The 280,387-nt window shown below is 45.8% G+C and overlaps 2 protein-coding genes and 1 long non-coding RNA gene across 4 annotated transcripts in view; all 3 read left to right on the forward strand.

The window, feature by feature from the left end:
• The window catches only part of LOC139040740 (uncharacterized), a 10,005-nt gene extending 2,153 nt beyond the window's left edge, over positions 1-7,852 (forward strand). The window contains exons 2-3 of one of the 2 annotated variants that reach the window (XR_011495010.1): positions 1-1,111; positions 3,974-7,852. The exon at positions 1-1,111 is cut by the window's left edge and continues 462 nt beyond it. This is a non-coding gene — a long non-coding RNA (uncharacterized lncRNA). The remainder of the gene's footprint in view (positions 1,112-3,973) is intronic. The other variant, XR_011495009.1, reaches the window with a different exon arrangement.
• Positions 7,853-26,956: 19,104 nt separating this feature from the next.
• On the forward strand, positions 26,957-30,725 carry FJX1 (four-jointed box kinase 1). Its single transcript, XM_014851083.3, has one exon. It carries the CDS (start codon positions 27,213-27,215, stop codon positions 28,524-28,526), a length of 1,314 nt encoding a protein of 437 aa, XP_014706569.3. The 5' UTR covers positions 26,957-27,212; the 3' UTR covers positions 28,527-30,725.
• Positions 30,726-67,349: 36,624 nt separating this feature from the next.
• Positions 67,350-179,975, forward strand: TRIM44 (tripartite motif containing 44). Its single transcript, XM_044750626.2, has 5 exons — positions 67,350-68,216; positions 88,051-88,128; positions 109,187-109,426; positions 120,490-120,509; positions 169,317-179,975. Exons 1-5 carry the CDS (start codon positions 67,572-67,574, stop codon positions 169,342-169,344), a joined length of 1,011 nt encoding a protein of 336 aa, XP_044606561.2. The 5' UTR covers positions 67,350-67,571; the 3' UTR covers positions 169,345-179,975.
• Positions 179,976-280,387: the final 100,412 nt, after the last annotated feature.

A 280,387-nucleotide genomic window follows, 5' to 3' on the forward strand; every position in this document is an offset into this window, starting at 1 on the left:
AAGCCTCACCTGCGGAGATGTGGTTTTGGCAATATCTTCCCAGTTCATGATGAAACCCAGAACTCCCTTGTGGTGGTTAATTTTATGAGTAACTTGGCTGGGCCAGAGTGCCCAGATGACCGGTTAAACATTATTCTGAACGTTTCTGTGAAGGTGCTTTTTGGATAAAATTAACATTCAAGTCTGTGCACTCTGATTAAAGCAGATCACCCTTCATAACCCCCCAATCAGTTGAAGACCTTACTAGGACCAAGACTGGCCTCCCCCAAGCCAGAAGGAATCCTGCCTGCAGACCGCCTTTGGACTCAAACTGCACCTCCCCTGGTCTCCAGCCTGCCGGGCTACCCCTCCCAGATTTTGGACTCGCCAAGGCTCCACATTCACATGAGCCGATTCTTTAAATTCAATCAATCTCTCTCTGTACATATATACGTCTATGGATGTATAGAGATAGCTGCAGATACACACATCTATAGATATATGTGTAGATAGATAGATATAGGTATAATGTTCACGCATCCCGTTGCTTCTGTTTCTTCTGGAGAACCCTAATTCCTCCCTCCTCATCCACAGAGGTGGGTCTCTGGCTATTATTATTACTACTTCCTCCTTGTATTTATTTGCAATGTTTTGGCCTTGATATTAACTGGCGATAGGGAGCTAGTGTGGCACAATAGAGTGGACACCGGCCCCAATTCAACTACTTCATGGCGTAATCTTGGGCAAGTCGCTCGCTTCTCTGGGCCTCCTCCTAGATTATAGTAGGAGATTCCGAAGGGCTTTCCCAGTTTCAAAACCCACAAAGGGGCCAGAGCCTCTCCGTGAAGGGTGGGCCAACACCCACTCTGCCGGCCTCCACCAAGGCTTGGGACATACAGTCTGAGGTGGCAGTCCCCTTTTCCTCTGCATTTTTTCTGTATTTCCCCTTGTTGGAAATCTGGTTTCTTTCCCTGTAGTCCTTCAGCCATCTGGGGCCTGGAGAGGGGAGGGGAAGGCCAAAGAGAAGGAAGAAGGATGCTGTGGAGACGGTTCCAGTCAGACAGAAGGGAGGTGCTGGAAGCATTTCCAGGGAGGAGGAGCTGAGAAGACGGGCGGAAGGAGATGGAAGCAGGTGAGACACAGAGTCCCGACCCCCCTCTCCATCCAGATGGAAACCTCCAGGCTGGGGGCGGGGGGGGGGGGTGGTGTGAGGGCGCACTGGGACATCAGCTCAGGTTTGGAGAAATCTAGAGAGGCCGTGGCTGGTGCTCTGCCTCCCCAGCCACCTCCTGAAAGAATCAGAAGCCTCCTGCCTTTCCAAAGGGTGCTGTGTGCATCGAGGGGTGGGTGCTGTCCAGCAGCTCGGTTGAAGTAGGTGCCTTTATAGACAGGGCCTGGGGTAGCCTCACCCCCACCCCCACACCAAGGCTCTCTTGGCTTCAGCAGAGCACAGAGAAGATCTGGAGAGTTCTCAGGAGCTGGTGAAAGGGATGGTAAAGGCAGTTGAGAACTAAGAACTGAGAAGCCTGCCTGCATGGGCTCGCTGAGACGCAAGATGGAGAAACCCTGTAGCAGAGGCCACAGGGAGGTCAGGCCAGGTCTGGGGGGTCTGATGGAAGATGTGACCAAGTCTCAAAGAAATAGCAGAACCAGCGAAATCCCATGGGGGCTGCAGACAGCAGGGGGAGGCAGCTGAGCTGGCACTCGCAGACTGAGAGGACATCCCCCAGCTACACCAGGCTTCGCTCTGACGCAGTGAGGCTGCGGCCAGAAGCCGAGGCCCAGAGGACCACATGCAGGCAAGGGGCCCCGCCGCTCTTCCGCGAGGATGCCTAAGGCTCCCTTGCCCTCCACCACAAATGCCATCTTGGGGAAGAGTAGAGAACAACTTCTTAAAAAGAGAAAACCAGACCTGCTAGGAAACTGAACTTCAGAATATTTACCCAACAGGGACCCTTGAGCTGGAAGAGATTGAGAGCTCTTTCATTGGCATATCTAGTTTTTGTATTTTTCCCTCTACTCTTGTGAGGCTTCAGGGCAGACGGAGATGGCTATTAAGACAAAGGAAGTTCCTTTTTGGTTTTGCACGCCTGAACTATAATGTGCAAAGTCTGGCCCCACGGCAGCTGCAGCAGAGGGCTGGGGTGGAGAGGCCTTTCTTGCCTCCATGCCTTGGAAGGGGAAGCGTTCCCTCACCTCCACCACCACCACCACTGGGAGAGAGAAAGTCAGAAACAGTCCCAAGGACACCAGTTACTTTTAGCACGTGATTTGCTGTCCCTAAGGAGCCATCGTTATGATAACACGGCAGCCAGAAATATGAGAGCTGAGTTTTAGAAAGATGGTTTGCATTTCTGCCTCCTCCCGCTTATCTAGCAGGTTGCAGAGAAAAGAGCTGGGAGAGGCCCCGGGAATCCAGTTTACGGGTGAAAGAGCTGAGCCAGGACGCGGTCTTTCCCAGCTGCTGAGAGACCAGCCGAGGGGTCAACTAGGAGAGTGTACCCTTGCTCCTGTTTTTGTCAGCCTACTTACCTGTTACACTAGAACATTGCAAGAGCTCTTAGAGCTGAGGGCTATGACAACTGGTTTTCAGAAGGGAAACCAGCCTTGCCAAGTCAGTGAGAAGAAAGATTGGAGGGTAGCCAGTGGAAACCGAACTTGTGCCTCTGCGATGAGTATGGCACGGCTCAAAGCAGCCTGGAGAGCTGACCGTGCAAGCAGGGCTCCGCTCTGCTCATTCCTTACATCTTATTCCACACCAACCTCTTATCCCCTTCGCCCTGTCACACTGGCGCTTGGCTTTTCAGACCAGACTCGTTAGTTCTTTGAGAATTCTCTGAAAGTGATGTGTTTGTCCTAATACCGTCCCTTGCTACGTAGTTGCTAAAAATGCATTTCTAAAAACCAGGAGCTTTCTTCAACCACATCTCTACCATCCTAGCTATTTCTGTTCTTACTAGCTACTACAGAGATCCACGCCAGGGCTTGAGTCACAACTCCTCCCACCAATTCTGCAAATTTGGTTTTCGTGTGGCTATGGCTATTGCACACCAACAATGTGCCAGGCACAGTAGGAAGCATTTTAAATGTATCTCATTTAATCTTTACAACACTCACGTGAATTGAGTATTATGAGCCCCGTCTCACAGAAGAAATGGAGATGGAGAAAGGTAAAATTACCTTCCCAAGGTTTCAAAGTGAGTAATTTGCAAATGCAGCAGTAAAAAACCCAAGCCCACCTTTAATGAAAGCATGTGGTCGTTCCACTCTGGCGCACTGCTCCTTGTGTCTGCTCTAGCCACAAAGCTGCCTGTGGCCACACGCCACTGCCTCCGCTCCATCCCGCTGCTGCTGCTGCTGCTGCTGCTGCTAGAGAACAAGAACCTCTATGTAACTCTCAATTTTTCACTAGCATTTTTGTGGGAAGAGAATGATTTCTGGATTAAGCGCTAACTGAAAATGTCTCAGCCATCCCCAGAGATGCTGCATTTCTGTGTCCCATTATCAATTGCATCAACAACAACAGTGAAAATGCATCTGTGCTTGTGTAGGTTCAATACATACTCCTCTGGGGCGTCTATGCAAAGGATGAGCTGGAGAGAACTGAAACGTTTGAATGCTTATGTGCCAGTTCATATTACACTCCACTGCTGTCTCAGGAGACCCGTCCAAAATCAACTACCATGCAAAAATTACTTAGCCAGACTGTAAATACAAATGCAAAACCAGTAAATGCTTTCCAGAATTTCGTCAGCGTTTTTTAAACATCCTAATTGTTGGTTGTTTTGTAGCCAGCCCACATGCGTGATGAAAGCCTTTTCCAGCGTGCATCAGCCACGGACACTGGTAGAGTTCGCACTTTCTCTTTAGAACAATACCCTGGTTTTGTCCTCTGACCCTTCTGTTGCTTGTCATTGGTTATTTCTCTATCTCCTTCAGGTAGTTATTGCTATGTTCGTGTGCTAGTAATTAACCATGCCTTTCTCCCCTCCAGGTTCTGAAGCAACTGGGAAATATACAAAGGAATTAGACAGAGGTCCCAATAACAGTTGTGATGCTGGCTACCTGGACTCATGCATGGGGACCGATCCAGGGGCCTGAATGAATTTTCTACTCCTTCCTCTTTGAATCGCACTTAGCCCCGGTCACACAGCTGGACGGAGCTTTCCCTGGTGGGCTCACCGCATGGGAGAGGCGGCAGCAGGAGGAAGAATGTATGTGTACCAGCTTCAGGCCATCTAGCTCAAGAAAGAGAGCCACAGAGAGTGCAGAAGGCTGAAAAATACAGCTACAAATTCCTCCCATCCCTGCAGGTACGCCCCTCTGCAATGTGGGGCTGTCCTAGCTGCCACCAAGAAATGTAGTCTGTGCATCTGCTCTTTTAAATCTGGGCTGCCCTTGTGACTTGCTTTCGCCAATAGAAAGTAGTGGAGTGACATTATGTCATTTCTGAGCCAAGGCTAAAGAGACTGCATGCTCCTTTTTGGAACACAGCCACCTAGGGAGGAAGCCCCAGCTAGCCACGCCAGTGGCAAGGCCACGTGGATGAAAACCAAGTGCCCCAGCTGAAACCTCAGCCAACTGCTGGACCTGTGAATGACATCATCCAGGATCAGGCAACACCCAATCAACATGCCAGCTGACCACAAACACATGAGTGAGCCCAACTCAGACACAGAGAGCAGAAATGAATGGTCTCAACTGAGTCCTGCCCAAATTGTAAGCCCAGAAAATCTTGAGCAAATAAACTTGAAAATGAGCAGAGCATGCTCAGTAACTGCTTATTCAGCCTCACCAATCAGATAAGTCTCGCTGGTATAAGGGTGGTGTGGCTCTAGGATGGTTTTCTACAGAAACGGGGGAGTGGAGTAATACCCCCACCACGAATTATGATTTCTGCTCCTATCACGTATGCTGAAGTCTTCTGAAAGTCCAACAAGGGGACTCTTTAAACACTGACTCCTATTCAAGGAGCTAATGAAAGGTAGTGTGTTTCCTGTTGCTGCTGTGACTAATTAAAATATACTTGGTGGCCTAAAATGGCACAAATTAATTGTATTATACTTCTAGAGGTGAGAAGTCCACCACGGGTCTCAACGGGCTAAAATCAAGGGGTCGGCAGAACTGCATTCCTTCCGGACGCTCTAGGGAAGAAGGCTTTCCCTTGTGTTTTCCAGCTACTAGAGGCTGCCCACATTCCTTGGCTTATGACCCCTTCCATCTTCAAAACCAGCAACGGCTGCTTGAGTCTTTCTCCATGACTGACTCTTTGACTTCCCTCTTCCACGTTGAATGACCTTTGGATTACACCGGGCCACATGGATAAGCCAGGATCCTCTTCCCGCTTTAAAATCAGCTGATTAGCAACCTTACTTCCACCTGCAATCTTTGATTTCCCTTTTCCACATAATGTAACATATTCACAGGTCCCAGGTATTAGGAAATGGACAGCTATGCAGAGGGGGGTCATTATTCTGTCCACTGCAAACCGTGATCTCAGAGAGAGCAGCACACTCTGCAGTAAGGACTAACCCTCAGTTCTCTGCTTGCACCTCTCCTAACAGTTTCAAAGTACCTAAAAGTAGGGACAAGAAGAAGCCATATCTTTACGACATGTTTTGGAGTTGATCATGTAGGACAGAAATGGACCCGTGTTGAAAACAAAATACATTTTCTCTCTTGTTTCACTCTGATAGTCCTGAGAAGGTCAAGCTGACAAAGTGCCCGGCTTACCTCTCAATCATGTTGCCAATAACAACACTGAAATGGCGCAGGGGCCTTCAGGCTGGACCCTGTCAACAATACTGGCCTCACCGAGTAAGGGCAATCTGTCTCGGATTTCTGACGCAGTGACGGGGAGTGCCCTCAACCTCCCCTGGCTCCAGCAGTCTGCTGAGCAGGGAAGAGACGGAACGCAGCAGGCTCCCTCGCCAGAAGCCAGGAAGGAGACGGATGGACGAAAGAGTGCAGAACTCTTCTGCCCACTCGGCCGTTTCCTTCCTGTAATTGAATGCTAAAGGGATGACTAAAAAGAGGACAGTTTGTACCATGTAGGCGCATGGACTCGTCTCAGGCACCGAATGGTACAAGACACAAAGGGTCATCTCTACAAATGGGCCCCAGGCCCCAGAAATAAAGAAGTGAGAGTGGGAAGTACTAAATGCAGTACATTTAGGGGACGATGTGCAAAGTGAGAACATGGGTCCTTCCTGCTAACACTGCTCTTCTGAGCGTGTGTGTGGGTTTCAGGAGGACAGTCAAAGGCAAACACACAAGAGACCAGCAGTAGACCTGAAAATAGGGGACCCAACATCACGTCAATCAGATAATTTGACAATGGACCATGCAAAAGAAGTCCGTGCCGAGGCAGGGCGCCAGAGACACTGTGCGGGCTAAGGTGTGGGCTCTGGAGCGATGAAGGAAAGAGAGCGTGAGACCCACTTGCACCCCGCCCTGCCAGACAAGAGTGAGGACCTTGGGCGAGCTATTTAACTTGGTTTGGTCATCTACAAAATGAGGATAAAGATAACACTTGCCTCATAGCATCCTGTGGCAGACTGTTACATTGAATGCCCCCGATGACTCCCCCTCCCAGGATCCACGCCCTTGCGTATCCTCCTCCCACATGGACGCTAGACTTCACCACGTGATTCGCTTTAATGTCCAACGAGCCATCATCAAATGGAACACCAACCAGGCCAAGTGTTTGCACACCAGGGCTTGCCCTCTTGGAGTATCACTACCACCATCTAAGAAACCTTAGATATCTTGCTGGGAAAGCCACGTGGAGGAGAACCAAGATACCCCAGCTGGTGGCCCGAGCTAATCACCAGATACGTTGTGACCACCAGATGGTCACCATCTTGTACCATTCTATCCTAGCTGAGCCATATAGGCAGGTGACCACAGTCCACGAGTGACCCCAAGCAAGACCAAAGAATAACTTCCAAGCCCAAATTGTAGAATGCCCATCATATTTGTAGAGACAACTCTTTGTATCTTGTACCATTCAACAGATGAAATGAGTCCAGCACCCACCTGGGACAAATCGTCCTCTTTTTAATCATCCTTTTAGCATTCAATTACAGGAAGAAAATGGCCAAGCAGGCAGAAAAGTTGTCATCTTTCATCCATCTACCTCCTTCTCCAGCTTCTGGTAAAGGAGCCTGCTGCATCACTGTGTTTACTGCAGAATAAATAGTTGTTTTAAATGACTAAGTTTCGGGATGATTTGCTGTGTAGCAACAGTCAAGTGATACAGGCTGTTGTTAGGATGAAATCAGATAATGCAAAGTGCCCAGCACAGTTCCTGACCCAGACAGTGCTCTGTATCTGGTGCTGACCAGCTTGCCTCCAGACCATGTCAACCCAGTCCTACCTTTCATGTGTTACCCAGCCAACTGCAACCACCTTAGTCCATCCTGTACACCCGCCGCCCCCCAAAAAACCAGCACCAAGTCATGGGAAATCATCGTTTGAATTTTGTTTCCTATTTTTTTCAGTGTTTTAAAAAATTGATTTTTAGGTACTAAAGCAAAATAATTAAAAATCAGATAGTGCTAAAAATCTTTAAATGAAAACCAAGACTCGCTTGTCCTATCACTCCCACCCCCGAACCCAATCCCTCCCCATTTTAGGAGGCCGCATTACACTCACACCAAAACCAGGCCAGCACATTGCAAAAGATGAAAACCATGAACATAGATTCAAAAGTCCTTAACAAAATATTAATAAATGGAATCCAACACCATATAAAACATATAATACATCATAACCAAGTGGGTTTTATCCCAGGAATGCAAGGTTAGTTCAACACTAGAAAATCAGTGGACGTAATTCACCATATCAAAACCAAGAGCACTCCTCAATAAACTTCCTCCCACAAATCTCCGTCTCAGAATCTGCTTCTGGGAAATCCAACTTGAGAATATACACTAAGTCAATACTGTTGGCTTAAGCAAGCACATGGCATGATTTGATTTATGTTTTAGGAAGAGTTTTGGCAACACATATCAATGTGGGGAAGAAATTAGGGGCAAAAAGATCCATCAGGAAACTTGCAGATAAAGGAAGGTAAGAGATTGGAGCAGAGCAGTGGGTCAGAGAGGATGGAAAGAAGGAGGCAGATGTGAGGCTGAGTGGGAGGTAGCATTGACAAGACTTGGAGACTAACTGAATGGGGACAGAGCTGGAAAGGAAAGGAGAAACCCAGACAACACTGAGGTTCTGACTGCTGACAACTCTGTGAATGGTGATGTTCTTACCAGGACAGAAAACCCAACACAGAAGGTAGGTTTGTGGAGGAAGCTAGGAATCCTCCCCTCAGCCTATGAAGTATGTTTCCTAGCTTGACCTCTCTGAACCTTTGATTGCTCGTGTGAAAGCGATTTCACCCAGGACACACACCCTGTGCAGAGCCCAAGGCCCGCCGTCATCTGACCCCTGTCTGTTCCTCCAACCTCTTCCCCTCCCCCTCCTTCCCCCTACCCATCCACACGACCCTCCTTCTGACCTCAAACCTGGATGATTTGTTCCCATCACAAGGCCTTGGCCTTCGATGATCTTGCGGGGAGAGCTTCCCCCAAGATCTGTACATGGCTGCCTCCTTCTCCTCATTGGGGCGTCTATTCATTGTCACCTACCATGGAGGTCTTCTCTGACCCTCCCAACTAAAACAGCCCCTCCCACCACGCAGTCAACTACCTCACAGGACCTGTTTTATCCTCTTGATGGCACTTAGACTCGCCTTAACTTATCTTCTTTGCTTTTGCTGGTGGTACCCACTGCTACTGAAAGTAGGCCCCTTGAGCACAGGGACCCAGCTTTGTCCACTGCTGTTCTCACAGCAATGGAACACTACTTGGCACATAATTGGCCCTCAAGAAGTACACACCAGGGGCTGGTCCAGTGATGCAGCAGTTAAGTTCACACGTTCCGCTTCTTGGCAGCCTGGGGTTCACCAGTTTGGATCCCGGGTGCAGACATGGCACCGCCTGGCAAAAGCCATGCTGTGGTAGGCGTCCCAAGTATAAAGTAGAGGAAGATGGGCATGGATGTTAGCTCAGGGCCGGTCTTCCTCAGCAAAAACAGGAGGATTGGCAGCAGTTAGCTCAGGGCTAATCTTCCTCAAAAGAAAAAAAAAAAAGAAGTACATGCTGGAGCCAGCCCTGATGGCCTAGTGGTTAAAATTCAGTGTTCTCACTGTTTTGGCAGCCCGGGTTCATTTCCCAGTCACGGAACCACACCACCCGTCCGTCAGCTGCCCTGCTGTGGCGAGGGCTCACATAGAAGAACTAGAAGGACTTACGACTAGGATATACAGCCATGCCCTGGGGCTTTGGGGAGAAAAAAAAACAGGAAGAATGGCAACAGATGTTAGCTCAGGGTGAATCTTTCCCTGAAAAGAAAAAAACTTCTAAAAAAAAAAAAAAGAAGTGTACCCTGACTGACCAGTAGATAGCAGGACTAGCATTCAACCACGACAAACCAATGACCTCACGGACGCCAAGGGGACTTCCAGCGCTAAAACCGGAGAGAAACAGTGGCAAACCGGCAGAGCGGGGCACCCTAGCTCACATCCAGATCTCTTCATTCTCCGTCCAGTCTCAGTGCTCCTCCCTCTGCCCTGCCCTGGGATTCCAGGACATCTCACATGGAGTCAAAGACCTTGTGCTTTATATCAGTGCCCTCTGCAAAGGAGACAGACAACAAATACGCGTTGAGTGAATGAATGATGCAATGAAGGACTTGACTCCCTTAAGTAAAAGAGGAACAGAATGCCCTTCTGTTATGTCCTTGGTTTGAACCACGTGGTCCGGCTGCTCAGCAGCATCAGGCCGCGGGTCAGACCAGGCATCTCGACATCCTGCGCTGGGAGTGTTTTAGAGACCCCGGGCAGCTGGCTGTTCGTGCCCCATGTTCCCTGCACTGAGGGGCTGCTGGCCTCAGCTGTCACCAGGGGCCACCTCGAAGGAGCTCAGATAGGCTGCAGAGCAGGGCAGGGGAAACTGAAACAGAACCCAGGCAAGGGACTCATACACTGGAAATCTGTTTCTCCTTGGGAATTTTCCTTCTCCTGGAGTGTGATGACCCCGTGCAGCCCTGCACACAGGGATGAAAGAGCGAGCGAAGCTGAGGTCGATCTGGACGGCCTCCTCTCATGTCAGCCTCAGCAAGGCTAAAACGGCACTCTCTGGTAATCGGGTTCGGAGCCAAGAGACAAGGAACAGGCCCTCTTGTCAGGACACAAAAAGACGCGCTCAAGGCCTCAGAGTCTGCAGCAAGAGAGGATGGGCGTGAGAACCCAAACAGCCTGAGTTTGAATCCCAGCTCTGCCACGGACGTGTGTGTGACCTGGGGCCGATTATTTAACCCCTCTGGGCCTCATCTGCATATTGGGATGGCCGCGAGAACTGGAGATGACAGGGCTAAAGCATTCGGCACGCAGCAGGCCCTGGCAAATGGAGGCGTCACGTTAGAGGTTTGCATCCAAGGGAAGCCGCATGGGCTGAGGACGGCGGGCGGTTCTGTCCCTGGACCAGGAGCCAGCGTTAATCCTGCCTCGCGGCACAGCTGGCTTCGGCAGCCTGGGGGAGGCAGGAGGAACCGGGCTGCGGGTTTGGGACGCTCTCAGTGTAGACTGACTGAACGTCCTCTGCCCTCCAGGGCCAATTCCTGCCTTTCGTGTAGATTTAACAGACTCGAGTTGAACCAGATAGCTATTAGACTTTAAATAAATCGTGACCAGCCAGAAATGCTACATTTACGGCGGATTAGAATGGAGAGAGGCCGCCTCGGGTGCGTCTCTGGTGTATCTGGAGCACAGCTTTGAATAATTAATTTGCCATTTTGATAATGCACAATGACCGGCCAAGAATCCTGCGTTTGCTCAGTGCTAACTTAGAGGCAAACAAACAAAACCTGAGTCAATAATTACCTCCCGGTTATTAAAAGCTCCTCTCCCTGGGGATCAGTGTGGGAGGCGCAGGCAGCGGGGAGGCTGAGGGACAGACAGGCGGCTCTTCACAGCCAGACCCTGCTCAGGCGGGTCAGTACCAGGACAGTCTGATGTCAGTGCCAAAGAAACCACTGGGACCTCCACCAACGTCGTACCACCCCTGTAGCGGAACATTTGCTTTTTGCTTGGGTCTCTGGAAGTTATTTATTGCCCAAAGATGGGGCTTAGAGGCAGGAAAGATGTAGGCAGTGGTGGGGATCCCGCCGTCAGGACCCCTCACACCAAGAATTACGAGAATTGACTACAGCCCTATGTTGTAGCTCACTACACAGTACAGATGTGAACAGTATGGGTTTAAAAAGCAAATAATTAGGACGCTATTAACTGCACATAAATGCAAGCCCAACTCCAAACAGTTTAGACATCAAGGAAATTAATTCTCACCCAACAGGAAATTTAGAAATATGTAGGTTTCTGAGTGGGAATGGCTCAGCTGCATACAAGACAAATCACAAACAAGGGCGGCTTACGTAAGACAGAGGTTTATGTTCTCTCCCATGAAAGAAGCCCAGAGACAAACAGACAGAAGGTGGGATGGCAGCCCCACAGGCAGCAGGGACCCATGCTTCCCACACCGCCATCTTTAGTGCACGACTTCCACCTTCAAGTTAGCTTCATGTTCATATAATGGCTACCAGCACTCCAGCCATCGTGTCCTCATTCCAGAAGTAGGAAGGTAAAGAGGGGCAGGGCAAAGGGCCGCTTAACATTACATCAGCTACTTGCCTTGATAAGGGTCTCTGGAAAATGTGGTTTTGTATCTGGGTACATAGCTACATCCATCCATCAAGCAGAATGGACACTGAGAAGGGAACTAGCAATTTCTGTGGCTGGAGGCTTCTAGGACGGGTTAGGTAGTGACTCACTCCACCATCAAGGACCCAGATTCTGTCCACCCTGGCTCTGCCATCTTGGGTATTGGCCTAGTCCTCAGATTGGGAGCAAGGGGCTGTGCAGTAGTTCCAAATGTCTCCCTAGATGCGATAACATCTGGAGAAAGAAGAAGGAAACCACTCCTACAGCTCTCCCTCAGAAAGGAGAAAACCTCTCGAAAGCCCTCAGAAGACTTCCACTGGGCAGAATGAGGTCGAGGGGAAAAAACAGCCTCTCCTCCGGAGCTGAGGGTGCGGTCACACCCCTGCAGCACACGGTTTCACGGGGCAGCAGGGCGAGCTGGCCAAATTCAGGTTCTGTTAGGAAGGTCAAGGGGGCGGAGGAGCTGGGTTCAAAGACCAGCTCTACCACATTCTGGCTCTGGACCTTGGGCTGTGGAATTAATACGCCCACACCGGGCTTTCCGCCTCCGTCACGCGGCAGTAACCATGGCCACCTTGCAGGTGCTGCGAGGCTCAAAGGAGGGCACGCGCGTAAAGTTGTACGTGATTTCACAGCTCTGTGTAAATGAACTCTCCGTGCTCGTGCCACACCAGCAGGGCCATAGGTCTTTACTTCTCAAATAAATGAAATCCGGCGTAAGCTCCAGACACAGCAGCTTGGAGGGAACCCCGCTCATCACGCTCTTGAGGCTTCCCTTCCGCGGCTGACAGAGTCCAAAAAGGAGCTTCACCACGCTGTCACTTTCAAGCAGGAAGGAGTCCTGAGTCCCTCGGCCTCCTGCTTCCATTGCTAGGCTGCTTCTCACTACTTTAGACAATTAAAAGGAAAAAGAATTCCTACAACCGTGATTGAGCACGCCCTCCATGCTGTGACTCCAAGTGCCCCACAGAAGTGAAGGCGTTCGATGACACCGAGCTGGGGGTCCGTGGTGCCCTACATACCGTCTGGTGACACTCTTCCATGCTGCCCTGGGGTACCACTCGCCAGCTCCCTGCTCTTGCCGACACAGCCTTTGAAAGAGGGCATCCCCTCGGCTGACCCACTCTCTCAGAGGCAAGCAAAGCCTGGAGGCCCCTTGCCTAGCACCCCAGGACCTTAGCTCTTCACGCCCAGTTCTCTCGAGCACCCTTACAGTCATTCCCCTCCACAGCCCTGACCCATAGCCTCAGAGGGGCTATTCTAGAGTGCACCCAAGCATCCTCCTTGAGGAGCGCTCACACTCACTGTCCTGTTTCTCAGTTTGGAAAGTCTACCACCCTCCCATGGCCATTTTCCTCTCTCAGCTCCGTCCACCACTCCCCACACACCCACAAACACAGGCCATTCCTGCTCCATGATCCCAAACTAGAACTTGATGGCTCCCTAACATCCCTTCCACTCCTCTCCCATTGTGCGGCAGCCATATGGGGGGGAAGGTGAGTTGACACCACCACCCTTGTAACTGTGATTGACTCAGGTAACCAAGCCAATCAGCCAATCAGCATTCTCTAGCCAAAGGGACTCAGTCAAGAATGGACGTGAGACCCAGTCTGAGTTAGTGAGACTAGACGGGAGATTGGTCAGGCAACTTCTAGGGGGAAAAAATCTCTTTCTAGAGAATGCAGAGGTAAAGCCTGGAACTGCTGCATCCATTTTGCCACCATGAGGAAGCCAGCCTAATGTTGTATGAAGAGCAGAACGGAAAGCTTGAAAGACTGGACCAGGGGCTTGATGACACTGGTGAGGCCCCAAATCAAACCAACTCAGAGGACCTTCTAATTACTTGTGCCTTCAATCAATCTCCTTTATTGTCTAAGCCATTCAGAGGTGGGTTTCTCATAGTTAGAAAATAAAAACACCTCAGTGATCCGAGGAGGCATCTAGGCATCCAGAAATGGTCCAGCTCTCAGAAAGGCTTTAACCCTCTCTGGTTGGAGGAAGAACGGCTGAGGTCAAGGCAAGAGTATAAGAAATGCCTACCTAGCCTCAGGACCTAACTAGGCTGTTAAAGGGGTTCAGCCTAACCCTGAAAACAAGGAGCCTCCTATGAGGGAACTCACTTTATTTGTCCATCTACCCACCCATGCACTGAGGAGGAGAATTCTAACTTCCTTAGGTCCCTCCATAGCTCAGCACCGATATCTGGGCTCCATCCTCAGCGCCACTTTGCAAGCCTTAAGCCAATTCAGGTGATACCCTGTGTATTAGTCAGGGTTCTGCAGAGAAACGGAACGAAAAAGATTTACATAGGGGAGATTTAGATAGGAATTGGCTCACGTGACTCACCAGAAATCCCATGATCTGCCATCTGCAAGCTGGAGACCCGGGAAAGCCAGTGGAGTAACTCAGTCTGAGCCCAAAGACCTGAGAATCAGGGGGCCGATGGTTTAAATCCTGATCTGAGTCTGCAGGCCCAAAAACCAGGAGCAGAAATGTCCAAGGGCAGGAGGAGATGGATGTCCCAGCTCACGCAAAAAGAGGACGTGCGCCCTCCCACATTGGGGAGTGCCATCTTCTTTACTCAATCTACCAGTTCAAAGGCTAATCTCTTCCAGAAACACCCTCACAGACACCCCCAGAATAGTGTTTCACCAGCCCCCTGGGCATCCGTTAGCCCAGTCAGGTAGACACGTAACATTAACCCTCACAATCTGGCGCCTGGCTTTCAATGATGCTCATCTCCACCTCCCTTCCTTTTCATCTCCACTGCTACCACCCGAGCTTGGGCCCTCCCATCTTAATTCTGGGCCCACTGGGGCAGCTTCTTAGTGGCCACCCAGCTAATCTGCCTTTGGTCATCTAGCGCAATAAGGCAGGAGCCACTCACCCTCCAGCACTCCCTCGATCGTTCCCGTCTGCTCGAAACACGCGCCGAGCATCATGAACGTGAGCACACCGGGAATACGTAAAAAAATTTTTGAAGAAAGTCCTTTTTCTTCAAATGTCCTTTCCCCAAGGTTGCCAGTGTTAACAGCTGGGATTGTATCCTCCTGAACTCTTTCCTAGGAAGACGTATATGTTATGCTTTTTTTCCAACAAAACACAGTACAGCTTTATCCAAATTACTTCACGGCTATAGAGAGACTGCCCTGAAATCACATAAAAAACCATCCCGACGTGATTCTGTAGGGCCACACTCACCCCAAATCATAGAAATTTAAATTCAGCCACCCTGCTGGGGGAGTGCTCTGAAGCCCACACCTCCCATTTTTGTTACTGTTGTATTTCTGTTATTTCATACTCCACTGGTCTAATTAGTGCACGGTACTGACTGAAACAATGTCACTTTATTCCAGTTATGGCCAGAGGCAGTTAGCACAAAATTCACAATATTTTTAATCCAAATAAAACTTTTCAGTCTTAGGGTCCTGTTCCAGCAACGTGAAAGGTCAGAACACCCAGCGACTGACGCTGCAGAAAGAACAAAGCCGTCCCCGGGGGGCGTCTCAGCACGAGCACCCTTGGGAGGGCTCTCACGGCAGGGGGAGCACCTGCAGCTCCTGATGCCTGGTCTTCCCCTGCGCCCGGAAGAGCAGACTCGGGGGCTAGCTTACAATCACGTGATTACAGGGCTGGTTTGGGAGCAAACACTATATCAGAATGCTCAATACGTTACAGCTAAGACAGACTGCTGGACAGCTCTGTGAGTGGTCCCCGCGCAGCCAGTGGCCACTGGCGCAGCTGTGGGTCTCTGGTCTTTCTGCGCTGGCTTTTTGACATGGAGGAGGCATCAGGACCTATTTGGTCCAGGTCTGAATCTGGTATCCATTATTAGTCTCTCCCTGTTTGTTAGAGATGAGGGTTCTGCCTTCAAATAAGGAGTTTCTGATGGCCTCTCCCAGCAACACCCACCTCCAGGAAAAAAAAAATCACAAGAAAGGAGTGGGTGGCCAAGGAGAGGATTTATTGACACTGGGAAGGACACTTATGGGGCTGACAGGAGGGGAGGCAGCCAAGCCAGGCCTCTGTGGTGTGGACGTTGCCAGGAGGCATTTCGAGGACACAAAGCATTCCCCGACCCCTCCCGGCCTGGCCGTGCTCCCTGCTTCTCACTTTTTCCTCAACCTCTGGGCCCTGGCTGGGCTCCTCTTTCCTGGGCAACACAGATGGTCAGCACAGAAAATGCGGTCTGCGTTTGAGCTCGCTTTATATGAGACTAGCTAAATCATTCTGCCCCAGGGCAATGAAATGAGTTCTCTCTCACTCTCTCTCTCCCTCCTCTCTGCCTCTCTTTCTTTCTCCACCCCACCCCCTAAAACACACACACACTCACACACACACTTAATAAATCCCGCATACCTTCCGCAGCTTCATATTGCCTGCCTCCCAATCACCATAAAAGAACAACAACTAGTGATAGAAAAATCAGAGATGACTTATTACTTTTCTTTCCTCTAATAAAGGTCTCAAACTCCCACCCTAATCTGTGAGGCGACACTAAACAAATTTATGGAAATGTTGGATCTGCTAACTGTTGGAGTCAAAAAGACGAGTATTGTTATTGCTGTGTGGGTGCATTTGCCATCATAACCAACATTTATTCAGACCCCAGGCAGATGTGTCACCCCGTGATGCATCACCAGGCACATGAATGACGAATCATGCTGCCTGGTTTTGATTTTTATTGGCTCCTTATGAAAGATGCACAAAATGCATTCCATCGAGATCTTACAGCAGTGTCTACTTATTTTAATTGTTAAAGTTTTTTGCATTATTATTTTAAAAGTAATGCAGGATAATTTTCAAAAATCAAACAACACAGAAGTGTTGGGGTGGGCGCATAGGGTGTGACGGTACAGCACAGAACTGCTCCCTTATGTACCACCTGCCCTGTCACGCCAAGGCTGGGTGAGCGGATGGTGGAAACTTCTGCCCCCAAAATGGACCAATCAGATTCCCTGTCCCTGGAATGTAGGAGCTTGAATGGGAGGAGACTGGAGCTGTGACAGCGGGTACCACACCTTTGAGAGAGGGAGGGGCCTCCTGCTCGCCCACCTCGGGCAGCTTAGTCTGGATGCTTCCAGCGCCCAAATTTCAGTTCCTCCCTGGATGCTGGGAACTGTTTCAGCATCCTTCTATCAAATCCCATTTTCGCTTCTTGACTCAGCCAGCCAGTTTCTGTTGCTTGCCACCCAAGGCACCTCACCTGACTCAAGAGCAGTGAGTGCAAATTTTAGAATCAGACAAAGACAGAGGCACCAAGATGCCACATCCTCTAGTGCTGTCTATCTGATCTTAACTTTTAACTGGAGCCTCCACACACCCATCCATACTCACACAGCATGCTCTCCCCAAGTGGTCTGTGAGGGACAAAGTAAGGATGAAAAGGGGAAAAAGTAAAAGTACCTACCCCACACACACCCCTCCTGAGCATTGATACTGCTGACAGCTTGGTGTGTATCCTCCCAGACCTGTTTCTACACAGCCGGGAGTGTGGTTTCTAATATTTATTGAGTGTCTACTATATGCCAGGAACTATACTGAAGCTTTTCACCTACTATATTTCTCTAATCCCATAATTTCTTTTAATTCTCACAATACCCCTGTGAGGCAAGCACTCATAGCCCATTTTACAAATGGGAAAACCAAGGCGGGAAGAACTCTATATGCGCCAGCTACCGTCACTGATCCTAAACAGTAATGCAACCTGTCTGTCACCGTCCCTAACGAAAGGACACTCTTCATGGGGAAAGACGGCAGAGCCACCTTGCTCTGGTCTGTTGGTTTGGTTCTGTGTGAGCAGGGGAGCAGAAAAGCACGAGAACGCTTTTTGCTTCTGACCGTTTCCTCTTTGCCATCGCAGAGTTGTTTTATGATCATTTTTCCCCCAAAAAAATGTCACTTAGAAAAGAAGTCAATGCTCAGTGATGACCCCGTCTCTCTTTCTGACTCCTTTGATTAGATCCTCTGTCAACCAACAGAAACAGGCAAGCAAAGAAGAAGATTTCAAAATCATCTCTCTCTCTTTTTCCCCAACCCTTCTTTCTCCATTTCTTTTCCCCCTCCTTCCTGTCACAGCTGCTGACAAGAGGAATGGAAAGCACCATTTAATGGGAGAGGAGCTTTTAGATACTGCAGCTTTTAGGAACTGTCCCTGGCTGCCTTCTTCTGCCCTCCTTCCTGGAGTTTTAGTGGACGTCATAACATAAGTATCACATGGACATATCACCATGTGGAAAACCTGAGGTGGTGACAGAGTCTGCAGATGTGAACAGAACTGAGCAAAGAGGGAATGCCACAGAAGAGCCATGATGCGGGAGTCAGGTAAAGTGTGTTCAAGTTCCAGGTCTGCCAGGAACTAGCTCCTCTCACATGACCGCCCTCTGGCACTCGCCTTTCTCCTTCATCAGACAGGCACAGTCACCCACGCCCGCCCACCACCCCTCCCCAGCAGGCTGCTGCAAAGCCCAAGCAGCTGGCACGTGAAGCGTCAGCAAGGAGCCACATAATCATGTCACCATCATCGTCCCTCAGCCCTCCTGCCATTCCTCAGGCCCACACTGTCCCTAACATGTGGCAGTTCTCTCCACTCAGGCAGCCGAGAAACGGCCTTTGAGTTCCTGTCTTCCTTTCCTCCTTGAGTGAAATGAAAAGGTACTAGAGATATTCAGGAGCAGAGAGTCTCAGTGCCTGGTGTGTGACACCCACGCCCGCCCCACGGGGCTACCCTGTGGCGGGGTTCAGAGTCGGCTCCCGGGAGGGTGTGAGCAGAGAAGTTAGGGCGGTGCTCTTGTATGGCTATCCTTACTCAGGATGGTGCCGCGCCCAGCACTGTGCGGTCCACCCACTTCTGTTCCCACCACCCTTATCCCACCTGATAAGATATAACCACACGGAGCTTCCTGTGCTGCGGCAGAGCTCCCAGTAGACGGGCTGGGCTCAATCACGCGGCAGAGATGAGGAGAGACGTGAGCAAGTACCTGTTTCAAATGCGCCAGTACCAAGGACGCTGGTCCCTGTGCTGACTCCCCAGGGTGCTTCTGCACCCCAAGAGGCCACGTGCCATTGTAGTTAACATAACTTTGGTCTTTGGCAGATCAATGAAATGGGAGAATAATACCGGGGGGCGGGGGTGCTCTTAAAGTGGTGGGGTTCATGTGCTCCACATCCATCCGTAGCCCAGGGTTTCGCTGGTTGGGATCCTGGGCGCCGACACGGCACTGCTCATCAGGCCATGTTGAGGCGGCGTCCCACATGCCACAACTAGAAGGACCCACAACTAAAATATGCAACTATGTACCGGGGGATTTGGGGATAAAAAGGAAAAAAAAAAAAGATTCAGTGCACAGAAAGCTCAGCTCACTGCCTCGCGTGTAGACAGTACCCCGGAAATGTTAACTGTGTCCGCCAGAATCCCTTTGCAGGTTTGATCACAAGAGAAACTTTGACAGTCTGCTGACCAGAGGCAGGGCTGAGCTCCAGAGGGGCCTGAGTGGGAGAAGCCCTGAGCTGCATGAAGGCAGAGGGAAATTCTGCCTGTTTCCCCACAAAGGGGAAAGGAGGAGAGAAAGGAGGGCAAGGTCAGCCAGATGCACAAACGCCTTGCACAGGATGTGACCCGCCCACCCCCAGGTCTTCAGTGAAGTCGCGAAACTCCTACCCTTGGTCCAAGCCGATTTGGTGAGGCGGGTAGTGACTAAGGCACTGAACTTCACTCCTGTGTTAACGTGTGTTGGACCCAAAGCAACAAGTATGGAAGCAAGAAGTGGACGCAGAGAGACAAGCCTGAGCAGCAAAGCCCCAGGGCTCTCAGAAATAGAGGGAAAGTGGCTGGGTCCTCCCAGGCCAGGGGATACGAACTTGAGGCAAGATTAACTGGATCTGAAAAGAGCAGGGAAGGTCCAACTAACAACAGAGTTCCACCATCACCATCACCGTCGTCATCACCACCATCATCGGATGTGACTGACTGGATGATTATGGGATGCAGAAAAATGGTTTTAGGTGATGAAACCTGGGACCCAGGAAACCAGCACATTCTTCCCCAGGGCTGCATTCCTGAAGACCCTCTCGCCGGTTTTCCACCTACGGCACTGTGGGAACGCAAAGCTACCTCCCCATTCACCATTCCCCACCCAGCACGTGTCTGTCAGTTACCTCTCGCCTTGCATATTCTCGCCAATCCTTTTTCTGCCCAACAGTGATGACCTTTCCCGTGTCCGGAAGTCCCTTGGTCTCCCACTGACGAGGCTCACTATTCTGAGGACACCCGACACTCGTCCGCACTGCAGTGAGCCCCCAGTTATAAATTACTTACCTACTGGCCATCATTTTAATGTAAATGGATTTTAAAAAGCAGCAAAGGAATACATTTTCATTCGGAGTTAAAGCAGTCATTTTTTACTTGAGCTTGAGTCTGGTCGAAGAGATGGCAGGAGAATGGCTCCGAGGCTAATATAGCTAATGATTATGACGGAGATCCCACGAGCAGCCGATATTTCACTCACAGCACCTCTATCCCGGCCTGGCTGCCTGCAGTACTTTTTCTTTTTCACAGCCACTTCCATTAACACCCACCGCATGTGACGGAACCATTATGATAATATCTCTGCTCTCAGCAGCCTCGATTGGTCTTGACACATTATCGTCCTAAGAGCTCAGCCACATTGCACTGAGTCCTATTTATAATCACCCTTGGCAGGAGCCACCAAAATAAAGCCTGGTGCTTACGGGCCACCTTTCAGCTAAGGAAATCAGAAAGCTTTCCAAGCTTAATTAAGCTTCAGCGTCTATCTGACTGATGAGACGTGCGGGGCCTCGGGAAGCTGAGGAAGCCCGGAATCACTAATTGCACACTGGATGAGGCTCTGGGCTGCGACGAACAAAGAAAATCAACACAGCCAGCGAGAGCCAGCTCTTTTAGTAGGAGATGTTTGTTGAGTGAATTCCTCCAGGGTGGGCTGAAACAGCCACCAGTGAGTGATGAAGGGGCCACGGAGATTCTCTGATCTGGCGCTTCTCAATCCAGGCAGGGGGCCTGAGATTTGTTTCTTTTATCAAAGGGGGATTAAGCAAATCCAACACACTCAAGTGCTTTTAAGGGTGAGGAAATTGAGCTCCTGAAAGATGTGGTAATCTGCCGTGGGCACATGGCTGCTGAGCTCACATGCTGTTCCCTCTGCTCACCCAAATGTCCGTCCTCCCCAAACCCTGACCAGCAAACCCCCGCTTGCCGTTCAGAAGTCAGTTTAACACCCACCCTCTTGGGGAAGCCTTCTTGGATTTCTCTGGTGGAATGAGTTCCTCCCTCCTCTGTGTTCCCATGTGATTTCCATTTCCATGAGAGCTAGAGTGGGTGATCGATAATATTTATTGAGCATTACTAAGTGCTTAATGTGCATTTCATCCACACAATCGTGTTAATGAGGCAGGAGCAGTTACCATCTCCATTTTTCAGATGAGTTAACAGGCCCAGAGAGGTTCAGTGACTTTCCCAAGATGGTACAGCAATAGGTGCAAGACTCAGCCTGGCTGCAGGACACCTGTCCCAGAAGACAACACCCACTGTCTCCCGGGTAGCGCGGTTGTGACCGAAGAGACATGTTTATGTGTCTGCCCTCCCTGGTTTGTGAGCCCCTATGGGAGAGGGCTATCATTTAGGGACCTTTTGGCTGCAAACAACGAAAACCCCAGCTCAGAGTGTGTGTGGTTTCAGAGCTGATTAATTCGGGGGCTTGGTGACGCCACCAAGGGCCCAGGTTCTTGCATCCATCTTCCTGCGCTGCACCCTCCACCTGTGCTCCCCTTGCAGTTTCCCAAGGACAGCCCCAATTCCAGGCCTCCATGTGGACCCGAACCGTGGAGAAAAGATGCCATATCTCTTCTCGGTCTTTTTGTACTAGAACAGACATCTTTTCCAGACACCTCCCTGTGGCCTTTCTCAGGTCTCGCTGGCCAGAGTGGTGTCACATGCCGTCGCTAACCCAAACCTTGGCAAGGGGATGAAAGCACCACGCCCCCGGGTTAGCCGAGTCAGGATTCAGCCTCGCCCCACCCACCCACCCACCCCAGCACAGGCAGAGGGAGGGGGGTGGAGACCTGGGGGAGAAGGAAGGGAGGGGAGGGTGAAGGCATTAAGGACGAGAGAAGATCTGCTGCCCCATGGCTACTGCCAGTTCTGTGGCCTTTACCCCATGAACAGTCCAGATGTCGCTTGAACTGACTTATAATAGAGAAAGCAAATCATGTCCCCAAATGCCCAGTGCAGAATTTTTAACACCAGACCCTGTATGATGATATGTGACTGAGATAATGTCAGCATCTGCTCCGATGTCTACCAAGTTAATTCACCAATGCTCCAACCTTTAGACTCTAGTCTCAAACACCAGTGGCTCTAGGAACCTTTCTAAAAAGCAGATCAAAAAGAGAGCCATGCGGAATAAAGAGAATCATAAAAATGCTAGTCTCACCATAAATTCACGGTTGGTGTCAACCTTGACTTTCTTTCCAGAAACACGGTGCATTCTTAAACGTGTGACTCATTCAGCCAGACAGGTTAATTGCAAAGACTCTTCCACTTCCTGACTCCCTTCTAGCCCCCTAGGAGGATTTACCTGGAACCAGGTGTATATATGCCTGCCTGCCCCTGACAGCCACGTATGTGACGATGGATCAGTTAAGGAATCCTTGGGAGACCCAGATCATGGTCAAATAGAAAGATACAAAGAAAAGGAAAATGACGCCCAAGCAGAAAATAATGCACCCTAGCGGGAGAAAGAGTGGAGAAGAGGGAGACACAAACCCTGAAACTGTGGCCCAGAGAGGTTGGAAAGCTGCCTGAGGTCGCACAGCTAGTAATGGCTGAAGCAGGAGTCATACCCAGTTTCAAGGAATATTAGACTCCTCTCTGACACAGTCTTTCCCTCTCTTCCTTTTTGTAGGAGCATCTAGAGGGTGCACCTGGGGGCCTCTGTCTTTGGGAGGAGCTTATAACTCAGAAGACTCAGAAAAGGTCGGCTTTGAAGGAGGAGAGTGGTGAGAGGCTACCTGGAGGTTCCGGGCTTGGGACAAGAATTGCCCTGGGAACCCCAGTAGAGCCGGCTGGCCAGCTCTGAGGGAAAGGAAAAGAGCAAAGCTGTCCGGGCAGACGCCCGTCTGAGGCACAGAGAGGGCGCCCTGAGCGGGAAGGCCAGCTCTATCAGGTCTCTCAGAGCCGAGTGAGGCTGGGTGGAGGACAGAAACAGGAAAAGGAGGAGACCCCCATCCGGGCGACGAAACAGTGAAACAGGAAGGAAAGGGAGTAACAAACCATGCTAATAGTGAACTCATAGACCATCTTTTAAGCACTTAAAATACAGGGACTAATTTAACCATCACAATAAGCTATAAGGTTTGTTACTGTTAATTAATTACTATTAATCATGATGTTGCATAATTGTTATAATTAGTATGAACAACACTAACAATACTATTATCACTGCATTTTACAGAGAAGTACACTGAGGCACAGAGAGGTCAAGTAACTTACTCAAGGTCACACGGCTGGTAAGGTTGAAACCCAGACAGACTGGTTTCAGGGTTCCTTCTCTTAACCACTTCACTTAGTAGCAATCCCAGAGAACGCTTCAAAGCAAAATTTCATCTGAGTGGAGTCTACTTTGATTAAATGCAGTAATTTTTATATCTGACATTTTCCCAGCACTTTACAATTTGCAAAGGGTTTGGCCTCCATCGTTCTGTAACCTCAGTTCTGCCATTTACTCGCTGCGTGACTTCAGACCAGTCACTGGCTAAGCTCCGGGGTTCCCATCTGTGAAGGGCGGACAATCATGCTTGTTGGGGGGTCAAAGGAGACAGCCATGTGCAAGGCTCCGCCCTGCGCCAAGCCCGGCACAGCGCTCCGAAGGGGCCTGCTGCTAACATTGTCACGGCGGATATTAACAGCTCGCTGGCACTTCATAACAGCCATGGGGGTACGCAGGATTCATTATCCTCATTTCTCAGATGCGGAACCCAAAACTCATAGACGGGAAATAACCAGCCAGAAAGGAAACGGCCAGAAAGCAGAAATACCAGATTTGGAAAATGTTTGACTCCTAGCCTCCCGCCCTGCTCCAACCCTCAGCTCCACCTCCTCTGTCTTCCCGAGCAGGCAGTCACACACACCAGACCCTGCTTCAAACAGGACTGAGGGAAAGCGTGAAGCAACTGGAAGTCTAGGCTCACAGAGAAGCTCTGAGGAATATTAAGGAGGCTTTCAAGGTGAAAACGGGTTCCTCTCTAGGGACCAATGAGCAGGACTTCTCTCATCCCCAAGCAACTGCCAGAAGGACAGAAGGGCCTGAGACGACAGGCTGTGAAGACAGATGCAATCCCAAAGAGCCCAGGGGCTGGGCTGTGGGTGCGGGAGGGGTGTCCTCAGGTTGGGATGTAAAGGAAAGTGGAAGTCTTTTCATACAGGTAGACAGAGGAATGCTTTTAAACACTGTCTAAAATAACCAAATGCCACTTTCAAACTGCATTCCACACTGGGTTTGCTGTTTGGTCTTGTTTTTGTTTTATGCCTTTGCTTTTCCGTAATTCTGCATTTCAGTGCACCTGTTAAAGTTTCTATTAGCGCACCGTGTTCTAGTACACAGGGCACTCAGTCCCGCGGCTAGCGGCACGGGGCTAGGAGGGAGCCAGGCCATCTTCAGAGGTGTAAGATCTTAGCCGGCTTCGACTCCACTTCTTAGTCAGGACCACTAACACGATTGGAAGATTCTGGAATTCGGGGTGTCTGCATTTAAGGCCAGCTCTCCCAGAGTAAATATCACGTGCTTCCTCCCTCTAAATTATGCGGAGCCTTCACCAATATTTTTTTCTTTTGCAATGAAGGAAAGGTGTTTTTTTGTGTATCTTTTAGTAGTAGTAAGGTATTTTTTTAAAAAGTGACTTGATATACGCTCCTGGTAGAACTTCACCTCATTAGCATTCCAATGATTTATTCAGGAAACTGCTACTGAACACCCACTAAGCGCCAGGCCTTCTGCCACGCGGCCCTGAAACACTAGACAGGATGTAGTTATTTACATCTTTGTGAACAGCTAAAAAGAAAGAGACATCAAGCACTTTGAACCTGCTCATAGCTCCTAGGACACGGCTTCGGCCCAAGTAGCCAGGTAATAGTTTCAGAATTCAACTTGAACAGTCATCCTATTAAAAATGCATATTTTCTCTAATTAGATGCTATTCCACTTATGCCCACAAGGTGGAGATCTTGCTTACAGTTTCCCCAAGCCGAAGAGCTTCACTGAAAAAAAAAATTCTAGGTAGAAGTTAAACCCAAAGCAAAAATTCTAGGTAGAAGTGAAATCAAAATTCAGTTCAATTTCTTCAGCACCTGTTTAGTGTCATATACTCTGTTAGGTGGGAAGAGAAATAGAAAGTTGATAAAACACCGTCCCTGTCCTCCAGGGAAAGATGACGGGTGAGGAGCTTGCTTGGAACAGGACAGTCACTTTAATGAATTAAGTCTTGGTGCGTCCATATGGGAACCACAGTAATCGCAACATCAGATAACATCTATAAAAGGCATGAGACAGCCACCGCGTGGTGCAGAACAGATGCAACAAAGAGCCACACTTCAGCCAATATGGAAACACTCGAGGGGATCCTGGGTCAGCGCTGCAAGGCCCCAGATGTGTGCTCAGCCACAGACATGAGGGTGTCCGCCCTATAACTCTAGAACATTCATTCTTTGGAAAGCAAAATATAACTAGTGACAGCTGATGGGCTAACGCAATTGAAAACCCCCATGTGCGCCGGATGAGGGGCTACAGAGAGAGAAAAGAAACCCGTGGAAGGAAACATTTCAAACTTCAGCTTTCTGCAGGCGGACTCCGCCCCCGCCCCGACTCCGTGTCTCACCTGGGAATCTCGGCTTGGATCTGGGGCGCACTGTGGTGCGGAGGGAGGGGACGGCAATTCTTCTCCAGGAGCTTTCCCCGTGGACTGAACCCAAGGTGGCTGGAGGACAATGTGGTTTGCTGTTTTTTGATCCTTCTCTCCATCCCCTCCCCCAACCATTTCTTTTTCCCTTAAACCTTTAAACCACTAAGTGAAAGGCAATATGGGGATTTTTATTTTCATTTGTTGACTTGAAAAATCACATTTGGAGACTAAAGTGACTGGCTAAATGACAGTAAGTAAAAAAAAAAAAAATGAGAATGCTGGCAACTGGATAAAAATGTTGGACTTCCTCGAGGGAAGGAAAATCAAGTGGCATGCTGCCAAGAGAGACCCAAGTTTGAATTCTAGTTTCTCCACCTGCGATCTGGGGGATCGGGAGCAAGGCCCATCCCTTCTCCGTGCCTCAGTTTCCTCGTGGGCAAGCCAGTATTATTTCTTTAGAGGACTCGTCCCCAGCAGCCCTCTCCCCCGCGCTAGGTCGGGCGCTGGGTTCTAATGCTCTCACTGCAACCTGCGCGTCTCCCTGGGGTGTCCGCTCCGGCAGCGCTGGGACTCGGATCTGCGGCTTTTACTGCTCGGTGACCAGACCGGGGCCAGACAGACTCTTGGTCGAATGGATGAACGAATGAGCGGGAGCCTGCCTAGGCGTTCTACTTGCACGGCGAGGTTCGAGTCCCTGCGAGGCCCCTGGGAGAGGCGAGGGGGCCAACCTCAGAGCGCACCAGCCCGCAGTGGCCCGCGCTGGCGAGCGCGCTCGGGGAAGGGGGTGTCGGCCCAAAGTTGTTCGCTACAGATGCCGGCTGCACCGGCTGGAGCCACATCCTCTGTGGCTCGGAGAGATTCCCAGGGATTTACATAAGGCAGGGTGAGTCACACACCGTCGGGAACGGAGAAGGCGAAGGGACCAGCCCCGATCCTCGCCAGCCGGCGGCCAGAGCGCGGCGGGGGTTAGTCTGAAGTTTGCAGGCGGCCAGGCGCTGCCCTGGCGAAGGGGCCTGGCGACACCGCCACCCCCGCGAAGGCCAGGGCGCGTCCTGCCCTCCCCGCCCGACTGCAGCTCGGCGCCGCCCCCTGCGACGCCCCCCGCGCGGGGGCCGCCAGCCGGGCCTTCTCCGGGCCCCCAAGCCCCGGGCCGAGGGGGTGGGACCGCCTCCCGGCTCGGCAGGCGCCATCGCCGCTTTAAGGGGAAGAGGCGGGGAAGAGGCGGGGAGGGGCGGGGGAGGGGGCGGGAGCGGCGGCGGAGGGGGAGGGGGATCCCCGCTCCCACGTGGTCCGGCGCCTGTGAATCGCGCCCGCCGGAGGCTCTCACGGAGCAATACAAAAGCAGCTGGGAAGCGGCGGCCAGGCGAGTTCCCAGCGCCGGGCAGAGCCCCGCAGCGCCCCGCGGCCGCGATGGCGCCGAGGCGCCCGGAGCCCCGGAGCCCCCGAGCCGCCGGGCCCGCCTCGCCGCCGGGCCCCGGGCGCCCGGGCTCGGCTTGAAGCGGCGGCGGCAGCGGCGCGGCCGGGGAGCATGGGCCGGAGGATGCGGGGCGCCGCCGCCGCCTCGGGGCTCTGGCTGCTGGCGCTGGGCTCGCTGCTGGCGCTGTGGGGGGGGCTCCTGCCGCCGCGGGCCGGGCCACCCGCCTCCCGGTCGCCCGCAGACCGCCTTCCGCGGCGCCCGGCCCGCAGCAGCGGCCCGGAGCCCGCGCCTCGCTTCCCTCTGCCCCCGCCCCTGGCGCGGGACGCCCGCGGCGGCTCCCTGAAAACTTTCCGGGCGCTGCTCACCTTGGCGGCCGGCGCCGACGGCCCGTCCCGGGAGCCCCCCGGCGAGCGCAGGCGGCACGTGCCAGCCGGACGGCTCCGGCCGGAGGGGCGCGCCGCGGTGCACGGGGGCGTCTTCTGGAGCCGCGGCCTGGAGGAGCAGGTGCCCCGGGGCTTCTCGGAGGCCCAGGCGGCGGCGTGGCTCGAGGCGGCGCGCGGCGCCCGGGTGGTGGCCCTGGAGCGCGGAGGCTGCGGGCGCAGCTCCAACCGGCTGGCCCGCTTCGCCGACGGCACCCGCGCCTGCGTGCGCTACGGCATCAACCCGGAGCAGATACAGGGCGAGGCCCTGTCCTACTACCTGGCGCGCCTGCTGGGCCTCCAGCGCCACGTGCCGCCGCTGGCATTGGCCCGGGTGGAGGCTCGGGGCGCGCAGTGGGCGCAGGTGCAGGAGGAGCTGCGTGCTGCGCACTGGACCGAGGGCAGCGTGGTAAGCCTGACGCGCTGGCTGCCCAACCTCACCGACGTGGTGGTGCCCGCACCCTGGCGCTCCGAGGACGGTCATCTGCGACCCCTGCGCGCCGCTGGGGGCGAGCTGGCCAACCGCAGCCAGGCGGAGCTGGTGGACCTGGTGCAATGGACCGACTTGATCCTCTTCGACTACCTGACGGCCAACTTCGACCGGCTCGTCAGCAACCTCTTCAGCCTGCAGTGGGACCCGCGCGTCATGCAGCGCGCCACCAGCAACCTGCACCGCGGCCCGGGTGGGGCGCTGGTCTTTCTGGACAACGAGGCGGGCTTGGTGCACGGCTACCGGGTGGCAGGCATGTGGGACAAGTATAACGAGCCACTGCTGCAGTCCGTGTGCGTGTTCCGCGAGCGGACAGCGCGGCGCGTCCTGGAGCTGCACCGCGGCCAGGACGCGGCCGCCCGGCTGCTGCGCCTCTACCGGCACCACGAGCCGCGCTTCCCGGAGCTGGCCGCGCTCGCAGACCCCCACGCTCAGCTGCTGCAGCGCCGCCTCGACTTCCTCGCCAAGCACATTTTGCACTGTAAGGCCAAGTACGGCCGCCGCCCGGGGATTTAGCGTCACCCCAAGAAGAAAGAGAGAGAAAGCCCTGCCTGAGGAATGGATGATGGGGGAAGGGCCGTCGCCTCCGCCGCCCCTGGGACCAGCCGGCCAACGCCCACCAGTGGCCCAAGCGCGCAGGCGGCTACAAACTTCGCTTTCACCCACCTGCCTCTTTCTCTCAGTCCCGTGCTGTTTCCTTTAAAGCTCTGGGAGGACGAACTCACCGAGGCGAGAAGTGTAACATTCCTTCCACCCAGCCTATAAAAGGATTCTTTTCTGTGCCAGCACGGAGTTTGGATCCAAAGAAACGGGCTGCCGGATTTTGGCCCCCGGGTAGCCGTCTCTGTGGGAGATACGCCCCCATTCCTTGGCCCCCTTCATTCCCTCTCCGAAAGAGGAAAACTTCTATTTTAGCCATTGAGCTAATTCTGCGATTTCCTACCAAACGCAGCGCTGGTGGCCCCGGAGCAGGGCTGTGACATTGGCTGGTGGAGCCCCCTTCCTGTGCTCTGCCTTTGTTCCAGCTCCGTGATGGTGAGATCACTGTTAAGAGCTGGGGGAACCGCTCCGGACAGGACAAAGGGAGCAGAACCTGCAGACCCGGAGAGTTCTGCAGACCTGACAATTTGTGTGATTTGTTCCTTGCCGCCTGTCATTTTGGCCTGAAGGCTACAAACGCAGGGCCGGCTGTGTGCACTGAGTCGAATAATGAATTTCTTCTCCCGCCCCCTCCCAACCGACCAAAATTTTGACAATGATGAGGTTCAACGGAAGGAAAAATAAATTTCATGCACTTTAATTTGTTTTTATTTTAATTTTTTATTAAGAAAAACTTTTTTATTTGATAAAATTTGCCTTCTATGTATATATGTGCATAAAGTGGTGTAAATATACTAAACAAACTTATATTTCAATAAAAGGGAATTTAAAGTTTAGAGTTTAATTCCTATGGTTTTAACTGTTTGCAGTGTTTGAGGCCCTACCTGGTTTTAGAATGATCTTTAGAGTTTCTTCCTTGTGGACCTGCTTGTAAAACAAAGGATGCATATATATCCCAGCTGTGACTGTGGAACTTCTAGAATTGAAGAAAAGCAGGAGCAGACTCTGTGTCCCGCTCACTCAAATGAACCCTAGCGCTCAAAGTTTCAGAGTTCAGCTTAGAATGTGGGGGAAGGAGAGAGAGATGGAAGGAAAGTATTCTATTTCCTGGCAAATAAAACTTTGATGTAAAAGGATTTCGCTGTAATATGTTCCTATATTAATCATATGGCAAATAGAGAACCAGATGTGCAGACTAGAAAACGACAAATGCCCCCTTTTAAACTTACCTGCAGTGGTCACGTGTCGCACGTTATTTTCAGCATTGTAATTACTGTGCATCACAATGTGTACAGATAATAAGCTGAGCATATGTTGCAAACGGGTACAGAAAGCTATAAATTAATTCCTCTCTTTAATCTCCGGGTATAAATTCCATTGCTTCCAGGAGACCATAATCTCCAACATCTGGACTCATCTAGTTCTCTTAAGAGATTATACTGGTTTTTTTCCGGGTACTAATTGCGTGGTCCCCTTAGAGACTCCGTTGTGAGGCCAAGAAAGCGAGCAGTACTTTGTATATGACATTTGGACCCTTACTTCTCAGACTTCCAACTTAGGAAATATTTCTGGGTTTTCTTAAGCTCCCTTTTGACCCATGGGGACGAGGAGGAGGGTTGGTTTTGGTTTGTTTTATAACCTATTGGTGGGTTTTTTTGTTTGGTTGGGTTTTTTTTTTTTAGGAAGATTGGCCCTGAGCGAATATCCGTACCCATCTTCCTCTACTTTGTACGTGGGACACCTGCCACAGCATGGCTTGAGAAGCAGTGCAAAGGTCCGCACCCCGGATCTGAACCGGCAAACGCCAGGCCACCGAAGCAGAATGTGCAAACTTAACCACTATGCCACCTGGCTGGCCCCTACAACCTATTGGTGTTTTATCTTGGCATTTTATTTGATATCTTGGTCCAAGTGGTCTTGTCTATTATCTTCTTTTTATTTAATGACCTTTAACTCAAAGCAACTTTTGGTTACTTGAATAGTTTTTGATTTGACTTGCATTTGTAAGCCCAGGGTTTTATAGACTCATGAAGATATTAAACCTCACTCTGCGTTACCACACAGTGTGTAATTTAACTGTTTCATGCCATCCTTATGTTTTTAGTGCCTTGTGCTAAGCCAAATCTTAATGGAAAAAAAAGTCCACAAAGTATTTGTGGTGTAAGCTAAATTTTTAAATACTACAGCCACAGAATGTACTGATAATGGCAAATATATCTTTTTCAAGACATTGTTAGTGTGAAACCTCTGATAGTTACGCCTTTCAAAAAGAAACATTTTCCGTTTCTGATGATTAATAACTATATGAGATTTGCTCCCCAAATTGATGGAAGCTGCTCTAAGAAAAGGATAAATAGTCAGCAACCAGCATTTTTGCCGTGATGTTCACTGAGGAAAACGATGAGCAGGGTTATAAGTTTCACGGGTTGCACCGGAAATGCACCGACTCCCGTGTAACTTCAACACTAGTGTGTTCTGGGCCGGCAGCATTCTCTGCATTCCTCCTAAACTTCAGTTCCAAGCCCAGACTTGACCGTGGTTAACCCAGAGCAAGAAACTAAGCCTTATTTAAATGGCTCTTCTCAGATTCTTTAGTGAACCAATCTGCCTGTTCAAGAAATAAGTTTAATTACATGGTGGAGTTGTTAAGGGAACCAAGACTTGATTAGAGAGAGCAAGTTTAACTGTCGCTGTTCCTGTGGATGCTCCGTGGGCTGTGGCTGGAAAGAGCAATTAAAGTTTTGCCGTGGTCAGTGAGTACAGCTAGGGCCAAGTCATTTTTCAGATGATGAAAAAAAAGCCTTTCAGGCTGCAGCCTAATGTGGAAAGAGTAAGGGCTTCTACAGGCAGACTACATTCTGAATTCTGTCCTTCACTTACAGTTTCAACAAGTCATTTAACGTTTATCTGTGAAATGGAGAGTCCATCAGAGTGTTGTGGGATTTAAATGTTAACATAAAGCATAAGGCACATAATACATATTACCAAAAAAAACCTCACTTCTTACTCGTCTTCGAAACAAACTCTTGCCTTACTTACACTTCAGTAAACTTCTACTAATTTTCATCAAGGCCAAATCCAGCAGTTTCCAAGATCAGGTTCAGTTGTGAAGCGTAGTAATAAACTAGTTCAATGATTATTGAGGTTCCCCTCTTCCACTAAAGCAGTGGGTCACATGCCAAGGGCGCAGGTTTGATCTCTGTGTGGGCTCAAGTGGGTGGCTTCTGGACCCGAGCAGACGCCTGCATCAAGGCAGATCTACCATGAATACAGGAGCATGATTTGGGGAAAAAAAAAAAAAAAGGTAGATGGCTCATTGCAAATCCATCTCCGCTCTGGAAAGCATCAAAAAGTGATGAATCTTTGCAAGAAGCATGATCCTCCTCCCAATTCCTTCTGCCAAGAGAGTGCAGGCAGTTGACCTTTTCTCTCTGGAGCTGACCGTTGATTAATGCACTTTTTCAGTGACATTGTTCTAAACTCTATTAAGAATACTCACCTTCCTGTCTTCGAACCAGGAAGAAAAACAAATTATGTTAACACATCTCAACACTTCTCAACCTTCTGCCTACAACTGCAGCTAGGAGAGTCCTCTTAAGGCCTGGAGACTGATTATGTGGGTTAAAGGAGTAAATATTTGTGATGTTCTCAGAGCAGAGCCTGGCACAGAGTAAATGCAGCATAAGAGTTTGTTTATTGCTAGGGTACATCATTTTGTCCTCTAAGTCAAAACCAGAGGCACTTTGAGCCCCAGGCAAGATCCTCTTTTGTAATTTTGTTGCATCTCTGCAGTCATGGAACACTTTCTGCACGCTTAGGAACACTTTCTGCACGCTTAGGAAGACCAGCCAGAGTGCATGAGTCTGGCAGGAATTGCCAAAAGCCCACAGTTGTCAGCTGGTTGCCTTCTCCCTGAGAATGCCCTCTATGTGAGCTGTCACATGCACGGGGGGTTATTTCTCATGTGGCTCATCAGGGCGGGGAACAGTGAGCTGTGGAATTCTGCACCCTCCGAGCAACCCAGTAGTCATGGGTCATCCACGCCTGGACACTCATTATTTGTCCCTGCACACACTTGCCCGGTCCCACAGCACAGCTGATCCCATGTAGTGTAAGGTCGGTGGGAGTACTAGAGGAGAGAGGGAAGCTGGTTGACCTAGAAGCACAGGAATTGCTCCAGAAGGGAAGAGAATAGCTGCCAAGGTGTCACAGAAGCCACAGGGCAGGAGTTGACACCCACCTGCAAGCATACGTGGATCGTTAGATCTGACTCATAAGTGAATTGGGAAAGTCACTTCCCCTCTCTGGCTCCAGGTGTCTTACCTGAAACAGAAGGTGTTTGACTAGATTTCCAAATTTTTCGACCAGAACTCACAATAAGACACACACTCAACATTGTGACTCAGCGCACATACACAGACACACAACTGAAACAAAAGTTTCACAAAACAGCATGTACAACACACTTTTAACAGCCAATCCAATTTTACTCAATTCCTCCTCTTCCGCTACTTCACAATGCTATTTGTGCCCCTCTAAACCGATCTCATAACTCGTCAGCGGGGCACAGCCTACGCACTATGGAAAACACTGGATTCTGTGATGAGTAAGCTCCCTTCCAGCTCTAAGATTCCAGGGAAATTCCATTTATGACCAGTTTAACACCTATGACAATTTTTTCCCCAAAGTGAATGCAAACAAATTTCAATTTTGTATACTCTTTTAAAAACAAAAAGCTGAAGTGTTTTATTTCAAAATATGATTAGGAGAATGGTTCGAAATCTTACATAGGCTCTTTTTATAAACACCTTTAAAGTCCTCTAAATGTGGGCAGTAACTTTCGGTCTGTTCCGACCATGCATGAGCAAATGCCACGTTGTGGGGCTTGGGAGGGAGAAAGTTCCTTGCATCTCTGCCTCGACATGGCCCAAGGACGACTCAAGAGGACAGTTTCCTTTCAGTATATTCATAAAGATCAGATGCAGGAGTCATAATTTTTTAATGTGACTGTTTTACCAATTTCTTTTTCTGTGTCCTGCTGTGGGGGAAACTGCATTAATAAACTATGTCTCAATGCTGCCTCGCTGGAATTTTTTTCTCTGCAGGACTCCACCAAATATAGCTGAAGGAATGCTCATTTTGTTTATCTTTTCAACTTTCTTTCCATTTTGGATATGTCTTCTTGACACTTTTGAAATTTTTCCCTTAAGGGTACCTTAATATATTTTTTTAGGGGAATAGAGAACTAATTGTTCGTTGAGTAACAACAACAACAACAAAAAAGAACTCTTTTTTCCCCTGTCTTTGGTGCCATATGGCATCTTTTACAGTTTTAACAGTTATTTTACACCCTATCCAGGAAAATTAAATAGCTTATGGGACTGGCATTTTTCCAGCACTAGCTCACAGATTTTACTTTGCTGAGAAATTGTGGGTTAATAATAGAGAAATGTCACTTTTAATTTGATGGTCCTACATTATGCATTTGTCTCCGCCTGTTTACACCTTCCCCTCAGTGATTTGTTTTAATGCTCATTAAAGACTTTCTTCCCATCCTACAAACAGCCTGGAGAAGCAAGGCGAGTGGGGAATGACCGTGGCCATGATCTTTTTTCTAATTTTTATTTTTTAGTTTTGATACAATATACAGAAGATAAAATTTGCCATTTTAACCGTTTGTAAGTGTACAATTCAGTGATATACTATCAACGTTGTACAGCCATACCGCTATTTCCAAAAATTTTCATCACCCCAAATAAAAACTCTGTCAACATTAAGTAATAATTCCCCATTCCTCCCTTCCCCCAGCTTCTGGTAACTTCTAATTTACCTTGCCTCTTTGTGAATTTGCCTGTTCTAGACATTCCATATGAGTGGAATCGCTTACTCGTTGTCCTTTTGCGTCTGGCTTAGCCATGATCTTGGTCATGGAGGCAATATGATAGCATGTAAGCGATACCATTTGGGAACTGGAAAAACTGTATTTGAGTCTAATTTCCACATTTAATAGCCCTGGACTTTCAGACCAATTGATGTCCTCATTTTCCTCATCTGGAAAGCAATGGGAAGACTAGGTGTTCTCTAGAATCCCCTTCGACTCTAGAAGAATGCCATGTTTTTATGTACAGCAATGCTGCAAATAAATTCCATCCCTAAGTTCTAGTTTCTTTTCTCTACTTGAAGATTCAAGAACTTTTTAGGTGCCTCCTAAAAAGTCCCAGGTCATGTGCTAGGCATTGTGGATTCAGTGGTGAGCAAGATAGGTAAGGTACCTGCCAGCAAGAAGCTAGTGGGGAAGATGGGAGATTACGTAGCAGAAACAATGTGTGCTCAATGTGTGCTCAGTGCTCCGGCAGAGGAAGTCCTGTGGGACTGTGTAGCAGGGCTTCAAAAGCTTGTCTAGGGGGAGGTCAAGGAGGGCTTACAAATTGGCTTTGTGCTTATCCTTGAATTTTAGGAAAGTCTTGAAGAAAAGGAAGCTACAAAAAGACAGGTTTCTGTAGTAGTTCTGAAGATGTCAGGCTGACAAGCCCACAGGAAGGCGTGATCTCCGTGGCTGGTCCTGGAGAGCAGGTGTTCCAGAGGCAAAGGCTGCCCGTTGGTAATCTGCCACAAGTGATTCCTTTTAACAACCTCTCCCCATGGTGGGCTTGAAGCTTCTCTGCAGCAAGGATCCACCTGCTTTCTGCATGACGATATGCACTTAAATATTAATCCCCCTGAGGGCGGGTTCATGGGAGGGGTTATGCTACAGGAATTCATATCATAGGGAATTACTTCTGTCAATAATATTAATAACTCCCTTTTGGGGAACATTTACTAACAAACAAGCCTTTGTGGAGGCATTTTTGAGGGTTGTTATGGAATTAGCAGTGATAACTATGGATTGAATATTTATTTTACAGATGTGGAAACTAAGGCTCAAAAGTTTAAGTAAACTTCCCACAGGGCTGGAAGAGGTGGGGCTGTGGCTTGAAGACAGATCTGTCTAATTGCAAAGAGTAGTTGATACTTTTTCTTTTTTGTCTTCCTTTCTTCTATTTTTAAATATTAGTGTTTTCTAATTGGTTTCTTTTGAGATCTTCTCTTTGTCTTTGTTGTCTTGTAATTTCATTATGATGTATTCAGATGTGGATTTATTTTTGTTTTTCTCCAATAGGAACTTGGTGTGTTTCTTAAATCTGAGTCCTTTCTTTATCAGTCTAGAAAAGTTCTCAGTCATTATCACTTCAAATATTTTCTCTCTCTTAGTCTTTCTATTCTCTATTTCTAGAAATATTATTGAGCATATGTTAGGTCATCTCTTTCTATCATCCATGGCCCACGTCCTCTTATATATTTCCCATCTCTTAATCTTTCTATGCTGCCCTCTGGGTAATTTCCCCAGATCTGTCTTCTAGTTCACTAATTCTCTCTCCAACAATGTCTAGGCTACTGTTTTATCCATCCCTGATGTTTTGTTTTGTCTTTTTAAATTCTATGACTATATTTTTATTCCCAACAGTCATATTTGGTTCTTTTTTAAAGAGACTTTCTTTTTTAGAGCAATTTTAGGTTCATTGCAAAATTCCAACAGAAGGTACAGAGATTTTCCATATACCCCTTGCCCCGACACATGCATAGCCTCCCATTTATCAACATTTCCAAACCAGAATTTCCCATCAGACATTTCCCACCAGAGTGGCTCATTTGTTACAATGGACAAACCCACGTTAACACATCATTAGCATCCAAAGTCCATGTTTAAGTTAAGGATCCCTCTTGATGCTGTTCATCCTATGGATTTGGACAAATGTATAATGACATGTATCCACTATTCTAGTATCTTATAGGGTAGTTTCACTCCCCTAAAAATACTCTATATTCCACCTATTCATTCCTCCCTCCTCCCTAACCCCTGGCAACTACTGATCATTTTATGTCTCCATAGTTTTGACTTTTCCAGAATGTCACATAGTTGGAATGATACAGTATGTAGCCTTTTAAGATTGGCTTATTTCACTTAGTAATATGCATTTAAGTTTCTTCCATGTCTTTTCATGGCTCGATAGCTCATTTCTTTTTCATGTTGGAAAATAATATTCCACTGTCTGAATGTGCCACACATTATTTATCCATTCACCTATTGAAGAGCATCTTGGTTTCTTCTAAGTTTGGGCAGTTATGAATAAAGCTGCCTTAAACATTTGTGTGTAGATTTTTGTGTGGACGTAAGTTTTCAACTCCTTTGGGTAAATACCAAGGAGTGCAATTGCTGGGTCATATAGTAAGATTATGTTTACTTTTGTAAGAAACCGACAAACTGTCTTCTAAAGTAGTATTTGGTTCTTTTTCAAAACTTCCTAGTCATTTTTATATTTTCTTCTTTTCTCATCTTTTCAAGATGTACTCAATTTGGCATATTGGATCACTTAAAAATGTGTATCTGATTGCTCTAGCATCTGGCATCCTGGGGTGGTCTCATCCCTCTGTTTGCGTGTTTCCTGACTTTTGCACATGTGAGTTGCCAGGTGAAATACAGGACACCCAACTGACTTTAAATTTTACATAAACAATGAATAATTTTTTAGTGTAAGTATGTTGCATGTAATATTTGAGATATGCCTTATTAAAAATTATTTTTTATCTAAAATTCAAAGTTACCTGGCTGTCTCGTTTTGGCATCTGACCCACAGATGCTTTGTATTTTGTAATTTTGGATTGTAAGCTTATGTTCATCCAGCTTTCATCTGTGACACTCCCATTTTTGGGGGGTTGAAGATATGTCCTTCCCAGGAAGTTTTCATTTCTTTGGATCAGGCACTCCAGGGTTAAAAGCAAAACTGACTCACTTTTCTGTTAACTATTTTGCCTGAAAGTTGAGGTTCTAGAAGGTAGTGTAAATTCAAATACTAAACATGTATGATGACAGGAGGAGTCTTCCCAGAGACTTTCATTTCCCCCAAGCAGAGTTCAGTCTAGGACAGTCAATCCTCTCTCATATCTCTTTGTTAGAAGGATGGAATTTTCCTTTGAGGGTCTTAGTTTTACGGAGGGTCTTGGAAAGATCCAAAGCTGTGCCACCTTCCCAGATGAGGAACATTAAACCGAAATCACCTGATTACGGAGATCGGACACACACACGCACACACACACACACACACAATCAGGGCAGCCCTAGTTTCAGTTCACACTTATCACTCTGATTTTGATTCTCTCTTTGTTTTAGACCCCTGGGGGTCTTCCTTACATTTTTATGAGCTCAGCTATGCATTTAAAGATATGTTTGTTATATTTTATAAAACACTTATAGATGTTTTATAGAGGGAAGGTTTTTAGGTCATACAGTTTGCCTTATTGGTGGAAACAAAGTCCACCTGAGCTCTTTCTAAACCCTGCTATCAAATCCTGCTTGCAATAAGCTGGCCTTACTGGAGGATGAGATGCCCTATTTGGTTATTCAGAGAGATTTTCCCACAGTGGAGACATTTACTTTAATAGGATTTGACCTGAAATAATCTATGAAACGAGTGACCCAGGAGCCAATAACAAATTCTGTTCTGTTTGCCTCTAGCAAGTTTAAGATATAAGCCAGGAAAATGATTAAAAAGGAAGAAAGGAAAAGATTAGGACCAAGAGGGAAGGGGAATGGGGAGAGATTGTTAATAGGAATCACTTGTGGCAGATTGCCAACGGCAGCCTCTGCCTCTGGAACACCTGGCCTTCAAGTTCACCTTCAGTCAGCATCAGAGCCAGCAAAAGTGATGCCACATTGCAGGCAAAGGAGCCAGCGCCTCTGCAGGTTACATTTAGGATTAAAGAAAGGTCAAGTCACTTCAGGGAAGATTACTTTCCATCTGCAGTCAGCTTCCTGACTCCTCCGCAGCTCCCAACTAGGCAAAGTCCGGCCATCACAGCTTTGTCTTTGGCTCCTCGACACTGAAGACCACACTCTGCCAACTTTGTGAAGAAAACAAAGCCTTTGCCATCACACAAGAATCTCAACTTTGCATTTCTAGGGGCAGCTCATTCGGTTTCGTCACTTAGTGAGAGCATCTCTAGTGACCCATTAGTAACATCAAAAATGCTAAGGAAGGAAGAGGTTAAGCATCTTTGACTTCTCAAGGCATCAAGCTAAGAAAAGATGTCCAAAAAAAGTTGCTTAGCGGCTCTCTTCTCCTCCATCTGTTTGCGGTTGAGATCCAAGCAAACTCTCCCTAAAATATAACATTAATGACCCAACTCCACAGAAGTGTGTCTCTTTTCTGATGCCACGATTCTGGCTGCATGACTCATACTATACAAATTATTGTAATGCCTCTAGATTTAGCAACTCAGAAGTTGGTGTTCCATGTGAAATCCCCACTGGGTTATTTTCAAGTAATTACTCATGGCCCAGGTATGTGCAGCACATATCAGTACAGTTCTGTTGGTTATTAGACTATTGAAATACTTCCAGCTTGGTTGATAAATGCCTACTGCTCAGAGTTCCCAGAGTGCCTCTCTCACTTTCCCAAGCACCCCAGCCCTTCTCCTGAACAATACCCCACACCTTCTCATGATCCAGCAACTAACAGGTTAACACCTGGAACAGCAGGAAGTCTCTTGGACCCGTGCCCAGCACAAAGACCAAGAGTACATTCTGATTACTCCTTATATAATTTAAATAACATCCCCTGGACATAAGGTATAATGGTACAAATTCCTCAAACAGTGGAGTTGTCATCCTAAGCCCTATCTTTGGTTCCCCTGCTTTATTCAAAGCCTTCATTTATCTGGCAAGCAGACATTGGGCATCTATTCATTTCACAGATATTTCCTGGCTACTTACTTTGGTTCAGGCACTGTGTTAGGTGGTGAGGACAGGTCAGAAACTAGAGAGACAAAGTTTCCGATCTCTGGAGTGTAGAGTCTCATAGAGGAGACAGACATTAAGCAAATCATTACTGTAATAAATGGGATGACAGGAAAATACATGGACCTGTGAGAGTGTTAATAGGGAACCACCTCACTTTGGAGGCTGAGGGATGCGGCATTTAAACAAGAGCAATGAGTGGAAGCCAGCCAGCATAAAGGGGAAAAGAAGGAATGGAAAGCATTTCAGTCAGAAGGAATTGCATGTTTGAGAGAAGGAGCTTGCTGTTCAGAAATGAAAGGCCAGTGGGATTGAAGAGTGGTTCCAGAAGGAGAATGGCAGGATGTGAGGCTGCCAAGGTAAGCAGACACCTGCTGAGTGCCAGCCCCAGAGGGCAGGAGATGCACAGCATGGCCTTGCCCCTTGGGAGACACTACAGCATGGTGGTCAAGGGCTCGGTTCCAGAGGGTGACTCTCTGGGTTCCAAGCCTGGCTCCCTTTTTTGGCTCTGTGCCCTTGGGCATTTATTTATGCTGTCTGATCTTCAGCTTCCTCATCTGAAAATAAGGATAATAAGACCTACCTCTTATGAGTTAACATGTAAAACACTTAGAAAAACAGCTAGCACACAGTATGGAAATAGGAAATATGAGGAATTGACCGCTAGGACACAAGAAAGAAGTAAAGACACAGACAGGTGAAGTGGCTTCTTTTCTACCCATTTCCACCCACTTCAAGGGTGTTATACAGTGAACTGGTCTGTGTTTAATAATCCCATTTAAAGACATCCAACGTTTTCTGTGTTGTCGTCACATCAATAATTCACGAGCTTACTTGTTGACACCTTCTCATGACCCCACTCTATCAAAAGCAGGTCCCGTACATCTTTGGGGGTTCGCTACTGACTCTTCCCTGAGCCAGTCTCTTAGCATATTCCTCAAAAGAAAAGCCACGGAGACCTGCTGATAAAGGAAGATCATCCAGACAGTGTCAAAGAAACGAGGCCACATCTACAGAGTTGTTAAAAAAGAAAAAAAGAAAAAAAGAACATCAAAGGGGATTAAATCACCTTTCTGAAATCAATCACAATGAGGAATAGAAGGAAAAAGAAAATCCAACTAGAAAAGGCACACAAAGGACCAGCAGCACTTCTGACAGGTTTACAAAAGACTTTCCGGAGCGCTTGGTTGGTGCCTGTAGAAATGAACAGGGCCCTAGGAGGAAACAAATCGCCCTCGGACGCCATCCCAAGATTACAGATCCCTGGGATTCTGTGAAGCCGTCATCAAAACCATCATCCCATTAATCACCTGGGCAGGAATGGGGGAAATTGGAGGTGAAAAAGGCTGATTGAGTTCTTAAGTCTTTCCCCAGAGTATGCCACATGGAGATCACTCTGCAAAGTACGCTCTCATGACCTCAATAAACTTTGGGATTATTCAAACTAAAGGCAGGGATCTCTTCCTTTGAGGTTATCATTTTCTGCAGTCTGGTGGGCCTTGGAGTTTTTCCACTGATCTGTGCTGCCACCACATTCTGTGAAAGACCATGCTGGTGAAGTTCAGTTGGCATGACCATCCCCTTTGCAGAAAGGAACCACAAACATTTTCCACCAGGAGGCCCAAGAAGGTGGAGTGAACATTTGTCATGGTTGTGGCCACCCAGCACCCATTTCTTCAAGAGCATCTGGTTTACTTTGGGAAATGATTCTGTTATGGGTCATTTTGTTCAGTTCTAATCTAGATGGCTTCACAGTCGATAAGTGGACATTTGATCTAAATGCAATTAATTGGATTCTCCCTCCTAAGACTTTGCTTCTTAAGCAAGAAAAAATAAAAAATTTAAAGCCTGTTTATTCCAGCTAGTGAGACAGCCAAGGAGTTCCTGCTACCAGAATTTTCTGCAGCTGCCTGGGACCTGTCTATTCCAAGCCACCTACTTCAGACGTCCTTTCAAGTTTGTGAGCATATCATTTCCTACCATTAAATTCCCCTTTGGCTTATGTTTACTAGAGTTTGTTTCTGTTGCTTCCAATTAAACATCCCTGACTAAAAGAGAATATTCAAAAAGTAGGAGGGGTAGAAATGATGTCTGGAGAGATTCTCCAACGACAGAGATCTTACCTAATGCATTGTCACAGGGATAGATGAGGATGAAGACTACGGGGCCGGGGGAGGAAGAGCATCTGCCTCTCCCCATCAACTTGATTGGGTGGTGGCCTTTGGTCTGCTGGGATCCCTGTTCTCACCTGGCCCTGGAGTGTTGGAAAGGCAGGCTCAGGGCATCATGGTTTCCCTTGTGCTCGGTAGTGTGTTGGTAAATGTTCAACAATAGGGTTTGGTTAGGGAGAGGGGAGAGGGGCTGATGTGTAACGTTTGCCAATTTCCATGGTGTAAATGCTCCCAATTTCAAGCTACCGATGTGCTGTCACTGGTCGCAGAGTCCAGAAGAGCTGTGCGCCGTCCGCTCTCCTAAGCCAGCGTGAGCCAGCTCCGCCTCTACCCTCTAATTGTGGCAGCTGCATAGGAAAGCTTCTGGGTAATAACAACGGCTAACATCTAGTCAGCACTTGACCGTGTGTGAGGCAGCATTCTAGGCACTGCACATGTGTTATCTCATTTAATTTAATCACAACCTCTGAGACAGGTACGGGTCTTATCCCCATTTTACAGATCAGGAAACTGAAATACGAAGAGAACACGAAATTGGTCAAAACCGTAAGGCTTAGGGGTTGAGGTGCCGTGATTTGATCCCTGGTAATTGACTCCAGAGGATCTCGCTTCACCATGACACCAAGCTCACGGAGGGAATCGGATTACGAAAGGCTTCTGCCCTGCAGAGCGTGGGAGGGGGCATCAGACCCAAACATTCCGGCAGGAATGGCAGTGACAACATCCCAGGTAAAGTCAACGTGGATGTTCTTCTTTTTGAATTCAAATCTTATTTTCTATATGCCCATTCTGATGATTTATGCCTCATCTACCATCAAAGGGATAGAAGGTGCTTGAAACGGTAATACCTACACTGATTGATCACTTACTCTCAACCACTTCCTTGTCCTAGATTTTATCTCATCTTCACAACAATCCCTTAAAGATAGGGGTTATCCCACCCACTTTGCAGATGGGGAAACTAAGGCTCAACCAAAGCCCATGTTGCTAGGAAGTGGCCAAAGCAAGGGAGATTTTAAAAAATCCTCTTCATTGCATTGATGAGGAAATAGGCACAGAGAGGTTGAGTCTCTTGCCCCCTGCCGTAATTTGTGCTGGTGCGAGTGCCAGTCATCTGCTGCCGAAGCCCCTGGTCATCACACCTTCCCAGTGACTTCTCTCTCTAAGCAGACGCCCTGGTAACGCAGCCAGAAGTGCTTTCCTAGAAAACCCTGTCTGGGAGCCTTAGGAAGGCAACTCTGCCAAGTGCCCGTAGGCGGGCCAGCTGCAATTGCATGGCTCAGAGGGCTCCCTCCTAATCATTTGCTTGTGACGACTCACCTCCTGCCGTTTGTGCATGATCCACTAAGTTAACGCTCCTCTCTGAAAAGCTCACCTCTCTGCTCAGATCAGCAACAGGTTAAAAGCAACATCAAAAGGATAATGAGTTTGGTTTCTGAATGGTGGTGACTTCTGATCTTCTCCTGCCCTTTCCCATGGGGACTGGGCTGGATGATGAGGTGAGTAACCGGAGTGCAGGATTCTCCTTGTGTGTGATGCTAGAGCTGGTTTTTTTAGATACGGACTAACCCAACCTGACTGCCTTGACAGGTGCGATATGGATGAGGTGCTCCTGTTATTGGTGATAATGAGACTTTTCAGTATCTGTCAGTCTCAGAATAATTGATGTCATCAAGTGACTGGCAGCTTCTCGGCTAACTTACTGCTCAGAGGCAGGGCTGCTGAAACATCGAGGAAGTTTTGAGGAAGTCACTGATCTGGTTGGGGAAGGGTTAACACATCCCAAAGTACCTGCCTTAGCTCTTCCAGCAGAGAGAGAAGGGGGTGGGGTGGGGGTGGGATATGTGTCACATTCAGACACATATCCATAGCAAAACAGTGGAGGAACAGTTTTAAACCATATTGTTCCCCGATCTGGTTTGCATACTAATATCTCTCAGATTACTTTCCTCTGCTCTGGCAATCTGTCACCTGTAACTGGGGAGGAAAGGCAGGCAACAGAGAGCCTACACACCTGAGTACATGCTCTTCTTTCTATGGGGCTGCGTCTTAGGGCCTTGAACTAATTTGGGGACCAATGATGGGGCAGTCCTGCGGGAGCACCTGAGAATCCCCCCCGCCCCGCACACCTCTCAACACCTCTTTTACTCCAAATAATGCATACAAAAGACACTCAGCCTCAAAAAATTAAACATAGAATTACCATAAGATTAAGCAATCCCCCTTTTAGGAATATACCCAAAAGAGCTGAAAGAAGGGATTGTACACTCATGTTCATAGCAGCATTATTCACAATAACCAAAAGGTGGAAACAACCCAAATGTCTACTGAAGGATGAATAGATGAACCATTTGTGGTATAGACATATGATGGAATATTATTCAGCCTTAAAAAGGAATGAGTTCTGGCACATGCTACAATATGGATGAAACTTGAAGACATGATGCTAAGTGAAAGAAGGCAGACACAAAAAGACAAATATCGTGTGACTCCACGTATATGAGGTCCCTAGAATAGTCAAGTTCATAGAGATGGAAAGCGGAATGGTGGTTGCCAGGGACTGGAGAGGGGGGGAATGGAGAGTTGCTGTTTAATGGTACAGAGTTTTAGTTGGGAAGATGAAAAGGTTCTGGAAATGGATGGTAGTGATGGTTGCACAACAGTGTCGATGTACTTAATGCACTTTAAAATGATGAAAATGGTAAGTGTTGCGTTACGTATATTTTACCACAATTAAAAAGAAGGACGCTCGGCGCACTGCCTGTGGGCAGAGGACTTACAGAGCTCGGGTGTGCGCCGTCGTAGTCTGCCAAGTGCCCCGCAGATGTCAGTTGCCTTTCCTAATTAATCTTCAGGGAGGTGTCTTCAGCCTCTTTGGCGGCGGAGGAACTGAGGTTCAGAGAGATAGACCATGTGGCCAGGTTCCACTGCAGGGACAGAGGGAGGATTTCAACACTGACCTGCCTGTCATCAAATGCGGCACAATTTACACCCTTCAAAACACGCAAAATACGTACCCCTCTTTCAGGGTATTCACATGCCAGACCGTCAGATGAAGCTGCTCTCTGAAACGTGGGAGATCCAAACTGGGAAATACTTTAGAATTCGTCCTTAGAAGTCAACTTATAATTCACGGAGCTAGCATATACAGATGCTCTGATAACAGCTAAGTGGAGGGAGACCTGGAGAATTTCCCTAATAAAGATGCAACTGTCTGTCATGTGTGGCTTTGGTTGGCTTAGAGAAATAGAATCACGGGATTCAAAGCATTCCACTGCAATCAAGAGGGCCTTGCCTGAACTGCATTGGTAATAACCACTAACCACTGATTGTTTTTCTAAACCCACTTGGAATAACTTACTTATTCCTGGGCGGGTCTTGGTTTGAAATGGTAATGATGTGTCAGTCTCACCATGCTTTTCTTATAGGAAGATTTTGGGGATGTGTGCTTTTCCCAGGTATAGATGCCACCCCTAGTATTCCTATTAGATTGTACGTTATAATCAAAGCCAGGCAGGTTGGCTCAGTGGTTAGGATCGTGGGCTCTGGGGTCTTAATGCTGGCGCACCAATTCTGGCTGTACCACTTACTGGTTATATGACCTTGGGCAAGTTACTTTGCTTCTCTGTGCCTCAGTTTCCTCATCTGTGATATGGGGATAACAACAGTACACACTTCATTGGCTTATTGTGAGATTTAATGTCTTTGAATACATTGATGCATCTTTTTCCCCAAAGCCCAGAGCTATAGAAAAGGTCTGAGATCGTCTATCTTTAGAAGTGCGCCCATTACTATTTCAGGAGAGGGAGAGGCAGGGACTGGCAGTGGGGGAAAGGTGGCTTTGAACCAAGTATAAGCATCACACATTCTCCTCTGGTACCAATTACTGTGATAAATTGAAGGTGACAAGTTATTTTATGACATAAATGCAAATCAGCGCTCACTTGGCTGTTATTTTCCAATGCCCTGGCACTTTAATGGTCCCCATAAGTTTGCTTCACTTGCAGCAAGTATCGGTATGTTCGCAGTCAGCCGGAGAATTTACTTTTGGGGGGGAGTGCAATGAACTGAGCCCACCGGCTGACTTAGAAAAATGATCACATTCCCATCCACAGATTATTCACAAAGCTAGTTAGCATTTGAGCCTTTGTGGGTGAAATAACACAATAAATAGAGATTTGTCAAAAGGGCGCATTTCCACCTGCCAGACTTGACTCTAACTATTAGGCATTCACACATTTCTGGGTGCATGTGTGTTTATGCGTGTTTATTAGGAAAACAAAAACCTGTCCTCAAATGTAACATTCCCTGCAAGTCACAAGGGGTTGAGACCTTCTCGTGCAACACCAAATGTTTGGGGAGAGGAGGATGGCTTCCTGTCTGTTGAGCCAGTAAAGCTTCTATAAACCTGAAACTAATGCCGGTGATTTCAACATGAAAGGAGACAAAGAGGAGAGAAGCACACTATTTGTTGCTTTTCACCATTGAAGTTGATTTCTTGTCCTGCCAGTTCCGCTGGCCTGTCGTCTCTTCTCTTTTGATGTTGATGGGGGGAAAAAAGCAAAAAAGTTTAAAAGAAGAAAGAAAACAAAACCAAAGAGATAGGCAGCATTGTCACTATAGACAGAACTGCCCCTCCCCACCTGCCGCTCCGGGCATGTGGGCATCAACAGGCTGTGGAAGCTGATAACTTCAGAGAGACAGCCCCTAATTGTTAAAAGCCCTTTTATTAGGGCATAAAGATAATCACAGAATTAAGTCATTAGGAGTCGTAATAAGGACACTGGTGCACAAAATGAAATGTGATGCCCAATGTCACCCTTTCTCTTCTGGGGAGCTCATGGCTGAATTCATTCATTTATTTATTAACCAAATATTTAGTGAGACCAACTACCCTGGTCCTGCCAGTAAGCCACCAAAAGGTCTTACATTCTCAAGGCAGATGGCTTTTTTTCCCTACTTCATCCCAAGAATTGCCATTTGACTGTGTGCATGAGTGTGTGTGTGTGTACACAGTTTATATACTGAGATGCAAGCAGCATGCAAGGACAGGGAAGGCTGAGGAAAACGGGCAGTAAGAGACATTTTTTATGCATGCCACAGAGCAAGGAGTCTTTCTCCCAATCAACGCCTTTCCTGAAGTGCACTGCCTTCGGGAATGCACTTGGAGACGGTCTCGCCCCCTACCCCTCCCTCCAACTTGAAACCTGACATTGCTTCACATGAAATGTTTAATTTCCCATTGTTTGAAATAAAATGGTATGTAAAGCATGTGTTGCCATGGATGCAAAATCCAACGATGCGTATAGGGTTCCTGAAGCTGGTAACTTTGGATCTGCCCAGGTAACAAGATGCTGAATAAGGCAAAGGAAGAACTGACCCTCCCTGGAGGTGCTCTGGTGACAAGGTCCTCAGCTGCAGGCATGCCCTGGTACACTCACGAGCAGCAACGTCTTTCTTCTGCTTGGAGAGACAAGTGCCTGCTCCACTCTTTCCTCATCTGCTGTCAAGAAAGTCATTTTCTTCCCCATGGAATGTTTCCAGGGGTTCAAGTCCTTGGCTGGAAGCCTCTCTGAAAAAATTCCTGAGCAGTGCTGTTGTGATTTCTGAAGGACGAAACCAAGGAAGCTTAGTTTGGACACAACACTTAAGGTTGGACAGAATCAACTAAAGCCAGATATGCATTCAATTCCACGCCTAAGTATCCGCCCAATGGAAATGCATAAGTATCTTCACAAAAGACATGCAGTGGGATGTTGACAGCAGCACTGTGCACAGGAGCCCAAGCTGGAAATTGCCCAAATACCCAACACTACGATGGAATTGTTACCGAGCAAGGGCTCACCACCTGAGGCACGTACAATCCAGTTTCCAGCAGCATTGGCCTTTGGGAAAAGAAATGTAGCTTTATTTTGCCAGATCAATCTACAAGGAGACAGGGGGCATGTGCCCCCAGATCTGTCTCCCTGATTCAGGATTTGAGGCAAAATTTAAGAAGTTAGGTAGAAAAGACTGGCACGTGGAGACACTTACAGTACAGCTTTTGATTGGCGGGCGTTAAGCATTTATGGTAAGGTTCTAAACATTTCTGGCAAGGTGGGGAAGGAATGCGAACACTGGATCTTCCTTGATCACGGACCCCTTGCTTCTGATGAAAATCTGACTTTCAAGTTCCAGTGTCGCCGTCCTTTGGTTCCGTGGGAGGAGAATCTTTCGTTCCATGGTCATTTCAGGTCAAGATTTCATCTTCTGCTCCTTCTCTGGCTACATGACTTTGCAAATTTTCTGAAAGGCAGTTCTTAATCACTTTGTTGATAAGAGATGGGGCCTGTTCGAACTGGCTCTAGTGGGCTCGTGGTTACAGAATGCCAGTACAATGGCACACTGAACAGCAATGAGGATGAACGGACCATGATGACACACAACGTGGATGAATCTCACGGTGACGTTGGGGAAGAGAAGCCAGACCCAAAAGAGGACCTGCTGTATGATTCTGTTTATACACAACTTCAAAGTAGGCAAAACTAACCTGTGGGGCTAGCGGCCAGGAGAGTGACTGCCTTTATGGAACAAGGAAGGAGAGGATACAAGGAGCAGTTTTGTGGGGTACTAGCAACGGTCTATTTCTTGACTAGGTGGTGGTTTTGTCTGCTTTCTGTTTGTGTGATAGATTTCACAAAAAAACAGAAAGTTTAAAAAAAACCCTTTGAGTTGTCCTTGAGGCAATCAGGGGCAATTAACTGCCTGGGCTCTGAATCTGCAAGTTCCTCATGGTCACTGAGAGGCGAATGGAGTGGTTGGCTCAGAGCAAGAGCAAGGCAAGCCTTTCTGCTCCCCTCAGAGAGCCCTCAGTCCTGACAGTGAGATAGGCTGTGGCACTGCCTCAGTTTCCCTAAGGTGCACATTTCTTTTGGAAGATAAGAACTCACAACAGCCAGTGGTTATTGACTTTTTCTTATATTATGTTTTAAATTAGTTATAAGAGTCACCCCCCCCAAACATACACATTTTTACATCTTTGAAATGGGGACGTGCCTAACTGTTGGTGACGAGAAAGCGTTGTGTAATTGGCAGCATTGTCCCTTTTGCAGTGATGCATAAAATAACAGTGTGTCTTGGATTTGATCAAGCACAGTACATTTCTTGAAGAGAGAGACATTTTGCTCTCTCTTCCTCACAGAAGAGAAACTAGGCACTAGATTTCCCAGACCCCCTTCCCTGATGGTTTCAGGGTCGCACAGCTGACGATGAGGAGGTATTTGGAAGGCAGGAGAGGAGAAGCCCTTTTTCTCCTGAGGATGCTGTCAGCAGACTTGAGATCCTCAGTGGCTTCTGGGCAGACCATTGAGAATCCCCGCTCTGGGGCAGCTGGACCAGACGGTCAGAGACTGTGGAAGGGAGGAAAGAGTTTTCCTCAACCCTCTCAGGGTCTGAAAATTAAACTGATGAAGGCAGATTAACAGGAGAAAAGCATGCAAATTTTATTGAATTTCTTCATGTACACGAGATCCTTCACAAGAGCATGAAGACTCAAAGAAGTGACCAGAATAGGAAGTTTTTCTATCTTTTAGACAAAGAAACAATGAATTTGTGAAGAACAGGCAAGACAGAGGGGTTTGGGCTAGGGGTAGTAAATGGTGAAGAAGTAACCAGGATGATGAAGGTGAGTTTAACCAGGTTTATTTGTACAGGTTTCTTGGCCCCCAATCCCCATCTCTGGCGATGAGGATGTCTTTTTCCTCCCTGGGGCAGGGAAGATACCATTCCGCAGGGGAGATTCATGACCGTTTCAAGGAAGAACGGCGAGAGGGGAGGTCAGGTGACCTTCCTGCTTTGTTTTTTTCTCAAATTCCTTCAGCTTAGATATTCAGTATACCAAGGTGCCCTGTTTGAGGCGGTGTGTCCTGAACCCCATCACCTGCTTCTCTGACCTTTGCTCCGCCATCCCTGCCCCCCTCACCTCTGTTTGTAAAACTCTCATTCCTTGTATTATAACCCTTCAGTCTTGGAATATAGGAGTGGCCTTTTCCCTACTGAGCCCTGACCAGGTAGAATACTATAGAGACACACACACACACACACACAGGATTTTCCCAATCTGGGGCCAAACGTCTAGACTTTTAATGGTGCTATGAGGCTGCTGCTAATCTCTGAGCCTCACCTGAGGTGCTGGCTTCTCTAACAGGACTGTAAAACCTCCGCAATCCTCTGGCTCTTTCACCAACACCAATCCTCCCATCAATTAGCCACTTCCTCAGGGAGGCTTACGGACTGGCAGGAGTTGGGCACTGCAAATAATAATTAAGAAAGGGGCAGGGTGGAGTGCAATGGGAGTGCGTAGCAGGATGCCTGATGGAGGCCAGGATTCCAGAGACGCCTCCCGATTTTTTGCAAAAACCAGGCCCAAAGAGAGTATTACTGTATCTGTAGCACCCAGCACACTTCCGGGGACACAGAGAACACTTAATAAATGTGTGTTGCTATTCAAAGCCCCCCTCCATAGGTAAATAATGTACTTCCGTCAAGACAGACGGCACCAGTTTTACAGCAGGTAGAACTGGCAGGAGAGCGGAAGGGAGAATTCACACATATTGGGCACTTTCTGTGCACCGTGCACAGTGCCAAGCATTTTGCTTACATTATCATCATTTAATTCTTGCAAGAATACTGAGAGGTAGAGGCTATTAATATCTCCATTTTACAAATGAGGGAACTGAGGCTCAGAGAGGTTAAATAACTTGGGAAGGGTCATATAGTCGCCACAAGTCTCAATTCCTCAGCCTCTATTTCATCAGTAATTGTTTGTGATGTCACAGGTCCCTCACTCAGCTGGCAAAAATGTCTCAGAAATAGCAACAGTTAATTTCCATAATAATTATGTGCGGTTGCTTTGAATGTGTCCTGATATCCTATTTTGTCACTTTAGCAATGACAGGCTTGCATTTCTACATCGCTTAGCTACGGTGGCTTAGTCTTGACCTCTGACCTCCCCCAACTCTTTGAAATTGCCTCATTTCTCTCTTCAAAGGGAGCCAGCACTGCTTCAGTGAGGAGCCCACAACAATTTCCTTCCAAATCCCTCTTTTCCCAGGCTGCACTGAGCTTATTGGTTCTCGAGGAGGCTGCCCCACCCCCATTCCTGAGCAGCCTCCGTGGTGCACGGCCCACTGGCAAAAGCAGCTGGACCTTCAGCAAAGCAGTGTCATGGCCAAGTGCATGTCTAGGCTCCAGAGTCAAAATATTGGTTCAAATCCTGGCTCCACCACTTATTGCATAAACTCAGGTAAGTTACGCTCTCTGCCTCAGTTTCCTCCTCTGTAAAATGCAGATGAGGATAGAACCACCTCATGTGGTTGTTGAGGGGATTAAACGATAGAACAAATGGGTGGTACTTAGAGCAGTACCCACCTGCAGTCAAACGTTTGGTAAGTATGAGCATTTAGCATTATCGACGCCACATATGTAAGAACTTGAGACAGAACAAAAGTGGCTTTCTCTCGCTTCCACACTGCAACCCCAGCCATTCTTTCTGTTCTGTTCTGTTTTCTTTCTCCCTGAGTACTCCTGGGCTGTTTAGCAGTGAATTCGGGAAAGCTTGGCTCCCTGGGGAAGGAGAGCATCCCCTGGCGGGGTGAGCACTGGCACCATCCTTTCTTTGTCGACTTTCTTCTCCCCGCGCTGTGGCTCTATCGTCTTCTCTCATCTCTCACCTCTGCTCCCGTGGCAGAAAAATTCATTCCCCTTTCTAACTGAGTCACAGCTTTAATAAAGCTATTGTATTTGACCACAGGCTTAGGAAACAGTAATATAACATAATCAGAGAAGATCATTCAAGTTCTATAAAGCAAGCTTTCAGCTCCTTCATTTCCAGTGTCCCCGAGCCTTAGATAAGGGATAAACATTTTTTAATCAAAATCTAAATAACAGTAAACCTCATTCTTCATTTCATTTCAAGTATTTTTCCAGTTAAGTATGTGGTGTTTTCTAATTTCCTGTGTAGATCAGATGGACTATGAATGTTTTTTGGGTTTTTTTTAAAGTTTTGGGGGCACTTTTCTGACTGTAACTCCATCCCATGCCTTTGGTAATGTTGTCAAAGGAGTGAGCCAAGAATGACGAAAATTCTGGAGACCGATCTGTAAGAGAACAAGAACCAACGAGTCCTGGGAGGTAAAGGCTCTGATTGGAGGGATAACAGGGTAAGTAGCTCAGAAAGACTGAGAAAAAGCAGGCGTTAATTATGTGACACAAAGGGTCACGGTCGCAGAACTTTCATAAAGGAAAATAGAAGCTCCCCCTGCCCCCCGTTTCTACCTATATGAGAAACAGTGGCTAAGGGAGCGAGCACTGAGGTCCCCGGCGGAGACTCAGGTCTCATCTCAGCCATCTGCGAGGTGGGTGGCCTTGGACGAGAAGCTGAACTCCCATGAGCCTCAGTTGTCTGGTCTGTAAACGGCAATAATAAAAACCTAATTATTCATAAGATGATCATGAGAAATCAAGAGGGATACTGCATTTAATGCACTCAGCACAGTGTCTGGCACATTAAAAAATCATATATTTCATTATTAATGTTTGTGGGGATGCTTCTTTTTTTTTTTTTTTAAAGATTGGCACCTGAGCTAACATCTGTTGCCAATCTTTTTTTTTTTCTTCTTCTTCTTCTCCCTAAAGCCCCCCCAGGACATAGTTGTACATTCTAGTTGTGAGTGCCTCTGGTTGTGCTGTGTGGGGCACCACCTCAGCATGGCCTGATGAGTGGTGCCGTGTTCGCACCCAGGATCCGAACCTGTGAAACCGTGGCTGCTGACCACTTGGCCACGGGGCCACGGGCCTGGCCCCTGTGGGGATGCTTCTTAATAGTACCATTTTTGTTTGTTGGGTTGGTTTTTGGTGAGGAAGATTCACCTTGAGCTAACATCCATTGCCAATCTTCTGCTTTTTGCTTGAGGAAGATTGTTGCTGAGCTAACACCTGTGCCAGTCTTCCTCTATTTTGTATGTGGGATGCCACCACAGCATGGCTTGATGAACAGTGGGTAGGTCCGTGCCTGGGATCTGAACCCACGAACCCCATGCCACTGAAGCGGAGCATGCAAACTTAACCACTATGCCACTTGGCTGGCCCAGTAGTACCATATTTTGAACAATGAAAAACTTCCAAAGGAGTTGTCCAAAGGAAACTTCGATATTTTAAAACAGTCTGGGTTTAAGTATTAGAAACCTAAATCATAGGTAAGCCTGGGGTGGATTAGCAAGCTGAGATTTGACACTTCATCAATATCATCATTAAAAACATTTTTTAGCTCTATTTTATGGACTCTAAGATGCATATTTTTCCACATTTTGACATCTCCCAAATTGGGACATCTTACAGTCCCCAACATTTTTTCTTTCTTAGTGCTATATGGAATGATGGTGCATATTCCAGTTGATGGCATCTAAGATTTGATGAACTATTCTTGTAAGCATTAAGCTTCCTGGTGCACAGTTCTGAGTAAATAAGCCCAGACAGTTCTGGCCCCCAAATAATTTATAACATGAGGTGGGCTGTACAAAGAACATTGAAACAACTAAGTCAATACTGCATGGAAACAGGAAGGATTTGTGGTTCTTTGCTGGCAAAAAAAAAAAAAATTAAATTTTTAAAATTCCATTTCTCCATTTATTTAATTGTGTAAACTTGTTCAAGCTACTTAATTTCTATGAGCCTTGATTTCTCCTCTAGGAAAGGGGGCAAAAAACATCCCTCGAAAGGTTGCGGTGTGGCTCAAAGTCACCAGTGCTTGGCACACAGAAGGCATGGCTTTCATCCTCCGGTCCACTTCTCATCTTGTAGTCCCCCACTACCAAAACTGATGTCTGTCTCCTCCCTGAGCCCCTAACACAAAGGAGCCAGGCAGTCAACCTCAAGACTTCCGCCCTTAGATGGAGTTCCAAATATGCACTATCTCAGCTCTCGGTTCTGTTAGCAACCCATATTCCACTGCTACTCTCAGTTCTCACAGGTCTCTGTCCCACATCTTTGCTCTGTAGCTGCCCTGACTTACATCTTCTAATTCTCATTGGTAAATCCCATGCTCACGACCAAACAGGATTTCATAACACCCTGGTTGGCACAGAATTCACAGCTTGTAAGCTCCATGAGGGTAGAGGCGCAGTCCCATCCATTGCCGAGTCTGTGGTGGCAATCACGGGGAGGTGCAGAGGAGGAGCTCAGCAGCAAGTCTCACTGGCCAGAGGCAAGGTGTTCGCAGGGCTGCATTCCCTTCTGGAGGTGCTGGGAGAGACTTGGCTTCCTTGCCTTTTCCAGCTCCCAGAGGCTGCCCACATTTCCTGGCCCAGGACCTCCTTCCTCCAGCTTCAAGCCCAAAACAGTAGATTGAGTCCTTCTCACATCACGTCACTCTGCCTCCCTCTTCCATTTTTAAGGACTCTTGTGCGGACATTGGGCCACCTGGATAATCCAGGATACTCTTCCTGTTATGAAGTCAGCCCATTAGCAACCTTAACTCCATCTGCAACCTTAATTCCCCTTTGCCGTGAAACATAATGCAGTCACAGGTTCTGAGGATTGGGACGTGGCCATCTTTGTGGAGTCACTTCTCTGCCTATGACACCAGGTTAGGTTTCCATTAAAAACAGCAAATTTAGGGGCTGGCCTGGTGGCGCAGCAATTAAGTGCGCACGTTCCGCTTCTGTGGCTCAGGGCTCGCCGGTTCCGATCCCAGGTGCGGACATGGCACCGCTTGGCAAGCCATGTTGTGGTAGGCGTCCCACATAGAAAGTAGAGGAAGATGGGCACGGATGTTAGCTCAGGGCCAGTCTTCCTCAGCAAAAAGAGGAGGACTGGCAGCAGTTAGCTCAGGGCTAATCCTCCTCAAAAAAAAAAAAAAAGGGTAAAACAGCAAACGTGTGAGAGCCTCATATATGCTGGGCTCAGTGCTGGCTAAGCACATCGCCCGCATTTCCTGCTCCTGCTTTTATCCTCACAATAACTCCAGGAGGTGGGAACCATTATAGCCATAATTTTAAACACACCAAAGCTAAAGAACACAGAGGTTTAAGAGACACGCCCAAGGACACAGATATAATCAGTCCCAGAGCTGAGACTTGAACCCAGGGCCAGGCGTGGTCCCAAGGCCTTAGTGTTAATGGCTAGGTCACATAATTACAGGGGGTGGCAAGCAGAACTATAGGAATGGATGAACGTGGATGGGGAACAGAGGTTCAAGATAAAAGTCCCAGAGAGTGCCCTAGAATCAAAGTGACAGTCTGGTTGATGGTTTCCTAACAAATATCCACACTTCCCCAGTTAGGAGTCTTTTCCTTGCAAATGACAAAAAGTCCTATCAAGAAAGCTTATTCCAAAAAGGGTGCGTCAAATAAACTGAAAAATTCAGGATTAGGGCTGCAGGCCTGACTGGATCCAGGACTCAAGTGATCTTATCAAGAATCAGGTTTCTTTTCTTCTCTTGAGCCTGCCTTCTTCAGAGTTGGCTCTTCATATCAGTGAGATGATAGCGTAACAGCCACAGCAGCTCTAGCTGCTATATCCTGTCAGCTTTTAGGTCCAGCAGGAAAAAAGTGCATGTCTCTTTCCAAAAGTCCCAAGGAAAATTGCCTTGGCTTCGTTGGCCCATCTTTGAAGTAACTGCTGTGGTCAGGGGAACACGTGCTGATTGTTGGTCGTGGGTTGTGTGCTCCTTCCTGGAGTCAGCATCGCTAGAACCATATAGTACACTGAGGAGTCGGGGAGAGGTGGTTTTGACTGTTCCAGATTCAGTTATTTGTGGGGGTTTATTATTTCACATAACAAGAAGTCCAGTGGTAGGCGGTCCTGGGTTAGATAAATCTGAAGCTGAATAATGTCAGCGGTCTGGGTGCCTCCTGTGGTCCCCTAGGCTTACTGCTCACCATCACAATGTGGCTTCCACAGCTGGTTCCACACAAGCTCCCAAAGTAGGAAGGAAGGGACAGGGTTTTCTTTTTGCAAGTCCCTTTCTTTTGTTCAGGAAAGAAAATATTTTCTAGAAGCCCCCATGAAACTTACCTTGCTGTATCATTGGCCAGAGCTGGGTCCCACATGCACCTCAAAACCAATTACTGGCAAAAGGAGACAGGATGATCATGATTGTCTTAGCTCTATGAAGCTTCATGCCCCAGGGGTGAGGACACCATGTCTACATCTCTGGACAGAGCGGCGTTCTCTTCACAAGGAAGAATGGGGATGGCAGCTGGGGTGTAACCAGCTGTGTCTACACCAGGTCCCTGGGGGAAGCAGAGAGTCTGTTTGCCAGGAGGAGACTGAAAAGACACTTGGTGGCAAAAATAACGGATTTCTATTGGGGGTACTCTGAGAGCAGAGATGTCTTCAAAGCCTGGAGCACACTGGTGCTCTCTGCGGAATCCAGAGTTGATAAATCAATTGAGGAGAAGTGGGACTGCCTCAGAGCTTTAGATTTAAACACGGCCTGTCAGAGGCAGCATGTACCACAGGGACTGTGGCAATCGCTGTGAAAGATCGTCACGACGCCCCCTCCCATCCCGCACACCTTCTTAGAAAACGACTCCACCGGTCTTCAGGAGGTGGAGACTTTCCCCTCCCTTGAATCTTGGCTGGCTTCCGACTCGCTTTAACAAATATTCTACAGTGGAGGTGACACTGTGTGGCATCTGGGCGAGGTCTTAAGAAGCTCCTGATTTTGCCCTTTTGGAAACCAGGTGTCATGGAAAGAAGTCTTGGTTATCCTGCTGGAGGGGCCATTCAGAGAGAGAACGGTCCTAGAGGATGGGAGTTCACACGGAGGAGAACCAAAACTGACACATACAGCTATGAAATAAGTGACACCGTTCTGGATGTTCCAGCCCCGTCCAAGCACTCAGCCGAAAGCAGCTGCCTGAGTGACCCCAGGCAACACCATACAGCTGAGCCCAGACAATTCACCAGATCCGGAGAAATAATGAATCATTATGTTCAGGCCACTAAACAGTAGCCTTTTGGGCTACAGTTTTGGGCTACACCTTTGGAGGAGGTGTGTGGCGTAGCAATAGGGAATTGAAACAGGAATTATCTCCAGCTCGCTCATTTCACAGAGAAGACTGAAGTGTTTAATGACTTGCTCTGAGCCACGTAGCTCAGTAGTGGCGGAGGCATGGCAGGCACTCAGATTTCTGCATGCTCAGTCCACTCTCTGATCATTAAAGCTGGCATAACTACTTTCATACAGATGAAAAGAATGCACTTGCAGCTTTTACTGACGTGCACACGGTGTGATAGCTTGCACAGAGTGAGTGTCTATTATGTGGTTGGATCGGTGCTAAATGCACTATCTCATTTAATCCAGCTAAGTAGGTGGTGGAATCAGGATTCAAATCCAGATCTCTCAGGATCTGAAGTGCTTGCTCTTTCAATCGTCATGGTACACAGCACTGACACACAAGGACATTTTCCCAACAAATCAAGTTTTTCCTTCCTGCATGATGTAGTGATTCCATTCAGCCCAACTTTACATTTCATACCTTTTTTTGTTTTTTTTTTTGTGTGTGTGTGAGGAAGATTGGCCTGAGCTAACATCTGTTGCCAATCTTCCTCTTTTTGCTTGAGGAAGATTGTTGCTGAGCTAAGATCTGTGCCAATCTTCCTCTATTTTATGTGGGATGCTGCCACAGCACAGCTTGATGAGCAGTGCTAGGTTGGCACCCGGGATCTGAACCTGCAAACCCTGGGCCACTGAAGCAGAGCACGTGAACTTAACCACTAGGCCATTGGGCCGGCCCCTGCATTTCATGTCTTAAGTGTGCCTTAAGATCATTATGGATTTCAGGATGAAGACAGACCACACATGCTTGAATCATTCTAACAGTTTTTCCTTATTGAGCATTTATTTGGGGTCCCTAGGACTCTTTTAAGGAGAGAAATTTCTATTTCTAAGGAGAGAGATAAAAAAGTCTTGAGTTTGTATCCCTTGGAAGAGCTATAATCAAGGCACTTTCCACCCTGCCCCCACACACTGTTCTCTACATCAGGATTCATGTGCTTTTCTCACTCTAAAATTAACTTGTGAAGTGAAGGATGAGAATTGTAGCGCTGTGGTTTAGCACGTTTGTAAGAGTCTTGCTGAGCAAGGAGAGAGAAAATAAGGAAGGAAGAGGAACGGACAAGAAGGGATAAGCAGGAAGGAGGTTGGACAATTGAAAGGTAAAATATTGATCTATTATTTTGAGCTTTGAAACCTAAGCGTGCCTCCCCTGGTCACGTTATCAGGATGACTGTATGATCCAGTTCACCCAGGACAGTTCTGGTCCATGCCTAGTGTCCTGGCATAACTGTCAATAGTGCTCCATTTCACTCTCAAGGTGTCCCAGTTTGGACGATGAATCATATGGTGGACCCCCTCAGGCATGTTTCATGCTCAGCCTGCCACATCCGGTTTCATGGGAGAGAACTAGGTACTAGATGCTATGAAGGGTGCTGAGGACACCGGGATCAACAGACACAGCCCCTGACCTCGAGGAGTTCACTGCATAGTCGGGGAGACACGTAACAGCTTTGGGATGTATGAACCATGGTAACAGAGGCATTGCTGCGCACAGTGGTAGGCAGCAGCTGTGGGAAGAGATGGCATTGCATTAGGGGCAGAGGGAAGAGCAAATGCAAAGCCATGGAGGTGTGGAAAGGCATGGCACGGTTTAGGGAACCATAGTAACCAGTCGCTCCTAATGGGCCAATATAAGGCAAGACTCCCCTGCAAATTACTCTTCAGAAAAGGGTTATCTTATGTTTGATTTCTTCCAAAGTCTCTTGTTTCATGAGGTGATCTCCTGGTTACTTTATTTTAAATAAAATAAGGTATGATTTGGGGAAGAAGATGAAATTAGTTGAGAGAGAGATTTAAAGATTTAATGCATAGTAGTATTGTTCCTTGCCTGAGATATTTCCTCAAAATTGTGAGTGGTACATGTCATTATAAATTGGTCTTTTCAAGATCATTAAAAAAATAGCACATGGCTACATCATGGAGAAATCATATATACCCCTATAGGAGACTTTTTCAACGTCCTATTTTTATATAAAGGGGTACAGGTACATATGGCTTGTGATAAAATTCCAATGGCAGCACCATTCAGAGTTTCAAAACATATTTTGTACTGTTGTATTACAGACAACATACAAAGCTCTAAAGACGACATGCTTTGAAAGCTGCATTCTGTGACTCAAAAAGTAGCTTCAGCCAGGATGAGGGCAAGCACTGCCATCAAAGCTGCCGAGGAGGAGTTAGAATATAACTATTTCATGAAATTTGAGAGACACAATGAATTGACATTTCTAAATTAATATTTCATGTAATGTTTAATTTTAAATATATTTAAATTAATATGTCAAATACTACTAGTAGATATTTAACATTTTCAGCTATATCCCCAAACATTTATACATTCAAGTTGGCCATACAAGCTTTTTTGGGTGGTCTTTTTATCAGAAAATTGGGGAGTTGCCTTACCTTTGGGGTCACCTGCGGTTTAGCACGTACAATCGTTTGTTCTATTAGGGACCAGCCTGTAAAGCTGGGGGAGTATCAAGAGATGAAGCTGGAGAGGTAGGCAGGTGTTTAAATCAGGGAAGACCTTGTATAATATACCAAGTTTGCAGTAGGCAATGGAAATCTGATGAAGTTTCATAAGATCAGTGTATCTTCACTACATTTGCATTTGGGAAGAATTATCTTGATGGTAGCATAGAGGGGGAACCAGAAATGTGAGAATGTCAACTTAGGCTAGAAATACAAGTGCCCTGGCAGCAGTCTTGCCAATCTTGTTTTGTGCTCGCATCCTCAGAGCCTAGAAGAGTGCCTGGCCCATGGGAAGCAATCAAAGTTATTAAATAAATGAATGAGTGAGTGAATAACGGCCCACTCTGAAACTACCTGTCCTCAACCTTCACTTCACCCTAATCAGCAGAGGCTCCCCCAAGAGTTTTCAGGGTGGCTCTCCCCACTTTTGACTGTGTCTGTGGCCCCTCTGCTGCATTTGTCTTTCCTGAACTGGAGCCCCTTCTTCCAACCACTTCCACTCCTCTCATGTCTTATTATAATCTAATAACCACTATGGCAATATATTACTTAAAACTTTTTTGAAAAGGTACCAGTTTTCGGAGCATACTTAGGGGAATAAGTCACCTGTTACCTGCCCCTCAGCCTCTACTCTCATCCCTTCTACTTCATTATGGTACCTCCTATAATAAAAATTTCTTCATTCATGCTTAGGACCCTAAATTGAGTCAGGATACTGAGAAAACTATCTCATTCTACAGAAAAAATAAAGTGGGATCTCTACTCCTAACCGTATACAAAGATGACTCCTAATAAACCTTAATGTGAAAAGTAAAACCGTAAAGATAAGAAAAAGATTTTGGAGTATATATTTATGATCTTGGTGTGGACCAGGACTTCTTAAACAGGATGGATTTGACTACATCGAAACATAAGATCTTTATTCAAAAAGGACAGCACTATAGACAATGTATGGACAGGTGACAGATCAGGAAAAGATACTGGCAATGTCTAAAACTGACCAGGGTTAAACTCTGGAAGGTGCAAGAAAATCCTGCAAAACAATAAGATAATGGCGGAGAATTCAATCAAAAATAGGCAAAAGCTATAACTAGGCTACTCACATAAGAAGAGTATGAAGAGTTATTCATCTTTATTGGTAACGCAAGAAATGCAAAAATAATACCACAATGAGTTATCACTCTATATCCATTGGATTGACAAAAACCAGAAAGTCAGAAAATACCAAATGTCGTCAAGGAGTGGATGACACCTAACATTTTAACAATCATCACAGCACTAGGTTAAAAAAAAAAAGGAAGACACAGAGAGCATTCTTGAGAGTCATATTTATGTAAAGTTTAACACACACATAAAACAATAGAATGCTTTTCAAAGATACACATATATTCAAGGAATTTATCAAACACATTAGAAAGAGTTTCTGTGGCAAGAAGTTGGGGGAACGGGAGTGGAATTTGGAGATAAAGGAAAAATAAAGTTAAAACGAAATGAAATAAGAAAGCTGCCTTGCATGAACCAAAGACACGCCTGATCTAAGGGGTGTGATTAACTAGCCTATCTGCGCCCCAGTTCCAAAATAAATAAGTAAATGGAGAGAACAAGCCTCAGGGAGATTTCCCCTCATGATCCCTGATTTACAAGGGCAGTGCTCTAAACACTGAAACACAAAGTCTTTAATTAGTTCCTGTCCATAGGTGACTGCTTTTCCAACCCGAGTAGTGGAAGGCAGATGTAGGGATTTTTCCCTCTCCCGAAGAGTACTGATCTCACAGATGATTAAGTGTCTGCCCTCGTTCCCTGCAGCCCACTCAGATGAAAGCCAAGACCACCCCTAAGAAAGCATTTCCAAGGAGAGAAACTTGAAAAACATTATTTTGCCAAAAAGAATTAGCATCACCCAGGGGTTAGGGAGGAAGTCAGAGATTAACTCACAATGGACTGGAGGTTCTTTTCAATAACTCTCTTGGCCTTTAGTTTCCACACTGTTAAAATGAGGGCATCTACTAGCCGTGACTTTATAGAAAGCATCAATGCAAATCAATTTGTAAAACAAGTATCAGTGTAATCTTTTGAATTCTTGGGGTGAATGAAATGGTGGTCATGAGAATGAGGTAATTTTATTATTTGTTATAGTTACAGGAATTATTTACCACTACTTAGCAAGTAACATACTACACGGAATGTAATTAAAAGTTCTTGATCAGAGCTTACGTGGAGTTAATCTTCACACATACTTATTTTTTAAGAGATGGAGAAGCTTAGAGCACTATAATATTAACAAGCAGTGAACCATTCACTTGTAAGAATTGGATGAAATGAAAATGTTCAGAAGGGTGTTGGGTCAAGGAATCATTTTGGGATCCATCTCCAATAGGCTTCTCAGGAACAGAAAGCGTCAGGCCCAGCCGTGAAGGCTTTGTTCATTATACTTGGGCAGGATTGCGATTGGCTGGGGGCTATCATATTTCACTGCACTGACTTTAATAGGATAAGATGTTGGCTCCTGTGATAACAGCGTGAGATGAGATTTAGATGATTTTAGGGGCTTTGGGTGGGAAATAAAATCAGTCACCGAAGTGATACTCTAATTACATAAGAACGGGACCAGCTGAGGGGGTGTAAATACCTCCCCTACAGCAGTGGACTTAGAAATTGCACCCTGTTCCCTTTTCAACTTCTAGAGGTTTTCTTCTGAAATTAAATGTGCTGTGTTATGAATCTAACCAAACCCAGCTCATCTCTTTGGAACAGGTGAAAGGGATAGGAATTGATTTCATAGATGGAAGGAAAAGATATGTACAATTACTGGGAAGCAGTTGGGAAATTTAGGGGTATCACCTATTCATACCACAGGTAAATGTGGTAAGATGGAGTTAGAGAGATCTGAGTTTGAATCACAGCTCAGCCACCTTCTGGATGGGGAACCTTTAACAAGTTTCTTCACCTCCCTGAACCTAGCTTTCCTCATGTGTACAAAGTTCAAATGTCTAATAATGAAGAGCTTTCACCCACATAATTAGCAGGCACTTGTTTATTTTAGGAATATACCATTTATTTCTCAAAGTGCCACATGCAGTCACAAAACAGCCTCAAATGCAAACTGTCCTGTTCTCCACAGCTGCTGCCTGCTGAGTATCTTAGAGATGCTTTACAGCTGTTGTCAACCACAATGAGAAGACAATGCCAATGCCAAGTGTGGTAGTCAGCTCCCAAGATGACTTAAAGTTATGGGGTAATTTATCATGCATTAATAGACAACTAATACATATTCTCTTATGAAGAGTGAGGTGCTTTCATAACAAAAACTTAAACTGTTGGAGTGGCTCTCGAACTGGCAGTGGGAGAAGCTGAAAGCACTCAGAGGAGAGTGCTAGCGAAAGCCTGAAGAGTCTTGAAGAAATTGTTAGTAGCATCCTGATGGATTTGAGAAGCCTGTAGATGAAGGCTTATGGGGAAATCAGAAAAATGTTATCAAAAACCGGAGGAAAAGTGTTCTTGCTATGTAGTGGCAGGAAGTTTAGCAACACTGTCACCTGCAGTAATGTGGAAAGAAGAAAATGTGCCTAATTAATTGGGTGTTCTAGCTAAGCATACTTCTAGGCAGAGTGTTGAAGGTGCTGATTGATATCTTCTTCCTGATTACAGCAAACTGTGTGAAGAAAGAGATAATCTAAAGAAGGACTTAAAAAAACAAAAAGGATCCAGAACTTGATAGATTTGAAAATCTCCATCTTCTCCAGGTGGCAAATAATGATAAAATGAAGAAATGGCTTCCAGTCAAAAACAGACTCTAGGACAGTGCAAGGAAAACATCATCAGATGATGAAGCTTAGGATGTTGCTGTAACACCCTTTGTTCAGATCTCAAACAGATCTACAGCAGTGATTGGGAGAATCATTCAAACAATAGGGCTTCAAAAAAGCTTATGGGTGTTGTGCCTCAGCAGTTTCAGTAGAGGGACTCTCAAAATATAGAAAGGTTTATCTAAAAGAGATTTGTGGGTACGATTTTTGTCCAATGGAGTGGAACCCCAATTAAATTCATAGGAGACTCACAAAATTTTAAAAAGAATTACATTGGCAGAAACACTACCCACATGGACTAAGGACAGGATAGAGACAGAACAAAATGAAAAGAGGCCTGCGGACTCTCTAAATTCTACTGGCAAGAAGCAGACTGACAAATTACCTAGCTGCAAACATAGGATGATTTTTGTGTGTGTGTGTGTGAGGAAGATTGGCCCTGAGCTAACATGTGTGCCAATATTCCTCGTTTTACGTGGGATGCTGCCACAGCATGGCTTGACAAACAGTGCTAGGTCTGCACCCAGGATCTGAACTTGTGAACCTCAGGCCACTGAAGCAGAGTGCACCAACTCAACCACTACCCTACCAGGCCAGCCCCAAACATAGGCTGCTTTTGATGGAAAAGGAAGGATGGCTCAGAAACTGGAATTAAGAGCCCAAAAGGTGAAGCCAAAAGCCATGGAGACTCATTCTCCTGCAGAAGTAGGATTGACCCCCTAATCGAGGAACTTTTAACCTGTGTCCGACTGGATTTCAGGATTGCTATGGACCAGTGACTCCTCTGTGCCACCTGCCTTTTCTCCTTTTGGAACACGAATGTCTGTACCAGTTATCCTCAGCCTGTCCCACTACTGTATGTTGGGAGTGTGGGGGAACATGGGTATTCAGATGAAGAGGAACTATAGTTCAGGAGCTGCACTTAAGACACTATACCTAAGGGTCTCATCCACACTTAGATCTGATTTAGATGATAAGATTCTGGACTTTGAGCTGATGATGTAATGGATTGAACCTTTTGGGGACCCTGGGAGGAAGTGAACATATTTCGTATTTGAGAGGAACGTGAATCATTGGGGGTCAAAGGGTAAAATATGGTAGCCAGCCTCAAAGATGGCTCCAAGGATCCCCACCTCTTGATATTTATGCCCTTGTGTAGTCCTCCTCCTACACTGAGTAGGACTGATCTCTGTAACTAATAAGCTATGTAGGAAAAGATGATGTGTGACTTCTGAGCTTAGATCATAAAAGACAATGAGTCTTCCACCTTGCCCTCTCTTGGATCACTTGATTTGGGAGAATTCAACTGCCATGTCATGAGAACACTCAAGCAGCCCAATAGAAAGTGGAAAGGCTTCCTGCCAACAGCCACGTGAGTGAGCCATTTGGAAGCAAATCCTACATTTTCTAGTCAACCCTTCAAGTGACTACAGGCCCAGCCAACATCTTCACTGAAATCTCGAGAGACACTGAGTCAGATCACTGAGCTAAGTCGCTCCCATATTCTGAACTCACAGAAATTGTGAGATAATGAATGTTTATTGTTTTAAGCTGCCACATTTTGAGGTAATTTTCTATACAATAACAAATTAATATAAGAAGGTTGTTGTTTTGTTTTTTTAAATCTCTGGATGCTCCTAAAGATTCCAATTCCTGGGGAATCCAACTGTTCTGATTTCTGGGCAAAGGATACAGAAGGTCCGTCTCATTGCCTCTGCCATACCTCATCACCAGAACTCTATGAAGTTCCTTTTTAACAGTTCCATCACCTCCTGCCTCTAAGACCCTCTCACCATGGAGGGCTCAAAGAAAGACTGTGAAGTGTCAGATACTGAACTGCACAGTATGATATTTTAACTTTCAGTCAGGGAAAATTACGAACAAACAATAACGACAACAAAAAGACACCCATCCCTCCCCATCAAAGGCCTTGGACACAAAAGTGTTCTTTTAAGACATTAAAAAATTGTTTTCATTGAAAAAGTATTTTCTAAATGTGATAACATGTTTGTAAAGGCTAACTTATTTCCTTTTAAGCCTGGGGAGGTGGAAATAACCAAGCATGAAATACTATTCACTGGGTATACTAACATTGATGTTTGAGCTGTCTTTTGTTGAATACTTTTTTCAGAATGGTGCATCAATCCCTGTTTCCGATGCAGACATAGAAATAATTTCCAGAGGGGCTGGCCCCAGGCCCAGTGGTTGGGTTTACGCACTCTGCTTTGGTGGCCCAGGGTTTCGCCGGTTCTGATCCTGGGCGCGGACGTGGCACTGCTCATCAATCCACGCTGGGGTGGCGTCCCACATAGCACAACCCGAAGGACCTACAACTAAAAATACACAAGTATGTGCCGGGGGGCTTTGGGGAGAAGAAAAAGAAAAAGAAGATTGGTAACAGCTGTTAGCTCAGGTGCCAATCTTAAAAAAAAAAAAAAAAAAAGAATTTCCAGAGAAATCAACTGGAGAAAAATATAAATGTGTATGGAATTGGAACAAAAGAAACCTCCTGATTTTTTCCCCCAACAGTCTATAGAATTGTTCTGAGGTTAAAAAAAAAAAAAGCAAAATATTTCTAAAAACTAAATCTCTGACAAAAGCCGCAGAGATTAAGCATACATTATATGCAGAGACATTAAAAATTATTTTAAGTAATTTTTTACCCCATCCCATCCCCTGGCACTTTTGTGAAGATCATCTGGAAATTCTAGCTCAACATTATCTAAGAGAATCCATGGAAAACAGACACCATTCCATCCTCCTCTCTTCTCAACCACACCTCAGCCTCTCCCCAGATGAGATCAAAATGTCATTTTCTTCTCTCAAATACAAAACAAAAGGTCTTCTATGAATGGACAGTCACCCATACGGGGTGGCGGGGTTGGGGGGGGGGGCGGATTGCCTACACTACCAGCAGCCATCCAAAAATGCCCAATGCGTTCAAGATGTGCCTAAAACCTCCTTCAAAGGGTCATTATGTGCACCAAACATAATTGTGCCAATAATAATAGCTAAAATGTAGTGACTACTTCTACAAGGCAGGCCCCTTTACATTTCATCCAAAAAACAGCCCCACGAGATAGGTGTTACTGTTATTTCCACTTTACATACTTCTTTTAAAAAGTAGAAAACAGAACGATCAATTAACTTCTCAAAGTTACAACGTCACAAAGCCAATAAGTTGTAGTACCAGGATTTGAGGGCTCTCCGGCAGTGGATCTTCCAAAACCAGCTTTTAAACAGCCACAAAAAGGGGGCCGGCCCAGTGGCACAGAGGTTAAGTTCACACATTCTGCTTGTCTGCAGCCCAGGGTTGGCCAGATTGGATCCCAGGTGCGGACACCGCACCGCTTGGCAAAAGCCATGCTGTGGTAGGCATCCCACGTATAAAGTAGAGGAAGATGGGCATGGATGTTAGCTCAGGGACAGTCTTCCTCAGAAAAAAGAGGATTGGCAATAGTTAGCTCAGGGCTAACCTTCCTCAAAAAAAAAAAATTTAAAAAATTTTTAAAAAGCCACAAAAAAGGTCTACCGCAGTTCTTGGCACTTTAGTAACTGGTTAATAAATAACAGTCCCCCGCCTTTCTCTTGGAACCCAAACTGAATCTGGGCGGTCCCCTTACTAAGGAAAATGACTGCACACTGGAACTCACTCGACAAACACCGACTCTCCCACCTACTTCACCCTACATCTCAACCGAACCCCAGGCAAGCTCTCAGGAAAAGGCACAGAGGTTGCCACCCCGGAGTTTCCGAGCCCCTGGGAGGCAGGACCGCAAACAGCCTTTGCAAATAGACAAAGCAGAGCATTGCTTTGGATCAAAAACGCCTGTTTGCTCAAACTGAGTCGGAGATTCCCTGAGCCCGGGAGAACAAACACGACCCTTCCCGGGGCCTCTGCGAGTCCCCAGCCGCCAGGGTCAGCCTGGTAGACAGCACCCCACACCGGCTCCACGCAGCAGCGGGGACGGGGACAGGCGGGCGACGACACAGCGCACGGAGAGGGACTGCAATGCACATGTCCACCTGCCTGGCGGCCTTGAAGCGTCAGGCTGACACCCGAGGCGGGTGTCGGGGGGGCGGGGCCCCATTCCCGCCTGCGAGCGAGCAGGAGCCCTCCTCCGCCTTCCCCCTCCCTCCGGGGCCGCCCAGCCCCCGCGGGGAACGCAGGAAAGGGCCACCGCCACTTTAAGTGACTCAGGAAGTGACAGGTGGCCGCCTGCCAGGGAAGGGGACGGTGGAACCGGGGCGGCGCGCAGTCAGGGCCGCGCGCTCGCCCGGGGAGCAGGCGGCGCGGCGCGGGGGCCGACGGGGGCGCGGGCCGCCGCGCCGGAAGTGCCGGGCCACCACCGGAAGCGCGGCGGGCGCCCAGCTGCCGAGCCGGCGGGAAGGCGCTTCGCTGCTCGGCCGGGCGGGGCTGTCGGGAGCGGGCGGCAGCGGCGCGGCGCCGGGCCTGCGGCGAGACCGGCGCGGCCACTGCCCGGACGGGCGGCGGCTGGGGAAGAGGCCGTGAGAAGGCCGCGCGCGGGCCAGGCGCCGAGCCCGCGGGCCCGAGGCCGGCCGCGTCTCTGCGCGCATATGGCCTCCGGAGGGCGCGCGGCCTGCGAGCAGCTGCCGCACGACGGCACGTGCGACGAGTGCGAGCCCGACGAGGCGCCGGGGGCCGCCGAGCTGTGCCGGGAATGCGGCTTCTGCTACTGCCGACGCCACGCCGAGGCCCACGCGCGCCAGTTCCCCGGCCACCGCCTGGCCGCCTACGTCCACGGCGCCGCCCGGGCCCGGACCTCGGGGGCGCAGGGCGCGGAGCACGCGGAGGCCACGGAGGAGCGCGAGGCGGGGGCAGAGAGCGAGTCAGAGGAGGGCAGCGAGTCCGAGGAGGAGAGCGAGACGGGGGAGGACAGCGAGACGGGGGAGGAGAGCGACGATGACGAGAGCGAGGAGGACAGCGAGGAGGAGATGGAGGACGAGCAAGAGAGCGGCGCCGAGGAGGACAACCGCGAGGAGGGGGAGTCCGAGGGCGAGACTGAGGCGGAGAGCGAGTTTGACCCGGAAGTAGAGATGGAAGCCGAGCGGGTGGCCAAGAGGAAGTGTCCGGACCACGGGCTGGACCTGAGCACCTACTGCCAGGAGGACAAGCGGCTCATCTGTGTGCTGTGCCCGGTGGTCGGGGCGCACCGGGGCCACCAGCTCTCCACCCTCGACGAAGCCTTCGAGGAACTAAGAGTAAGTATCGGGCGGGCGTCCCGAGCGCAGGTGCTCTGCTCGCGGCCACGGTCTGGCGCGTTCGCTCGTTGGGAGCAGTGCTGACTCGCCCCTTTTCATTGAACTCCTTTGAGAACCGTAGGAAAGTTTTGGACTCACCCCAGAAAAATGTGTGTACACAAAGTGTAGTGTGCACTTTCTGGAAAATTGCAAGCCTCTGGCCTCGGGATCCCGGGTGAAGCATCCCATGGGAGTTCTGACCGCCTGAGCCGGTCCCCCCGCCACCCCTGTTGAGACGAGCGCCCTGGCCTGGGGCCCTTGACCAGGCCGCCTCTGCCTCCTTGCAGGCGGGACACCGCGGTTGGCCGGATGAACCCAAGCCGGCGGGGCCTCTGTCCTGAAAAGACCCCCGAGGTTGTGGTTTTGGTGGTAGCTTCGGTGCGTCCTGAGTTCCTTGTTGGTTCTTCGTGTTTGCTACTTGCTTGGAAGGGAGGATGAGAGGGTAGAGGCAAAATTGGGGTGGGAGTAGGGCTCCCACGTCCTCCGTCTTTTCGATCTTGAACCCTGCTGGTCCCCTAGGACAGTGTTTGGAAAGCAGTAGACATTCATAAATATTTGTTGAATGAATAGATTTGCAAGTGATTTGCTTTTTCTTTATGTTGGGGGTCTTTACAATCACTGAGAGAACCTGCTGGAGTTAACCAGGGAGGGAAGTTTGAGTGGACTGATGAGTTCATGAAGTGATCAGTTCGTTAGTGAATGTCGTCTCGTCACGATGACTTGTTTCCCTAAGCAACCTTGCAGTCGCTGGCACTGGGATAACAAATGCTTTGACAATGAAAATCCCCCGTGTTAAGATTTCACTTTTTTATTGTAACATACATACTCAAAATGTATAAAAACATACACTTATTATAAATAATTATAAAGCAAAGACTGAAGTAACGTCCACCCAGATTAAGAAATAGAACATTAGTAGCGATGTGGAAGCCCGGGGCCCTTTTCCAGTTAGAACCATCTCCTTTCCCCGTAGGTAACTATGATTCCGACTTTTGTGGTGATAATTTCCTTGCCTGTCTTTCTACTTTTACCGCGTATGTATGCATTCCTAAACTTATTTGAATTTGACACAATTGTATCACATTGTTATCGTGCATTCTCTTGGGTCTTCATTTTTTCAGTATTGTGTTAGATTCATCCGGTGGGTGGCTGTGGTTTGTTCATTATCATTGTATAGAATTCCATTTTATGAATATGCCACAAGTTACCTGTTGTGAGTGGTAACATTTGGTTTTCAGATTCTGGAGTTTCTGGCTATTATAAACAATGTTGGTATAAACATTCTTGTTCATGTCTCCTGCTGCATGTCTACATGCATTTAAATGGAAGATAAACCTAGGAGTGCAATTGTTGGATCCTAGACTCTGCTTATCTTCAATAGTACTAGATGTTGCCAACTATTTTCCAAAGTGGTTGTACCAGTTTGCATTGCCATAGAGACTGTGTGCGAGTTCCTGTTGCTCTGTATCTTCACTCATGCTTGCCATTACAGAATTTTTAATTTTTGTCAATCTTGTGTCTATATAATGGTATTTTCCTGTGGTTTAAATTTGCATTCCTCGGGTTACTGACAACTTTGAGCATCTTTTGTATTTCTTCTTTTGTGAAGTGCCCATTCAGGTCTTTTGCTCATTTTTCTATTGGCGTATCTATCTTCTTCTCATTAATTTTTGGCATTTATTTCTGACTTCTTTGTTGTTTATATGGGTTCCAAATATCTCCTTCTACTCATCTTTTTAAAAAATTGTGCCTTGAATAGAAGTTCTTAATTTTAATGTCAGAATTTATCAATAATTTCCTTTATTGTTAGTGCTTTTTGTGTCTTGTTCCACTTAGTATTGATTTTTGTGTAGTGGAGATAGGGGCTTAATTTAATTTTTTCCCCCATGCAGATGCCAATTGCTGTAGCAGCGTTTATTGAAAAGCTTATCCTTTCTGCACTGATCTGCTATGACACCTGTCATGTGTAAAGTACGAGTGTGTGTGAATGTGTTTCTTGGCTCTTCTGTTCTGTACCATTGATCTGTTGGTGTACCCCTCGGTGAACAGTATGTTTTTCAGTCATTATAGCTTTGTAACATTTCTTAATACCTGGTAGAGCAAGTCCTTCTACTTCATTCTTCTGGGAAAGTATCTCACCCAGTCTTGGCCTTTTAGATTTCTTAGAGTCATACTGTAAAGTTCTATTTTTAAAAAATGCCTGCAGGGCTCTTTTTGTATTATACTGAATTTATAAACTAGGATACAGAGCATTAATACCATTACAACATGAAATCTTCTGATCCATTGTTTTACGTCTTTTTTATTGCCTCACAGTTAAGTTTCATCATTTTTTTCTGTAAGATCTTGTCCTTCGTTGTGAAATTTGTTCCTGAAATTTATTATATTTACAGTTTTATAGTATTGTAAAACATGTTTTTAATTTTTGTTATCTAGTTGTTGTTATATAGGAATATGATAACTTATATTTATTGATTTTTGTATTAAGCAATCTGCTGAATTCTCTTACGTATTCTAATACTTAATCTGTAGAATCATTCTACATACATGATCATATTATCTGCAAAGAGGGACAGTTTTTGTTTCTTCCCAATCCTTATACCTGTTGTTTGTTTTTTCTTACCTTATTGCTTTGGATAGGACCTCTACTATAATGTTGAATAGAAGTGATAGTGGGTATTCTGGCCTTGTTCCTAATTGAGGGATAATTTACAACATTTCACAAATAAGTGTGATAGTAGTTTTTTTTTCACAGATGTGTTTTATCAGGTTAAGAAAGTTTCCTCCTCATCCTAGTTTAAGAGTTTTTCATAATATTGAATGAATACTGAATTTTATCAGGTGCTTTTCTTGTATCTATTGGGATATTCATGTGATTTTACTCTTTTACTATGTTAATGTGATGAATTACATTAATTGACTTACTTTTTAGATTAAATTTTTAAATCAGTAATAAGTTTGTATGTCTCAAAAGCTTCTCTTTCACCTTTTCCCCTTTCCCCCAACTCCCTTAACACTATTGGTAACCACTTTTATTTGTTTTTTGCTCATCCTTCAAGTGTTTCTTTCTGCAGATACAGGCGAGTGCATATTTATGGTCTTATTTCTATCTCTTCATGTCATTATTACTATATTTTACAATTAAAGCAACCTTGCATTTCTAGGATAAACCCAGATTGGTGATGATGAAGTATCCTTGTTTTTGAATTTTGTTTATTAATTTATATAGAGTTTTTTTCATTTATATTTATGGGAGAAATTAGCTCATAAATTTTCTTTCTTGTACTGTCCTCATAAGATTTGCTATCAAGGTTATATTGGCTTTATAGTATGAGTCAGGGGGTATTGCTTCTCTCGTATTTTCCCTCTTTCAGTGCTCTGGAAGTGTTTGTATAAGATTGGAGTATTTCTTAGAATGGTGGTTGAACTGACCAGGGAAGCCATCTGGAACTGAAAAGAGAGAGAAAGAGAGAGTATTTTGTTTTTTGTTTTGCATAGTATTTCTGACTATGGATTCAATTTCTTTAGTGGTTATAATCTGTCCAGGTTGTGTATTTTTCCTTAAGTCAATTTTGGTAAGTTACATTTTCCCAAAAGTTTGTCCATTTTGTCTAAATTTTCAGATGTACTAGTATAAATTTATGACTCATATCTTCTTATCTCTTCTCATACTGTAGCTCTCCACTTTATTCCTTTGAGCATGTTCATTTGTCATCTGTCTCTGATAATCCAGCATGTGAAGACTTTGTGGATTTCTCTCTGCTATTGTTTTTGATGGTGTTTTTCATGTTTCTTTATTTTTTTTTGTCCTTTGTTATGTTTGCATAGCTTCTCATTGCCTTTAAAAAATTATTTGTGGGGATTTCCGAAGCCTTGGCATGAAGCTGTATTCTTCAAAAGAGAATTTGAGTTTGCTCCTGCTAAGGCCTGAGAGTAAAACTTGTCTAGAACCCCCTTAAACCAAAATAATTGCTTGAGGTTTCTTGGATCAGATTTTTAGGACTTGTGTGCCCAAGTTTACAACCTTTTAAAGATTTTTTTCTTTCATCTTGCCCTATGCGCCACCCCCAACCCCATTTTGTTCAGCTCCAAGACAGCACTCCCCACAGGAAGGTGCGGAGTGTTTGGAGGGTGAGATTGTGGCAAGTTTACTTTAGTTTGTCTTTACTCTAGGATTTTACCTTTGGCAGGATGGGAGCGTCCCAAGTCTATATGGAAAGGGACTCCTTGAAATGTCTCATTCTGAACAGGCCATAAGCTTTGCTTTGTGTTACCTTCTCCCCCAGACCCCCAACTCATTTTATGCCCCTAATCAAATACACAGCCCAGTTTCTTGCTCTCAGCAAACGTCCTCAGATCAAGAACTGCTTCCTCTACTTGCTTTGCTTATCCTAAGGTTGGAACAATATTACTAACTAAACTGTAGACCCTATTTGAATTTCACCAATTTGTCCTCCAGTGACTTTTGTACTGTCAATGAAAATAATCCACAACCTATCTATAAATGAAAATTGGAGTGAGTGTATTCTGAGCCAAATGTGAGCACCATATAGCCCAGGGCCTTCCTTCCCCAAGGAAGGAGGGGCACCAAAGAAGTAGGGGTGTACAGAGTAGTCATATACCCTCAAAGAGGATGTTTCACATGTGATTGAAATGTCCCTTTTACGATAGTCACAAGACTGCTCTGTCAGCACAGCGATTGATGGACACAGCAGGTAGTAGGTCTGCTGTCTGGGGGGTGGGTGGGGGTGGACACAGCAGGGAGCGGGTCTGTTGTCTTGAGCTGGCTGGTCACAGGATGGGTGCAGCAATCAGTTCCTAACCTAGGGAGAGAAGCTTATCCTTAAGGAAAATGCTAATATGGGGGAAGTTGCACCTTTATCCTTAAGGGCATTGTTCTTTAGGACATAGCAAGTGCTTAAAGCAGATGTATAATGGATGGTCAGTGGCCACGACAGGCCCTTTTGAAAAAACAAAGGGCAAATTAGGTTTACACCAAATGGCTTCCTCATATATGTCAATATATCTTATTGCTTGCTGTTTATTTGTCAGTACCCGGAATCCTATGGCCACATACATTTTCTTGTTTTTGATGACGGTTGATAGTTTCGAGGAGTGCTAGTGAGGTGTTTTGTGGAATGTCTCTCAGTTTGCATTTGTCTGATGTTTTTCTCACGGTGAAACTGGAATTATGGGTTTTGGGGCAATATAAATTCTCTCTTAGGCTTTGCTTTTTTCACTTAGCAATATGTCTTTGAAATCACTCCGTAGATCTGCCTATTTATTTACAGCTGCAGATACTCCATTGCGTGTCATTCATTAAATTCTTAATTTATGATATTGTGTTTTTCAGCTCTAGAATGCCTATTTGGTTATTTTTGTAAGATCCCATTTCTTTGAATCTTTTGGTGTCTGATTCTTGATTATCATATTTTCACGATTCTTCTCATGTCTCCTAATTTTTCATCAATACTAGACATTGTGTTTAGGAGAACTGTAGAAACTAGAGTAATATTTTCTGTTTTCCCTCTCAGGGTGTGCTATTTATTTGCTGTGTTAGGTAGCTAGGATGAGGGCTGATCATTTTGATCCAGTAAAGGTTTTGAGCTTGATCAGAGTTTGGTTGCAGCTTTCATTAGTTCCACTTCACCTCTGGTTTCGGATGTTTTGAGGGCAATGTACATTTGCTTACTGGCAAGAAGGAAAGTCTTGTGGAATATTGCACGTGGCTTGGTGTGATGATGGTGAGAGAACAGGATCTGTTATGTACGCCTTCATCCACTCAGCGAGTATTTATTGAGCATTGGCTGAGGTCAGAGGCTTGTCTCAGCATTGGAGATGTGGCAGTGAGCAAAATGGAAAAGGTCCCTGCTTCTACTGGAGATTACATTGTATTAGAAGAAATAGAGGAGAAGAAATAAACAGATAAACAGCTTAATAAGTGTTATAAAGAAAAAATAAAATACAATGCAGGATTAGAGAGGGACAGGAAATATCTTAGCTCTGCTACTTGCTTTTTGACCTTCGGCAAGTTATGTAACACTTTGGCCTTGTTTGCATTTCTCTAAAACGGTTATAAAGTTAAAAAATAAAGTAAAATAGGACTTTTGTGAGCATAAAATGACTTAATTTGTGTTAAGACACTTTAACAATGCTTAACACGTTGTTAGTGCTCAATAAATCTTAACTGTTTTTATTATTATTAATATGAGGAGTCTAGTCAAACATACAGGTTTAGAGTTGAGAAGAGTTGTACAATATGTGTTTTGATAGCTCAGTGTCTAACCGGGCTGTGAGTGGCTGGTATTGGTGCTAGAAAGCCAAATTGGTGCCCGGGGTCTTAACAGCCTACTCTTGAGAGAACAGGTCCAAGCTTTCCCTGCTCTCTCTCCCCGGAATCTAGTGCCCTCTTTTTCTCTTCCCTGACCTTGCAGTCAAAATAGAATGGGTTAACAGGCATGTTATACTATTAGACAGTTGCTTTTCAGGGTAAGATTGCTGATGCAGGAGGCTTATTATTCGTAAGCCCCTCTGGGGATAAAGGACTATGTACCTGTGGCACCACCGTTTCTATTGTTTGTTTGTTTATTTTTGTTTTTTTCTGGATTTTTTTTTATTGAGGTCATAGTAGCTTATAACATTTTGAAATTTCAGTTGGACGTTGTTTTTTGTCCATCACCATATATATGTGCCTCTTTACCCTTTATGTCTGTCCCCAACCTCCCTTCCCCTCTGGTAACCAGTAGTCTGATCTCTTTGTCCATGTTTTTATGTTCCACATATGAGTGAAGTCATACAGTGTTTGTCGTTCTCTGCCTGGCTTATCTTGTTAACAGAATACCCTCAAGTTCCATCCGTGTTGTTGTAAATGGGACGATTTTGTCTTTTTATGGCCAAGTAGTATTCCATTGTATATATTTACACTGCATCTCCTTTAGCCATTCATTAGTCGATGGGCACTTGGGTTGCTTCCACATCTTGGCTACTGCGAATAATGCTGCAGTGAACATAGGGATGCATAAGTCTCTTTGAGTTGTTCATTTCAAGTTCTTTGGATAAAATACCCAGTGGTGGAATAGCTAGGTCATATGGTATTTTGATTTTTAATTTTTTGAGAACTCTCCATCCTGTTTTCCATAATGACTGCACCAGTTTGCATTCTCACCAGCAGTGTGTGAGGGTTCTCTTTTCTCCACATCCTCTCCAACATTTTTTATTTTTTGTCTTGGTGATTATAGCCATTCTAACAGGTATAAGGTAATATCTCAATGTAGTTTTGTTTTTGTTTTTTTTAAAAGATTGGCACCTGAGCTAACAGCTGTTTCCAGTCTTTCTTCTTCTTCTTCTTCTTCTTTTCCTCAAAGCCCCAGCACATAGTTGTATATTCTAGTTGTAGGTCCTTCTGGTTGTGCTATGTGGGATGCCACCTGAGCATGGCCTCACAAGTGGTGCCATGTCCACGCCCAGGATCTGAACCGGTGAAGCGCTGGGCCACCAAAGGTGGAGCACGCCAACTTAACCACTCCACCATGGGGCCGGCCCCTCAATGTAGTTTTGATTTGCATTTCCCTGATGGTTAGTGAGGTTGAATATCTTTTCATGTGCCTATTGGCCATCTGTGTATCTTCTTTGGAAAAATGTCTGTTCCTATCCTTTGCCCATTTTTTGATCGGGTTGTTTGTTTTTTTGTTGTTGAGTGTGTTAGTCCTTTATATATTTTAGAGATTAATCCCTTTTCAGATATGTGATTTGCAAATATTTTCTCCAAGTTGGTGGGTTGTCTTTTTGTTTTGTTCCTAGTTTCCTTTGGCTTGCAGAAGCCCTTTAGTCTGATGAAGTCCATTTGTTTATTTTTCCTTTTGTTTCTTTTGCCCAAGTAGACATGGTATTTGAAAAGATACTTCTAAGACTGATGTCAAAGAGTGTACTGCCCATGTTTTCTTCTAGGAGTTTTATGGTTTCACGTCTTACCTTCAAGTCTTTGATCCGTTTTGAGTTTATTTTTGTGTATGGTGTGAGATAATGATCTGCTTTCATTCTTTTGCATGTGGCTATCCAGTTTTCCCAACACCATTTATTGAAGAGACCATCTTTTCTCCATTGTATGTTCTTGGCAACTTTGTTGAAGATTAGCTGTCCGTATATGTGTGGTTTTATTTTTGGGGTTTCAGTTCTGTTCCGTTGATCTGTGTGTGTGTTTTTGTACCAGTACCATGCCGTTTTGATCACTATGGCTTTGTAGTACATTTTGAAGTCAGGGATTGTGATGCCTCCAGCTTTGTTCTGTTTTCTCAGGATTGCTTTAGTTGTTTGGGGTCTTTTGTTGCCCTGTATAAATTTTAGAATTCTTTGTTCTATTTCCGTGAAGAATGTCATTGGGATTCTAATTGGGATTGTATTGGATCTGTAGATTGCTTTAGGTAGTATGGACGTTTTAACTATGTTTATTCTTCCAATCCATGGCACCAGCATTTCTTGACTACAACCTGTGACATGAAAGTTGTCCTGCCCGCCCGTTAGTAAACCCACCTTTTCTCTTCCTTTGCATCTGACCCAAGACTGAGAAGCCAGAGATCAATCCGTGTCAGTGTGTCTTCTGCTAGAAGTTACAGTTCAGTCTGGGATGACCACGTCAGTTTTGTGTACCCAATCCTGATGGTTTTTTTTATATCCAGAGCTAGGGGCTAAACTTTTTGTGTGGCAGGAAGAATCACAGATGCCCGGGAACCTTTCAGAAGAGGAGACAGAGTAGAGACGAAGAGTAGGTGGAAGAAAAACCAGTCCTGATCTGTAGAGTAGAAATGAGAATGGAGTGAGAAGCACAGAACCCTGGCCCTGGGAAACTTAAATCCTTTGTGTATGTGTTTTGTTTTTGCTTTTGGCGGGGGGGGGGGGGGGGCGTGTAACACTGTGATAGGGATCAGGCCAACATGGCATCAAGGGGAAAAACATCAGTACATCAGTATTGATGCCCTTTTCAGATGTCAAAAAATGAATCAAGAATGAAAAAAATAAAACCAAACAAAATCCTCCAAGTATACCATAATTTATGGCAAATAACTATATGGGCAGTGACTCTGATTGATATACATTTTAATGTGCTAGATTTTTCTTGTTGAACATTCAATTATATGTTATACTCACTTCAGATGTGATTAGTTTGTGTGTGTGTGTGTGTGTGTGTGTGTGTGTATGTGTATGTGTGAGGAAGATTGGCCCTGAGTTAACGTCTGTTGCCAGTCTTCCTCTTTTTGCTTGAGGAAGATTGTTGCTGAGCTAGCATCTGTGCCAGTCCTCCTCTAATTTCGGTGGGATGCCACCACAGTATGGCGGTGCTAGGTCCATGCCCAGGATCCGAACCTGTCAACCCTGGGCTGCTGAAGTGGAGTGCACAAACTTAACTACTACGCCACTAGCCTGGCCCCCATGTTTAGTTAGTTTTGATCAGGTAGCAGAGTAATCTGCTTTTCACTTCAGTAGAATACTAGAGAAAACATTCGTTATAATATGTCCAAACTATAGCGTATAGTTAGCTCTGCTCTCAATGACTGGTATTTTTTTAAGTTAATTTTACTTATCTGAATAATTTTTAAGCACTTATGGTGAACTGTGTGATGGATATTGAGAAGAATAAAGAAAGGTTCCTGACAACAGGAAGCTTATAGTCTGAATAGGAAAGATAGTCTTTTCACATGCTTATTTTTGTGTAAATATTAGAGGAGAGGTACAAATGGTATGCTGTGGGGGCTCAGAGAAAAGAAATTAATTTCAGCTGGAGGCATGGAATCAGGAAAGATTCTTGGAGGAAGTGGTATTCAAGGTAGGCCTTCAAAGATGGATAGGATTTTACGAGGTAGATAGAGACTAGGCTGTTAGGTAGCCCTCTCTGTTCCCATGGCAACAACATGAGCACATTTATTGTAGCACTAAATACATATAACTGTATCAGTGTTCTTTCTTTCCATGTGTGTGTTCCGCACGGGTTATAAACTCTTCTAGGGCTGAGATGGTATGTTACTCATTTTTGTGTTCCCAGCACCTAGCACAGTGCCTTTTGGGTAGTAGGTGTGCATGAAACATTGGGTAGATGTATGATGTGAAGTATTATAATCTCATCTAGTCCCAGGGCATCAATGAAGAACTGAAAAAGACAGTATTGCTTAGTGATTTAGTTTATCAATGTTTATATTAAGTTCAAGTGCATCCAAAATAATGAAGTAATTTCGGAAAACCTAAAATAACAATAATTCAAACGAAATAGATGTGTTTGTCTCTTGTGTAAAAGAAGTCTGGATGTAAGCAGTCTGTGGCTCGTGTGGAGAAACCATAAAGTTATCAGGAATCTAGGCTCTTTCCAGCTGTACTCCACCATCCTTAGGGTAGTCCCTGTCATGGACCAAGATGACTGTTGAGGGTCCAGCCAGCACATCCACGTTCCAGGATAGCAGGCATGGAAAGTGAAGAAGAGCACACCTCTCTGTTTTAGGAGAACCGTCCCAGAGTTGCACACATTGCTGCTTATGTTTCATCGGCCAGAATTCAGTCCCGTGGTCTTATCTAGTTGTAAAGGAGGCTGGAAAACAGTCTTTTCTCCTCGCCATAGTGTGTCAGGTAGAAGCTGGGGTCTGTTACTAAGCAAAAATGGGAGAATGAATATGAAGGACCACGTCATCTTGTCTTAGTTGGCTTTGCAATCTATGAGTTTGAGACCTGGCTCTGCTACTTCTAAGCTATGTCATGTTGGATAATTCACTCGGCCTTTCTGAGTCTTGGTTTCCTCATGTGTAACATGGACATGATAATTGTTTCTCCTCATTGGGTTTTAGTGAGGAATGAAAAGATCATGCGTGTGAGGAGCTGAGCACAGTGCCTGGAATATAATAATCCCTCAGCAGTTGGCTGGCTCTTGCTCTTATTACCATTAGAGAGCTTTCTAAGGTTCTGTTCTGAGTTCAGGTCCAAACCTTAGTCTGGCAGCAGGAGAAATTCAGGACACCAAGTTTCTCTGGGTGAGAACTGTTCAGCCCCCTCTCCTGCTGCTCCTTCTGCCTGCTCTATTCTGGTGGCTAGATAGGCTGGTGAGAAACTTCTCTTCAGAGAAGAGGCTCCTGCTGGTGCCTTATGCACTAGCTAACCAAAACACAGCTGGTAGGTCTAATTTTAGGTTCACAAGTCTTGCTGGTTGTCCTCTTTAAATTCTGTTTTACATTCTGAACTTGGGAAATTTTTATAGAAGTGGAGAGGAGGCAGGGGCAGTACACCCTTTACTTTCTGGTTAGAAAACAGTTTCCATTTTCCGTCCAGTAGGCAGTCCTGGGGAGAGATGTTACAGGCACCCTACTGTCCTCTCTGTGCCTTGGGTCTCTGTGAACCCTGGCAGACTATAACCTGTGTCGAGTGGTAGACTCGGACTTCATGTGTGTGAAGAATGGAAATGCTAACCTTTAGCTGAAGTTCTAAAACTAAGAGAGTCTAGAAACTCATGTCTGCTATTGACTTTTGAGGCGCTTTCCAGAGATGAGGATAATAGTTACTGTGTGGTTTTAGGTCAGATGGTTTTCTTTCATTATTTCAGTTGACCTCAGTACAACTCCTACAAATAAGCTATATTGTTATGATTCCCATTTTACAGATAAAGAAACTGATGCTTAAGGAGTTTGAGCTCTGTGGAAGGACACCTAGCTACTAAGTGGAAAGACTAGGATTTGAATCCAGGTCTGACTCCAAAGTACGTGTTCTTTCCACCACCCCATTTTGCCCCTACTCTCGCTTAATTATTCCCACTTACATTTAACCTTTCTAAGCTGTACTGACACATTCTCCTGATGTATGAAAGTATTTAATAGATAAATACTTTCTGAATAGTCTAAAACTATTCTTTCCTTTCTCTCTGAAGTTGTCTTCCTGGATATTTTAACAGAGTATTTTGATTAGTAACAGGTTATCTTGTTCATTTTTTTCTATTCAGCACTTCTCTAGCTCAGTACTTGATAGTTGTTAGTCAGTCTCTCAGTACATTGTTATTCAGTTAATAACAACAACATTGATAACTAAAATTTTTTGAGAACTTAGCATGTGCCAGGTTCTATACTATGCATTTCTTACATATTATCTCATTTAATTTTTACCACAGTTCTTTGAGGTGGACTAGTTATTAAGATATTTTTATATATTGTTTGAAGTTAGTGGCTTGATGGTTTTTTCCTTTAATCTATTCATTCAATCAGGTGGTGCTGTTTTGGGCAGTGGGGAGTGTAACAATAAACAATTCTAAGTCCCTTGTCTCATGAAGCTTATACTGTGTGAGTGAAATAGACATAAGTTAAACAGTAAATAATATTTCAAATAATGACAGGTACTACAAATAACAAACTAGAAGAAGGAGAAAGAGAGTGACTGGGATGGGGGTTGAGAGGGAAGCTGTTTAAGGATCTGAGAAGGACTCTTTTGAGGTAGTGACCTGGGCATAGTTAGAGCCAGTGATGGAGAGATTTGGGGGCATAGTGGTCCAAGTGGAGGAAATAGCGAGGTTCCGAGATGGAACAAGTTTCCTGAGGGATTAAAGGATGGCAGGAGAAGTGAGTCAGGTGGGGCTGGGGGAGTGCTACATGAGGACAGACGACCAGGTAGGCCATGATCAGGGTTTTGAATCTCGTTCTGAGTAGCTGTGGACTGTTTCAGCAGGGTAATGAGGGCTTTGATGGATGTTCCTAAAATTTCCCTCTGGTACCTGTGCAGAAGGGCGTGTGGAGAGCAAGAGTGGAGCAGTGCTGCTGCATGGACCCGGCGTCGCAAGGTGGGGAGGAGCCGCCGGGGGTGGTGTCTGTGTGCGTTAGGTCTCGAAAGACTTGGCCATGGGTTTTCTCAGACTCCCAAATCACTTTGGACCTGAGCAGCTGTGTAAAGGTGGTTGCCTAACATAGGAGTGGATTGGGGTTGGAAAATCAAGTCATGTGAAGAAGGTGGTAAAGAATTTTTGTACATGGCATGGTGATACTAAAATTTGGTTTCGTTTCCTTTTGACAAGTCTTCGCTTTCTGATTTGATTCCTCAGGAGGACTTTTTATATATTCTATCTTCCAATCCTTTTCCACTGTTTCTCTCAAACAAAACCTTTTTGTAAAAATGATAGAAAGTTGGATTGATTTTTTTTTTTTTTTAAATTTTTCCCCCAAAAGCAAAGTACCAACACAAGGCCTGTGGGCTAGGGAAAACACACAACAGGCAGCTGATACTCTTTCTGAACTCAGCATCTTCTGACTCTTTGCAATATGGAATTCAATATTTAGGAGCCAGTTTAGGCTGTTTAAATGATTTCCATTTACATTTCTATTGACACATGACTTTTCTTTCGGTGCCCAGCTGGTTGTTGGGATTAGACTAGAGTGACTCCCGTAAAAAGTAGAGACCAGGTGTCAAGAAATGCTTCTTGTTCTGATGCCACTTTACCTACCGTATCCACCTTTGCTTCTGCCTCTTGCCCACTTTCAAAGGGTGTTTACATTAGAATGAGCTGTGTTATTTCTGTGTTTTGGGGTGAGTAGATGGACATGTGTTTATGAGGTAGTCTGAACCCCTTTGAAGAAAGACATCCCAACTTTTTTGGTGTTCAAATACACGGACCCTTAGAGGTAGAAAAGTTTCAGAGAGGGTCGCTTTCAGGGTGGCAACTATGAATATCTGCAGGGCCCGGAAAGGTGCTGTAAATGAGAGAAGCAAACCAGGGTAACTGGAGCAGACTGGAGGGAGCTCGCCTTGGCTGAAGCAGGTCGCTGCTGCTCAGCTGCAGCCAACTGCTGCTGTGTGGGAGTGGGAGCCCAGTATGGTCATGTCTTTCAGATTTTCAAAAGAAGCTAGAAATCGTTATTGTTACGTCATAGCTCCTGAGTTTTAAATGCTGGCAGCTAATTTAAAATTCCCAGTGTGCTTTGTGGGACAACATTCTAAAAGCAAAGAATTAATTTGAAAAACTTTTTTAAAAAAAGCTGTAGGCTGTAGGCTGCGAATTTGTAGGTTCTGATTTGGTCCATTTTCCTCATTTACAGATTGAGCAACAGAAACCCAGAGATGTAAAATGACTCTTCCAAGCTCACACAGCAGTCAGTGGCATTGGCCTCTAAGAATAGAACCAGGTCGTCTTTCTCTTTGTGCAATGCTGTTTACGCTAGGAAAGTTAAACTTGTAGGGATTCTGAGGAAAGCTAATTCTCTTTGCCTAGAAAAGTGCGTGTACTTTCCAAATTTTGCATACAGTTTTGGGGGCTTCAAACTCCCTGAAATCCATACGTGAACACCAGGTAAAAACCCTCTCTTGCACCTGCTGGTTCATGCGTTTACAGTGCAAAGGGAACAGCACCCCAGTATTTACCCTTAGGCAAACTCGAGGCACTCGCAGCAGGAGCCCGGGTCTGTCCTCCCTGCCTCCCCGCTTCTTTTCTGTGTAGTGAATCTTAATTAGACAACGGGAATATGTTTAGGGAATATCTTAGGTAAGTCCCAGACTCTTCCTACCACCATCCCCAGACTAGTTCCTCCAATCATTGCTTTTCTGGTGTTTTACACACGTATGTATCACCCATAGAAGATAATAGGTTTTTGGATTTTTTTAAAAAGTGATACAGTATACAAGGTTTTTTTGTTTTTTTTTTAATTCAGCATTATGTCTGGCCTTGTATTCAGGTACATACAGATCTACTTTCATTCTTTTGTTTGCTATATCATGTTCCATAGTTTGTTCATTTCGTAGTTTTTTTACCCACTCACTATTGATGGATGTTTATGATGTTTCCAGTTTTCCAGTTTTGCAAACAATGCTGCAAATAAATATTTTTGTGCATCCCTCCTTGATCCAAGGAGGAGAAAGAGAGAAATAGACTTGCTAGACATGTGATTTCACAGTAGCTTTATCATTTTATATCAGCAACTCATGAAAGTTTCCAATTTTCCAAAAGCCCTTCATCACTTGATATTGTCAGATCAAAACTTTTTTCAATATGATGAATGAGAAATGATATCTTAATTACAAGTAAGTTTGAGCATCGTTTACATCTTTTCATATGTTTGTTAGTCGTTTTACATTTCTGTTACATTCATGATCCTTTCTTGGGATTTCCTTGGGGCTTATTTGGCTTTTTCTTATTTATAGGAATCTCATATATATGTCCTCTTGTATTTTTGATACCAACCTCTTTTGTTGTATATGTTATAAATCTCTTTCATTTGGAGCTTTCTGATCCTGGTGTTGCTACTGACTGGCTCTGTGATTTGGGGGACATCGTTTGACCTCCACAGAACCACTTTTCTTCATTGTAAAGTGAGAATACACTACCTGTTAGTTATTAAGTTATTGACAAATGCCAATGAAAGAATGTATGAGCTCTGTGATTTTCGGGTTCCTCATTTGATTTCTGCCAGCCATTTTCTCAGCTGTAAAGTGAGAATACATTGCCTTTTAGGTTGATTGTGTAGTGTCAATGAAAAAGTGTATGAAAATGCTTTGGAGAGTAAAGAATACCTTCAAATGTAAGGCATTTTGTCCTTTCTTTGGTTTTATTATTACTCATCCCTAGGAGTTGGCTTTTGTGAAGTATCTCAGATCTGCACAGATTGATCAAACTCTGAGGGATGGGTGTTACAACATAGCACTTGTCTTTTTATTTGACACTCTCTTGGGGGAGGAAAGAAGTTCATAAGCAAGATATGCTCTCATTGAACTTCTGTGTTCTTGGAATGCACTGGGGGATGGAGGTGGAGAGGAGCAGCATGAGGAGAATCCCACTTCTTTGCCACCCCCAGTGCTTGCCCCAAGGACTGACATGGTAGAATCTGGCCACTTACGGAAACTAATGTCTGCAAGGTTAGAGTTAGCCTGCTTTTTGTTTCTATCGTAGTCCACTTCTCAGTTAGAGTGCAGGTTTCAGAGGCAGCTGTTCTATTCTACCACAGTAGGGAAGTACGAGGGTACAATCTCCTGCTCTAGTTCCCTTTTGACCGACGACTGGGTTCTGCCAACAAATTAACTAAAACATGATACCACCTTATGGTTTGGGAACACTCATACTCAAATACCACCTTAGATCTAGACAGCCCTGTGCCCCTGCCCAATGTACCATGCTTTAGGGGACCCTTCCTTTGCCCGTGCCCATCCCATTCTAGAACACTCTCTAAGTACGCAGGACCCAAGAATTACCAGATGAAATGTCCTGAACCTGCTTCCAGGGCCTGCAGAGCCTGTTTCTGAGTCCATCCTCCCAAAGATGGATCAAGCCATTAGACTCCACCTCTGATATGTGCATTCCTAGGTCCCAGGTGTGGCCAAGGGCGACCACTGAGAGGGATGTTCCCAGAGCTTGAGTGCACTAACTTGAACCCCTGTGTACAAAGGCCCCTTGAGGTACAGGAAGGGACTGGGATGTGGGAAAGGAAAGGAGGTGGATTTGGGGCCAGGGTCCTCCATTTCTACTCTTGCCCCAGCCCTGCAGTTGTCAGTGGCAAGTCTACCCAGAGGAGCCTGTCCCTTGTGACCCACTGCTTATTTTATGGGTAAAAAAAAAAAAAAGCCATCGAGAGAGGTTTTCTTCACCACCCATTTAGAGGCTAAGCATTCCTGGCTCAATATAGACCCCAATTAATCTTTTTTTTTCTCTTAAACATTGGCACCTGAGCTAACAACTGTTGCCAATCTTTTTTTTTTTTTGCTCTTTCTCCCCAAATCCCCCCAGTACATAGTTGTATATTTTTGTTGTGGGTCCTTCTAGTTGTGGCATGTGGGATGCTGCCTCAGCATGGCCTGATGAGCCATGTCCTGTCCATTCCCAGGATCCGAACCAGCGAAACCCTGGGCCGCTGAAGCAGAGTGCGCGAATGTAACCACTCGGCCACGGGGCCGGCCCCCTCCCCCCAATTAATCTTGAGAATAGGGGCCGGCCCAGTGGCACAGCGGTTAAGTTCACACATTCTGCTTCTCAGCAGCCTGGGGTTCGCCGGTTCGGATCCCAGGTGCGGACATGGCACCACTTAGCAAAAGCCATGCTGTGGTAGGCATCGCACTTATAAAGTAGAGGAAGATGGGCATGGATGTTAGCTCAGGGCCAGTCTTCCTCAGCAAAAGCAGGAGGATTGGCAGTAGTTAGCTCAGGGCTAATAGTCCTCAAAAAAAAAAAAATCTTGAGAATAATTCTCAAAGAGAGTCAGGTGTGGAGGTGGAATGGGTGAATTTCCTGAAGGGAGCCTCTTTCTGCCTCTCTCCTGTCTTTCCCCTGGGTAGGCAGTGCTGCTGATGCTTTGTGAAAAGGCGGAGGGATTCTGCTGACGTGCTGTATTTTTATGAAAGCAGGCTAAGGATTCCCTTATCGCTGCACACAAGGCGCATCTGCCTGCAAACAGGCTTTCTGCTTCTTAGGGATTCTTTCGTTGTCCTGTTTCTTTGCTGAATGTTTCAGGCACAGTTTGGTGCATTCCTTTCTGTTCTCTAGAGCCAGGGGGAAAGTCAGGATATATCAGGGCTCTTGCTGAAAAGCTTAAAATGGGCTCTGGCAGCTGGGATGTGGGGGAAGAGAGCTTTCCAGGGACAAGTGACCTGCTTGTTCAGCCAATGAGAAGCAGTTTATAGGGCTGATATCACCAGACAGGCTTCATTGTCTGATCATCTCAAAAGCAGGATCATGTCTGGCCACTTAACCCTTTTTTAGGTACTTCGGGTCTCACCCAGTCCCTGGTATGTGACCTCCAGATTGCTTTTCCCGACTGTCTGCTGTGAGACCACAGAGATCAAACATTTAAATTGGTGAAGAAATTTGGAGAATTGTAAGCCATCATTTCAGAAATACAAATTATTAAAATTCAGGACCACAGCTAGAATGGGAACGTCGACTGAGCTGTGTTGGAGAGCACGTCTAAAGAGGGCGTTAGTCTCAGCCATGCTGCGGCTGAGCTGTGTTGGAGAGCACGTCTAAAGAGGGCGTTAGTCTCAGCCATGCTGCGGCTGAGCTGTGTTGGAGAGCACGTCTAAAGAGGGCGTTAGTCTCAGCCATGCTGCGGCTGAGCTTTCCTGCATAGACTTGGGAGAGAGGAAGTTAGAGGGGAAAAAGATTGAGCTTGTAGTCTATTTTAATCTATATGGTGGGGTCTTACTAAGTACTTCCTGTTTTGGTGGAATTAGAATTGGTTCTGCAAATTTAGAAAATATCACTGATTCTGGGGCCTATTTCAAGTAACAGTTATCTGTAGTGTTTGTTTATATTGTACTTCTTTATTGTCCTTTCCCCAGTAAAAACGACAGTCATTTTACTCCTTCACACTTCTTTTTTGTCACTGGTAAAATGAGGGTGATGATGCTACCCCGTCCCACAGAGGAATTGATAGAAGGAAATAAGTTAATTCATGTAATTTTAGATTGTGCTACACGCACGTATTATTATTATTAGGGCATTCCTATCTTAAGATTGCATGTTCATTTGTTCAGCAGACCTTTTCAAATACCTTCTTGATGCTGGGCACAGATACAGAGATAGAAGATGTGGTTCTTATCCTTAAGGAATTTAAAACATTGTGAGAGAGTCAGACAATAATAATAAAAATGTCTCCTACATTTATTGTGTTTATCATGTGCCAGGCCGTCTTCTAAGCACTGTGACATATGTTAGCTCATTTAATCTTACCTTAATCCTGTGAAATAGGCAACGTTATTAGCTTGATATTACAGATAAAGAAATTGAGGCACAGAGAGGCTAAGTGACCTGCCTAAGGTCACACAGATAGTACTAGAGTTGGGACTTGAATTCAGGGAGTGTGGCTTTAGAGTCTGTGCTATAAATCTGTGCTGACCAATACAGTAGTCACTAACAATATATGGCTTTGGAGCACTTGAAGTGTGGCTAGTGCAAATTGAATTGGGCTGTAAGTGTGAAATACTTTATATTTTTACTTTATATATTTTTTTACATGTTGCAGTGATAATATTTTGGATATAGTAAGTTAAGTAAAATGTATTAAAATTAATTTTGCTTTATTTTTGTGGCCACTAGAAAACTTAAAATTAATATGTGGCTTGCATTTGTGGCTATTGGCCTTTGCTACTCTAAATCATTACAATGCAGTAACAGCAACAATAGTAATAGCCTAGATGACATTTATTGAGTACTTGCTGTGTGCTGCATACTGTGCTAATTCCTTTACAAACCCTCAAAATCAAACTATGTATTATCTCCATTTTATAGAAGGGGGACAAGGTTTTAAGAAAGTCAGTGATTGCCTAGGGTTGTCAACTAGTTAATGACACAGACCCCAAATTTGAAACCTTATATGTCTGACTCAAAAACCTGTACTCAGCCAGCACACTGTAATGCTATTTCCAGTTAAATCTCTGGGAGTTTTCTTTATTTTTATTTTTATAAGGATATTTGATGTTGCATACTTCTGTATTTTCTATGTAGAAGTTCAAAATAAAAATCAGCAGGTCATAAAATAGACATCCCAGATGGAAATCTCTTCTGCGAAGCCTCGGTCCTCAGTGAACACTGGCACAGTTGAGCCCTGAGAAGAAACTGAGTCAGCCTGTACAAATTGCATTTAATTTTCATTCCAATAGTTTTGTCAGGTCAGTGGGCAATTTATATCCTGACCCTCTTTGTCCATAGAGAAGAGAAAGAGAGGCAACACAGCCTTCCTTAGTCGTTTAGTTCTCTTGGTTGATTAGAGGAAAAAATTGCTTTCCATTTCATTGTCCCATGAAATGCTGTTTGTGTTCGAGAGCAATAAAATGCTGTCTAATGACCTCTGACTTTTCTTTCTTCTAGAGCAAAGACTCAGGCGGGCTGAAGGCAGCTATGATTGAGTTGGTGGAAAGGTTAAAGTTCAAGAGCTCAGACCCTAAAGTAAGTATTGTTTGGGAATTGACTGGGTGTTGGTACCCCCAAGTATTTCATTCTCCTTGAGCTAAGTTTGAGGAATGTTAATGATCATCCAACTGAACATTGCGTCAAGATCTAATTATAATTAAGCCTGCCCATCAAAAGCAGTGTTCTACTATGCCTAGAGATAACTCATCTATTTTTCCCCTTCTCTGTTTTATGACTTACAACACATAATCATTAATTGTTTTCCTGAACTGCAGACAAGTGCATTTTTAATCTTCCTTTACCAGGCCTTTGAGACTACTGTCCTCTGTGTCCATTAAATCCAGCCATTAAAGGCATCTGAGACACTGATCAGCTTAATGCTGGGGCCTGGAACAGGCTCCAGACACATCCACTGGATGTTCAGTAGTGCTTGTCTCTGTCCCACTTACAGCAGCGAGCTGCCACCAGGAATGCTTTTGTCCTCATGACCTGGAGTCTGGTCTGGGAACTGGTTTACGCTTCCCAGCTTTCTTTGCAAGATGTTGGGGGCTGTAGGATTGATATTCAAGGTGGAGGTGGACTGGGAACTGAACATGCCGGAGGGATTATGACTAACACAGTCTTCCTTCTCCTACCCAGACACTTACTGTGGCACTACTTGGAGTTGGTGCCAACTGGCTTTACCTGAGCATCAAAGCCTCTTGCAATTAAATAGGGAAAGGAGCATGATTTTGACTTTTTTTCAATTTGAAGTTTTTATAAGGAGAGTAAGACTAGCATTTCTTAAGCACCTACTCAGAGCTAGGCACTGTGCCAGGAACCTTACATACCTTTTTAAAAAGTTGTGGTAAAATATACATAATGAAATTTACTTTGTGTGTGTGTGGAAGATTCATCCTGAGCTAACATCTTGCCAATCTTCCTCTTTTTTTTTTCACTTGAGGAAAATTAGCTGTGAGCTAACATCTGTGCCAGTCTTCCTCTATTTTGTATGTGAGATGCCTCCACAGCATGGCTGATGACTAGAGTTGGTCCATGCCCAGGATCTGAACCCGTGAACCTGGACTGCCAAAGTGGAGCACATGGAACTTGAACCGCTTGGCCACAGGGCCAGCCCCCTGAAATTTACCATTTTAAGTATTTTTAAAGGCACAGTTCACTGGCATTAAGTACATTCACATTGTTGTGCAAACATCACCACCATCCGTGTCCAGAACTGTTTCATCATCCCAAACTGAAACTGTGTCCCCATTAAACACTATCTCCTTGTTCCCCATCCTCTTGCATACTTGGGATTGTTGAACAACTCTGTGCAATAGCTTATTATTTCCACTTTATTGATAAGGACGCTGAGGCTTGGAGTGGTAGGGCTGTCCGCCCCAAATCTAGTATGAGCTAGAGCTGGCTTCAAGCTCTGACTCCACTGCCTCTGCTCGCTCTTTTGTATCCCACTGCAGACCGAGCGCTGGTTTCCTCTCCCTGCCCCTTTTCTGTAATCACACTGTGCCTTTGTTTTCTGATCTGAAACACTATATGAGGCAGAGCCCCAGACAGTGACGGGCTCTTGAGAAGGTGGCTTCCCTCACCAATCTACAAAATGATTTTCTCCTCATACAACATTGAAAGTATTGGGACACTGGTGTAGTTAGGGTTCCAGAGGTAGAGAGTATCTTGATAGAAAAAATTGGAGTAATCGTTGTCAATTTTCTGAGCTCAAGTAGAAAGACATCTGGTGTAAGTAGTTTTCTTTAGTGCAGATGAACCAATTAATTATTAAAGGTTACTGAAAGCTTCTTTTTACCGAGTTTCTCTGGTTTCTGGGACAACAGCTATCCTGGAGGAGACAGCTGTATTTTCTGTTTCTGCCGCATCCATGTACTGGTAGGCAGGGGAGAGCAAGAGGATGTGTGCAGATTACTCTGAGTGGCTTCTGTGCATGATGATAATACAGGTAGAGAGCTTTGGGATCCTTTATGAGTTCATACAGTTCTTCTGATGGGAAACTTGCCATAGGTGAGAGAATTGAGTGGTCCCATGAGAGCAACCTGTGGAAGCCTCAGGATTTTCCTGTGATGCGTCATGAGCTAAAGGCTATTTGTTAGGACCTGACTTGGTCTTGGATATGTGTATACATAGTCACCTCTTTTTTATCTTCTCTTCATCTTGCCCTGGATTATTTCCCACCAGTCTATTTTAGTTTTAAGCCCCTTTCTGATCTATCATGTGCTTATGCTGTATCTACCTGAAGCCAGCTTGAAAAAGGACCAACATATTTGCAGGATGACTGCCAGATCACAAAGTAGGGGTGAAAAATGGAACACTTAAATACATAATTTCTGTAACAAAGAAAATTTTCCTGGAAATAAATTGGTGTCTTCCAAGAGAATCCTTAAGTTTTTAGTCTGTTCTCTTTTCCCTCAAACCCTACAATCGTTTTTTTTAGGTTAGCCTCTTTAAGAAGGGCAGAATCTCTCAGGCCCTGACCTGTCATCTCCTGGCACAGCAGCTTTACATAGAAGCACTGATTGAGTCAGGGAGCACTGAGCACTCTCTCTGCCTCACTTCCTCCAGAACTCCCTAAAGCGTCCCAAGCTTGATTAGTCCAGACACTGAAGTCTGCTGGGGACTGGGTTAATTTTTACCTCGTGAGTTTTTTTTTTTACCTCGTGAGTTTTGCCAGAGAGGAGTGGAAGATGCCTAGATTAACCATATTTTTAATTATAAAATAATATATGCTTATAAATTAAAAAGTACAGATATCCATAAAGGAAAAATAAGATGAATTTTCCCTGAGTTAACCATTATTAACAGTTTGTGGTGTATAACCTTCTAGACGTTTTTCCATGTGGAAATATACTTCTAAGATTTTTTACAAAAACTATACTATTCCTATAGTTTTATTACATAGAATATCTTAGACATTCTTCTGTGTCAGTAATATAGACTTAATTCTTCTCAATGAGATGCTTCATTTTGTCCAAAATACTTGACAGACACCCTGTTTTCTTCCCGACTGGTGGCTCATAAACTTTAATGTGCATGAAAACCTCCTGGAGGACGTATTAAAGCACCGAGTGCTGGGCCCACCTGCAGAGTCTCATCCAGTGGGTCTCGGGTAACTGGAGACTGGGCTGCATCTTGACTATTTTCCTTCTCTCTTGTTTTGATTTCTTTTCATTCCTTTCAGCAAATAGCCAGAAGAGCCCTTGTAAACAAGTCCAAGTGATTTCAACTTTAAAAAAAATGGAATACACAAAAATCCAGGCTCAGAAAACAACTAAATGGAGCTGAGGTAGCAAAGGATTAGGGGAGGGAATGGGGAGTTGGACTGAGGAGTCAGCTCAGGCTGCCTGAGAGGACAGGATTCCTTTAAAACCATCATGTCTAGCAAGAAGTAATGAAGCCAAGAAGAGGAAAGGGAGTCCTGGTCAAGATTTAGGAGGATGATCAAGGCCCGTGCCGTGGTCTAGGAGTGGGCTGAGTTCTAAAACCAGAAGACCAGCAGAAGACGTTAACTCGCAGCCACCAGAGGTGAGCCTGAGGACAGGACTCAGAGCTGGTGGTGGTTGGTAAATAAGGCTCAGACCCAGACGAAGTTGTGTGCATGCATGTTGCTATGGTGAGCCTTATTTTAAAGGATGCATACCTCCAGGGATCTAGAACTTTGTGTATAGTGGGAAGAGATTATTTTTAATGCCAAACAATCTTTAGTTTAATTGGAAGTGGTCTTTTAAGTAATAAGACATCCTAATGTGTTTGACATGATCCAGTTTACAATTTTTTTCAGCCAAACTTTTCAGAAACATCTATTGCACAAAGCAGGATTTTTGTAGATTTCTTATATTTATGCTGGACTTTGGGGAAATCTGAAAGATGTCGTTAATCAAGCGTGTGTGTTTGTGTCTGTCTCTCTCTCTCTCTCTCTCTCTCTCTCTCTCTCTCTCTCTCTCTCTCTCTCTGTCCGTCCGTCCCTATCCATCTGAGTCCATCTATAACAGGATTTTTAGGAAAGTTAGTGTTCTGAGTTCTTTACAGCTTTCCTTTGTTCACAGTTTACCCGAGGAAACTGAAGCTTAGAAAACACATGGTTTCCCTTCCCTTCCTTCCCCTGCCCAGTCTCTCAGAGAGCATTGAACCAGAAGCAAAACATACTCAGCTCAGTCAAACCCACCCCTTGTTATGCAGTTAATATCAGCCACGTTCTCTAGTATATATCGATTGCTTTTCTTTCCACCTAAGATGTGGTGTTCATTGTTTCCTGTAGCTGGCATGCTTGAAACAGTTAAAAACACAGTTGTGTATCTCAAATATTAAACTTATAAGAAGTTATTCTCAATAAAAAGTGTCTTAAACTTGAATCAGGTGGCTCACATTATCTGTCTAACTGGAGTGGGATTAAACATGCAATCTAGTCACACTAAGACTGCCTAAAATGTATCAGGTTTTTCTTCTTTTCTCCAATCTCTAACGGTGTTCTTACTGAGTTGTGAGACCAAAGAGTTGTCTAGCAACATGAAATTAGTTAAAAAGATCTGAAGATGGTTTTCTTATTTTATTTTAATGTAGCATTTAATTTAATAATAATTACACATTTAATTTAATAATTGCGAGAGAACTTTACAGTCATTTTTAGTAGCTGATATCATTGACGTGGAACACAGCCCAGTCCTTCACTCTCTTCTGCTAATCGGACTCTTGTTAAAATGATAGATTTTGCATGTACAAATAGTAATGGATATAAGCGAAACCTAACTTGAATTCTTCTTGTTAATGTCCTTTTATTCACCAGGGTCAATGACCTCATGGTGGTCCTTGCCCTGCCCCAAGACACACGTATTCACAGGGCCAGTGTTTATTTAACCAACTGAAGCAGAGAATTGAGATGCATCAGTTATCAAGTTGATTCATTCAAAAAGTGTTCCTTTGGGTGAAGGGTTATTAGAATTATTGACCTATTTCTCTGCTTTTCACTTAAAAAGTTGTAAGTAGTAATCTTGGAGGGTATGACTTGTTTATTTTATCTCTGTATCCTCAAGCCCTGTTAGCATGGTACCTGGCAGGTAATAATTGTTATGCATTGTCTATTACAACAACCCTATGAAAAGAACTATTATTATTTGCCTTGTTTTATGGATGGTTTAAATAGCTTGCTAGTAAGTGACAGGACCAGGACTTAACTTCAGATTTGTCTTACTCCATATTCTTCGTCCCCACACTATTGTTGAACACATGGCTGAGTGGATATATATACATATAGTCCGTCATCGCTAGCAGTATGGCTCTTCACTGACTACTTTTCCCTCACACTCTTACCTCCCTTTTCTGGATCCTGCAGCCACGGCTCCCCACAATCCTAAAGTCCCAGGACTGGAGAGTGGCTTTTTCCAACAGAAAACGTGGGGAGATGCAAGCGAGCCGGGACAGCTCCAGAGCATTCAGCCCTGGCTAAATGAGGAACGGAGGCAGGTGCTTCAGTGGTGTCCTCTTACTGATGGAGGACACCAAACGGGAACAATACCTGCACCTTCTCAGGTCTCATCCAGGCTCAGAGGAATGGACCCAGAAGCACATGTGCCCCTTTTTATCCTCTGTAGACACTTGGGCAGCAGAAAGAGGGGGAACAAGCTCTTGCCCTCTGTCACCATGCCCCTGCCTTTATCAAAACAAAACGACTTCCTCCTTTCCCGGTCACCCTGTTATAAAAGTAGTACATGTTCTCTGTAGGAAAAGGTGGGAAAGTCAGACAGGAATAAAGAAGAAAGGGAAAGATCAGCCGTTCTTCCACCGGCAGTGGTTTCTAAGCTTTGAATACTTTTTTTTTTTTTTTGAAATGCAGGTTCTTGAGCCTCACCCAGAGCATCTAATTTAGTAGTTCTGAGTTCCGCTTTTTTAATATGCAGCCTGGATGATTCTGATGCACGTGGTCAATACATCACGCTTTGAGACGCACCTATGGAAAAACTGGTTAATATTATGGTGCTTTGCCCTTCCAGTAGAACATTAATATGATTCTCCCTCTGTGTAACTGTTATTCTGTGTGTATACATATGTAGAACTATATGACTGTGTATACATAAATAGTTTGTACCCATCTTTGTTCACCACATTATCCCATATGAATGCATACATTTTCATCATTTGAATCCAGTTCCATCTTTGAACCCCAGTTTAGAAAACTAAAATCCTGAATGCCAATCTGCAATTATTGTCAAATGGAAGTTTTACCTAATAAGGCATTTCTGTTTTCTTTGTAATATCAGAAGCAGATTCTGTAAGGTTTTCTGTTGTTTTGGTGTTTTTTGAGGCAGGCATGACAGTCACAGTCTCAGGTTATTCAGGCAGTCACGTTGAAACTGAGTTACTGCAAAGTCCTGCACTCAGCCCCAGGCTGTCCGTTTCACAGCATCTCCCTCCCCATTATTCAGGTGTCTCACATATGACTGAATGAATAAACGTAGGGCTCAGTTGGAAGTGTGAGGCCATCTGCATCAATGCCCCCCCTGCCGCCCCTGCTTTACTGATGAGGAAACTGAGGTGTGAAGAGAGTAAGGGTTCTTGCCCAACGTCATCAGGCAGTTATAGTAGAGCCGGAGCAAGTTGACAGCTTTTAGGACTACAGCTTTGTAGTTTTCCCCATAAAGAGAAGTTTTGTCCATTTGACAAGGATGTGGAAAAATTGGAACCCTCATACATTTCTGGTGGGATTGGAAAATGGTGCAGTCTCTTTGGAAAACAGTCTGGCAGTCCTCAAAAGGTTAAACTTAGAGTTGCCATATGACCCAGCAATTCCATTCTTATGTGTATACCCAAGAGAAGTGAAAACATATCTCCACGCAAAAGTTGTACACCAGTGTTGATAGCAGCATTCTTCATGCTCTCCAGAATGTGGAAACAACCCAGCTGGTGAACGTGTTACAGTGTGCCACTGTACAGTGGGGTGCTGCTTGGCAATAAAAAGAAATGTAGTACTGATACATGCTGCGACCAGGAGAACCCTCACAAACGTTATGTTCAGTGAAAGAAACCATTCACAAAAGACCAAACACTTTGTGACTCCATTTGCTTGATTGGTATTCCAGAATAGGCAAATTTATAGAGAGAGTAGACTCGTTGTTGCTTGGGGCTGAGGGAAATGGAGGAATTGGAGAGGGGGGTGGCTACTAATGGCTGTTGGGTTTCTTTTGGGGATGATGATTGCACAACTCTGTGAATATACTAAAAGCACTGAATTGCGTACTTTAAATGGGTGAATTGCATTATACGTGAGTGAATTATGTCTCAGTAAAGCTGTTGAGAGAGAGACTACCTCTTGAATCACTTTTTTCAGCCCTTCGCTTGAAGTGTCCGCAGTGACTGGTCTTTGTCTTTCTCCGGTCCTCTTCCGGATAGGGATGAAGGCAGAAACCTGATGTTGGGCTCTCTCGGGGGAGGCAGTGTTCTGTGGTTATTGAAGGCTCAGGCTCTGGAATCAAGCTGCCCTGGGACAGATCCCCTCCAGCATTGACAGCTGTGCAGTCTTGGGCAGATCCTGTGCTTAACCTCTCCATTTCTCAGGTTCTTTGTTTTTTTCTGCTACAAAATAGGGGATAATGGTACACACTTCATAGGGTTGTTAGGAAGGTTAAATGAGATAATCCCTTTAAAGTGCTTAGTACAACGTCCTGTAAATGTTGGCTGCTGCCAGCTTTCTCCTAGTCCTGAGAACCACCGCTGCCTCCATGGGGCCGCCTTCTCCCACCCCACTCCAGAGTTCAGGGGACCTTCCAGTCCTTGTGGAGAAAAATAAGCCATCTGTTTATAACTAACTAGACTCTATACTTTGATCAATTAACAGTTCTCAGGATTAGTGACACTTACAGATTGCAGGTTTTAAAGGGCCATTGCTACCTCTTTGGGTGATGACAGGCAGATTGAGTTGAATCTCCATAGCTGGGACTCCTTGGCGTTGCTGACTGGCTGACTGTCTCTGTGGGCCTTCCATGGCTGCCTTGCCTGGTATTAGTTCGGTGTGGTTCTGTTCCCCTTTCAAGTCAAAGCAAATGTGTCTGCCTTGGGAGTATGCAGCTGTGTGTCCATATATTCCCAATAAAAACAGGAAATCAGTGCATAGAAGTACTTATGTTTATTGTTATAGAGCAAACTCTCAAGTTAGAACTGCTTGGTGCCAAATTAAAAGAAAAATGAAGAAATTAAGAATCACAGAAGAAATTAAATGTCGCATTTGAGAGACATTAGGAGAGATATCCCCACTTTAAAGTTGACAACTCTGAGATTCTTGTTTCCTTCCTGTTCCCCCTTCCCCTGCAGCTCTACCCTTTGGCTGTTTTCTTTCTCTTGGAGCCCCAGAGCTCCTAACTGGGGCACTCTACAGACCAACCGTCTCTCAGCATTTTAAAACTAGGGTAGAGGGGCCAGCCCCGTGGCCGAGTGGTTAAGTTCGCACGCTCCGCTTTGGCCACCCAGGGTTTCACCGGTTCGGATCCTGGGCGCGGACATGGCACTGTTCATCAAGCCATGCTGAGGCGGCATCCCACATGCCACAACTAAAAATATACAACTATGTACCCGGGGGCTTTGGGGAGAAAAAAGAAAAATAAAATCTTTGAAAAAAAACCTAGGGTAGGCATGGTTTCTGAGCTGCCTAGTAGGCTGGAGCATTGTTGGAAAGCAAAGGGCTCGAGCTTTAATGGCTTAATAAAATTAACGCATTGGAGTGTTCTTCTCCCCCTGCTCCAGATCCTTTCTGCACCGGCAGGAGACTTGATAATACACCTTCTGCCAGAGCTTGAAGGCTGATTACATGGCCAATGTGGAGAGGGGAGTAGAGCTGTCAGGACCCCCCCATAGCAGCCACGCTTCACATTCCCAGTGCAGGATTGTATTTGACACTTAATTTAGGAGCCTGGATACCTAGATGTAAAACTTTCCTGCCATAATAGTGATAAAAGCCATGCAGATTTTTATTTAAGGGTCTCCTCCTCTCCTGTCCCCGCCTCCCCTTTCCCTTTTAGTTCAACCTCTCATTCAGCTAGGCAGTAGAACTCAGGTTTGCACAAGGACAAAGGTGTTTTCTTTGATATCTTGATGCTAAAGCTACAGAATGTAATTCTCAGTCAGTCTCAGTCTGTATGGAGCTGCTTGCATGTGTATAGAAACGTAAAATCTGAGAACCACGCCTCTCTCATTGACTCTGCATTTAGCCAAAAGGCAAATCCATCCAGTTTCTGCAGCTGTGTAGAGAACTTCCATTCGACCCAGCGATCCAGCTGACGACCATCCCCTTGTGGAATGGCTTTTGTTTACTTCTGTAGCAGGTGAAATAGATTCTATGATATTGCCTTAATTCCTAACTCAATATGATTAGACATCATAATTCCCATTTTACACATAAAGAAGCAAAGACTTAAGAGGTTAAATGACTTGTCCAAGGCCACGGGGCTAATGACACCAATAAATTGCCTTTGTGTGATTGCTATATAGAATTATTAGTAGTTGCAGGAAGTTATTAACTTTTTACCTATAGAAGGTGGGGTGGGAATAGTATACAAATAGAGAATTTGTTCAGACTTTCAGGGAAAAAATTTACCATGAGTATGACATGCTTTCCTTTCCTTACCTGGTGAAAGAGCATAGACGTGGGAGGCAGGTGACCTGAGTCCGCATACTGGCACTTACTGCCTGTATCACTGATTTGTCTGAGCCTTCAGTTTCATCTATAAAATAGGTCTAATCATATCACCTTTATATTAATGAGTACCCTGAAAACGGAAGCTTTTGAGGAGCTTTTTGCCTTTCCAGCAAAAGGCAGCCATTGTTCCCTGACAGCCTGGGGCCATTTGCTGAAACTGAGGCAGGGAGCCTCTGCTTGACATCCTTACTCTTCAGGGCCTAGAATGTGTGACAAAGTCCTTCCAGTGTTCCCTTGGGAAATTAGAGTCTGCACTCGCAAGGGTATAGGCTCTCTTTGTCTAAAAAACTATTTAGGGGCTCTTTCTGAGAGCTCAGTGGGTCCTATGGGAAAAGTGCACAGTAACTGTTCACGGGTACTTTTATCTGGGCTAGCAGAACAGTTCTGCTGATGTACTTGTGTGTCCAGAGAGTACTGACGTATCTAGGAGAACGATGTCATTACCGCTTTTTGACACGTGAAGAAGCTTTCCTCTTTCTGAGTTCAGAAGCAGCGTTAGCAGAGCCAGTGCTCAGACCTCCTTCTCCTTCACAGGAAGCCATGAGCTGTCCCATTTTGACTCTAGCACAGAGGACTCAGAAAACAGGAACCTACATTTCAGTGCTGTTTCCCGAGTGTTCCTGGAGGTGTGCAGTTGTTTTGTTTCTGTGGTTTTGATGGTGTACAAATAGCTGTGGCTTTGCAGGGAAGGTGTTTGGGTAGAAAACTGGAGTGGAGGTGGAGGGGTGAGTCTTGTTTTAAAATTGGTTTAATCTTCAGCAGATAGAATAGGCTTTCTTTGTATATTTCAAGTCTAAGAGACTTAAAAATAGTATAATTTCTCGTTAGTTGCCCCCTGAAACTTTGTCAGTTTCTACCTCCCACTTGGTGCATGATAATTCCTGAAGCAGAAGCTGTCTTTCTAGTTTATGCACGGGTTAAGGTGGAAAGAAAGCAAGAAAACAAGGTGAAATAGAAGCTCTCACTCTTGTTCTTGTTTGTTACAGGTCCTGGGTATCTCTGGGAAATCATTCTTCTACTTTCACATTTCTATAGGGAGTCACCCAGAGTTTTTCCTGCTCACTCAGGAAAAGTGGTGCTCAGAAGTTTGTGATTGCTTGCTTTAGTGCCGCCCTGGAGTTAGGCAAAGAGAGAAGCATCTTAAGAGCAAGAAATAGTGTTGAATCAAAGTGAGCCCAGCATGCCATTTGAACTGTTCTTTGGTGCATCCAGTTCAGTGCCATGACACTAGGTTACACATCACGTTGTCGTGGCAGTAGAGTCATAGCAGCTGATAGTGTGACCCAGCAGCCCTGGGAGGAGAGGAAGCTTGGCAGTGATGCCACAACCATAGTGATTAGATCTCCGTCTCTCACACCACGGGCTGCTTATCAGTCTGCTGTGACTGTCTCTCTCTCAGTTGACTAGGGCTGCATAGTTGCTGTCCACTTTACAGCTGATTAGCAGATTCAATTCAAGTGTTTATTAGGATCTTTCATGTACAGTGCCTCTAGGAAACATGGTCCTGAGCCTCTAATGCTGTGTGTGCACGTACATGTATTTTTATGTTCGTATGTGAGGGGAGGGGAAACCATGAAAGGGAGGAGATTCAGAAGAAGCATATTACGGGGTTGTATGCATGACGCTGTGAAAGAATAATAGAGTACTTAGGCTCAAGCACCAAAATTTATAGTCTCAGTGAGAAGCACTCTGGCAGAAATAGAGTAGGGTTGGAGTATTCTGACTGTAATGTGGGGTTCCTATCTGAGAGAATGTGATTCAAAGGTACAGTGTGAGTCAAATGTGCAAGCCGAGCCAAAGACTGTATAAGACAAAGCTAAGGTCTGAACACCAAGCAGGAGGGAGTGAGGGGCACATATGATTACTAAGTCCGAAGGGGCCAAACGTGGGATTTGAGGTCAAGATTAGAAAGCCGATGATTCAGGGCCAAGCAGAGATGAGAAGGGAGAGAAAGCTGGCGTATGGAGCAAGTGGGAGGTAGGATCAGGATCCTAAACAACTTCTTCAAATCACCCAGAAACTCGTTGACTTCGAATGTTGTTTCAGCAAGTTAGTGGTGCAGGTGAGAGTGGGACTGGGGCAGAGGGCCTGGGTGCAGTGGGCGGGTGGAGCTAATCTGGAGCACTTGGGTCTAGAGAAAGGGTCTAGATATGAGCAGAGAGTAGTGGGAAGGAACGCGAAGAAGGGGCTTTTCATAGATACAGGGCGGACTTCTTCCGTCAGACTGTGGCAGAGAGGCAGATGTGGAATGATTTGTGACATTTAGTGAGAATGTTTTCACCACCATTATGTGCAAGACCCTAAGCAAGGTGTTATGATTTGTCTTCCAGATGTTAAGTTAAGAGACCTATTATCTGGTGGAGAAAATAAAAACTTGACTCCAGAGTTTAGAGCCCCGGTTATTGCCTAAACCGTGGTATTGTTAAGGGAGAAAGAGGGGGAACAGGACAAGGTTTGAGGGGAAGATATTGGAGAATAATATAGTGGTTAGAAAGCAGATTATGGAGTCAAACTATTTGGGTTTAAACTCCAGCTCAGCCACTGTGTGTGTGAATTTGAGCAGGTGTTGTACCCCCTCTATACTTCAGTTTCTTCATCTGTAAAATTGGTGTAGTAGTCATTGCCACCTCGTGGTGTCCCTGTGATGATTAATTGAAGTAGCGAATGTAGAGTGCTTAGAATAGTGCCGGATGCGAGGGCACTCAGAACAGGTCGCAGTGACAATGAGGGGGAGGAGGGAGAGGGTTCAGTTTGAGGCATGATGGTTTGAATAATAGAAAAGTATCCAGGTGGAGATACCAATAGGGATTGTGAGCCTGGAGACCCGGAGAGAATTTCTGCTCTTCGGAGCCTTCTCCATGGAGGCAGTAGTTGAACTGCACAGATGGAACGAGATTGCTATGCAGGAGGGTTTGGACAGAAAGCAGTTTTGCCCCCTGAGGACATTTAACAGTGTCTGGAGACTCTTGGTTGTCATGATTCAGGGTAGGGATTGATGCTGCCATCATTTACTGCATAGAGGCCAGGGATGCTGCTACAGATCTTACAATGCACAGGACTCTTCCCTCACAACAAAGAATTAGCAGCTCCAAATATCAGTAGTGCTGAGGTTGAAAAACCCTAGCGTTGAGGGCTTTCTCAGTTGCAGTCACCTGAAGAGAGAGTGTACCATTACAGGGGCAAAGCTGATAAACAGCCAGCCAGAGAAGTCCAGGGTCACAGAAACCATGGGAGGAAAGAAATTAAAGACTGAGGGGCATCAGTAGTGCTAAATGCTACACACAGGTCAGTAGTGAGGTCGCGTGGAGTTGGTGACCAGTAGACTCTTTAGTGGTAGAGGGGACCAGGCATCAGGTGTTATGTGACTCTATGCTTTGTGGTTAAAGGTGGGAGAAGGTGTAGGGGAACACAATTTGCTCCCCCAAAATGTGTCTCTTTGGCTTGATTATTTTTAAGAACAAAACACTCAGATAGAAACTTTGACCCTCCCCCAACTGCCTAAAAGAATTTAAGATACAAGGCCTGTTCCAGGAAGGAGCTCTCACCATAGATAACTAGAGTATAATATGAACTAGATGTGGTAGGGAGGAGCCTAGCAAGACCCACTTGATCAAAGGCTCCTTCATATCCCATTGTCTCCACAAGGAATGGCAAACGTTTGTTTACCAAACATTTGCTTTTGCATCTCCATGTGAATTGCTTTCCTCCCTTGTGAAGTCCCAAACCGATACCCGCAACATGGTCTTTTGTCTTTAGCTAAAGATGGTATTTAAGGTGGTGACTTTGGCCATTTCAACAAGTTACTCAGTTTTTCTGGATCTCTCCCATGTATAAATATTATTAAAGTTTGTGTGCTTTTCTCCTGTTATTCTTTCTCATGTCAATTTAATTCTTAGTGCAGCTGGAAGAACCTAGAAGGGTAGAGGAAAATTTCTTCTCTACAGAGGATAATCACTTGATAGGGCAGCAATGTCAAAAGAAAAAAGTTATCCTGCAGTCTTCTTTACTTTTTTAGTTTGGCTGTGTCACCCTAACAACTTCTAAATCAGATTCCTGGTCTCCTGAAACTCCCTCTTGTTTGGGCAACAGATACAATTAGACACAAATCTGGATTGGTGAATTATTGTTCCAAGAGCATAAAACTTATGCAGTTGTATTATTTTAGAGATAAAAGAACTGAATGTGGCTTTTCATTTTTATTAACTCTGGAGCCCAAGGCCCTGAGAAATTCAGTGACTTGCCCAAAGTCACACAACTGGTTGGTTCCAAAAGACAGCACTGACTAACACTCTAACTTTCCGTCCTGAGTGCTCTCCTCTGTGCTGAGTTGCTTTCCCGTGATCTAATCCTGGTTCTCAGAGGCTCAGTTTCCTTTTCAGTAGGAGGATGCTATATGGAGTGGTTGCCAGAGTGCTAACCTGGAAAAAGACTGACCTGAGGTGAATCTTTGCTCCATAGCTTACCTCCTGCATAACACTAGGCAAGTGACTTAGCCACTGTGGTCTTCAGTTTCCACTCACACAAAGTGAAAATACTCCTGCCTGCCTGAGGATTAGATCAGAACTACGTATATGATGGCACCTGGAACACTGCCTGTGTGTGAAGCTCTTGGTATTTTCACTATCATTATTCAGAAGGCCCTGTCTTTGTTATGGATTAAAAGACAGGAGAATGTCCGATGACGGAAACCAGGCTAAAGTTAGGCATGCCTCCTGTTTCACCCAGCGTTGCTCCTGTTGCTGTCTCACACTCTGTAGTCTGAGCAATGTCATGAGGGTTGGTGCTGCTGTGGATATACTACGTCCTGAAGCAGATGTCTCTCGGGTCTGTTGTGACGATGTCTATTTGTCATTGATGAGCCTGGTATTTCTCAAAAGTAAATGACTTCACCCTTCAGGTCACTCATTGGGGCAGCTAGTTAGACCTTTTCAGAGTTTTTCCAGACACTGAAACCTACTCTTTTGAGGAGCCCCAGGATGACTGAGACTCCCATATAGGAAACTTCAAATGACAGGAGCAGTATGTGCTAAGTACTTAGCTGTTATGGAAGCCGTTATTTTAATGGGCTTAAGCTGAAGAGGACTTTGGTTTTGTATCTAAAGTCATCAGCATACTCAAGGTCTTCTAGATTTTCTCCTGTATTATCTTAGAGGAGTGTTTTGGTTTTGCATTTTATATTTAGGTCTGTGATCCATTTTGAGTTAATTTTTGTGAAAGATGTAAGGTCTGTGACTGGATTCATATTTTTGCCTGTGGATACCCAGTCATTCCAGCATCATTTGTTAAAAAGACTGCCCTTTCTCCATTGTATTGCCTGTGGTCCTTTGTTCAAGATCAGTTGACTATATTTATGTAGCGCTGTTTCTGAGCTCTGTATTCTGTTCCACTGATACTTGTTTGTTCTTTCACCAGTACCACACAGTCTTGATTCCTGGAGCTTTTTAGTAAGTTTTGAAGTCAGGTAGTGTCAGTCCTCTCACTTTCTTCTTCTCCTTCAATATTGCGTTGACTAATCTGGGTCTTTTGCCCCTCAATATAAATTTAGAATCAGTTTATCAATATCCACAAAATAACTTGTTGGGGTTTTGATTGCGATTGCATTGAATCTATAGATCAAGTTGGAAAGAATTGACATCTTGACAGTATTTAGTCTTCCTAGCCATGAGCACAGAATAGCTTTACCTTTATTTAGTTCTCCTTTGATTTCTTTCATCAGCATTTTGTAGTTTTCCTCATACATATTTTGTACATATTTTGTTAGATTTATACCTAAGTATTTAACTTTTGGGGTGCTAGTGTATATGGTATTGTGTTTTTAAATTCAAATTCCACTTGTTCGTTACTGGTATATAGGAAAGTTACTGACTTTTGTAACTTAACTTTATATCTAGCAACCTTGCTGTAGTTGCTTATTAGTTCCAGAAATTTTTTTTGTCAGTTCTTTCAGGTTTTCTACATAGATGATCATGCCATTTGTGAACAAAGACAGCTTTATTTCTACCTTCCCAATCTGTAAACCTTTTGTTTCCTTTTTTTGTATTATTGCATTAGCTGGGACTTCCTGCATTGATGTTGAAAAGGCAAAGTGAGAGGACACGTCCTTGCTTTGTTGAGGACACATCTTTGCTTTGTTGCTGATCTTAGCAGGACAGCTCTAGTTTCTCACCATGAAGTATGATGTTAGCTGTAGGTGTTTTTTGTGAAGTTGGGAAAGTTCCCCTCTATTCCTAGTTTGCTGAGAGGTTTTTTTTTTTTTTTATCATAAAGAGATATTAGATTTTGTCAGATGCCTTTTCTGCATCTATTAATACTATTGTGTGGTTTTTCTTCTTTAGCCTGTGGATGTGATAGATTATATTAACTGATTTTCAAATGTTGAACCAGCCTTGCATACTGGGGATAAATCCCACTTGGGTGTCGTGTGCTTCCTTTTATACATTGTTGGATTCAGTTTGCTAATATCTTATTGATAATTTAACTTTTTCTTTGAGCCACATTTCTTTTTGAAAATTATCGTTCAAGAAAAATGTGTCACACGTTATTATAGAAAATTTGGACTGAAAAGTACAAAAGTAAAGAAAAGAAAAGTTCTTTTAATCCCATCACTCGGAGATAACCACTCTCCAACATTTTGGTGTATTTCTTATAGCCTTTTAGAATAGAAATAATAATAACAACAGCAACAGTAAATTTCACTTTTACTTCATTGAGTGGATACTTGAAATAGCCAAGTCATAACTGAAGTGGGGATCCCATGGTGGTATACTAACAAACTGGGGAGGATGAAAGGAGGTAAAGAGGATACAAATGACTGCTTTTGTCTTGAGGCTTCTGATGAAGATGAGAAAAATGGTTTAAGGAAGAGATTAAACGTTCACTTTAATAACCTTTTCTCTACCCTCAGTTGTAAACTCTGAGCAATTCAGGCTTTTAACCAGGTTGTCAGGAAAATGTTTGACATCACACAGAATGTTAGTAATGGACTATAGTTCATAGCTCATCTCTGCTGTGTTTCTGGGCTGCTGGATAATTTTCCAAGCCTAAGGAGCAGGCACTTGTTTTATTCGTAGATAGTGCCTATTCCTCTCATACACAGAAGACACAGGAAATGGGAGACCTTTTCTCCACCGCAAAAGGACCCTGTCCTCCTTGTTGTTGAAGCTCCTCCCTTGCCTGCCCTCACTGGAGCCTGGCCAAGTTTTGGAAGGAGCTCTCTTGGAGTAAAATGCCAGAGTAAATACTGGAGGCTGTACAGAAGCCTCAGCTTTGAGATTCCCAAGCTGAAAGTTGCCATGGCACTGGCATGCTGGGCGGGCACTGTGCTGCAGGAGTGAGGACAGCTTGCGGCGTCTCAAAAGTTCGATTTCCTGCTTTTTAATTTTTCTATTTTAGAATAGTGATCATTCAGAAGAGGAAAAGGGGAGTAAAACTGGACTTGACCTTTTCAGGAGGACCTGACCTTTTCAGGAGGTAGAGTCTTCACACTCTATTTCATGCAGTCTACATTTTTTGCAGTCGTTTTTGGAGTAGGAGCCTTTAAACTTACTTGCAGGAAATTTGGTTAATAGAACAGGTATTTCTGAAACCTTCAATCAGTGTAGAATTGGATCCTTTTCTTTTGTTTAGCTTCCTGCTCCTGACCCTGTTCTGTCTTTCTCAGTTTATCTCAGCAACACTTTTCTGGAACAAATCTTTCTTAAGCCATAATGCTCTCTAGCTAGTTTGCTGCTTGTTTTTATAATCTGCCTATAATAGAAAAGTAAATAAAACTTTAGTTTCCTACAGGCCAGCTAGCTAGGAGTTAATGGCTTCTAACCCTTGTCTAGCACATCGAATGGTGGTGTTTTTAAGTACAAGCTCTTAATTCAAGGTTTTATGTGTTTAATTATGTATGTGTAAAGTGCTAGTCTACATGCCTCTTGGGTCCAGCCTAGCTTGGAAATATTAACTACAAGAGCATGTAGAAAGTACTGTGGGTTGAGACTTAACTCTTGAGATGTACATTCTTTATCCCAAGATTCACTTCGGGGGAGTAGCATCCTAGTGGGGATAACATCAGAAGCAGCCTGTTAACTGAGGAAACATCTCAATTAAGAAGAAGGAAATTTGAAGAACTTGAAGCAGGCAGAAAGGGATCGTTAGAGGCAATATTGTTTTAGCAGAAAGTCTGCTGGACTCGACCAGAGGAAAGTTGGTTTTTAAACCTGACTTTATTGCTGCACTTCTCTGGAGCCTCTTTTGTGTGTGTGTGTGTGTGTGTGTGTTTTACCTATAAAACGAGGAGGTTGGAGTCAGCTCTAATGAGAACAGTCAGATGTTCACTAGTTATGACCATTCACAAATAAGCGGCCAATTTTTTTCAAATTACAATGCTATGTTTAAGTAATAACATAGCTTTTCACCCTAATGCAGCCATAACAAAGATATATCAATTTGCTTGTAACATAGGGCTTTAAGGTTTCAACAACTTAGGGGCCAGTCAGTTGACCAAAGGGAGAAAACTCCTTTTAGGGTTTCATTTGTGTAGAGGACCCAGACCCCTCAGGTGAGATTTTCCTGGAGACCATTGCCAGTGCCCTAGGAAGTGCTTCAAGGAGGAAGGGGAGATTTTTCTTTTAACCAGAGTAGTTCCTCTTTTGGCTCTATTATATTTTGGAGTTCTACATTAAGATTTTGTTTGGCGTGAGGGAAGTTCTGTGGCTTTTAAAAGGTTTGACAACTACTAGTAGATCCTATAAAAAAGGAACATTTTGTATCACCACCAGTTTCATCATTCTGTGATACATCCAGCCTTCCTTCTTCTCTGCTTATGTAGAATTTTCTCCTTTTACATAACACCACATGTAGTATAGTCAAGAGTATAAGACTATCACTCTCAACTTCTGGGAGCTATGGGATAGAGCCTGAAGAAGTTCTAAGAAACCTCCTCAGAAATGATGTCACTGGCTCCCAGGTAGCAGGTGCTGATGTGAAGGGCCTCCTGCTTCTTGGAGAACTGTGCAGTTTATAGCAGAATGGTTTTGATAGCAAGGAGGTGAAATGAAACCTAAAAGGGAGTTTGAAAGCTATTTCACTCCTGCTGTTGGTAGGAGTCCTTTCTCCAGACCTACCACCTGCCCAGTCCCCCAAGAAGTCTGTCCTTTGGGCTCTGAATTTGAAAGGATGCTGTGACCCAGAAGTTTGTTCTTGCCGTTCTGAACTTGGTTGGAGCATACCTATTTGTTGATCAGTAGAGAACAGGATTGGAAGAAGGCATAAAGGGTTTTAGAGAGTAGATTATTCTGCCTTCAGTTCTCATTTGTGGCCTAATTTGTATAAAATAAACTACATAAAGGTTAAAAAATCTGCTTAAAGCAATGGGAAATAAAAACTTTAATTTTTCAAAACCATGATTTATCACCTAGTGCAGTCTGGTCCACACCTTTCCTGACTATGACATCAGCTTCCTAACTCTGAACCATCTGTGTATGCAAAGTCTAGTAAAATAGATTGCGAGTCAGTTTTATTGTGATCTCCATTTTTAGTCACCTGGAACTGTTAAGAGATTTTGTAGGCATTCAGAAAAGTTCATCCGTTGGCTAAAACTTCCTAGGTTTGGTCTCTAAGAGGAGGTCCTAGGTCTTATAAGACCTAATTTATTTCGAGGGTAGAGATCCATTGATGAATGGTCACCATAAAGCATAACAGTCTTGAAATATACACACTAAAAATAAGAAGAAATTCCATAAATAAACACAAATCACAGTTCTCAATCTGATACAGAATTTGCAGGGACATTAATAACATTTGACACTCCCCCTCCCCTTTTCTTTAGCACCAAGGAGAGCACCTACACAGAGTATATGAGTTCTTGAGGGTTTATGTCACTTAGTCACTTGATGTGTGAGCAAATCTGTCGTCCAGGCCTTATTTTTCATTGGCGTTCATATGGCATTGTTACAAAAGCTGCTTAATGTATCTAGCTTCTTTCAGTTTTTAAGGGGCTAATTAAAAATGGCCTCATTTTCCCCTCTCCTTTGGTCTTTCTCTTCTTCAGTCTCCTTTTTAGGTTTTCCCAGTTTGACTTTGTTTCCATCAGATTGTGGTAGTGAACAGAGCACCAGACCAGGAACAAGAAGGTTGGAGTCCTCTGTGTCTCCTCCAGGTTTGCAGCTGTGTCTGTTCACTTATCTGTAAAAGGAAGGCATTCTCTTAGAGCTCTAAAATTTTGTATTGGCCTTTCTCCTTTTGTCTACTGTTCTGCCTCTTCCCTGGTCCCTACCTCAGCTCCTCAGTGTGCACAGTTGTTTAAAAATATTCATAAAATAAACATGCTTGCGAGGAAACATCAGTAAGTGGAGTCACTGGCAGAACAAGGAGTTTAGAAGTTCTTATTTTGGTGGTTTCTCACTTTGTTTGCCTTATGCCCTAGCCAAATATAGCCTGCAGTTGTATTTTATTTGGTCTGCAAAGTTGTTGCAAAATGAAACAATACCGTATTTTCACCCATGAGGGTACAAATCTAAAGGCTTCACTAATATAATCCAATATTGGTGAAGGTGTAGAGAAATGCTTGCTTTCATACATTGTTGTAGGAATGTGATTGATGCATCTTTTTTGGAGGGCAGTTTAGCAGTATCAGTCAGTATTTTTAGAGTATATATAAGTTGACTCAGTGACTCCAAAGGTCTATAAAGAAACTCATATGCAAATATTAAAAGGTGTATCCAAGGATGTTCTTGGCTGTATTGTTTGTAATAGCAAAAATTTGGAAATATCCTGCACTTTCATTAAGAAGGGAAATATTTAATAGATATATTTATCCTTTTATTTATATATATAAATATCCATATCTATCTGTATCATACAGACATTAAAAATAACGCAAAGAATAAAGTTGACCTGTACATATTAACATTTTAAATAGGCGAGACACAGAACCATGTGTTCACTATGACCCATTTATAAAAAACAACATAATTGTCAGTATACATATATGTATATAACTAGGTAGGAAAATGGCTGAAGTGGTACATAACAAACTGTTAACAGTAATTACCCTCTGAGTGGGAAAATGGTATCAGGATGGAGACAGTAGAATTTAACTTTTTACAATATACACTTATCTATTAAATTTTTAAGAAGTAATCATGTATTACTGGTATAAAAATGAACAAAAGGGAAAACAAAAAGGAAGGATAAGGAATTACTTCCCAAAGAATGAAAAAGGCAAAAAGATTAACAGGAAATTTATCGAAGATATTAGGGGAACATTGTTTAGAGGATATTCCCAAAACTTTAGCATCAGGTAGGAACTATGGTTTGTTTTTATTTTGGCCAGAGCTGCCTAGTACTTACAGTAATAGCTCTACCCTTCCATTTCTTTGTGTGTTCAACTTACTATTCTTCCTTGTCTGTGTTCTACAGGTAACCCGGGACCAGATGAAGGTGTTTATACAGCAGGAATTTAAGAAAGTTCAGAAAGTGATTGCTGATGAGGAGCAGAAGGCCCTGCATCTAGTGGACATCCAGGAAGCAATGGCCACGGCTCATGTGACTGAGATACTGGCAGACATCCAGTCCCACATGGACAGGCTGATGACTCAGATGGCCCAAGCCAAGGAACAACTCGATACCTCTAATGAATCAGCGGAGCCAAAGGCAGAGGTAAAAGAAAAAGGAATTAACTGCCCTGTGTGTTAGCTCTGGGAATTCCTCTTTGTGGTCCCTACACATGAATGAATTGAGAACTTAGATAGAGCATAAGTGTTTAGACTGGGGGGTAAGCCAGTGTGTAAGTACTGGCTGCTTGGGCCGTGTCCAGCAACTGGGCCTGGCCAGATACATTCCCAGCACGATTAAAGGAGTGCAGTCAGTGGATCAAATGCTAACCCTGGTTAGGGAGGGAAACCAGAACTCAGAACCAGAGAAGAGGGCAGTTGACACCTCTCAAGCTGTAAAATGAGCCTGGATGTAAAGTCATCATAGGGATGAGAACTGGGCTGAAGGAGAAGTTACGAAGTGGAGCAGAAAGCGGCCAGAATGAAAGATTTTGGACTGATTCTGGGAATGGCAAAAGGTGCCGTAGGCTGGTTTTTTTACGGAACCAACGGTATAAATTGAGAGTGTAACTGTTGGATTAAGAGAGGCAGGTGAGATAGGACATTGTGAAGATCTAAAAAAGTGTGAGTGAAAGACGTAAGATAGATGTTGAATCACTCACTGTACAAATGTTAGTCACTATATTCATTTGTTATTTTGTAACAGGAATAAAAGTCTTAAGCATTTTACCAAACAACATATTTAGGCATTTAGAATCTATTTCTTAAAAAAATGTAAGTCAGCCATTTAAAAAAACTTATATTTCCACCACTGGAGAGAGGCTGTTGTTCATCAGGTTTCATAGCTTTTTGTTGAAAATTCTGGTCAAGCTTATGCCAGAGAGGTTTAGGGTAGGCCCTTTTAGAAGAAAACCTAGGCAAGTTGTATAGACTTTCCAGGACTGCTGCTGACTCAGTGAGCTCAGCCGTAACTAGCAGTCTTGCCTTGGTCCAGGAGTGCCTAGCCTCAGACTAACCAGGCAACAGAAGAGTAAAGGTGTAATCCAGGGGCAAGTACTGTCCAAGCAGTCCTGACAGGAAGTGTAAGAGACCACTGCACAGTTAGCTGCTTTGCATCCAGGGTTCTTGATGAACTTTCATCAGTGTGTGAAAAGACTAGATGAGCTCTTGTTCTTTTCATTTCATCCTCTCCAGAATAAAGAAAGTGTGGGCCTAAGTATGTTTCTACATAGGCAAGAGAGCACTTTATATTCATCATTTCACTGAATTCGTGATAGCGGCATTCATTATCTCCATTTTACAGATAGGATATTGAGATGCAAAGGTGCTGACCCAGTGTCATTTAAGTTAGAAGAAAACAGAGCCAGGATTCAGATTTAAGTCTGTCCTATTCCAATGCCTGTACTTTTTCCCTATGCAGTTATGCAGTATATGCTGTATGCCACGGTTGTATCTGTGGGAAGAATGAGGAGAATCAGTGTCCTAGAGAGCTTTGCATTCCTAAGACCTGTTACAATGTGGAGGTGGTCACACTGTGTCTTAATAAACAAGAAGTTCAAGCGGACCTACTAAAAAGATCAGTGGCATAGCTCTGTCCCAAATTCTCCTCAGATTGGGCCCTCACATTTATTCTGTGTGTTAGTTTGTTTTTTCAAAAATAAAGATTTAATTTTGAGAGAGATCCCCGTCTCTTATTTTCATTTCAAATAATGAATTTAGTCCCTCCCCAGCATTAACTGTCCTATAAGCACTTCAGCTGCTCGGCTACACTATGCTTGTTAACTCTGATGTAATTACTCTTAGAGATGCAAAACTGACAAAGCCTCAGGACCAGGCTGTGGACAAAATAAGCTCTTAAAAACAAGAAGTAGCAGTCAGCTGGCTAGAGCTTTTGTACAAGGAGGTGTTACCATCTAATAGCCTCTCATTCCAGCTAATCTGGGAACTATTGATCAGAACAGATTTCTAGTACCTTTCTTTCAAAAGACTCAGCAGAGGAATTCTTCTCTTTCTCTTGCAAGGTACGGATTGTTTTTTAATCACGTGCATTTTGAATTTGGCCAAGAGATTTCCCCCACCCCAACATTTTATTGTGAAGATTTTCAAACATACAGCAAAGTTGAAAGGATTTTACAGATTACACCCATATACCTCCACCTAGATTCTACCATTAACATTTTACTATGCCGATTCATTTTACATATATAGCCACCTTTCCAACCTTCTGCTCCTTAATTCATCTTATTTTTTGATGCATTTAAAAGCAAATTCCAGCTTCCGGTTCTGAACAGGATAGAGTAAACACATTTCATTTTACTTCTTCCACTAATCACAGCAAAAATTCCTGGACAAAATACTTAAGTCACCTACCAGAAGACTCTGAAAAGTGGAGAAATGATGGCAGACTGAGTAGGACCTTGGGATTTGAGGAACCACATGGCAGGGAGTTCCCTGGGGTTTTTCTTTCCTCCTGGGTGCCCTGCAAACTGGAAACACTACTGGGCACAGACTACAAGAAAGTACCCAAGAAAGGTCTGCTCTCTCTAGCCAAAGGACTGGGAAAAGAGCTGTTCAGCTGTAGAGAAACCTTTTGACCACACCTGCCTATTCTGAAGATGAACACCAGAAATCAAACTGCGCCTCTTCCCAGCCCCAATTGGCACTGCAGTAGTGGGGCCAGTAGAGTAAAAACCTATTTTATACCCTCCTCTGTAGTACTGAGGTGTCCTCCTTTGTCCATGGAGCCTTTAGGTGAAAGTCTGACTTCTCGGTAGGGAGAGGTGCCCCTCTCCCAGGGAGCCTGTGGCTGGAACTCTGACTTCAACCCCAGCCCTGCAGTAGCAGAGGAAATAGTACCCCTCTCCTGTGGAGACTGTAGATGGAGCTCTAACTCCTGTCTCCCACCTCTGCATTAACTAGACAATGCCCCTCCCCGAGAGAGTCCGAGGGTGGAACCTTATCTTCCACCCTTACCCGGTAATGATGAGTTGATGCCCCTCCTCCATCCCTAGCACAGTGGAGGCTGTGGAGTGGAGTCCTGTCTCCTGAGGGAGGCAGACCAGAACAGCCCTGCAGAAGCTTTGTGAACTAAATTGACTTTTGAACCACAGTCCACAAAAGTGATGCAGGACAAGTGTTCTGAACCTAAAGAGGTTCTATCTGCTAGAATAAAAGATTTAAATAGGAACTAGATTCTTATGATACTCCAAAGGTGTAGGATACAGTCTAAAATTACTCATTTTACCAAGAACAAATAAAATCTCAGCTCTAATGAGAAAAGACAATCAGTAGATGCCAACACTAAGATGACACAGATTTTGGAATTATCAGGCAAGGATTTTAAAGCCACTGTTATAAAAATGTTTCCATGAGCAATAATAAACCATGGAAACAAATGATAAAAAATGTCAGCAAAGAAATAAGATATAAAGAAGGATCAAATGAAAATTTTAGAACTGAAAAATATAATAACTGACATAAAAAATTCACTAGATTGACTCAATGGCAAATTGAAGATGACAGAGGAAAGAATCAGTAAATTTGAAGATATTGGTCTAATATGAACAACCAAGAAGAAAGAGTGAAAAATAATTGAACTGCTGGAGGTGACAGAGGAAAGAAGCAGTGAATTTGAAGACAGATCAAGAGATAGCCAATCTGAACAACCAAGAAAAAGAGATGGAAAAATAATTGAACTGAGTCTTGGGGACCTGTGGGACAATCAAGATCTAACACATGTGACACCTATGTTCAGTAAGGGGGAGGAAAAGGAATGTGGGGCTGAAAAAAATTGAAGAAATAAGGGCTCAAAACTTCTAAAATTTGATTGAAAGGCATAAACCTAGAGATTTAAGAGGCTGAATGAACCCAAGCAAGATAAACTCTAAGAAATCCATACTCAGACACATCAAAATCTAACTTCTGAAAACTAAGGACAAGGAAAAGACCTTGAAAGCAGAGTAGCCAGAGAGAAATGACACATTACCTCTGGAGAGCAATAACTTGAATGGACGTTATGTAGGGTGTTTTTTCTGTACCTATTGAAATGATTATTTGGTTCTCCATTATTCTGTTGTAATGGTTCATTACATTGGTTAATTTTTCAATATTAAATCATCCTTGCATTCCTGAGATAAAATCCCACTTGGTCATTATGTTTTATCTGGGTTCAATTCATTAATCATTTGTTAAAGATTTTTATGTCTGTGTTCAATGAGGAATATTCATCTGTAATTTTATGTTATATCATTGTCAGGCTTCGGTATTAGGCCTATGCTGGCCTCAGAAAACAAGCTGAGAAGTATTCCTTCCTCATGTATTTTCTGAAAAAGTTTATGTAAGATTGGTGTTATTTCTTTCTTAAATATTTGGTAGAGTTTACCAGCAAAACCATCTGTCCCAGAGTTTCTTTATGTGAAGGTTTTTGATAAACAATTCAATTTCTTTAATATAGAGCTATTCAAATTTTATTTCATCTTATGATTTAATTTTTAAAAATTTGCTATAATTTTCAAAGAATTTACTGTTTTCATGTAAATTGTAGTTTTTAGTATAAAGTTGCTCATAGTATTTTCTTAGTACTTTTTAACTGTCTGTAGCATCTAGAATGATAACCCATCTTTCATTTCTGATATTGATAATTTGTAATTTCCCCCCTTTTTTCTTGATCAGCCTAACTAGTATTTCGTTAATTTTGTTGGTCTTTTTGAAGAACTAACCTTTTGATTTGCTAATTTTACTCTTTCTTTCCTATTTTGTTTATATCTGCTCTTATTTCCTTTATTCTACTTATTTTGAGTTTACGTTGTTCTCTTTTCTAGCTTCATTGATCATTGATTTTACTACTTTCTTCTTCTATGTAAACTTTTAAATCTACATTTTTCTCTAAGCACTGCTTTAGTTGAAATACAACATAACTTTGGTTTTCATTATCATTCAACTTGAAAGGTTTTTTCATTTACCACGTGATTTTTTCTCTTAAGTCATCAATTATTTAGGAGTGTGTTGTTTAGTTCCAAATATTAGGGATTTTCTAACATATCTTAGAATTATTCATTTCTAATTTAGTTCCGTTGTGATCAGAGAACATATTCTGAATGATTTCAGTCTTTTAACATTTATTGACACTTGTTTTATGGCCCAGCATATGATCTATCTTGGTGAATGCATATGTGCACCTAAGAAAAATGTATATTCTGGGGCTGGCCCAGCGGCCTAGTGGTTAAGTTGGTGCACTCTGCTTCAGCAGCCCAGGGCTTGCAGGTGTGGATCCTGGGCCCGGAGCTCCACGCTGCTCATCAGGCTGTGCTGCGGCGGTGTCCCACATACAACAAAGAGGAAGATGTTCACTCAGGGCCAATCTTCCTCACCAAAAAAAAGATATATATATTTATAGTCTGTAGTTTGGGCTATAGTATTCTTTTTAATATTAATTTAAAAATAGTAATTTTTAAGTTATGTTTTAACTAATTTTTGTGTCTAATTATTCTATCAGCTGCTGAGAGAGGGGTGTTAAGTTTCCAAGTATAATTAAGGCTTTATCTGTCTTTCCCTTTAATTCTGTCAGCTTTTCTTCAGAGATTTTGAAGCTCTATCATTAAGCAAATACATATTTATGATTGTTACATCTTCTTGATGAACTGACTCTTTAATCATTATGAAATGTCCCTCCTTTTCCCTGATAATACTGTCTTGATGTCTATTCTATCTCATGTTGGTATAGCCAATCCAGTCTTACGTTTACTGTTTCCGTGGCATATCTCTTTCCGTCTGTTTGCTTTCAGTCTGTCTGCATTGTTAAAGTGTGTCACTCATAGCCAGTATATAGCTGGGTCTTATTCTTTTATCCATTCTGATAATCTCTGCCTTTTAATTGAAGTGTGCAGTCCATTAACATTTAATGTCATTATTAATATAGTTGAATTTAGATCTGCCATTTTATGATTTTTTGGTTTGTCCGTCTGTTTGTGTTCTTCCCATTGTCTTTTCCTGCCATCTTTTGGATTTTTTGCCACATTTATTTGAATTCCATTTTAATATCTCTATTACCTTTTATAGCTCTATTACTTTATATTATTTTTTAGCAGTTTCTATGAGGATTATAATATATATCCTTAAATTTTCATTCTACTTAAAATTAATATCATACCACCTCACATAAAATGTAGACACCTTGTAACTGTATAGGCCAGTTTACTCTCCTTCCATGTTCTTTATGTTATAATTTTCATATGTGTAAAATCTACATATATTATAAACACTGCAAGATAATTTTAATTTTAGCTTAAACAGTCATATGCTTTTAAAGAAATTAATGAAAAAATCATACTTTTGTATGTGTATGTATGTATAGTTTTTAAGCAAGTTTGTGGTAATAGTTGTATAACTCTGTAAATTTCCTTAAAGTCATTAAATATACACTTAAAACCAGTAATTTTATGTTATTAAAAATTATACCTCACTATAGCTATTAAAGACAAAATTCTAGATATCCCACCTGCCCAAATGCTATTTGCCTTTGATTGGTAAAAATTGTTCCGGAACCAGCCCATGAATACAGTGTGTCTGCTGTAAGGAACCTTCAGTACCGGTGAGTTTGATTAGGTCAGGTAGAGGCACAGAGCTGCCGGTTGAAAGAGCCCAGAGATTACAAGGTGGTGTTTTGGTGGCGTTTCTTTTTAAAAATGTGTTTTTAATCTTTCTGAGTCATCTTATAGAATATAGGATAAAGAAGGAGTTTCACAGTCCCACAGGTCTAATAAGATGTGCTCTTTCCCCTCGTCAAATAACTACATAAAATTCTTTCTTTCTTAATCATTATAGAATATTCAAAATTTATAGACAAAGCAGAAAGTAAACACAACACACTAAGTAGATAGTTATCACTGAGTGTTATATTTGTTCCATTTTTTCTTTTTTGTGTGTCGGGGAGGTTTTTTCCAGCTGTATTGAGATATCATTGACAGATAGCATGTAAATTTAAGGTATAAAATGTGATGATTTGATATGTGTATATATTGCAGAATGATTACCACAATAAAGTTAGTTCATCCCCTCATGCTTTTTCCTAACATCGTATTTTAAATTTTCCTCATATTACTAGAAATTCTTCATAAACATAATGTTTGAATCCTGAATCAATGATATAAATTTAACTTTTACCTCATTTTATTTCCAGCTTCTTACTGTTGTTTATAACATTGTAGTAAATGTTTTTCTTTGTGAATCATAAGTAATTACTGAGTATGATATGGACGTTTCCAGGCCCTTATACATATTTGCAAACTGTCCACAAAACAATTGTATCAGTTTACATTTTCATCACCAGTTTTGAAACTCTCTAATTTTTTTGGCTGAATTTAGTTCTTTTATAATACTCTTTGCCAGAGTCAAGTATTAAAAAATGGTATGTCTTTATTTTTATTTGCATGTCGTGAGCATTTCTATCTTTTGTCTAGTTTTGAGAGTAAAATGCTGAGCTGCAGTGAGATAATCTTAGGAGAAGTCAGTTCAAATGAGTAAATCATTAAAAATGATGCATGCATACCCGAAATGTTTATTTTAAACTTGAAATATGCATCTGTGTATGTCTTTGATTCTGAGTCACAGCCTTTTCTTTGAGAATATGGGTTTGCTATTTGGGGTGGAATGTCATATTTCTGGCATAAACCACACCCATACTGCACCATTTATAAAGTCCAATTTCAGACTCTTTATAATGAGGAGGAGTAACATTCGAAGCAAGCTAAATATAGACTCTAGAATTTTATGCTTCATTTTTTCTGATATTTTGCTTGTCTCACCTACATCAAAATTGACAGCTGTTTTTAAGTAACTCATCTTTATTGAATTTTGGAAGCATTCAACTTTTCATGGAAGCAACTCTTCTCTTTTGCACTCATTTTTTGTTATTTAATAAAATGTGTCGTCATAATTATAAGTTCAACCGATATCAACAGGCTTAGGAACAGACTTGTTTGATTCTTGGTGAATATCCATTTCCACTGATGGAAGCAGAAATGAGAGGTTGTCCCAGAGTGTAGCCTACCAGCCAAGAGCAGTTAGGGTGTTTTACGGAGCAATTTGGGAGCATTGCTTAATCTAAGTCATTTAAGTGGAAACTGGTGTTTAACACACTTTCAGTTCTAATATTTTCTGAAACCAGAATTTACTCATACTAGTGGTAGAAACTAATCTTAAATCCTACTTCTTGCCCTCCCTCCTTTCCTTCTTGAATAATTATTTACTGTGTGCCTTGCGCTGTGCTAGGTGGCAGTAAATAAAGGGATGAACAACACAGTTTCTGTTTTCAAGGATTTGGAATTCAAAAAGGGAGACCTTGTATGGCGCTGTGACTGTCAGTTTTCTGCTCTAACTACTGCCCAGAAGTGGGAGCCCTACAGATGCAGAGGACAGAGTAGGATTACTCCACCTAGCCTGTCAGTGAGGAAACGTTTCCCAGTGAGGCTTGGTCTCAAAGAATGGACAGGAATCAGCTAGGCTTTCAGAAGAGGGATATACATTTGGGGTAGCAGGAATAGCATGTGCACACTTTTTGCTAGCAAGATTAGTAATCTGCTGAATGTCTCTGACCTATTCAGAATTGCCTTATAATTCCTATGTGTATTTGTTCTTTCATTCATTTATTCATTCCTTCAACAGTGAAACTCTCACCCTGGTCCACCCCATGTTTTGTGATAGTAATTATTGTTTCTGAAAAGAACCACATATCTATAAGCAACAGAAATGGATGAATGTGAAGCACAATCTTGTGCCCCATCTTCTCTGTCCTTCCCCACTCCCCCTAGAAGTGCTGTTAGTTAACAATTCAGGGAAAGTACAATAATGACCACCATTCATTGAACACTTAAAATGTACTAGACACTTGCTTAGTGTTTTACACACATTTTCTCATTTATTTTAATTTCTAAGAATTAGGGTCTCCATGTGTAAACGAGGAAACTGAATCTTGGAAAAGTTAAGTAAGTTGCCAAGAGCCTTGTTGTTGAAACAGATGAGCCAGAATTTGAAGCCCCGTCCCTCTAACTGACGAAGGCCATCTCTCATCCCCTGCAGCAAGACACATGATCCTGAGGACTTGCTCTGCATCACGGGGGAAAGTTCAGATACATTGTTCCATAAGGTTCTCCTAGACGATTATGTTTTCACATCCAAAGATAATTGAAAAATTGTGTTGAGGCTTAATTATGTTATTGATAGTTATGTAATTCATATTAAATTTAAATTATATAAATTCATTCTTACTAGATTATAGTTCCCAGAAGACATGCCAGTTGATCAAAAGGCACAGAAAGCATCCACGATCCCTGTACCCTCCTTCCATCTCTCACCCCACATTTCTCTCTCATTAGAGTACGGATGATTAGCACTCTTACCAGTATTGCAGATCCTTAACAGTCTGCTAAAATGCCCTTCTTATCCAGCCTCCAGTGGATAATCTGATGTAAATTACCTTTCTGGCAGCAGCTGTCCTTTATAAGCTTGTTCCCTGGCAATCTCCCTTTACCTCAGCTTCTCTCACAACCCCTAGCCCCACAACACCACCACCCCCACGTCCCCGCCCAAGACACAAATACACGTCCGTATTCTCTGCTTTTTCAGAACTCAGAATTCCTTAAACATACATTTCTTTTGACTTCTGTGCCTTTGTTCTTGCTAGTCCAGTGCTTTTCCCACGTCTTCTGTTGTCAGCCTGGGAAAATCCTGCTTATCCCTCAAGTGCCACTATAAATGTCACCTTCTCTGTGAAGCCTTCCACCTTCTCCTGGAGAGGCAGTGTTTATCACTGCCCATTTGACTCTCGAAGCATTCTGTTTCTGTCTTTGATAGAGTCCTTAGCCCATTTAGTCATTGTTCATTTTCTGTCTGTCTCCCCTGGTCTAGAATGGGAGCTCCTAGGTTAGATCATTATGAGTTGTCTTTTACCCTCAGCGCCCACATGTAGTAGCTTCTTAAGGTATCATACTGAATTGTTACTGATATTGATAATTACCTTTATTAAATGCATCCTGTATCTTAGGCACTGCGCTTGATGTTTATATACATTATTTCATTTAATCTTCACACCCATCCTATGATACAGGGACAATTATTACCCACATTTTACAAATTAAGAACTCGAAGTTGAGAGGCACAATAACTTGACCGGGGTAACACTTGAGCAAGCACGTGATGGAGTCAAGATTTAAATCCACAGAGTCTGACTCAGAGCTCATTCTCCTTTATACCAATAGGAACAATCAATCAGATAAGTTCTCTGGGGAGTTATCAACAGCTAGGAGATACATTTTCTGTTGAGACCAACCCTGAATGGCTCAAGAAGACGTGAACGATACCTTGTTACTAAATGGATGAGTGAGGTCCCTTGGAAAAGGCTGAAGAGTCATTTGAAAAATCTTGTTTGCTCTCAGAAAGAGGCTCAAAGCAGTCTGCTGTGATCACTGATAAAGTCAGGTTCAGAGAACACAGTACCCAGACAAAGAAGCCTTCTACATTGTTTTTGCAGAGAATGAATGAGAAGAAGAGAAAAGCCACTGTTTGGCTGAAGAAGGATGTGGACCGTTACATGCCAGAACTGCTTTTTACGAAGGAGAAGCCCACGGTCCAGATTAGTTAATTAGCTTGCCTCAGGGCACATAGCTAATAAATAACAGGGCTTGGACTAGAATCCTGATTTCCTGAGTCCCAGTTCAGTGCCCTTTCCACCATAGTGTGCTCTGTATTAGAGTGGCTGTGTTCATGTTTGGAGAAAAAAATGCTGGACCAAGGTAGGAAGGAGTCTTTGAGGGAAACAGCTTGAAGCTTTTGGAGCTGGTCAGCTTTTGCCTAAGACCTGCTGCTATTTTGGGCTCTCAGTTTGCTCAGAACTAAATACTGCCAGCTACACAAATAAAAGGCAGGGCTATTATTTAGGCCTCCTAGGTCTGTGCATTCACTTCTCTGCTTGCAAGGGCAAGTTCATCTCTGCTGGGCAGTTTGAACATGGGCTTATATTAGCCCTTGTCAGCCCTTAGATGTCTGCTGGTTTGACTGTTACAGTAAATGCACTAGCCTTGCTTTCGGGTTGGGAGAGGAGAGGGAAGAGAGAGAAACCTAAATTGGTCTCTACCAATGCTGATTTCTAATGCTGTTTCTTTCTCTTTCTTTCAGGGTGACGAGGAAGGACCCAGGTAAGATCACATTGTTCTTGCTTATCTGTTCTCAGAATTGAAGTAGAGTGACATTTGTGGCCTTTTTAATGCCCCGTGAAATACGCACAACCAAGAAACAGCACAGAGAAGGTATCTCTGTCTGAAGCCAGGGCTTTGAAGATCGTGTTTAGTGAGACTCCCGTCTCCCTCCCCATCTGTGGTGTTTCCTGCGTGTAGCCTTCAGATAAAGGTAGACTTGAAAGTGTGTCATGAGGGTAACTTTGCTTTGTTCTTCATACCTTGTTAAGAAGAGTAGGCACTGTATTTGGATGGTAATTAGGCTATCAGCTGGACTGACTAGATAAACTTTTGTGTTGTTCTTTCTTGACTGGAATTGGATTGCCTTTTTTAATGGACTCTGGATCCAGTAGTCTTTATTTCTGACCCCTAACATCTTTGTGTCTGACTCAAGACACCTATATGGTGACTCCAAGGTCATAGGTATAACACTCTGGGGAAAACTGCTGCTTTGTGCATCTGTATCACCACATGAAATTTTTTTTTTTAACTTTTTTTTTTTTTTAAGGTTTTATTTTTCCTTTTTCTCCCCAGAGCTTCCCGGTATGTAGTCATATATTTTTAGTTGTGGGTCCTTCTTGTTGTGGCATGTGAGTTGCTGCCTCAGCGTGGTTTGATGAGTGGTGCCATGTCCACGCCCAGGATTCGAACTGGCGAAACCCTGGGCCACTGAAGCAGAGCATGCAAACTTAACCACTCGGCCACGGGGCCGGTCCCCAACCACGTGAAATTTAAGAGTGCATTTCATTATTGCCTCAGCCTTGCAAGGAACCTGAACTTTGGTTTACCTAGCTTTGCTGCTCAGGCTGTGACAACAGGCTCTAGGAAACGCTGCAGCTCTGCCGTCAGCACGATTGAGGGGCATCTGTACAACAGTAAAATGCAGTGTTCACATGGCCCCCCTCTGTCACATAGGATCAAGGACTGTTAAGGCTGGGAGGGATCAGAAAGGTCCTGCAGGCCATTGCTAGTCAAACTGTAGTTTTAGCAGAAGCACCTTTTTTTCAAATGGGCTTTAAGTAGAACTTCGATGTATGTAAAGCAGTTTTTCTCTGGATAAAATTGGGGGCCACATCCTCTGGTGAACCTTTTCTCTTCATTACAGTAGACACTGAGGGGCTTCTGCAGAAACCTAGAGTTCCTCAGAACTCAGTTTGAAAATCGCTTATCTAGTTCAGACTTCTCATTGAAAGAAGCTAAATGAATTGTCCAAGATTACCTTACTGGAGCCAGGATTCAGCCCTTCTTTGGTTTTATTTACAAACCAGCAGATACAGTTCCTTCTTTTCTCCTCTCCCTCCCCATATCCTGAACCCCTTTCTTAGTGCCAAGTGTTGTCCCACATCTGCGTGTCTTGGTGCTTCCCTCCCTTGGCACCTGTTCTCAGCCTAGACCCAGCTCCTGTCTACCGTGACTGAAGCCACAGGCATCCTGCTTCAAACCTACAGAGCCTCAGGGGATCCCTGCAAACCCCATCTACCAGCCTCCTCAGCAATAGGCTCCCTCTGCTGTGTTCATTTACTTCCTTCCTTCCTTCCCCTTGCCTGCCTGCCTGCCTTCTTCCTTTCCTTGCGACCTTCCATCCGTCCTCCTTCCCTCCCTCTTTCCTTTTCTTTTCTTTTCTTATGACCCTACTATGTGTTGGGCACTGTGCTATGCAGTGGGAATATAATGATAACTAAGACAGACATGGCCCCTGCCTAAGTGTAGTGGGAGAGATGAGCTTATAACCAGGCACTTATACTGTGGGGGAGGTGCTATAATTAAATGAAGTTTAGGCTGCTTTAGGACGGGCTCCTAAGTCAGTCTTGGAGGATAAGGGGAGGCTTACCAGAAAAGGTTATATATAAAGAGAGGTCTGAAAGATGAGAGGGCAGCAGAGGAGGAGCAAGGGCAGAGTCGTTCAGGTGAGGGAGCAGGTCGTGTCGAAGCACCGGACAAGAGGAGAGTGGAGGAAGAAAGCAGAGGCCAGATGATTTAGGGCCTTATAGGCCCCCTGAAGGCATCTCCGCTCTATCTGCAGGCAGTGGGCAGGCATTAGAGAACTTTAAACAGGAGTTAACCTGAGTAGATGTGCATTTTGGAAGTCTCCCCTGCCTGTAGAATGGCAAATGAAGTGGGTCTACACCGGAGCCGGGGAGACTAGTTAGACTAGGCTGGCGATGCTGGGAGCCTAAATCAGCCTCTAGTTATTGAGCAAGTTGTCACTGTTTTGCACAGACCTTTGGTTTAGATAAACTCTTTAAATTGTTCTCTTGGCACTCCCCCCTTCTGTTCTCAAGACTAGCTCCAGCTGCTGGGAGGAGCCCTAGACCTTCTCCCCAGAGAAGGAGTTCCAGTAAGACCAGAGTAAAGAAAACACCTTAGCAGACAGAATGTGCAGAGTCCACGGGGAGAAATGGCGTTTCTGTCTTGAGAGAGCCTGCTTATGATGGGCACACTCATCTTATCTTTATGGCCACATGCCAGAGTGGCGTTGATTAGAAGGCTACAGGGACCTTATGAAGAGATTAACTACCTTCAGAGATACTATTCAGTGTGCGATCCTGGCTTTAGAGTTTAATTGCAGATAGCTTCATGTCATTTGGGCAAAACAGTGGTGAAGCAATAGAGGTTCTTTACCAGCAATCAAGACGCCAAGTGTCTCCCTCAGGCCGGGCTGCCGTGGGTGTCAGCAGGGATCCTGTTGGACTAGGACTTGACAGAACCCTTTTTTGGTACAGTGAGCACTTGAAGAGCAAGTTCTCATTTGGCAGAAAGAGGAGTCAAATTTTCTTTTTAACATTTAAATGCAGACTTACTGGTTCCATTCAGTTTGTGTTGAACTACCATTTGGCTCAGTTTGTTCCAATTAACACTTCAGGGCAGATTGCCTTTGATCTGAAATTTTTCTCATTTATGATGTACACTTTACCATCTCAGTAAGCCAAGCAGAGTTTGTTCCAAAGGCTTCTGTATTGCTGACAGTATTAATGAGAGTTTGCTGTGTAAGGGAGACAAAGGAAGCGTGGGTCTGCCTGCTCAGGGGAAGGAAGAGGAAGGACTCCAGAGACCCTGCGTTCCAGATCTGCTTGGATTCTTAGTCCTGTGTCTCCTTCACTAGCATTCTTTCCACACGGCCGCTTCCCCATTGTCTGCACGCAAGTCTGAGGGAGAAGTGGATTCCCACCCCTCTCCGTGGTGGCAAGAACAAAGGAGAATTCCTGTCCTACTGAAACGTGTTTGTCTGTAATAGATCTGTGTCTTCCTCCCTTCCTGCCAGCTAGAGTCTCCCTGCCTTCTTCCCTCTTTTCTCTTTTGACTTCCCAAGCTGTTTGACGTGAGGTGGCCAAGTATTTGTACTTTTAGTCATGTCTGTTCCTTGTCCTGGATTTTATTGTTTAGTTGTCCTGCTAATCAACAACAATAATTGTAGCTGCCACTTATTGAAGGTTTACTGTGTACAGTGTTTTTTATGTATTCTCATTTAATCCTCATGTGGAGCTATGATGTAGTTTTTATCCCACTGGTAAAATGAGGAAATTCGTGCTCAGAAAGATTAACTTGCCCAAGATCACACAGCCAGTAAGCAGTAGAGCTCAGACCTCAATCTGGCCTGGCCTCAGGACTCATGCCCTCAACTGGCATTCGGACTGTCTCCAAGAGACCAGCGCACGTCTCTGTGTGACCCTGTGTGAAAGCCAGAAGGACTCACCACTCCTCAGAGGACCACTCTGGTCTTGTTCCTCTAACCTGGGGGTTCTTACTTGCTTTGACTTTGAATTGCTGTGGCCTCTGTTTTCTGCAAGCTACTTCTCCTCTCCTTAGCCTGTCATTATAAAGGGATATTTCTTCATCTCATCCTCATGCAGTGTCCTCTGAGAGTGAGCAGCAGAAGGGGTGCTTTAAGACTCCCTGGGGAGCAGGCAACCAAGCCTTCCTCTGACCTCACAGAATTAGCTGTCTGTTGCCCCTCCACCTGGTAGTTTACTCTTCCAGTCCCTGATGCAGTCATATAGACGGCAAGGATTCTTGGAGGGCAGGAGGAGCAAAAGTCCTAATATGTAGAATGTGGATATTAACCACTGTGGAGTCATCTTTTAAAAGAATGTCTTTGAAGCCTAGAGTGATTTTCTTTTTCAAGCAAAAAAAGCAATTTACACTTTTGGCAGCAATTTTCTGTCTTCTCTATGCTATTATGAGAGATCTTCTGTTCACTCCCTCACAGATTGGCTCCTTCTCTACTCCTGCCGGAGCCTGCTGAGAAGTAATATATATTCAAGGAGATGGGGTGGCAATGGGATCTGCTGCCTTGAAAGCTGTTGTGTAGTGGGAGGAAGTCAGAGAGGGAAGGACCCTTAAACTCTGTGCTCAGAGGAGAAAGGAGCAAGATTATTATTAAATTTTGATTTGCTGTTGAGCTTTTCTGTAATTTTTTTTTAAACTAAGAGGAAAATGGCTTTTTAATAGTAACAGCCATACTTGGGACTTCTGTAGAATTTTTCACCCTCAGCACTGGTTCGTATTCAGACAGTAAGCTCCTGCTGAGATCAGTGTGACTGTGAACCATGCTGATTCTGTGATCAAGCGGGCCGTGAATTCTGAATGAGCAGAGGCTCAAGGAGCATCAGCAGACCTGCCTTCCCTTCTTGGTCTGCCTGGGACTGGGCGTGTGACCCTGGGCAAGCTAGTTAACCTCTTTACCTCTTTATAACGTGTTTTTATTTCCCAGTGAATATTAGTCTTTTTTCCCCATTCCCCACCCAGTTTTTTTGGATGTAGTTGTGTGGAGGAATACAGTTTTGTATCAAATATGGAGTGGAAAGAATCTGTGTATGGATTCTGTAATTTGGTAATTTTTTTTTTAAACTTCTCAGTTTTGTTTCTTTAAAATTTTTCTTGGGGCTGTGTACTAGGCATTCTTTTCCCCCCTCTAAAATAATAACCATATGTTCTTAGATATGGCATTTCTCTTCCTGACGACTTAGTTTGTAGAGAGAAGAGGGAACTAAGTCAGTAATACACTTAGGTTTCTTTTGTTCTCTGATTGCAAATTCGTGGTTTGGTTTTTGCATTAGCTTCATTTCAGAAGACCCAGCTGGAAGCCAGAGAAAATGGCTCTGATACTTGTGACATGAAATGGAGCTATTATACAGGGCTGCTTATTATACAGAAGTGGGGTTCCAGCCTCTAAGTTGGCCTTTAGCCTAGAGTCTCTGATGTGTAATGTTTCCCTGTTCTGGAACCTCTACTGACTTTGTTTTCCCCTGCTGATGTGAATTGTTTATTCTCTACTCATCCAGATGAAGGATGAACCATGCTGTGCATTGTGTTACCTATCTATGATAAAAGCAAGCCTCCTTGCTAAAGTAATTGATTTTCAGATGTTTGTCCATGAGAGTCACAACTTTATTTTATTTTGTGTGTATTGGTATAAAATCAAAGAATCCATACATAGCTGGAAAATTCACCCAAGGATCCTCTAGCTTATTCCATCTGCCTCACACTGGAAATGCTGGCCAGGAGCAGCTTGTGTTCCAACACATCTGCCTGCCTCTTTCTGGCTTCGTAAGGCTGAGAGAAAGGGCTTTGTAGGGTGGGGCCTGGATGTCACTGGGTACCCATGGTGTTTTGCTAATCATCTCTTGTTTGCCATCCATTACAGCGGTTATGAGGCCTGGCAGGCTAACCTTGTTTGTGTCTTTGACCTCAAGGTCAGGATATCAGAATAACATTCACCTCTAGGAGCTCTGTTCCTTAATCTCTTAAGCAGGAAAAATTGCAGAGGAATTCTTTCATTCATTTGTTCACAAACATTTTCGACTGACTGCTGTGTTGCCAGGCCCCGTGCTAGGTTGTAGAGGTGTGAAGATGGTAGAGACTTTGTCCCCTCATTTAAAGATCTCAAAGTCTAGTTTGAAAGAGAGAAGTAAGTTAACAATTTTAATGTCACATTTAAGTGCAATATAATAATTATTATTGTAAATTATTATAAAGAAGCATTTATTGAATGCCAACTATGTGCAGGAAGTATTTTAACCATTTACATGTATCATCTCATTTATTTCTCACAGCAGTCCTAATAAGTGGTTAAAACATTTCTCGTCTGAGATGAGAATACTGAATTGCAGAGAGGTTATCCATACACAAGGTCACACAGCTAACAAGTGGTAGAACCGGCATTGAAACTCAAGTAGCCTGACTCGAGAATGCAGGCTCTTCACTACTGCACTATAATGATTCTCTGTATTCAATATATTGGGTGTAGAGTAGGCTACAGCTAACTCAGACTGGGGAGTCAGAAAAGATAGCATTTCTGCTGTACCTTGCAAGATGGGTAGGGATAGGCTCTTCCAAACAGAAAGGATCCAAGCAGAGAGACCAGTGTGTCCAAAGGCTCAGAGGAGAGAAAGTGCATATGCTGTGTGGGGAAGGGTTGAGTGCCTGTGTGACTGGACTGTGGCAGCAATGAGACTAAAAGGTGGGTGAGTCCACCATGTAAAGGGTCTTGTATGCCATGTTGAGGTACCAGAAGATTTGTACCCTTTCCTTTTAGACTTACCTTTTGACTACAGCATTGTCCTATCTTCAGGAGAAATGAACAGACTTCTGAATCCTAGGGATTTCTTGGGATAGTCACATCTCATGATTTGTTATGGGTAAATTGTTTGCTTTCTTTATGCCTCAGTATCCCCACCAAATAGCACATCCTATTGTACTTAAAGGGTAAAGATGCTATGAAGCATTGAAAGTATTCTTCTTTGGGGTTCCTTCTTTTAGATGGAAAAACAAGCAAGTGAGATGAAGTAGTTGTAAAAGGAAAGTGTTTGATTTGTATCTTATTTATACCTCTATTTTGATGGCTCCTGCCTGCCTTTAACTTAAACTCATGTTTGGAAGGTAGTTATCTAGTTTCTTCTAAGTTAAAGGAGAAAAGGAATACTGAAGCACCTCCATTTTCCAAAAAGATTTAAAGCTATAGATGTTTTTTAAAAGCTAGTCAAAGAATTAAGTTGATGTTGCATTTGTCTCTGAGTTAGACTCGATGCTGGAGAGTCTGGCTGGAGCCTGGGTGTCATCTTCGTTGTTTGGCTTCAGTCATTTTGGACTGGCTGAGCCTAATAGATTTTAGGAAGTCACAAAACTCCAGTCTGTGTCAAGAATGACTAAAGTTGATGTCATTGGTTATGTGCCCCCTCACTTGTGGCAGCCACAGCAAAATTGTTATTAGTAGTGTCTTTTGATTTTAGGCGAAACCTGCTGGTGTCTTCTCACTTCCTCCCAGTGAGAGGCAGGTAAAAGGTTAAAACTTCTGTCTTCCCAGCAGCTTCCAGGGATCTCTCCCTTTTTTGTAAGTTCCATGTGTCTGAACTGCACAGAAACCCACAGCAGACATCTGTAACAGAGGCTGGGAGCAGAAGCTGGTGCATTTGTTTTTTTGTTTTGGTTTGCGTTTTTTCTTTTCAAAATAGTATAAAGTTTAGAGTCAGTGAGTGCAGTTTTCTTTAAAATTAGAACTGCAAGGAGGTGGCTTCAGAACTTTAAAAAGGGTGGACAAAGGCTGAGATAAAGCTGGGGTACCCTAAATGGTGAGGTCCTTACCAAGGACGATATTCCCAGGCCTCTGCTTGTTTGCACTCAGGACCTAACTGTAAGTGGTTGTAGATTCGTCAGAGAAATACCTCCTTACCCACCAGCAGGGGTTTCAGGGAAGAAAAACGCTGTATAAGTGCCTCATTCCCCTACTCCTTAGCACCTCTACCGGTTGTTCCCTGTGGGTTGCAGCGTGCTTATAAAATGGAAAAGCATTTTGTTTCCTTGGTGAGGACATGTCTCCCTCCCCTCTGGTTCCATCAATTCTATTTAAAGGAAAGTGAGGTTGAGCAGGAGAAAACCAGCACAGAGAGGGAGGAGCTGACAGAATGGCAGTGAAGGTAGGGAGAGAACCGTTTCTCAGCTGCCTCTGGCTGCTAGATGCATCTGGATCTAGATGCTGTGGGGCATCGTGCTGCTTTATCCCACCTGCACAGGCACTGCCACTTAGAGCAGGACCGCCCTAAAACTGACCACGCTGCCCACTTTGCCCTGACTTTCAGGGGTGTCCAGGATCAACGCTAAACAGCAATACTAGTGAGACCTGCTTGTGTGTTGAACATTCAATGGGATCTGGACCTGCATGTGTTATTTCAAAGCTTTAAAACAACTCTGTGAGACAGAGCTGTTCTAATCCTCTTTTTACAGAGGAGGAAATTGATTTTATAGAGGTTTAGTGATTAAGCCATGGTCACAGTTAGAAAGTGACTCAACCGGGTTTAGAACCCAGATCTATCAGGCTTAAAATTCTGTAATTTCAAGCACTACACTATACTGTCTGTCTCAGGAGATGGAAGATTCATATCTTCCAACATCTTGGCTGGGAATAAGCGAAGTTAATGGAGGGAATTGTGACAAGCCAACAGGGATTTGGCATTTTTATCAGAAAAATTTTTTCATTTTCTTTGTTGAATGCCAACAAGCAATTTGTCTGAGACACAAGTTGAGGTGGAGCTTGCCAGGAAAATGCCTAAGCTGGAATGAATAGGAACTTCTCTCCCCAGACAGGTAAACATTAGTTTACTCCCTGGTTTTTGTGGAGCCAGTAACTGCCATTGCCTCTTCTGAAAGAGCCACTATTCACCCAGTGGCAGGTGCAGGCCAACTGTTGTCATGGCAACGTCAGGAAAGGCAAGCAGTTTAATTCCAGAACTGATAATTAACTAGGGGATGGGGTGGGGGTGGGCAGAGAAATGGAGGGATAATTGTTTCAGGAGGGGAAACTTAGCAATTGCCAGCAAGCTGCGTAGATGAAAAGGCCAGGCACAGATGCTCCAGCCCAGCAGGCCCCTGGAATTCAGTGCCCATCCCCTCTGGTTAGGAGTTTCTGATGAACTAAAATGAAGGGTCGAGTCCCCAGCCAACCAAGACTCTTTAAGGAACCAAACAAAGAAAGAGAAATGTTGCCTAGGCTATGCAAAGACTTGCAGGGGCCAGATGAATGACTACTCTAAATGATGTCACCCAGCTGGAAGCAGTCCAGAAATGCTATCTGGACTCCACAGGGAGGACTCTTGCATCGGGGAAAACAGGACCCACAAAGCATGCCTGTTGTGAGTCTCTACTTCCGTGGGTGGGATGGAGGAGCGTGGCCTGTCAGAGGAGACAAAAGGAAGACTTGAGGGGGTGATGAACTTGTTCAGGTGCTGGCTCATCACCGCTGTTGCTCTGTCACCCCCTGGAGATTGTAGTCAGAAAATGTAAGCTAAGCCTTCCACATGGATTATCTATCTCATTTAATCCTTACAACAACCTAGGAAGAAGGCGCTGTTTTTCTTCTCATCTCAGACTTAGATATGTTCAGTACCTTGCCCAAGGTCACAGGGCTAGTAAGCCAATGTACTGAATCTTTGTATCCTGTTGATTTGACTAATAAAATAGAATCTGTTCTTCTACATAGGGAGTCATGGTCCCAATCTAGAATGAAATCAGACTTAATCTACAATAAAAAGGAAAACAATATTTTTTCTAGTAGAATAAGGTAAATTACAAAATAGAAGTTACCGAATGAGCAATATTGGAGAATGTCCTATTATGCTTTTGAGATCTCTCAGACTCACAGCTCACAGCTCACATGCTCTGTGTCCCAAGCCGTGATCCGATGAGTAACTGAGAGTCAGGAGTCCTTCCTAAGTTGTCCTGTCGCTCTCGGTGGATTGAGGCTTGGAAGAGGAGGTGACTTGGTGACAACACACAATGGAGAGAAACTGTCCAAAACTCTTATTATGATAGATGTTAACCACACTTCTCTGCTTTATGTGTTTTTCATGGACACATGGAGAAAACTCCATAGTGTATATAGCAAGACTTCCCTGTGTTCTAGTATGTGTGTATGAGTGTAAGAGAGAGAGATTGTACTTTAAAACGGTGAGTCTCGGTGGGAGGAGAAACAGCATTCATTCAGCAGTGTTTACAGAGCACCTCCTCTGCTGTAGGTATTGTCTTTGGTGCTAGGAATACAGTTTTCAACAAAATGTTCAAGGTCTGTGCCATCTAAGAGCTTACATTCTACAGTCTCAAGTTAAGGATTGAGGAATGTAAGTGGTATATAATTTGAGTGCATTTTAAAGAAAGCCCTTAGTTCTCTCTTAAAACCTATTATAGCAAGTAAAATTGGCCCAGTCCTTCTGGCTGGTAGGAAAATATGCAGAAGGTAGAATAAAAGTGAAGTAAAGGGTTGGTAATCACTACTTAAAACTATGAGCTTCCCCCTGATTTTCCAGAGGTTTGACAAACTAATAAGTTGATGTTGCCTTTGCAAGTGAAACAATTAGTATCAAAATTGGGGAGCTCAACTGACAGTAATTATGCTGGAAAATGTAATTTTGCTTGCATAGTAGAGGTAGGATTATTTCAAGGAGATCTCATTAATGTGCTGTTCATCAACAAAGACCAGTGTAACCTTTCTCTTATTAGATTAGTGCAGGGTCCTGATGCAAAAGGCTGTTGGAATAATTCTCAGTCTTTTGTTCTAAGAAAATAATTAAATACTGTCTAGAAGTCTAGATATGGAAATTGAAGTCATTGAAGACAGAAAAACAGTGTGGCCACTCATTCTGAAATCAACATAACCTTCTTTCATTTCTGCAAGTTTCATTCCTTTATCTCCTTAGCAAATTTTATTGTCTGCTGTGTGCCAGGCCGTGCTAGATGTTGGAGCTATAGTAGAAATCAAAACTGAATACACTCTTCGTTTTCATGGTGCTTGCTATGTAGTGCTGGGTCTCTCCTCTGCATTTCAGGGGCATACATCTGCTCTGTGTCTGCTCAGCTCTGCACGAGCTTAAAGAATCAGCAGGCTAGTAGAAAGATGCATGACCTGTAACTATAGGTGGAAACCCTCCAGCGCAGGGCTTCCCAGGTATGTTCGACTGAACACTAGTTATGTGAGTTGTTCACTTATTCTTCTAAACTAGGGTTTCGTGGTCCAAGAAGTTTGGCACATGCTGCTTATTTACCCACCTCTTGGAGTTCCACAAGTACCTTGCTATAATTCAGGCTTTGAGCAGCCCTGTGATAATGAGACCTGTCTCGTTTTTCAATCCCAGCATTCCCAGACTTACTGACCATAAGGCTATTTTAACCCCTGTCACAAAAGTCTCCTTTGGAAGCAGGCTTCTTCGGCTAGAGGAAGGCCCCTCATTCTCCACTGAGACGTGTTGAGACACTGAGACGTGCTGCTCTTGATTCGCCATCCAGAAAGAGGGTGTAAGGAGCATAAGGCAACGTAGTTAGAGTCCTCATCTCTTAGGCTGAAATCTCGTCCTCATTCTACTTTCCTTCAAATAATTGGGGCTTCTGAACCATTTCTCTACTATTATTGATATAATTTATTTCCAGTACAATTAGAAGTGTAGCTATTGGGGATACAAGTAATTGAAGCTGAGACACATTCCTGAGAAAAGGAAGCCTTGAGAGGGCCACTGGCATATTTTTAAAAGTTGACATAACGGGGCCAGCCCGGTGGCGCAGCGGTTAAGTTTACATGTTCCGTTTAAGCGGCCCGGGGTGGCCAGTTAGGATCCCGGGTGTGGACATGGCACCACTTGGCACACCGTGCTGTGGTAGGTGTCCCACACATAAAGTAGAGGAAGATGGGCATGGATGTTAGCTCAGGGCCAATCTTCCTCAGCAAAAAAGAGGAGGATTGGCAGCAATTAGCTCAGGGCTAATCTTCCTCAAAAAAAAAAAAAAATTTGACATGACAAGCGGCCAACCCAGTGGCGTAATGCTTAAGTTCACATGCTCTGCTTTGGTGGCCCAGGGTTCATGGGTTTTGATCCCTGGCACGGACCTACACGCCACTCATCAAGCCATGCTGTGGCAGCATCCCACATACAAAATAGAAGAAGATTGGCAGAGATGTTAGCTCAGTAACAATCTTCCTCAAGCAAGGAGAGGAAGATTGGCAACAGATGTTAGCTTAGGGCCAATGTTCCTCACCACAAAAAAAAAAAAAATTGACACGACAAAAATCAATCTTGGATGTCCATAATTCCATTCAAAAAAGAAGATATCCATTATAAATAAATTTTTGTTCTTTTCATCTTAATTATGTAATTCCTTTTGCTTTCTAACAATAAGAAAGTTGTGATACCACTTTGTAGTTTTAAGTCAGTGTATAAAGTCGGCTTATCCCCTTAGCACATGACAGTGCCTCCTACAACCAGTAGCTATCATGTACTTATCACAGCTTGGGAGGGCCCAAGAAAACAATATATAAAAAAGTATTTTGCAAACTGTTAGTGCTGCATCTAAGGAATAATTATGGTTTTGGTTTTTTTCACTAATGATCATGGGACTTCTTAACAATCTCTGTGTCAGAAATTTCCCTGCTATGACCAAGCTCTAACGCCAAATGGATTTATACATCAGGATCACAGTATTCTGACTTAAAGGCCAAGAGAGGAAGGCACTGAGACCAGGGTGTCAGGCCCTCGGAGGCACCTCTCAGTCCCTCAGTTTTCTCCTCAGTCATCTAGGGGCAGTAGCACCCACTCTGTGTGACGGATCGAGTGAGATAATCTGTGTGAATGTAGAGCATAGGAAATGTAGATGATGCTCTGTACCCTTCCAAAGTATACAGCCCCAAACAGGAAATCTTAACTGGATGACAGACAGTTAAGTCTTTTCACAGGGGTATTTGTTAAGACATAATTGTGTTTACAGCCTGAGGTTCATTTATGAGTCATTTAAACAAACATTTACCAGAAATAACAAAGGAAACAAGAAAATGAACCTTCATTCAGCACCTTTATAGTTTACGGGGTGCACACAGACATCTCTTTTCCTTATTCTAACAAACCTGAGAGGTGGTTTTGCTCTCCCCGTGTTACACAGGCAGGAAATTGAATGAGAATCAGTAACTTGTCCAGGGCTGCCCAGGGAGAGCTGGACGTGATGCGAGTCAGGCCTCGAAGGAAGGCTCACTGTTCACGTCCTGTGCCCATGCTCTCACGCCGCCTGTTCAGAACATCGCTCTCGTTTTCTCCTTCCTCTCCCACATGCTTCTACCTTTGCCTTCTCCTTCTCAGTAAATGGCATCATCATGTCTCAGGCCAATAACCTAAGAGTCGTACTCAGTGTCTCTCTTTTCTTCATATTCCATATCCAGTTAATCAGCAATTCCTGTCAGATTTGCCCTCAAGGATCCATCAAATCCAAGGACTTCTCACCACCAGCCGCCCACCATCCTGCTCCAAGCCACATAATTTCTCTCTAAGAATCCTTCTGCCTTCCCCTGGTGCCACTCTTACTCATCCTTACTCCCTCCATCCCCATTCTTCCCCCCATTCCATTCTTCACATAGATGCTAGAATGATCTTTTAGGGTGCAAAGAAATCATGTAATTCTTCCATTCTGGATGCTCCAGGATGAATGATATCATATCTGGAATTTACTTCAGAATAACCTGGGGGGAAGGGCCCTGTGAAGTCATACAAGATGGGCTCCCGTCCACCTCTCCATCCTTACGCCTGCCCCTCACCCCACTGCTCACTTCAACCACACTTCCTCCTTCAGGGCCTTGCTGCTTGTGCTCCCTTCTGCCTGTGTGTTTATCCCCAGATCTTCACGTGTCTGGCTCGCTCGCTCACTCACTCTAGGCCTTTGCTGAAATAGTACCTCTTTAGACCTGCATTCCTTACCATGCTTTGGTTTTCTGCATATACTTGTCACTACATGAAAATGTATTATGTCTTTAACTTCCTGTTTTCTTTCTTCCCCACTAGAAAATAAGTGTCATGAGAGTAAAAGCTGTGTCTTTTTCACCACTATATTCTCAGTGCCTAGAAGATAATAGGCACACAGTTATTTTTTGGATAAATACATAGCTATGCAAACCCCTTTTCTCAGTTATGGAGAGACCCCTGGTTGGGAAGAGGAAAGCCTTAGACTCGCTTGGTGGCACCCACAGTCTGTCGCCTTATGCACCTCGTCACCGTCCGTCGCTGCTGCTTGTGAGCCTGCTCTTGTTCTTCACAGACCCCAAATGGGGTAACAGGTGAGAGGATTCCAGGGGAGGGGTTAGATGAGCCACATGTTCGTGAGTCCTTTGAAAACAGTGAGATGTTACAGTGGGAGAGAAAGCCTGTACTTGACGTCAGGGCAGCGCTGGTAGGGAATTGATACAAAGCCGTTTCCTCACTGTTTCTCTGTAGCTCTACCCCTGCGGCTTGGCAGAGACTCGACTCTGGCAACGTTAGAATCGTAAGCCTGGGCCCTTTCATTCTTTCACTCAAACCCTAACCTAAAGAACAACTTGCCCAAGCCATATGGTTCCCAAAATTATGTGAAATCATTCTTACGCATCCTAATTTTTGCTAAGAACCAACTAATATTAAAATATCTAGGGGCATCTCACTTAGACAGGGCTACCATAATGATAGGAAAGTCTTCTCTTGATTATTTTCAGTCTTGTTTTGTTTCTCAGAACATGCCAGACTGCGTTCGCATAAATGAATAACACTGTCCTTAGTCACACCAGATCTAACCTTAGTGCTGTTTGGAATGAGAAAGCCTCATCCTCTGCAGTTGCCAGATTGATTTAAAGGAACTGACCCTCCTGTCTTCAACACTGTGAACCTTGGCTGATCAGGACTCCTTTCAGAGATTCATACTCTTTGCTTTCTTCTCGCACTGGCCTCTCAGCCTCTGTGGCGTCTTAGTAGTTCCATCTCCTTCTCCCCTTACCTCAGCTAAGGAGCCATCTTGCTTACCAGTGTGGGCGCTCGGCACTCCGAAACGTTTCCTTCTCAGTAGAAGCTGACAGCTAATGCAGTGAAAGTTCCAGTTGCTGTAAGTTGTGTTGACACTTGTAGCATAGATCCTACAGCAATGCACTTCCTTACCACACAGGTAAAACCTAGTCATTCACGCAAAAGAAGGACCAGGAGATGGTTTCCTCGTCAAGAGGAAGGACTGAGCTGTTCTGAGAGCCCAACCTGCTGCTCCCTCTGTTCCCAGGTTGAGGGGAGGGAGGTATGGGTGGGAGCTGTTCCCAGCTTCTGGAGACAACTTGATTGTGTACCAAGAGGAGTTTCAGTAGAGGAGAGTGTGGCTCTTGAGTGTGGGGCTGAGAGAGTTCTGCCTTCCCGCCTCCACTTGAGGCCCTTAGGTTCTTCCTGGACTGAGTCAGAGTACAAATGTTGGGTCTATGTCAAGATAATGAATGGGGAAAAAAAGAACTGGTTTCCTGTCATAGTCATAATAATAATTAGTAAAAGTATAGAAGAATCTGCTTACTGAATCCTTAGGAAGAGCCTAGTAAGTGCTAAGCACTCGTCACAGGAGTGCTGGCCTGGGCCTTGAGGCTGTGTGTGAGAGTGATCTCTCCCTTGCTTGAGAGGTATGCTCGTGTTAGCTCAGCTTGGAGAAGTTCTTGTGAGAATGGTTGGCTCAGCGAAGAGCTCAGGGAGCAGTCTTGGCCTCCTCACAGGCCTCGTGGAAGCATCATTCCAGATCCACAGCCACACTGATGGCCAGGGTCCACACTGCCTTTTCAGCAGTGACTTCCGGTGCTGTCCCCCCAGTGCTCGGCTGTGGTGGAGCCTCAGCTGTCCATCTGCTCTTTAACCCGGTCAAGTCCTCCTTTTCCTTCAAGCTCCAACTTATTACCCTCTTCTTCCATGAATCCTTCTTTGATCCTCTAGTTCATTTTCGGACTACCACTTTCTTCTCTAGTTTATAATTATGTATATGCTCTATCACGCCGGCCACCTGTGAGCTCCTGAGTGGCAACATCTGTACTCAATTTTTCTTTATCTCAGTAACCTGTAGCAGGTCACTTATACTATTTGCTAACTCCATACTGAGCAACAGTTCACCATGTTTCAGACTTGGAAAGTGACTGACTAGGACTCATGAACCCTTGGCCATTCCTTAGATAATAGTGATCATGGCCGTAATAGCTAACACTGACTCAGGGCTTACTGTGTGCCAGATATGTGCCCAGATTTCATTGAATTCTTACAACAACGCCATAGGGATAGAGGCTGTTAGCATCCCCATTTTCCAGATGAGGAAAATTAAACATGGAAAGATTAAATTTGCCGAAGATCATGCAGCCAGTGAATGGTAGAGAGCCAGGGTTTGAACCGAGGCCATCTGGCTGCAGAGTCTCTTCACCATTGTAGGCTTGCACTAAAATAAATAAAATATTTAGTAAATGAATAAAAGTTCTCCCATGCACATCTGCTCTAAAGAGGAGCTTTAACTGTTCAAGACTCGTCTCTTTGATGTTTTCATTGAAATCTACCCACATGCCCTGTCTGCTCTCGTTGAGCCTTCTGAAAAGAGCAGGGATGCAGCAGGAGAGCTTGGAGGGAGGCGTGTGTGCTTGCTCTCAGGACTGACAGAAGAGACCCTTGGGCGGTGCTCTCTCTCTCCTCAGCAAGTGACAGGCTGCAGAGGTGCTGGCGTAACAGTGGCCACCCTTTCAGCTTCAGACTCGTGTGCCTTGTGCATGATGAGCCCGGAGAATAGCGGCGTGTCTGAGCCAGCACTAGTACACACTGCTGTCTAGAAAAGCAGAGTGCCCACTCAAGTGTGTCATCCTGAGATGGTCCCCAAAATAAACAGACTTGTGCAGACTCCTGCTTCCACAGCTGAGGCCTGGCTGTTTCCTCTTTCTTCTTTTAACGTAATCTTTCTAGAGCCTGTTTCTCTTCCTCCCTGCCTTTGAGTGATAGGGCTGACATGTGGGAAGAGGCAGTGATCTCCTCCTTCAAAGGTTATGTCTCTATCAGACCTGAATGTTGTTTAAAATTCAGTCCTTTCCTCTGGAGCTCTGAGGCAAGGTGAGGAATTCTCAGGCCATACTTCTGACTCCCTGAGGACTGGAAGAAGAAGGGTGAGCTCTTGCCCTGATCAGCCAGCATCAGTCAACAAACACGTCTTTACTGAGCCTCAGCCAGGTGCTTAGGCTTGTGATAGGATGGAATCTTGGCCTGCGAATTGCTTGCAACCAAGGCGAAATGGAGGAGGGTAGTCAAGATTATAATATAGAGAATAGTCAGCCAAGAATAAGATAATACATAATTAAACCAAATGTGTGTTTCAAACTCTGGCAGTTCTAAGAGTTCTCAGAATCAGTGTGATGCACTGGTTAAAGAATATGGGCTTTAGGGTCAGAAGTTCTGGGTCTGAACTCCAGCCTTATCACCTACTACCTATATAACCTTAGCCCGACTATTCAGACTCCCTAGGCCTTGGTTTTCTCATCTGCAAAATGTAGATGATAATAGTGTCTGAAATAAGGTTACTGTGAGGATTAATGAGATGATTCATTCAGTGAGTCAGCAAAAAAAAAAAATCTATTGAGTGTCTTTGTGTAAGTCACTCTTCTTCTAAGGGCATGGGGTGTGCATATGCACTCAGATTTCAGTGGCAACAACAACAAACATTTATTTCTCTCAGATGACGCACGTTCACTATGGATCAGCATTAGCTCTGCTCCCTTCTCCTGCATTCTAAGACCAAGACAACAGAGCAGCCCCATGTGGGACATGCTGGCAGAGGGGAAAGAGCAGTGGCAAAACCGTGCAGTCCACCCCAGGAGAGCAGAGGATCACTGCTGAGGAGGAGTGGGAAGTGATCCAGCTGGAGAGGCAAGTCCTTAAGGCCCACAAGATTAGAACATTGTTGCAGTGATTCAGCTGACAGGTCTTGGCGTTCTAGACTTGGATAAGAACGATAGCAATGGGGAGAGAAGAATGGGTTGGGGAAACATGCGTGGGGGATGGAGAGGACTTAGTGTGTGGCTGTCTTTGAGGAATTAAGGAGTAAGATGGAGCTAAATCGGGAGCACTGGCTTCCAAGCAGAGCTCTGCCACTACTTTGTTAGGTGTCTCAGACAAGGCATTGAACCTCTCTGAGCTTGAGATGGAACATGTATGAAGGAGAGGCCTAAGTTTGATGTGGCCCTGGAGGTTCCTTCCAGGTCTGTTCCTCTAGGGCTTTCAGACTCCGAGGTCTTTGTCTTAGAGACCACAGACTACTGGGGGTGGTGCTACTGGGAAGAAAGATCGGTTTGGAGAGAAAGATTTATAATAACTCCGTTTTGCATTTGTCTCAGCCCATTGGGTTGTGTGCCTTTTCTCTTTCCCTTTGCTCATAGCCCTCACTTTTTCCTTGGCTTTGTTGTGAATCCGAAAAGGAGACACTTTATTTTTTTGTCTCCAAAATGGGATCTTTGGGAACACACAGGGCCTTGAGGCCAAGGGACTAAAGTAGCCTTGTGCGCAATGGTTCTCCAGTATCTTTTGGTATCCTGGCATCTTTATACACTTCTTCTAGCATATTCCACATTATAACATCTTCACTGAGACGTCAGCCTGGGAGTCTGTCTGGAGAGAAACGTTCTTGTCCTCCACCCCCCATGTATTCACAGCATCAGAATTGCTGCCAGCTCTTCCTCCTCTCAAGAGCATGCTTCTGCCTCTTTTATCCTTTACTCCTTTCCTTGGGAAGAGGAGTAGTTTGTCTCGTTGGCGAGACTCTGGCAGTCATTTGGCCTCTTCTCTGTTATGCGGGGTTAATGGATTAACAATCGCCGCACTGAGAGACCACATGGCCATTTCTTTCTCTCTTTTCTCTTGCTTTCTTGGACCTCTTGGTTCAGGTGGAATGGGCCTTCCTTGCTCTTTCTGCTCTCTCCATTGCAGTAAGCAGATGAGGAAGGAATTGCCTCTGTTGGACTCAAATAAGTCTTTGTTCCAACTTCTCCATCACTGACTAGATGAGTAAATTAAGTCACTGCTTCCCTGAGATTCAGATAACTTTAATTTAGTGGGACAGGTGGCAGGAGTCACCTACTGTGGCCTCAGACACCAGTCTATCTCAGTCAGCACTGTACTTTGTTAATTGGATGTCCATTAACAAACGAAGTACCTCGATCACAGGTTAGCTCCTCAGTCTCTGCTCTCCTTGTTTGAAATTGGAGAATACAGTGAGTAAGTGACACTGTGACCTTCATCAGAACTCTTTCGACATCACTTCACAGCTGGTAATGGCTTTCTATCCCCCTTCCTCAGCTTTGCTGGTGGGAAAGTGCAGTTATTAAAGAGGAGACTGTTTTTCACCATGCATCCTAAGAAGTAGTTTACAAAGCTGAGTTGCCATCAGCCAGTGTCTGCTTGATCCCTAGACTGTGTTTTCAGGACACTCAGTCTGGCTCAGTATCTTGGCATTTTAACCACTTCAGCCAAAATGCTGGGTTTGGTACTTTTCTCATATGGTCATTTTGGTTAAATGATTACTTTGACTTTTCAGTAGTAAATTTCTGGTACAGTCTGAGCTCACTGAAGATGAGAGTTGTGCTTAACAAACAGTTGGGATTTTTAACTTCCTTTCTATCCCCACCCCATCAGTTTTGAAATATAGCTTTTTAGCTGCAGGTATTTAAATTATGGCATGATACTGGTACTTTTTCTTTTTTACTAAAATTACAGGCTGGCTCAGTTGAGATGGTTAAACCAGTTTGTATGCATAGTTGTAACCCCAGTTGTGATCTGTTACAGAAAAATTTTAAATCTTAATTATCGTTTCCAGGAACTCTGCCAGGAGACAAAGATAATGGGCATTGATCTGTTCCACTAGCATGTGTGCTAAACATCATGCAAGGCACAACAGAGAGAAAGGTTGAGCCATAGGCCCTCCTCTCAGGGCACTTGTGGTCCAATTAAGAAATGAAACTCATGGGCCAGGCCCGTGGCAGAGTGGTTAAGTTCACATGCAGCACTTGGGCGGCCCGGGGGTTCACAGGTTCAGATCCTGGGCGCGGACTTACACAGTGCTCATCAAGCCATGCTGCGCATCCCACGTACAAAATAGAGGAAGATTGGCACAGATATTGTCTCACGGACAATCTTCCTCAAGCAAAAGGAGGAGCATTGGCAACAGATGTTAGCTCAAGGACAGTCTTCCTCACCAAAAAAAAGAAAGAATTGAAACTCATGAGCAAAGAATTATAGTATAACAGTATGAGAACCCGCATAAAGAAATGTGTTAAGTGCTGTGGGAGGCAGGGCAAAAAGTGACTAATTCTTCCTGGGGAATCAGGGAAGATTTCACAGATGTTGACCCATTCAAACCAGTGACCTGAAAAGAGCTATACAACAGTAAGTTGACTGGTGGAGGGTAGAGAGTGGACGTCATAATAGTAAACTCTGTTTGTCACAAGGGGATTTCGAGCCATGGTTCGCGAAGGGAGAGTATGCACTATATCACTGTTTAAGTCCTTTGTTGGCATTGCCCTTTATCGTGTCATGAGAGCTTTGCCGGCATTTATCCTTCTGGTGCTAAAAAGATCATGGACATAATAGAAATAAACTTGAGGCAGCCATAATTTGGGGCCGTTTCAACTTTGAAGTTTCATTCGTTCATTCCCTTTCTTTCTGTGCAATCTAAAAGAAGGAGATTTAGGGTTTTTTTTTAACCGCCTCCTACTTCTTCCCTTGTTCTCTGTTATAACTGTGGCTCCTGTTTCTTGTTGTATTAGTCAGAGACTGTTTGATGGTAAGGAACAGAAATCCACCTGGACTGGTTCAGATAACACAATGGACTGTGGAAAGGATGTGGCGCATTTCACGGGACCCAATCAAAGGAAGCATTTCTGTGCCTGGTGGAGAGAGGGGTGGGAGTTGGTTAAGACCAGAGGCTGCTCTCTCAGTCTTCACTGTGTTTCTTTCTCTTTCCTGCGTCACTCTCCACCCCACAGAGCAGCCGTCTTCATTTCCTTCTGCCTCTCCTCTTTCTTTATAATTTCAGCTTGCCCTGACACCACTTTGGCCCCTGCTGTATAGCAGTTTTCTGATGTAGGATAGAACACTGCCTCACCACAGTCTCAAGAGAAAACTCAGCCAGTTCATCTGTCTGGTAATTAGCTGCCCTTGAGTTAGGTGTCATGCCTCGTCTGGTCAGTCAGCAACAGTAAAAAAGGGTGTGGGGAGGAGGAGTCATGTGGTTTGTAAGGCTTCTCTTACCCCAAGTGGGGGCAGGGTAGAAGGGTAAATTGGAAAAGGTAAGCAAAATTGACTGATGTTCTGCTGTGCTACCATAGAGAGGCAAGCTAGTGTATAACCTGAGATGACAATTTAGTTTTTCTTAACACAGTTTATAGTTAGACAACAGAGTGCCCCTAAGTGCTCACATCTAGTGTCCCTTCCAGAACAGGTTCCCTTTCTTATACACCTAGCGTTTCACAGATAAGCAGAATAGTAAAGGTTCAACCAGCACATGGCTCCCAATGGCACCTCTGTTTCTCATGTGTTTCTCATCTCAGCTGTGACCTGTTATGGGTCAGGGTCTCTAAGAAAAACCCTGAATTTGAAGTCACTGGAGTTACTTCTATCTTTTGCTAATTTGGTGACTGTAAACTAGTTACAACTTCGTAGAACCTGTTCCCTGATTCACAAAACGGCATTGACTTGTGCCTCGCCAGCCTCCTTGGGTGCTTATGAGGAGCACATGATAAATGTGTGTTGAGTGATTTGAATAGAAAAGCACTATACAGATGAGTTCGATGATTAATACATTGTGGTAGAGGTGGGAACAAAGATAAAGTTTCTTGTTTGACATTTAACATGAGGCACTAAGGAATAAACCGTCTGGCATCCGCTCGCCTAAGGCAGGGCGTAGCTTTAGGCAAGACTCCTAAGTACACCAAGTTTCTGGCTGTCCAGCTCGAAGTCTCAGGCTGTGATCAAGTACTTGGAGTTCCTTGGTGAAAGGTGTGATGGAAGAAGGAATAGTTGCATGCTCCCCCATCGGTGCACATGTCATCATGGCTCCTATTCGTAATAGAAGGCCTTTTGTTTTGTTCATTTTTGAGCTGAAACTATTTTAATCATTATAATGGTATTAAATGGGCTGCTGTCCAGGGTGCTTCTTTTAATTAGACGGTGATGGTGAGAGAAAAACATGGATCACAAATTATTCCCATTTTCCAAACATATAAAAGAAGCTAAATAATGTGTTGAAGGCCGCTCCGCTAGTAAGTTGAAGAGCTAGGATGCAGCCCAGTTCTGTCTGACTCCCAGTGCCGGGTCTCCCCCAGGCCTCACTGCCCCCAGGCCGTGGAGCCCGCTTGTTCAGGCCAGCGGTTTCTGACTGGCTTCCTCAGGTCCCACGGGATCCTCGAAGATAGAAATAAAAGTCTGTGAACTGTTTTCAGTATTCCAGAAATCGTAATGGGACATCTCACATTTAACTGCAACCAGGGTAGTTATGTTAGCTGTTTTCTCCCATTGTGACCTAATTTTTTAGTTATTAATTTATACAAGAAAACTAATTAAATATTCAAAAATGCTAGACAAGGAGTTTTAAATTCTGAAGCCTATGGAGGGCACATGGGGGTTCTTGGTAAAAAGATTGTGAAATACAGTCTAATCCAAAGACCACAAACTGAATCTAACCTAAGGATGTGGTTGTTTTAACTCATAAAGTATTTTTTCAATTTATGAATTACCGATCATTTAAAAGTTGGAAGATTTTACATCAAAAAGCAGATTTTTTAAGCTTCTTTTAAAAATTCAGAAGTCCTGGTAATACTGGATCCGTATTTCCCCATGACATTGACCAGCTGGCCCCTTACGTGGGGCATGCACTTTCCAATTTACTTGTCTCCCCCTGCCCCAATTTGTTCATTTCGTTCATTCATATTCCCTACCAGCCTCTATGACCACTCGAGTCTGTGATGCCTGGGCTACTCCACTCTCCTCATTTTGTTGCTCAGTGATAGAGTTAAACCCACTCGTTGGCTGTAATCAGTCACACCTGTGTCCCCTGTACAATTTTTGTGCCTTGGTGGTCTTGTTAGTTTAAGGTCTTTCATGCAAACTTGTCTTTTTGGCTCTACTGTATCTTTGAAAACAAGAGCCACATCCTCATCAATTCAACAAACACTGTTGGCATTGTTTAGGCAAAGAAGATGGAGCTCCTACCCTGAGGAAGGCCATTGTCTAGCCTTGTTTTCTTTAATTTCTGAAAGCATCTAACACCCTGATAGGTACCAAGTACATGTTCAAGACCTGCTTTCTGGCGTATTGTGATTAACACAATGGGGTTTGCTGCCAGACCTAGGTTAGAGTACTGACCCACCGTTTATTGCCCACTTAGTTTAGGTAAACTCTTGCATTCTCCTGTCTGTAAACGGGGATAATCATAATGCCTGTGGAGTGAGATGAGGATTGATGTTCATAAGGGGTTAGCACAGTGCTTCACAGTGAATAACTGCCAGATTACGGTGACTTATTGCTAGAGCTGGACGTGCACTTGGCACTCAGTTAAAGCTTGTTGAATTAACAAATGAATGGGGAAAGTAAATTGAGGGTAAGGAATTAAACGTGCCTGTCAAAGATGATTTCACCAAAAATGTCTCTAGCAGGCTTGGAGACCACAGATTTTTGATGGCTTTGAATGCTGTGGTTTTGATGAGACTAGAGGAAGCACATGTTGTGGCAGAATCAGCACCCAGAGTTCTTTAAAACAGATTTATAAGCTTATTTCTGTGGAATAACATCAGCCCTAGTTTAATGTAAGTTGATAGAAGGTTGAGAAGAGAGGAATAAATATCTAATGACCTTGCAAGGCAGGTTCGTGCTCAGTGTTTTGAGAATGTACTCAGGACTTCACACTCGGCCTGTGGGCTAAACTCCCAGATGCAGCAGGTTGGCGTTTTCTCCCTGAAGGGTCATCACAGTTGCTGAGCTGGCTGCTGGGAGGGGAGGAAGCATTAGGCCGATTTTCTGGGCCCCTGGACCGCTCCTCTGTTTACAGCCGTAAGGGACAGACAGAGGGAACTGACTGACCTGATGTGCACCGTCACTGTCTCATTTAGTTGTTACACTGATCCTCTGAAACAGTTTATTATAGTGATGACAAAACTGAAGCTCAGAGACATTAAAGGAACACGTTCCAATTCTCGTACGTCTTGTAAGTGGCAAGACCGGGACTCTGGCTCTTTCCCTAACTCCACGTAGCTTCCCAAAGCCAACCTCACCACCTCCAAGTATTCATGGTGGCCATCAACCCCATCCTCATCCCCACTCCCAAAGGAAATTCAGGTAAAGGCCAGCAAAATGGATTTACTGAGTGAACACACACTGCCCACTTTCTTCTTCATTTTCAATACATGTTTATTGAGCACTCACGTTATGCCAGGTACAGCTCTGTTGCTGAGGATACAGGGTGAACAAGAGAGATGAGATCCCTTCTCTGGTGGAATTTAATTCTATTGGGAAGAGATAGATGGAAAAAACTAGTAAACCACTAAATGAACAAAATAATTTGAGATAGCAGTGTTAGAAAGGAAATGAGGCAGGGTGATTTGATAGAAAGGGGCTGGGGAACAGAAGCTTCTGTAGATAAGGCCGTTCACAGAGGGCTGAGGAGTTTGCTTTTGAGCTGAAACTTGACTGAACAAAGGAGCCAGCCAAGCAAAAATGGGCATGGGGAGCATTAAAGACAAAGGGAACCAAATGGGAGTCAGACTTGAAGCTGGCACTGGGTCCATCACAGGAAGCCCACTGCTCCTTTCAGACTGCTCTTACACGTAATGTGCTTAACAGCAAAGTGTGTTTCTAATTTGTCATCTGAATGATAATATCACATTATTTGACATTATTATTTTTCTGGGTATTTTGGCAATGGGGCTAATACTGTTACTTCAAGAAGGCTGTGATCTCTATAAGTCATGGAGACAAGGTGGCTTTATAGGAAGAGAGAGGACACGAGTTTGCATCTGTTTCCTAACATAAAACCACATACCTTAGACTCAGCCTGAGGAGCTGCATACTACATTCAAGGATTGTAAGGATCCAGATATGGCAGAGTCAGCAGGAAGCCTCCAGAAGCCCCAGTCACACAGACAGAACTCAGACACCTAGGAGGGGAGCTGCTAGATGATGTGAACATTTGTTTTGCTGCCAAATGGGATTATTCTCAGGATGTCTTTGGTTATCACAAGGGGTAAATAGTAAAGCAGCAAAGAAGGAAATAAAATTATTTTTGTGTAGATAGGTAGGCACTAAATACACAGCATAAAATAGTATTGGGAGTAGGAGTGGGGGAATGTCATAGATTCAAACAAGGGTCAAATGGAATAACTTTTAGAATGATAAAAACCACTGCCTAGACCTATGCTTTCCCACCCAAGATGCCCTGAAAGTAGTGACAGGAATTGGAACGCTATTTGCAGTGTTTCAAAAACATGAATGGATGATAAGGCTACCGTTTACTTCATGTCCTTTCAGGTCCTTCTTTCATCGGCTTATTCAGTATTTCAGCCAGTCCCTAATGAGTTTTCTACGGTGTGCCAGGTATTATGCCAAGTGCTAGGAAATGTTTTAAATGGCTGAAATGGGAATCCTTGCTGTTGAGACATTTTAACCATCTGGTGGAGCAAAGAGACACATAAATGGATCATTACAGAGCAGTTTAATATATACTGATAGAAGTGTTTATGGAGTGCTTTAGAAGTCCAAAGGGCGGGGGAAATGCTAGGGATAGGGTCTTGGAAAGCTTCCTAGAGGAGATATTGCTAAATCTAAGTTTAAAGGACATATATAAATTAGCTAGATGGGTCCAAGGGAATGAAATTCTTGGCAGGGGAAAGATCATCTACTTATATATAGGGCTTTTAATTCTCCAGAGTACTTAGGCATTGTATCAGAATTGTGTTCAGCTTTGAGGAAGAGAAAGCTCTGGTATTAGTAGCTTAAGCAAACAAAGGTTTCTTTGTTTGACATAATAAGTTTGGAGGGAGGTGACTGCTGGCTTTGCTTCAGTGGCTGATGATGTCAGTACTGCCATGTGTCTCTGAGACTCCCTGGGCTTTTCCTTCCTGCGTGTTACCTTATGGCTGAAAGAGGATGCAGTTTTGGCTGTCATATCCATGTTCAAACATGAAGAAGGGATCAGAAGAAGGGCCCCTCCCCAGACCAGAAGACTTGTCCTTCTGTGTCATAGGCTTGAACTGGGCTACACCCTACACACACACTGCAGTTCAGGTTTTGTAGACACATATTTAACCCTTCCACCATCCAGAGTAGAAAGCTGCCAGACACATTTCATTTCACTTGCTCTTCATAATAAGCTCAAGAAGTAGGAAGAACAGGTGTTATTAGCTCCACTTTACATAAGAAGAAACTGAAATTTAGAGAGCTAGGTGATGCCTAAAATCACGAGCTGTACATTTATTTAGTGATAACAGAAAGAAAAATGAAGCTAATGTTGATCGTATGCTTATTACACACCAGACTGTGTGCTGAGCATTTTATGTGTGTCCTCTCATTCCCTCCTCATGCAGTCCTGTGAGGTAGGCTCTCCTCGTTTTGCAGGTGAGCAGTCTGAGCAAAGCTGAGATGTGAGGAGAAAATGACATAACTTGCCTAGGGTCACAGAGCTGGCATGCAGCAGAGCCAGGTTCAAACCCCAGTTCTCTGGAATGTCAGCCTAGTGCTGTTCTTGCCTCCCCTCCCTTTGAGCCGTCAGAACTTTCTCCCTGAGGGTCCAGTGAAGTGCCGTCTCACTGATGTTGCCCAGAGCCCGTGAAGCCGCCCCATGCCCCTGCTACTCCTTTTAATGTATTTGACCCACTCCTCTTTCTTCATTATTGCTTTTATGGACACAGAATGCAGCAACACATTCTTTCAAATGTCCTGCCATTATGAATGCATTTCCTTTCATTGTAATAGCACCGACCATAATGAATACATTTTGTATCCATGCAGATGTCACTGCTGTTCTCAATGCACCATTCTAATTTACGTTGGAAAATGAATACTTAAAGTATTGCCCAGGCTCCCATTACTCCAGAGGAAATGAGGGGCACCCTGTGTGTGTGCATATGTTTTTGCGTTCACGGAGCAGATAGAATGTTTTGGTCAGAATGAATTGTGTGCCTGAAATGAGAGTCTGGCCCTCTCCTGGAAGGGCACATTGGAGGTGATTTGCTGTGCGTGTCAGCAGACCTGCACAAGCAGGTTTCTTTGTGAATGGGTGTTCTGGCCTACTTAATGGGCATAAATTATAGTTAGATTTTGTTAGAAAGGGAAGGAGGAAAGCCTTGCTGACTGAGGAATCCAAGTTTTGTGGTACCCCAAGATCTTCGTGCCTTCATGTGCACAGCCAGCAGGTTGCTGATGTGCTTGGTTCCAGCAAATCACCCCGTCAGTAAGCCACACGCTGTCACAGCCATTTTGACGTCGAGAGTGAGTAGTGAGACAAGCCTCCTGAGGAGCAGGATGTACTTGGTTTGGGATTAGTTATGTGAGCTGATCTTCATGGTGAGAGTCTGTCTGTGAGATAGACGGATGGTGGTAGTCATGGAGTCTGAAACGCCAGATTGTGGTAGAATGCAGCTCCTTGTGGAGAGAGACTAGGGTACTCAGCTGTCCACGAAGGCCTCCCCTATGTTTGAAACAATATGGGGTCCATAAGGCCCTGGACATTTAGCCTGTCTGTAGGGGCTTCTTCCGGTGATATCTTTCTAGATATGTCTATGCCAAACATATGCTTTCTGAGGCTTAGGGTCTCAGCGGTTACACAGTATCTGGGAAATAACCTGTGAGACCCAATGTGGTGAATCCTCATTCAAGGGTTCTAGGAATTAAAGAGGAGGAAATGTGGTGGAATGTTGGAGTATTTTAAATTTGTGTGAAACACTGCATTTTTATACCACATCTCTTCCAGCTAAATCTTTTCAATATGCAGGAGTTGCCCCTTAATAAAAATGGCTACTCAGTTTAGGATTAATAACTCAATAATTGAAAGGCAAATTAAAGAAGGAATACAGATTACAAACTGCATTTAGAATGGGAGTATGTGTGTGTGTATACACACATATGCAATATGCACATATATTGGGGGTCTGGAAATGTTTGTTTTGCCTTTAACAAAAAAGGGCAAGACCCTTCCTAAAATTTAGCTTGTGGAAGAGTAAAATTTCTCTCTATATCTCCAAGTGATCTTGAATGTTACCAGCTTTTTATTGCTCAAAGTCTACTATCAAAAAACTAGGCTGTGGGGGGCCAGCCCCGTGGCCGAGTGCTTAAGTTCACGCACTCCGCTTTGGTGGCCCGGGGTTTCGTTGGTTCAGATCCTGGGTGCAGATATGGCACCGCTCATCAGGCCACACTGAGGCGGCATTCCACATGCCACAGCTAGAAGGACCTACAACTAGAATATACAACTGTGTACTGGGGGCTTTGGGGAGAAGAAGGAGGGAAAAAAAAGAAGATTGGCAACGGATATTAGCTCAGGTGTCAATCTTTAAAAAAAAAAACTAGGCTGTGGAATTTCAATATCTGTTCTTTTCTGGTCCATAGGGAGTGCTTTCCCCTCTAAGTCTCTGGAGGCTTAATTTTTACACAGTGTGTCACCTGACTTTTCTGTCAATACCTGAAAGATAGACTGGAAAGAACTAATTTTCCCAAATCTACTTAGAAATAAAAGCCCAGATAAGACGAGTGCAATAACCTTAAAGAAGTTATTGTTCTTTGCTTCTTTCATGCGAGAAAGCTACTAATACTTGTCCTATACTGAAAAGTCTACCATTTTACAGGAAATTCTGTAGAACCAAATATACTGTTTGGGGGCTGAGCTAAAACACAAATGAATCTAGCTTTGAGTTGAATCCCTGAGTCCCATTTTCTCCATTCTTGCAAATTCAAATGGCAGTAATGCCTGCCGTATCCTCTAAAAGACAAGGCCAAGAGGCAAACGCTCTCCGAGCTCGCCATGTCTGCACAGTCTGCCCCACTGTGCACTGTTTCCTCAGGGCCGGTGAATTGAAGCATGTTTTCCATCTGCCCGGGAGCAAGGTTAGTCTTGCTCCAACCTAGACAGCCTTTCTGAAAGGAGCGCAGACATGAAGGTGCAGATAGAAGCTGTCTTCTGCGGCAATGGCTGCGGGTTTCCGTGGACAGAGGGCAGAAGGTGATGCAGTTCACCACCAGAGCGGCTGTGTCCGAAGTACAGGAGACTAAAACCTAAGACCCAAGAAGAACCTCTGGGTCTCCATGCCCCCGTGGGGGTCAGAGTGAGGAGCAGGGGTGAGGACACAGTATCAGCCTGATTCTCCTTCAGTTCGCTGCTCCCTGCTCAGTTAAGCTGGCAGGCAAGCCCGGGAACCAGCCCAAATTAGCCTCCCGAGGATCCGCTCATCTCAAGAGAGTTCCTCTTGCAAATGTGCCTTCAGGGGACTATATAACTAGAAGCAAAGCCATTTGCATTAATCCATCCTACACATGTCTTTCGCCTCCTAAAATGCTCAAGGTTCCTGCCATATATATATATATATATATATGTGTGTGTGTGTGTATATATACACACACATAGAGAGAGACTATGTTTCTAATCTCTAAATAGCCTTGCTTCCAGTCTGCTCTAAGCTGATTGAGCAGCAAAGGAAAGGACCAGCTCCTGAGGGAATGTGGCGCTCTGCCTCCTGAACTTAAGTTGTCTGTGCTTCCACTGCCTCTCTTCTGTTGTAGTTGTTCTTGGCCATGAAACAAACTCAAAATTTAAAAAAAATTTTCAACAATAAATAGCACCTACTGAATGAGAACAAGTTGATGCTAAACCTGTGTATTTTCCAAAACTGCTTATCTGAAATAAAACAGAAATTACAATAAAAGCTATCATTATATTTACCTTGTGCCAGATATAATATTAAGGACTTTAATAAGATATCTTATTTAGTGTTCACAGCTACTCTAGTATGTAGGTTTTCTTGGACCCATTTTACAGATGAGGATACTAAAACTCAGAGAGGAAAGTGACTCCCAAGGGTATGTTACCTACTTATCTCAGAACCTAGTCCTTCTCTTTTAGATGGTTATGACAGCTAGAAGATTAAAGAAAGATCCCAGCAGAGAGACTCCATTAGCCCACTTAAGATAGATAGGTTCATTCTTCCTTTAATCAGGTGGACAGGCAAGGCCCCTTCACTTTACAGACCACCCATACTAATACCTAATTAATGCAGGAGTAACAGATCCAACAGGTGGGGGAGAATGATGCAGACCTGCGAGGATTCACAGCCCAGCCCAACGTTCTTTTTGGTCGAAAGAACACTGGCTTTGCAGTCGGGCAAAGGTGGGCTCCAAATGTGGTCAAGTCACTGACCTCTCTGAACCTCAGTTTCCAGTCTGTAAAGTGGGTATCAAATGTCTGCTTCACAGAGATGCTGTCCGAATTGGATGAGAGTTATAGATAAGTACCTATTGTAATGCATGCTCATTGAATAACTTAAAAATATATATAGTTGTTTAGAAATGCCATTTTATTCCGTTTGTATTAGCAAAAGTTTTCCCAGGCCCCCGGAAGTGTTTTGGCCCCAGCAGGAGAGTGGTTGAAAATACAGCGGTCTGGAGTTTCCTGAAGGCAGCTCCAGTTTTTAGAACCAATTTTGCTGTTTATGGCCTGCTTTTCCTCCAAGGTAGGAGGGGGGCTGATGCTTTCCCTTCTACCCTCCCTATCCTAGAGCTCTCCCCAAGTATTCTCTCACCTCCCTTTTCTGATTTCCTTAAGTGCTTTTAATGGCTGCTCCACACTAGAAAGATATCCCAGCAGGCATTCCATTTGTAATGGCGCTTGTTGCTTGATGTGAACTTGTGGCTGACCTCTGGGAAGGCAGTGGGGACTGGAGGAGAGAGCCAGGCTGTGCTCCAGCAAAGCAAGATGATGGGTCCATGAGCAGCTGGCAGGCAGCTGGAGGAGAGGCTCCCAAGATTTCTGACACCTTTTGCCACCTCTGTCCAGTGTGTCTGGAAATATAACGGGTAAAGGATTTGGGTATGGGTAAACTCCCACATTTTTAAACAGCACCAACGAAAACAAAGGTAATGAACACAGGGCAGGTAGAAGTGCATCTCAGCAAGGTCCCGTGTGATCTCCGTGAGGTGGAATGCAATGCCCTTAGGAGCTTCCTGCATGCACTAGAGCCAAGAACCATTATTCCACGGCCTGCCACCTGGGGGCCTAGACTGCCTCCTGCTTTTTTTAACCACCTAACTGTGACTGTCTTCACTAAGTGGGGGGTGAGTAAGGTACAGGAAATGGAGGGAAAATGCAAATCCCTTATATCTTCATTTCGCAAATCTTAGACACACAGCTGCTAATCAGGGTTGTAAGGAGTAAGTCATAATCCATGCCCTTGAGCAGCAGTTCGCTGTCTAGAGGAGGAAATGCCAAGTATCATAGCAGATTAATAGCACCACCAGAGACGCCTGTGGTAGCGGGTGACCAGTGCCAAGGATTTCACATTAAGTGCTTGGTGCCCAATCTTGTGTGACTCTCTTCAACCTTATGGGCTTTGCCCCAAACTGCACAGCCAGGACTTCATAAAGAGGTTTCCAGTGCCCGCCACTGCTCACAGCCTCCAGCCTGAGCTCTTCGGTCCTGCTCCACTTGCACTCCACTTCCTGGCCTTCCTTGACTCTCTGAAGTGTGGACTTTGTAATGAATTATCCTCTTTGTGGACATGACTCACTGCTCAGGGCTGCCTCTCTTCCCCTCTTGCTGGCTCTGACTCTCCCCTTGCCTCCGTGGCAACCATTCACGCATATTCTCTTGGTTAGGCTGCTTCTAGCTCACCTAGTCTCACCAGCTCTCAGGATCCTGCATTCGTGCCACTGTCCCAGGAACAGTATAACCACTAAAGTTCCCCTGGCCCTACAGGCAGGACACAGGCACTGTGAGTCTGAGAATGAAACGATGAATAGGCTCTGTGGGCTGGAGTGGTCAGGACAGCCTTCATTTATGATTTGGGTAGGGAAAGAGAAAGGCTATCGATATTCCAGGCTGGTGCAAGAGAGGTCCTTGTTATGACTTGTTAACAGCTGTTCAAACCGTCAGTATGAAGGAGGAGTTTAGAACTGGAGCTACCACAGAGATTTAAGGATTATCTGTGGATTTCAGTGCCATTACTGTTCTTTACCAGAGGGGAGGGGAGGGGGAGTTGGAATGAAGGAGAAAAAATAAAGCCTCTAGTGTGGAGTTATGTCAGATTCATGGAGTCATTCTTTTTTCCTCCTTCAGACAATTTTTACATTCCTGTGCTAGGCCTAATTTGAGAGTCTGTCTTTGACCCCTAGCCAGAGTGCCCTTTACAGCCACGTTGTGACCATTCATTCCAATTAAAGTGAGTAAGAGCTAAGTGGGTGATTGTCTTGTCTTTCACTAGACGGGTGGTTCCCCCCTTGGTTGCTAGGTCCCTTCACTTAATCTAACCCCATTTCCACAGCCTGGTCTTCCCCTCCTCTTCAGTGGGCAAGAAGAGGCATATGATAGCCACTCCCAGAGTCCTTCGTCTCCCCAGGGCTCCGAGCCCTGTCAGAAATCAGGCTTAGATGCTAACAGCAACAACAAGAGGGCAATTACATGAGGTAAAGGACATGTTAACCTTGTTGTGGTAAACATTTCGCAATAGATATGTGTATCAAATCATCACATTGTACACCTTAAACTTACCCAATGTTATATGTCAGTCAATTAGATCTCAATGAAGCTGAGGGGAAAAAAATCAGACTTAGCAGAGATTAGAAAAGCAGTTTGGGAAGGAAAAGAGCTTTCTCTTTCCAGCTGAGCATAAAAGAAGTTGTTCCATAGGCTTGTCTTAAACTTCCGTGTACAGAATTATCATCTTCTTTTTAACTTCTTTTTTTCTTTCTTGCATATACTTCAGCCAAGGGCTCTAAAAATAGTTTTTAGAGAGGAGTGGCTTTATTGTCTCACAGCAAATGTCTTTAAATTTAAAAACAACCCCTAAAAGAATTTTCTCATCTTTTCCCCATCTTTTCAAAGATTAGCTGAAATATTTATTTTGTTGTCATTCCCTCCCTCCCACCCTTCTGTACTGGGCTCAGTGAAGACTGCAGCAGAAGGTTTTAAATGGTGAGTGGGTGAGTGGGTGGGGAAAGCAAAAAGGTCTGTACACTCTTTGTTAACTTCTCATGCTGGTGTAGGAGAGCAATCTGACTTATTTACTGTCCTACAGAAGATTTCATTTTGACTGGGACTCAGAATGTGAGAGCCTGAGAGACCATCTAATCCAGGAGGGAAGAGGGGAGCCAAGTCTGGTACCTGCAGGCACTGTCTCACTCACCATGTCATGAGAAAAGCGGTTGCTTAATGAGCATTTACCATGTGCCATATCCTTTTACATTCACAAAGAACCTGTGAATCATTGACCCTGCTTTTCAGATGAGGAAACTGAGGCCCAGTGAAGGTTTGCCCGGGGGACCCAGTTAATAAATGCAAGGACTGGATGCAAACCTTGGTTTCTCTGTGCTCCTCCTGCTCCTTTCAGTCTCACAGCAGGGAGCCATCTGGATTGCTGGCAGATGCTCCTCAACCATGCAGCCTTAGAGGATGACTGGGCCTTACTCCACCCTCAGAGGAACGCTCTGTCTGCTCTGGTGGGCCCTGCAATAGGCCCCTGGAGAGCAGTCACTTTCCAGGTGTCGTAAACAAACCTTATGACATCTGATTTATGTTGACACTAAGCCGTAAACGGCCTCTTCTGCGGATGGATGGAACAGGTCTGAGTGGCAGGATTATGTCATTTGAGTATCACAAACAGACCTGGCTTCAGCAAAAACTAGGAGGAAGGAAGAATGTGTCTTTACTGATCTTTTATCTCCTTCCTCCAGCACCCTGTACTTACACCCTAGTCCTGGCCCTTTAAAAATTATCATTGCTCTTCACTGAGCAAAACTTAACCATCCACCTCATCCCCTGAGCTTCTAAGATGACTGCTGGCTCACCCAGAGACTCCTCTGTGCTCAAGTGATTTATGATGGTCCCGTGGCCTAGTCTTGTCTTGTAATACCTATGATTTTTAACTCTAGGGCTCAGGCAGAAGTGCAGTACTGTAGAATAAAGGGACGACTGTGGTGGGGTCTGTAGGTTTAATGGCCTATGGGGAGATCTTCTGAATGTGACAAAGGCTGTGGCTGCGTTTTACACGATGTCATGTTGGGTATCTGCTACTTCTTCCAGTGCCTAGGACAGCCCTTAGATTCAGAGCAGTGGGCTTTGTTCAGTTTTGAGATTGGGTGATGACATGCAAAGGATGGAGACCTGCAGTGTTCACTTCCTTTTCTGTCTTTGCTTCGGCGCTCCTGTTTGATGTATTCATGTGTTTCGGGTCATCTTCCTCTCTTCTGGCCAGACTAGTGCTCTCTCTCATCTGACAGCACTGACCTGGAATGCAGGGAGAGCTTCTGGTAAGATTGACTGAATAGAGACTGGATGTGAGGTTCATGTCCTTGACTGTCTGCATCAAGCAGCCTTCCTCCCAAAAGGGGAAGATTCCCACAGTCCAGACCTGATGGCTGAATCATGAGCTTTTGGAATATCGGGAGTGGGGATAGCTTTCTTACCTGCTTCTCCATCTCCTGGGGAGACTCACAACAAGAGCGTTTACTGCAAGGGCAGGGATAGGGCAGAGTAATGAACAGGCAGAGAAGCAGGCCTCTGTCTGAACGTTCCCTTTCACAAACTGCTCCACAGTTACTCCGTCTCAAAGAAGATATGCTGGCAGAGATGCCTGAGCTATTAACTTGGCACAAGAAACCTCCTTGTAGTTTTCTGTTTCCCCATTTCAGAGCCCTCTCACGGCCTTAGACTCTTAGACAAGTGAGTCTGGCTCTGGCAAAGAGGGAGTCCCTGGCTCTGCTTGGAAACAAGGGTCCATTCACTGCAGACCCCCAGCATCATACATTGGCACCTGATGTACTCTTCCAAGCTGAGTTTCAGACTCGTGCTGATGAGACCATCACATTTGAGCAGCCTGATGCCTGCTTCCCCCCACGCAGGCTTTATATTGAGTTACCACTGGGTGTTTGTTTTTTCTTTTTTCCCCTCAAACATCTGTTTGTGCTGCCTTGGGGGATGTCACACAGAAGCCAGGCTGAATGTTTTAAACATAGCCCTGTTCACATTTTGGAGTGCTCGCAGTGTGGTAGACGCCATATGGAGCTCTGTCACCCTTCTGTTCTGTTCCTTCCCATCCACACCCCCTGCATCTTCTTGGGAGACACTTCAAGCACGACCTGTGAAGATGTGCACTAGGAACTGCTGATGGGGTACTCTCTTTCTCAGTACTCGCTCACACTTCATCTCCATCCGTTCTGACTTTTCACAGCTCCCTGAACATGCTGAGCTGGTGCACGTCTTCAAGAGTTTGTTCAAGCTGTTCCCTCCACCTGGCATGGCCTCCTTCTGGCCCCATAGTCTTCCTGGAAGACACCAATCCGTCTGTCAACACTGATAGTCTTTTCTGACTCTAGGTGGAATTTACCACATCTTCCTTCTCTCACAGCACATAGGCTGCATTCTCTGCCAGACTGTGAGTGCCTATCTGATTCCCCTCTGTAGTCCCCTCGCTGGCACATAGCAGGGCTCAGGCACTGTGAGGTGAAAGAGAGGTGACTGCCTTCGGGATGGGAGTAATATAAAAACAGTTGACTCGGTTGAGTGCTCATGAGTTGTTAGTAAGTATGCTAAACACATCACATCCATTATCTCATTTAATACTTGTATCAACTCTAAGAGGTGGATCCTGATAATTTCCCCCTCCGAAGTTGCCCCCCAACACACATGCACGCATTATTCTCTCTCCCAGCATCGTGCTTTGTTTTCTTCGTAGTACTTTCCACTATCTGAAATTATTTATTTGTTTACATGATTGTCAGTTGTCTCCTTCACTAGAAATTAAGCTCCATGAGAACAGGGACCTTGTCAGTCATGTTCATTTCTGTAGTGCCAGCACCTCTTAAAATGTATTATGGGTGCTCAGTAAATATTTGTTCCCTGAAAGTGTGAACGAATGAATCACTCCCCACTTCACAGATAAGAAGACTGAGGCTTAGAGACGTTAAATAGCTTTGCCAAAGTCACACAGTTCAGAAGGGCTTGGATGGGAAAGTGGCAAAGTGGACGATCCTAGCAGCGTACTGCCTCCTTTAGGCGTTCTCCAAGCAGACAGACCTTACTGCTCCTAGGAGAAAGGTCTGCTTTCCTGCGGGACATAGTTTCCGCCTTGAAGGTGAGCCTTCCCTCCTTTCACTTCACCGGCTAAATCCCTTCTAGGCCAAGGCAGGTTGTGAGAGATACTCTGTGCCAGCTGCCAAATGCATCCTAAGAGCCAGGCATGTTGCTCAACACTGGGGATAAAATGGTGAACCCTGGAGGCTGCCAGGGGACAGCAGGGGTCTCGCAGAGCAGCTTCCTCACTGGTTCCCTGAAGGCCGACAAGGGGGCATCACCTCAGCTTACCTCCGATTTTGCTCTCTAGTGGGCAGGAGTGAAAGTCAGCTGAAGGGGCCGGCCCCGTGGCTGAGAGGGTCACTCCGCATGCTCTGCTTCAGCAGCCCAGGGTTTCGCTGGTTCATTCGGATTCTGGGCGCGGACATGGCACCGCTCGTCAGGCCATGCTGAGGCGGCGTCCCACATGCCACAACTAGAAGGACCTGCAACTAAAATATACAAGTAGGTGCTGGGGGTATTTGGGGAGAAAAAGCAGGGGAAAAAAATGAAGGAAGATTGGCAACAGTTGTTGGCTCAGGTGCCACACTTTTAAAAAAAAAGAAAGTCCGCTGAAGCCTTGAAAGATAGTTTCTGTAGAGTCTGATTAGAAGGGCGTAAGACCTGGGGGCCTCTCACCTCAGGACAGATGGGATTAAAATGGAAACTAATATCTGACCAGGACAGGTGCTGTCCTAAGTCTGGGTGGTAGTGTCTTGGTGGCAGGCCCTTTTCCGTGACTGTTTGCCAGAACCCACAAGAAGCAAGTGAGAATCTGAGGCGCATGGCTAACTTGCAGCCAGGTTACGACAGGGAAGTCACAGACTGACTGTAGTTGTAAAAACTGAAAACATCTAGCTGTACCTTTTTTTTTTTTCTTAAGAGACTGTTGGGATCCCCTGTAGCAGGGAGGAAGTTTTCTAGTAATTACTGTCCAAATTGGAGTTTGAGTCTGCAGAGGCCTTGCAAAAATCTTTAGCAATCAGCGGAGGTTACTACCTGTGCCACTGTGATGAGGCGTTACCAGTAACTTGGACAGGTAAATGCAGGCGGGCTGCCTGCAGAGCCCCTCAGATGCCGCCTTCACTTGTCGTTAAGTTTTCTGCTCAGGGCTAAAACAAGGGCCAGGCTCTGCCTAGCTGTGGGACTTTGGGATAGCACTTCCTTTCTCAGCTCCTCTTTTTTCATCAGTAACATGGAGTGTTAATGCTATTGCACAGGGTTATTATTATGAAAACTGAATGTGAAAACGTTGGTGAAATGGTGGCTAGCAAATAATAATAGTAGTAGTATCGATTTAGTGAGTACTTATACGCATCATCATCGTCATTTTACAGAGGTAGAAACTTTAGAGGCATCTCACCCAAGGTCGTACTGCTAATGTGTGCTGGAGCAGGGTGCTGAAGCCATGTCTCTGATCCTTAGTTGTTTGCTTTTTCCACTGTCTGTCTTTACTACCACAATAACCGCCCCAGCTCTGCCCGTTCAGGATCCGTGCTCAGCTGCTGTGTCATCTGAGGGAGGAGAGGAGCAGTGAATAAGTACGCCTTTACTTCCATCTCGGCCTGGAGGACTCTCTCCCTCCATAGACATTAGCCTGAGAGATGGGTTTCCAGAGTCTTGGAATCCAAGCCCGCCTCGCCCAGCTCAGAGCTCAACTATAGAGGCCTGGAAGTTGCCAAACGCGCAGCTGTTCTATAAGGAAGCCAGATGAGAACATTTCCTCAGGGAAGTGAATTGATTCTTCTGGTTTCCTTGCCTGGGGAGGGTTGGACTTGAGCTTCCTTCTGCTTGCCCTCAGTGACACAGTGTTCCTTGTCCATTGGACACGCCCATCCCTTAGCAATCAGTCTGAGTTGTTTGTAAGAGTATCACTGTTTATGATACAGCATTTTAATCCACACCTGTGGATTAAAGCCCCCAGTGGTTATATGTGCCTGGTGATTACAGTGACAGTTAGAAAAGAAACGGAGCCTGGGCTCACCTGTAGAAGCAGGCTATCCATGAGATTCCTGGAAGACCAGCACGCTGCCACATTTTGCCTGGGAAGGCTTGGAAGGTTTCTGGAACAGTAATACTTTATGGGGTTGTTTTGATCATTCATTCATTCAAAAATATTTATTGAGGTTTCATTGGTGCCCAGGTACTAGTGATTTAGCAGGGAACAAAGTAGTTCAGGACTCTTAGCATCTCTAAGTAACTTTCAACAGTGATCAGCGCTGGGCAGACAGTACAGTTGTCCAGTGGAAGAGTACGGGGATGGCGTGGCTGCTCTGGATTGCTCGGTCAAGGAAAGCCTCTGAGAAGGTGCCGTTGGAGCTGACCCAAATGTTAAGGAGCCATCATTCCAAGCCAGGAGAGCTTTTGAGACAGAACAGCAAATGCCTGAAGGCAGGAAAGCTAGTATGGCTGGCAGGTGGCACGAAGTAGGTTAGAGAGGTAGCAGGGGCCAAACCACGTGGGGATTTGTGGGCCATGGGCTTTATTACTTAGGCTATAGGAAGCCATCAAAGGATTTTTAAGTAAGGCAGTGACATCTGTTGCACATTTTTAAAAATATTACTCTAAATGCAGTTGAAAACTAACTAGTGAAGCAAGGACGGAAGTGGGAAGACCAGTCAAAAGGCAACGGCAGTAGTTCAAGCAAGAGATGGCGGTGCAGTGGGGGAGAGGAGGAACAGGCACATGGAGGTTGCGCAGCACGAGTCATGAGTCAACACAGCTTGCTGGTGGACTCAGCAGGATAGGGAGGTGGTGCTTGTAAGATTTTGAGCATGATGATTGGCGCATGTAAAGCACTCAATAAATTATAGCTGTTTACTGTCATTGTTAACAAAGGCCTCTCTTACCAAACACCAAGAGAACGGGCTTGAGAAGGAATCTTGAATCCTTTCACATGACAGTGTGATGCTTACAGCCCACGTGTGACCACGGTGTTAGCTCTTTTGTTAATAAATGGCATTCTTAGAGAAAAATGGAGCTAGCAGGTATGATGGTGCATTCAGAAACCAGAGACTCTGACTTTCAGTTCATCTCACTGCTGTCAACTCACTGTATGACTTTTTGCCTCTCTCAGCCTTGATTTCTTCATCTGTAACTATAAAATATATTAAGCACTTTTTATGTGTCAGGTACCATACCACGCTCTTTACGTATATACCAAACACTCTGTGTACATTAATCCTCATTTAATCCTCCCAGCAGCTCTTCCAGGTAGGTACTAAATTGTCCTCCATTTCTAAGTAAAAACACTGAACTCAGAATCCCACAGCTAGTGAACGGCAAAGCTGTGACTCAAACCTCGGTGTCTCTACTCAACACCCACGTTCACCACTCTCTGCCACGCGAGGGCTAGCACGAGGCCTTGGGAGTCGGTCTGCTTCCAATTTGCAGCTTTCTGAGACTTCTGGACCCCAGCTCAGGGTCATCATGGGACTCAAAACTACTGAGAACCAATCTGGGACACTTAAAAAAAAGCGTACTATTCATACAGAGGTTAGAGAATAGTGTCAAGTATGTATTTATTTATTGATCCTTTCTCCCTCTCCCTTGGGTAACTTGTTAGATACAGCAGCTGAGGCAACAGGAAATTTGAAGTCCGGCATTTTATTAAATCCTATGTTTATAATTTCTGTGGAAGGAAACTGCCTGAGAGAGATTTGGTTTCCGTTATTCACTCACCAAGAAAAGATGAGGAAACTGGAAGCTGGGTCGAGTGGGTTTTCCGAAGGTGCAGGAAGCAGGGAAGGTAACCCTTGGGCTGTTTCTGCCTCTCACCCTTGAGCCCCTGGAGTTGCCTTGGCCCTAATGGAGGGTTTGGCAGGGTTCCTTTCATTCCTCACCAGGAGGTTGCCGGTTAGGAGGAACCCGCGGTGCTGGAGGAGGGCTGGGAGGCCAGAAAGCCGGCAGAAAGGCAGAGGCAAGGGAGCGCTTGCCGCCCCGTGCCGTTTTCCTCTTGGAGTTCAGCAAGAAACCAAATAAAACGTGGACGTTATTTCAGAGAGGAGAAGCGCACACACACACAAAGTGTCTCATCCCCATAGACACTTTGAAACTGCCCTTCATTGGTAAAGGTGTGGGGAAAATGGGCATTCTCATACCTATGTGAGTAGTGATTGTAAATCAGCATAAGAGGATTTCTGGAGGGCGGGTTAACAATAATATGTCAAATGCCTTTATAAATACATATTCTTTGCTTGTTGGAGAATATCTGATTCTAGGACTGTGGCAGGAAATAGACAGGATGAGCCTGGAGCATTTTGTAGTGCCAGAAAGTAAGGAAGTGCTGAAAAAAAACCCCGAACAAACCCCACATTGATGGGGGTATGTCAGGGGGCCACAGAAGCTAACTAAAAGAGCTCCCGAAGGCCGAAGCCAAGAATTTGAACAACAAAATTAATAAAGTAGTATTGGATTATAACCCAAAGTATAAAAATAAATATCCCTGAGTATACTGCTATAAATAAATGATTAGATAAATAAATAAAGGAGAAGAGACAAATCTCATGTTCAGAAGAATTTCAGATAATTTATGCACATACTCTACCCTCAACGAGGGGAAGCATAACTCCTCACTCCTTCAGTGTGAGTTCATAGTGACTTCCTTCCAAAGAGTGCAGCGTGCGAAGGGGGCACGAGTAACTTCACAGTGGAAGACCTTCACCGGCACGGCCACGGCCGGATGTGTAAGAGCAACATCAGCAGTGCGAGGTCACGTGCCCTTGGTAGGGTGCGATGAGGATGAGTCTTCACCTCTGCAGGTTTCCTTCTGAAGGCCCATAACCATGGCCTATCCTGAGAAAAACATCCGACAAATCCCATTTGAGGGACATTCTACAAAATACCTCACCAGTACTCCCCAAAACTGTCAAGGTCATCGAACACGAGAAAGGCTGAGAAACTGTCACAGCCAGGAGGGGACTAAGGAGACCTGATGACTAGATGAAATGTGGTATCTTGGGTGAAATCGGGAACAGAAGAAGGATATTAGAGAAAGACTAAGGAAACCTGAATCAAGAATGGACTAGTGTACCAATATTGGCTCACTGTAACAAATGCACGATACTAATGTAAGGTGTTAATAATAGAGGAAACTAGATATTGGAACCCTCTGTACTGTCTTTGTAACTTTTCTATAAATCTAAAGCTGTTCTAAAAATCAAAGTTTATTTTATTTTGTTTTTTATTTATTTTTTTTAAGGAAGATTAGCCCTGAGCTAACTACTGCCAATCCTCCTCTTTTTGCTGAGGAAGTCTGGCCCTGAGCTATCATCCCTGCCCATCTTCCTCTACTTTATACGTGGGATGCCTACCACAGCATGGCGTGCCCAGCAGTGCCATGTCTGCACCTGGAATCCGAACCAGCAAACCCCGGGCCGCCGAGAAGCGGAACGTGCCAACTTAACCGCTGCACCACCAGGCCAGCCCCCAAAGTTTATTTTAAAAAAGAAAAACATGCCCTTTGACCCAGGAATTTCCCCTCTGAGAATTTTCTTTGGAAATAAGGATGGACCTAAAGATTCTTCCATGTGGACGTGTGTCACAGAGGTGTGGGTAATAGTGAAAAAGGAGAAATAATTTGTATCCAGTATTAGGTATGGTAAGTCCATACAATTTAATTATGAATTATCATCTTACAGAAATATATTTCTTGGCAAGAAAAGGTATTCATGATTGCTAGTTGAGTGGAAAAAGCAGATTATGAAAGAGCCTGTGAAGTGTATATTTTTATATGTGCATGGAAGGAGGATAGGTAAATATATTTCAGTGTGTTAACAGTGATTATCACTGGTGGATAACACTATGGGTCTTTTTTTCTTTTTATAGAAACAGCACTTGTTTGTTATAGAAAATACAGATCAACAAAAAAGAAAAAGTTACTTTGAATTTTAAAATAAAGAAAGATGGAAATGATTCCATTATAAATCTAGTAACAGCAGCAACAGAAGACCCTGTCCTAAAGAAGGGAATTCTGGGAGCAGATGAGGCCTAGGCCTGCCTATGACTTCTGCTCAAGTATCTCCACATAGAAGGGCACTCCCTGAACAGGCCTACTGGCACCTTTCCATCTTCCACAGAAACAGGCGCCACCCACACAGCCCCTGTGGAGTGCAAGAAGGGCCACCACCCACAAAATCGGGAAACAGGTTGCCAGGTGCCTGGAGATCGAGCTTGGCACTGTGGTCAGAGCATGGCCCTGAAGCCACGCTGGAGCCGCAAGCCTCTCTCAGAGATGGCCGCAGAGGTCTGTGGAGGCAGGGGCAGCTGTGAAGGCTGAGAGACAAACCCAGTGTCTGTATTTTCTTTTTCTAGAGTAAGCCTACCCAAACCTGGCATTTTTTTCATCTTAGAGAGAACTTGCATGTACCTTCCATCTCATTACAACAACCCTTGGAGGCAGGTATTATCATCCCATTTTTCAAGTGAAAAAAATAAGCCTCAGAGAACTTAAATGGCTGTCACTTCCTGACTGGGTAACCAGGAGTCAGAAGATACAGGTTCATGTCTCACCTCTTACCCAAGTCCAGTTTCATCCAGGGTTCTGGAGTCTGCATAATCGAGATCTGCCATTTACAAGCTGTGTACCTTGAGCAAGTCATGTAGCTTCTCTTGGCCTCAAATTTCTCATCTGTAAAATGGAGATGATAACACTTATCCAAAAGTTACTGTGAGGGTTTAGTGAGATTGTGTATATAAAGCGCTTAGCACAGCGCGTGGAACATGCAGTCCGCCCTCTGTGAACAGTGGCTGTTACTGATGGAGAGAAGGCTCACGGGATGACGTAGAATGCGATCTGGGGAGAGAAGAGCCCTTCCCCTTGTCTTTCTGTGATTTGAGAAGATGATGCAACAAGGCTGGAGGCACCGCACACTTTATAAGAAGTATGATGAAGTCAGGATCCTGGGCTTTTGTTCATACCCGAGCTTTCTCCTGAGTCTGTACAAGGAGCTGATCAAGCGGTACTGGCCATCAGCCTCGTGTTTGTGCCTGGCAGAAAAAGCGGCGACAGATCTTGGAACATTTAGGCCAGCCTTTGCGTTGAGTTGGAGAGGAACGAGAAGGAGAGAGGTACACAGAAAGCGAGAAGAAATACGGTAGAAATGAGAGCTGATTCATTAGCTCAGCAAGTGTGTGTGTGGGGAAGGAGCTTAGCTCCCGTCTGGTTTGGGATTTTCCTGAATTTCACTTACAATGCCAAGCATCCTGATTTCCCAGTTGAGGAAGCTGGGCCCCAGAGTCACACAGCAAAGCCGGGACTAGAACTCTGAAGTCCTCTCATGTTTTTCTCAGTTAACCCGGCATAAACTGAGGACATTTTACTTTACATCTCACTTAGTTCCAAGGTGGCAGCTAAATATATGAGTTCTGATTCCTGCAACACAGTAACCCCCTCCCTTTTAGCCCAGGCTGTGGGGCAGGTAACGTGGGAGACAAAAGTTGCAGCGCTGCCCGGTCTTGTGGAGGCGTATTTCTGGGTCCGAGTCTTTGTCCCATCCCCCAGCCAAGTTACTTTCATCCTTCCTGGAACCGGGCAGCCACAGCCCGAGACGGTGGATCGAGACTCCCCAGCTCCCTGTGCAGTGCCTGTGGGGCTTCGTTTGTGGAGAATAGCAAGTCTGTCTTTTTGAAGATCGGCTGAATCTAGCCTTCCTCCCTTGTTGATACCTCTTACTCTATCCTCTTGAGATGAATAATTCTTTTATAGCAATAATTAATTAATTAATAGCCAAGGACTTAGCAGATATGAGTGATGCCAAATCAAATTAAGTTGTATTATATTCTCAGGAAAAGAAACTCTTAAACTTGCAAGGTCAGAATGCCTATCACTTCCTTTATTAACTTCCTCTTTTAAGCTTCTGTCTCTGGGGACAGCAGCTGAAAAGCTGTACTGCCGATCTACGTGGACTGTCTGAAAAACTCAGGCAGTGAAAACTCCTCGATCATAATCACTTTATTACCAGGTGTTTAGGGGCTGAATATGACTGGGGCTGTGGCATGCTTCTAATAACTCCTTCAATTTCACAAGCACCACCACAAGACAGAAAGGATTCCTCATTAGACAGTGCCCAACGGACAGAGGGATTACAGCATTCTGCTGGCTGGGGCTCCTTGGTCCCATTGTGTCACCCCAACCCCTGCCCCCAGCCAGGGAAGTGTTAATTGTCACACCACCTTGCCAGTTAGGATTTAGGAGCCCTCAGTTCCTTTCGCGAAACTTCCTGTTCTTATACCTCCTAAAATAATTTAGAAAAAATTGTATCCTATTTTTAAGTTAACACCTGAAATTATCTATCAAGTTTAGATAGTTGAAAAAGATGTGATTTCTGACATATTATGTAGTATGAGTTTTATATATGTTTTTGTCAAAACTTTGGTACTGCAGATTTAGCTTATTAAATTTACAGGAAAGAAGCACTATGTAATCTAATTGACAAAGATGGTTTCTATGGTCAAACTGTCCAGCCAAATCAGTCTTGCTTTCCGTCAGATCCAAGTCTGATTTCAGTTTTTCAGTTCAAATAAATAGATTAGTGCACACTTCATGACAACCGTCTCACTTCTGAACATGAATTCTCAGATCTATGATGAGGGCACACAACCTTGCCAAGAGCTTATTGCCTGGATGAAATAAGGGAATATCTCTTTTACCCTTTCTTGCCCTGCTCTTTTGGGACTCCCGTCAGAAGCAAGGCACTGAAAAATTATCCCATGGTAAGATTCAGGAGGGTAAGAGGGCCGTGCTGCTTTTTTGAAGTGGGAGTGAGGTGATTGTGAATGTGGGAGTGGCTGAAGAGAGAACTGTAGATCACAGGCACGCTCTTGGAAAGGTCAGCTTTAGAAAGAGCATGTATGGGAGTTATAGTCTGAACATTTATTTCCTTAAAAGTACCCATGCCCAGACACCCCCTGGAAAGTCATTGTGTGCCACAAGGGTCTGTGTACCCCAGGTTTTTTGGTTTTGTTTTTTTTTTTTTTGAGGAAGATTAGCCCTGAGCTAACTACTGCTAATCCTCCTCTTTTTGCTGAGGAGGACTAGCCCTGAGCTAACATCCGTGCCCATCTTCCTCTACTTTATACATGGGACACCTGCCACAGCATGGCTTTTTGCCAAGCAGTGCCATGTCCGTACCCGGGATCCGAAGCGGCGAACCCCAGGCCGCCTGAGAAGTGGAACGTGCGAACTTAACTGCTGTGCCACCAGGCCGGCCCCAGCATACCCCAGTTTTAAAGCCACTGCTTTTAGATACAACAGCACTCTCAAACTACATCATTCTGTGACTGAGGCCAGTTAACCAGGCTTCACTCAATATTTGTCCTCAGCAGTGTTTGCCAGGGCCTGTCTTTTCTAGAGACCTGTCCGGTAGAAGTGTCAGAACCCTGGAACTCAGCCCTTCTTTCTATTTAATACCTATATTTCACTAGGTTGGGAGCTCTCATAAAAAAACTCTCCAAGCAAGCAAAGAAGGGCACTGTTGCTCTCCAGAAGTTTAAGGGCATTTGGGGATAGAAACACACTTGGTCTGGAATGCAGTGTTTCAGATGTCAGAACTAGGAACATTGAAGGAAGTTTAGGAGGAGGCAGTTGTTGATTCAGGAAAAGAAGGAAGGGAGGTTGAAGAAGGGAGCCAACATTTTTAACCATTTATGTTGCATAAAATACATAAAACTTTCACAGTAACCCTGTAGATAGATAGTATTACCATGAGGAAACTGAGAGTCAGGTTGAGTAACTCACCCAAGGCCCCACAGCTCCTTAGTGCCAGAGGAGGGGTTTCAACCTAGTTCAGTCAGGTAACTTCAAAGCCATTAAATAATGCTGCCTCTCGCTTGGTAAATACCTACTACAGAAGGGGCTGCCTATCTAACACCGTTAGTTCATTCTCAGAACAACAGCAACAACAAAACAGACGCTAAAAAGAATTTCAGCAATCTCTGAATCCCACTCCAGTTATCAATCCGAGTGTGACCAGTAGATGTTTCAGAGGACAGTAAGTGGCTGGGGGGGAAAGCTGTGTTACTCCCCTTGGACAAAGTAGAGACTTTTACAGACTAGTTAAGATAAAATCTTATGAACAGAGACCCTCTTACAGACAAAATGAAGAAGGAGCATTCAGGAGATGATATCTCACACTCATTATATTGTGTGGCCCTCCAGGAGCAACCACACACAAGGTGAGCAAAGCTCTATGCTGTAGATTCAGTTAAGATCCCTTTTCTTCTTCATTAGTGTGAAAAACAGGTTATTAATTAATTATGAAAATAAATATGCTTTATTTGAAGAAGCTCCTCTGGAAAAAAAATATTCTCTCTCTCTCTCTCTCACCTACTAGGCTGTAAAGTGCATGACAGCAACTACTGTGTCCTCCTTCTTTGTTGTTGTGCCTTGCATCATGCCAGAATCCCAAGGTCTCGTGCTTTTAAACTATGAGATGAACTATATCTTTCACGCCCACAAACAGGTCTCTTTTAGGATAATGAGAAAATGATTTTGTCAGTCAAGGCTTCTGATCTTTTCCCCAAGCCAGCTCTACAAGTCTCATAGTAAAGAACCTGGCAACTCAGAAAGAACTTAATTTATTTATAATTTCATTATACTCAGTTTTGCGGGGGTTATTGACCTCTTTGTGAATGTGATGAAAGTTATGGCCTCTCTCAGACAGAGAAACACACAAGACAAAATTTTGTCTGCAATCCCAGTAGGTTCATGAACCCTTTAAACTATGCATCTCAAGTTAAGAATGCTAAAAAGTGACCTGCAGCTTAAGGAAAGGGCACAGTCGCCATGCCAGACTTCTCGTATCTGAAGGAGAATTGCCAAGAGAACAATAAGAGCTTGCTTCGATTGTAACACCCAAGGGGAGAAAACGGCGCCTTGATTCTGGGGAGACTCTTTCGTAAAGAGCCCTTTGTTCCCTTTGGGACAGATGCCACCAAACACTGCTCCTTAATGGCCGTCCTCTGTCCAGCCCTTGCTAGCATGCACCCTTCATCCCGTGCTTGGACAACAGGCAGAAAATGGGGCAGAGTTTTGGATAGTGAAGGTTGCTGAATTGCTTCTTTTGGCCCCTAGAGTAAACTTACCTTAATTTCAGGCTCCGTGTCCTGAGATGTTTTCACCCTTAGTAGGAATACTACAAATCTCTTGTCTAGGATATTTTCCCTTAAAGTCTTTCCCAAATGGATGCAAAAAAGCACAGATTTTATATAGACTTAGATAATCCCTTGTGAGATAAAAAATTTCTAGGTCGTGCCTGGGAGCTGATGCACCCAGGCCTTTCCTCTTCCCTGGCTCCCATCTCTACCAAAGGAGATTTTACCTCACTTCCACGCTCCCGCCTTGACTACTTCAGACTTCCTCCAGCTGAAACTAATCCTTAAATTTTAAGGACACAGACTTTACTATGTGACCGAGGATTTTACATCTCTCAGAGCATCACTTTCTTCATCTGCAAAATGAGGATGACATTAATAGTAGTCCTTACATCCTAGGATTGTTGCGAGGAGTAAGAGAAAAAGAATGGGTTGGGAGTGCCTAGCTCAGTGCCCATGGCATGCAGTAAGCACTGGATGCACTTGGCTCTTGGTATTTTAAGGAGTGGCCTCTAGAAGTGGTGGAGAAGAAACAGAGCATTTGCTGGCTCTGTGTTAAGTGTGCTTGCTCCTGCCCCGTCTTTTTCTGGCCCTGCCTTTTTCCTGCCCCAAGCCCTGTATCCTTCAATCCTCCCAAGACCAAGGCACAGAGGCTCTAACCCTGACCGCCTGAAGTCCTGGCCGTGCTTCTGGGACTCTCAGCTCATTTTTTGGCCACTGACGTATCACCGGCATCTGGGATACCCTGGTCAGAGCGGTAATGACTGACTGTTCCTGTCAACTTCCTCCCTTCCGCTTGCTTTTATTTCTTACTTCCTTTTTAAAAACAGCTCTTCATTGAACACTTCTGTGTGCGTAGCACAACACTAGTGCTAGATAAACAGTAGTTAATAACATAGACAGTACTGCTACTCTTTTATGCTCCAGTGGCAGGTACAGGGGAAAGTAAATAGCAAACAAATAATGTATAGGACGTGACAAGGGCTGTGAAGAAATGAGGTGGAGATGAGAGTAACCAAGGAGTCCTGCTTAAACAGAGTACCTGCTCTGAAGAGGTGACGTTTGAACCAGTGACTCTCCCTCTGGCCGGAATTGAAACCTTGGCTTTATTCCCAGTGAGAAGTGCCATTGGGCGTGCAGAATGATAGCTTCTCTTTGTTTTTCTCTCCTGACAATAGATGGCTTAAGGCTTAAGGGAAGTCAAACTCCTGATTTTTACCAGCAATTTATTTTGTCAAGTAAGTTAAAAAATACTCTGACCCTCACCTGCTGCTTTAAATAGCTATTCATTTACTTTGTACCAGGCGCTATGCGTTTTATGTGTATTATCTTATTTAATATCCTCCAATAACCCAAGAAAGTAGATTTTATTATCATCATCGTCCCTGTAGCAAATAAAGAAAGCAGAACTTAGAGAGGCTCAGTAACTTGCCCATGGCCACGGTGCCCAACAGGGTTAGGTGGGGTTAGGACTCCCCAGGTATATCCGACAGCAGCCTGTGCCTGCCACCACTAGACTAGGCCGCCTCCCTTCCTGTGATGTCCTAACTCACCTGCTTCTCCTTTCCTTTGTAGTGGTGCCAGTGAAGAAGAGGACACTTGAAGGCTGGCTGTCCCCAGTGGAAAATCATTCCTTCCCTTGTGTGTATGTGACAGCGTGTATGTAACGGCTTCTGATTTCTGTGAAAGCTGCCCGGCAACAAATGTACTTCCACCAGATACACCCCTGGATCCCCAGCAGGCACATGTCTCTCCAAGGGATGACCAGTTTTGTCATTACTGACTGTGCTGCTCATTCTGTTGTTGTGATAGGTCAGGGAAAAGTGCCCCTTTGATCAACCAGGAGCAATTAAGGGTCCTTCAGTTAATCCCTCAATGGCTGCTTTGAACTTACTCAGGAAAGCCAGCCCCTATAATATTGTATACCCAAATAATATTGCTTCATTAGGAAGGATCTGGAATAACCTTGAAGAGCACTCAGAATTTTTTTCCCTACCTGCTAAGAAAACCCCACTTTATTCACACTGAAGCATGAAATAGATGAGGGCAAAGTGGGGCCAGATCAACCCGTGGACAGTCTCTAACAGCCCAGTCATACGTTTGTGAGAACGTGGCTTCACGAGACAGGATGGATGGCTGAAGAACAGGATTGGAGACAAGTTAAAAGTTAGAAATAGAGAGAGAAAGTTTTAGTACATGAGGTTATCCAGGACTTCAGATTCATAATTCAGTGCTGTGGAAATGAGAAAAATGATTGAAGAGGTAGAAAGGAAATGACTTTAAAAAAAAAACAGGACCAAAGAGATCTGATTAAAAGTTGAAATCAGTATTTCTGAACTCAAATTGCCTGAGTTTCCAAATAGTCACTAAAAGGATCTGATGGAACCTGAATTATTTGGGTCAGTTCTGCAGGTTTTATGGGTCTTGTCACAACATGAAAGGCTGGAATGTATATTACCAAATGGGAATTTTTCAGTGTAGGTTTTGGTCCCCGTCCCCCAGCTTAGTCTAATTTGGCCTCAATGCCTTGTGGGGAGAATTCTTGTCACTCGAGGTGTGCTGAACCAAGCTCCGTCTCCCAGCAGAGAGCCCCTCCTTTTACTCTGGCTGGAACCCTCCTTTTCATGGCCTCCCCACCCACAGACCTTCGGATCAGCTCCCACACCCTGGCCCTCCCCTCTGCAGTAACATGAGCAGAGACCCGCTATGCTTGGACTTCGGGCCCTTCCCCACTCCCAAATCCCATTTCCTTAGAACGCGTTTACTCCCAAGGAAGCAGTCATGTACTAGGCAACGGAAGACTGCAAGCTAAAAAGTCTACATCTTCCGAAACATCTGTTTTACTTTACAAATGGTTTGGAGTCAGGGGATGACCTTATTTTTAGATAAAACACAGTTATATTATGAAATAGAATGTTCATACACATAAAGAACTAAGATAAAATGGGAGACTTCACAGGAAATTCTTATTTGCAAGCGGGGTCTGTGTTCTCTTTCCTCTGCCTTCAGTGGTGTTGGGTGTTCACTTCTGAGAAGTACAACTGGAACTGTGTCGAAGCGGCCTTGGGTTGCTGCTGACTCAGGGCCTGGACTTCTAGTGCCTCTGAGGCAGCACCAGAGGAGCCCGCAGTGGAGGAGTCCCTCTCTTCCTGCTGCCTGCCTGTGGCCTGTGTGCCAATCACTGAAGGTGCAGGGTGAGCTGATGTGTGTGTGCGGGATGGTTTCAAGGCAGAAACAGTACTTACTTACTGTAGGAATCCTATTTATATCATTGTTCAATCTTGTGCATGCTATGAAATAATTATTTCTTTGAGGCCAGGGAGCTACTAGGCATATATGCTTCTGGGTTGGGATTACCCTAGCTCACTAAATATGTCAGAATGTTGACAAGGGCTGAGAGTAGGTTGGGCTGTTTAAAAAAAGAAAAAATGGAATTTTTCTCTCACTGGTGGCAGGCAAATGGCCATGGCTGTTTTGATGCTTTACCTGTCTGCCTGCAAAGACTGGGAAATTTGGTATAGCACTAATTACAGCCCCTGACCGTACCCAACAGAGCTACCCTTCAGGAAGAAGGAGCAATGGCCACTCTTTTTTTAAAAAGTTTAAAAATCAGGAGATGAAGACGACTTTAGATTGGGAAGCTCAGATTGTCTTTCCCCGATAATTACTGTTTAATCTTCAAATAGCCTTGTTTTAGCAGTGGACAGATCATTGGCTCTTCATACCTGACCATATGTCATTACTTTAATTCGGTATTTGGGAAACCCAAGCGTTTATGCAGTGGGTATGAACGGGAATATAAAAATACGTGCCAGCCTGTCTCAATAAATTACCCTGTCTCTGTAATCCTCGAGGAAAGCACTTTTGCTTTTACTTAGAAAGGATTTCAGATTTGCTTTATGGGCTCCTGCTGTCTTCAGCACCTGATAAAACTTTAACCAAGGAAGCATTAAACACAGCACAGCAGCTTCTGCCCAGGCTCCGGAGTTCCTGCCTGCAGCATTTATCAATGCAGGAATTGGGATGCTTCCTGCAGTGGCACCAGCTTCCCCTAAACCTGGAGCATGCTGCTCAACCTCAAGCCCCAGTGTGCGTGAGGCCTCCCTCCTGCCAGGTCAGTAGAAGGTAGAGCGCTCACAATTGTGTCCTGACTGGCTGCAGGGTTTGCAAGAATCCCTAGGGAGAAGTCATCCAGGGAGGCGGGTAATGAATGTCTCCAGAGTGGATTGGGTCCTCACAGCAACCCCTGGCTGCCTTCCAAATGTTGGGTATCTGGAGGGTCGAGGGGGCGTTTGTCCTTTGATTTGATGTCATTAAATCCAGGGCAATTCCAAGAAGTGCTTGGAGTCTCAGCTCTGACAGTCCAGGAAGGAAGCTGGCCTATATTGAGAGCCAGCTAATAGCCGGGCCCTGTATTAGGCCTTATTTCTGAGAGGATAAAGCAATTTGGAGTGGGTGAGTCACTTGCCTTGAGTTACACATCTCGAAAATATTGCAGCCACATTTTGAACCTAGCTCCCCTAATCTGCAGCCCATGGTACACCTCAAGTACAGAGGGAGCAAAGGCCTGCAGACACTGCGGTCCGACTGTACACTTTATGAGTTCGTTTTCAAAATTACATTTTCTCGCTGTAGCTTGGACTCAGAAATGGCATCAAGGTAGCCCTATTCTTCCACTTTAGAAGATGCATTAAGTACATATTGCTAACTTGAGCCTGCCCCCAGAAGTTGGGGGAGCCCTTCCTTTTGGTGCCATTCCCCATAAAAAAAATGGAGGCCTTCAAGAGTGAGGTGAGAGCCCTGAAGGAGTCTGCACTCCAGCCTATTCCACGATGTGTAATGGTATGGAAAGTTTGGATATCCAGACATTTTGGTGACCTGAGTCTGACCACTCCAGTCAGGCCTGAGGGCACAGCTGCAGAATTCGCGACTTGTAGTAGTGGCAGAGCCTGGAAAGTCCTCTCCCCCACCTAGAAAACATTCTCTTGCCAATACCTGAAATTCCACACTCACATGATGAGTGTTCTATACATGCTTTTCGGTAAGAAAATCAGTTGTGTGTGTACTGTTTGCCTAGCACATCTGGAATTTTCTGTTTGAAAAACGTATCTCGTTATGAATGGACTCAGCCTAGCCCTAAGAGTCCATGGCACAGGGGAGACTTCGGATCTCATTAATAATGCCTCTACCCAGCAGTGTTTCTGAATTGCCACCCTAACCCATCCAAGACCTCTGTGGCCCAGACAGTTCCTGCCCTCTAGGGGCCTGCCTGGTAAAACAGTAGCATTCGGAACTGAGAACACAGCAGAAAAAGCACCATAACAGGAAAATGAAAATAAATTGATGCTTGTGGGTGTACTGGTGCAAAAAATGCTGGGCTTGAGGGGACGGTAGATTTATACTTAATGGGAGTTAAACCTGACCAGTCTTTCTACAGTGACAGGCCATACTGTGTGGGTGGGGAGAACCGACAAGTCCATTGTTCTCTGCCTGTTTTCCTGTGCACACTCACATCCCCTCCTTAGTCATCTTCCCCTTTCACCCTTTACTTTAACAAGGGAATGCTCAGTCTTTCAAGGGAATTACACGTTTGAGTTAATGTTTCAGTATATCATTTTCATAATGTAAATTATTTTGTAAGAGATTTACCGCTATCCCAGGATGTTTGGACTCAGCGCCCCTGTGCATTTGGAAATCAATAAACTATTACTGGAAATACCATTTGTCTCTGAGTTGTGCACAAAGGACCCTGCTAGGTGTAAATATTCATGACGGTCTGCATTCTTCCCTGGGCTAATGCTGGACTGCGTGGATGGTGGTGTGGTGATCAGATGTGGGCGTCTCGTTTGCTCCTGACTGCTCTGGAGGGGCTTAGGAGGTCTCTGGGAAGTGGCAGAAGGAGAGACTTAAAGTCATTATTATTTAGACTGGTTTTTCTCCCTAAAGTACAATGATTCGTGCCTAGGTTAAAATTTCTAAGCAAAGTAGATTATAACCTAAAGAATGCTTAGTCCTGAATTATGTTTTCAAATAACATTAAAGCTTTACAATTTGGACTAACCAGGGGAAAGGTCAAATTGGAATTTTTACCATATTTTCTGGGAAAAAAATCATCATAGAGTGGATTACAGTTAGGCCAGCAGAATCATCCTTGTAGAAGCTTAGAAGTATACATTTGATAAACTGATGAAGAGAGATGATTAAGTTGTAAATGAAGCAATTCCAGTCCAGTTTGTAATATTACTACCAGAGGTTGCATTGAAACCAAGAGTCATATACTCAGAGGCAAAGTGTAAAAACCCAAAATAATACATACTGTGTGAATTAGAAAGTGCAAGTCTTGCCTAAAGGCATTAAAATTCAGTTTTTAAAAATCCACCCTAGGGGCCAGCCCCGTGGCCAAGTGGTTAAGTTTGCATGCTCTGCTTCTGCAGCCCAAGGTTTCACCGGTTCGGATCCTGGGCACGGACACGGCACCACTCATCAAGCTATGCTGAGGTGGCATCCCACACAGCACAAACAGAGGCACTCACAACTAGGATATACAACTATGTACTGGGGGCTTTGGGGAGAAGAAGGAAAAAATAAAATCTTAAAAAAAAAATCCAGGGGCCGGCCTGGTGGCACAGCGGTTGTGTGTGCACGTTCCGCTTCAGCAGCCTGAGGTTCGCCGGTTCAGATCCCGGGTGTGGACGTGGCACCACTTGGCACGCCATGCTGTGGTAGGCATCCCACATATAAAGTAGAGGAAGATGGGCATGGATGTTAGCTCAGGGCCAGTCTTCCTCAGCAAAAAAGAGGAGGATTGGCACCAGTTAGCTCAGGGCTAATCTTCCTCAAAAAAAAAAACCCACCCTAACCCCCACCAGCAGTGTGTCTGGGGGAGCTGCAGTTTGTGAACCCTGCTCTACATTTCCTTTTAACAAATTTGTCTCCATCAGACCCCTTTAGTTAGATGGGGACTGTGTGAACTTTGAAGAAATTGTCCAAGATCAAGAGATGGGTCACTCACTCAAGGTCACCCGGTGAGCCACCGGGATAAAGCCAGGACAGCAGACTCTCTGTCTCCTACAGCGATCATTAGGTCCTACTTCCTCCCTCCCCGGTTGCCGAGGACTCTTCTGCCTGGTGGAATGGGGTTGCCAAGCACCGAAGCGCTTGGGAGTCTCAGTCTTGTCACAAACCACAATGTGTTTGGAGGTTTTCTTCCCTGCTTCCTGGTGCCAGGAGCTCAACACCACAGCCCGTTGCCCCAGCCCGTTCTCATTTTATTGTCTTTCCCTCTGAAAGCTACAATTCTTTGTTTCATTGATCTTTGCTTGGTCTGACTTACAGGTGCCCCCATTTCCTTTATGCTCATAAAAGGGTGAAATTGCAGCTTGTCTGGAATATCTCCTGGCCTTAACAAGGCGGCAGAGGTAGAGACACCAGCAGAAAGTCAGGCTGCCAGTCTTAGTAAGAGAAGAAGATATCACAGAAAAGAAAACCAAAGGAGAAGACTGCTCGGCATCAATAACCGGCCGCGCTGAGTATCTGTATTTGTTCAATATTGGGGTCTCGAGGTGTAGGTCCTTCATTTTTGTTAATAATCATAGCTACCATTTAGTGAGCTCTTTCTCTGGGCCAGGCACTCTCCTAGTTGCTTTTCACATTATCTTCTTTAATTTTCACAGCACTCATATTATCATCTCCTGTTTATTGCTTAGGAATCAGATTTAGAGAGTTAAATACTATGCTCAAGCTCACACCCTAACAAACGGGTAGCTAGTATCTAAACCCAGGTCTGGCAGACTTCACAACCCTTGCTCTTCATCCCTGCTCTCCTAGCGGTGCTGACTCCGCCGTGTACAGGTGAATAACACCCCTGCCATACAAACGTAGTGTAGCTTTGGGGCAAAAGGATTGTCCTTTTTCAGGCCATGGTTTGTCCTGTCTGCGAAGTACAGTGTAAGTGAGGGAGGGAGTCCGAGGACAGCAGTGAAGTCCTCTTCTGACCTGAAACTGGCTTCTGGCAGGAGGGAACTGTTAGACTTGCTTTATCTCCTTTATTCCGAGGCCATAAATAACGAAATCACCAGGAGAGGCAAAGCAGTGGCTTCTTTTGCCATGGTCTTAGAATCCCGAAAGTCAGCCAGCTCTGACACTGAGTCTGTAATTTAATTAAGCATCTTGAAGGTGTCTCCAACAGCTTGACATCACGCCAGCTTTGTCTTCTTGGAAAGGGACTGCAAAAGGAGCATGTCTCTTTTCTAGTTCATTTAGGCGTTTAGCCATCAGGCCACAGCATACCGCTTGCCTACAAAAACAGCCCACAACCTTCACACCATTTTAGGGGTTTAGTAGCAACCATTTGCCTAGGGTTCAGCCATCTGTCGGCTTCACCTATCCCTGTTTCCTGAACACGAAATCCAAACAAGAGCTTTGACAATGAGTAACTGAGGCAGAACTAGAAAAATCTGGAGCCTCTGCTGGACCCCTTCAAAAATGACTGAGAACTAGGAAATAAACAAGGCGTCTGGCCAATTGAAATAAATACTGTGAAACAAACACATAACAGGGAAGCCATGCATCTACCCATAAAGCACCTACTCAGAACCTGTTTGTTCCAACTTCACACATAATTCTAAATGTTTGATGTCTGATTTCCAAGCCAACAGCACGTTAAATTTAAGGGTGAGAAACAGACTTCTAAAGGAAACTCAGGCCAAGAACGAGAAAGAACTGACAGCAACAGAGAAGACAAAAAATTTTAAGTAGACTGAAGAGTTCAGAAAGTACTGTTTTAGGGGGACATTTAGTGCCGGGAACAGCTCAACCCCTGAAAGGCTCGTTGTACCGTGGGACAGTATAATTATGTTCAAAACGGTGACTCAGAGCATCACACCTAAGAAACTAAGTTATGCTCAGAAAAAGGCGAGAATTTGCATGTCAAACATTTTAGGAATGTTTATTTCACAAATGATAAAAAACAAAAACACCTTTTGGGGGTTAAAAGAAAGAAACTTTTGACTCTCCAGAACATTTAGCTAAACAAAACAAACATCCCCCTACCTGAGGTTCTGTCCTTCCATGAGCCTCTCGTGTTTAGGGAGTTTTTTCATACCATTATAGGTGACTTTCATGCCGCAGTGCTTTGCATAAATGGCATGAACAATGGAAGTGCCAAGTTTTAAATGTGATGAATAAAACTAATAACCAGAATACAGGTCAAATTCTGTTACAACAAATAGTGCTACTATCAAAATCCTTTCAGCATCCCTGTTATCTCTAAGCCCTTGTCAATTACCCATTTATTTCAAGCAATAGTCATTACAACCAAATTGAGAGTATAATAAAAAGAAACTAGACCCTCGCCACAAGTGGGTGTAACACAATTTAACATGTAGTAACGGATTCTCACTTTTATTTGTCCAGTTCTCTGCTGCAAGAAGAAAGCAAATGTAGACATACCACCAGCCTGGGAGGCTGGTGTTTAGCACTTGTTGCTAGGAGAAGAGAGAATTCAGAAGCAGAGGACACATGGAGTTGTATGGCAAACCCTCACCAGGGGATTTGGTCTCCAGGGCCACTTTTGACCTTAATCCATGTCGGAGTCATCAACCACAGAGTGCCTGCTTCTAATAGTGATGTAATGCGTATATTAAGCCCTAGAATGAAGACATGATTCATTTCCCATGGATCATTGAGCACTGTGGCAACCTGGCCCTGATCTGATGACCCTAAGATCAAGAAATCCAGAAGCATGTGACTGAAACTGTCCTTTCTCCCATGAGGCACTGCTTTCAACACTGCGTGATGGTCAAAGCGCTCACCACGTTGATTATATATAGAAATGATCTAAGTTCATCAGCTGCATTCCACTTGGTTTACAGGCAGGGATTTTTCCATGCCTGTCTGTTTTTTCCTGGTGACAATGGTGTTTTGTCATTTGCTACATTTTCTTTTTTTTTTTTAAAGATTGGCACCTGAGCCATCAACTGTTGCCAATCTTCTTTTTTTTTTCTGCTTTTTCTCCCCAAATCCCCCCAGGACATAGTTGTATATTCTGGTTGTGGGTGCCTCTGGTTGTGGCATGTGGGACGCCGCCTCAGCACGGGCTGATGAGTGGTGCCATGTCCACGCCCAGGATCCAAACCAGTGAAACCCTGGGCCGCTGAAGTGCAGCGCACAAAGTAAACCCCTTGGCCACGGGGCTGGCCCCTACATTTTCTTTCTTTTTCTTTCCTCCTTCCTTTCCTCCTTCCTTCCTTCTTTCTTTTCTTCCTTCATTTCTTTGTTTCTGTCTTTGCTTCTTTCTTTTTTACTTAAATAATTTTTATGTCTACATTGCAACCAACATTTTGTAACACCCTTAGCAGCAGAAGGGATTAAATCATAATTCACTTCTGAACAGTACAATTAACAAAAGGAAAAGGAGGGGGCAGGGAGAGGGAAATTGTCCACCTTTTCCCAGTGGTGATGCCTGGCTCAGACCCCAAGTTCACATCACACTGTGAAGAAGTTCGTAAATTCTGGGCGCTGCTCAACTCGAGGAGGCAGGCAGTGTCTCTGTGGCTCAGGCAAGACAAGTGGTCTTTTGAAGTCATGCCATCACAAAATATGTTCACCTCTGCTTGCTTTCTCCCCCAAGCCAGAGACTAGTTAAACATTTACGTGCCCCAGGCAGGCCAGGAGATTGGATTAAAAAGTGTTTGAATAGGGGCCGGCCAGGTGGCTCAGCAGTTAAATTCACACGTTCCACTTTGGTGGCCCAGGGTTCACCAGTTCGGATCCTGGGTGCGGACATGGCACCGCTTGTGGTAGGTGTCCCACATATAAAGTAGAGGACAATGGGCACAGATGTTAGCTCAGGGCCAGTCTCCCTCAGCAAAAAGAGGAAGATTGGCAGCAGATGTTAGCTCAGGGCTAATCTTCTCAAAAAGAAAGAAAAAGCTTGAACGTTTTGTGTGGCTCTTGAAAACACTGAGTCCAAGTGTGGTTCTCTGGCTGGAAGGTGGCCCTTTGCTGCCTCACCATTTTTACTGGGACATCTGGAGATTGCAGGTGTTAAGTGGACGTAACTTTTCTGTGTTTGGTTTCTCTCCACGCATTCGGGCTTCTGAGACCTTTTGGACCCAGTTGGATGGTTATATCCTAGTGTCAAAGTCAGCCTCTTCTAAGTGGGAAGAACCGTGACAGAGAAGCAAGATTGGTCTTTGTCTTGATGGCGGCGGTGGTGAGTGTCAGAGGGGTGGTTGTATGTGGAGATGATGATAAAGAATCAACCAATAACGATAAAATGGGTATTTTCTCAGCACCTAAGCCAATTTCCCATTTGCTGACAGGTGGGTTCCAATCTATTTTTCCAGTCTCCTATTTCCCTGGAAGATACTGGCCTGTCTAATAAAATGAGAGCATTCCTTTTGAGGTCGTACCTAGCCCACTTGTATCCAAACTACACCTTCCTCTTAATTTACTCAAAACTCTGTTGCCTGTTAAGCCCCTGTCCCCACCTCTGGCATAAGGACAAGACGCGTGGAAGATGAATTAGGTCACCTATGGGTCCACTGTTGCGTATGGTTAAGTGGTGTAAGGAAACCAAGATTTCTTGGGGCCGGCCTGGTGGCGCAGCGGTTAAGTTTGCACATTCAGCTTCGGTGGCCCGGGGTTCACTGGTTCGGATCCCGGGTGCAGACATGGCACCACTTGGCACGCCATGCCATGGTAGGCATCCCACATATAAAAAGTAGAGGAGGATGGGCATGGATGTTAGCTCAGGGCCAGTCTTCCTCAGCACAAAGAGGAGGATTGGCAGCAGTTAGCTCAGGGCTAATCTTCCTCGGGGGAAAAAAAAAAAAGAAACCAAGATTTCTAAGCGTATCTGTCTTTTGCCATTTCTGAGAAAGTGAGAAAATCCATCCGGAGTGTTTATGTCCCTCTTGATAGCCAAGACATGGGCTTTCTTTTATATTGTGAGGCTGCCCTAGGAAAAGACAATTCCACGATGACTTCCTTCCTAATAATCGCTGGAGGGGCTGGCCCCGTGGCCGAGTGGTTAAGTTCGCGCGCTCCGCTGCAGGCGGCCCAGTGTTTCATTGGTTCGAATCCTGGGCGCGGACATGGCACTGCTCGTCAGACCACGCTGAGGCAGCGTCCCACATGCCACAACTAGAAGAACCCACAACGAAGAATACACAACTATGTACCGGGGGGCTTTGGGGAGAAAAAGGAAAAAACAAAATCTTAAAAAATAATCGCTGGAACAGTCTCCCAAGGACGCGCATAGCTGCCGTGCTTCCTCAGGCCTGGCGCCTTGTCAGACGGCAGATCTGCGGAGCGAATAGGAGGCCTGGCCCAGTTCATGAGGCAGGCAGAAGGGATCCAGAGTTCAGGCTCCCCCTTGCCTTTCGTCCTCCCATTCTTCTACGCCACGTCCTCTTCTTCCGGTCTCTCCATCTGGAAACCATGAGCCTCATGGATTCCAGGCACAAATTCTCAGATTTCAGATGTTTGGGAAATTTCTCTGCTTCGGTCATTCCTCAAGAGTTAAAGAATTCAGTTTGGGAAGAAAAACAGCTGAGACTCTTCCACAGCAGAGAAAATAAACAAGGTGTGGGGAGTACCCATGCCCTCGCCCACTCAGCTCCAGACCCGCACACAATGTCTGACTTCAGAGGAAGTGTTGGGATCTCCCTGGGAGGGAGCAGACGCAGAAGCAAAATCTCCACTCGTAAAAACATGCTTGTCTCCCTTCTGAAGTGTGAACACGACTGGCACCAGGTAATGCTGTGCAGCTGAGTGTGTGTGTGTTGTTGGGGAAGGGGAGGGTCTCTGGAGGGCAGACCTTAGAGTGGTGGAATGAAGTGAGAGTAAAATTTAGCTAAATTGTTAGGGAAAACAGTTAATGTTAGGAAACACTTAACCTCAGAGTTGCATCTCCAGGAAAAAGAGCAACGTGTGGTCTCCTGTCTCTGGAAAAGGGAATGGACTTGCTCCTGATGCTGGGTTTTAGAAGCTCACTGTCCTGAGCTGCCTGAGGAAGTAAATGAACAGCTGGATCTGCAGGGCCTAGTACGGTGCCTGACACCTAGGAAGCTTATGTTCCTATTCACGGTGATGACCACCACGCATCCAAATGGCGTCCTCCGCGGGCTGTGGTAGATGGAGCCTGCCCGTGTGTTGCCCCACGCTAGCTCAGCCTCTGGGTCCTCCCCAAGGCTGCTTCATAGCCCTCTCTGCCGCACGCAGCCAATTACAATTCCATATCAGTTGTAAGTATCTCAAATTATAGGTATTTGTTCATGTGGCACTGTCTGTAACTCTTCAAAGGTTCTCTCATTTGTTCACTACTGTATTACCAATGCTGACAGAATTGCCTGTCACAAAATAGATGTTTAGAAAATATTTGTGGACTTAATGACATTGTGACAGCATTTGCATGCAGAGCTGCTCCAGATATCACTTCTTGATGCAGAGAACTGGGAGACACCTTCAGCCACCTCTCTCCCAGCATGAGTGTCCAGAGCAAGTGGTGCCACCCAAAGGCACCTGCTCTTCCCAGGAGGAGAAGGAAGAGGTTGGGAAAGCTAACTGCCATCCCTGCTCTGCACTAACAGGCATTTGGCACTCTCTAAATACTCCTAAAATGAGGGGTGGAGTCAACTCCACTGGAACATCTCTCTGCCTCTTCCAGCTCTAACAATGACATCTTAGCAAAGAAAGAAGTGACAGTGGGGAGGGAAAGATGCTTCCTCTGAGAATGCCAGCTCTTCTTCCTGTCCACGCATGAGCATGTGCATGTGTCTGTCCTTGGGTGAAAACACACGTGTGTGTGCGTGCACAGACCTGTGTGTGCTGGGGCTGCGCCAGGAGAACTGGGCTCACACAGACTTTATGGAGAGCAGCACTTCCTCAAATGCTTTGGACTGAATATGTGTGTTCCCCCAAACTCCTATGTTGGAACCCTGACTCCCAATGAGATGGGCTTAGGAGATGGGGCCTTTGTGGAGTAATTAGATCATGAGGGTGGAGCTCTCTTCAAGGGGATTAGCGTCCTTATAAAAGGGACCCCAGAGAGCTCCCTCCACCCTATTTCTACCCTGGGAGGATACAATGAGAAGTCAGCAGTCTGCAACCTAGAGAGGGCTCTCGCCAGAACCTCACCACGATCTTGGACTTGCAGCCTCCAGAACTGTGAGAGAAAAGTTTTCGTTAATAAGCCATCCAGCTTATGGTGTTTTGTTATAGCAGCCTGGGCAGACTAAGACATCAGAAGTGCATAAGCCATGAAAAAAGGTACTGTGGTCCAGTAAATTGGGAAATGAAACTGGGCTAGACAAAGTTCAAGAGGTTTCTTCCCGGTGGGACTTCCCAGACCTTTAACATGATGACGTGTGTTGTGGAACTTCCAAAAGGGGTTAGGGTATGGTTTTGTGCTGGTCCATGTGACCATTTAGGAAAGACTGATTTGGAGATGAGTCCAACTGAGTTCATTTAACTGGTGGTAAAATTGAGGCCCAAAAGATTAAATTATTTGCTCAGGTCATATGGCGGTTGGGAAACTTGAATTCTTCCCAGGTTTGGCTGCTGTCTCCCAGAACAGAAGGTCTGTTTAGTGATGCAGGAGCCCACATTAGAACATCCTGGAAGACACCCTAGCTTCCTTCTTTGATACTAAAGGGAAGCATTCCATAGGCTGGAGTTCTTAGTCTCAGGGACTGCACAGACATCAGCATGCAGCACAAGTTCAGCACATCTGGAATGTGGGGTGCAGCTCTGTCAAGCTGCAGTCCCCCCACCCAGGCCCTTCTCTCTCTCTCTCTCTCTCTCTCTCTCTCTCGTTCTCTCCCACCCCCACCCTCATTCTTTTTTCCAGGCTGATTCTAGGGTTTCTCCTGTGGCCAGTCAAGGCAGCCTGGCCTGCTTGACGAAGCCCTCTGCCACAGCAGGGCACCAGGCGCCGCACGAAGGTTGCTCCACGAGCCTCTTTATTCCAGCTTGATGGTTACATCCATTTTCCAGACCAGAAAACTGAGGTGTAAGGTCATTAAAAATGGGGGTTTGTATCTGGCCTCTGACAGAGGTGACCATGGACCATTCTCAAATGCCTTCCCTGGCACTTTAGCCTTGAACCTTCAGGTGCGCTCGTGGGGGCATCCGTGTGGCAGGCAGCAGCAAGGGGCTGGGAGGTGCCTGTGACAGTGAGTGTGTGTATGCCACGCCAGAGGGAAATGTGGGCATATCAAGAAGAATATGACTTGGCACCCGTCCACACTGCTGCTCTTTAAATATTAGGTCAACGTTTATTTAGAGGATAGAATGGTGCGCACCTCTCTACGGGTGTGGTATGCAGGCGGGGTGGGAGGACAGGCAGCAGAGGCTGTGCCCCCAACTGCATGCCACACTCACAGAAACAAAAGCCCTGACCCCCTTTCTAGAGAAGACAATTTAGTGGCCATCTGTTATTCCAGCTCACCTTTTTGGGGGTCCCACCTACTTCCAAAATGGCTTTCAAAGTATTTGTTCCAACTCCACACAATTATCTCCCTGGAAGGAGTTCTCAGAAGTACAATTTTCCAGCCCGTGACAATTTAGTAATGTTTTTACGCCCCTCCCCTCAACAGACTGGTCCTGTGTCATGTGTCGTGTGTGTGTGTGTGTGTGTGTGGTCAGGCCGGTGATTTAGCGATGACCCTGTTCCTTATATAGAAAGTGTGTGTGACACCCTTCATGTGGTCACACACTGTCTTATCCAGAGTTCATGCCCTTCCAAGTAAAGAAGAGACACAGGGTGGTATTTTCTTAGGAGATTATTAGACCCACTGGAATGTAACAAGAGCATTTAGCAATGGTGAGGAATAAATATCCCCACTTGCTGGACAGCTGTCTTTCCTCTGCCCCCTCCCTTTCCTTAGCCGCCTCTGACCCTTTCTCTCCCAGGGACAAAAACGCATCACCCAGAGGAGCGTGTGGACATAAACATGGCTGGAAAGGGCTATCACCTGCACGATCCCCGTTCGCATCATGACGTTTCACACATGTCCAGGGATTCCCTTTCTCGGAATGCACACTACCTACAGCCTTGAATTGGATTTACCCACCATCCCATTTCATGTCCTCTTAGCCTGACACAAAAGAACACCAGCCAGTTAATTTAACTGGGAAAAAATCACTTCAACCAGTTGTTTGGCAGAGGTTAAATAGAACAAATACTAGGTTGATTGAATTCTGCATTTAAAAGAGTTTTCGTAGGCACACCTGGAGTGAAATCCTTTGTGACCCTGAGCTTAAGGTCCTTGTATCAACACCAAACTCCAAGATTTCTTAATGGAGACTCAAAATGGTGACACTTCTACCAATAAGCTTCCCACTGGCTTCCTTTCCCAGGCAGTGGTGGCCGAGTTCTCTTTTACCCGAGCTCTCTCTTCCTGAAAGAGGTGGGTTCTCTTTTGAGTGAAGTAATGGGCCAGAATGCGTGGGTCTGGCATTTGTTAAGTCACCCTAAACCAGTAACTTACGCGCCCTGTGTCCACTTCCTCATCTCTAAATGGGGTAATAGTGAAACCTATCATACTGGGTTGATGAGAAGATCAAAGAAGATAACGTATGAAAAGTGCTTAATCCAGTGCCTGGCACAGAGTAAGCCCTCAAGAAATAAAATAGGATCAGTATTAGCATTATTATTATAAGTTGATTGATGAAATATAAAAAAAAAGGTTTTCGAAGGGAAATTTGATGCTATCCAGTCCCATTTCTAGAAGTGTCCCTAACTGAAAGAAATATGACATGTGTGCAAAGCTTTTTACGTAAGAATGTTCATGTAGCATTGTTTTTAGTGGCAAAAATGTGGTAATGACCTAAGTGTCCATCAACAGGAGACTAGCTAAGCATCTTAGAGTCCATCCGTGTAGGGGAACACTCTACAGAAAAGAGAGGGTGGGTTTCTCACTCCTGCTCAGCGCAGCCAAGAATGCTTTTGCAAGTCACCGAGGCCTCCGTGTTTAGATTGGCAATCACAGCCTTCCTCCCTGCAATCAGGAACATTCTCTGGGATGCTAATGAGGCGACGATTCTGTTTTACTGGGAAGAGTGGATTTGTATCACTCAAGTCAGACTGGAGAGGCACAAGCCCTGAAGAGGAAGGGGTCCGGGGGCATGGCTGAAAGACACCCTGGTTCCCTGTCGACTTCCTCTTCTTCCTGTGACCTTCCAGCCGTGGGCCCACTGAGGTCGACAGAACGAGTTAAGGCCCTGACTTTGGGCCATTGGAAACCCTCCTCAGAACTTCCTACCATGAGAGGAAGAAGAAAAGTTCATTTGCTAGGCCATGTTCGAGCAGAGAAAGTGGAGGGAATTTCCCCTTCCTCGTGGCTCCCCGGTCCCGATCCTTTGGTCTGCTCCCTGGGGCTTACCTGCTCACTGTAGCCCAGACACTAGGTTGGGAGTCAAGCTGGGCACCTCAGCCACTTGCCACTGTCCAACCTCTGCACCTCCCAAATGAATTCCTCTTTCCTGCTGTGTCGGATTTCTACCAGCCAGGAGCCCCAATTAAGATCCTCTTTCTGGGGGGCCGGCCCCATGGCCGAGTGGTTAAGTTCACACGCTCCACTTCAGCAGCCCAGGGTTTCGCTGGTTCAGATCCTGAGCATGGACATGGCACTGCTCTCAGGCCATGTTGAGGCGGTGTCCCACATGCCACAACTAAAGCAACCCACAACTAAAATATACAACTATGTACTGGGGGGATTTGGGGAAGAAAAAGCAGAAAAAAAAAAAGATCGGCAACAGTTGTTAGCTCAGGTGCCAATCTTTGAGAAAAAAAAAGATCCTCTTGCTCAAAGCAAGAGCTGTGCTCTGCATCTGAGGTTCTTGTTTTGTTTGGGTTTCTTCCTTCTATCCCTGGACCGTATTTCCTTGCGGGGGCAGCCCCCACTTTGTTTTAGTTTCATGATAGAAGAGGAGACAGCACAGACCAGAAGAAAGAAAAGAACTGTAATTCTGGGCACTCCTTATACCTGCAAACGCCACCTCCTATCACAGTGGCCCCATTACATATGTCCTTGAGCACTCCATCTTGACCTTCACCCTTCAGAGTCCTTCTTGCCTTTACGAGGCAGAATAAAAAAGCTGGGGAGAAAGCCTCTGCCGCCCTAGAGGTTAGAGTATGCCACCAACGAGTCTGAAAGCGTGTTGAAAAACAAGTGCTACACCACATGCCATGAGCAATGAAGAGCAGCTGGTGAGGGAGATTCACGCCCCACGCGGCCATGAAAGGCGCTGATGATCCCCAGGTGCCCCGCAAGAGCCATTATTCTCCACTGTGAGTCAAGTCTGACCTTTCTTCTTGCTCTCATCTTGGCACACCTTTTGATGAATATTGACACCTAGATATAAAGCAAGGCAAGACTAAATCCTTGGCATCTCAGCTCTCTTGCCCTCAATTTCCCCATTAATAGGAACTGGAGATTGTGGTTCCCCATGCAGTGCCAGACGAGGCCAGCAGGGGTCTGACATTAGTTGCCTTTAATGGACAATGACTGACTCCACTGTGAAGCTGTGTGAATGAAGTTGTAGTGAGGAGCAAACAGCGTGGTTTGAGATAGCAGAACTCAGGTATAAATAGCGCATCCATTTCTGTAGTATGACTGTAAACAGTTCAGCCGCAGGGCATCGATTTTCCTTATCCACAATGAAGTGCTTGGTTTAATCCAGTTTTCACGTTTACTCGGAAAAATACATTCATAAAGGGAGCTACCTCAATCTAAGAGGTTGCACCATCCAGATGTCTGCCTGGAACAATTCACCAATTGCTGTTTGGTCCCTGAAGACGATGCCGTGAGGTCTGAAAGTGCTGTTAGTCAAAAAGATAGTATGTGAAAGCAAATTAAATGTCGCCGACGTATAGACGCTCTTGTAAAGAAAAGCGTGAGTCTAGTATTCTTGGATCATTTTTAAGGTTGCTATTTCAAACAATGAGTCTGTACATTTTCCTTGAATATATTTTTATTGTGGATGATTATTAGTTACAATAATTATTAAGTACCTAAGGAAAGTACCCTGCTTTCCAGTTTTCAAAGCCCTTTCACACATTACGTCATCTGGTCCTTTATTACAAGAAAGAAATTATTAGTCTCATTTTATAGCCAGTGAAACTGAGGTTCAGAAAGGTGCAGAGAGTTGCCTGAGATCACACAGCTGGCAGTAGCAGAGCCAGCGATTTTCCATGCCAATGCAGCAGTTCAAGTCCAAGTCATGTCCATGCACTTTCACATGTGCAAATATTTATACAATGCAACCCTATTATGCATTGTGCTTTTTTCAGCAAGTAACCTAATTTTGCTTATTAGCATCTATTTATATCTTGCTGCTGTGCTGGAAAGCACTAATACGGTAGTTTCCTTACAGTGCGGAATGCATGCTTCTCATTAAGTCGCGCGTTTGGTCCCTGCGCACAGCCCTGCTTTATGTTCTGCTCTCTGAAGGGCTGGCAGAAGAGGGAAGGATCCCATCTCCCAGGAGTCACAAATTCTCTGTCTTCAACAGGCCACCTCTGCCACCAGAAAGAGAAAACCAACTATCTTTAACCATAAAACAACCCGAAGAGCTAGGTACTGTTATTTTTCCAGATGAGACGCAAGTGCAGGGAGGTGAACTTGCGCACATTCGCGCAACTATGAAGTGCTGGGGCCGAGACAGCCCTCACCAGGTTCACAGCGGCTGCAGGCTCCAACTACAAAATCCTCGGATGGCACAGAGGCAGCAGGAAGGACCCCACAACGTCCTCGCGAGAAGCCGGTGGTTGTGAAACTAAATGAACAGAGACGTATTGTTATACCTGGCAGAAAAGGGGAGAAATGTTGCAGATTTTTTCTAAACAGTCACGAAATATGGATTTAAAAGAACTTTGTAGACAGCATCATGATTTTGTTTCCAACCACTTTGAGCTGCTCGGGTTCTATCGTAGAATCCCGCTCATTTCCTCCCCTCCCTTTGGTTTAGAGCCTTAATGACCTCTGACGCAATTAAGGAAAGGCACCTCGATCCCAGTTATCTGTGGCCTCCCGAGGGCCGACTCCGAGCGAGGCGCTCCGCAGACTGTCTCCGAACCGGGGACATCGGGGCGTCCCATCCCCGCGTCCTTCCGGGCCCGCCGCCCGCCAGGGCCCGGCCGCGCCCCGAGCCCCCCCGCCCCCCAACCCCGGGCCCCCCGGCCCCACCTCCCGCCCCAGAGCTAGGCCTGATTGGTCTACGGCAGGGACGGCTCAGGACGGGCACTTGGGCTGCGGGGGTGCTGGGAGGCTCCCTCAGCCTGCGGGACCCCCACGGGCCGGCCTGCCTGTCTCTGCTTTCCCCAGAGGAGCCCGGGTAACCCGGCCTCCTGAGGAGGAAGCCGACCGGGGAGGCGAAACGGAAGGCAGGCGACTGGGGGCAGGCGCGCGGTGCTTGGCCCCCAGTTCTAGAGCAGCCGCCAGGGAGCCTGGTGGAGGGCTCTCTGCGAAGGAAGGAGGGACGGGGGCCCTGAAACAGGAGTGTAGAGCTGGGGTTGGCCCCACCCACATGGGCCTGCCCCCCGCCGGGCCACCTTCCTCGCGCCACTCTGCCCCTTGTCCAGAACCCCTCTCCCCCACCCCGTGCTCTGGGGGAGTCCCTCTGCTCTCCACCAAGGAGATGCCTTCCGTCCCCCAAATCCCACCTCTCCCCCGGGCCATACCAAGCTCTCCCTCAGATGAACTGAACTGTCACCTGTGCCCCAGGCTTGGCAATTTCCCCAAGTTTGTGTCATTCTCTGCGTTTTGATTTCTCAACATTTGCCTCTTGGCCTTCCGGTCTCCTTGAGAGACCGATTTCTGACTCGTATATCCATCTCGGACCTTCAGGAAGGGGGTCTGACATGAGGGGTACTTCTTCCCCGCGGGGAGCTGCATCTTTGGTCCTTGGTTCCCCCTGGGCTGTGCAGCCAGGCGACGCTCCTCCCCTGTCCCAAGTATACCTACTAGTTTTCCAACCTCTAGATTTTTGCTCAGGCCACTACTCGCACCTGGAATGCTCTCTTTTCTTCATTTGTACCCAGTACTATGTTAATGTTTGTGTTTTATCTATGTTAATGACCTGGGGACTCGATGAAGGAAAAAGCCCAGTGAATCTCATCTTTATGTGTAGGAGATGGTCAGTAGATGTGAAATGACTAAATGAACAAATAACTGACTTTTGCTCAGATAGGAGAAGCCTGCACCTACGTGTATTTTCAGGACCTAGGAAAAAACTCTTCTTTATGTTACCAGCACACTGGGTTCTTGTTGTCCCGCCAGATGGAAATCAAGAGAGACAACAAACAGGAGTAGAAAAGTTTATTCGCTTGTGCACAGGAGGAGACTGGCCCTCAGCTAACATCCATGCCCATCTTCCTCTACTTTATATGTGGGATGCCACCACAGCATGGCTCACCAAGTGGTGCCATGTCTGCATCCGGGATCCGAACTGGCGAAGCTGGGCCACTGAAGCAGAACGTGTGAACTTAACCGCTGTGCCACTGGGTGGGCCCCATGTGGGGCTTTTATTAGGCAAAGGCTGGGGAGGAGGGCCTTGTCATGGCTTGTAGAGGTGGGGTTTGCCTTGCGCTTGCACTGTTGTTGGATGTGCCACCACTTGCATCGCATGTGTCACTAGCATGCTAGCTCTTCCGCCGCCCCGCCCCCCCATGTGATTTTTACTATATCGATGGGGCCAGGGTCACCTTCAGTGGCCTCCTGGGTGCTAGGGCGTGCATGCGTGAGCCCAGGAAAGCCCAAGGCTCCCGAATGTGGATCCTGGAGGCGTCTGTCTGATTCTCCTAGCCTGCGGACTGGTTAGGGCCAGTCTTGTTAGGGGTAGGCCGGGGCCTTCGGAGATGGCCTTGTTTCGTTTGGCTGGTTCCTGTCTCATTTGGGAATGGATCTCCCAGGGAGATAGGATTGTACAATCAATGGGGTCTCATACTTTTTAAAGCTATTTAAATGATTACCAGTCTCTCTCCTGTACTTTAAATAACACTTTAATTTTGGTGCTTGTTTATAGGCAGTGTGGCAAAGCCTAACTTTTTTTACAATCAGTAACCCTGGTACATTAAACCCAGAGTGTGCCCCTGTGTGGTAACACCCCCCGCCCCCCACACTGCACCCCAGAAGACTCAGACAAGGCTGGAGCAGCATCCAGCGTCCTGTATCTTCTGAGCTAAATTCAGCCAAACACTGTCTAGGTTTGCCGGGGGTGGGGGATGGGGATTTCTGGTGGTTGATTGAAATCCACAGACACCTCCAAGACCTCACGGCACTTAAGAGCTTTGACCCTCTCTCCTGACCAGGTGTTAATAAGCGGGAAATAGGAGATGCTGAAGCTGGCTCACTCTCCCTGCCCTAACCCTAGCCAACCAATGGCGGAAAGTGGAGACCACTCAAAAGGCACAGAAAGACTGAACGAACTCCCACCCACCACTCCCCACCCCTGCCAGCTCCTGAGTTGTAATAATAATATGAAATGATTTGATGTTTAAAGAACATTCTCCTAGAAAGACAGTGTTGCCTAATGGTTAAAAATACAGGCCCTGGACGGAAGCAGATCTACAGTCAACTGCAGACTACCACTTTCCACCAGGGGCTGCTGTGGCCTCGGTGCCTGTGTCCTCCTCCCCCAGGTTCATATGTTGAAATCCGAACGCTCACAGACGATCGTATAAGTAGGAGGGACTTTGGGATGTGACTTGGTCACAAGCGTGGAGTCCTTGTGAATGGCATTAGTACTCATAAAAGAGATTTCCCATACTTCCCTGGCCCCTTCCGTCATGTGAACACAACGAGAAGCCTGCAGCCCAGAAGAGGGCCCTCACCCAACCATGCTGACACCCTGATCTCAGACTTCCGGCCTCCAGAACTGTGAGCGATCCGTTTCTCCCGCTTCTAAGCTTCCCAGTCTATGCGTTTCGTTATAGCAGACGGAAGGGACCGAGGCCGGCGCTGAGCAAATTCCTGGCCTTCTCAGAGCTCTGTTCTGTTCATCTGTGAAAACCTGCCCCACAAGGGTTTGGACTGAGTGATAAGTGTAAAGATGCTGCATGAACAGCAGCTCTTAGGATCTGCACAGGCTCTGTCCTCTTCCCACTGGACTCTCATCTTGCAAACAGGGTGGATAGGGAGCTCCCCCTCTGCTCTCTCCTGCCCCTCTCCAAGACAGAGACCCACAGAGAACTCGTCCTTATGTTCGAGGCGCTTCCTCTCCTCGTCCAGGCGTTCCCCGCCGCTCACCCTGCGCACGCCCCCAGTGCCCCTCACTGTCCTCACTCAGGCCCTGGAGATGAGCCGGGGACCCTGTGGCTTTGGAGACAGGCTGTAAGGGTTTGACTTCTGGCTCCATCCGGGATGGCCAGCCTTCACGGCTTGCCCTGAACTGCCCCAGTTCTAGCACTGAAAGTCCCACATCCCAGGGAACTTCTCAGTCCAGCAAAGCAGGTCATCCTTGCTCCAGCCCTCAGGAGGAGGCTGTGATCCTGGCTGACTGTACCTCTGCGTACCTTGGGGCTTTGAACACTGCAATCATCCTCAGTAAATGAAAAGAAAGAAGTGAGTGCCCGGAGCATCCTGTCCCAGAGACTCAGTCAACGTCAAGATCTGCCTCACCCCTGCCCCCAGCCCAAAAAGGGGCCCACTCCCAGGAGGCCTGAGCTCCCACTCTCAGGCTGGCCTGCCCTTGGGGAGCTATGAAGTGCCTGGCCTCAGGGTCATCTCTTCCCGTCGGGTGGGAGGGAGATCTCTCAGGGTCACCCCGAGGCGAGCCCTCTGCTGGCACCCTCACCTGTGTTTCTGAGTCCCGCTTTAAACCTTGATCTTCCCCAAGCCAGAATGAACCCAAGGACAAAGGAGGCAGCGGGGGCTGAAGGAAATGGGGGAAGTTCTCTCTGGGATCCCAGGTGTAGGCTGGAGGTGAGGGCAAGGGGCTCTGAAATGGGGCAGCTGCTTCTCGTTACTGAGAGCAGAGCTGCTGTCTTCCCCAAGAGCACCTCCACAGCCCTGACGAGCCTGGCAGTCAGTCCTCACTGCCCTGGGGGCTGGGACCAGGTCAGCTGCAGCCCTGGCTTTATGCCTCAACACCCTACAGGAGCCTTCCAATCAGCCTTCCAGGTCGACGTGAACGGAAGAGCAGCAGCCACCGCGTGGCTCCTGTGCCGGTGACTTCTCCCAGGGTGGCCTCATCTCTACTGCTCAACACTTTACTGTTTGCTGGGTGTTTATAATTTTGAAGCAACTCTTCAAGGTAGACAGTATCGATATCTCTACTTTCCAGATGAAAAAAATCTAGGTCTAGAAGCGATTTTCACGGTGTCTCACAGCTAGTATAAAGTTCGGTGTTAGGAGCAGCGCTCTGCAAACTTTTCCATCTCAGAGCCCTATCGGGAAAATGGTTCTGAGCAAGTGCCCCAAAGTATATGCACGACTTATTTGTAAAACATAGCCATGACTATTGTATTGCCATATTAAGTATATTATAAAACATGAAAATAAACATTAAAAATGAATGAGCTCATACATGTAAATAGAAGGTCCAATATTTGTCTCTTTCACCCCAACAGATCATCTTGTACCATCAATGAAGTGGGCACTTTGGAGACACAAACCCAAATGTCTGCTGGAGCCAAGCAGGCAACATAAATAAGTGGAGTGGACGAGTGTAAGAGAACCATTGCTACAGGCAGATAAGAAATGGCAACTGATTCTCAGCCTCAGTGTGGGGCTCAGTAGGGAGTGGTGAGGACTATGGCAAAAATGAGAGCAAGTACTCTGTTTGAAGGAGGCTACTCAGCTTCAGCCAATCGTTGCCATACAACAGTATGGGCCCAGGGTTTCCAACTTTCTAATTGTTCAATAGAAGTCAGAAATTCAGGTTTTTATATGAAATTGCACAATTTTAAGATGGCCACTGTTTTCATTTTTTTACAAAGTTCTTGGGGTCCCCATGGGTCAAAATCAGCAGCAGGCCTCCAAAGGACAAACACTGGAGTAAACAAGGAAGCTTGGCCTTTGCCACCAGTCAGTCTTGATTTTGAATCCTATTTCCACCTTTAAGAAGTAATTTAACCTCTCTGTTTCTGGTTTTGGGCCAGCAAAAAGGAAATAACGATAAGTCCCTTTGAGGGTTAGCAATGATTTATATGAGCATTTAGCACAGAGCTGGCGCATATCGGAGGCCTGATAAATAGCACCTGTTGTGAGTGGGGGCCCACCTGGAACTCAGCCCTGCCGACTGCTCACCCAGTTCTCAGAAAACTGCCCCCAATTCTAATCCCACACTTTGCAGAATTCATTCTCTCGCCCAGGAAGGCAGTTCTTTCAAACCGAGGTCTCATCATTCCCAAGAATCTAGAAGCCAAAGGAATAAGCAGACCCTTTCTCTAGTAGGCTGGTGTGGGAGGTGGCATGGAGCCGGGAACGAGCACTGGAATGGGGGTCAGAGGGTCTGAGCTCTGGTCCTGGCTTGGCTTCTGAGGAGCCACGTGAACTTGCACGAGTGACGCCTCTACTCTGGGCCTCTGTTCACCACTGGGAAAGTGGACACAACATCCACCTCAAAGAGCAATCGTGAGAATGTGAAATTATCCAGGGTGCCAATATTCTCCACCAACCCCCACCCCGGACCCTCTTCCACCCCCTCCCCCCCCCGCCCCCACTGCTTTGTGGCCAGAGTTTGATCTCAACAGACTGCGTCCACAGGCCCTCCTGGGTCCCCAACAGACGATCAGTGGATGGAAGGAACAAGAGGGCGCAGTCCTGCCGGCCCGGCCCCGGCGGTGGCCAGCGCTGTGCTCCTCCACAGAAGCCACAGCCTCCAGCAGGCGGTCCCCCCTGCAGCGTCGGCTCCAGCTCCCCGGCTCCAGCTCTCTTCTTCTGGGATCCACTTCGTCCCCTTCCTATCAGCCCAGGGGCAATGACAGCTCCCCAACATGGCTAGCCTCAGGAGACTTCCCACCCCGTGATGGTTCCCCTTGACCCTGCCATACCTGTGTAAGTGGGCCCTCGTTAAGCTCTCCTCAGTTCCCCTGGTTGTGCCATCCTTCCTGCCAGGACCCTGACCCCGACACACATATGGCGCGTGTCTTTTTACCCTGGAGCCTCGGATGTAGAAGTCACTCAGTGTTGCCGGAATTAATTTGAAATCATAAGCTTCTTTGCTTCATCCTCAGGCTGCCAGGAAATCCAGTTATCCAGATCCCTCATTCACCGAGCGACCCGGCCGTGGAAATCCATACCCACTGATGGGCAATTTGTTCATTCAGAAATGGTTGTCGAGCAGCTGTAAGGTACCGGGCTCTGAACTGGGTTCTGAAGACCCAGGTGGAATCAGGCAAACGATGTCCTTGTCTTTATGGAATTTATAACCCCGAGGATTACATGGGAAGTATTACCAGAGGGACAACCTCTTTGCCAACCATCACGAGGCCAGTTGACTGGCCAGAGCTCCCATGGGTAGGAGGGCCCAAGGGTGCCCCTCGGGACTATACAAATTTGTAGTTAGTGTCTGCACCATGAGTTGGCTGACCCAACTCCCATTCAGAGCTCTGAGCCACCTTCCAGTTCGGTAGCCATGGGGAACAGCTCTGGCTAGCACGAATCATCAGGCTGAGCTCCCAGGGAAGCCCTTGCTTCCTGTATAAATAGGGACGGACTCTGCTGGCATAAACCTTTGTTCTCCTTCTGCCCTTTCTTTTCACCTGCTTAGAACAGAGACGTGATGCTTGGAGGCACAGGGTCTGCCTCGGGCCGTGAGGCAGCATGCCAGCACTCTGATGGTGGAGAGCAGAGGGACAGAGAAGGGTTTCCTGTGACAGCACTGAGCTGCCACATAAGCCCTGGGCTGCTTAACTCTGGGTTCGTACAAGACAAATAACCCCCTGTTTGTTTAAGCCACAGGTAGGGAGGTGGGTTACATCTATGCAAGAGAATTCCCATCTGGAGGGTTAAACCCCCAAGACTGTCTAGTCCAACTCCTCTTATAGATGAGGACACTGAGACACAGTGAGGGAAGGAACTTGCCCCAATCACACAGCCCGACTGGAACTCCTGTCTGCCAGCCAGTCCTCGTCCACACCTATGAGCTCCTACAACCTGTGCAAAGATCGGTGAGCTGTGTGTGTGTTTCCACTCTTTGCCTAGTTTACAGGCCCTTTGGAAACACAACTCATCTCTTTCGTTCCTGCTTGGCCTCTGGCAAAACAGCTGACATGTAGATTCCTGAGCAATAATACAAGCTTCTTATTTTACGCCATTGAGTTTGAGGGAAGGGTTGTTACACAGCAAGAGCTAACTAATACATAACATTTATTGAGCATTTACTACAGGCCAAATCTATGGCAAGAGCTTTACATAAACACTTCATTTAATTCTCACAACAGGCCCATGAAGCAGATGTTGTCATCTTCGTTTTGTAGATGAAGAAACTGAGATTTAGAAAACTTAAATTTGTCCTTACTAAGAAGTGGATCCAGGATTTGAACCAAAGCATCTGACACTAGAATCACACTAGGCTCTCCTTTCTTCCAGTAGCCTGCCTTTTGCTCTTTCTAAGACCGATTTGGCTGCAAAGTCTTGGGATTTTTTTTTTTAAGATCTTCACGGTACCCAAACCTCGTGGGGGTCAGAGTATGAATGAATGAGTGGCCAAATGATGAGGACATTTGTGCTCCATGACTTTGCCCAAATATGACCTCCTTAATGGTCTAGGTCCTCATTTTGCTTTATTTTCCTTTTGGAACATTTATTACCGATTGGAAGGTTTTCTTAGGGTGTCGATTCATAAGGCCAGGGCTGCTGGCTGACCTAGTCCAACCCCCTGCATAGCAACAAGGATTGATTTTCAGGGTCATTAGTGCACCCCACAACTTTTACAATGAAGTAATTGAGAAACAAATATGCAAATTCAAACAGATCCTTTTATTGTGGGGAACGAAATTCAGATCATTTGAAGACAAAACAACGAGGGAGGGAAGGTATACAAAAATCCTGCATTCTTCCAACGGAGGCTCTGAGTGGATCTGGCGCTCTGGCCCTAGTGGCAGCCTCTGGAATTGCAGGCAAGAAAGAGGGAGTGGGAAGTAAGGCAAACCAACATTTTTTTTATTCGAAAACTACTGCATGGACTCAAGACACAGCTGCCTCCCCTGCAGGAAGTCACACCCCGTCTCCAGCAAAACAGGATCCAGGAGCACCGCGCTCCAGGGTATTTCGACACCTTCTCTGTCTGGTCCTGTAGATGCGTTTGATGGGGAGCATCTATTTGAATCCTCACGACAAACCTGCAGGAGAGATGTCGATCCCGTTAGTGACAAGGAAGCCAAGGCTCAGAGATGTGAAGTGTTCACAGAGGATTCAAACCTGCAGATTCTACAGCCTGTGATCTTCCCAGTTCTGACCAAAGGAGGTAAACCTTGCAAGTTCAGCTCATTTCATCCCATGCTGAATTTCCCAAGTCCCTGGAATTTGAACTTCCATGCCAGTTCCAGTCTCGTTAATTCAACAGCCTTTATTGATTGCCTCCGAGGTGCCAACGATGGTGCTTTGCCCGGTGGCTTCCAGAGAATGATGAGTGAATGATGATAATGATGTAATTTAAGTGGTAAGAAAGCAACTCCTAAGGAGTGTCAGAGCTCTTTCTCAAATTGAGTTACTTTTTCACTCCTGAATAAATTGTAATTTGAAAAGCTGGTGAAAGTGCCTTCTTTTGGTGAGCCAAGCCAATCAATACGTGCCATTTACAAGCCGCTTTTCTGCTTTTCTCCTATTCAGGCAGACTGGAGAAAAAGCAAGCATTTTAGGGCTGAGATTACTGGGCTGAATCTCTTAATGACTTCTTTGGAGTGATTTGTTTCTGAGGACTAGGCAGCCCAGGGCAGGCTAAGAGGCCTGCTTCCTGGAGAGAGGGCAAGACAGGGCTTGCCTGGGGCCTGTCCATTGTTCTTGGGGAGGGGAAAGGCCCCTGCAGGGATCTGCTTGAAAAGGCGTGCACTCCCACTGGCCCGAGGGACCCATCCCTGACAGCTGTCCTAAGTATGGATCAACCACGAAAGCAGATTCTAGAACCGCAGGTACCTGTTATAGGACACACATGTTCACGTATAAAACTTAGAAACTCTGGCTCCAAAATCTTAAAAGGGGTTATATCTGCCTGGTGGGATTATGAGTGACTTCTTTTCCTTTTGCTCCTCTGTAATGCGTCATTTTTCTTCCGTAGACTTGTGTCACTTACAATCAAGGGGTGGCATTGGGCTGCTAGATACACAAGAATAGATGTCCCTTGGCTACTCCACACCCCCTTTCACTCTCTTTCCACACCCCCTCCAACCTCTGTTTCCTCTTTCACTCTCTTTTCAAACTGATGATTGAAAAAATAATAAAAATTTTAAAACTTCTCTTCCCCCGTCTCCTCTCCACCGAACAGGGCTGAGAAAAATCCTCCGTGTGCTGCCCTCTCACTCTCCCCTCCCTTCCTCCCTCCTCACAGCCTCACGAAGGGGCCGGGGGTCTCGAGTACCAAAGGACTTTCTCCCATCCTCAGCCATATGCCCATCAATCAGATCCCCCTAGAAGTTTGACTTGGGGAGGAACTGCCCATGGGCACAAGGAAGGGTAAATGGCAGGAACAGCAGCGGCACATGAGAATAAGGCCATAAATCCATCCTTCGCAATTTCCTTTTCTTGAGCTCTGGGAGAGTAGGGCTGAGGCAAGTGGCCTGGGGCACGGATCAGAGTGTGACCTTTGAAGCACAGAGACTTCAGGGACCTGCCACTGTCTTCATTTGTCACATGGAAAGAATAGTGCCGTCTGTCTCATAGGTGTGTCATGAGGATCAGATGAAATAATGGATGAGAGAGGGTTCCAAAGGTTGGAAGTCCTGCAGAATGAATCACCAGGCCCCAGTACATCTCGCTTCCTGGTTTCTGTCCCGTCTGTCTTTTCTCTGCTTCCCCTGAGCCTGCCCAGCTCTGGGTCCTCATCGTCCGCCCCTGCTGTCTTGGTCTCTGCGTCTTCCCTCTTTCCCCACCTCGGTCCCAGCTATCCGCTAATGCCCAGTCATCTTCCTAAAACCCGCTACTCAGCAAGGCGCATCCCTCGACACAAACTCCAGGGATTCCCCTTGAGTGAGACAAAACCCAAAATTCTTAGCCTGGTGGTGATGGCGGAATGACCCGATGACATTCATTCTTGTACAATCCCCTCTCCTTTGAGTGTGGGTGGACCTTTAATAAGATGAGCTATCATTCCCATAATTATATTATACAGCAAAAGAGAGGTCATCCTCGTGGGCCTAATCTAATCAGAAGAGCCCATTAAAAGCAGAGTTTTCTCCACCCTCTAGCAGAAGAGGAAATCAGAGACTGGAAGCCTGAGGAGGACTCAACAGCAGCCAGCAGGGAGGCAGAACTTCAGTCCCACAGCCACAAGGACTTGAATTTGGCCAACAACCCGATGGAGCTTAGATGCTAATTTTTCCACAGAGCCTCTGGATAAGAGCCCAGTCTGGCCAACACCTTGAGTTCAGCCTTGTGAGACCCTAAACAGACCCCAGATGAGCCTACCAGGACTTCTGCCCTACAGAACTATGATATAATAAATGGGTGTCATTTTAACCTGCTAAGTTTTTAGTAATTTGCTATGCAGTGTCTTGGTCAGTTCCAGCTGCTTTAACAAAATGCCATAGACTGGGCGGCTGAAACAACAGAAATGTATTTCTCACAGTTCTGGAAGCTGGGAGTCCAAGTTCAGGGCGCCCCAGGGTTGGATTCTGGCAAGGACCCTCTTCCTGGCTTGCAGATGGCCGTCTTCTGGCTGTGTCCTCACCTGGTGGAGAGATAGCTCATCTCCCTGGCGTCTCTTCTAATGAGGACACTAATCCCATTCGTGAGGGCTCCCACGCTCCTGACCTAATCACCTCCCAAAGACCCATCACCAAATACCACCAGGTTGGGGATTAGGGCTTCAACATATGGATACTGCGGGACACGCAAACATTCCGTCCACCGCATGCAGCAATAGGAAATTAATACAATTGATATTTCAAGGCCTTAAGAATCCTTCTCCAGCCTACTTCTCCAATCCACCATTCAAACGTAAGCTCTGGAGTGACTGTGGGGTTCACATCTGGACTCTATCACTGCTGGCAAGTTACATGGCATCTGTGTTCTTCCATTTCCTCATCTACATATTTAGGATATTTCTAGAACCTTTCTCATGAGATTGATGGGAGTATTAAATGAGATAATCCAGCAAAGCGCTTAGCACAGTATCCAGCAAAAAGCAAATGCTAGATAAATTATTTTTTTCTTTGTACTGTTGTTACATTTGCTGCAGACATTCCCCTTAAGTCAAATGGGTTTATTTTTAATCTAGGAAAATATACTCTTCTTGACTCATGATGTCATGCTCCTTCCTCTTACTGCTCTGCTTCTCAAATGCTCATCCTTCCAGGCCTCGCTCAGATTCCTCCCTCCATGAAACCTCCGCTGGCCCCTCCAGCTCATGGTGGTCAAGCCTTTCTGCTAACTTCTAGACTACCGGAGAATGGTGCCAATACTTAGACTGTCTCATGCTTAATCACTTGAAATGCTGTTCGCTATTATAAAAGAAATACCTTTTTGTTAGAGAGAATTGGGAAAATCCACAAAAGTTCAGGCAAGAAATGTCACCTGCTGCCATTGTTAGTAAGATTTGCTTCCAGTCTCCCTGTTTTTGTTGTTTGTATACATATAAACATATATGCAAACAGTTGCCTTTCTGAGAATAAGTCTTTGCCCTTGTCCACTCAGGGCATCCATTTACCTGAGAAGAGATTACGATTTGTTCACAGAAGGAATTCAAAGAGGAAGTACAATGTGACATTCAGCTTTCGTCATGCAAAACAGGATCATGCAGGAAACCCGGGTGTTAAGAGACGTTTTAGCCAACTTCCTGCATTAGTTTCCTATGGCTGCTGTAACAAATTACCACACTTAGTGCCTGAAAAGAGCACGCATTTATTTCCTGGCAGCCCTGGAATTCAGAAGTCTGCAATCAGTCTTATGGGCACAGGTGCTGGTGGAGGCTCCAGCGGAGGTGGTTCCTTTCCTCTTCGAACTTCTGCAGTGCTGGCGTTCCTTGGCTCATGGCCACATCACTGCAATCTCGGCTTCCATCATCGCGTCACCTTCTTCTGACTTTAGCCTCCTGCCTCCCTCTCACAGGGACCCTTGTGATCACATGAGGCTGCCCTGGATAATCCAGGATCATCTCCCATCTTACCAGGCTTAATCATATTGCAAAATCCACTTTAATACGTAAGGTAACATATCCACAGGTTCCAGAGATGAGGACGTAGACATCTTTTGGGGGCCACTATTCTGTTGACTGCAATGCTCTAAAAAATAGACCGCGAGGTAAGGTTGTGTGCTGATGGTTTTACTATGACGTATAAACCTCGGGCAGTAAAAGTGAGGGAAAGGGAAGTGAAATGGTAAGAATGCAAAGCAGTGCAAGCTGATGGTCCTGGATCTGACCGCTGCCTCAGGACGAGCTGAGAAGAGACACTGCAGGTGCTCAGCAGGTGAACTGTCCAGCCCTGTGCAAGTCTCCAGGTGGGTTATACGGAGAAAGCATCTCTTGGACTAGTCAGTTAAAGGGAGGAAAGAGATGGAATTTATCACTCAGGTTCCCTCCGTCTCTTATTTCCCATTGATCAGAGGCCTCCCATGGAGTCGATGCCTGCACATTTCTGGGTTGTGTTGTTTGGGCCCTTTGAGAGTTATGTGGAAGGCCAGATCCTATGCCCTTTGGTGTGATGATGGATCTGAGTCTGGAAGTGGCGGGAGGAACCGGAAATACTGGGTATGTACCTGGTCAGCCTCAGGAGGCCTGTGGGGAAGTGATGGTCAAGACAGAGCAATCAGCTGAGTGTCCACATTGCAGGTGAAGGCAACAGAATCTGAGCAAGCAGGCGCAGTCAAGAGGATCTGAGGAAGCACCCGAGATGCAGCCAACACGTTCCACCCCTGAATCCCTCAGATCTGCTGTGTCTCCCACTGCGTCCTCTTCCAGATTACAGTAGGAGGCATAAATTATCGTCTGAGAACAATGCCCTTACTCCTTCCCGGGAGGGGTGGTAAAAATCCAGGCAGTCAGAGTTCCTTCATGGCCACGGCCAGTCTGAATTTCTACTGAGCCTGAAGGCAAGAGAGTTAATAGAAGGCCCATTCCCCACTGTGCCGCTCCCGAGGCCCTAACTGACCCATCCTCTCCGTCCTCTACCACCCACTCTCGGCTCCCTCACCCCCGGCCTGCACGTCTAGGTTACCAAAGCCTGGTGTGCCACATCTGGTTAAGGGAGAGAAGAGGACTCGACAGAATTTTATCATCTCTCCAGAATGACGTCCCTGGGGTTGGAGCTTTGATCTGGAAAATTGGCTCTGTGTTGTGTCAAATGACAAGTGAGTCTCTCCCCTTCACGCCCGCCGCGGGGGAGGAGGCTGCAGGAGGCACAGGGTCTCAGCCGCAGACACGTTGCCTTTTGCAGTTCAGTCGTTAATGACAGTTTCGACCTTGGCTCCCTGTGGCTTAGCGTCCCAGGACCAAACAGCTCTGCAAGCAGGAGTAACCAGCAGACGCGCGGTGGGTGGAGAGGGGTTTCTTAAGGGCCACTGCGAGGAGCCGTCGGTGTTTGGGAGGGAGCCCAAGGACGGGAAGCTGCTAGGAAAGCAGTTCTTAAATAAAATTAGTTTAGGGCCAGCCTGGTGGCCCAGTGGTTAAGTGCACATGTTCCGCTTCGGAGGCCCCAGGGTTCACTGGTTCGGATCCTGGGTGCGGACATGGCACTGCTTGGCAAGCTGTGCTGTGGCAGGCGTCCCACATACAAAGTAGAGGAAGATGGGCACGGATGTTAGCTCAGGGCCAGGCTTCCTCAGCAAAAGGAGGAGGATTGGCAGCAGTTAGCTCAGGGCTAATCTTCCTCAAAAAAAATAAAATAAAGTAAAATAATTTTAGCAATAGCTCCCATTTACTGAGCACCTGTGTGCCAGGAGCTATGTGAGGCCCTCCTTTAAAACAGTTGATGGGAAAAACGACATTGAAATAACCGCCGGATCTAAGATAAAAATTGCCCACACTCCAGTCACCTAATTCAATCAATATTTTTATTTTTCCACGCATATATATATTTCTTTCATTCATTCATTATTCATTATACCATTACATTCATTATAACATTATAGATTAACTTAGAATATTAATTTCCACATTTTCACTTTAATATTTCCCTTTTGTGAAAATCAGTTTCTCTCTCTCTCTTCCGACTTTCTCCTTCCCCACATTATAACCAGTATTAACAGCCTGAGAATGCCTACATCTTCCTCTATGCTCATTTAAAAAATAGTAACAATAAGAGAGAACATTGACCTAACGCTTATTACGAGGCGGGCATTGTTTTCACCGCGTTACCTACCATAGCTCATTTAATCCTCACCACTTTGTGAAGAGAGTACTGGTGTTATCCTCAGTTTACACATGAAGAAACTGAGGCCCAACGTAGTCAAAACTGTAAACAAGTACGTAGACACAAAGGCAGTTTTTCTGGTCATTTAAAACAGAGAGAAGAAGTGGACTGTGCAGTCTATACGATTCACTCCAGTCGCTTTTCAATTATAGTGTCATGGCCGTCCGTCCAGGTCAATAGAGCCAGCGCTAACTCAGTTTTTAGGAGCAACACCATGCCCCATTGTGTGAACGTGCCATCATTGTTTGGCCCTATTGATGGGCATTTATGTTGTTTCCTTTTTTTGGCCACTGCAAACGATGTCGCAATAAATATCCTAGGACATAAATCCTTCGGTACTAGTGCTCTTATTTCTGTGGAATAGAGTCTGTGGACGTTAGTGCTGAATCTGGAGTCTTCCAGATGAAATGATAAGCACAGCCGTGAGCTGAGCCAAAGCGTCAGACTCTTGAAATATGTGGACTCCCCCAAGAGAAGGGAGAGAAGTACACCAATTATACAGCCAAGGGGATGGTACCCAAAGAAGACACGCAGCCAAGGGGCCTGCGCTGGCCCAGGAGGAGGGCAAACGGGACCCAGCCTCAGCTCACATCCCAGTCACTTCACAGTTCCCTCGGACATCCCCAGAGCACACAGCACTATAGCCACCACACTGCCCGGAGTCCAGAGGCATCCCCCTTCTCATCTCAGAGTGCTCATTCCAAAGAAAGGAAGGAGGACACACCAAGCCACTCATCCCCCCTCTCCGCTTCCCTGGGGGTTGTCACTGTACACTGGGGCCCACATCAGACTCTGCCTCCATGCGACTTTTTTATAGCTGGATCATTGGATGAGGATGACATCATGGCAGGAAGAAATGGAAGAAAATGGAAGAGATAAATGAGAGAGGTGACAGATAGTGATTCAAGAGAAAGAACAGACGTTCTTGACCTGCCTAGTGGAAGAGAAAAACATTTAAATAAATATTTACAGTAGTCTGATATGCAGAAAAACAGATGTATACATTCAAGTAAGAAAGCATCTTCAAGTAACAACAAATTCTTTTGAAACCTGAGTACAGTAACATGAAGGGTTTATTTCCTTGCGTAACAAGAAGCGCAGAGGCAGGCAGCTGCCAGGCCCGCAGCTCAGCAGTGTCAGGTCCAGCATCTCTGGGCAGTTGCCGGGTCAAAGGGAAGAAATATTAGTAGTTTTGCTAGATGTTTCTCAATTCCCTGTATAGGCGTCAGACCGTTTGGCAGTCTCTAAAATGCAACTTCTATCATAGACAAACGATAAGTATTCCTAACAGACAAAGAGCTTCTAAAAATTAAGAAGAAAACACCAACCCCCCTACAGAAAACTGTGCAGAGTGTGTGAATGGTCTGCGGCAGGGACTGCAAGTGACCATTACGTTTATGGCGAGAGGCTCAACTTCTGGAGAATGTGAAAAATGCAAGTTAAAACTATCCTGAGATATCATTTCTCACCTCTCAGATTGTCAAAAATCCAAAGTCTGAGAACATACTCTGTTACTCAGACTTTCAGAATACAGGTTCTCTCGTAAGTTGCCAGTGGAAATGCAGACGGAGACAACCCCGTGGGTTGGGGAGAATTTGGACCATCTTGCCAAGTTACAATTCACCTAACCTTTGACACAGCAGTCTCATTTCTAAGACTCTATCTCAAAAAATAAACGGATAAAATTACAAAATGATGTATTACAAAGATATCCATTGCCAATAACTGTAATAGTAAAAGAACGGAAACAATCCAGATGTCCCTCAATAGGGCGCTGGCTGAGTAAATTATGGTGCCTCCCCACAATGGAGTATTACACAACTACGCAAACGGAAAAAGGGCTCTCTATATACTTATATGAAACAGTTTCCAGGATATATTAAGAAAAGCAAGTTACAGGATAGCATTTATAGTAATCTATCCTTTGTTTAAGAAAGAGAGGTATATGAATATAGCAACATATTTGCTTATCTTATCAAAAGGTAAGAATGGAAGGATAAACCAAAAGCTAATAAAAATGAGGACCTATAAGGAGAGAAAAGGAATAGGATAGAAGGACAGGAAAGAAACAGACTTAACTGCATGTAATCTGTTGTATAATTTTTACTTTGAAGCCCTGTAAATGTTTTAAATCAAAAATAAAGTTAGTAAAGATGAAAAAGAAATTCATGGGGCCGGCCCCACGGCCTAGTGGTTAAGTTTGGGGCACTCCGCTTTGGCGGCCTGGGTTCGATTCCTGGGCACAGACCAACACCACTTGTCAGCAGGCATACAGAATACAAAATAAAGGAAGATTGGTGCAGATGTTAGGTCAGGGCAAATCTTCCTCAGCAAAAAAAGAAAGAAAGAAAAAGAAATTCATAAAAGTTGGAAAAATGGAAACTCATGATTACAATTGTATGTTAGGTTCTAGTTTAGCCACCAAGGAAGAGTTATTGCAAATGACTCTATAAACCAGTATTTTGACAGTATATCTTTAGTGGGATATATCCCACGCACTAAAAAGAACCACAAAGAAACCTTAAACTGTCTTCAGTGGTAGATCAATCATGATAGACTTAAGACCATGTTCTGTTGTAATAACAAAAAACCCAGATCCTAGTGCCTTCAACAACCAAAGCTTCTTTTCTCCCATGCTACATATTAATTGCGTGTTGCCTACAGCTCTGATCTGTGCCATCTTCCCTCTGAGACCCGAGCAGGGGAAGAGCATCTGCCTGCAATGTTTTGCCGGTGATTGAGCAGAAGGAAAAGACACTCAGACTCTTAGAACTTTTCCTGGAAGTGACCATCATGTTAGTCGAGTCTAATTTTACGGGCCAGAGAAAGCCATGTAACCTGAGTACAAATGGTCAGGAATGTGTAGTCCTCTCTCAGCAGGAACCCTGCAGAGATTGGCACCAAATGTGGGTGAACAAAATACAGGCTAACACAGAGAGTAGGATAATTAGTATTTTTATTGTGAAACTACCACAGGCATATTGTAGGATCATCAAATCAGTACTTTGATTAATGTCTTTACAGACCGAGATTTTCAGCAGAGAAGACAAAAGACAAATATAAACTCAAATAAGTTAAGACTCTGTAATCTTACATTTTAATTGGAAATACCAATATGAACTCATGATTTATCTTTTTAAAAAAGGAAAACATCCTAACTGTCCAGGAGAAAGTTTCGAAGCAATGGCAGCCCTGTAGAATGAATACTGGTAGTGCCTAAAGTGTGTTCTAAACGCCATTCCCTTCTCCAAGCAGCCAGGGTAGGCCTGCCTGGCTCGCGTGTCCCCCGCCTCCTCGATCCTGGCGCCCCCGTGGCTCTGGGCCTCAGTTCCTCGCCTCACTTCCCAGCCGGAGCATCCTGAGTAGGCTCCCACTGCTCCTGTGGTTGCAAAGATATGGTCACTGTCGCTGCTGCTACATCCAGCAGAGCGAGGAGAGCCCTTAGCAGCACTGACTGATAGAGAGACAGTGAGGCACTGAGGCACTGCCTGAACGGGACCCAGGGAAATGGTGGCTGCCCCCTCAGCTGCTTGGAGGGGCCAGTTAACACCACCTAGATGTGTCAGGGTATAACACTATTTAACACAAATATCAAACAAAGACACGAGGTGAGAAGGAGCCACTAGACAGATGGCCTTTCTCTCTTCCTGCTGAGTTCTGTAGAATTGCAGCGGTTTCTGATGGTGTCCTGTGACCCCAAGCGTTGGTGTTTTTGTTTTTGCAGAGCTCAAGCCAGCTCAGTAATCACCTCTTTGTGATTCTCTCCCTCCTTCCTGCCTCTCTTTCATTGTTCCACCTCTCTGGCTTTCCTGCGACGGCTCACCCCAATAAGTTGTTAGAGCATAAGTGTTTGCACTACGTTCTATGTTACATAGCCAGCCGACCCGGGCTCAGACAGCCGTGCCTGGAAGCGGCCCTGCAGAAGCAGACTCTCGGGGTGGGATGTGGGTGCTGAACCCTCTGCCTGACTGCGTGCAGTGAGCCTCTCACTGCTATTGGTCGGCGGAACCCCTGATGAGTAGTGATACCACAATGACTAAAGCCATCAGCTGTGGTTAATTGTTACAGGTTTTCAATTATTAAGCGGCTGCTGCACTTGGTTAATAAAGGGGTGATAATTATTATAAAGACTGTGGCGTGAGTAACTGCTTTTGAGGGGATCAGAAACTTTGATAGAGAAACTAACGAGCTCAAGACGCTTCACTGCCGCCCTACACACACTGGGAAAGCTAGAGTGCCTGAACGGCAGGTTTCAAGTTTTCATGCAGGGCAGATGGTGCTGAAAAGCACACCTGGGATCTGATTACAAAGGGTCAGAACTGCAGAACGATACTAAATGTGCAGCTGTAATAAACATCCTGTCAAAGCCAGAGCCCCGATAGGAAAAGAGTGGGGTCCTGACACATAGGAGGGCCACACTGTGTGGCTGAGCTTGAGGATCTTACATCTCAATGTTCCTCAAAGTCACCCTGGCTAGAAACAGTGGCCCCGTGCCCTTTATCAGCGGAGATCAGCCTCTTCTTTTCTGTATCCCAGAATCATCAGTGACTGGCTGAAGCCAGTGCCTCCCGGAGTGAAGCTTGGTCTTCTGAAGATGCTTATCTGATTGTTCCCGGGCTGAAAGTCAAGGTGAGATCCCAGCACAGCCTGCACGGGAAGCAGAGGCCCAACTCTGGGAGGAAACTGCCAACGCCCTAAAGAAACGTCAGGAACTGGCTGCGTTGTACCAGCAGGAATGAGGAAACGCATCGGGGAGTGGATCTTTAGGATATCAGCCTGAGAGAAGGGGCAGATTGTAGCCATTCTAGTTACCTGGAATGGTTCCATGAAACTTGCCCATGACAATGGCACATAGTAAATGAGGTAATGACATCAGAACTGCCTTGCAGAATATTGGAGAAGCCAAAAGATTCAGGAAAATACTCATAGTAGAATGGACATGTTATGTAAGACCTGAGCACCCATCCCCCGACTGTGTGCTCCTGGAGGACACAGACGATGGTTCCTTCACTGAGGCAATAGAAATTCCTCTAGTAAGAGGTGCACTGGCATCTTTGAAGGCCAGGATGACAATGAGCAATATTACCATGGAATTAGGCTTTCTGGTATCAACGGGAAGGAGGGGATTCTGGGAGGGCAAAAGCCACGTGGCGGCACTTAGCACCAGAGGCAAGAGATGTGATTACCGTCATTGGCAGGAGGGCCAGAGCGGCATTCTGGGCCCTCGACCTCCAGGGATCTGTGGCATTAGCTAATAAACCATGGCGCTCCTACTAGTAAGGCACATGAACAAGAGTGTTGCTCAATTTTTGTGACAAAAAAGTACAGAGAGCTGGAAGGCAGGAGGCTGATTTCAGTGGCTACGATGGAAAATACTTGTCTGCCGTCCAGTTTCCAGATCTAAGTGCACAAGCCCTTCGGGCACAGAAGGAAGGACTGAGTCTCCTCGAAGAAGGACCCTTGCCAAGGTGACAGTACACTGGGGACAAGTCTATGCATCTGCCCCTCATTTAGCTCTCTGGTTCCCAGTTGTAACCCTGGTGAGAATGCATGAATGGGATAAATGTCCTTAACAGACTGGTTCCTGGCTGATAGAGTCAAAGGCATTTTGATAGGAAGGGCCATGTGGAAACTATCCTTCTTCCTGGCCAAGACAGGAAATCAGACGCAAGACGTCATTTCGAGAGGAATTACAGAGATTCGTGCTGCTGTGGAAGACGTAAAGGACGCAGGGACAGTAGCTCCCATCACATCTCCATTCAATTCACTTTTCTAGCCTTTGCAAAAACCAGACACATCTTGGAGAGTGGGGGCGGATTACTGTAAACTGGATCAGGTGGAAGCCCCATTTGCAACACAGCTGCTGTACCAGTTGTGGCATCTCTGACACTTGATATGTGGCTGTTGATATGGCGAATTATATTTTTCTTTATCCCTAATAATAGGGAGGTCAAAAGCAGTTCTCCTTTATGTAGCAAGGCAAGCAACAGACCTTCTCTATTGTTCCTCTGTTGAGAGATGTGTTGGTGCAAACGAAGTGGGTGCCATGGGAGTCCGGAGCACCTGTGCATGTCACTTACTGGTGCCATCTGGCTTGGATCAGGCCAAATCCTGAATGTATCATTTTTATCATACGGTGGATTACTGCTCTATCCACCCAACCTTATGACTCATTGGATCTGATAAGCCTCAGATCATACTGAACATTTGTGGTTACATAGTCACTTGGTGTCCCACAGCCAGGCATTAAGTCTCTGATAGAGCCCAGGATCAAGGCACGGCCTTGCTGCAGAACTCTAGGAGTCTATGCTCCATCTCTCCTAGTGAAGTTTGTTAAAAAACTCCGCAGCATCATTATCTGCCATAGATGCCTCTAGTACGCTCAGATCTGCTGGGTCATACAGCCTAAGTGTCAGGCAAGCTTGTACTACCGCCTGGACATGCTGCCGAGCCCTTTTTTGCTCTGAGCCCTACTTGAAACTGGCATCCCGTTGAGTCACCCAACAGATCTTGGACCTGGTTCTAGAAGCATTAATAGAATGTTGACTCTAGCCAGAAGAGGACTGCCGCCACGTTGCAGCCCCACTTAGAGGTGGCCCCAGAAACAGTGCCAGAGGAAACGCTCCCGGGGCAGAGCCGCCAGCAGGACATTGGCTCAACATGTGGAAATACTGACTCCCCGTCAGTAGTGAATGGTTCAGCTCATTGCTCAGGGGCCTGGAAGGGACAAGATTACGGTCCATATACCACCTTAGGTGTCCCGACCCTGCAAAGTGTCCCTTAGCTGGCCTTTTAGCTGATACATCACCAGGCCATTCCACCATTTTTTTTCAAAGAATGATTGGCCCTGAGCTAACATCTGTTGCCAATCTTCCTTTTTTTCTCTTCTTCTTCTCTGCAAAGCCCCGCGGTGCTTGGCTGTATATTCTAGTCGTGAGTGCCTCTGGTTTGGTTCTGTGGTAATGAAGCATAGCATTCCATGACGGAAGATCAGACGTGGTGTCAGCCCTTACAGAGTGGTGGACGATGGTAGGGGCACTGAAAAGATCAGGAACGGGGAAGTCTGAGGAAGAGGTACGGGAATGGACTCATGGGAGCGGGCACTAAACATCTAGTTTAATCAACTAGCCTCTCTCCTTGGCCTCTGCAGTGCTTGCAGAGGGAGTCATGAATAAAGTAGCCACGGTGGTGGGAATGGAGGTTAGATACGGGCCCCAAAACATGGAGTCTTTTGCCTCAAAGCTGCTCTAGCCTACCACGGCAGCAGCAGGGACTGATTCCTAGCCCTCAACGTGGTCCCATCGCGGGGAGATCAGCTCACCTCCTGATGGCAAGTAGATTATGTGAGGCTCCTTCCACTTCGCAGAGCAAAGGAATTCTTCCTCTCCAGAATCGCCACTTATGCAAGAGACAGGTTTGTCTTCTCTTCCTACGGTGCCTCCACCGGCATCACCATCTGAAAGTTGACAGAACATTTGATCTATTGACACGATATCCTACACTACACTGTCACAGACCAGAGAGCACATTTTGCTACAAAGCAAATATGTCACATTGGGCTCAAAACCACAAGATACACTAGTCTTCCGTGTACCTCGTCATTCAGAGACAAGCAGCCTAAGAAAAAATGATAGAAAGGCCCGGTGAAATCTCAGCCAAAAGGCCAGCTCAGGGACGTCTTGCAGGGTCATGACACTGGGTGTGGTACATACAGTGAAGCAGAGCCAGTATATGATGCTAAAATGCACGGGTCCAGGAACCAAGAAGTGAGCGTAGAATTGGCCTTCCCACCCTCCCTCCCAGCACAGACCCACAGAACCCGAGCTTCTCCTTCCTGCCACCACAGGTCCTGCCGGATTAGAGGTCTGGGAGCCCAGACCGGGGTGCTCTCACTGGGGTACACAGTAAGGATTCCACTGGAATCTGCAACTGAAAGTTGCAGAACTAAGATGGGCAGAGGAAGAGCGAGATGGTGCATACAAATTGTGACCCTTGGACCAGCTGTGGCAATGGAGACCATAGTTTGGTTTGCTAAACTCCTTAGGTCATTTCATGGGATTGCAACTGGCCACTACCCGAAAGAATTAGTCTTGTGCCCCCCCTCTCAGTAAAGAAGTGGGGACGATCTATTCCACATAGGATCTGAGTACTGTAAAATGGTGTGAGCACGTCTGAGCGGCAGAAGAGGTGGAGGTACTGGGCACAGCCAATGCGCTAGCCCAGATCTCTTTGGCCCGCCTGGACCCATGGGACTCGGCCACTTGTCTTGCTTCCTGGCCAACACGGCCTTAACGATAACTCACACTGTTGTCTTTGTTATAAAGCTGTGCCCACGACCACTGCCACCAGCACGCCCCCCCCCCCATGCAGAGCAGTGACTGACAAGGCAAGGCCACCTTGACTACACGCTGACTGGCCTGGACGTGTGGAGGTTCACTTCCACTGCAGCAGTGACGGGAGCCAAAAGACACAACTCAGGGATGTGGGGGGCGTCACATCATGTGAGACAGCAGGTGGGGAAAAGACGGCAGATGAGCGGCCTCCCTTCCCCCCCACCAGCAGGCTGCTCTGAGATACTGTAGTTTCACACTCCTGTCTCAAGAGGTGCTGTCCAGCCGTGGAACTGGTGCCTACTGTGAGGCCGTGGCAGCCTGGGGCGCTCCTCTTGTACCTCATTGACCCTCCTCCCCTCCCCTTTTGTTCCCCTTCCTTGTTTCCTGGGGTTCACTCTTCCAAGTCAAGTGTTAGCGTGTATGCTTTTGCCTCAGCCTCTGTTTCCTAGTGAACCGGGGCCAAGACACGAGGCTTCTCAGAAAGATGGTGGATTACTGGTCTGGAGAAAGAAAGACACACAATGAACCTGGGACATCTTCTTGTGCCAGAAAGCAAGGGAATTATCAAGTACTAATGGTCTCATGTCAAAAGGACTCAGGAGCCACTATGAAGGGGCTCCCACTGGCCACAGATGGGACAATTTAGGCATCAAAAAAAATATTGAATGGAGCCCACCCCGCAGCCTAGTGGTTAAGTTCAGCACACTCCGCTTCAGTGGCCTGGGTTTGGGTCCCAGGCACAGACCTAAACCACTCGTCGGCAGCCATGCTGTGCTGGTGACCCACACACAAAACAGAGGGAGATTGGCAAGGATGTCAGCTCAGGGCCAGTCTTCCTCAGCAAACTGTATATAGAGAGACAGAGTGATGGATTTAGAAGCATCAAATACATTTTTTAAATCACGATTCTTAATGATACAAAAAAAATCGTTGGTAGCTAGTCCACCAACTCAGTTCTGAAAGTTAATTAAGAAAAAGAATTATAAATCTATTCTGTCTTTCCTATAAAAATTATACTTCAGGGTCATGAAATAGCTGATGAGGGAAGTTCTTTATAGAAGAATCCCACCTAATAAATGCAGACAGGATCATAGATTTAGAAAACCACCTGTGATGGTTAATTGTGCATGTCAACTTGACCAGGCCTGGGGCACCAAGATACTTGGTTGAACAACGTTATTTCTCGATGTGTCTGTGAGGGTGTTTCTGAAAGAGATTAGCATTTAAGTTGGTAGACTGAGTCAAGCCCAGCCCAGTGGGTATCATCCAATCCGTTGAGGGCCTGAATAGAACAGAAAGGCAGAGGAAGGAAGAATTGGCCCCTCCTTTTGCCTGACTGCTTGAGCGGGACCTCAGTCTCCTGCCCATCCTGCCGTCAGCTCCCGAGGTTCTCAGGCCTTTGGACTCAGACTGAGTCTCACCGCCAGCTTTCCCGGGCCTCCAGCCTGTGGACGACAGATCACAGGGCTTCTCAGCCTCCACAGTCACCTGAGCCAATGCCTCATAATAAATCTCTTTCTCTCTCTATATATTTATATATCCTTTTGGTTCTGTTTCTCTGGAGATTTCTCTGACTAATACATCACCATTTTGCAAACCCAAATGAAATAATAGATTTGGCAATAATTATCAATAAACACTAACATCATTAGATAAAAGGTAGATAGGGAACTTGATAATGGAGGGATCAGGCTGACATGTCTGAACCAGTGACCATCCTCAACCTCACGGAAAGCTAGAGAAGCAGATATTCTCTTCCTGTCATGTGATGCAATAGATGGCACCACCCATGAATATTGAGCCTGAACCTAATCACGCCTTTAAATCTAACTGGCAGCTTACAGGAAACTCAGGGACAGACAAGTTCAGCAACAACACAACGATGCGATCAGGCAAACCCAGAATGTGAGAAATTCTACAACAGGACAAATGAGTCAGTTTTTCCAACAAATGAACGTGATGTGCAAACTTTGGCTCCTGATTAGAACAAACCAACTGATAAAAGATATTTTAGACACAATGGGGAAACTTCAGTATAGACTAGGGTCAGATGATCTTGTTAAGGAATTTTAGTTAATTTTATTGGGTATGATAAAGGCATTGTCATGTTTTTTTAAAAGGTTCTTATGTATTATAGATGCATGCTGAACTGGTCTTGGGCGACGTGATATGATTTCTGGGGTTTGCTTTGAAATACTCCAGGAGAACAAAAGTGGGAAGATATACATGAAATAATAATGGGAGAATGTTCATAATTGTTTAAGTCGAGCGATGAGCACGTGAGGGTTCATTGTACCATTCTCTCTACTTTTTCATGTATGTGTTGGTTATTCTACTTTTTGCCTCCAGCTCCGGTCTCTGTTCTCCTTTGTCTCGCTTTGTGCTCGGAGAGGCCAGCCTTTACTGGCCGAATCACCCAGACTTCCGTGTTGGCTGGCTCCCGGGTGGGTCCACCACTGCAGGCGACCGGCAGCAGACCAGCAGTGGGCAGAAAGAGCAGTGGGGGTGTTTACTGCCCTCGCCCCCTCGCTGCCTCCCTGAGCTTCTAACAGCAGCTCATTCTGCTCCAGCAGTGGTATTAGTCAGCTCGGGCGCCATAACAAATGACCACAGACTGGGGCTGAAGCAACAGAAATCTGTTTCTCACAGGTCCGGAGGCCAGAGGGCTGAGAGCAAAGTGCTGTCAGGGTTGGTTTCTTCCGAGGCTTCTCCCCTTGGCTTCCGGATGGTGCTCTCCTCTCTGTCTTCCCACGCTCTTCCCTCTGTGCATCTCTGTGTCCCTATCTCCTCTTCTTATGGGGACACCAGTTATATTGCATGAGGGCCCACCCTGATGACGTCATTTTACCTTACTCACCTCTTCAAAGGCCCTACCTGCAAATATAGTCGCATTCTAAGGAGTGGCTTTAGGACTTGAACGTGTGGAATTTTAGGGGGAGGCGCGCAGCCCGTAACAGCAGGGACCAGCAAACTTTTTCTGTGATGAGCCAGATAGTAAACATTTTAGACACTGTGGGCAATACAGTCTCTGTCACCACCACTCAGCTCTGCTGTTGGAGCGTCAAGCAGCTGTAGACAATATGTGAAGAACGAGTGTGACAGTGTCCCGCTGAAACTTTAGTTACAGCAACACGCAGGAGGCCAGATTTGGTCCACAGGCCAGAGGTCACTGACCCATGCGGCTGACGACAGCTCCTGGTGGTCAGTGTGTTCCGTGTGCCCCTGTTCCCTGTGTTCACTTCTCAAGGGTCTCTGCCAATCCTTGGGTGTCACACTTTCCTCTCTGGCTCCAAGAAACCTTGCTGTACTTTCCGTAGTTTCTTCATTCACTTCTCTTCGCCTAAATGCCTTCTGAGTGTCATCTGTTTCTGGTCAGGACGCTGACTAAAACGGCATATTTTGAAATTTCCCGTAAAGGAATCACAATGAAAGAAAAGGACAGATTTGAAAGGTAAGCTTGATAGGACTCGGTTCTTCGCTCTGTAGAGCACGTAGACCGGGGCTAGATGGAGACGCTGCAGGCGCTCAAGGAGGAGCACCAAGATGGGGCTGTTCCGGGCAGGGAGCACGCCCAAGCGCGGCCAGGCGACAGACCACACCAGCCATGGGCTCCACCGGCCGCCAGCGGGGTCTGGCATGGACAGTGGCCCCTCGCGGGCCCAGTGGAGGAGCGGCCTAGACCCGCCGGGATGCGCAGGCCACCCGGCCCTGCCGCCACGCCAGTGGCCCGGGCCCTCCTCCACCACCAGGCACTCCTCAGAGAGGGGCAGGAGGGCAGCGTGAGAGAGTGACAGGGTTTGGTTTGTTTTACTTAAAGCAGCTAACCATGACTTCCAAAAACTTGCGTCGAACTAAGTGTACAGGGCTGGACTAGAGAATATGTTCCAGGAGCTGGGGCTCTGAGGAAAATCAGAGTAGTTACGGACAAATCAAGAAACTACACATTTTCCCTGCTCCCCGAGACAAAGGGGGTAACTTGGGGACTGGCCACGCATGTGTCAGGCCTGTCAGCTCAAGCACGAGCTGGAGAAGGGAGGCTGAGCTTCCGAGGCCCACCCCGGCTGCAGGGGCGCGCGATGCGCGGTCCTCAGGAGGAGCCCTGGGGCGCAGAGGCTCAGGACAGCTTCCTCACCAGGGCGGCTCTACCTGCCCTTGGAGCCGGTCGTCAGTTGTCACCCAGGACGCTTCCGGCAGGGGCCTGAGAGGAGATGTCCTTGATGGCATCTCACCGGCATCCCCAGGAAATGAAGCCAGCACGTGCCATTCAGCCCCTAACTCCCCTCCCTTTCTCTGAACGTCGCTCCCCGCGCAGGTGCCGAGGACAGTGCACGTTTGCCCTGCCTGTGGGGCTGCGGCGGCAGAGCTGGTTGCCCCACTCACATGCCACCCAAGGCCCCGGGAGAGGAAATGAGAGGAATGAGCTCATCGGAGGGGAGGCAAAGTCGGGGTGAAGGGCAGAGCCGAGGTCACGGAGATGAGAAAGCCACTGATTTAGATAAGATGGCGGGCCCCTCCCCTACTTAGGGATCCCACTCCTGGACGTGCTTATACACCTATCAACAATAGCTTCATTCTTCCAGAACAGTCTGGTTCTGGCCGGGAGTCAGGGGTCTTAGCTCAGGGTGCTACCGCAGGATACCACAGACGGGCTGGCCTGGAAGCCCAGAGATGTCTTCTAAGAGTTCAGGGGCCAGAAGGCTGACGGCAGCGTCCCGCAGAGTCGGGTGCTGGTGAGAGCCCCCTCTGGGGTGCAGACGACCGTCCCCTCATTGGCAGAGATGAAGAGAGAGCGCTCTGGGGCCTCATCATCAAGGCGCACACCCCATCCACGAGGGCTCCCCAAACAGCCCCACCTCCTGAGACCATCACCTCGGGGGTTAGGATTTCAACATATAAACTTTGGAGGGACACAAACATCAAGTCCATAACGGGGAGATACAAAATAAATTGTTAAAAATAACCAGCATTCACTGAGTGCCCAAGCTGAGCAGGTCCGTGTTGTAGGCACGAGGGACAGAGTGACGAACGAGACAACAGGGGCGTCGCGAGGTGATAAACTAGTACGCAGGCACATGTGTGTACACACATGCGTGATACAGACGTGTGTGCATCTGTACTGCACACAGTCACATGTGTACAATGCACACAGTATGCGAGCTGAGGGCGAGACTTTGAAGAGAAAGAAAGCGGAGTGAGGAGAGACGACAGGGAGCTCAGATTCTCGGAGGAAGAGCGAGCTCTGCGCGGCCTGCGACTGTCTCCCTCCGTCCTCACACCGGCCCGATGAGATGGTGTGAGCACCAGGCCCCTTGCCGAGATGGGGAAACTGAGGCCTAGAAAGATCAGTAACTTGATGAGTCCACGCAGCTAGTAAGTGGCAGAGGCAGGATATGAATCTTTATCTCTGAGCTATGCTGACTCTTAAACATTTTGAAGTTCTGTGTCTTCCAGAAACTTCCCACATCATCAGAAAGCCCCAAACAAGGAGGCAAACAGTGAGATGGTTGGGGCACAGCCAGGGGAGCAGACCCCCGGGTGCTGGGGGAGTGGGGGGCAGCAGGGTGGGGGAAGGGCAGTCTGGCCCGGACCCTGACGCCCCTCTGCGGCGCTCGGTTCTGGCAGGGGCTCTGTTCTGCTCCAGCAGCGGGCGGCACGCTGTTTCTGCAAAGGACCAGACAGTAGACAGCTGGCCGGGTGGCATAGTGGTTAAGTCCCCGTGCTCCGCTTCAGGGCCTGGGGTTCGCAGGCCCAGATTCCGGGTGTGGACCTACACGCCATTCATCAAGCCGTGCTGTGGTGGCATCCCACATAAAATAGAGGAGGATTGGCACAGACGTTAGCTCAGCAACAATCTTCCTCACTAAAATAAAATTAAATTAAAAAAGGACCAGGCAGTCAATATTTTAGGCCATATGGTCTCTGTCGCCATTACTCTGTCCTGACAGCCCCACTCCTCATGGCTTTGAGGAAATCACCCTGTGTGCCGCCATTTCTGTGGTAGAGAGTCCCTCCTTCAGGGAGGTGTTGAAAGTATTCGTGAAATAAGGTCTGTAAAGTGCTTGGCACAAAAGAAACACTGAAGTTGCTGCTGTGGTTACACTTACCACTCCCCTTCACGTCTGCAGGTGACTAGGGGCTAACGGGTCACCTGTCCTGCCTTCACACCTGGTCCCCGCTGTGAAGACTCGCCCTGCCTTCCAGCCCTTGGTATCAGGAGAGGCCCAACCCCGGCCCGACAGCCCGGTCTGACACAGCCCCTGGAGGAGCAGGCAGGCCGCCATACAGACGTTAGCTGAATTCACCTTGTTTACTCCCTCACAGCAATCCGGTCTGTTGGATAGAAAGGGAGACTGAGGGTCAGGGATGACCACAAGTGCTCGGTCTGTCTCCACGACACCATTCTCTTCTGATACATGGTGATGCCTCACAGACAGGGAAGGATCCCAGTCCAGAAAGCAGCAGACGGAATGGCCTAGAGATGGAAGAGAAGGGGTCTCTTGTCCTAGGCCATCCCTTCTCCAGCCAGCTTTCAAGCTGCCCGTGAGGCCCGCAGGATCTCCAGGGTCCCGCCCCCTCCCATGTCGCCTCCTACGGCTTCCGTGCAGACCTTCTCTGGCTCCACCTAAACTCGCCCGCTCTGTGTTCCACAGCCTCACAGGCCCCCCGATCTGACTCAGACACTGGAATTAATAGATAATGAAAGCTGACTGCATGGCGGGAGGAAGCCCCAAGAAATATGTACGTTTGAGCAAAGTTCTCATCCTTTGAGGGCAAACTAGACCCAGGGGTGTTGCCGGCACCGCGGCCGCCCCTTTGAAGAGATTTCATGTTGACTGAGGCAGCTGTGTCTCCCTTGGAAAGATGAAGGGCTGAGCTTCAAAGATTTTATACATGTAGTAATGCCCCTCCCCGTTTAGATCCGGCCAGATTATATGCCGCTGAAATCAGGAATATAAATGCCATCGCATGTATCATGCATTCCACACAGCCAACATCGGTTACTGCCCCTTCCCCTTGCCAATCCACCAGCCTCAAGCTGGAGGAGAAGCTGAAAGTAAGGAAGGACAGTTGAAGCAGGGCATTAGGGAGGAGGAGTTCCCACTGGATATGGAGAGAAGTCAAAAAAAAAAAAAAAAAAGAATTATTTACACAAATATATCACACATCCATCCAATCACACTTTAGAATTTGCCAAACCTAACTCATTTTCCACAAGTCCATTTACTCCGTAGAAACCCCACTGAGAACCCTATTTCTGATCTCCTGTTGAAGACTTATTTAATTCCCAAGGGGCATGGCCCAGTGGCAAGATATTTCCAAGAAAAGGGAGGGGAACTAATTCTCTGTTTGGTTTAATTTTGTTCTGGAACACTTGTGAAGGCTCAAATCCAAGGGGAGAAAAAAACACCTTCTATGTCAGGCAGCACAGCAAGGATGCAAAGAGAGCAAGAATTTCCTGTAAAAAGAGGCAGGCGCAAGCTTGCTCATGTTTGTACCACCTTACAAACTTGTAATTTGCTTGAACGTGGATGGAAATAGGACTTCCAAGGGCCAAGGGCAGATGGCTAAGATGGAACAAAATGAATGTTTCAGTCCTGTAAAGGTTTGAAAGGGGACGTACCTTAACAGTAGGAGAGAGATGGAGGGATGGAGGGATGGGTGGACGGAGGGACAGGGGGGTGGATACATGGCAGGGTGTATGGTGAGTAGATAGGTAGCTGCGTGGATGGGTGGACGAATGGATGATGTGTGTATAGGTGGATGGGTGGGGGGTGGATGGGAAGAAATGGACAGAGGGGTGGGGTGGACAGACGGATGGTTGGATGAATAGGTGGATGGATAACTAAGTGAGCGGATGCATGGGTAGATGGGTGGGTTCATGGACGGACGGAAGGGTAGGTGAACGGACGGGTGAAAGAATGACTGATGAGTGGGAGGGAAGGGGAGCTAGACGGAAGCTAAATCCTGCTCGGGATTGAGTTTTGTTTGGCCCGTATGGTATTTTGAAAACATTTAAATTAATTGTTCTCATTCACAGCACTGAAAAGTTACCTAAAAATGTGAATTGCTAGCTTCTCCTAAAAAAATCAGACTCTCTGACAAAACCAGGCCCACATTCCTTCATGGCAACAACTGACTCGAACTGAGTAATGGCTGCCCCCTTTAGATGGAGCGCTCACGCTGCAGTCCACCGGAGCCCCCCAACTCCACGCGAGCTGACGCCTGCCAGCTGCACTCGCACATTATCTGCCCGCCTAGCAGGCGTTTGTTAATTCCCGGAAGGCCAGTTCAATCAGGACGGGCCTTCAAGGGGGTGTGCACACACGTTTGTCGTTGAGTGAGTCCTCAGCTCCGCCATGCTCGCGTGGTCACTGAGCTATGGAGGCAATGCTTTACTGCTATGGCCACTCAGGTCGTGCACTGCTCACCTGCAGGGAGCACCGTCGACACAGGTTAAAATAGGCGTGAGCTCCTGGATTGCCCAGGACACAGCGGTGAGGTGGACCCGCCCACAGCCCCTCCTGGCAGGCAAACCACAAGAACAGAGTTAGCCCTCTCGGGGGCAGTCAGGGTGGACTTTGTCTTATTCACTAGATATGTGACTTTGGACAAGTTACCTAACCTCTCTGTGCCTCAGTACCATCATCCGTGAAAAAGGGACAGAGTCTCTTGATAGGGTGGGATGAGAACTGTGTTGAGCAGTGTTTGCTCTAAGCATCATCGTCACCAGCAGCAGCAGCACCGTCACCACCACCACCACTTGGCGGTGCAGGATTCCTTCAGTCCTAACTACAAAGGCTTCTTAGGCCCACATGTCATCCAGTCCCTGCAGGTCTGAGTAAGATTGGGCTGGCTGCCCCCTCGCCTGCTTCAACATCCCATGGAAGTTCAAAGGCCTCCCTAGGATTTCTCAGATTCCCAGGGTGGGGGGAGTCCTGTTCTCAAGGCTTCTGCTTCTGTTTGTGCCTACTGTGGTCTGTATTGATTTGACTCTGATGTGAAACTCAGCTCCTTCCTGAACCTACCCGTGTGCACACACACACACCACCCGCCCTGAGCTTCTGGGGGCATAGAAGAGTCTCCTCAGTCACGATGGGTTGGAGGGAAGAAAGGGAAGAGAGTTTAACCGCAGACTTGCAAAGAACTTCGAATTCAACATCACGTGCCCCAGTGCTTAATGGTCCCACGAGGGACCTGGCTCCCCACTCCTCCCCAGGCATTCCCATCGTCTCCAGCCTCACGCTTTCTCACGCCACATCTCCCCCTGCCCTTCTCTGAAGTAAAGGGACATTGGCTCTCCTGGCCTCACTCAGAGCAGGCTAGCTTTGTCCTCTGTCACCTTGGTTCTTGCCAACACCCACGCTCCTGGGATATGGCCTTCAACTCAAGCATAATTCATCTTCCAAGAGGAATTCTGGGGCCAGCAGCTAAGGCCCTAAAATTCGCACATCTGTCACACTTGAGTGGGGCCAGCTTCCTAGACCCGCACCAGTGTGGTTATGTGGAACCTGTCCTCAGAAGGGCCAGGCTTGGGGATCAATGCTGTTCAGTCACTGTCTTGAAATTCTTAATAGTTTGATGTTTGAATTTGTGTTTTATATGGGAAGACCACTGGGAAGACCACTTCAGCGAGGCCTGGAGCCCCAGCCCCTTCATGCTCCCTCACCACACCCCCCTCCCCCGCCCCTGCATCTTCCTGCATTCTCAGGACTCGGTCTAGTTTGCCCGATTCCTGCCCCGCCTCCTCCTCCCCACGGCTGCCCCAGGCCGATGCCGGCCTTGTTCTGGGTGGCGACCAGGTCGTGGGCAGGAGGTCCACATTCACACAGATTAACTCATTGAAGGCATAAAAGAACTTGGCACATGAAAGATGTTCCATGAAAGTTCTCGTTTTATGTTTGCAGGTCAAAGGCCCGACTGGTCTGCAGCCCTGTGTGTGTGGCCCTCTCCAGGCTTCTTGGCTCCACTTCTCCCACTTCCAAGTGGTTTCTTCATTTCCTCCTGGACCTGCATAACATGGTCCTTCCTCCCAATTATGTTTGGATACTGCTGTCCAGAGGCCCTCACTTGAGTCAGAGGAGCATTTATTATTCTCCATTGTTCTCCTGTTAAGACAGAGCTCTAGCTTCTTCCTCAGCCTTTTGGCTCTAGGCCTTGGTTCCTGACGGCCTCTGAGTTGGTATCTGTAAGCTCTTTTCAACTCGGATTCCAAGGGTGGACCTTGCCAAACTATTCTCCATGCCCCACCATCCTGCCGGCATCTTACCCTTCCCAAGGCTGAAGCCGCGCCCCTCCCATCCTCAGTTCAGCCCTTTTCTGTAGGAGTGGGGGCTGTAGTTAGTGGTCTGCCCTAATGAGGTTGTCCAGGCTAGGGGACCTCCACTTCACCACCCCTTGCACGAGATCCTGGTTTATTTGACCCCCGAGCCCATGTTTTTGGAGCATTTCCTCATACCCTAGCCCCCCCCAGGGGAGCTACCCTGGGAGACATTCTACCATTGGCCCAGAGTCCTCTGGGTCCCCTGACCTTTCCTGGCTGTCTTTGGGTGAGGACAATGATATCTGCACCCTTTTCCCTCCACTCAACCTATCCCCTTTACTCAAACTGCCGTGGGACCCACCTTCGAAGAATTGGCCGGAGGGCTGCAGGGGCGTGGGCTTGACCTCCCCTTCACCGGCCCTCCACGCAGCACTGAGTGAGGCCCTTCTGAATCAGATGGAACAGGGGAAACAGAACCAAGCTAGTGGCTAGACAATACCCTTGACTTTTAGGAATCCCAGCTGTCCAGTGGAGCTCTGTCGCTTTGTGAGTGCTGATGATTGTCTCTGTTGAGTTTGCCGTCTTTTCCCGTGCAGGAAAGGGTCTGTGCCGACACTGCCTTTCCAATGGTGCCTAGGACCGGGTGACTACCAATTGCGCGTGTCTGAGGTGTAGGTCTGTGTGGGGCCGTCATCGTGTAGCCTCTTCTTCTGGGGACCACTATGATGAGGTCCTTTACATTGTGCCCATCTTGCATTTCCTGTGATTCCTGGGGGCTGCCTGCCTGGCGTCTGGTTTGGGTATGTGACCTAAGCCAGACTAACCAAACAACCCATCCCCTGGCCATGCTAATTTGCCAAGTGAGGGGGGCATGTGATCCACTTGGACCAATCAGGGGTCTTCCTTGGGATTTTATATACGGGCTCCAGGAGAGAGAAGCTCTCTTCTTCTGCTGGCGTTTCCAACTGGACTGAGTTAAATCTAGAGCTCATATAGTTTGGGACCAGATCTCCCTCTTACCCTTCCTTCCTTTTGCCGCTGTAACATATGAATGAATTAAGGGAATCAGGGCTTGGAGATGGGAGGAGAAAAAGACGCAAAAAGGATTAGAGAGAAAGAGAGAGAGAGAACAGGGGAGGGAAGCGGGGCGCCCTCCAGAATCCAGCACCTCCTTGTAACCAGTTCCCTCTTTACCCCCTCTCATCCAGCCTCAGCTACCCTGCTTCTGCCTCCCTCTTTGTGCCTTTAGCTCCTGCCACCCAGCCCTCAAGCCCCCAGGTTCTGAGGTCCAATTCTCCCAGTGGGGGAATCCGACTAGCCACCCTGTTCCTGCTGGACCTGAGACGACCTCATAGGTGGATGACCAGTGTGTGGCCTGGCTGTTGTTAGGCAAGGGGACTGATCCTCGATGGCCAGGAAGACAGGGTCACAAGGTGCCACGAGGGCAGCTTCGGGAAGGAACGCCCAGAAAGGAGGTGGAGGCAAAGCTGGCATTCTGGACCTGCGACGGTCCAGGGCCTCCACCATCCCAAAACCAGATCCCTTAATATTTAATACTTATTGATTAATGGATGGGAAATACTGAGTTGATTGTCTGTAACTAACTCATACAGAGTCCCAAAAATTAAATAAAAGGGAACAAGACATGAGAGGCAAAAAGCAATTTCCTCAAAAAATTCAATTTATTTTGTTCTCTGAGTCTGATTTCCTTTGGGTTGGCCCTGATTTCTCAAGACCTCCAAAAGCCCCAGACTTGGCCTGCGTCTAGAGCCAAGGCAAGGCGTGGGCCATTTCTCCAGCCCAGGCCCGGGCCCTGCCAAGAACAGGGAGGCTGGCTCAGCAGCGAGGTCTCCCCAGGACACATTAACCACTGTGAGGGTGTGAAAGATGATCAGCCATTACATTAATTCCTCGTAAAATATCACTCAGGCCAGAGCAGGTTAGCTAAATATGCGGTCTTAAGAATTATACAGAGCTTCTCTTTTGGCTCCAACAAAAAAGAGAAAGGCGGGTGCAAGTGTGCAGGGGCCCGCGGGCCTGCTCCGGGCCAGTGGCCAAGTGACTGGAGGCCAACATCATTGCCAGGAGAGGGTCGAGGTTTTCCCCCATGGGACCGTCGCTCCACCCGCTCACCCTGCAGGTTCCGTTAGGTGGACATCCATGGGAATCGAGAGGTTCCCTCGGGATGAAACCCAGCCTCTGGTCTCCACAGGCTTTAGCACACGGTGCCAGGACTGTGGAGTGTACAGAAACGCAGAGGCTGGTGAAAACACTTTGTCGGACGTACAGCAACGATGAGGCACAGATTCTCCTCTCATCATTAAGAGACGCGATATTCACGACTCCCCCACGGCCTCTGCTCCAGCTCCGCAGGTTTCCTTGGTGTTCCCCGAATACAGCCGACCTGCCACCTCAGGACCACTGCGCTGGCTGTTCCTCTGCCTGGAATACTGTTCCCTCAATAACTGCGGGGCTTGCTCCCTCACTCCCTTTGGGTCTTTACACAAATGTCGCCCTCTCCATGAGGCTCTCCCTGTCACTCCATGCAGAGTTTCAGCCACTCCAGACTGCCGCTATCTCTTCCCTCCTTTATTTTTCCTCTTTCGCTCTGATTATTATTGACATGGTACCCCTTTTCCATTTAACTTGTTTGATCTGTTTTCCCTGGCGGAACGTAAGCTCCATGAGGTGAGGGACTTTCTTTTCCTATTTCATCTACTGCCGTATCCCCAGCAACGAGAGCAGTGCCTGGCACGCGGCTGGTGCTCCATAACTGGCTGTTGCACTAGTGGGTGCGCTGGAGTGAGCCCACGTCTGGAATCAGCCGGGGGTCCAGACGAGCATTTGGCCAGTGAGAACCAGCGCGAGCCCGGGCACAGGACCTCACCTCTCAGACCTCAGTGTCCTTGTCTGTAAATTGGGTCTAGTGTCTGTTCTACAGGGTCCTGGGAAGGGTCCTCGAGCTCACGCGGGTAAGGGGCCAAGCACAGCCTTTGGCTCAGGGTAGCGAAACCTAACCAGCTGCTCTCTCGCTGTTGCAAGAGCAGCAAGTGGTTGTTCCTACCAAGAAACTGGAGAACATTTCAGCAGAAACCGAAAGAAGAACAAAAGTCTCCACATTGGCCTGGATCAGGCATCAGAGGCAAAACCAATCGTGCAAAGACCCCGGCTATGTAAGCCTCTGTGTGCATGCGTGCATGTGTGCACATGCACATCCCATGCATGTGGAAGCTAGGTTTTGATCCCCATCGTAGTCATCCCAAGCTCTGTCCTTGGATGCGTGCACATAAGTGTTGTAAACACCATGCAGGTACCCACACACGCACACACAAGCACGTGCACACACGCATCCCTCCCCCGTGAGACACTCAGTGGAAGGGCAGCCACGTCACTGCTCACGGCTGGAGGACTCGGAGACAAATGCGCCCTCGCAGCCACGGACCACCCAGTCCCTTCCCGGACGCCGCCCCGCTCCAGGCCTGGCCTCTGCCCCTCCTCCCTGAGCCTCCTGACACCTCAGACCGCGCCTTCCGAGTCCTCTTGAAGGGACTCCCTCCTTCAAGACACAGAACCCTTCTAGTGGTCTGACTGCAAAGGGGGGCGAGGGCGCAGGGAAAATCTATGCCAGTTGCGTGCTAGGTGTCACCGGGCAAAGCCGGACGCCGAGCAGGAGAAGCATCGTGGAGCTGTAGTTTACAAAGCAAAGGCTTCTGCAGGCCTGGCCTTCTGTGGGAAGGTCCTCTGAGATCTGAACCCGGAGGCGGCTTCCCGGGCAAAGCGGCACCCGCTGAGACCAGCCTGTGGTCGCCCAGCCCCGAGTTGGTCCATCCCACCCCATCCTGCCCTCCCTCCCACTGTGAAAATGGTGTTCTACTAAGACCACTGGCTTCAGAATCAGGCAGTTTGGGGGGTGGAATCTCAGCTCCAACACTTGCTAGCTGTGAGAACTTCAGCAAATTACTTAATTTCTTGGAACCATGGTTTCACCATCCTTCGAATGATCTGAACAATAACTCCTTTGTAGAATTGTTGGGAGGATATAAGTCAGAGCCTCCATGTATTGCTGTTCAGGTTGTGCACTGCACAATTCCAGCAGTCCACCATTGATATGGGCTACAATGTCAGTGACAGCCCTTAGAATGTGCAGGACATAAATGTGGTAATACATGTATAAAATAATGTGTTAAAAGCACCTGGCACCTAGTAAGTGCTGAATAAATTGTGGCCAAAAACCAGATTTACTAATCATGCCTTTAATTCACAGAAGGGCACCCCCGTAGCCTTCGGCTGACATAATGCTTTCAGAGCAGGAAGTTGTAGCCATGGTGACATATGAGGCAACTTGAGTGGTGATGGGGTTATGATGTCCTCAGAGAACTACTGTCATTGTTGTTTAGAGCCCAGAGTTCAAGAAGTCAGTCGTGGCTCTCTGCTTACTGGACACCTTCCTGTGAGCAGATAGCTTGCAGTGCCAGCATGCGTGTGCCCTCTGAATCCTTTGGTCCTAATGAGGAGTGCTTTAAGAGGAGTATAATTGCTCTTCCCCATTAAAATAATGTGTTTTTTTCTTGAATTAAGGCATAATGCACAATGTCCAGTTAAACAAGATTAACCTTTAAAAATGAGCCTCCAGATGCCCAGCTCTCCAACCTCAACCCCCAGAGCCTGGCAGCCACTCCTCCTCCTCTCCAGCAGAGACGGCAGATTGACTTTCTGGTGAGGTCAGCTTGTAGACACGGGCCGAGCGTGGGGCAAGATGCCTGCTAAGCAGAGGATTCACATTCGGAAGAGCCGGACCCTCACATGTCCTGCCCCTACGGGATCCCGCAGAGCTGACTGCCAGACTCACCTGCCCCCCGACCCTGGGCGGGAGCCTTGAGGGCTCGAATCAGCCCTGAAAAGTGGCTTTAAAATCTGCACAACTAGGAGTCGTGGTGAGACCACCGGGTCCTACCCTCTCTGCCTACAGCAAAGTCCAGCCACGGGCAAGTCACAGCGACCAGCAGAGAGCTCCATGAGGAGCGGGCACCGCTCTCCTGGATGCCGACAGACGTCAAGGGACAGATTTCCACATGCAAGACAGAGACCAAAACAACAGGAAAACAGAGAAGGAAAGGGAGAGACCAAGGGAGGGAGCGGGGAGAGAGAGAAAGAAAGAGGGGGAGGAAGGAAACTCTGAGACAGTCGACTCAAGGCAGGAGGGAAGAGAACACTCGTCCCAAATGTACAATTAGCAGCCGTGCTAAGAGACTATACTGCAGCCACCAAGAAAGAATGAGAGCGCGTACAAAGAGGAGGACGAGAAGCAACATCTGGGAGTTTAACATGGGAGGGTGAAAGTAAGAATGCTGCTGGCAGATGAGAGGGCACGGCTGAGGACATCCCCCAAAACTCAGACACAAGAACAGACGGAGAGAAAATGGTCTGATGTGTCTGGAGGTCCAAGACCCAACAATCAGGGGAGACAGTGGAGGGAAGAACCCTCAAAGACGTGATAGAAGAACATTTCCTGGAACTGGAGGAAGGGAGTTTCCAGACAGAAGGGGCCTCTGAAGAGCCTGGCACAGTGAAGGAATTCTCGCAGCAAAGCCCGTCAGCCCCAACCTTCAGTCACCAGAAACAAGGAAGATGATCAGCACCATCAGGGAGAAACAGTTAGAGATGAGAACGGCATTCGACCAGAAGATGACGGAACAATGCTTTTAAAACTCAGAAGGAAAACGGTTTCCAACTTGAATTCTATAGCCTGCCAAACTGTCAATCAGGAGTAAGTATGGAATAAAGACATTTTCAGAAATGCAAGGTCTTAAAAAATTTACCTCCTGTGTACCTTCTTAAAGAAGTTACTGAAGGGTGCGCTCCATCAAAATGAGGGAGTAAATGGAGAAAGAGGAATGGACTGAACAGATAATGCAGCACAGGAGACGGGACCCGGGGACGTTCAGGAGGATGCGAAAGAGAGACCAGGAAAAGAGCTGCACGAGAGGAAAACCAACCCAGAACAGAGCAGAAGAGTGGTGTCCGGGCACATTGTCCCTTGGGATAAAAAATGAAAGTGGCAGGTTATCGGACACATTTGACTGCGTGGAGAGACATTCTACAGTTGTATAGAAGATTTCACCAGAAATTTAAAGAATACTAAGCAGTTTTAAAAAAAAAAAGCAATTAAGTACAAGAAAAATAGAACATTATACAATTACCTCATTTAAGAACTGTTAAAATTTTCTCTCTATAATCTCTCTTGGGAAATTACACCACTTTTCAGACAACAGGTATTTTTTGTCCTTCATTTTGTTTTTACTTTTGGGCTAACAGATTTTCACCCAGAAGCACACTGAGTATGTATGCTAGAAGAAGTGACAGTTTGACAGCATAATTTTAGGCAATGACACACTTGCCAATTGATCCAAGTTTCCAGTCAGAGACTTGTGTATTGGACAAATTGGAAATACTTGCTGTGTTTAAATGAGCCCAAAATGCTTTGTTATGCAAGAAACGCCAAAGGAGAAAGACCTTCTATCATATTTCTGTCTATTGGTGTGCACAGCGTTTCGTGGTGTTCAAACCGCTCACAGGGGCCGCCCCGTGGCTGAGTGGTTAAGTTCGCGTGCTCCACTTTGGCGGCCCAGGGTTTCGCTGGTTCGGATCCTGGGCGCGGACATGGCACTGCTCATCAGGCCATGCTGAGGTGGCGTCCCACATGCCACAACCAGAGGGACCTACAACTAGAATATACAACTATGTACTGGGGGGCTATGGGGAGAAGAAGAAGGGAAAAAAACAAAAGCACTCTCATGTTCAGCCTTCACTGAGCCCTCAGGGCATTCCACCATACTCCAACCTTAAGGGCAGCTTGAGAGAGAGAGACTCATGAGCCCAAAAGCAAGAACACACCTTCCGGAGAAGGACTTTCTCCTCCAGCCGCCATGCTCTCCAGTCCACTTCCTCCTTTGGTGAATAAAGCAACCCTTCATTCCATCACTTTATATATATAAACTGTGTTCATTTCCTTTCAACCTGTGGATTCTTTATTTAAACTTGTTATGATCATGTTACTGTGTATTCTCTATTTAAATGTGTTATGTTCCACTTGTTATGATATATTTTTCTATCTGTGAAAATTGTTTGGGCATCTTGGGTTGGGTTGGGATTCAACATTTTCCCCATTAAAATTAATGGAACTATTCTTTTCATTTAACAGCTTTTCACTTAGTGGCAGCATTTTCAGGATCAAATTAAAGTCCTTAAAAGGAAGAGGCGTTTGGGAAAGGAAATGTAAATGCACAACTTGGCTCAGCAGTGAACAACATTTACAGGGTCGGAGTCATGAAAACGATAAATACGAATTTAATAAAAGGTGATGTGAACCACATTGGGAGGATGGAGAGGGAGAATGGTGTGTGAGGGGCTGTACCAGAGCTGAAGCTCGCTCTTCCTCATTAGGAAGTCGATATATGAGATACAAATCCGAAAAATCATGAATAGCAACATAAACAAGTTGTTTAGCAAAATGGAAGTAAACGCCAGAAAAGCATCTAAAGGGGGTAAAAGCGGTTGCCCCGGAAACGAGGACTTGGGAGAAAGAGGGGCAGGGATAGTCGCCAAAGCTTCAGAGGACCGTTTGACTTTTTAAAGGAGCTAACAACTTTGATAAAAGTCTAAATTATGTTTTCAATGATAATAAATATTCATTGGAGAAACCTTAGGAAATACAAATATGGAAAGAGAATCAAATAAAAGCCATTCATAACATATCAACCCAGAAAAGCCACCGATGAAGCACTGGTATATTAATTTTGAGTCTTTCTGGTATATAAACACATATGCACATTTTTTTTAAAAGAGTGAGATCATATTAATACTGTTTTGTAATGCGCGTTTGTTTCCTAAAAGTACCTCTGGGGAATTCTTCCATGTCCATATTCATCTAGTACCTCATTTTCATGGTTACATATTCTCCATCATATGGATATTCTATAATTTCTTTAATTCAACCCAACATTAGCTATTAATTAGTCAATCAGCCTAATTCTTCCAGCAAACCAATGCATCATTAGGTTCTTTTGAAAAGATAGCAGGAAAGAATTTTCTCTGCCCTGGGTTCAGTTGCCGTCAACCGTTTCTATTTTGCTTTGCTAGCAAAGGAGTGAGCTAGGCCCCTCGCTCCGAGACTGTCCTCTGACAATCACGCTGCTTCTCTGTGAAATCCTCTCTCCGTTAGTTGCAAATGGGATGCGTGTGCGGTGAATAACGGTCTTGCCTGACAGTGACCATGTTCTCAGGTCCGGGTAGCAGCACCTCCACTTTCCTTGGTGGAACCCCTCCTCCCTCCCCCCACGAAGCTCAGCCCATGAGATCTGGGTGACACGGACCCCCTTCGGGTCGAGAAGGTGGTCTCAGGACAGTTCCTCTTTCTGGCTTTAGTGACTGGTTCTGGGCTGGATGTGTGCACAGCACTGATCCAACCACCGTCAACCCCAAGGACTCTTACTGGAACCTTCGGGAGGGAGGAATCTCGTTCTTCTCCCTGGGATTGCTGAGCTGATGAAAGTGTAAGCCTGGAGTGGCTGGAGGCCATTTGCTACAACAAGGACGAGCCTGCCCGTGGACAGAGCGAGAGGAGGAAAAAGAGCCAAGAGACGTCAGAAGTCAGTGCCTGGTGTTCTTGGCCAAACAGTTGTATGAATTAATACCTTTCCCCTTTTGTCTTAATCTCTTTTGAGCGGGGGCTCTCTCATCTGCAAGTGAGGATCTACGTAAAATCAACATACACTCAACGTCAAAGTGTTCAAACAGTACAGAAAGCTATAAAGTGAAAATTAAAAATGTTCCTCTTCAATTTTCAGTCCAAACTCCCCAGAGACAGTCACCCCTCACAGTTTCTTACATACACTTCCAAAGCGTGTCTGCATATTTACAAATAGACCAATTTTTAAGTGAGACAAACAGGATCATCATCTGTATTATCCTGCAACTTGTGTTTTCTACGTCCCCACGAGGCGAAGGAGCTCTTTCCTTGCCACAGCTGGACATGTGCCTTATTTTTCCTGAGCCCTGCAAAGCAGTCTACTGCACGGACATCCTGTATTCTGGCCAGTCCTGTACTGATGGCCGCCAGGGTCACCCAGTATTTCCCCATTACAAGCAAGCTGTGTGAGCATCCTTCTCACCCGGTTCCGTGACGCAAGTGCACAAAGCCGAAGCAGCTTCCGCCTCTGGTCCTCACCCCCAGGCCCTTCCAGAGCGAGCATTTCGTCTGGTTCAGTGGGATGTGGGTGAGCGGTCGCTAGCTGCACAGGGTGAGAACAGCTTCCAGAAATACTCCTCCGACCCCCAGCGCCAACGCACATCACCATCAGGGGTAGGAAGAGGGTGCTGTTTCTCTCCAAAATCCGTCAGAACACACTCGATAATGCAGCATATACAACTCTACGCGCACCATACTTTGTTTCTTTTTTGATGAGAATTATGGAGAACAAAATTCATCAAAACCCCTGTCTTCGTAAGGCACAACTGTGTATAGCACTACAAACCGTTATGTCTGCGCAAAGAGGCATGTGGGATGCGACAAAGCTATTAATAATAAAAACATAAATTTTGATTCACCATGCTATAGGAAAGACTGAATGCTCTTCCTATTCTCTTTATAAAAAATATTTCAGGGCCGGCCCTGTAGCCGAGTGGTTAGGTTCGCGGGCTCCGCTTTGGTGGCCCAGGGTTTCGCTGGTTCGGATCCTGGGCGTGGACATGGCACCACTCATCAGGCGATGCTGAGGCGGCATCCCACGTGCCACAGCTAGAAGGGCTCACAACTAAAATATAGAACTATGTACCAGGGGACTTTGGGAGAAAAAGGAAAAATAAAATCTTAAAAAAAAAAATTTCGAGCCAGATAGAGAAAGACAAAAACTGTATGATTTCACTCATATGTGGAAGATAAACAAACAGACAAAGAGAACTATTTAGTGGTTGCCGGGGGAAGAAGGGTGGGCAGTGGGTGCAAAGGGTGAAAGGGCATGCCTATAAGATCACAGACAAATAATGTAGGACTGAAATTTCACAACGTTGCAAACTACCATAACCTAAATTTAAAAAAAGGAAAAGAAAAATATTTCAAAATTGCCATCATATGAATAAGATATGAACAAAGAGTATGGAGGCAAGAAAAAATGTAGATAGAAAGCATTATAAGGGCGCCTGGGGCAGTAAATTAATAAAAATATTATATTACTTTTCTGACTTTCGTGATGCTTGTGGTATTTGTCAGCTCTCTACATTTTGTAATTTTTGTAATTTCTTTTCTCATTGTGAATAAATCTTCACTTCTGAACCTGACTTGCATCCGTAATTCTGCACTTTCCTTTTCGGAGGCCCTCGAAGATGCTACGAGCGGCGGGCTCAGCAGCCTTGGCTCCGCACCTGCGCGGTGGCCGAGCCCGCCAGGCCGGGAGACGGGCTGCGCAGCTCCCGCTCGCTGAGTCCTTGCTGGGGACGGAAGGTCTGTGTGCACGCCCCGCCCCGAATTCGAACACCCAAACCTGATGCCCAACATGGCGGCATCTGGGAGTGGGGACTTTGGGAGGTGATTAGGTCCTGAGGGTGGAGAATGAGATGAGTGCTCTTAGAAGAGGGACCCCAGAGAGCTCCTTCCACCATGTGAGGACACAGCGAGATGATGGCTGTCTGTGAACCAGGGACCGGACCTCACCAGAACTGGACCACGCTGGCCTCGTGATCTTGGACGTCCAGCCTCCATTACTGTGAGAAATAAATTTCTGTCGTTTATGAGCCACCCAGTCTGTGGTATTCTGTTATAGCATCCTCAACAGACTATGACGGCCATCTACCAGCTGTGTGACCCTGGGCGGGTTACTTCACTTCTCTGTGCCTCAGTTTCCTCTTCTGTGAAATGGGAATAATGACCTCAGAGGGTTGTCGAGAGGATTAAATGAATTAATACATGTGTCGAACCTAGAAGCCAGCACTCAGTAATAGTCACAGTCATGTTTATTTCTTATGCACTCGTGCAGGTATTTTGAGAGGATGGGTTCCTTGAAGTGTATTAATTTTAATAAAGAATGTCAACCTGCCCTCCACAAAGCAATGCCAACTCACCCTCCCACTGGATGCATAGTGACAAGTATCAGAACTGGATGTCAGGAAGCCCCCCACCCCTGGGGGAGCCTAAGGCTGTGGTTCTCACCACGTTGCAGACTAACCCGGTTCCCTGAACCTGTCCAAGCCAGGTTGCTGGGACCTGTGGGCCCCACTCCCAGCTCGCGTGTCCTGCGAGTCCCGGCCGCTGCCGTTTACCAGGCGCCTCCCCTTCCTTGCGCACAGAGGCGGTGAGGTTGGGCAGGGCGGGGCGGGGACTGTTTATGGAAGAAGATGTTGTGGCTTAGACATGTAAGGGAGAAAGGCACTGTCACCCAGGACAAGCAGCAGGGAGAGGAGCAAGAATTCAGGTCTTCTAAAAGCCCATTGCATTTCCCACCATACCTCACTGCCTCTCAAAAATCTTTACATCAAAATGAAATATATTCGCAATGCAATATATCCTTTTCTCCAAATTAGTTGTGAAGAGTAGGCTTAAGGCTATATTACATACTAAGAGTGCATTTCTTAGAAAAATAAATTTAATTGCAGGCTCCTGATTCGAGTCAAATGCACTCTGTTTTGAACCTTCAATTGTGGTAAGACATGCTGGAGAGGATGTGCTCCCCATCCTCACGTGAGACCTCAGATGGCAGCTCCTTTCATGCATCTATCTTTAAAACCTGCCTCCCCCATCTCCAAGTCTTGTTATCTCCTCTTTGACTTGCCAAACAAATCTAGTCCAAAAAATAGAACTGATTAAATGCCTCAGGGAAGGAAGTGAAGAGCTCGAAATCGGCAGAATCTGTTCCTACATGTTCAGGCTAATTTAACTTTTCTCACATGACAAACTAGAAAGGAAAAGAAAAATTTGCATAGGACAATTAAGAATAAACTAGAAGTGTCATTTGTCCCAAATCAGGCTAGAAGTCCATAATTTGTTTTTACATGGATGGAGTAACTTTCTAGCAAGAGGGAACTAACGGGTGGACGCTTTTGTTCTCCAGTGCCACCCAGCAAGTGGGAGCTTAATCACACAGCGAGGATGAGCCGATGGTGCGCTGTGCCTCGGGCCTTCTCTTCAGCAAGCTGGGCTAACTGCCATGTCAGTGCACCCAGCCTCACTCTGTCGAGCTTATGGAAAACGTGAAAACGCCCAAGGCCCAGGACAGTGAGCTCAAGACTCAAGACTAACAATAAACAGACAAATGAATGGATGATGAGAGGCTCCTCAGCAGGGGGTTCATTTGCATATGCAACATGGTGGCTCCCAGGCCACCTTCAGCTCACCAACCCTGGTGGTTTCTGGCAACCCCCTCCTTCCTCAAAGCTCTGAGAAGACGCCAAAGCGCCGCCCTGCAGGGGTAGTTAAGGGGTAAATTGTTAACGTGCAGGACTTGTGCACAGTTGCCCTTGCTATTCCAGCTGCCGCAGGAAGCTTCTTTCCCTCGTTGGCAAAGAAAGCATGCATGCATGTAGAGATTCCCAGCTGCCGACAGCCTTGAATTATCCAGAGATCTGCCTCTTAAAATGAGCTTTACGAGAGCTCAAAGGCCAGTTAGCCCTAAATGAGAGCTGGCAAGCTCCCTGCCCTCTTCCTGTGGACCAAAGGAGGAGAGAAGATCTCGGGGCAGGGTCTGAAGTTGCTGAGCACCTGGCTGTAGTATTGGCTACGATTTTTAAAATAAGAAGTAACAGAAATGGACTCTGGCTAATTTAATAAACATGAAAGGCAGGCTTTGATTGAAAAGATTTAGGATAGCATAGAGAATCCTAGGAGGAGCTGAACTCAAGACTTCAACAAGAGTAGGAATCTGGGAGTTCTGGGTAGAAGGAGCTAATCTGGGCAGTCACAGCAAGGACCTGCCTTTGAGAAAAATCTGTTCAAATTATTTTCCCATCAGGTTGCTCCACCCGATTCAAAGTGTTGGGCGAGAACATCTCATGACCTCAACTGGGGTCCAGGCAGGGGACACACGACATGGGAGACACAACCCTGCACTCAACAGCACAGGAGTTATTTCCCAAAGGCCAGTTGCTCTTACTTTTTAAAGGGCAGAGACACAGACAAGAAAAAGCAATCGATATTCATTATGGTTCATTTTCGGTCTGTAACCCAAAGAAAGGTGTGTGTTTTCCCACGTGGAATTATGCCCTTCCGAAGGTTTCAGGCTCAACCGTGTAACACCCAGTACTTGATTCCAGGAACTAAAGATCGTACATAGGAGCAAACTTTCCCCACCCCTACCTCACACATCAAGGACCAGATCACCTAAACTTTCAAAGGATATAAGCGGTAGGGAGTACGCATGGTGAACAGCCAAGCACAGCGCAGCGAGAGCTATGACAGGGCAGTGCAGGGTAGCTTGCGAGCACAGAGCAGGGGCACCTGGCCTCACCTCGACTCAGGGAGAGGCCAGGAGGAGTCAAGTGTGGATGAGACGTTGGTGGTCTATAAAGAAAACGTGAAATATCTGAAGGCAGGAAGAGGAACGTGTGATACCTTGGGAGGGGACGGGTGGCTGAAAGTGGCTCAGTTGGCCAGGAGCATCGGCGTTTGGAGTCAATTGAACTATTGACCCCGATTCTTCACCACTCTGCAGGCTCAACCTTGCATGAAGAGTCTTTCTTTCCCCATTGACTTAGGCTTGGCCATGAAACTTGGTAGACATGTCAATGTGCCATCTTAGGAGCCTAGGTCTTAGGCACTGGGTGTTCCATTCGCCTCCATGAGCTTCTGCCACTGCCATGAAAAGGACGTGCCCCAGCTAGCCTGCTGGCCCAAGAAAGATGAAAGACATACGAAGCAGAGCCTTCAGGCCAATCCGCAGAGCTGCATGTAGAGGCGACAGCACTCAGCCAAGCCCAGCCTAGACCACCCAGCCCCCAGCTGCCGTGGCCTGGAGCAGAATCACTCCAGCTGACCTTCAGATGCAGGAGAATAAAAGATTGTTGGTTTAAACCACTGAGTTTGGGGTAGTGTGTTGTGCAGCATTACTGGGCAATGGGTGATGGAGATGGGGGGGCACTGAGGAAGCCTGAGAAGACTCTGGAGAGGTGAGTGAGGACCTGATCATGAAGGGCCCCAGAAGCCTATTAAGTTGAGCTTTATCTTAAGGGCAATGGAGGCCATTGAAATGTAGGACGTGGAGAAGTTACACAATCAGATTTGCTTTTTAAAAAGCTCCCTCCAGCGGTCTTTGAGGTGAAGGGGTGAGGAGAGATTTCCTAGAGTTCCCAACCTTACTCGCTAAAAATTATTTTGCCTACAAGCATTTTTAATGACATAAGAGCATGCTTTAATTATGTAATAAAAGGAGGAATCTACATTGTATATTCATTATGAACTGAACTAGACGCATAGAAAAAGAACATCCGTGAACAGAAAAACTATGCTAAAAGCTTTACAGTGATTCTCTCTGGATGGGAGTCTGATTGTTTCCTTCTAAGCTTTCGGAACTTTTCTGTTTAATTCTCACTCTCCTTTCTACAGCTGTGGAGACTGAATTTAAAAAAGAATACTTTAATTGGCCAAGGTCAGCCCACTAATATGTGACAGTCAGAACTTGAACCCAGGGCGAATCTTCCTCAGCAATAAATAAAAAAATAAGCATACTATGGTTATCACAGTCTACCTTGAATTAGCTTTATACCACTTCACACAGAATGTAAGAAGCTTCCACACGGTGCTTTCATTTAGCCCCTTCTCATCGCTTGTGCTACTGTTGCCACCCATTTTGCATCTATGTAGATTATACACCTCACAATACTCTGCTACTATTTTTGGTTTAAGCAGTCAAATGTCGTTTAAAGGAACTAAAAACTGAGAAAAATGTCTTTCATATTTATACTCTACATATTTCCTATTTTTGATACTCTTCTTCATATAGATATGATAACATATGGCATCTTCTTCCTTCTTCCTGGAGAACTTCCTTTAATCTTTCTTATAATGTATGCCTGTTGGTGATTAATCCAACTTTTGCTCATATGAAAATGTCTTTATTTTAACTTTGTCTTTTAAGGCTATTTTTGCTGGATACAGGATTCTAGGTTGACTGGGGATTTTTTTTGTTGTTTTTGTTTGTTTTTTATGTCAGCACTTCAAAGATGTGTCATTATCTTCTGACTGGTTTTGTGTCTGATGAGAAGTCAGCAGTATTTCTTATCATTTTCCCTTTGTGTGTAACCTGTTCTATCTCTGGCTGCTTTTAAGATGTTCTCTATCTTTGGTCTTCAGCCATTTGATTATGACATACCTCAGTGTGGTTTTCTTTGTGCTCGCCTTAAATAAATTTCATGGAGTTTATTGGATTTGATGTTGACATTTTTTCACCTAATTTGGGAAAATATTGGTCATTGTTTCTTCAATTGTTTTGCTGCCTCGCTTTTTTCCTCTCTTTTATTGGGACATCACTTATACATATACTGCTTGATACTGCTTACACAGTATTGCTTGATGTTTTCTCACAGGTCACCAAGTCTTTGTTCATCTTTTTAAATCTTTTTTAATCTCTCTGCTTCAGTTTAGATCATTTCTATTGACCTTTTTCACTGATCTTTTCTTCTGCATTTTCCAATCTAATGAATTTTCCATTTCATAAATTGGGTTTTTCAGTTTTGTAATTTCCACCTGTCTCTTTTTAAAGTTTCTCTTTCTCCATTGAAATTTCTATACTGAGATGTCCATCTTTTCCTTTAAATTCTTGAACTTACTTGTAATGGCTGGTTTTTTTTTTTCTTTTCTTTTCTTTTTTTTGAGGAAGATTAGCCCTGAGCTAACATCCACTGCCAATCCTCCTCTTTTTGCTGGGGAACATTGGCCGTGAGCTAACATCTATACCCATCTTCCTCTGTTTTTCATATGTGAGACACCTGCCACAGCATGGCTTGATAAGTGGTGTGTAGGTCCACGCCTGGGATCCACACCAGCGAACCCCGGGCCACAGAGGAGGAGCACATGAACTTGACCGCTGGACCACCAGGTCGGCCCCTGTAATGGCTGTTTTAAAGTCTTTGTCTGTCACTGCCTACACCTGTGTCATTTCTGGGTCTACTTCTATTGACATTATTCTCCTGGTTATGGGTCACATCTTCTTGCTACTTTGTATGTCTAATAATTTTTTAATCAAACGCTGGACTTATGAATGCTACAGTGTTGACTTTGGATTTGCTGTTTTCTTTTAAAGAATGCTGAGCATTGAGTGTTGAGTATCGCTTTGGTGAGCATTTAGTTTATTTGTGGCTCAGTTTGATCCTGTCGAGCTTGTTTCTGAGCTTTGTTAAGGTAGGTCAAGAATAGTCCATGTGCTAGGGCTAGAATAGTCTTATTCCTAAGGACTGGCCTTTCTGGGGTCTCAAGCAAATGCCCAGTGTTCGGTAATATATCTACACTGTGACTGGCCAGAAACTCAATGTCTTACATAACTCTGTAGCCTCAACAATCTCCACCCAGCTCGCAGTCCCTCAGGAGCTACTCCCTGCCCGGCCATGCAGGGTCTTGCCTTCCACATATACAGATTTGTATTTGGCCAAAGACTGACGATGACCTGAATGCAGATTTCTGAGGCACCTTCTCTATTCAGCTCTTCCTTCTTTCATACTCTACCCCTTAAATTCCAGCCACGTCAGCAGCCTGCACTCTGAAGTCTGTTGACCATTGAGACCACTGCTGTCTTTTGGGATCTACTTTCTTGTGCTGCCATTTGGAAAGTCTCCCTGACAGAAAGCTAGCCTGAATGTAGAGCTTACCCCATGTGTTTTCTTTGCTCCAGGTTCACTGGCCGTGTTTTTTATAAATCTCTATGAGCATCGAGTAAAGCTCCTGGCACATATTAGGTGCTTAGTAAGATGTTTTTAAGGCGAGCATGATTAATTTGGCTCACTTAAGTCCTACTTCTGGAAACACCCACAAGGCTATTCAAATGGCATATCCAGAGGAGACTCTCGGTCTGCTCCACCCATCCTCAGTTCCCCTCGGGGTAATCAACTTTCTCTTCAGAAGCTGGCAAGCAGTTTTGTGCACATGTGGCTTACTCAGTTTGTAAAACTTTGAGCATTCAGAGAATGATCAGAATTACATTCACCCAAAGTTAAGATGCACATTGTTCTCTGGGGGATTTGAAATACTTTTTCCAAATCAGCTAAATGTTCTCTGGAAGAACTGCTGGCGGGGAGGGGAGGCTGTGAACAACCTAGCTGAGTCATCGTTCAGCATGCATCCTTGAAGCCCTGCATAGTTTCTCACGTTATCAAGCGCTTCTGAGGTCGTTCAAAGAGGGATGCTGACGGGAAGAGGCAGCGGCTGAGGGGGGTCTCTCGGGAGGGGAAAGCTCCAGGTTGAGGAGGCTCTTGGGCAAAAGAAATCTCCAACAAAGGCCTCCTGGGTCCTTCTATTCACCTCAACACTCTGCTCCGCCTCATCTTCCCGGGCCCCATTTTCTGGACCAGTGAGCCAAATGAAAGACAGGCCATTTTCTTTTGTTTCCATCATGACTGGGAAGATCAAGTCTCCAAAGGAAAGATTATTTCAAGCCTGCTTTGGAGAGCACCTTTGGGCTCGCCATACTTTGCCATGATCTGTTGTTCTGTGCCCTGCCCCCAGCACACACACTGCATAATCATGCCATCCCCCTTCCTGGGAGAGATGTGTCATTTGGCTCTGTGGCCTAAGGACCCCATTCTTGCCTTAGAGACAGTGAGTGGCTGACTTGGGTTTGGATCTCCTGTCGCTGGGCCAGTGGAACTAACCCCCAACGCAATATCTCCTGCTCACCAGCAAGCACTGCTCTCCGCATGCTGCATTTTGGTTCAAAAGCACAAAACAAACAAGGGATTGAAAAGGTTCAATGTGTGAGAGTTTTAACTTTCCTCTGGGGGGGACAAAAACAACAAGCTATGATTTTCCTCCAAGCAAACAAACTGTTTTCCATATGTCTCCAAGAGAGAAAACTGCTCTTCTGTTATTCTGCCCGTTCCGTGGATGATTCTGGGGGCTCCTAGGAAGAAGCACATTTTCTCATGTTGCAGGGAAATCTGTTTTCCACTCACAGTCTCGACGCTGCAGTAACAGGGTTTGGGGCACTCACTCCAACTCTGCTTCTGAGAGAGAGCCAGCGAACGAGGAGGAGCAGCGCTTGGTTTCTACAAGCTCTGAGGGCCACTGGGTGGGGTCCTGCGAGGCCTGACCTCGTGGGCCTGGGGAAGCCGGTGCTCCATGCTCCTGTCCCTGCCCCCAGGGGGCCTCCAGCCCTCATGGGGGTGGAGGGCTATGCACTCTGCAGAAAGACGGTCCAGAAATAACTTCTGCAATGCACCCCCTGGACTCTGGCTCCTGGGCACCTGTAGCCCCCATTCTCAAACCTCGGGGGGGGGCCTGGGATGGCCCTTCACATCCTTGCTAGAACATCGAAGACGGTGGCACCTGACCTCGTCATTCCCCTACTTCAACACCTTCAATAGTTCCCCGCCGCCTTTAGGATGAAGTCCATTCTCCTCAGACTTTCTCACAAGGTAGGTTCTTCATAACCTGATTCTGCTGTATCTTTCCTCTCATCTCTCATGACCCTCTGCAACCTTCGCTCCACCCTGCCCCCCCACCGACTCTTTCCACGTTCTCACCCCCAGCATACAGAAGTGTCTGCAGCCCCTTGAATGCACTGGACTCTCTGTCAACTTGGGATGCTGTGCCTGGGGACAGGAACAACTCACACCTGGTCCACCTTGCTGCCTCCTGTTCATCCTTCAAATCTCAACACAGGATTGCCTCCTCCAGGGAGCACTCCTTCAAGGCTGGGGTGGGCACCCCTCCGACTTGCTGCCGCAGTTCATATGCGCCACATCACAGTTATTCCTGGACCAGTACTTACTGAGCATGTCTACACAGCAGCTGTGTTCTGAGCCTTAGGGAAACAGTGGGGGAAAACCAGTAATAAACAAGTAAAACAAGCAAATAAATAAGGAAATACTATTTGCATTAAGTCCTAGAAGAGGATATAGAAATGGAAAATAGGGGATGAGGTAAAGACTACCCATCCTACTCTATTCTAACCTCCTCTTTGCTTCTCTGTCTCATCACTACACAGTAAGTTCCTGGAGAGCAGAGATTTGTATTAATCACCTCTTTATTTCTAGGCCCCAACACAGGACCTGGCGCATAGCAGACACTCAGTGAGAGTGTGTGTATGAACCCTAACCAATTTCTATTCCATTTTGGGGCATGTTTTCAAGTCTGCTGGAAATTGGAAAGTTCAAATATTTCTCCAGGAGGGGTAAACTGGTTAATTAAAGAGACAGCAAAGACACGGGCTCATCTGGAAACCAACCTCCTTCCCGAATCTGCTGTGTGCCGGTCACTACCAGTGAGATGGCACAGCGGTTTTATTTATTTATTTTTGCTGACGAAGATTGGCCGTGAGCTAACCTCTGTGCCAGTCTTCCTCTACTTTGTATGTGGGTTGCCACCACAGCACAGCCTCTGACGAGTGGTGTAGGTCTGCGTCTGGCAACCAAACCCAGCCCACTGAAGCAGAGCATGCCGAACTTAATCACTAGGCCACGGGGCCAGCCCCTAGTGATTTTGAAATATGTCCTCAAGGGCCAGCCCCAGTGGCCTAGTGGTTAAGTCGGGTGTGTTCCACTTTGGTGGCCCAGTTTCACTTCCTGGGCCCAGAGCTACACCAGCCATCTGTGGCCACACCATGGCAGTGGCTCACATACAAAATAGAGGAAGATTGACAACAGATGTTAGCTCAGGATGAATCTTTCTCAGCTAAAAAAAAAAAAAAGTCCTCAAATTTTTTGACAACACTCCCTCAAAAGATGTAGTCTAATTCCCCTCCCCTTGAGTGTGGGCTGGTCCTACTGACTAGGTTCTAACGAATAGGACATTGCAGAAATGATGATGTGTTTATTTTGAGGCTAGGTCATGAGACACAAAGATACTGCAGCTTCCATCTTTCTCTTCCATCTTGCTCTGTGGGAAGCCGGCTGCCATGTTTTAAGGACACGCCAACAGCCTTTGGAGAGACCCACATGGTGAGGAACTGAGGCCTCCTGCCAACAGCCAAATGAGTGACTATCCTGGGGACAAATCCATTAGCTCCAGTCAAGCCTTCAGATGACTGCAGCCCTGGCCAAAACCTTGGCTGCAGCCTTAAGGGAGAGCCTAAGCCAAAACCACTGAATAAGCTCCTCCCAGATTCCTAACCCCCAGAAACCTACAGACAATAAACGTTTATGTAAAACCACTAAGTTTGGGGGTAATTTATTATACAGCAGTAGCTAATTAATAAAACTTGTCTGCACACTTGAATTTGTATAGAAAGACACAGCAGTTAGTTTGGCCTCCCCTGCAAGGAAGGGCTCTTCCATTGCAGACAGGAAAGGAGGGTTTGTTTGCAAAATCAGAGGGTAATTACTTCTTTATCCTAGGGAGACTGGGTCTATCTTGGGATCCTGCGTTTCCAGCCTTTTCCATAGCATCTCCCTATGACCTTAAATCAACTGTGAACACAATGTAGGCATATAATTTATCATTTATGCTTCTATGTGCTTAGCATTATTCTAAAGAACTTTGCATATATTAATTCATTTAAGCCTCACAACAACCCCATAAGTTACTATTATTGTCTCTGCTTTACAAATGGGGAAACTGAGGCACTGAGCGGTTAACTAACTTGCCGAGCAGATTTTCAATATTGGAAGAAGGCCCTATCATAGGAAGGCCTACAATATGACGAGCCTTTTAACAGATATTTTAATATTATTTCACTTAATCCACAAAACAAATCTGCAAGGAATCAATCAGATCCCTCTTTTAATGATAACAAAATGAGGCCCAGGGAGGTTGAATGACTCACCCATGGTCACATAGGAAGTGGTAGGCATAGGTTCAAAGTCTAGGCCTGGCTGTCCCCAAAGCCCTCTTTCCACAGCACCCCACTGCCTCCCTGTTCCTACCACGCTGTCTTTGCTCTCAGCTTCACATGTGTGTTCGGCAAATCCAGAAAAATCACCCAGGTGCTGGCCAGCTGCCTAAATGGGAACAGGGTGACAGCCCTGAATCCACACATCCCCAGGCACCTCCAGGCAGCTGTTCCCTGTGCCCAAGCTAAGTCAACGTGCTCTACAGCGAGCCTTGGGTGAGAGATGCGTGAGCTGAGCAGGCAGGAGGAAGCAGGACAAATGAGACGCAGTAAAACCCAGCTGGTTTGTCTTCGAGGCAGGAGTTCAGCAAATCCAGAGGCACCTGTGTGCTTGACATTCCTGAGGCTGAAGCTGCCACCAGGCTTGGCTCTGCTTCTGAGGATGCGGCAGGAAATCAGAGATGTTGGAGAAAAAGCTCTCTGCTGACTGTCAGGAGGGGGAGGAAGCCCATCTACGAAGTTAGACAGGCCAGCCTCAGGACAAATCGTGGAATGAGGGAAATTTGCAGCATGTGCTTCTCTACTTGGCTGTCTCCATCTGTGTGGGTGGGGAGCACGCTCCCTGCACATGGGATGCACTCCTTCATCCGTGTTAGCTCCCTCTCCTTACCCCCCCTCCCTCACTCAAGGCTTCCTCCCCAGTGTTTGAGACATGCCCCTGACTTAACAGATAAGTCAAGGTGGCTGCCTCGTGAGCTAGAATTGTCAGCTCTGCTTGCATTTCTCTGAGGAAATGGTTTGGGACTTCCTCTTGATACTTGGGATGACCTAGTTTTGCCATGATACAGGGGGAAGAAGAGAGCTGTGTGGTTCACACCTTGAAGGCTCAAAGATCACCTGGAGGGTAAGTTAGAAATATGAACCAATTCACACCAGCAGTTCTGTCTCATTGGGTGCCCCTGTGAATCTGAATTTGTAGCCATCTGTTGATCATACTTAGAGAAGCTAAAAGAAAATTACCATTTAGAGTGGATCCATGGGCCTGGATTAACAAGAGCTCCAGGCAGAGTCAAGAAAAGCAGCCCAGTGAGGGGGCTGGAGATTAAGACTTATCACTCTTTGAAAAATTATTAACACCCTGATTACCTCTAACCAGTCAAACACAAAAGTTTGTATTCCATCGAAAAGGTGATGAAGTTCTAAAAAACCAGATGAAGGTAGAACTTGTCTGCAAAAATCCAAAGCGCAGCTGCCTTTTTATTCTTATGGAGACTTTGTCTTTCTTTAGGGTCCTTCAGTACCTTCCAAGAGTTAGTTTTGTCCATTTCTTGTTTATATCTGTGGCAGACAGCATTTTAGGGCCCATGACCCTAGCTCCTGGCATTACACCCATGAATGTGTTATGTTACATGGGAAAAGGGACTTCGCAGTTGTAATTAAGGTTACTAATAAGTTGACTTTAAAATAGGAAGATTAGAGTGACATCAGCATCATGGTGGAGTGAGCTCTTCCCTTAGACTCTCCCCCCTAAGATACAATGAAAAAGACACTCATAAACCAACAGAGGACATTCACACAACACAATAGATGTCTGAGAGATCCATACAGCCATACTTCTGAAGGTGGAGGTGCTGGACCCTTCAGGAGGCAGTGGAAGGAGGTAAGGGCATCTCCTCTCCCTCCCCCAATGTCAGTGACCTAGGGCACAGGACCATGCATGTCTCTGAGAGGAGAGTGGGGAGGGGGCAGTCCTCCTTGGGAACAGCTTAGCTCTCTGAGTTGCCTCCCAGCCCATGGGAAAGCTCCACACTGAGGAGGCTGAGCAATTTCAGGGGTGTCTTCACCAAGCTGAGCAGCCCAGGAGGGCAGATAATGAGGGCAGAGTGGGAGCACCCCAGGATTGTGCACACGAAAGAAAGCACCCCTCCCCCACCTGGCACTCCAGCTTGGTGGGTCGGCCAGAGCAAGGGACCCCTGCCAGAGTGCCAGCACATTCATGTGTAAAGCAGCAGCGGCCAGCAGGCAAATGCAGACAGGCTCTGTCAGCAGAGCTTCCAAAGGACAGGCTCAGCTTCCAGGGATTGTGATGGGCTCAGAATACACAGCTTCTGCCCCCACCCCAGTGGTGGCAGGTGGAATCTGCAACCAGATACTATCACTATGCAAAGGCACAAATCCACCCATCAAATAGCATGAGGAAGTATATTAATACTCCAGACCAGAAGCAAAATGACAGGCACCCAGAAATCAATCCTGTAGGCACAGAAATTTACAACCTAAATGACAGAGAATTCAAAATAGCTATCATGAAACTAAAAAATAAAAATAAAAAAATAGCTATCATGAAAAACCAGTGAGTTACAAGAAAACTCAGACAGAGAGTTCAATGAAATCAGGAATAAAATTAGTGAACAGAGGGAATTCTTCATAAAAGAGATTGAAACTATAAAGAAACACCAATTTGAAATGTTGGAGATGAAAAACACAATGAATGAGATAAAGAAAAATCTGGAGTCCTTAAATAACAGAGCTGATATTATGGAGGACAAAATTAGCAATCTAGAGGATAGTCATATTGAAATGCTTCAGATGGAGGAGGAGAGAGAACTAAGACTGAAAAGAAATGAAGAAATTCTCCAAGAAATATCTGACTCAATTAGGAAATGCAACATAAGGATTACAGGTATTCCAGAGGGAGAAGGGAGGGAGAAAGGAGCAGAGAGCTTGTTCAAAGAAATAATAGCTGAGAACTTCTCAAACCTGGGAGAGGAGCTTGAATTTACAAGTAAAAGAAGCTAATAGGACTCCTAATTACATCAATGTAAAAATACCTTCTCCAAGACACAGATTAGTAAAACTGGCAAAAGTCAAAGACAAAGAAAAAATATGAAGGGCAGCAAGGCAGAAGAAAATAACCTACAAAGGAGCCCCTATCAGGCTTTGAGTGGATTTCTAGCAGAAACCTCACAGGCTAGGAGAGAATGGGATGATACATTCAAAATTCTGAAAGACAAAAAACTTTCAGCCCAGAATACTCTACCCAGCAAAAATATCCTTTAGATATAATGGAGAAATAAAACCTTGCCCAGAAAAACAAAAGCTGAGGGAGTTCATCACCACAAGACCCCCCCATACAAGAAATGATCAAGAAGGCCCTCATACCTGAAAAAAAAAAAAGCGTTTACAAAGTCTTGAGCAAGGAGATAAATAGGCAGACAAAATCAGAAAATTGCAGCTCTCCATCAGAACGGGTTAGCAAAAACTTAATTATAACATCAAAACTAACTGTAATAACTTCCTTTTAACCACGAACTCACAACACAATACGGAATAAGTTGTGACAACAATAACTTAGACCAGGAAGAGGAGAGGGATGGAAACTGCTTAGACTAAAGAAATAAGAGGCTCTAGAAAATGGACTGTCTCATCTATGAGATCTTTAATACAAACCTCACGGTGACCACTAAACAAAAAATCAGAACAGAGACACAAATGATAAATAAAGAGAAAACTGAGAAAACCATCACAGAGAACCACCAAAATGAACTGGCAGTCCAAAATACATGGGAGAAGAAACAAAGGACATACAGAACAACTGGAAAACAGGTGATAAAATGGCAGCATTAAGCCCTCATACAGCAACAATCTCTCTAAATGTAAATAGATTGAATTCTCCAATCAAAAGGCACAGAGAGCCTGGATGGATTAAAAGACAAGACCCAACAACATGCTGCCTCCAGGAAACACATTTCAGCTCTAAAGACAAACATAGGCTCAGACTGAAGGGATGGAAGACAATACTCCAAACTAATGGCAACATAAGAAAGCACACGTTGCCATACTTATGTCAGAAAAAGTAGACTTCAAGATAAAAAAGGCAATGAGAGACAAAGAGGGGCAGTATATAATGATAAAAGGGACACTCCACCAAGAAGACGTAACACTTATAAATACATAAATATATAACACAGGAGCAAGAAAGTGCATAAAGCAACTATTAACAGACCTAAAAGGAGATATTGACAGCAACACAATAAGAGTGGGGGACCGCAACACCTCACTTACATCAGTGGACAGATCATCCAGACAGAAAGTCAACAAGGAAAGACTGGAGTTAAATGAAAAATTAGACCAGATGGACTTAATCGATATATCCAGAACACTCCATCCAAAAACAGCAGAATATACATTCTTCTCAAGTGCACAGGGAACATTCTCAAAAATAGACCATATGCTGGGAAACAAGGCAAGCCTTAATAAATTTAAAAAGACTGAAATCATATCAGCATTTTTCTGACCATAATGCTATGAGACTAGAAATCAAGTACAAGAAAAAAGCTGGGAAAGTGACAAACATGTGGCAACTAAACAACAAGCTACTGAACAACTAAGGATCATTGAAAAAATTAAAGGAGAGATAAAAAAAACATCTAGAGACAAAAGAAAATGAAAATACACCATATCAACTCTTATGAGATGCAGCAAAAGTGGTCCTAAGAGGGAAATTCATAGCAATACAGGCCCACCTTAACCAACAAAAAAAATCCAATAAGCAATCTTAGAATACACCTAACAGAACTAAAAAAAGAAGAACAAATGAAGCCCAACGTCAGCAGACAGAGGGAAATAATAAAAATTAGAGCAGAAATAAATGAAATTGAAACCAAAAATACAATAGAAAGGATCAATGAAACTAAGAGCTGGTTCTTTGAGACGATAAACAAAATCAACAAACCCTTAGCCAGACTCACTAAGAAAAAAAGAGAGAAGCCTCAAAGAAATAAAATTAGAAATGAAGGAGGAGAAATTACAATGGATACCACAGAAATACAAAGGATTCTAAGAGAATACTATGAAAAACTATATACCAACAAATTGGACAATCTAAAAGAAATGATAAATTCTTAGACTCATACAACCTCCCAAAACTGAACCAAGAAGAAACGGTGAATCTGAATAGACCAACCACAAGTAAAGAGATGGAAACAATAATCAAAAAACTGCCAAAAAATAAAAGTCCAGGACCAGATGGCTTCTCTGGAGAATTCTACCAAACAGCGAAAGAAGATTTAATACCTATCCTTCTCAAACTATTCCAAAAATTGAAGATGGAACACTCCCTAACACATTCTACGAGGCCAACATTACCCTGATCACAAAGCCAGACAAGGACAACACAAAGAAGGAAAATTATAGGCCGATATTGCTGATGAACATAGATGCAAAAACCCTCAACAAAATATTGGCAAAACGAATACAGCAATACATTAAAAGGACCATACACCATGATCAAGTGGGATTTATACCAGGGATGCAGGGATGGTTCAACATCTGCAAATCTATCAATGTGATACACTACATTAACAAAACAGGGAATAAAAACCACGTGATCATCTCAATAGATGCAGAGAAAGCATTTGACAAGATTCAACATCCTTCTATGATAAAAACTCTCAATAAAATGGGTATAGAAGGAAAGTACCTCAACATATATGACAAACACACAACCAACATCATACTCAATGGGCTAAAACTTAAAGCCATCCCTCTGAGAACAGGAACAAGACAAGGGTGCCCACTCTTGCCACTCTTATTCAGCATAGTACTGGAGGTTTTGGCCAGAGGAACTAGGCAAGAAAAAGAAATAAAAGGTATCCATATTGGCAGTTTGGAAGTGAAACTCTCACTCTTTGCAGACAACATGATTTTATATATAGAAAACCCTAAAGAATCCATCAGAAAACTATTAGAAATAATCAACAACTACAGCAAAGTAGCAGGGTATAAAATTAACTTACAAAAATCAGTCCAGTGGGGGCCGGCTCCATGACATGACATGGTAGTTAAGTTCGGCGCGCTCCACTTCAGCAGCCCAGGTTCGTGAGTTTGGATCCCAGGTGCAGACCTACACACCACTCATCAGCCATGCTGTGGCAGCGTCCCACATACAAAATAGAGGATGATTGGCACAGATGTTAGTTCAGGGCTAGTCCTCCGCAAGCAAAAAAAAGAAAAAGAAAAAGGACCCAGTAAACCATAACTTCTTAGATATACCATGTTTATAGTTACCAATGCTTGGAATAGTGTTGATAATTGTGAGAAAACATCATACAAACCCAAATTGAGGGACATTCTACAAGATAACTCTGCAAAAGTGTCAAGGTCATAAAAGACAAAGAAAGACTGAGGAACTGTCATAGAGTGGAAGAGACTGGGAGACATGACAACGTGAGGCAGTGTGGGAACCCCGCTGGATCCTGAACTATAAAAGGGCATCAGTGGACCACCAGCAAAATGAGACTGAGGGCTGCACATTAGCTCCCAGGACTGTGACAGTGGTGACTTTCTGGCCTCCATAACTGCGCAACAGTTGTGTATTATGTTACTATTAGGGAAAACTGGGTGAGAGGTATACAGGAACTCTCTGTTTTCTTTTGCAAGTCTGAAGTTCGTATAAGTCTAAAATTATTTCAAACCAAAAAGGTTAAAAACATTAACAATTTCTATTTATCAAAAGATTCCATGAGAATGAAAAATGCAGTCCACAGAATGGGAGAGGATATTTGCAACACATGCACCCAATAAAGAATTCATTTCCATAACATACAAAGAAGTCTTACAAGTCAATAAGAAATATACACAACACTCAAGAGAAAAAGGACAAGAGTTGCTCAAGACACTCCACAGAAGAGAATATCTGAATGGCCAATTACATAAAAAGGTATGTGGTTTCATTAGTCATCATGAATATGCAAAATCAAACCACAACATAGCTTGTGGTGTATTCATACAAAGGAGTAGTGTGCAGCGGTAAAAATGAAGAAATTACCACTATGCATGTGGCACAAACCTAACAGTGAGCAAAAAGAAGCCAAATCCATCTGTGATGATAGGAGCCAGGAGAGTGGCTGCCTTTGGGCAGTGCCGGTAGTGACAGAGAGAGGGAGACGGCAACTGGCAGGGGGTCTGAGGGGACAATGGCCATGTGGGTGCGTTCACTTTGTGAAAACACATTGAGCTGTACGCTTCTCTCCATATGTGTTATACTTCTACAAATGTTTTATTCTTAAAATCTTTTGGAAGGCAAATAATAAAGAAAAAGTAAATGTTTTTCATGAAGATATTTAAAAGTCCCTTTGTTTTGAAGGAAACATAATTCTTCTGTGTGAAACACTTCTCTGCATGGGTGAAGAAAAGCATCCGGAATAGCCTTTTTAGACGTAGGTATGACGGAAAACCCAAGACTTGCACGCGCTGAAACAGTAGCAGCAACGTAAATGCCAGAAGCGGCAGACAGAGAATTAGAGGAGAAACCAACGAGACACAGCTGGAGAGCCAGAAGCAAACAAAAGAATTCGTTTCCAAGAAATCATACTGGAGAAGTGAAAATAGATGTTTTATATGATAATCAAACCACTGGCCCATGGTCATTTGGGGAAATCTGCCTTCTCAGAGTGAAAGCCATGGGTTACTTCGGGGGCTAAAACTAAGAAAAGACATGCTGCAGAAGGAAAGGGCATCAAATGAACTCAAGACAGTTCCCTAGGAGGGAAACGCAGTCAAGACCCACATATTCTCTCTGCTGGAGGCAGGCGTATCTGTTAGCAAAGTGCCGGGTAATCAACCATTGTTCTCCCTGCCAAGACTGTCAAAACAAATACAGCCTTCTCCGCTCGGCGCTAAAAATGGCTGAGCCCTCGGAGAACAGCTGGGCGGAAAGCAATCTTGTTCGATTTCAGCACATTTTTCCTCAAGTATTAGGCTGCCCAAAGCAGCCCACATCAAAGCGTCGCAGAGTCCTCGGCAGGGACAGAGCTGTCACGAGGACACAGCCTATCAAACTGGAGCAAGCAGAGCAGAGAGTGAAACCGCTTGAAACCGTCCAACTCCCGTCTGAAGGAGCAAGGACTCCGAAGAACAGAAAACTACTCTAAACAAATAAGCCCTTTGAGTTGCTTTTTATAAAGATAAAAAAATAATGTGCGTCTGCTTGCAAAACGCTGTATCCTGATAAGCCTCTGGGAGCATGAGAAATGATTTATGATCTCTTGGCTATCCATATCAGTGTTGCCTAAGGGACAGCTTCTCCTAAGCATTTGCAGGACTATTCTCCACGTTAGTAAGTCAGCTTTTCCTAAAGCCTATCTCCTTTGTGGCTCTGTGATTTGTTAATTAGGAGATGTATCAATTAGGATGTTTGGGGAAGCAAGCAACCAAAAATTAAAAGTCAACTCAATTGGCTTGAACAATATTTCTTTTATCAAGTAACAAGAATCTAGGGTGTAATGCACAGCATGTTGACTATAGGTAATAATACTGTGTTGCATATTTGAAAGTTGCTAAGAGAGTAGATCTTAAAAGTTCTCATCACAAGAAAAAAAATTTTGTAACTATGTATGGTGACATGTTAACTAGACTTATTGTGGTGATCCTTTCACAATGCACACAAATATTGAATCATTATGTAGCAGATCTGAAACTAATATAATGTTATATGTCAATTATACTTCAATTTTAAAAATTAATTAATTAACTAATTAAAATAAAACAAGAATCCCAGAGGTAAAGCAGTTCCAGGCGGGTTAACCCAGTAGCTCAAATGGGTCATCAAAGACGCAAATTCTTTCCATCTTTCTCTTCTTCCATCCTCATATTAGGTCCCCTCATGGTCATAAGATGGCTGCCCTAATTCCAGGCATCATGCTCAGATCCTAAAGTGTCAGGAAAATAGGGAGTTTTCCTGTGAATTTCTTTTTATCAGCAAGAAAAAAATCTTCGCAGAAGGTCTCTCAGCAGGTTCCCTATCATGTTTTATTGGTCACAATTGTGTCATATGCCTATGTCTAAGCCTGTCACTAGAAAGACAAATGAGATCACAACACAACCATTAGACTAATTCACTTCTGAACACAGGGGTAGGGGCATCTTTCCATGACTGATGTGAGAGAGGAGCAGACACCAAATAAATGTGGGATCCCACCAGCTAAGAAGAAGGGAGAACAGTCTGTTGGGTAAGCACCCATCTGAGTGGGATGCAGGGAAAAATAAGTCTGGCTTCATTGAATTCTTGGCTTAACTGTGAGATATACACAGAAAACCTTTTAGATTGTGCCTTGGCTATTGAAAATTATTCTGAAATGTACTAATTCACTATTTTCCATACTCCATAAAGTGGAATTGTGACCAGAAACCAGGCAAGGGTAGGGTAATGAAAATCTGATCCATAACTAAAACATAGTCTGTCAAAAGTTTCCAGACAAGGAGTAAACTAAATGTGCTGTTTTTCAGAAGCTGATGTCCTCATTTTTGCGGATGTTGCCACCCTATAGTGGAACTTACAGGGATGCAGCAGGACCCCTGCAAATTGCTCCAGTTCCAAATGTCAGGAAGCTGCCTTGGAGCTGTTACGTAATGGCATGTTGCGTTGAGCTCATTATGCGATGACACTGAACTCGTTATGTAATGCCTGCACATGCGCCCTGATGAGGCCCGGTTGTTGCAGTTGTAACATATCCTCTGTGCTCTGGGGTATAAAGTCTCCACCCGCACTAAGCAGGGGTTGGGGGCACTGCTTTGGGAGCTATCCAGGTGTTCTCCATTGCTTGTGCAAGCAATAAACCTTTTTCTTCAGCCTCTTCAGCTTTGGTTGTGCTGTTCTGCTCCATATTCACCAGGAGACGGGCCCAGTGAGCTTGGTTACAGAAAGACACTTTAGTGTATCTACACCTAAAGGTGACACTCCTCTTCTCCTGCCCTTTGAGAACTCTGCCCTTATCCCCATCTTCAGGATGGCAGGGGTAAGCCTTGGCAGCCAGGCTGTCCTACGGGCTCCTGCCTCTGGTCATAGATGACTGGAGGTGTGGTGCACAGTGGACACCAGCTGGACAATCAGCTCCTCTTCCCCGGGAGTTTGGATGGGGGCACCATCCATTTGAATCAGTATCTTCAGTACCTTGTCGGGGACTGGAATTGGCCACCCTAAGATACCTCTCTTTGACATGAGGATTATTTTGGGCTGGTTAACTTTTAAAAATGGCAGACATGAGAGAAACTCTGAAAAGCAGAAGTTACCCTTTGTAAGAGACATATACATTGTAAGGGAAATCTCCATCTGTAAAGGTGCCTACCTTTCTGTATCAGGAAGAAGGGGGGATGACCTTATCTCTAGAAACTCTTATCAATGTGGAAGGCAAGGACTCAAGTCTGCATAATAACCTGACTCTTATTTACTGTGTTTTTCTGGTAATCTCCCATAACTGACTCCCCCCACCCCCAACATCTTCCTTTGTCTTTAGCTGAAGATAATATTTAAGGTGGTGGCTTTGGCCATTCTGGTGAGTTGCTCAGGTTGCCTGAGCCTCTCCCATGTACACAATGTGATAAAGTTTTGTTTAATTTTCTCCTCTTATTCTGTCTCATGTGAATTTAATTCATTGTCCGGCCAGAAGGACCCAGAGCAGGTAGAGGAAGTATCTTCCTCCCCTACGACCTCCACAATTGTCAGGCTGCTATTTTTCTGCCCTTTGGGGTGTGAAGAAAAACCTGATATTTGAAGGTAAAAATGAAATAAATATACAGAGAAAGGTAGGCACGAGTTTTGGTTCCACAGACACCTTGAAATCCCCCCACACACCCAAATCCAGACCCAAGGAGCTTGAGGCAGCTTACATCACTCGTGACCAGAGTCCGAACCAACGCTTGAGAACACGACGTCTCTTTTCAGGGATGCCTGAGGATTCTGCAGGATTTTAGGGTAGGCATGAAGAACCTCCAGTTCTCATTAGTCAGAACTTTCTGTGCAGAAAACAGAAGACCATGAGTCATGCCCGTCACAAAGTCCACCTCAGAACTTACCACAAAAGTTGCCTTTGATCTAAATCCTCACTATCGGTTCAGTTTCTAATGCTTTAACTCTTTTCCCTAAAAAGTATTTAAACAAAATCCTCGACAGTAAGAACAACAAATAACTGAGCGGTTTGTGTTGTGTTGCGTGTGGGCGGAGGGAATGGGTTCAGAGACTGAGTTCCAGCTATTTGCTTTTCATGAACTGTTTACTTTAGTCCTCACCACATACTATGCAGCAATCACCATAAAACCATTTCACCAATGAGGAAGTCAAGTCTCAGGGCAGCACATTGCTTTTGCTAACATTCATGCAGCTAGAAAGCCAGGGAGGAGGGTTTTAAACCCAGACCTAAGGAGAACCAAAGCTAATGACGTTTTCACTATTCCACGTTGTCACATAGAAAAAAATGTGCCTTGATTGGATGTCCTGTAAGGTAGATTCTGCTTAATGGACTTCTGACTCTGGCTGTTAGTATCTGCACAATATAGGATATTCTGTATATTCAGGGAAAGAGACAGAGACAGGGAGAGGGACCTCCTAGCACCAGCTCTGTGAAAGATAGTTCTCCATTTCCAACTTAAGCATTGCTACATCTGGTAGGAACAGAAGATAGAAATTTTTTTTTTATTTGAGGAAGATTAGCCCTGAGCTAACATCTGCCGCCAATCCTCCTCTTTTTGCTGAGGAAGACTGGCCCTGAGCTAACATCCATGCCCATCTTCCTCTACTTTACATGTGGGACGCCTGCCATAGCATGGCTTGCCAAGCGGTGCCATGTCTGCACCCGGGATCAGGGCCGGCGAGCCCTGGGCCGCCAAAGCAGAACATGCAAACTCAATTGCTGCACTACCAGGCCAGCCGAGGAGGATAGCAATTTTTGACACCTAATTTATAAAGGTGGAAAAACCAAAAGCCCAAGCAGGTGAGTGATGGGTGTAAGATCCTTGGCGGGACCTAGAAACAGTGTGCATCACAGTAGGTGCCCATTCATAAGCTGTTGGTGTTTCTGACTAAATAAAGCCGAATGGAGTTTTAGAGTCTGGCTTCATGTTTGTTTTCCTCCCGTCTTTCACATACTCAAGCTCACATACTGTCTGTGGCTGCCAATGAGCAGCACTGCTGGAGGAGAGGGAGGTCCCACCTGCCCCCTGCCTGTCCGAATGAGACTAGGTGGACTCAGGCAAAATCATTTACCTCGAAGTGGTTCGTTCCCACAGGACAATCGTGCAAGTGTTTAAATCAAACTTTCCAAACTCCTCAAAACTCACACACAAAACTCCCATCTGGAAGACGTTGCAAATCGGAACCAAAACCTCGTCCCCTGCTGCTGCTGCTGCGGGCCAGTTAACAATTCTCCACCTATGGAATGTTTTCTTTAGATTAAAAAACAAAGCAGTTGACTTGTTTTTGTTCGTGACGAAGAAATGTGATGTGCTTATTTTAATGCATTCCAAGATTAGACTAAAATGTAGAAAGGGGAAGTCTGAGCTGGAGTTTTTAATTCTGCCAGTAGCCCTTCCTGGAAACCCCGCCAAAGTGGAGAACCTCTCAGGGAACATAAACTACAGGAAAACCCCAATTAGTCAAATCGCCCAGGGAATGGGAGATTCCAGGTTATCTGGGACTTAACCAGAAAATCCGTTCACTTCAACCCTTGACGTTGAAAATCTTACTGAAAGGTATGAGTCGAGTTTCCTGTCTTAAGAAGCACAGTTAAATTCAAATGTGATTTACTGCTCCTCTGATAGCTGAGGGTCAGGCTGGACCTCAGGCTAGACATTCTGGACCCCAATTCCCATTGTCCAGAAAATAAAACAGGAGATTGGGTAGAATTTTATTTGACCCTAGGACATGTTTTCGAAGTTTCTTAAATAAGCTTTTTCCTCCATATATTTTGTTCCTTCTTCCTTGTATAGGAAAAAAACCTTCTAAGCTGGGAGTTTTGCCTATACAAATTACAGTTAAATCAAGATTTTACTGTATTTAAATTTTTTCATTTAGTCCTAATGAAAGATGCAACTGAGGCCTCAGCCATCAGGAACTGGGGGCCCATCTCTGCCCCACACCCCCAGGCCCAGCACAGGTGGACTTGGAGGAGAAGTGGGCGCCTCCTCCAGCATCCCCGACCCCTTCACACCCACTCCCCCAAACAAAGAGAATGGGTCCTGCCTTTCGTCATTGCTTCCCAGATCCCCCGGCACTGTCTACAGCAGGGTTTCTCAATCTCGGCTGTCGGCACTGGGGCCGGGCAATGCTTTGTTGCAGGAGGCTGCCTCTGCTTCATAGGATGTTCCCCAGCATCTCTGACCTCCACCCACCAGATGCCAGGAGCACCCCCCAAGCCCCCTAGTTGTGACAACTGACAATGTCTCCAGACAATTGTCCCCTAAAGGGCAAAATTGCCCCCAGTTGAGAACTGCTGGTCTAGACAAAGGCACACTTATTCTTTTTTTCCTCCTCTTGTCAAGATTATAAGTTTCTTGACCTTGGCAAGTAATTTCATAAAATATTTCCTGTGCTATTTCATGGAAAAACAAAAATAATGCTCTGATGAAAGCACTATTTGACTAGAATTGTGTGGGGCGGGCCTTGCTGAAATAAAACTGCGGGTTCTGCACTGTCTTTGGATGGTGGCAGAGTTGTTTTCCACATCAAGGCTGATTTTAATTTTAAATACTGAATGTTCAGGCTTTCCTAAGTTTCCCTCGAGGTCATTGTCCTCGGGACACCAAGTCAGCGTGGAAGCCTCCGCCTCCTGCGTGGCACTGTCCTGGCCCGTCTCCTGTTTGCGTCTGTCTCAGGGAGACGGTCACCGCTGCTGCTTCCACACGCGGCGCGGATTGCCCACCCGCTGCTTTCTTAACCCATTATTCCCTCTCACCAGTGGACTGAGTGAGGTTTCAATGTAATGTTCTTGAAGAACATCTAGCAGGCTTCAAAAAATCTGCTAACTTGGTGAAATCCAGGCAGTTAGTTTTAAATCCCTGATTTGAAGCCTACGGCAGGATTTCCGCTCCAGAGAGAGGCGAAAGCTAAGCTGTTTCGGAGGAGCAGATTTTCTGATTAGGAGAGTCACCTCGTATATGTCGATTATCTATTTTAAAATAATTAAATTAAGATTTTATGTTATAATATAATGTGTATGTGTACACATAGACACACAATTTACCACGTTCCTCAATTTTTTTAGTGTTATTCTTACTTAGATTGTAAAAAATAGAATACAAAACTGTAGATACTCTCTGACTATATAACACACCTCCATGCACAAAGACAAAACCCAGAATATAAAAATTTAAATAGCTGTATTGGTTATAGCCAATCCTCTTCCCTATCCCAAATTTTCTATGGATTGTTGTCCAATTTTTAATTTTTAATGCTACTTTTTGCTTTTTTGGTGAGGAAGATTGGCCCAGAGCTAACATCTGTGCCAGTCTTCTTCTACTTTGTATGTGGGTCACCTCCACAACATGGCTTGATGAACAGTGTGCACGTCCACACTCAGGATCTGAACCTGTGAACTCTGGGCATCAAAGCAGAGTGCACGAGCTTATCCATGACACCACCAGGCCGGCCCCTAGATTGTTGTTTACATAAATTTAAAATAGCACATATTTTCCTGACCTGAAAAGTTACACATTCCCAGGAACTTCACTGAAAATACAAAAAAGTGAAATGATGATAACTTACTCGTTATATCACCACCCAGAGATGCTCACAGTTAATAATTAGAAAAAGTTTCCTTCCAGCCTTTTTTCCTTTCATAAAACCTAGATCACCCCCTACAAACAGCTCTCCCTTCACCGTTTCATGTCGAACGCTTCACCATTATTTGTGAAAGTCTCCGTACATAAATCTTTGCACGCACAGCTGAGGAGCACCGTAGCTGAAACCTGAGAAGGCAAATTAGAGTCAATGGGTACAAATGCTCTCAGACTCCCCACATATTGTCAAACTACCTCCAGAAGTTTGTGCTCATTTTCAGTCTCTTTCTTGGTAATTCTCTTGAAGGGCTTCTGTCTTGTTCCATCAGCCTCCAGGCCTGTGAAGATGTTTCCCATGGGACCTGCTTCAGCTATGTCACTGTAATAAGAGCCATCTCAAGATATCTGTCAGCAGCCTCCCTGGGCCCGTCTCAGACCATCTGTCAATGGCAACTCTAATATATTTTGGGAAGATGCTGACAGAGTTGCCAAAAACACGTTTGCAATTGAAGCAGGTTTTCCAATCAGTTAAGTTGCAGAACTGAACTGTGTTAATGACATGTGACAATCTTAGCACAGTATCCAGAGACCCCATGTGGGAACGTGTCCTTGTAAATGTAAGGGCAGCTACAGGAGGGAGAATGTGGATTCCCTTTCACATGAATTCTGCAGAGCTCACGCCATCCCAACCATGCTGTAAACTTGGCAGCAAGAATTGACTGCCAGGCCTTAGCTTCAGGCCAGACTGGGGAGAAAAACACCACTTTGCTGCAGGGCCGTATTACTTAGAAAGGCAGAGTGTGCCGTCTGACTATCATACGTGCAGCTGGTACCTTGTGGTGGCTTTGTATTCCACGCCACCAAAGGATCTCTGACCAAGACAAATAAGTGTGAAAACGTAGTGCTCCAGGGAAATGAAAAGGATCAGCTTTCTCATAGTGCGTGAAAATGATCTGTAAATTGGGAAGGACGAGATATATATGAGTTTATTACAGTTGTCATTGTATTGTTGTGAGCTCTGAACCGACTCTGGGATCTGGAATTTAAAACATCTAGGATTTATCCACTTTATTTTGGATGTACAAAATTGTAACTGCCAGCAATTGCCTGGTGTCACCCACCTCTCCAGACCCTCCCAGGCCACTTGACCCCTGTAAAGAATCACGGAGCCAAAATCGGCCTTTAGCTCTCAAGGAGCTGGTGTATCTTTCCAGCTTCCCATGGCCAGAGTTGCTTCTGCCCTCAAAGGCACAAAGTGTTCACAGGTTTTTTTTTTTTTCTGTACCACTACCTAATTGAGTCACTTTCTGAAGTGTCACAGACAGCACAAAGTCCCAGGTATTCAGGTTGTCCCTTCGCTAACCGGGTCATATCGTCGTCCCCTTGGCATCTAGTCTGAATGAAACAAACCAGGAAAGCCAGGGCAGGTAGAAAGCATAAGGAACACACGCGCCACCACCTTGCCGATGAGGCAGCCTGACCCACAGGGCTTCTCACTATAAACAGCTTTAATAAGAATGGGTTGTACTTAGGCACCCTCAATCTCCAAGCAGCTCACCTACTTCTCCCGCATGCGGCCTGTCGGGGATGAGAATGGCCTGAATTCTTTCCGTCATCACAAGGCAGCCAAAACTCAACCAGACGGCATTCTCCGGGAACGGAGGCCAGAGTCTGGCCCGTGTCGTCTGCATGTGCTCTACAGCTTTATTCCCACTCACAGTAGGGAGAGAAAGGGGGCATCAGAAGAGCTAAGATCTTAAAACACCGCTACCTGTTATTTCACACAGTTGTCCCAATAACTCTACAAGCCGGGAATTTTAATTTCTTTCAGAGAAGAGGAAACTGCGGCTCAGAGCAGTTAAGCATCTCACTTAAAGCTACAGAGGAAAGAAACGGCAAAGCCAGGGCATGAACCTCAAATTGCCCGCCTTCAGGTCTCTGTCCTGTCCATCACAGCACAGCAGGAGTCTGGGGGAGGGCATCCTTCCAGACCTGCTTCCGAGACAGCCTCTTCCCCCTCTGCCTCAGAGCTGCTGTTGAGCTCCTCAGGGGACGGCACTGGGAATGAAGTGAATCACAGAACCACCGCGTCAGAAGGAGAACCGAGGGGGCCGGCCCCGTGGCTCAGTGGTTGGGTTTGCGCTCCGCTTTGGCGGCCCAGGGTTTCACCGGTTTGGGTCCTGGGCGTGGATGTGGCACCGCTCATCAGGCCACACTGAGGCGGCGTCCCACATGCCACAATCAGAGGCACTCACACTACAATCTACAACTATGTACTGCGGGTCTTTGGGGAGAAGAAGGAAAAAAAAAAAGAAGATTGGCAGCAGATGTTAGCCCAGGTGCCAATCTTTAAAAAAAAAAAAAAAGAACTCATGAGATTTTATCATTTTGATGAAAAATCACAGTTACAAGGCAAGGTATACTGCTTATAAATTTGTGCAATTTTTATGTGTTAATTTTCCTATATGAATGAACCTAATCTATTCTGTATCAACATGAGAAATTTGCATGTCTTCATACAGGATTTTGTTTAGTCTCACACTCCTGGTACCCGGGAGGCCTGACCATCCGTGTTATGCCTAGAACTTAAAATTCCCTTTCATTTTCCTTCAATCCTGAATCGGTGTAGATTTCAGGTCAGCGTAGACAAGTCAACAGCGTATGATTACGGCAGAAACAGCCCGCTCAGCCAGGTTCCCATTTCCCAATCCTCTCTGCGTCTAGACAGGCCCACGTGACTAGATATCGCCAAGAAACTGTGAGGTCTTTCCACTCCAAGGTGGTGAAGAAGCAGATGGGCTCCTTCCTGGTCCCTCTTTTCCCTTCCACCTGGACGGAGAGAACTTGGGGGCTGGAAGGCAGTGGTTCCCAAACTTGCCCATACATCAGAATCGAATGGAAGGCTGTTAAAACACAGATTGCTGGGCTCCATTCCCAGAGTTCTTATTCAGCAGATCTGGGTGGGATGTGAGAATCTGCAAGTCTTATAAGCTCCCAAATGTTGCCGATGCGGCTGCTCTGGGGACCGTACCTTGGGAACCACTCTTAGGGCAATGTCCTCGTGACATACTGGCTGCCCTTTATACTCCTCTGGGGGTATTTTAAACATACTGATGCTCAAAGTGCAACTCAAACCAATGAAATCAGAAGCTCCTGGGGTGCGGCCCAAGGATTAGCATTTTTAAAGCTCCTTAGGTAATTCCAAAGTGCAGTTAAAGTTGAAAACTGCTGCCTTAAGGTGGAGCCTTAAGGTGGAAGGAACACGGGTTCTTAAATCACTAAGTGCAGGGAAGCAGCCTGTCGGTGAGAAGTACACACTCTGGATTGTAACATGAACAAGAAATAAACTTCTACTGAGTTAGGCTGCTGAAATTCTGGAGACGATTTGTCATCATAGCCTCTCCTCACTAATGCTGTAATGTTAACTATGAAGAACAAGCTTTCAAACACCTCTTGCTTCTCTTTTGTCCTCCTGCCTTGTTCTGCTCTGAGAAAGAGCATATTGATCTGATTAGTTCCAACACACTTAGTGGCTCACAGTTTCTAAAGGGGGACATTTTAACAGAAACAAGGTTCCGGCACATGTCACACAGGTGTAGCCTTCCCCTGGCTTCCCTGCGGCCAGAACGGCAGAGCAGCCCTGGTGCACTCTCTCCCCCTCCCCCAGCCCTTTCCATTCTCTCTCCTTGGACACACATTCATCCTCCCACCTGGAAGCAAGCTCAGAGTTCTGGACTCGGCCTGACAGGTATTAAAGTAATCCGACTGGGCCCAAGATGGAGGTGCTCATGCTAAGCCCCACCTCAGCACAACAAAACTTACCTAAGTTCTCAGCTCAGCTCTCCCAGAAAAGGCAGGCCTAGGTCAACCCACCAGGGCTTGCCTGCCCAGCACAAGTTCCCTGACCCCGCCGCTGACTCCCCTTTTGTCCATATGAGGACAGCCACTCTGCTTTAACTAATCCGCAGAGGCCAGCACCACTCCCTTTTTCCTGATCCCCGAGGTGCATGACCACCTCTGCTGTGCAGCTCCTCCGAGCGCGGGTCTCTGCTTGGCTGGCGCCACCCGACCACGAAGCGCTGGGTCAAGCCGGGGAGACCTTCAGCATGCACTCGGTTGAGTTTCGTTCTTTAACACAGGACGTGGTCAGCCTTTGGGCAAACATTCTGGGCAAAGACGGCAAAATGCTCTCCCTTCCTTCCCAAGTGTTTGCTGGAAACCAAAAACCAAACCAAACCAAACTGCGGCAAACACCTGATTTTACGAGGGGTGGAAGGAGGGGCCAGCCTAGGGACGTCTGAGAACTGGGCTTGAACAGTGAGAAGAAAGAACGCTGGCTTGCCCTCACCTACTTAACATCGCACCATGGACCGGGGGAAAGCGTTCTTTAGAGAAAGCGCTCCTCACTGCCCCATGGGGCACTGCGGAGAGAAGGGGCTGGTGCAGGGGATGCCGGCCCGGCCTAGCTCGTCATAGACCATCCCCTTGCTAAGAAGATGGCGTAACTGAGATGGTAACGGAGGCACATAGGAGACACAGCAAACGGCCTACAACTGGAATATACAACTACGTACAGGGGGCTTCGGGGAGAAGGGGAAAAAAAGACATGGTGACCAAAAAACACATAGGTGGCTCTCATCGAGAAACCAGCCGAGGTGTGTTCCCTCTCGGCCGGCCCAGCAGTCACCGAGATGACACTGCACGGGGTGCGCCCACGCGGCCAGCTGCGGACAGCAGGGGTGGAGGCCGAGGGTGCTGAGAGGTCAAGCCGCGGCTGCCCTCCCTCCCGACACGCACAGGGGGACCAGCACTCGCAGGCCAGAGCGCTCCTCCAGCCGCGCTTGTCCTCGGAGCATCCCCGCAACCTTCTCCGGTGGGAACAGACAACCCTCTCAAGCCAGCAGAGTCCAAGCCCGAGGAAGCTGTACCGAGTCACGTAACAGCATCTGGAGGCGGGACTCCCCAGACACCGCTGGACTCAGGGACTCAGGCACCGTCCTGAAGATCCATGGTCTCTTGTCCTCTTCCTGGCTGGACCACAGCCTCAGCCCTGCGTGGCCTGCCGGCAGCAAGAAAGCTGCAGCATCCCCAACCTCACACCACACGTTCACGTCCAGCGAGGACACTGCCAGGGCACCTTCCCAGGATGCCCAACCAGTCTCATTGCTTCTCTAATTGGCTCTCATTAAGTCACATGATTATCAATGACCCAGTCACTGTGGCCAAGGAAATGCAATGCACCGATCGGCTTCGGCCTAAGTCACGCACTCTTCTCCGAGAGTCTGGAGACACGAGGCTGGGCAGGGCCCAGGGGCGCGGGGGGGGGGGGGGGGGGGGTGCAGAGCTGCTCGGGAAGGGCGGCCTGACCTCCGCCCGCTGACCCCCAGGCTCGGCCCCAGAGCGTCTCGGAGAGCACTCCCTGGGCACGTCTGATGTCCTGCCCGGCTTGGGAAAGACAGAGGCGAGAATAAGCGGCCAAGGGAGCGGAGCTCGGGGCGGCCTCCGCAAGGGGAGGCAGGGCCCACGGCGGGGCTGCGCTGCGCACGGCCTGGTCCCCAGGGCCTGGTCCCCAGGGCCGCCCACGGGCGCCCAGCCGCCTGGCGACACTCAAGGGAGGCTCGCCGCGCGGCTTCCTTCCGCTTGCCCTGGCCGCTTCTCCCTCCGCTCTCTCGACACACAGATCCCTTTATGATGCTCCATGGAAACCCGGGATGGAATGAGTCGAAGTGGTCAGAGGAACCATTGTTCTCCCTCTAAAAGAACCGGACCCTTGTGAATCTGCTGCCCGCCGTCCACGTCTCCCGGGGAGATCCCCGTTGGCTGGAGGCTGGAAACGGGAAACTGGAAGCCCTCAGTCCTCCTTTGTGGTCCTTACTGTTTGTGAGCAAGTGTGGGCATTCCTGCACTGAACTGAACCCCAGTGGGGAGATGAGCCACATATATTCCTAGGACAGAGCCCCCAGAGGAGAAAACACACTTTTCGAAAGGAAAGCAGAAATGACGCTCAGAGATGAGGAAAAGGCATTTTCAAATAGGTGACAGATCTGTGGGGATGGTCAAGTAACTGCTTGCTTTCCTCAGTGTGCTGTCAGCTGCCCGCACGCGGCAGCCAGAGGACAGGATGGAAATCCCTTAGTTTCCTGCGCTCCTGCCGCCGAGAGTGCTGAAGCTTTGGGGTCGCAGAAGTGAATTACAAGGCACTTCCGGACTCCTCCTGGATGTGGCTCCATGGGAACCCTTACTGCAGAAGGGGTTCCCAGCGAGGGTTAGGAACTAGGACTCCAGGCAGACTGTGTGGGAGGAAAACCCAGCGCTCACACTCGCCAGCTGTGGGACTTTGGAGAAGCCGCTTAACCCTTCTCTGCACCATTTCCTCATCTGCAACATGGGAATATGATCGTACCCACCTCATTGGGTTATCATGAACATTAAATATATTGCTCTCTGGGCAGTGCTTAAAACAGTGACTAGCACATAGTAAGTGCGTGTATGTTAGCTATCACTATTATTACTAACTACAGAAATAAATGTAGCAACTTAATGTAACATGCATCTATTATCTTCTATTTATTTATTCAGGGCCCAGGAGTCTCCATGTGGCAGATAAGGGCTGAGGCCAGCACCAGGGCAGTTCCTTATAGTCTGTATTCCCCTGGGGGGTCTGGGCATCGGCGCATCCTGCTCGCCCAGCCTGGGGCCCTGCATCACCATCTGTTCTTTCTACCTGGATCTGCCTCTTGCCAGGATGGTTAGCAACCAAGTTCTCTCCAAAGCTCTTTCCAGAGGGGTCTGGAGTCGACCTTTGACCTCGGAAAGTTCATCGTAGCTAAACACAATGGTCGAATGTCAGTACAGATCTCCAAATCTGGGTTATTCTCCCTCCTTTAGAATTTCAACTCTGTGAGGCTGGGGACTGTGGTGTCCGTTCCATCACAGTATCTCCGATTAGAACCAGGCAGGCGCCGGATTTGTTTATGGGATGAATAAATGGGTGACTGGAGGAAGTCAGCCTTACATTTTCCTCTTGTGGAACATCAGCCCACAGCCCAGGGTGGGTTTTGCCCAGTTTCACCTTCTCGGCAACGACTGGTGCGTGGGGAAGCTCAGCCTTCCCAGGTCTCCACCCGTAACTCCTGGCAGCTAGCCACCCCTCAACCCCCGGAGGCCCAGAAAAACAATTTAAGGTGTAGTCTGAATCCATTTAGGGGGGGAAAAGGAGCTTTCTTCAAATAAAAAATAAAATCAAGGAATATTGTCTGTGAAACAGGCACTTTACCAAATGAAACATTTCTCACAGTAGGAACCAAATGGCTTACTGAGCGCTTTCAGTGAGAACCCGGGTGTCAGCTGCCGGGTTATTTGATCCTGTGGGGTCTCTGCACCTTTCATTGCCTCGAGCTGTTTTACAACTTGATAAGTTGTAGCTAACTGATAGCAGTACAAATAATTCTTTCTCATAGACGTATGGATAAGTTTTCTATCGCTGCTTAACAAACCGCTCACAAGTTTAACAATTGACTCTAACAAACATTTGCTATCTCATCTTTTCTGTGGGTCAGGTGTCCAGGCGCAGGGTAGCTGGGTCTTCTGCCAGGCTGCCGCCGGCTGACATCAGGTGGTGGCCTGGTCTCATCTGTAGCTCAGGTTCCTCTTCCAAGCACGTTGGTGGTTGGCAGAATTCATCTGGCAAGTTGAAGGCCTGAGGTCCCTGCTTTCTCGCTGGCTGTCAGCTGTCGGCTTCCAGAGCCCGCCGCCATTCCCTCCCGTGGCACCCTCTCCACACCTGGGAAGTTTGCTTCTCAAGGCCTGCAGAATCTCTCATACTTCCAGTCTCTTCTTGCAAGAAGGCGATCAGGTCAGACTCGCTCAAATAATCTCCTTTTTGATTCATTCACAGTCTCCAAGATTTAATTACACCTCCAAAATCCCCTCACCTTTGTCATCTAATGTAACCTAATCACGAGAAGAAAACCATCATATTCACAGTCCGGCCCATACTCAGTGGGGCGGCGGGGGGGATTATACAGGATGTATAGACCAGAGAGCAGGAATCTCAGAGTTCTGCCCGCCACCACTTGCAAATAAATTTTGAAAATTATCCCCACTATCGTCCCTCAAACCAGTTTTGCATCCGTTAAGCAAATTTACATCAGACTGTATGTGTATGAGTCTGCTTTTTGAATTCTCCCTTGAACATGTTGTATCATCTTACTGGTTTCTTAATGAATGAAGGAGTTAAAGTCTTTGATGTGTTTACATTTTATGTAAATTTTACGTTTGTTTGTCTGAGTCATAATTTAACCTTTAAAAATATTATCCTTTAACATCACTTTTATATTAATAGTTATTTCATAGTTTTTCTGAAAAGCAATGGATGTGTTGCTTACTTACACATGCATAACTAAAGGGCTCTTCCTCTTTTCCAGAAATGACCCCGAAGAAGTATTCAAATTGTACCTCTTGAGGCCTCATCCTGTTTGCTGCTTTGAAAGGACAATGTTTCTAGCTTTCCCTGATTTCGCTGCAGGTGGCTAATCCTGGCACCCGTAACGTAACCAGCGCTGCCTTAGCACTAAGAGGGACAAAGAACAGACCCGCCTTACCAGCCCGAGATGAACTTCCTCGCTGGGGACAGTAAATATCCAAGGGGCCCACTGACATTTTCTCTGGGAATCTTGAGATCCCAGGATTTTGCTGTTGGAATCGGCAGAGGGCTTTCTTCTCTATATGTTCAAAATAATGCACTTTTCCCATCACTAGAGCGCCTGTGTGGGAAAAAAGGTCAATAAAGCTGGGTGTTACCTACCCGTGCTGAGCATGCCTGACACAGATGAGGTGTTCAGTGGACAGTGGCCGTCTGCTTCCTTCCCAGCCACACACTGAAGAGTGACGAAAGGCGGGACACCCGGGCACCCTGCCTTCCACGGGGACCCAGCTCTTTGAAGGAAGGCGAGCCTCTCATGAGGGAGGAAGGCTCCTAGCCCCCTCCTGCTTGCTCACCTCAGCAAAGCCAAGTCTTGCTTCTGCCAGAGAAGCAAATGAAAGCTGAATACCAGTTAAATAGTGCATAATTGTGACATCGTGATCCTGTCTTCTCCTGGTCAACTAACTCTGCAGTGTGTAAACGCCTATGCAGCGTACAAAATCAAACTACAGAAAACCGTTCTAAAGTGGAAGAGACGATTCTGATTAGTCTGGCAGAGAACAAGGCCACAGGAGTTGAGTTTTGCTTCCCTTTCTCCAGTCAGGAGCCAGGCTAGCATTCTGGACGATGACTACAACACAACTTTACTGTCCAAGTTTAAAAGGCATCCATACCGTATTTACAACTGGTCCCCCCAGGGCCCCCCATGCTACCTGCCTCTCAAGTTTCCCCTCTCTTTGCCTCTGTCTTCAAAAGCAAAGACTGTGCCACCATAGCTTTTGCCTCCAAAGCCATTAGCAAATATTGAGCATGTTTCAACAAGGTGTGTCCTGGAGAGACGGAAAACCCACGCGACTGCCTTTATCCACGTTTTATTACTACTCAGTAAGGATGAAACAACGAGCTAATTTAGAAGAAAGCATCAAGGAGGGGGCCTAAGATGGGGGAGGCATTGCTTGCAATGTAAAACTCGAAAAGGCACTCAAGTGTGAGGGACGCAAATCTTCCAAATTGCTTCCGAATCCACTGTTACAGGTCACACTGTCAGCTACCGCATTGATTATTTTTATGTAATTTATGTGTTGGAATTTTTGCTAATGGACACTTCAGGATCATCTTCTGCATTTAGTGTATCTAAGACCTATTGATCAGGCCGTTGGCTCATTGGTTATCTATTTGCTGCTCAATGATTCTCTGTGATTGCTTTTTTTCATTACGTGTTTTTATTCCAGAAGCAGCTTCTACTGTGTCCCATTACACTAATGGAAATTATTGATATGGAAATTACTAGGCACCAAGCTTAAGAGTTCTATGAAACTCAATCACATTGCCTTTCTTCAAGTCGTAGAACTGTTCTTGTATAATTAGCAGTAAATACTGACATGTTGGTGAAATTAGTTAATTAAATTTAATTCAAAGCAAAAGAATAAGAAATATCTTTAGAAAGGAAGAGAAACACCAAATATTTTGCATAGTTATGCATACTTTGGTAAAAATAAATATAGGGATTTTGGCGTTTATGTTTAACACTTTGTGTTGAAAATTCTTTCAGATTCCTAGTTAAACACAAGAGCATTTTTTCGTATAGTTGCTGTAAATGTGCCCATCTTACAGATGGAAAAGTTACCTCGAGGGTGGCCCCAGGTTGCATCGTGCTATCCAACACGTTAGCCATAGCCACATGTGGCTGTTGAACGCTTGAAATATGGCTAGTCGGAATTGAGATGTGTGTGTTTTTTTAAAGATTGGCTCCTGAGCTAACAACTGTTGCCAATCGTCTTCTTTTTTCTTTTCCTGCTTTTTCTCCCCAAATTCCCCCAGTACATAACTGTATATTCTGGTTGTGAGTGCCTCTGGTTGTGGCATGTGGGACGCTGCCTCAGCATGGCCTGATGAGCGAGCGGTGCCATGTCCGCACCCAGGATCCGAACCAGTGAAACCCTGAGCTGCCAAAGTGGAGCATGGGAACTTAATCACTCGGCCTCGGGGCCAGCCCTGAAATGTGTTATAATTATAAAATGCACACTGAATTTTGAAGATTTAGTATGGAAAAAAGAATGTAAAATATCTCATTAATATTTTTATTGATTATATGTTGAAATGAGAACATTTTGAATATTCAATAATAAAATATCATCTTGACATTAATGTCACCTCTTTCTTTTTTCATTGTTTTAAGTGTGGCTACTAGAAAGATTTAAATTACGCATGTGGTCCACATTATACTTCCATTGGGCAGCACTGGTCTGGCACAAGTCCTCAGTGGGGAGTGTCTAGCACTGACCTGCCCAACAAGGTAGCAGTTGGCCTCACGTGACAATTATATTGTAAATTATTTTAAATTGAATACAAGTTAAAATTCATTTCTTCAGTTGTGCCGCTCATCTGTCAAGTGCTGTTGCCGTCTGTGGCTGGATAGTAATGGTGATGGTAATTCTGGACAACACAGATAGGAAAGACTTACATCGTTCCAACAAGTTCTTTGGGAAAGTGTGTATCTAGCACATCACTAAGCAAACGCTGGAACTGAGGTTGCCTGTCTGCTAAGCCGTTGGCCATGGAGACTGTAATGAAATGCCATGAAAATAAATGTGTCATATTAAAGGTGAACTGTGCAAATACCGATAGCACGTGGCTGGCCATGATGGTTATTAGATAAGGTATTCATCCTTGGAAATTCCAGTCTGGAAGTGCTGCCCTGGATATAGCTTCAGAGGTGACATTTATCCATTGGAGTGACCACCTAATTTTGATGGATAGAAAAGGTGTCAAGCAGGTGGGAAAAACTGGAAACACTTACAGTGTTTTAATAATTTAACTGAACAACAGCTTCTGTGTTGGCTCTGATTCCTTCTTTGCAGGGTCTGGGATCCGAGGGCCAAAGAAGTTAAATGATGAAACAGGGCCTGTGGTCCAGCAGCCAGAGAACGGAGCGTTCGTTCCCTGGGCCTGCCGCCCCGAGGTTAACAGAGCAAGGAGAACTGGAGGTTTGTCTGGGGGGTAGGCGGCTGTGGGTGGGCAGGTCGCAGACTTTAAAGAAGCACTTAAGGGGAAATTTCTACAAAGTCAAGAGTCAGAGTTATTCTTTAACCCACACCCTCAGCATCACAAGCCAAAACCTCTTTTCCCCAGAGCCGTCGAAGGCCCAGGTGCAGTCAGAGAAGGGTGGGGAGGGAGGTAAGGGGGTGAGAGAACTGGAGGGTCTCATTGTCTTTCTTTGTTGCACTCTCTTGTTCGTGATGGTGAGGAGACGTGTGTCCAAACACGCCTACTTGAATGTGTCTATGATGGGCCTCCTCTGTAGTTTTTTAAAATATTTTTTCTTTTTGTCCAGAAGGGAAGATATCAAGATATTATCCCGGGGCCGTCTCCGTGGCCGAGTGGTTAAGTTCGCGCGCTCTGCTGCGGCGGCCCAGGGCTCGGATCCTGGGCGCGGACATGGCACCGCTCGTCAGGCCACGTTGAGGCAGCGTCCCATATCCCACAACAGGAAGGACCTGCAACTCAGATATACAACTGTGTACAGGGGGTTTGGGGAGATAAAGCAGAGAAAGAAAAAAAAAAAGATTGGCAACAGTTGTTAGCCCAGGTGCCAATCCTTAAAAAAAAAAAGATATTATCCCTCACTGAGCGCCTGCATGTTATTCTGGTCCCGAGGTTTCAGAGGAGGAAACGCAGCCTCTGAGTGGTTAAGTCCACTGTCCAAGGTCACCAGCTGGTTAGTAGCTAATCCAGGATTTAAACCCGGATCTCCCCTGATGCCAAACTCTTTGCTTTACATCAGAATGCCTGTCTTGGGCCCCAGAGGTGGGACACAGTGGGACCCTGCGGCCAGCGGGAGTATGGGTATAAATGAGTTAATACTGTATGTGCTGCTGAGGCGGGAGTCAGCCGGGAGAGTCTCCGCGTTCTGGAGTGCAGAGGCTAGCAATCTTTGTTTTGTCACTGACAAATGATCCGCGGGCTCTTAATCCTCATCCCATATTCCTCATTTGTAAAGCTGCCGGCACGTTTGCACTGAGCAGACCGCTCTCTGCCAGCTTAGCTTCACATGAGATTTTTTTTTCTTTAAGATTTTATAAAGCTGAGTATAAAATGAGAATGTTTTCATAAACGCTTAAGCGTCTTTAGCGAAGCTAATTTATAGAATTTAGATGTTCCTTTCGGGCCATTTAAAGCCAGATTCCTCAGCACCGGGGGTTGGGGCCAAGAAACAGGATACTCTTCTGTTTCATTGTTCGTGCTCAACAATAAAAAATTAAACAGCCCGAAAAGTGCCAGCCAGAAAGAATTTTTTAGACATTGTCTCCTCAGAATTTGAATGATGGTGATGAACACAAAAATTGTATGCTTCTCTTTGGGTTTTTTTTCCCCCTAGGGTCTGTCAGCCACGCCTGGGACCTCTGGGGTGAGTCAGCCCTCATGACACAGTGCTAGGCACGTGACCCAGCATGACACTCAAGTCACCTTTGCCGGCAGCTTAGCTCACAGCCCTTCCCTTGGGAGCGCACCCTGGGAATGGCAGGACCCCGTGGTGGCAAAGAGCCGCTTGGGCCACCCCAACGGGCCCCTGATGCACTGTCTGCGAGAGCCTAGAGCTCCGCCAAAGTCTGCAGCCAGCTTCCCAGGGCAAGATTTTTTGGAGCTCCTTTCTGTTTCTGTTTAAATCCCCATCCTTGTGATAGTGCCTGTTTTTGTTTCCAAATTATGAGATGGCATGAAATCTGCCTTCTCTGTTTTCATGGAACCAGGCGGTGTATGATTAAGTAGCTATTTGATACATGGAACAGGGAAGTCCTTTTGCACTTTGTGCCCCAACCCTAACCCAGCCCAATATGCTCTCTGGATGTGATGACTTATTACTATTATTATTTTCTTCTGTGCATAGCTGACACCATCCTAGCCTTCAGATCTAGAGATGATGGACACGGTACAATAATGGAACTAATGCAACGCATATTTAATCAATGCTTCTGCTGAGCCAGGTGCCATAGAAGAACTCCCTCACCTCATTTGATTCTCGCAACGATCCTGAGATAAGCACAGTAATCATCGTTCCCGTCTTGTCAATGAGAAAAATGAGGCTCAGAAAGATTCCGTAACTTATCCAGGGCCACACGGCTTGTAAATGGCATGGCAGGTGGGCCTCCTGGTCCATGTCATGTGTTTCTCACGTGCCTCACGGAGCAGGAGGCCAGCTTTCCCGATTGCCCAGGATGGAACAGAAAGACATTCCTCAGGCTGGCCTCCAAGCTGGCAGAGACGACAAGACAAGGTAAATTCAGGTATATTTTGTCACATGACATAGCTGTATATTTGAAAATCATTGATCAGCACAGGACGAGGTAGGCTTTGCTACAATAACAAATCTTAAAGTCTTAGCGGTTTAGCACAGTAAAGGCTCATTTCTTGCTCTTGCAGAATGCATTGTGGAAGCCCAAGCTGGATGGAGATGCAGCGGGAGTAGATGCTTCAGTTGACAGTTCCAGGTGAGCCCAGCCTCCCGGTCATCCCATCCCAGGCACCAGACATGCGAGGGAAGACGTCTTCAGATGATTCCTGCTCTGAACGCTTCATGTTACCTCCCCAAGTCACGTCTTCCTAGCTAAGGCCCCAGACATGAAGGAGAGAGAGAAGCGTCCCTCTGTGTCCTGTCTGAGGTCCTGTTCCCCAGGATGCAGGAGGGGGGGCTGTTCATGAGGCGAGAGAGAACCTCAGCAGTCACACTGGGTCTGCACACGGCACAGGGTCCACCTTTCAGTCACTCAACAAATATTTACTGAGCAGAGATTAGGAGCCAGACACTACTCTGGGCACACGTCCGTGAACAGAACAGAAGACTCCTGTCCTCATAGTGCTTACGCTCTACAGGGAGAATAGTCGGTGTTTTTAAAAAATTATTTTAAGTGTGTTTTTCTAGGTAGAAAAGTAATATTTGCTTATTCTATAAAATTTGAGAAAAAGAAAAAAAGCTTAGAATACACAAAGGTCCAACAGAAAATCATCATGGTGATGTAGAAATGACGCATTATTACTCTCGATTGTATTGTCTTACACACACATACTCTCCAAACTGGAGTCACACTGTATTTTCAGTTTTATATCCTACTTTCTTTGCCCCCCATTCAGAGAGTATTTCAAACTGTCTGAGTCTGTTTAGGCTGCTATAACAAATACCCGAGACTGGGTAGTTTATAAACAGCAGAAACCTATTTCTCCACAGTGCTGGAGGCTGGGACGTCCCAGATCAATTTGCCTGAAGACTTCCTGTCTGGTGAAGACCCGCTTCCTGGTTCATAGATGGCATCTTTTTGCTGTGTCCTCATGTGGGGGGAGGGAGGGAGCTCTCTCAGGTGGGCCTCTTTTATAAGGGTACCAATCCCATCCGTGAGGGGACCCACCTATGACCTAATAACCTCCCAAGGCCCTACCTCCTCATATCATCACCTTGGGGGTGGGATGTCAAGATATGAATGGGGGGGGGACACAAACATTCAGACTATAGCACAAACATTTCCTCATATCACTAAAATTGGTGGGTTTTTTTTTTTTTTGGTGAGGAAGATTGTCCCTGAGCTAATGTCTGTGCCAATCTTCTTGTGTTTTGTATGTGGGATGCCGACACAGCATGGCTTGATGAGGTGTGCATGTCCACGCCGGGGATCTGAACCTGAGAACCCCTGGCCACCGAAGTGGAGCTCGTGACCATAGGCACTATGTCACTGGGCCGGCCCCTAAAATTGCTTTTAATGGCTGCATATTGTTTTAGCCTGTAGCAATGTCAATTATTTAACTATTCTGCAACTATTTTACACTTCAGTTTGATTTCAGTTTTTCACTGTAATAAGCAACATTTTGAAGAAGAACAACCTTGTACATGAACCTTCCACAGCATCTCTGATTAGTTGCTTAGAATATAATCAGAGAAGTGGGATTAGCGGTTCAAAGGGTGTGCAAATGCTCAGGTTCTTCATAAATATTGCTGGGTTGCTTTCCAGAATGTTGCACCGACTCACATCCTCCCCGGTATTTTATGAGATGCCTCTCTTGCACTCTTGCCAATATTCAGTATTAGAGCGATTCTAATCTTCGGCAATTTGTTACATTAAAGAACGGTATTTCATTTTAAGGCTGGTTCCCTGCCTGGGTTGCTCACTAATTATTGGGATTCGTCTAAACCTGAGTTTTGATCCCAGCTCTGGCACCTTTTAACAAGATATGAAACCTCTCTAAGCCTTAGTTTTCTTTCTGTTAAATAGTGATATTTATTCCCTCACTTTTTGGGATATTGGGTGGGTTAATTCTATTCAAGATTATAAAGTGTTTAACACTGTGCCTGTCACCGAATAAGTGGTAGCTACTATTATGAGTATGACAATTCAGAAATTATCAGCACAGGAATAATTTAAGTCTTTTTTCCTCCCTCTGTGTCTTCAAGAAAATTCTGACTTTGCTCCATCGTGTTTCTTTCCCTTCCTTCTCCTCTGAAGAGGGGGCTGCCAATTTTTTGGGCTCTTGTGCATCAAAGTCAGGAGGAACGAGAGAGGAGAAGGGCAGAGAGACACATTGGCCAGGGACAGATCCCCCCAAACCCAGTGGCTAACAGCAAACATTGATTCTCCTGCACGCAGGTCGCTGCGGGCTCCAGGTCAGCCGATGGTGCCTGGGCTCTGCTGGGTGGCTCTGCTTCAGGCTGTGGGCTGACGGGCTTGATTCCAGGTTTTGTGCTTGATCTGAGCCCCATAGTGAATGAGCAGAATATACCCAGGCCCATGACTATACCCAGAATGCCCCATGTACTCAGGGTAGACCACCAGAGCGCAAGAAGTCAACACCCACAGGCAAACTTCAGACCTCTGCTCCTGCTCTTTCTGTGAATGTTCCACCGGCCAAAGCAAGTCAGGTGGCCCGGCCTGACATCAGTGAGGTGGGACCTCTCCTTCTCCCATAGTGGGAGGCGGAGGGGAATGAGAATGTGCTGAACACACGGTCATAATGAATATTTCCAGGAAATTTCAAGAAGGGAGTGCTAGATGGTGCACAGTGTAAGAAAACTGGGAGAAAAGAAAAGTGATTATGAGACACTTTTGGGTATGTGTGAGATTTTACAAATCAGAACCCTTTTAATTTATGAAAGCCTCCAGTTAAGAATCTGGAAACTGGGGGCTGGCCCCATGGCCTAGTGGTTAAGTTCGGCGCCCTCTGCTTCAGTGGCCTGGGTTCGGTTCCTGCCCTACACCACTCCTCTGCGGCTGTGCTGTGGTGGTGTCCCACCTACAAAATAGAGGAGGACTACACAGATGTTAGCTCAGGGCCAATCTTCCTCAGGAAAAAAAAGGAGGACTGGCACAGATGTTGGCTCAAGGCCAGTCTTCCTCAGGAAAAAAGAGGAAGATGGGCATAGATGTTAGCTCAGGGCTGATCACCCTCAGAAAAAAGATTTAAAAAGCACTTGTGAATTACTTTTTGTCTGTCTGGACTGTGCTTTATCAACTGATACTTCCCCTTGGGACTGACCTTTCAGTGTACTGGCTTCAACAGTGTACATAATGGAAACAATTACCGTCTTTTTTACTGTCAAAACCCTACACAGTTCTTCCTCTTTGGGTATTTTAGAACTTTCAGCATTTTCGGATGGTTCTATTTCTTTTTCTTCCACTAGTAGAAAAGTATGGAGAGTGACTTCCTGGTTGGGATTTACCAGCACAGACGCAGTCTCCAGAGGAAATGCATCTGATGTCCCATCGCCATCTCATTTAAAGGAGGACAGATGTCAGGCTTGGACAGGAGGGCCCGGGGGCAGAGACGGAGCAGCATCCAGGTCTCATGGTGACTCAGGAACTCCGAAGTCCTCCAGCGAAATCATGTTGATAGTGAGCACAGGGCGTGACACTGGTGAGACAGAGTGGGAAGAGCTCTAATGAGAGGGATGGTGTCGTCTTAGCCGCCTTTATGATCCGGGTAAACGGCCTCCCCTTGCCTCCCTGGAGACCGTTTACCTGGAACCTGACAGGAGACTAACGCCTCTGATCTACAGGTTTGCTTAGCTCTGCAGATGGCGGGCCCAGCACACACAAAACATTGCCCCACATTCCCATAGTAGGAGGCGCTTGTTAATAAACGCACCCCCGATTTTAATTCTCATTCGCTCTGACTCCAGGTAGACCAGCTGCACATGTATCTATCAGCTCTGCTTCCTCTCTAAATGTTGTCTGTTTTTAACTTTATCCAAAACATTTTTGCTTGGCTTCAAAGAAAGCCATGTTTTTACCTCTTTAAAAAATCCAAGTGGAGAAGACTCATAGACTGTGTGAAGAGTTACACTAAATATTTGGTCCTCAGGCTTCCTAGAGCTGTGGCTGGGGCATCAGTGGCCTGAATATCTATGGGGCTTTCACTGAAGCAACGGGCAACATATGTGTTTTTAAAGATAAACGTATATTTCAGTGCGTGGGGTAGGGAATTGTCTGTAATTCTGTCTCCTCAAGGGGTTAGAAGACATGGTTTAGACACTTTTCTTTTAATCTAACAGCCTGATTGGCTGTCTTTCCACATCCCACAAAAAGGGAGGCATGTGTATGTAAAATCTTGTCTAACATTGTTTCTCCCTCACTCCCACCCCATCCCCAAATGGTTGCTTCTTTTCTTTTCTTTTCTGAAGTCCCATTATAGGCAATATTTTCACATGGTTAAAAGCTTAGACTCAGAGGCTAGATGACACGGGTTTGAATCATCAGCCATCTCCTAGCTCTGTGACCTTCGATAAGCTCAGTTTCCTCTTTGGAAAATAATAGGACCTACCTATGGAATGTTAGACGCCTCGCACATCAGAAGCCTCATCACGTGGCCCACGTGGGATCTGGGCTGTGGCTACAGTGGACACACCCTGGCTGGGTCCCACCTCCAGCACCCGCCGATTCCCTCGGCTTTTCTGCCTCAGGGTCTCTTCCAAAGTGGGGCAACCAGGATGTGCAGAGATCGAACACTCAGCCAATGCGGGACAGGAGTCCGTGGGCGAATGTCTCACTCCCCAGTTCAGGGGGATAGTTTGAGGTGTGGTCTATATGGATCTCAGAGGTTGCAGCTGGGCCTCAGTTGCCCACAGCATCAATCAGCTCAACAAATGCACTTTCACTGACTTTTCTCCTGCTGTTGTCCCACTGTCTCCACTCCCTCCCTTCTGCTTCCTGGGATCGAAGCCCAGTAAACCACCTGCACCCAAGCCCTTGTCTCAAGCTCTGCCTGGGGGAATCCCAACTGAGAAAACGCTCAATCAGTATTTGCTCTTATTATGTTTACCGAAGAACTTTTCTATTCCTAGGAAGACCAATTTGGGAACCAAAATTCAAGCTGCGTGCTGAGACGTTTTTTTCTCATTTGATATTTTATTTAAATTGAAAAACGTACAAAGCGATAAACATTGCCTCATTTCGTTACACATTTAGCAAATCCCATGAAATCAGACTGTCCCCGGCTCCTGGAGACTTGTGGTTTCTGTTCTTCTCTTGCGGTCCTGCCACTTCTCACTCCGGCTTTGTCCTATAGAGCTGGTCTTGCCTCTTCCCCTAGACTGAGAGGACAGGGTCCGAGTCTGATTCATCTTCCTCACCTCTTGTGGCACCCAGCCTAGGGCCTCACCTATACTAGGCACTTAATAAATATCTGATGAGTGAATGAATGAACAGGTGGATGGATGCAAAGGGCACTGAGACCTCCAAAACCTCCTGCAGACCCTCCCACCTGGAGACTCGGTTGATTTGCCTGTACGTCTCTGCCTGAGCTAGGCTGGTCCATACCAGCCCGTAGATCAGGAAGAGCCTTCCTTTTCACACATGAAAACCACGCTATTCATCTGCTATCACTGTGGCAGCTACTGGATCAAGAATCATTAAATTAAGAAATGAATGAATGAATGAATGATAGTTATTTGCTATTTTTTAGTAGGTGTAATCAGAAATTATATTCAAAATCAGGGCAACAACCAATTGGAACTTGGCTCCCTGCAGTGTCAAGCTTTGTTTTTGACTCCAAAGTGGCCACTCGGCCCCTGGGAGGCCCAGAGGCCCCGGGGAGGAGCTAGGCAGCTGGGCCCGATGTGGGAGGCGGTCAAGGGGCTCGGCGCTATTTGCCAACTGGCCCTCAAGTGCTTTACAATTCCAGCTGGCTGTCTGTGTTGGTGCATGCTGCCTGAATGTCAGGCCCGATTGTCAAGGTTAGCACGAGGTCCTCCACACTCTTTTACCAGTCGCTTCTAGATGCCAGATACCAGCACGGGCAGGACACCTGAGCCGGATGAAGATTCTAGCCAGCGACCATAGACCTTCTTTTCTCCTCCGTGCAAAGCCAGCTGGCCCAGACCAGCACCAACCTCAGCTTTGGTTGCATTGGCACCGCGCTGTGAGACTGAGCCAACTGGACTACGTGGACAGCTTCTAGCGCTGCTACGGCTTGATCTTCTTCCCGTGGAGGTTTTCACTGCGGCTCCTCTGGAGTTTCTCCCTGTCAGGCTCGGGTTATGGGTGGGAGCTGGACACCGCGCCCGGGCTGGCACTCCTCCGCAGATGGGCCAGCACGGACAAATGTCCTCCTTCCAACTCCGTTAAATTCAGTCCCTCCCGGGCTTGACCACAAGGGCACAAGCACTGCCAGGGCGACATCATTGTGTAGATCCTGGGTATATTCTCTTCTGTGTATGGAGCTCTGTTTCCTGGAATTATTATTTCTGGTAGGATTGGGGTTGATTTCTAGCTATTATTTTTCCAGCTGAAATGCTTCCTTCCTTCGCTTCGCCATTTCAGGAAGCTTAGGGAAAACACCTGTCCTGTTCCCAGAGGCCGTTTTAGAGGGTTTTACTGTCTCAGCTTCTCTTCCTTCCAGGCCAGGGTGAGATACAAGTTACAGCTCTGACGCTATCGCCTATGAGCTTAAACCTGGATTTCTCTGGGTCCTTCTTTCCTCAACTGCTAAGTGGAGACAATGAGAGGACAAAAGTGATAATGAGAATCAAAGTACTAAACGACCTAGGGTAAACATCGAAGGCACTCTGTCAGCCATAGTTCTGGCTTTAGGGGGCTATGGTTTAGTGGGGAAAAGAACACATTAATAGGTGATTAAGATCAGACTTACACATCTTACCAAGAGGGGTAAATACAAGGTGTCACACAAGCACGTGGGAATGAGGCTTAACTCAGCTTTGAGGGCTCATGGAGGGCTTCTTGGAAGAAGCATAGGAAGATTAGGAGTTATCAATTGTCATTAATTATAATTAGTAGGGTGCTTAACACACGCTAGGAAGATATCACAGTTGTGCCTGTCTCTCAGGGATCTTAGTCTCCATTTTACAGTTGAAGAAACCAGCTCAGAAAGGTTAAGCAACTTGCTCAAGGACACACAGCTAAGTGGCATGGTCAGACTTTGAATTTAAGTTCGAATACAGAAACTTTGCTTTTAAGCATGTGCAGTTCTGTTCATGCATGTCCCTGCAGGCATATGTGACTTCCTATTGCTCATAGGATAATGACTAAACTCCTGAATGGGCCCAAAACTCTCCTGCCCACTCCCCTGGTGTCACCCTTCACTCCTCTCTCGACCTGCGACTCCCATGATAGTCAGCCTCAGCAGCAGCTCAAGAAAAATCCTCTGCTAAGGCTGAGCTGGTCCTGTGGGCCTCCATGGCAATAGGGAGCCACGGAGGATTCCAGCAGAATGACCGGGAGCAAGACAAGACCTGAAAAGGCCAGTTAAGAGAGGGTTGAAGCAACCCAGGCACAGGTCCATGGGGATCTCAACTACAGGAGGAGCAGGAAGGAGAGAGAGAGGGGAACTGGAGTCAGGAGACATTCAGGGGCCAGCCTGGTGGCACAGCAGTTAAGTTCGTATGTTCTGCTTCTTGGCAGCCCAGGGTTCGCCTGTTCAGATCCCGAGTGCGAACATGGCACCGCTTGGCAGGCCATGCTGTGGGAGGTATCCCACATATAAAGTAGAGGAAGATGGGCACGGATGTTAGCTCAGGGCCAGTCTTCCTCAAAAAAAAAAAAAAAATGAAAAGAGACATTCAGCAGGAAGAACATACCAACCACGGCTACTGATTGTGCTGGGGAGAGAAGGAAAGCAAGGAGTCCGGGCTTCAGCCGGAGCTCTGGCTGGCACAGCAAGGTAGAGGGCACTAGCTACTTTGCAGGAGCTGCGATCAATGCCTAACAGAAGCAAATGAGACCCGTAATTCTGCTGTACTTTCCTTCCAGATGTTGAAGGGCCTTGGGAACCTCAGAATTCCTCTTCCTTGCCCCTTCTGTTCCCTCCCTTCCACACTGAGTGTGGGAATTTACCAAAACTCTGAAAAAAATCTGTCTTCTCTGCCCACCCCTCCAAGTTGAACTACAAACCTACATAGCATGAGCCCCAGACGAGGCGCACAAAGGTGCCCGAAATTCACCTTTCAAACACAAAGATCAATCATGCCCAAGAAATCTAGCCTGAAATGAAAAGGTGTTTAAACGAAGGAGGCTGAGGGGCACGGAGAAAAACAACTTAAGTTATTAAAGCGGAGGTTTCACAGTGCGGAAAAGTGTTCCAATAACGTCAGACTAGAAATGTAATCTATTGACCGTCCAGATGGTTCTTTGGGGTGCTCTGATTAAAGTCTGGGCTTACCTGTTTGTCTCTTTCAGAGAGTTTGTTACTCAGGGAGAAGGTCAGACCTCTGCACGCTGCAGCCGTTTTCTCACATGCGTTACTGAGTGACTATCTCTGCAACTTTGGCTTGTTAGTTAATTACTGTGTAAATTTCCCCACTGAAAATGGAGATCTGATTCAGTGTTGGGCTCTTTCTGGAATTTAAGTGTCAAATGTTGGGGTTGTTTAAAAGGATGGTTTCTTTCTTCCCTGTTCATTTTCCCCCTTTCTTCTTGAGCCCGTGGTACATTTGAAATACTGACATTATGATATCAAAATCACTGGCATGTCAGCAGACTCGGGTACCTAGAATATAAGGTTAGGAGGGTTTGGAGGGCAGAATTAGATGGAGAAACTGGAGGAAAAAAGTCCTTGAGTCAAATTATCTTCAGACGGACTTAGATTCAACTATGACACAAGGAGCACAGATGTGTCATGTGTTCATTGACGAAATAAAATATTATTTATGTTGGTGCTGTTCAAAAGAAATATGCTGTGAGCCCAAAACATAAGCCACTATGAAATGTAAAATTTTCAAGTAATCTCATTAAAAAAAGTGGAAAGAACCCAGTGGAGTTAATTTTAGCATTATTTTATTTAATCCTATATATCTAAATATCATATTTCAACATATGGTCAGTGTAAATATTATTGAGATCTTTTACATTCTTTTTTTCTACTGTCTTTGAAATCCAGTTTGTGTGTTCTACTTAGAGCAGATCATTATCCAGAATTTGCTGCATTTCAAGTTCTCAACATATAGCCACATGTAGCCAGGCTCCCATAATGCACACTGTTCAATGACAGGTTTTCCCCTCACACTGACAGACCAAGAGCAGGTTTATACATTCAACGAATCTGCCTCCCCCCTCTTTCCAATTGCAAAAGGAAAAAAATGTGCCTGTGATGAAAACTGGCAAAATGGCTCTGTTGATAAATTGCAACTTAAATTGTTTTTCATATAATTGTTCCTAGGTTCCAGGACTGGTCAAAAGTGAAAAATTACTCTTTTAAGGGTGTAGACAACTTCATTCAAGAGGCAGTAAAACTCAGGCATTAAAATAAATAACCAGCTACATGTTTTTTCGAATGAGGGGTAAAAATTTCATCCATTCAGATGGTGCAAACTTTTCATTAATAAGTGTCAGCAGACCTCTCCTCCACAAGCTAGTGACTACATTAAACAGGAATTACAAGAAGTCTGTTGGTTCCCAGCAGTATTTTTCTGTAGATTAGTCTGACAATTTAAAAATATCTATATACATCTGGCAGCTCTGAGATGACTTTAATTTCTAGCTGGCAGAACTCTCATGCTCAGCATTTTTGGAGGGTGGGGACTACAATAATGAGATGCATCCAGAAAAGTTTTCTGGCAGTTGAATTGTATTACCTAACAAATCAAGTTCTATCTGATGTGCTGGGCATCTTTACCTTTCTGGCCCCAAATCCAGGGAGCACATTATCTTTCGAGCTGCAAACACATTCTGAGTTTTATTTATTGGAGGTTGTTTTGCTGGAGAAGGCAGCAAGGTTCAGCTGCAGGAATTTTCTGGAATCAAAAAGATCTGGTTTCAAATCTCAGTTATTTCCTGGGTTATGCTAGGCCGGTCACTTCAATTCTCTGAGCCTCAGATTCCCCGTCTGTGCAAAGGGGATGATAATTTCCAACTCAGAGACCGTTGTGAAGATAAATGTGATCATAAACGTA

The sequence above is a fragment of the Equus asinus genome, chromosome 17 (genome assembly GCF_041296235.1).
Source record: "Equus asinus isolate D_3611 breed Donkey chromosome 17, EquAss-T2T_v2, whole genome shotgun sequence".
NCBI lineage: Eukaryota > Metazoa > Chordata > Mammalia > Perissodactyla > Equidae > Equus > Equus asinus.

Coding starts and splice junctions, on each gene's coding strand:
- TRIM44 (XM_044750626.2), top strand. CDS start 67,572: ATGGCCTCCGGAGGGCGCGCGGCCTGCGAGCAGCTGCCGCACGACGGC. Junction 68,217..88,050: donor AAGCCTTCGAGGAACTAAGA/GTAAGTATCGGG, acceptor TCTTTCTTCTAG/AGCAAAGACTCAGGCGGGCT. Junction 120,510..169,316: donor GGTGACGAGGAAGGACCCAG/GTAAGATCACAT, acceptor TTTCCTTTGTAG/TGGTGCCAGTGAAGAAGAGG.
- FJX1 (XM_014851083.3), top strand. CDS start 27,213: ATGGGCCGGAGGATGCGGGGCGCCGCCGCCGCCTCGGGGCTCTGGCTG.